At 37.7% G+C, this 288,358-nt stretch overlaps 16 protein-coding genes and 2 long non-coding RNA genes across 28 annotated transcripts; 7 read left to right on the top strand and 11 right to left on the bottom strand.

Moving 5' to 3' along the window:
• Positions 1-9,462: 9,462 nt before the first annotated feature.
• Positions 9,463-18,809, top strand: LOC148815084 (tapasin-related protein-like). Its single transcript, XM_088905818.1, has 6 exons — positions 9,463-9,535; positions 12,575-12,928; positions 14,253-14,684; positions 16,034-16,132; positions 17,428-17,467; positions 18,743-18,809. Exons 1-6 carry the CDS (start codon positions 9,463-9,465, stop codon positions 18,807-18,809), a joined length of 1,065 nt encoding a protein of 354 aa, XP_088761944.1.
• Positions 18,810-31,695: 12,886 nt separating this feature from the next.
• Positions 31,696-56,581, bottom strand: LOC148815083 (free fatty acid receptor 2-like). Of its 2 annotated transcripts, none has more exons than XM_088905570.1 (2): positions 56,502-56,581; positions 31,696-34,775 (listed from the first exon to the last, which is right to left on the bottom strand). In XM_088905570.1, exon 2 carries the CDS (start codon positions 34,723-34,725, stop codon positions 33,733-33,735), a length of 993 nt encoding a protein of 330 aa, XP_088761696.1. In that variant the 5' UTR covers positions 34,726-34,775; positions 56,502-56,581; the 3' UTR covers positions 31,696-33,732. The 2 variants fall into 2 exon arrangements, with proteins under 2 accessions (XP_088761696.1, XP_088761697.1); XM_088905571.1 differs by lacking the exon at positions 56,502-56,581 and adding an exon at positions 37,112-37,186.
• Positions 56,582-71,380: 14,799 nt separating this feature from the next.
• Positions 71,381-72,322, bottom strand: LOC148815082 (free fatty acid receptor 2). The gene has a single exon (XM_088905817.1). The coding sequence runs from the start codon at positions 72,320-72,322 to the stop codon at positions 71,381-71,383; it is 942 nt and encodes a 313-aa protein (XP_088761943.1).
• Positions 72,323-82,719: 10,397 nt separating this feature from the next.
• LOC148815081 (uncharacterized) lies at positions 82,720-84,524 on the top strand. Its single transcript, XR_016086085.1, has 3 exons — positions 82,720-82,790; positions 82,876-82,950; positions 84,101-84,524. It is a non-coding gene; the product is annotated as an uncharacterized LOC148815081 (long non-coding RNA).
• A 3,008-nt stretch (positions 84,525-87,532) lies between these two features.
• LOC148815080 (myelin-associated glycoprotein-like) lies at positions 87,533-101,916 on the top strand. The gene is made up of 11 exons (XM_088905862.1): positions 87,533-87,788; positions 88,154-88,344; positions 88,560-88,635; positions 88,905-89,249; positions 91,174-91,485; positions 91,776-92,042; positions 93,470-93,739; positions 94,809-95,102; positions 96,987-97,086; positions 97,446-97,533; positions 99,439-101,916. Exons 3-11 carry the CDS (start codon positions 88,593-88,595, stop codon positions 100,069-100,071), a joined length of 2,352 nt encoding a protein of 783 aa, XP_088761988.1. The 5' UTR covers positions 87,533-87,788; positions 88,154-88,344; positions 88,560-88,592; the 3' UTR covers positions 100,072-101,916.
• Positions 101,917-104,089: 2,173 nt separating this feature from the next.
• On the bottom strand, positions 104,090-132,296 carry LOC148815079 (B-cell receptor CD22-like). The gene is made up of 19 exons (XM_088905861.1): positions 132,236-132,296; positions 126,984-127,062; positions 125,577-125,978; positions 124,445-124,732; positions 123,125-123,394; positions 121,342-121,614; positions 119,264-119,521; positions 118,635-118,895; positions 117,663-117,935; positions 116,767-117,018; positions 115,175-115,444; positions 113,840-114,103; positions 112,906-112,990; positions 112,031-112,100; positions 110,692-110,822; positions 108,262-108,319; positions 107,420-107,541; positions 106,056-106,134; positions 104,090-104,491 (listed from the first exon to the last, which is right to left on the bottom strand). The coding sequence occupies exons 2-19, from the start codon at positions 127,021-127,023 to the stop codon at positions 104,288-104,290; spliced, it is 3,600 nt and encodes a 1,199-aa protein (XP_088761987.1). The 5' UTR covers positions 127,024-127,062; positions 132,236-132,296; the 3' UTR covers positions 104,090-104,287.
• A 2,081-nt stretch (positions 132,297-134,377) lies between these two features.
• Positions 134,378-135,511, bottom strand: LOC148815078 (interferon-inducible GTPase 5-like). Its single transcript, XM_088905874.1, has one exon. It carries the CDS (start codon positions 135,509-135,511, stop codon positions 134,378-134,380), a length of 1,134 nt encoding a protein of 377 aa, XP_088762000.1.
• Positions 135,512-147,064: 11,553 nt separating this feature from the next.
• On the bottom strand, positions 147,065-153,592 carry LOC148815077 (uncharacterized). Of its 3 annotated transcripts, none has more exons than XM_088905878.1 (7): positions 153,256-153,592; positions 151,897-151,963; positions 151,103-151,207; positions 150,137-150,251; positions 149,521-149,602; positions 147,512-147,733; positions 147,065-147,240 (listed from the first exon to the last, which is right to left on the bottom strand). In XM_088905878.1, exons 2-6 carry the CDS (start codon positions 151,937-151,939, stop codon positions 147,515-147,517), a joined length of 564 nt encoding a protein of 187 aa, XP_088762004.1. In that variant the 5' UTR covers positions 151,940-151,963; positions 153,256-153,592; the 3' UTR covers positions 147,065-147,240; positions 147,512-147,514. The 3 variants fall into 3 exon arrangements, with proteins under 3 accessions (XP_088762004.1, XP_088762005.1, XP_088762006.1); XM_088905879.1 differs by having other exon boundaries at positions 150,137-150,197; XM_088905880.1 differs by lacking the exon at positions 151,897-151,963.
• Positions 153,593-156,921: 3,329 nt separating this feature from the next.
• On the bottom strand, positions 156,922-197,882 carry mag (myelin associated glycoprotein). Of its 7 annotated transcripts, none has more exons than XM_088905863.1 (12): positions 197,774-197,882; positions 173,219-173,375; positions 172,901-172,976; positions 171,009-171,377; positions 169,979-170,275; positions 169,111-169,368; positions 168,671-168,931; positions 167,288-167,578; positions 166,208-166,307; positions 164,225-164,327; positions 160,815-160,871; positions 156,922-159,993 (listed from the first exon to the last, which is right to left on the bottom strand). In XM_088905863.1, the coding sequence occupies exons 3-12, from the start codon at positions 172,944-172,946 to the stop codon at positions 159,838-159,840; spliced, it is 1,938 nt and encodes a 645-aa protein (XP_088761989.1). In that variant the 5' UTR covers positions 172,947-172,976; positions 173,219-173,375; positions 197,774-197,882; the 3' UTR covers positions 156,922-159,837. The 7 variants fall into 7 exon arrangements, with proteins under 7 accessions (XP_088761989.1, XP_088761991.1, XP_088761990.1 ...); XM_088905865.1 differs by having other exon boundaries at positions 172,901-172,973; XM_088905864.1 differs by lacking the exon at positions 197,774-197,882 and adding an exon at positions 189,473-189,520.
• Positions 197,883-199,150: 1,268 nt separating this feature from the next.
• Positions 199,151-202,817, bottom strand: LOC148815075 (protein FAM187B-like). The gene is made up of 2 exons (XM_088905875.1): positions 202,003-202,817; positions 199,151-199,487 (listed from the first exon to the last, which is right to left on the bottom strand). The coding sequence occupies exons 1-2, from the start codon at positions 202,815-202,817 to the stop codon at positions 199,151-199,153; spliced, it is 1,152 nt and encodes a 383-aa protein (XP_088762001.1).
• Positions 202,818-203,604: 787 nt separating this feature from the next.
• Positions 203,605-205,252, bottom strand: LOC148815074 (protein FAM187B-like). Its single transcript, XM_088905873.1, has 2 exons — positions 204,438-205,252; positions 203,605-204,142 (listed from the first exon to the last, which is right to left on the bottom strand). The coding sequence occupies exons 1-2, from the start codon at positions 205,250-205,252 to the stop codon at positions 203,635-203,637; spliced, it is 1,323 nt and encodes a 440-aa protein (XP_088761999.1). The 3' UTR covers positions 203,605-203,634.
• A 526-nt stretch (positions 205,253-205,778) lies between these two features.
• On the bottom strand, positions 205,779-227,139 carry lsr (lipolysis stimulated lipoprotein receptor). 2 transcript variants are annotated; one of them, XM_088905870.1, is made up of 11 exons: positions 226,903-227,139; positions 221,102-221,431; positions 219,437-219,556; positions 214,177-214,233; positions 212,586-212,732; positions 211,820-212,005; positions 211,072-211,128; positions 210,518-210,646; positions 209,557-209,854; positions 209,036-209,444; positions 205,779-208,188 (listed from the first exon to the last, which is right to left on the bottom strand). In XM_088905870.1, exons 1-11 carry the CDS (start codon positions 226,940-226,942, stop codon positions 208,153-208,155), a joined length of 1,809 nt encoding a protein of 602 aa, XP_088761996.1. In that variant the 5' UTR covers positions 226,943-227,139; the 3' UTR covers positions 205,779-208,152. The 2 variants fall into 2 exon arrangements, with proteins under 2 accessions (XP_088761996.1, XP_088761997.1); XM_088905871.1 differs by lacking the exon at positions 214,177-214,233.
• Positions 227,140-235,013: 7,874 nt separating this feature from the next.
• On the top strand, positions 235,014-238,903 carry LOC148815072 (uncharacterized). The gene is made up of 5 exons (XR_016086084.1): positions 235,014-235,149; positions 235,936-235,992; positions 237,384-237,441; positions 238,086-238,293; positions 238,721-238,903. It is a non-coding gene; the product is annotated as an uncharacterized LOC148815072 (long non-coding RNA).
• A 1,538-nt stretch (positions 238,904-240,441) lies between these two features.
• Positions 240,442-243,869, bottom strand: LOC148815071 (uncharacterized). The gene is made up of 5 exons (XM_088905884.1): positions 243,855-243,869; positions 243,321-243,346; positions 242,804-242,861; positions 241,641-241,848; positions 240,442-240,682 (listed from the first exon to the last, which is right to left on the bottom strand). The coding sequence occupies exons 2-5, from the start codon at positions 243,322-243,324 to the stop codon at positions 240,536-240,538; spliced, it is 417 nt and encodes a 138-aa protein (XP_088762010.1). The 5' UTR covers positions 243,325-243,346; positions 243,855-243,869; the 3' UTR covers positions 240,442-240,535.
• A 2,220-nt stretch (positions 243,870-246,089) lies between these two features.
• Positions 246,090-248,876, top strand: LOC148815070 (uncharacterized). The gene is made up of 5 exons (XM_088905882.1): positions 246,090-246,122; positions 246,455-246,491; positions 246,813-246,885; positions 247,275-247,488; positions 248,510-248,876. The coding sequence occupies exons 2-5, from the start codon at positions 246,488-246,490 to the stop codon at positions 248,777-248,779; spliced, it is 561 nt and encodes a 186-aa protein (XP_088762008.1). The 5' UTR covers positions 246,090-246,122; positions 246,455-246,487; the 3' UTR covers positions 248,780-248,876.
• Positions 248,877-250,135: 1,259 nt separating this feature from the next.
• On the top strand, positions 250,136-251,680 carry LOC148815069 (uncharacterized). Its single transcript, XM_088905883.1, has 4 exons — positions 250,136-250,179; positions 250,373-250,439; positions 250,850-251,063; positions 251,447-251,680. Exons 1-4 carry the CDS (start codon positions 250,176-250,178, stop codon positions 251,615-251,617), a joined length of 456 nt encoding a protein of 151 aa, XP_088762009.1. The 5' UTR covers positions 250,136-250,175; the 3' UTR covers positions 251,618-251,680.
• A 6,090-nt stretch (positions 251,681-257,770) lies between these two features.
• On the bottom strand, positions 257,771-266,440 carry LOC148815068 (urokinase plasminogen activator surface receptor-like). The gene is made up of 5 exons (XM_088905886.1): positions 266,375-266,440; positions 263,217-263,315; positions 261,133-261,279; positions 259,144-259,257; positions 257,771-258,083 (listed from the first exon to the last, which is right to left on the bottom strand). Exons 1-5 carry the CDS (start codon positions 266,415-266,417, stop codon positions 257,875-257,877), a joined length of 612 nt encoding a protein of 203 aa, XP_088762012.1. The 5' UTR covers positions 266,418-266,440; the 3' UTR covers positions 257,771-257,874.
• Positions 266,441-279,105: 12,665 nt separating this feature from the next.
• LOC148815067 (B-cell receptor CD22-like) lies at positions 279,106-284,702 on the top strand. Its single transcript, XM_088905815.1, has 6 exons — positions 279,106-279,334; positions 280,251-280,517; positions 281,340-281,609; positions 282,371-282,461; positions 283,947-284,010; positions 284,640-284,702. Exons 1-6 carry the CDS (start codon positions 279,121-279,123, stop codon positions 284,700-284,702), a joined length of 969 nt encoding a protein of 322 aa, XP_088761941.1. The 5' UTR covers positions 279,106-279,120.
• The last annotated feature ends 3,656 nt before the right edge of the window (positions 284,703-288,358 follow it).

Raw genomic sequence — 288,358 nt, 5'->3', positions numbered from 1 at the left:
AACATGAGTTTGTTTGTGATGAGTGTTTCAGTGACGTTTCCTATACAGTATATAGACAATAATGCTAAAGGAATAAGAATAAATAAAATGGTTTTTATCAAGATTATAAAGAAGACAAAAAGCAAGAAATAAATACATTAAACTGGAACAATATGTAATTGGACCTGTGTCACTCCTCAACTTTGTTTAGTTTGGTCAGTGTGAAATATGTTCAGTTAGGTACAGTGTAGTAAAACCTGACCATAAAGTGATTTGTATTGCAACAATAAACTCATATTTTACCTTTCTGTAAAATAACTTAACCTATTACTCCATGTTGAAAATCACATTTGCTAAAGCCCAATACATTCTGATCTGAAATGTATATCGTCCAAACAGTTTGGACCCAGCAAGGTGAAACATTGAATCACACACTGATCTATTTATTTTGATTTCCTTGCTAAGTGAGGATGAGTTCTTTTTTCCCCAAATGTAAATATGTCACTCATGGGCGTATAAAGTATTTGATAAACTGCTTTCATCACATAGCTTCTGTCATAACAGAATGTACCATAACATACCATATGTGCTGCTTGGGTGATCCACTGACTAACTTTGTTATAATCCTACTGTCCTGCTGTCTTATGTGTATCAACCTTAGTGCTATAAGGTGAACTACTATATATCTGGAATGTAAACTGTATATTAAAAGGAGCAAGAAAATATTATAAACCCAGAAAAAGAGCAACTGCAGATTACAAGCAATATTTTTAGCAATCCCATGTTATTAAATTATCTGTTGTTATGTTTTCTAGAATGTTGGTCTGGTCATTATTTATGCAGGACAGCCTCACAAACTACTACCATGTGATGAAAATGTCAAAATGTTAAAGTTCAATTCAGGAGCTAGAGATGAAATCTAAATTATGTGACTAAGATGAAAACATAACAAGTTATGGAAATGTTCTGGATTTAACTCTTGGTTTGAGAGGATTTGGATAACTATTTGGATGAGGAGTTTATCATAAATGTATGAGAAACCAAACAGGCTGAAGGGTTGCTTCCTTCACAGGGGTACTAGGGTTTCTGGAGGGGTATTACCTTGAAAAATGTTGGCATATGAAGTCTTAAGGCCCATATTTATACTCTAGAGAGGTATTGATTTGTGGGAAACGGGTCATGTCTTTCTACCAAATTTTCCTGTCAACTCCACATTTTGTAATGTTATGAGACATCTCACCTCCCTTCACATACAGGTTCACATCACATCTACACTGGACTTCTTTACTGTTTAGTTTCAAATTTCTAACCACATTGTTTATTTCCTGTTCAACATATTAGCTCCAATACTGAAGCAAAACAAAGGAAGTATGACAGAGTGTCTTAAAATCATTTGAGAACAGTGAGTCCCTCTTCATTATTTCAACCTCATTTCAGTGTGACCCTTTTTTAAGACTTTACCTTGTTTCCAGTGGTGACAGAGGTTACAACGTGGTTACAACCCAACTGAAGTATTCTGTTGATTCCCATGAACTTTGTTGCCATGACAGCAGAATGGGAGAGAAGCTGAGGGAGAAAGAAGACCCTCTTTATAGCCATTTTATAATGGAGAGACTTCTAGCCTGGAAACAAGGCATTAGCATTTGAAGAAATTATACTAGAATATCTGGTTTCATGGGTATTATTAAGTTCCACCAAGCCAGATTTATTTTAATTAAGGTATCACAGAGGGACTGTACTCAGTCATATATCTTTGAAGCACGATTCTTTGATATCAAAATGGCATTGACTGTGTGCTTCCTTTGACATCATGTAATTATAACATTCCTGTGTACTTACGATCTATTGAACATTTTTATCAGGTTAATTGGCAATATTTGTATATGTTTCATGAAAGATGGTTTTACAGTATTTTTTGTTCCACTTATTTGATGGATTATCCATATTAAGTGGGGCTGTTGAAGTATTTAACTTACATCGTAAGCTGCTTCTTTTTTGTCTCCTTAAAAATGTGTAATTAATTTAGATTTGAACCTTGGTGAAGGGATCTGTTTATCTGAATTCTAAAGTTCTGTTCAGAAAAAAAAAAGTCTATTAAGTTAACCTTTTTAAGGTACTTTTGTGTAGTTGCATCACTTTTATGTGTACCATGCCCTTATTGAAACGTTTGCTTTTACATCACCATGCCCAAAAGCACCTTCAAATTATTTTACTTTATGAAAATTGTGAAAATTAACCACTAAAGTTTTCAGTAGGTTACAACAGTGAGCAGTTTGTGTTGGCGAGTTTAACTCATTCTAAAAGAACAAAGCCCCATTTGCCTATTGGATATGCATTTTGACTAAAGTCACACATCTACAGTACATTAATCCAAAAATTAACATATCCCTTGCAGGAGACAAGGAGATTGTACTTGAGTTAGTGCATTGCAACATTTTCAACACAGACAAGAGGAAAACTGCACCCCTGAGCTATGCAGTTTTTTCAATCTAACTAGAAAAGTAAAAAAAAACACAAGTTATCTCTGTAAATCAGAGAAACAAACATTAGTTGATATATCTGCTATGATGTCTATGCAATACTGGGTTGCCATCTTTGTTAAAAGCACAGTCAGAACTGTCCGATCGGCATTTGTCATAGGAATCAATAGGCAGAGAGAAATCCAGTCAGCAGCATTAGCACACTAGTTTAATATTGACATCACCTTGGTACAGCAGAGTCAATATTTCTGCTATCTTACAATAAGACATGTATTTTACCCACTGGAGTCTAACTACAGCTGATGTAGCTGATGATCCACTCTCAGCAGCTTTAAAATATTAATGGGTAGAATTTCAAAAAGCACAAGAGAAGGTTACATGGTCAGTGCTTTTATTCCACCCCAGAAGCTCCCCTGTCATGCATCCTGTTTTGCAACGGAACATTTTTCATTGGAATGGAGTGGAACATTCGGATGCCTAATACCGAATCATGACATCCTTAAATTCCTAAGCGTCATGTACATAATGGCTAGCCATAAAAGATGTCATAATATCAATGTGGGTTAAAGCATGTAAATGTTATCAGCATATGGATTTTGAAAATCTGAGTCTTGTGTGGGGTATATTAGGGTTTCAAGGGGGGAGGGGTATTTGGGAGGGCTTCAGTGCAAATATTTCATATGTTCATATGTAAGATCCCAGAAAATCTGAATAAAATCCTGGGAAAAATGTGAGCCAGTGGTTTGAAGAGAGGAGATGTGATCAGTTAAGGCCACCGATGTGATATGTTTCCAATTTAAGACTAAAAGCACTAAAAGCAAATATAAGAGCCAACAGTTGTACTTCATAAAAAAATGTTAAAAATACATTGCTTTATTTTAGGGGCTGCAAATCATACTTTATAAAAGTAAAACACACAAATGTTAATACTGAAGTAGCCAGTTCTGAACTATTTACATACTGTATGATAAACAGCTAACTTAATGTACTGCAATTAACTGAACAAGGAATCCTTTTTAAGAGTCACTTGCTACCAGATTATTGACAGACTTTTATATGATCTTTCAAATGCTATACTGAAAAAATCTAAATAATATACCAGTTAGAGCAACAAAACAGATCTGCTTTTCACAAGTGGTAACTTATAAGAAACTATGTCAGTATACCTCTTTATCTGCCCAAGTATTTAACACATTATCATTATCAGGTAACAGCTTAGATAAGTTTTTATTCACATTAGTTGCCTGACCATAATTCTATAACTTAGTGCCAGTTTCCACATTTTCTTTCATATACCAAATTGCTGTTGAAAATAGTATCCAAAAAGGCATAGGAATATAAATGATGCAGGAGCTGTAATTCAGTGATGCCACTAACACAGATGAGTACAATTGAGTACTTCTAAATGAGGACATACAGTATACAGTTTGAAAATATCTGGGCTGCGATCTCGAAGAACCAACATCACATTTCAACTCATATGGCCATCAGAACATAATTTCAAGTTTAAATCGTAAAAGCGAAATTATTTTTATATCATTAGAAATGCGCTTTTAAAATTTTTGTTTTAATTAGCAGTCTAGTATTAATTAATTTAGGATAATTAGTATTGATTAGCAATGAAAAAACGCAGCCTCGTTGACATTATTTTATAAATATATTGCACAACATTATAATTTATAAAGCAATGTTGCAAAGCAAACCTATTGATACCATGTATCTAGTGGTAATGGCTGACAACAAAACACGTAGACATAGAAACAAATAGACATATAAGTAAAGATAGGTAATACTGTAGAGAGATTTAACTAATGTGATACATTATCAAGTGAAGTTCAGCAAATCGACAGAGCTTTTTTTAGACCTGGTACTATGTATCAATGACAAGAAAGACTTGTGTCATACACAGAAAGACCAACATTAGGTAGCTAGATGGTGAATTACAGTAGGTACAGTACCTGTAGGTGCCTGTCATTATACAGGCAAAGTCTTTGCTGTCTGGCATTATATTTGTAATCAGGAAAGATATCAAGCAAGGGTTTATTGAACATTCCACTCACTCTACCTCTCTACAACTGTACCAATAAACTCACAGTTGAGAACTAATACATTACAGATGAGAACGGCAAACATACTTTTCAAACAGGCTGAAATCAGGTGGCAAAAACATTGGTTGAAAAATGATGTATTTATTTTTATATGAGTTTAAATTTGCCAGTTGTTTTTCCACTTTTGATACTGACCGATTTAAAATATCCAATCAACATGACTTACCACTGACACACTCCCTGAGAAAATGCCCACTCCTGTATTTGAATCAATCAGTTCCGTTCTATGTGGAGTGTGATCATTTATTCAATTTATTTTTAATAATAATGATTGAAATACTTTTTCTTGGTACCCCTTTCAAGGCAAGGGTTGCTTAAGGGACAACTTAATGGAATGATTGAGTTTACTAGTATTTATTTGACTTTGGCAGTCCTCACACCAGATTCCAATCTCCCCTCCTCCCTTGTCTTCTCAATTCCACACTACGCTATCTGGACTTAATGACTTGCTTTGAGTTCTTGGTCCTAGTCAGCCTGGGCCAAAGCCTGAATTTAAACTGGATTTAAACTGGCAGTCCTCCTGGCTGTATCCCAGGTGTCCCTTGTTTACCTCGTTTACTAACTTTGAGGACAAAAAGAGCATTAGGCACATAAGAGTTTGACATGATACATTTTCAATCAGGAAAAAATTATTTCTTAAAAAAAATTATATTATTTTTAGTCTTTAGAACCGATGAGTTTAAAACTACATTGAGAAGTTTGCACCATCACTATCATGGCAAATTGAGCTTAAGCTGGAACCATAAGAAATATGCTGTTCACAAAAAATTGCAAAGTTTATTATTAGACAAATACTACATTTAATTTAAACGCCAAATAAAACTAGTTATCAGAAGCATGGGCGAAGGCTCTAACATTCTTCAGTTAATTCCAGTCAATATAGAACAATAGCTCAGCAGCTGTTGCAGCGATAAAGAATGGTTTGGCACCAAAAATAAGAGGACATGCCATTTCAAAAAGTAAACAAATTATCTGAGTTTCATTTTCTTTGCTCTAATAAATCATAAATACAATAGACGCAGGCAGCCCTATAAAACAATAATTCCCCTAAAATAATAATATATCTGTAGCTGTGAGAAGTTAGAGTCATTGTCATTAAAGATGTATATTAGAATTTAACTAATAATGATAAATCAATTGGATATGACTAACTGAATTCCATCCCTCTCTTTATCTTCTTTGGCCTTTTCCCACAAGGTTTTCATAAGTCAACCCAGCACAGACCCTCTGCTAAAAACATCACTATGTCAGGACACATCAACCAGTCCGGAGATTCTGTATATCTATATGTGTGTGCGTGTATGTGTGCATCGTCTGGCTGTTCATTTCAGGCATGCTGGGTTCTAATCTTCCAGACCTGAGAGTTAATGTATCCAACTTCAAATGAACCATTGTCTTCCACATTGAAAAAAATCTGTGTTGTGAAGATCCTGTTTTTTTTTCAAAATCCATGAAAAAAAATAAACAGAACTTTGTTTTTAACATATTTCTCATGTCTGATTTTGCTGGAACCAACTGTTTGTTATTATTACTTGAAGTCACCAATAGGGAAAGGACAAAACTGGAAGAGAATCTGAGCCAAAAAGGAAAATTTCACAAAAGAACTCTTTTGCAAACTGATTTGCAACAAGGAGTCTCAGAAAGAAGACTGAAAAAGGGGAAATTACCAGATAAGATAAAAGGATATGAACATCCTGTGAACATCTACCATATACTGTATATACTGGATTCCTGGATCAATGTCTCTATTTGAGAAAGGGATTTATTTTTTTGTGGTTGTGAAGTATGGATATTTGTAGTAACAAATGTCACAATGAAATTGAAAGTAGTTCTTTAAAAATTCCCAAATCCTATTTGTTTTTTTTTAAACTTGCAATTGTACAAATTCAAAACAAAACATTCAGACATACTTTATTAAATCTTAGCACCAAGAAAGATGTGGTTGATACTATTATTATTTTGTGGGTAGGAAAAAAGCAGTAGCCGTATTAAATGTTTTTGGAATACAGCCCAAAACAATGTTAAAAATTGTAAATGCTCAATTATAAGGAAAATCTGACTATAAAAAACTGCCTAATGTCTCATTTCTACGAAGTAATGACAACTAGGTTGCAAACTATAGTACTAAACGCGCCTAAAATTAATCAAGTAACTATAAGAGTACGTGATATAAGTCAGATACTGCAAGGACTCATTTATTTAGGTCATTTGTCTTGCACAATATATACGCAACCTAATTTGTGGTGCATGCACTTATGATAAGTTCTCACCGTCGTCACTTTTAAAACACAAAACCACATTCAGAAACTGCTTCCGGAAATTTCCGTTTTCAACATATTAAAGATGTTAGAACAAATTAAGAAAGGCTTTGTTTAATCCTTGGAAGAGTTTTAGAACATTAGTAAAAAAGAGAACAGTTACGCACATAACCTCTGACCTTGTTCTAAGTGGTTTACAGTAGTTCTGTCACTGAAAGGACTTCTTCAGTTTGGAGACTGAGCCCGGTGTCATTTCTGGTTGATGTCACTTTGCCAGCTGTAACCAGGAAATCTCCAGCTAACATGGGTCAACAAGTACGGGCTTAGTAAGTCAGGGTCCTCTTTTCAGAGAACAATGAATTATAGGTAATTAAAGGTTGCAATGACATCAGTGAATGACATGGCTTTTCTCCTGTCAGCACTAATTCTACTGTCAGGCATTGTGGAGCTTTCAGAGTTTCAAAAGATGAATGGCACAGACATGTCCTTCTCTCCAGAGCAGGTATCTGAGGCCTACCACCTTATTACTTATTACACAGGCATCTGGAGTCTACCTGCATCCAAACATCCAAAGCCTGGCATCCCAGAATGCCCAATTATGTCTACCCAGAACTGCTTAACTATTCACATCTCTGTTTTTCTTGAGAGCCTAATGACACAGCTTGCCCAGGATCTTCATTTTTTACATAAAGGAAATGAAGCATGCTCTTATGCAAGTCATGTTTGATAGGTTTCAGCATTAGGTTGCAGAATATTTAATTCCGAGGACAGATATCTAAAAGCTCTCTCACACACACATTCAGCAAATGTACAGTGCAGGATTTCGCAATTCATATACTGATAAAAACAGCATCCGAAATACTGTACATTTTATTTCAACAATCTTTTCTATAGTCGGGTTAGTGGTGTTGCCCTGGATACCAACCAAACTATCCTAGTTGCTATGCAGGTTGAACAGAACCTGCTCCTTTTCTGCTCCTACAGTATACAACTCTCCCTACAAATTGACATGACTCCTTTTTTGACTCCTGAACATCTTTCAAATACCTGGGACTATAAACATCTGTGTATTTGCAAATTATCTCTTTTACAACAGTTTCCATCCTAGACATACTTAAAGTTCTCTTTCTTTTTCAAAACTTCTCAGGCTTTCCCATTATTTACATCAATACACCCTCATACTGTAGATCACAAGACTGTTTTTGACTATGGTTTTGATTCTGTTGATCAGAAATGCTTTTTGGTTGCTGCTTAAAAATATCAGATAACCACACAAAAGTGAATCTCATGAAGGAACTCTATACAGACAGCTGCATTCACATGGAAATAGAATTCCTGAATGTCTCAAATTAGTACCCAAGATGCACTGGGCATGGCCGCACCATTGCTGTGAACCTGGTTCCTTTCACCAGTGGCCTGGATTTATCAGTGCACAATTCACATGTGCTTGCTGTAAATCAGGACAACTGCGGACAATGAGATGTTCACCAATCATACTGTACCTGCAATTTCCTACTTAAGTATAAAGGTTATGATTCTAAGCCAGTGAAATTGATTGACTTAAAAATCAAAGAATAACATGAAATGGTAATTTTAGTTTAACTTTAACTTCACATTAATAGCTTTATGGTGTTTAGTGTTACAGAAAAATTAGATTAATTATTCTGTTCTTAACCGGAAAACAGAAGTTATTTGCCAGTAACTGGCGCAGCATAGATTAGTGCTCCATCCACATTTAATACAGCAGTTCCTTGTTATCTCCAGATAAAAACACTGACAAAGGGCACAATGTGTCCAGTCACCATTTACTTAGTCCAGTTACTTAGATGTGGTCTTATACAGCCACATCTGTGATGATATAATAGCAATAAGACCTGTTTATGCATATATTGCTATACAATTAGGCTGCCTCTGTCTAATGTTATTGCATCACATTTGTCATAGCAGACAATGTGTTCGGTTTGGGAGAATTTTTTAAGGTTGGAGTTAGGATTAAGTTTAGGGTTAGGATTTTCATGAAAGCTGACTTTCAGAAATGTTAATAAAGGATTATGAATACCATTACAACATTATGATAGTGATGGAAGACATTCAAATAACCTGTGATGGTTTCCCCATAGGTTTTTAAAGCACCTAGTAAAAAGACACCGACATAGAGATTGCACTTATACTGTACATTATAATGCAGATTCGATCCTCTATAAGAAGGGTACACCCAGAAAGTTGTTAGACACAGCAGACATACTGTAGGTACTGAACATGCTAATTATGCCGACAGGAATACTGTACCTACAGTAGCACATACTATTTCATACTGCATAGCAAAACCTAAGTACAGTAAATGTGTGAGCAATACAGACAATAGAGCACAAGAGAGTGATGCCGGCTGCAGACCCAAGAAGCCGCAGAACCCAGAAGCGAATAAAAGGTTGTCAACAATGACCTTCCATAGGAAGGCGTATGTTAATTTTTTTCACAGCAAAAATGGCATAAGTTATGCAATCATGCAACCAGAAAGCGGCACATAGATTTACTGCGTGCAAACATATGTGAATCGTTTCGCAAAGACAAGAAAGCAGATCAATGTCCACACAGACAATGCATTCTGTTTCATTGCAGTTCTACGTGAGGCATAGCATGGGACAAGTGCGTGTTTCCCAGTACTACACCTTCCTCCATATAGTGATTTTTTTAATGACATTAAGTCCAGGTGAGTACTCTATACTGGACCACTCCATACTATGACTATTGTTTGTTTTAATCTTTGTGTGATATTATTAAACTGAGAAAAGGTGCAAAGAGATTCATGTTAAGGTTATTTAGTGCATGTAACATCTGTGTGTGCTTCTGTAAGATTTATTTTTTTAAGAAATGAGAAATTAATAATGCTAGTAATATCTGAAATTGCTGTCCTTTGTGTAGCGTTGGAAGATGAAGTTACATTAGAGATAGAAATTGAACTCAACAATTACTATTAACTTGTTCATACGTCATCAGGAATTCACTTTAATTTTGTTATTAAAGTCAAGTGAATTAACAATTGAAAACCAATAAGAATTCTCAAGAGCAATTCTTCTGAAATTTCTTTTGAAATGAAATTATGCTCTTTGTACAGGGTTCTCTCTTAAACAGAGAAACAGAGCACAATTAGTCACACAATAAATAATTTAAAATATGATAAATTTAAATAAAATTGTTTATGTAATCAAGAACCATTGTTCTTAGCTTTTACATACTGAAGAAGTACCCTTCTAAAAATAAATCCAAAAGACCTCAAAGCAGCTTTAAACAACTGTAAAGCTGGAAAAGCAAGAGCATTCTGCCCTCAAAGAATGCAGGAGATTTGGTTTCACCTGTGCTCTTAATTACTTAATTACACTAACCATTGGGAATGCATGTGCTAATTGAAATTACCTCTATAACCTGCAGGATTATGTCCTCTGAGAACTAGTTTCTGAGTTCTTATTTAGATCTTGTCTGACATGCAGTTTTGACAAAATCATAAAATGAAGCACAAAAAATAATGACTGATCTCTAAAACTTGGATTGCACAGCAGAAAGAAAGCAGAAAACAGACACTATTACAAATTGTATTTAGATTTTGGAATTTTTTTCTTTGTAGCTGTCACTAATTGCACAACTACCATGCTTCTTTTTTGCTTGTTTGTATTACAACAGTTCATTCTAGTGTAGTAACTGTAATGTCCAACGGAATGAAATTGTTCAGCAGTCAGTCTGGAAACATTTGAAACTCAGTGATGAAAAATAATTATATTGTGTAGGCTTTGTTGTTAGTATTTTTCTTCTGAGCTTAAATTGCCATTATAAATGTACGCTACTAACATATCTAGGTAAAATAGATAAAGAATGTTGACAGCAAAATTGGAGATGCATTAAAAAGCATTTCTTGCATGAGCAATCACTTGTTCGGAGTTAATTGCTTTCCTCTTTTAAAACTGCCAAAAAGTAGCCTGTTTAGTTGTTCAAACTAATTTAGCTAAAATATTGTTTGTATTTGTATATTTGTCATCAACAAATCAACAGCCTGGGAATGAAAAACCGTAGTACAAAAAAACTAATATTTACGAATAAAATATGTTGTATATTCATTTATATATATATGTTTATTTGTAGTTTAAATATTTATGTTTACAGTATACTGTATATATAAAACTGCTTGCCTTTTTATATATGAAAAGGCTTGGTTCTTTCATGACGCTGAATAGGATGGTTTAGAAAATGGACGGATATATATGAAATGTTTAGTGTCGCGGATTTAGGAAAGGGAATGCTGTGGAATGACTAGGTGAGCAGTAGAGACCCTATGTGTAGCGGTAACACGGAGGTTAGCCCAGGCTCAGGTGGTATAGAAACCTATGCCCTCAGGCCACGGATGTGGGGTGACCTGGTACTAGGCGGATCTCACGACATCCATACACTCAATGCAAAGCCAGGAGCAGAGCAGACACAGGAACTAAATAGGCTACATAACAAGACACACCAGAAAGACATGAATAATCACAGGGAACTAGGAACAGGACTGAAGTAGAGCACCCTCTAGGTGTACAGGGCATGACAGTACCCCCCCTTCAAGGGCAGCTCCTGATGCCCAAAAAAGAGCTGCACAGTACTGGGGGGAGGAAAAACCTCATTTAACTGAAAGGAAACCTCTGGGAGTCCACGGCTGAGAGCTACTCTCTCCTCCGGGGTGAAAAACCTTTATTGAGTAGAGAAGGGGGGGGGGGGGGCGGTCTGGGCTCCAGAGGAGCAAGACAAAATAACAGACCGAACACGTAAAAAAATCCGCACAACAAAAAATAAACCCTGATGGAACAGGGGAACATACAACAGATAGGGAGACCAGAGGGCTTCAGAGCCCGGGACCAAGACAGCAACGGGTGTGGGAGCCAAACCTTGGAAAGGTTTTTGCAGCAGATCGGATTAAAAAGCAAATATTGACCACATGTATATTTCAACAAGGCCTCTCACAGATGTTTAAAAAAACATATTTTCAACAATGTATAGTTGATGTTGATGTTTAAAACACAGGCACTTATTTTCTCATTTTTAAAATTCTATTGTTTTAAATTCTCTGTTGTGTTACTATGGAGCATAAATACTTATCATTTCGGTGAACTACAGAAGCTAATTAGTGCCATGGAGAAAAATAAAATCAAATTTATACAAGATACTATTGTGTTTATACGAGAAAAGTATATTAACCTTACTTACTGTATGTAAGCGTCAACATGCATAGGCTGCAAAGGAACAAGTAATAGGTTTGTTCCACGCTGAAAAGAGAAGAAAGGAAACACAATGTTTCGGCTGTGGAGCCTTCTTCGGGTGTGAGAAATAGGGCAGACAGCAAAGTTTATATAGCATAGGAGAACAAAAGCTGAGAGAGTGGAGGAGGCGGGAGCAGGGCAGAGGCAGAGTGGTGCGAAGCAGAAACCTACAAATGAATATAAGTTATATAAAATTGCATTATACTGTATATGCAATAACATATACAGTACATAACATACGTTTGGAAAGCTGTGTTATAGCTTCTTGCTGCAGAATACTATCTCATAAAAACAAGGTCATTTTGTTTTCTTCATGGCGTTAATAAGCTTCTGTGAGCAAGCCTAGATTTCTGATGATGTCTACTTCTATTGACTGCCACTGGTACACTATAACCAATACAGTTTTGGGCAATTAAACACCTTGAAATATTTTCTTTTCATGTATTTTTCTTCTAATGAGTTAGGACACGGACAAGCTCTGATGGTCTGGCAATCCCCGCAGGAAATAAAGGAAAATCGAGGAGGAACAGTCATCCTGCCCTGCAGTTTTGAAGACCCAGATGGAAAAGCAGACCCTTCGACAAAGTGTGCGGTTCAGTGGTATAAAGCCAAACATGGGCAGAGCTTCAATGAGAGCATACAAGTAGCCCTGAGAACACGCCATGCGCTTGCTCAGCCAGAGCCCTCACTTACTCAGCGAGAAGCCTCCCTTGTCATCACGAATCTTACTCTGGAGGATGCTGGGGTGTACTACTGCACTGTGAATGTGTGGCAAAGAGGTAAAGGCACAGGAGCAGGTACAGAGCTACACATCCATTGTAAGTAACCCCACTACTACAAACAGATATTTTACTGCATTAATGTCTTAAACAGTTATTGCTGATGTTTGGACTACCTTATGGGATTTAAATGCTCACTTTTTTACATTTAAGACCCCTCCTTTTTGAACAGCATGGTAGCTAAATATGTTTTTAGAAATTCTCTTAAGTGCCTTTTTATTATTATTTTAATCACGTTTTACAATGTATCCAACCCAATTAGACACTGGCATGTCTATCACATCTTAAGTGCTTTTAATTTAAAAAGAAATTTAGTTATTACTAACATATGCAAGTCATTCTTTTTTTCAAAGCAATGCACATTTACACCCATTTAACTTGAGAAACCCAGTGCAGTTTGCTCAAGGGTACAAGAGCTGTACTCCACCTGAGATTTAAACCCATAACTTACTAAAGTCTAGAAACCTACCCACTTCTCTATAGTGCTGCCTGATTTGATCAATTTCCCAGGTGTGTTTCACCATGATAAAGTTTCGTACAATTTTAAACTCTGACACAAAATACATTACTTAATATAAGAGCTATCAATAGGACCTAGGGGAACACTCTGCTATGAAACTCTTTTAGATGTCACTGCAAGATTAGTACATTATTCACTTCTTCAGATTTGTCATGTAAGAAAAAGAATAAAAGATAATCATACCTTAATGCGGTACTTCTCTGTCTCTTTTAACTGATATAACAAAAAGCTTTAATTATCTCTAGTTTTGTATAATCTTTAAATTTCAGTTTTAGTTCAAGCCTGTAGCTATTATATATTTGATTTCAAATCTGTACATGCCTTTTGTCTTCCAGTCTAATTTAAAGTGGCACCTCAGTTTTGTAAAAGCAAATCATGTTTTTTAACCAATACCAGCATAAAATTACAGCTGACTACTGTATGTATTTCAATACACAGAGTTTTTAAACAGAAGTTCAGGAGGAGTTTAAATTTTAATTTTGCCCAGTTTCACTCTTCAACATATAAATATCTCTCCTCCTTTGCACATCTTTTTTGCACCCCTCCCTCCAACTCATCTTCACTCTTTCAGTGGCTCCCTAGCTCATTCCTCATGAAGTTAGACACCCAGTCAGTTTTGTACTTAGAGAACGTTACAGTAATTACTAATGCCAGGATACCATTTCCTCAGCCAGGTAAGGTATGTCAATTAAACTTTCAATATGGTCTCCTATTCAATGTTATTGCCACATTGGATTAATTATGATTTGACCAAACCAATGAAATGTAAGAAATCTATATATATCTAATAATTACAAGGTAAACTCCTTAAAGTATAAACTAACAAATGTATTGTTTTGACAGCTCCACCATCTGCCCCTAAGCTGTTCCTACAAATGCCCTCTAATCCAGCCACAGAAAAATGGAGTCTGGTGTGTCAGACAAAGGGATTCCACCCTTCACATATAATTGTGAGATGGAGTAGAAGCCGGGATCTCCATGGAGGAGTTAATGAGATTCTAGGCAGCAGTGAGAATAGCCCTGTTCACACTGCCTCTCTTAAAAAACATATGGGAGTTACACTCAGTGCAGATCACAGCACCTTCTTTGAAAATGGTATTGACAAGGAGCACAGTACTGCAGTGCAGACACTTCATCTGTTTGAAAACAGCAGCAAGGAGGACTACGTAATCAGTCACCTTCAAATAGCTCATCCTAATTTGACTGGAGGTACATACTTGTGTACCATACACCATGTCTCACTGGAAGCCCCTCTCACAGCAGAGTTTAAGTGGGGTGAGTGAACTTACAAGAGCTGAGTATTTTAACTAGCTGAGTGCAATCGTTGTGGTCTCTATGGAGCATTGTGACTTCTGGGGAGAATATCTTACATGGTAAGGGAATAGTAATTCACTATACAGTCCTATGTATAGTGATTGTATTTAATAATTGCAATAATCACATTTATTAAGACTCAAAGACTTGGGGGGTTTCTGAAATTGTTGTGTTGTGTACAGAAGAGTATGAGAAAACACAAACTTTCAAAAGTGATTTAAGGCTTTTCAGGTTAAATTCTCTTTGTGATACAGTACGTGATGATCCAGTAGAGAAAATGGAAAAGATCTAGTGTGTGTTAACATTTCTTCAAGACAGAAAGGGTAGAGAATTTGTTTTGTTCTTGTAATGCAATTTCTTTTACCGTAATGCTCACCACACAAATAAAACTATACAATGGGACCACTGCCTATAATTATGGTGGCTTTGGGGCACTACGACATTCTGTTCAAAGCAAATTAAATTACAGTATCTTGGAAAGATGATGCAGTGTCTGAACAAATCCATGCTGTTCTCAGATGTCCTGCCTGTATTAATTACACTGCATTCTTATAATAAAATTGCACTGTATATTGCACTGTATATGTAAATTTAGAAGTGGTAATCATGGAGGATTTTAATTTTCTTCACATAGACTGTGATAAGGTATGTCATCAGTAGGAAATTGAAATGGAAGACCAGGCAAACAATTGCTTCCTTTGTCACAACTTATAGAGTAAATGCTAGTGTTTATCTCATATTTTTAAATAATCAAGATACAGAGACAAAGATTAGGATATGTAAAAAGGAATAGCACAGATATGGACTGACAAAATGAATAGCAACAGTTTAAAGATATTCTGCTTGAAGCACAGATCAGATTCATCCTAAAAGTAAATATATTAAGAAAGCTTGAGTCATATTGTTTTAATAGCCCAATTAAGCCAAAAAAAGGAGAAACAAAACTTCACAAAATGATTATTTAATAGGATCCACTTTAAAAAGAAGCACGGCAAAGTACAAACATGGTCATAGTGAGAGATAGGAAAGATTTAGAAAGGGAGACTAAAATAATACATTTTGTTCAATATTATAATATGAAAATAAAGGATTAAGGTGTCTCAGAGATAAAAATGTGAAACTAAAATTAGACAAGGGGAATTGATTAATATATTTAATTAAATTTCCACTCATTTGTTTGGCTAATCGACATCGTGCCTCAGGCTGAACAAAGACCAAGATTTATATTAAACGGTTTTACTCAAAAGTACTGCAAGTATTTGAAGCACTCATAGACCATTAACTTAACCTTTTTATTTTATGTCTTTTAGATCTTTTCGAAGCACACTTGCCATTTCAAGCAACTGGGTGCTTAAATGTCTTCAAAATCTGTTTTCTGGGTGGATTATTCTGTATATTCTTTGCAGCAGGTAAAGACTATTTTGATTTTTAATTATACCAACAATATGTAACGTAACAAGGTAACGCTTTTCCCAGACTTTCCAAAAGACTGCTCCAATATGGAGACTGGGAACACAGTGTAATAGTTGCAATCTTCAGATGACATGTTAAAGAGACCTCCTGACTACGCATGGTGCTTTTTTTAAGTATAGGGGTATAAAGGCCAATGACCTCGCTAGCTTCAACTCTGATCTTGCACAATCTGACCTTCGGTGAGTTTTCCCTTAATTCAATTGGTGGCATAATTATTCATTTCTTTACCTGAGCTATTGTGTGGGGGGTTGTTGGTACAGTCCATAATGACTCAAATTTGTAAAGGGGCAGCACTCATTCATCACAGGGGAATTCATCACAGTGATTACGACTCCTCCATGAGCAGTGAAGAATTTTGCATTAATCAAAGGAATGGCTGGGAAGCATTCGTTGCTAAAGCCAGAAATTGCAACGGGGAAAAGAGACAACAACAACAACAACATTGATATTATTGGAGCTACAAAAGAACGATGATAAAATGGGTGGCAATAAAATAAAACAGGAGAAGGGAGAGAGTGGACCAGGTGGAGATTTCAAACTGTAAGAAAGAAAAAGAGGAGAGGGAGAATACATATAGACAGAAGTGAAGGTGCAATGGTGAGAGCAAACGTCACATGCGCAAACGAAACTTTTCTTTGAAGAGGTCTAACTTTCAGTTAGATTTCACTTTTGAATCGGCTGAATTTTTTTTGTGCTTTCTTGGCTTCTGACTCAGTGGAAGAATCTCGTTATGTTCAAGCAGGCTGAAGAAAAACGGTAGCTACAGAGAGTTTTGGTGAGAACAAATGTAAGAAAAAACCACGCAAGTGAATGAGCAAGAAGTGTTATCCAGTATTTATATGTACTGTAGGTAGGCAGAAGTGCACAGAACAACAATTTAATCTCGACCCAAACGTGTTTGAAACTCCATTAGTTGGAAGAGGTTTCAGTATAGCCCACTGAAGAAAGAACAGATTAGAAACTTAGTAGTAAATATTTAAACAATTCCATGAAAAATCTGAAAATTCCAAGTTGGGGGGACTGAGTTACTTCCAAATATTTTGTCAAAATTAAGTCATTTGATATTTGACTTGTGCATTTATGTGCCATTCATCTGCATCCAGTCGTCTTCTTTCACAGAAAGACTGACATGGTGAAAGAAAACTGCAGCCGTATATAAAAGATTCAGGAGACCATACAGTTGAAACTATCATTTTTTATTGATCCTTTCATTGTGTACTTCCTTTCACAGCCCTGAAGTCCTGCTGTGAGAATCGTCTTCAATATTTTGGGTAAGTTCTTTGTACTTAGAAGTATGGACAGTTACAAAATAGGTGTGTAATGAGATAATATGGCTTGCAAAACTGCAAAACAGTCCACACAAATCTGCCAGTGCTTCTTTGGAAGGCTCTGATGTCAAAGATGAGGAGGGAACGAAGGAATCTCTCTTAGGTTGGAATTATATCGATAATGTCAAAGGAATGGCTCAGGAAAAAGTCAAAATCCTTTTTATTATGAGGAGGAAAAAGTACAAAGGAGGGAACATTCGTCCAGAAAGAAAATTCACAATAGCAGTTTTTTTGTTGTGCATTTCTGTGTTTTCCGGAAAACAAATACTGTATATTGAAAAACAAAATCTACTTACAGACTATAGGGAGTTAATGGGCTCCTTGTTTGTTTAAATTGAACACTTCCTGATGCTATGTTTTCAATCTTTATCAGGTTCTTTTACTCAAAATACTTACACATAGACCTTTAAGTGTAGACCTAAGCTGTTCGGAAGGCCAGGCATGCTGAAAAGAATGAGGAGACCCCAGTATGGGGGTTACAGATAGGTTTTCATTCTATTAATTACTTCACTGAGCCAATCATTTTAAACAAGGAGTCAAATGAGCTATTTCTGTGCTTTAATGAAATGCTCATTGAAATGTCTGTGTAAAAACTGCAGGCCTTTTACCCTTGAGGAGCATTAGTAGTAGTACTAGGAATGAAGAGGTCTTCAGCTATTCAAATTTGCACAAGTCTTCTTAGCTTAATCAGTCAATGACTATCAAAATATAACAGACAGCAGAGGTCACTATAGCAAATGGACTTTTTTTGGTACGATTGTTTATTTAGCCTCAACATATTACTTATTGAACTGGAAAACAAAACATAAAAATAATGTGTGTTTTTTTTCAAGGAAAAAGAATGACTAATTCTCAAAAATAATATATATGAATAATATATATGAACAAACGCAGAATAATATGTATGTTTAATTTGTCCCTACTAACCAATCCTCCTGGATGTTTTTATCCATAATTCAAATATCTGATTCTCTTTACTCTAGTACAGTCCCTGTACTCTTGTGCAGACTCCATTAAGTGTGGTATTGCACTCCCATCTACTGGATGGAATTTTATAGAAACTTAACAACCAGTTATTTTCTTTAAATTGACACCTGTGCAAAACCTTTAGAGACAGACCTTATGTATTTTTCCAGGGCTCTGACATCCCCTTGCCAGAGGCGTTTAGTGCATAAGCAATCTGAAATACTGATTTGGCTTTTATTTACTTGGTTTAAGGAATAAGAAAAAGAAGCCTGACTATAACAATAATGCCATGGGAACCCCTCTTGCTAAGGAGGATTAAGCAAAAGAATTTCTGCAGGAGTGATAATGGGCTGCATGGGTGAACAGGGATATGTACTGCACAATACCTGTAGCAGTGAATGCTGGGAAAAAGTGACCATTAGCCATGTTAAGACTTAGTGGGGTATATCATAAGATTGACCCTCACTCTTGAACATTGGTTATAGACTCTATAACAAAGACAGATACATACAGTTGGTGTTAGCACACAATAATAAACTATCATTCTCCATGTCATGTGGGAGCTCGTTTTCTTTTGAACACTGACCTTTAGTTCTCAGGTTTTGCTCTGTTTTACTTTCTAGAGAGAAACTATTTTTCATGTCTGTTTGATTGAAAAAAAAACAACATAATATAGCTCTCTTAATGATCTTATCATTTGTTACAAAGTTGTACCTTATTTTTTGTTGGTAATGTTTGTCTGTTTTTTGTCAAGCTTGTGTTGGACCTTATAACCCAATAATAATAAAACTCCAATTGAAATGATAACATACAGTACAAGTACGTTTCTTTGAATGTCTTGAATTTACCTGCCTTTCAAATCAATCCTAAATGCAGACCAATTGAAAATGCGCCTTCCAAACTTTTTCTAATTGCAATTTTTTTCTCCTTAGGTCTTCAAGGAAGTAACTCATGACATACTGTATGTGTGTGAAGATACAGTATGTAATGCTACTGGATTTTCTTTTTTTAAATACATATCATTCAATTATTGACTTCTGGTTGAAGACTTACTTTCTTCTGTGTTACTAGGAGGTACTGTAGATGGCTATGTATAATGATTGTGTTATGTTTCTTTTTTCATGTGGAACAGTGCAACTTACAAAGGTGCATCATCTTTCTCTACTTATAGTTAGTTGAATTTGACTACTCTTTTATTGTAGTTTTCTGTTCTACAGTACATATTTGAAATCTTAAAAAATAGTATCACATGAGCTCTGAACCAAAACTGTCAGACTTTTAAACTTTTTCTACTTTTTAAAATCAATTGATTCGATTTGATTCAATTGATTGATTTGATATGTCTCTTTTTAAAATGCTAGGGTATTATCTACCATCAAAACCTTTATTTTGAATCTGAAATTTCCAGTAGCACATGTACCAATGTTTTCCTGTGCATTTGCTGTCATTGTCCTTATTGCTTTTGACAGCACCAATTCTCAGTGTTCCAGCAAACGTCTCTTCGCTAGGATTTACGAGCACACAATATCACTGTAATGAAATGTCAGCTACAGTAGACATGCTGTCTTGACAAAATTTTCTTGGCTTGAATTTTGCGAAAAGAAAATGCCGTCTAGTTAATGTTCTGAGGACATGTGGTTAACTGAATCCATTTAGTGTGTTTTATTCATTACACATCAATGTAATTACAGTTTATACAGTATATAGTATGTGCATACAGTATGTACTGTAAATACAAAATGTGTAACCATACTCCTTTTACTTTAACACACTATTTTTCATTGTGTGTCAACTCTGGACATGGAAAGAAAACTAGAAAAATTAAAATCCTGCTTGCCATTATTTTGGAACACCCCGAGTATGTACAGCAGCAATCTAATTAACTCTGCACATATCTTTAGTGCTGGTGTACAGGAATATTGTTTTATACATAGTATATTCAGAACAATGTTAAACTCTAAGGAAAAGCTTCAGAAATAATAAAAGCAGTTAGAAATGAAATAGTACATAATAATTTTACTCCTGAAGACAGATCTTGTGGAAGACATTGAGTGAGTAATTGTTTGATGCAATTGAGTTCCCGGCAACTGTCAGACTGCTTTTAACTCTTGTATAATTTCCTTTAAAGTAGAATTTCTCAAGTACTTTTAAACTAGCTGTAAACTAAACTGTCTCTGTTCCTGTTTATACTCATTTTACTCTTTCGCTCTCATGCTAATGTTCTTCTCACATATGTGTGATGGATTTCTGCATTTCAATAGGATACTTTGTATCAAATAAAAAAAGCAATAAAATATCTAGAAAAACAATAATAGAGCAGTATTATTTTTTTAATATGAAGTTACTACAACTACAACTTTTTTTTAATTACCTAAACTATTTCTTCTAAAAACTGTAATCTACTACTCCTTCTATTCCATATAATGTCCCTGCTTAAATTTCCCTGAGTTAGAATCTAGTCATGTTATGAACCTCAACTATTTGCACAAAGCCTCAGCTTGAACTGTTATAACATCACTGTTATTAATGCAATTCAGTTTGCATTAGAAGAACAGACGTCTGACTGATAATTCACATCAATTACAATATTTACTGTATCTTACACTGAGGTAGATATCCATCATATCATATCTCTTACATATTATACCAATCTATTCTAGTTACCTCTGTATCAGTTGTTTCTCATTATCGTATTTTTTGCCTTCTCTGGATAAGCATTAAGCTAAAAGGACAGTTTTTTCTACAATAAATATCATCTTCCAGATTCAGTGGTTGAACTAAAAGATCATTGCTAATATTTCAGTAGAGGGTCACGGAATCACATGAATTGTGTGTCTGAGTAGACAAGGGAATATATTGAATGATTACAGCAGAAAAATGCCAAATAGGTTAAGGTTAATAGGTTTTTCACAGTCGTACATACTGTACTTCTCTATGTATTCCAAAGAGAGACAATAACTAATGAACAACTTAATAAACAATGAAGTAAATAATTAGAACCTCAGGCTGGAACCAAGATAGAATAATTGGCCTTCAAGGTTGGGATTTTAGATACCCATGGAAGAAGCAGACAATTTGATATTGCAAATTGTTTACCAACGTATTATCCAGTTTTCAAACAGCACAACGGAGATATAGGGTATAGGTATACAGTATAGGGACTATGCAATGTTGTCCTCTGAAATGTATCTCATGTCTGCTACATAAACATACTGTGAAACCAATGGTGCCCACAGCAGATCTTGCACTATCTTGAAGATCTGTGCTGCTCTAGTTTGCAACAGTTTGGCCTCACTAACACCAGACAAGTCACAGTGGTAACTGTTGAGCAGCAAACTGGTAATACGCTGATGGTAGCACACAAGATTAAGCACCACTGCTTGCAATTGCACAGGGTTAATAATATTCTCAAAACTCGAGGTGATGATGTCTGGACTATAAGGCAAGACACTCACCTTGACAGGTTAAGCAATCAAGGAATCACTTCTGCATTATACAGGCATTTTTGCATTGCAAGCTACACAGTAGTTGGGATGACTGAGAATAGGACGTAAGACGCTGTTGTAGAAATTCCCAGTGTTGAAAGGCCAACAGTGTTAAAACAACAGTCTATGTAATACACAAAGTTGAGTCATACATTTGCAAAACAAAACACTGTCAGACGTATCTTCTATGTATATAATGATTTAGTAGTTCAGGTGGGTAGCTGCGTCAGCATGCATAGGCTGCAAAGTAACAAGTAATAGGTTTATTCCATGCTGAAAAAAAAGAAGAAAGAAAACACAACGTTTCGGCCATGGAGCCTTCTTCAGGTGTGAAGATATAATGGTTTATACCAATGACTGTTAAATTTTGTTTAAAATCAGGGGAGATCATATTATTGTACTAGGGCATATAGTACATACATTTAACACACAGTACTGTATATGTGTGTATATACTGTATGCTATAGTTATGTATATACTATGTACTGCACAGTGATAATGATGATTGAGAAGAAATGTTGAGTTCAGAGATGATCTGGTTGCCAGGGCTTTTAAAGTGCATATAGATACAGGAAGAAACAAGGCTCATTGGACAGCACACAATATATGATCAGACCTAATATCCAAGACCAAATAGTGGTTAGGTAATAACTGACAAGTAATAATTGCCAGTCACATACTACCTGCAAAATTGGATGGTAGGCATTAAATCCCATAAATGACACCCTATAACCTTTGAATGTAAAATCTCCAAATTCTCTCCAAAACAGAGAGAATAAAATGTTCCAAAAGCCTTTCTAGAACTTTGAAAACAGTGTCACATAAGGTCAAAGAGTTATTTATAAGTGATTTATTTTTGGGTTCAGTAAATATTTATCTCAAATTCTGTGCTCCAGACTAAGTTAATTAATTGTAATTAATTTAGTATCTATATGTTAAGATTAGCATCTGTATTTTCAACATATGTTTTGTGACTTGTGGTTACATTTACAAGTAAAAAAAAAAAATTTGCTGAGCTGGTGACAATTCTTAATTCAGTGACCAGTCCAGATCCTGGACTGCCACAGCTCTGATGGCCCTATAGGCCTGCTTTAAAGGGTCAGTGAACAGATACCTATGCTTCCGATTAACTTATTCTAACTAAGCAAATTTGTATCCAATTCAGAGCTCAGCTGGAAAGAAACCCTGAGGCTGGTTACTGCTAATTTGGAAGAATTTAGAGCAGCTGTAACAAAGGACACATTCTTGGAAGGATTTAATCTCTTTCTGAATCATTTATCCAGCTAATTTCCAGAATATCTTGAGTGAATTTAATATTTTCGAATAGCAGAAAAACTGAAAGCTAAGACCAGGAAACATGTTACATGTTACAGATTTTTTTTTGTTTTTTTTTTAACCCACCTCTACCCCCCCCCCCCCCCCCCGTTAAAAAAAACGTCCTACTAATATTCTTAACACCCAGTGCCATTCAAGTACTGTATGTCTCTAATGGGCCCCAAACATTCCTATACTCATTAAGTTTCCCCTGTAAATTTTATTAAATATTTTCAACATGGAGTCAAAAAAGTATTTTTATATTGAATTGCTACTTTAACCTTTGATAAATTATAGTTTTGATAAATGTTACAGATGTTTGAATGAGATACTGTAATTAGTCAGTTAGAGTTTTTTTTAATTGATTAGAAGCTGATGTTTTCAGTTTTTAAGGTTTTAGGCTGGATAAGTATGTTTGCTCTCAGATTGGTGCTTGTCTTTAAGAATGTGATAAAAAAACGAGCAGAATTATTTGTTATGACCACCCAAGTTAATGGGGAAAAATGAATTATTTTGTATTGCAACCAGGTCATAGCGTTTTAAAGAGATGCATGAAACTGTTTTGATTGTAATATACCTGGGATTGCCTGTGCACTGCTGGCTTAATGGCTCAGTTTATGTCATTAGGTGATGGGTTAGTTCAGTGTGGTGAATGGTACTGCCAAGTGTTTTGTTTGTTGAAGGGAGGTTCCCTTTGGTTCTAGTAACAAGCAACAGGGAGAGTAACGAGATCTTTGTTCTCGAGCTTCTCTGGAAAACTGCAGTGGGAGGATGAACTTTAAACTGTTTTACCACAAGGATGATGATAAAAATAAAGTATGTTCCTCATTAGCATTTAATATACATCCTTGAACTTTGAAAAGTGTTTTCGTCCAAACATATTTTTTTAAAGCTAAATGTGTATGCATGAGGAATATGCAGATTTGTGTATTACTAACATAACTAGAAAATTAGTTAATTTGTTAAAATGTAAAATATTAAAAAATCTTAGCATTTCACTCTGACAAGACAACTCAAATGGAAAGCAATTAAAACATACTCAGGACTTTGATAATCATTCCTAAATTATACATTTCTTACACATCAATTGTTCGTAATTTTAAATGCATGATGTGAAAAGTCTCATCGTGAAGCATTGCAGTCTATTCGTTTAAGCACATTTTATTTCAATCTAAAAACATCTTTTGTATCATAAACAATGTTTGACTTTTAAAGAGAGATTTCTGTTTGGACCACAGGAAAGTGAATTCAGTTGCAATGTGTTAGCCAAAAAAAATGTATTACAAATGCAGGGCTGATATCAGGAAAAAGCTTATGATTATGTTGTTAAAAAAGAGCAAAACGAGACATAATGAAGTAAAGAGACATAGTGAAATTGAACATTTTCGTTGTACTATTGTGCTGGAAAACATAAGAATGATTACAAAAAAGAGGCAGCCACTGGAGACATCTAAACTGTCTGGTAATTAGTGGTTAATTGATCCAAGAAAATCATACAGTCTTTTGTTAAAAGATTATCAACTTCAACAACTTGGCTGGTTAACATGAACCATACCCCCACATCTGTTTAGGTAAAGACGTTTCTCCTGTTTTCAGTTTTAAAAGCACCAAGGGACTGTATTTCTGGATAAAAAAATGTATCTGCAGTTTATCACGTTTCGCAGGAATGTGAGACTAAAATTCTAGGAATTACACATCACTCAGGGAAGCCTGGTTGATGTTGCAACTGTGAGAAAAAGCAGATCTTAAATTCGATTTTAGTTGAGAAACTCTTTCATCTCAAAGTTCTCAGGCTTTACACCATAATAAGCAGCAGCTTTCTGAAGAAGAATGATTACCACAAAATCGAATGTCTAGGTCAGAGAAATAGAACCGTGCGTAAGAATTATGTGTCACCTAACCTCAGAAAAGCAACTTCAGTTCTCTGGAAACCACATATTTGAAAATGTATTGTTTGTGAACAGAATATTAAAAAAGCATCAATTATCTTCTGTAACAACTGCCAACAAATCAATGATGAAGGCAGCCGAAACATTGACTATTTTTTGTCTGGTCGTTCTTAGATATAATTTAAAGAGCAAGCAGCAGTTAGTTGCATCTGAAAATCCAATACTATGTGATTTATCTGATGCAGTTTTTTTCAGTAGGCGACTTGTACTTTAAACCTGTGCATGAAATTCGCAGACTTAACCCAATCAATTCACCTGAAACCATTTACTATTACTTTCACTATGACTGACTCTTATTCAGAACAAGAAAGACATTAAAATCTAAAATTGCCCTTAATCTTGATTCTCACATTCTCCCAGCACTCAATTGACTAAGCTCTTTCTAAACTCACCAATCATTTACAGACTGCTACTTTCCACACTTCCTGGGGGAATCTGTCACACTGATTCCGATTTCTTCAACCTTCCCCTACATTATCCCCACATTTTCATGTTTTCTTTCTACTGTTTTCCCTAGCCCACCAAGAAAAACACCAACCTCTCACGATGATGCAGCCCCAAACTCTAAAGACTTCAATACCAAATATGATTAAAAAAAGACTAAAATAAACAAATTGGAGATTAGCTTGCTTCAAATAAAGGGAATTCATTCTTTTGCTTGTGATTGTACATATCCAACAAGTGTTTACAACCACTAATAAAATCTTTGGCACTCTGCCCTGGCCACTGAAATCAAATATCCTTGTTTGAATCCTTGCCAGTATATGAGCTATTAAACTGTATAATCCCTTGTAAATTAATTCTGTGTTGAAAACATCTATTTTTTAACAGTAGTAGGCCAATTAGTCAGGAGGTGGAATATGAAAAGTAGAAGATAACAGATAATTACTTGTACAGGTCTTTATGATGGTTTTAATTTCTACTGGGTGGATGCTTTCAAAATCTAGCCCCATGGTCCATGGTCCCCTATTTAAAATTGTATTTGTAAAACATAAACTATGTGACATTCTCAATGTTCAGTCCACAGTCACTGTTAAGTATACCCTACTGCCACTTGTTCCAATTTGTCCCTGTACGTGGTCAATTTGAAGCAAGGCTATCTGGCCCTGGTTCTTGAGGTTTGCGATTCTAAATTAAAAGTGGGTGACTAGAAAGTGACTAACAGACTCCTTATTCAACTTCACCAATACTATGACTACATCAAAAACACTGAGATATGGTCTATGGTAATCAGGTGTAGGTTCATCTGAGTTTAAAACAACCTGGGTCATGTCATCACATGGTTTATTTGGATCAGTGTAACTGCTCCTCCCAATTCTACAAAGTTGCTGCTTTAAGGACACATAAAAAACCTTCAGAAGGGTGGCACAGTGGCGTAGTGAAGAGGATTGCTTCCTGACAGCACTGGGGCACCGAGTTCAGTTCTGGACCTGGTGTTATCTGCATGGAGTTTGTACAGTATGTTCTCCCCCTGTTTGAGTTGGTTTTCTCTGTGTGCTCCAATTTCCTCCCACAGTCCAAAAGCACACAGTATATGTTAATTGGATTCTGGGGAATTGGCCCTAGTGTGACTGTGGCTGTGTGTCTGTGTGTGCCCTGCGATGCTCTAGTCTCCCATCAAGAGTGTACCCTCCATTGTGTCTTTTGCAGCCAGGATAGGCACTGACTTCCCCACAACCCTGAATTTGGCAGAAGTGGTGAGAAAATGGATGGACAAACACATTGCCCTGAAGGATCAGGATTGGGGACCTCTGGACTAGAAGGTTTTCTAGGTCTCTTTATTTTAACAGCACACAATAAACTAATTAACCTATCAATTTCAGCACATCAGTAGTGATATTCTGTCTTTAAGAGTAGAGCTGGAAGGATGATCTGTAGATACAATGGTGTTTCAGAACTAAGCCTGGAACCCTCTATTTAAAATCTTCCTTAATCTCTCACAAAAGAAAAGAGCGGAAACCAGTGGGTTCATGAAAAGCAACAATGTAAGGCACACGTTCAGCTGCTGCCCTGAGCTTATTGATATTTTTCAAATATTACAGCTTATTGCAGCTCAAAAGCAAACGTGACCTTGACTGTGATAACCATCCAGATGCTGCTTAGACCTCCAGGTTTAATAAATGTTTACATTTGTTAATAGAATGAAAGATAGGAACTTTAATTGCTGTTATAAAGCTCATCCTTGTGTAATCCTATAGCTTTCTGAGGAAGGCCAACCATAGTTTCTTCCTGTTGAGCTCTTCTAATGAAAGGTTGGACCTTTAAAAAGTAATACAGCCAAATGGTACTTTTCTGGCAAAAAACAATAGATTTATATTCAATGTAGGACCTACACTATGTCTCAACTGTTTACCTTACCTTTAATCTTTGCTAAGTTCTATTTAATAATTTCAGAGTTCTGATAGGAAAATCATAAACATTATATGTGCAATTAGTACGCAGTCCTTAATCACCCCATTAACATTTAAGCTTACCCACAATCATAAAGAAGAAAGCAGCTTTCCTACGCATGTGAATATGTAAAAAAAACTAAGTTGGCCATCTTGAAGTTTAGGTTACTTCCAGTGGTTAAGAAATCACTATAGAGCATTAAAAAAAACTTTGTCAGAAAAATGAGGTTGGGAAGAGTTTAATATTTATCAACATGGTAAAAGGAGCCCATGGCCTCCTCTCTTTTACTGTAACTTACTGTATTATACGTCAAGAATTACTACAACACCAGAGAGTAGCATTATAGTATGTTATAATTAAAAAGTTGCTGGTTCACTTCACTGAAATCTTTCAATATTTTTTACCAAACTGAATTTGCTCCCTTAAAGTGAAAAGTTTCTTTTTGTGACATTAAGATAGACAATTTTACAGTAAAATGCTTTAGATACAGTACAAGTTCACAGTTCAAAGTGAGTTTTAGTTACAGTATTAAGTTAATGAATTTTCTTTTTAAATGGTTTGCAGAAAGGTATTCATGCCTGCATCTTGTGGCTGTTCACACATTTGTGGTTATTTTCAGCATTTTCATGTGCGATTAAATCTCATGCTTTAAAATCTTATTTTAAAGTCCTTGGTTTGCTAATCTAGATTTGGTTTCATCTGTTTAGCTCATTCTGCTACTTGCTGAACTTGCAATTGTCTTTGGATGTCCACTTTTTTCACAACAATCTCAGTTAAGTATTGCTGTTCTTATAATTATAATTGCACTTACAATCACTTATAATTTATATTATCACCTATAATTGCAGGAAACTTCCAAAGCTGGTCTCAGGAAAATGTTTTTTTCTGAACTCACATGTCATGTACTGTAACATGCATAGCATAAGTAAATTAACGTGTTATCAACAGGGGGTCTACTGTGAATACTGTGAAATACTGTTGATACTGTGAAAGGCACAGTACTAGTTTGTCTCCACTACAGAAAGCAATACGAGGTGCATTGTAGATAGGTAATGGATGATTTGCACCAGATTGCACGTGAGATCAGAAACAGACGCCTTACTGAAGAATTTCAAAATCACGTTAGCCACAAGGTACAGTTTGGCATGCTCAGTCTGTAGAGGCATTGAAGTGTACTGAGGTGCAGGGAGTCTCAGATTGACCATAAGTACAGAAGTACTTGACTGTACACGAGGTACTGACTATCCAGTAGAATGTTTTAGTGCAACATACAGTACTGGTTTTGTTATTGCAAACCAAAGCAATGGTTTTCTTTAACTCTTCTTTTCTTCATTGAACTCCTGGGCTACTTTTAACTTGGAAAGGAAAGCAGGATTAAGAAAGAAGGGTTGAGTGGGACTGACAGTCAGAAGTCGACACACAATATGAAAAAGAGAGGGCTGTGCTCACTCTCAGAAGAGAAAAGAAAAGTTACTCTGTTCCTTTTGCTCAGTATAAGATGAGAGAAGACTGGTGAATCAGCCTAAACAGTAGTTTAAACAAAAGAGGGGAAAACAAAAGTCTAAAGGAACTAAATGCACCCATATTCTGAGGTCTTGCATGTAATGTGTGTATTTTAAAAGGCTGTAATAGATAAGGGAGAGATAGCTATTTCTTATCACCAAGTAAAAAACACAATAAAATGGTGGTGAGGTGGGAGCCAGTACAAACCAAACCCACAATCAGAGGAAAAAACAAAGTCTGCAAAGCATACTCAGCGAGATGGATTGAGACAGGTGCACAATCTCTTAGATACACGACTGTATGTGAAGACTGGGCTTACTGTCTCCAGAGTTAGAATGGCTGCACTGGTTTAACTCTGACAACCCTGTTCCTTCACTGGCTGTTTTGACTTTGCCTGGCTCTGGACTCATAAAAATCAATGCATACAAGAAAGGAATTTTGTTAATTGTGCTTTTTTTTATTACGTGATGTTGCTTGACAAACAAATGTTCCAGGATTGACTACACAAAAAAATAAGAACTCATATTTGAAAGCAGGTTTTAAGGCTTCACTGTTTCGTTTTCTTGAGCAGTTTATTTTGTTGCCTGGTACAATGTACACATGCCAGCTTCACTGTTCAAGCAAAGCAAAAATCAAAATGTAATGAAATGGGAATGTAACATGAAACGGTAAATAAATGTATTGCTAAAAGTTTAAAGCAAGAAAATTAACATTAAATATTACAACAAGAGATTTTTGGATTTCAATTAAGTTTAAAAATATTGTTGTTTCATAAGTGTAACCTATTATTTTTGTACACATAGTCAAATATACAGTATTATACAAGCTCAAGTACTGTAAGTAGCTGTGTCAGCATGAGTAGATTGCAAATAAACAGGTCAAGGGTTATCGCCTGTTGGAAAGAAAAGAGACAATGTTTCGTCTCTGTCACCCGAACACTGTGTCTCTGTTCTTTTCAGCCTGGAGTAAACCTTTACTTGTTCGCCTTTAAATATATATGATATATATGATATATATTCAATAACATACAATGATGGTGCTTTCTAGTTTTTGACTCAATGGTAGGTTATGTTTTAGCATAGGTTTGTGATTTATTTTCCATCCTTTGTTATTCTCTGATCTGCCCTTTCAGTAGTAGGTCCTCAACTTTGGGCTGCTCTTTCACTTTCCACCGATACTGCTGTCACAGAAAAGAAATGATGAAACAGTTGTGTCAAGCTGTGACAAGCGTTTTCTCTAGGATGCTGTGTATCCTGGTGTGTATCACCAGCTGTGAAATTTCTTAAGAAAAGCAAAAGCTAGAAAATTGCCCAAAACATGAAAAAATAGCAGTATTACTAAAAATCATGTATTATTACTAACTTAATACCAATTAAGTAGCATTAAATATGAATTTGGTGTTTAGTTGTACAGTATTTCATGCCATACAGTATACTGTAATGATAGCTAATAATGTTATTATACTACTGAATAGATTCAGAATAGATACTGAAGCACATCTTTTGATTTGTACTTGTTGTTAAAGATATATAAACTGTTGAATATATCATACACTTAAAGAATTTTTAATTTGATTTGAAGATAAACATGGCCAATGGACATTCATTTTCACAATTACTAATGCTCACTAGAACATTTCTCTGTTTAATAATCTACTTATATTTGGTAATGCAAATTTCATCCCTTGGTATTGATTTCAATTTTGATTAGAAATAAGAGAATCTTGTATGATTTTAAAGTATGAGTGAAGTATCTTCTTATTGTGAACCTTTTCTTGCTTAACAATCATTTTTATTTATGCTTACTTTGTCATTGTGAAAGGATTTAACCTTCACAATCGCTAATAATAATCCTTAAACTTACATAGCATTTTTCTGGACACTCCACTCAAAGCGCTTTACAGGTAATGGGGACTCCCCTCCACCACCACCACCTGTGTCCAGCCCCACCTGGATGATGTGATGGCAACCAAGGTGCAACAGTACACTCCCCACACACCAGCTCTCAGTGGGGAGAAGAAAAAAGTGATGGAGCCAATTCCTAGATAAGGATTATTAGGAAGCCATGATTGATCAAGGCTAGGGGGAAGGACACCGGGGAATCACCCCTACTCTTGTTCGAGAAATGCCCTGGAGAGTCATGACTTTGATTCTACATTTAATCCGAAGGATTGTGCATTTTTTATATTGCTATACTGGAGTGTTGGTACCCACACACACCACAGGATGAATGGTCCCTTCTCATCCCACTAACATTTCTTCTGGCAGCAACCTTAGCTTTCCCAGAAGATCTCCCACCCAGGGACTGGCCAGGCTCACACCTACTTAGCTTCATCTGTGTGCCTGTTGTAAATTGCAGAGTGATATAGCCTTAGGCACCATGTTAGCACTCCCAGCTCCAGTTCCAGAGGACAGCTACAGTATTACTCCAGCTCCAGGTTTTGGATCTGAGGTCTAATTCCCAAGCTGTAACATGGTCAAGTCTATTACTGACCCTGCAACTAAACAATATTTCAGTCAAACTGGAACAAATTATGCAGCATAGAACAAAAAATAAAAAAAAAACATATAGCTGTTTTATTGCACACAATAGTAGAAATAGAAGGATACATCTTTTTATGAAATATACATATCTAAATAAGCTACATATGATTTAAGACAAATCAATTTCCAAACCTTTCCAAGATATGAAATCCAATTAATAAATAGAAAGGATACAAAAAGAACATTTTAAATATGTTTTTCAGCTTAACAAAATAAGTTATAGTTGAAAACAAAATCAGTTGACATTCTAAATGTTATTAAATATAAATACAGTATAAGCAGACAGAAGTTCATCAATGGGTTTTAGTTATATACATTACTTGCAAAGTGGTAACTGAATGCAGTATTTAATTAATTAACACTTACGGTACATGGAATCAACACGTACAGTATATAACAGAGTAGATGGTTCTCAGCTGGCAAATCAAGTTAAATTTTTATATGTATTTTGTTAGATTTTGAGATTAAATTTCTGTAGTGTTTGTATGGTCTCTTGTATAAATTTCAAGCACTTTAAGCCATACAGAAGTTTTAAGTTAAAAGACTGTTGATAAGTCAACATTATGAGATAAATTATTCATCTGTTTCCAGTACAAATTAATATAGCCAGATTTGATTTCATGTATTGCAAATTATGGTGCATGTTTTATTGAATTATGTTGCAACTTAGTTTGGAAAAATAGAGAGAACAACACATTAATACAGATGTATACATTATTGCATTGCTTAACATTAAACCCAAAGCCATCCTTTTCTGAGGAATAATATTTGATTAGCATGAGGCATAGCAGACGAGCAGATCTGCAGATTTTCAACAGTTCTCATTAGATGTCTGGACATTTAAGTTATACAGTAGTTCTCATTCACAAAAAGTTCCTTCAAAACACTGTAGAAAAAGAACACATTAAGCAAAAGAAAAATCCTGAGGTTTTGTTGCATAATTGTTAAACAGTAGAATTTAATAATGCCTGTTTATTGTTTAAGACCCTTCTCCTCCCCATTCACATTACACAGTAAATCTGACATTTTTACTGAGTGAAATTAAATAAAACAATCTTTGTGAATTGAGATAGCTGCTCACAGTAAAAATAACCTTGCTATGGTATGCTTTGGGCCTGCCAGCACATATAAATTTATATTGCCAGTATATTTACTTTTTTATTTACATTTTTATAAAAATTTTCTTTTTTATGTTTACTCTAGACCAGTATTTTTTTCAAAGTCCATTAAATGGAGTAAAGCTGTGTAAAAACAGGAAAAGTGGTTCTGACTGTGCCATTCCAACACATAACTTGAGGATGGATGGGAGTCATTCATTTTTTGTACTGCATTCAAATGTGATACGGTATACTTTATCCTTTGTTGCCGCACATTAACATTTAGATATGGATTGAAAACAGGTTGGCTGTTGGATGAGGGGATGTATTCTTGCAAATAAAATGTACAAATAAAGTTCTGAGAATTGGTAAAATGAGGGGACGATTAATCCCCAATTAATGAATAAGTTTAATACATGATATTGTTTTTACCCTGTATTTCTGAATTGCAATAACTGTCCATCAGCAAGGAGTATCTAACCTAGGTCACTATAGCATGTATATTCATAACACAACAAAGTCGGTTTCATGTTTTACAGTAGCAATGACACAGGTTAGATTTCTCCCCAATATGTCAAAAATCTGATACTCAATGGTTTTCAATGGAAGTATGGAACAAGCTGTCCAGATGAACCAGATGCCCTGGCTTCTTCAAAACAAGTCGATTAGACCCATGGATAAATAATGAAAAACCAAATTAGCCAGATGGACATGAACTCTCCCGTCTTCTTTGTAACTGTTATTAAGTTCACAGCAGTTACTTTGAGTCTCTGAGTTCCAGAAGACAGAACACTTGCTTTGCCAGCAAAGGCTAATGCCAGCCAGAACATTACTTTGTTCTAGCACTGGCACAATCACTAACACAATCTCGCACTCTTTCACCACCCGTCATTGTTTTCAGCTTTGGTTAGGAATAAAAGTGAGGTATCTTCCAAGGTCATTTTTGCTACTTTTGTTGCTTTAATGGTACGTCATTGTTTCTGGCTTCTGGGGCACATTTGAGCTGCCTTCTGAATCTTCTGTAGTTGAACATGAAAGAGGACACAGAGGGTTACAAAAACTGCACAGCCGTAACTTAGTGAAAATTCTGGAAAAGCACTGGGTGAAGGCCTTCTGGACCGCTGAGGACGAGAAGTAGAAGATGATAGGATCCAAGCAGGCATTGAAGGTACTGAGCAGAAGAGCATCGACCCGCCACTCAGGGCTTTTCCCTTTCACGAACCCAACCACGTGAGAAACATTGTAGGGCCCGAAACACAGCATAAAAACCACCAGGGTTCCAAGAGCCAGCCCGATGGCTCTTAGCCTCCTTCTCCGACTGATATTGGGCAGGTTGGAGAGGATCCGGATGAAATTAATGTAGCAGAAAGTACAGATGAGAAAAGGGATGCAGAACAACACCAAGCATAATTCTAAGCGTACAGGCAGAAGGATTTTCAGTTGGTCTTCGGTGAAGTTTTCATAACACAAAAGCACGGACCTGTTCGAATCATAATTTTGTGGGGTTTTGGAATGGATTATATACACAATGCTGCAGTGAGCCGATGATACTACCCAGAAAAATACACTTGCGACAACGGCATAGATGGGTTTCCTGTTAACTTTGTACTTTATGGGGTAGGCCACACCCAGGTACCTCTCAACGCTGACTGCTGTCAGAACAAAAGTGCTGATGTAGATGGTGGAGTAGAATATGAATCCTGACAAAGGGCAGAGGAAATAAGGGAGCTTCCATTCCATATTATGGGTTGCCTCATACATCCGGAAGGGCAGGAAAATTAGGAAGATGAGGTCTGAGACAGTCAAGTTCAGCAGCAGGATATCAATTGGCGCGGGGTTCCTGCGAACTTTCAGGCTGAAAGTATATAAGGCAAGAATGTTGGAGGGCAGTCCTGTCAGGAAAGTGATGATGTAGACAGACAGGACAAAACTTTCATGAGCTCCTATTGACATCTTGTCAGCAGATGTTGTCGTTGCTCCCTTCCAACGTGGCTACTGAAAGACTGCAAAAAGGAAATAATAATAAAAACATTATTACAACATATTGGTACTGTCTGTAAGAAGAGAACGAGAAAAAAAGGACGGTACATTATTAACTAATAAGATTGATGATTTTAGCTGTTTTTATAAGGGAATCTGATGAGCTTTTGGATAAGAGAAAATGCAATTTTAAGGCATTCAGAGCACAGAGCTTATGGAATTGAACCTTAAATGTATCAGCTTATTTTCCTGTTGCAAACTGCTAGCCTAAAGTTAATTCTGCTTCATAACACGAGACATGTTTTTAAGCTCCCTCTAGTGTATTCCAGTTTAAAAGCAAGGATAGAGTTTTGCAGGGATAGAGTTCGATTTTTCTATTTAAGTAGTTGAATAGAAAACTGGAAAACAAATTTGCAAACCATCATGTATTTTCTATAGCATATAAAAACAAAGCTCTGCATAGATTCTTGGCAGACTGTAGCCAGTTGTTCTAACCAGGAAAACATAAAAGAATACAATATATTTAAATAAGGGATATTTAATCAGCGTAATATTGTAATATTACTTAATTTCCAGTTTTATAGAGGTATTCAAGTACATCAATTACATGCATTCATGTAATGTGCAATGACATGTTACCCAATATTTTTATGCAGCTGTCAGTGATTATACATCAGGTTTCTTCTGGCAGAAATATACTACTAAGAGCCATGACATTTTAATATGATATTCAGCATAAATACTGATACAAATATTGTACATAATACTCACATAAACACTGAGAGGTAGTAAAAAACAACAAATGGACTAATATACTGTATTTATTGTGCTTTAAAATCTCTCTCTTTGTCTATACTTTACATTATGTATTTAACAAGATTGAACTTCAGAAAATAGAAAAGAACGAGGAAATATGTATACCTAGTTTAACTTAAAAAAATACAGGATGTTTTGGAAAAACACACTCATGATATATTTTGTTCAAAAGAATTTTTAAATAAGCATATTTCATTATATATAATAATGCCTATTTTTAAAACTGTGTGTAGTAAAAAAAAATCAACATTTATCTAACAGAAAGCTGGCCTGGGATATACTGTCTAATTTTAAAAGGTGATGAACAAACTGTAATACAATTATGACTATTTAATTGTGTGTTTATTTGGAATAAATAATGATGTAAGCCAGGGACTCATCTTTCTTATGGTTGTATGTCCAGTTTTGTGTTTTCCTAGGTATTACTAACCATCATCATGATGTTAAATTTCTTTTTGTAAGTCTCTTTAATGTAGAAAAAATCATTTAATGAAGAAAAATAACGGCAATAAAACAACTAAATACTATACATACAAGTAACAAACAATAAAATGACTTAAAATCCCAAATTCAAAATTACTATGGATTTTCAGTTTTCCGGGTGCCAGCAGCATCACTGCCCTTTTAATCTTTTGGAAGAGCACTCCAGCATGCAAACCGCACAACTTCCAAATTATTATTGGACACACAACAAACCAGAATCCAAAGATCAAAGTCTGACTGGAGAAGCATATCCTTAGAGATGATCACAGAAGTAATCTGGCGCTAAACTGTTCAGATCCGTAAATGAATGGTAGGAGTAGAATTAGCAATATGACACTGAACTCCGCAGGGAGTCGACGCACAGATGCTAAGACTGGTGTTATATGTTCAGAAGGTTTACGATTAAAAGTGGATTTGATCTCTGCAATATTCTCTTCTCCTCCTTTGGGCTCTTTTATCTTTAGTTAGTTGAACACAGTTTGACAAAGCCTTGTTTTTGACCTTCAGGCAATCCAAAGTATCTTTTGAAAAAAAGCACAGGAGGAACTGCTTGAGTTTTCAGCAGGCGTGACGGTGCTGCCTTTATATATATTCACAGTAAGGATGTTGTAACTATTGTCCTGTAAATATTGACCTATAGATCTGAAATCTTTGTTTGCTAATTTTCATGTCCACCAGCTTCACTCATAATCTTCTGAAACCATTGTTGGCTTTGGACAGATTGCTGATCATTTCCTTATCATAGGTATATAACTGTAAGAATACAATACATCAAGTCATTGCAAAAGGTACATTATTCTCGTAAGGCAATTCACTCTTATTGGCTACATCTCTAGTTATTTTAATCTTTGCATTATTATTGATAGCAAGTGATATAAATGTTGTTAGTTGCATCTGTGAAAACTGGTCTTCATCCATTTTAATATTGAAAGTGCATTTAGAGGTATTGTGTTTCACACTAATTCTGATCAGCTTTGTTAAGAGTTACTGCTTTGACTTCTCTCTCTGTTCTTTAAATTGTAGTTTTCTTGTTACTGCTCTAATTAGCGCAGCTTCATACCTTTGGTAGCTGATAGCTTCTGGACTTGTTCTCAGTCGTGGAGATCTGTGTCTTGGGTGCCCATCAATCTCTTCTGGCTTTACTGACACACTGACTTAGCTGAAGTCTAACTTTGATTGTTGCTTCCTGCTGTTTTTCATTATCAGACTTGCATCTCTGTTTCCTGTGCTTTTTATACTAAGGTTTGTTTTTCTGATTACTCAGCTTTGTCTCTGGCTTTCTTAAATATAAGGTTTTTCTACTTTCTTTGTCACTCTCTCCTCTCAGTTACTGCTGTACAGTGTTCCATCAGTACTCGCTGTGACAATTCCAAACTGCTAGAATTTCTAATTAAGTAATTGTGATACTGGCTTTTTTAGTTTTCACTGGAATGTATAATGTAACACATTTATTATTAAGTAATACATAATCATATATCCTCCTTTTTATACATACTGTATGCTCTAGTTTCCCATGCAGGTATAAATCATTTTTTTAATTTAGAGATAATTCTTGTACTCATGTGTTGGTTTTTCATTTTAACTAGAAATTAATAATATACCTCATGTTTGATTCTGTGGCTCTGGTCATCTTAAAACCACCAAATAGAAAATATCATGCTCACGTCTGCTACAAATGAGATCCTATCTAGCAAAAGTCTCATTGTGATGCAAAGGCAAAACACTCACTTATTGAGCTTCCTATTGGTACAGTATATGTTGCGGTTTTCTTTCATATCTATTAGTACAGAAACTAAAATATCTTTACTTATCAGGCTTCTGATACACACAATCAAATGCAACATACTGTGCATAGTGTTAGTTTTGATCATTGTAGTGAGTGAAACGTTTCCCATACAGTATGTGCATCGATGGTGTTTTTAGCCCCTTGGTATGAATTGTATTTTTTTTAAATGTTTCTTCTTTATGAAGGTAAGAATAAAGAGCCATTTGTTACCCAGTCAAAATGCTGTTTTATTTCACACTTGAAATGCCACAGGAAGTTACATTGACGGATGTGGCAGGTCAACTCTAAACAGATCTGCCGAAGTGCTTCAATTGTATGATGTCAGCACATAGTGTTTTATAAGTCACTATTTTATAAGGCAAGCGTCTTTTCGATTTTTTTTAATAAGATATTGATTGATGGGACATCATCATTAACATTTTATGTTGTTTAAAAGCAATATTCTGTTAGGTAGATGTATCTATCCATTTTCAAACTGCTTTATCCAGTCATGGGAGAGCTGGAGTCTTTTCAACACAAGCAGTGGGTGCAAAGCAGGGTACACCCTGGACAGGACTCCAGTCCATTGCAAGACACTCTCAGTCACAGACATACAGTCCACTCACACCAGGGCCAATTGTCCCAGAATCCAATTAACCTACAGTACCAGTATGACTTTGGACTATGGGGGGAAGCCAGAGCCCCTGGGAGGAAATCCATACCAACATGGGGAGAGTATACAAACTCCACACAGATAGCACCCCAAGTCCCCAGCTCTGAGAGTTAGAAATGGTAGCCACTATGCTGCCTGGAGTGCTCGTCATTTTGTATTATTCTAATAATATAGAAATAATATAATTTAAGTCAGGAGAGAATTAAACTGAAAACAAAATTTAGAATATGTTCAATGCACAGTTACACACAAACATCTTCCTCTCTGAAAATATCAACTTTCCTTCAGGCTTTCTGTCAACATATAGTTTGTATATCCCTGTCTTGACTGTTGGCTATTTTCTGGTACTATCCATGCAAGGTGACAGCTAAAGCACTTGTTCATGAAGAGAGTAGCATTTTAGCACAATACTTGCAGTGCTTGGAATGTGAATTTCACACCAAGCTCTTTCTGAATGTGTGATCATCCATCCTCTTTTTATGATGTCATTTCACTACAAAGAGAGGTGGTCTCAGCTGAGCCATAGATTGCATTGAGTGGACAAGCGGATGAAGTGAATGGACACTCTAAACACAACCAAATGAAATTTCCAACTTAATAAAAGTAAAAAAAACATTGTCGTTTTAAATCTGCAGAACAAACATTCTCAATGGTCCAGATTTTCCTTATTTTAGCCTGGGTCATGTCACTTGACAACACTAGCTACTATTCTGCTGCTGGAACCTTGTATCAGAAATTGATAATGATAAAACAGTACAAGATTCTGGAAGAGTGTAATTGTGGAAAAGTACAAATCTCAATGCAATCCATAGTATGTAAAATGCTTGATATGGCATGCAGAAAGGCAGGCACAGTGATGAATGGGCTACTACAAAGCCTCTTACCAGAACCTTCATTTGTATTGGAGCCTAAAACTATTACTCTGCTCTTGAAAATGTATCCCCTTAATCATAGAAAAAGACAGCGACAGCAAAGTCACTACTGGTGTGCACCATGACAAAGAAGGACATTTGCAACCTATTTTGTATAAGGTAAAAGGACGTTTTAATCACCTTCTACTGAACATAAAGCTCAATGACAGATTCACAAGAATGGTTTTATGTTTGCAACATCAATACTATCAAACTATGTCTTGTTTAGCTTGTGCACGTTCAAATGCACCACAAGACACAATAATAGTGTTACTGATTTGTTCTTCTTGAACAGCAAGTAAAGTAAAAGCTAATTCAGTCAATTAAGAAGATAATTTAAAAGCGGACATGGGGAAAAACGAGCATTGAAAACATCCAATGGGATAGATTACTCGTTTTCTTTCGGTCCAGTTAAAAGTGTCTTACAGACGTCATAGTCTATTACTATCCTTTAAACATAGTGCATACAGTATACCTTATACAGTGTCTTTTTTGTGAAATGCAAACATGTCTTTATTTCTTTTGGATCCCATTCTCATCATGTGCCAGGTGTTTTGTGCTGTTTTACAATGACTTTTTGAGTAAATGTCTTCTAATTTTGTTTGCTCTTATCTCGGCAGTTTGGTTAGATCGTAATGAAGTTCAAAGAAGGGTGAAGGAATTGCTGAGGAAATGACAGCCTAGCTCTGAATTCCCCTCTACCCTATTGCGAGGAATTAACTAGGAAGCTGCAGCAAGGTTGAAGATGGGGTCAGTGCTATGAAAAGGGAAGTCCCTAATACCAGACTTAGATACAGTACATAGAGATGCGGAAGTGTGTGAGATTAGGATCTAATCTTCCTTCACTAAGAACTTCACTTAAAGTTTGAAAAGCGTAAAGGTGAAAGAAAGCCCTGGACATTTAAAATGAATTGGTTTAGGAAACAGTATTTGCCTGGAGCTGTGGCAAAATTAAATTTCTCCTGTCAGAAGAGGCGCAAGTTTCAACTAGAATGCCGGTGCTTTTGATTTTAACATCTGATCAATGAGTTTAAAGTACTAAATGAATACTGAAAAATGAAGGAAATGCATAAGCCCAGTGAAGATACAATTCTGAAAAAAAAAAAGTATTATCTGCACATTAAGACAAATCTATAAGGAATCTGTGCAGATAATCCTTTCTGGGTGTAAACCAGAAACATACTGTAATTATAATACTCCCTTACTTTTTGGATCCATAAGGGATTCTGAAGAGAATGCTAAGGAAAAGACTATGAAAAGCCTATTAGAATGATTTACATTAATCTCAGAAATGGAAGGTATGGGTTCTGATTTCGCTGATATAATAATGATACACCTTATTTGCATTTAAGTACTTTTATGGACTCTGATCCTGGTCTGCAATAAATGAGCCTGTGGCTGCGTCTCAAAAATGTAATAGTAAACCTGTGTTCAGGTCTAAGATTGTGTGTACAGTATATAACATTTTACCTCTGACTAAATATCAATGGAAGCTGTCTACTACTTTGGCATTTTTAATTCTGAAAGGTATCTGCAGTTACTATTCATCTCTCCAAGTAGTTTTTGCAGTTTGTTCTTCAGAATCAGATCAATATGGAGTTTGTTCCCAGATGTTTTCTCTTCTCTAGCTGTTTTTTTTGATGTGTGAAATGGTGATCATGATTACCCCTGGGGTTACAACAAATTTAAAAAGCTGGAAACACATTACTTCATGGTTATGATTGTTTTCCTTCGTTTCAGAAAACAGAAAATCAAATCTGTATGGCCTACACTTTGGGTTATATCTCATGTCCTGATGCTTTTATTCATCATTAGTGCGAAGAATGTGTTTGGTACACAGGTCAGGTCAGAGGCAAAACTATCACATGTTTTGAGGCACAAAAACCCCAGTTCTTCACTGTCAAAATTTAGAATATTTCTCAATCTTACCTTTTCTGCACTACAAGCTTTTCTTTTTATTCCTCTGGATCTTACTCTGTGACATATATTCTGTTTACTTTGTGTGGTATGCTGAACTCACTTGAGTTTGTTTCAAACAATCAAGCTTTTTACTTTATGACACTTTATGAAAATATTAGTTTCATTACTGGCAACAAATACCAAGTAACCACTGTGAAACCACAGACAAGTTATTTTCTTTATAAAGTCAACAAAGCTTTTGTTATTTGTTTGTTTGACATTATTGTATTTAATAGCATGAATGCTGCTATGACTACAACAATAACACATTTTTAAATGCATGGAGTTACAGCATGGCTTGCCTGCTAAATGTAAGAGCTAAAATATGAACCTGCTTAAAATACCACCCCCCCAATCTCTTGGCCTTTCTCTGTGAGGAGTATAGCTTGAACAGAACAAAGTACAGTATATGTTCTACAATCCTACTCTTTCAGTAGTGTCACTTTCCGATGAGGTTGTGGTTAAAGTTATCCTATTGTTTAATTCCAATACTTATTCCCCAAATTTTCAGTAAAAATGAGAATTGGATTTCCTGCCAGGGGAGGTGATGAAAGGTTGTTTCTGACTGTTCAATACCATATTATTCCCTTCCACTGATAGTTAATTCATTTGATTGGAGTGCTCCCTAATTTCTGTATACTGTGCATGCATGGATACTGTGGAACTATGAACCTTTACCTACATGTACAGATAAAACACTGGGGATTTGCAAAAAGTAGAGTAAATAATCTAAAACTGTAAAATTTAAAACTACAATCCAAAATATAAGGCCTAGAATATACAGCAACTATTTATTTCTGTAGTAAACAACATTGTTAGAGAAAGAGCATGGCAGTGATCGTGTGTCCACCTGTAAAAACTCTAGTCAGATTACAAAATGCACAAGGACTATACAATGTAATGAAGAAAACAAAGCAATACTTTTGAAATGCTAAAAAACAACTACATTGCTTTTGATGTCTAATCCTTAAGTAAACAGTAACTGTTGAGAATTCCAAGAACAGAGAATTACATCTGGTGGTTTTATGAACTGAACCTATGCACCTTCTTTGAGTGCAGCAATAAAGTCAAATATTTCCAGGCTTGATATCCTGTCAACGAGCAGTATGGGTGTTGGCCCTGTGCTGTCTTAGTTTTCTTCAAAATTTTTCTTCCCAGGGTATCATCCCCCATCTTTCAGAGGACGAGAACTGAGCACCACCAACATATTACTCATCTGCTGTCTCCCTACATCTTTTTTCAGATGAATTCACAGATAGAGCCATATTAAATTCACTGCAATCTTCTCTTGAAGATTTTACCACCAGTGCACCAGCTGTTATTGTGTATATTTCCTTGGTAAAGTCAACCCAACTTATCATATCTTTCAATCTGGCAAGCAAAGTGTTGGTACAGCAGGAGACATTCATACAGCCTCCTTTGATCACAGAACCTTGTAAGGTTATGTTTTGGTACAGACCATGTGCTCATAGTCATAGTTGGCTATAGTTGAAAAGTACTTTCTTTTCATTTCCTTACATTTATCTACTGCAACTCCCACATTAACAGAAAACAAGTGCTTCCGTTTTTTTTTGCAATGCCTGCAAGACGCAGAGGTTAAGCTCACACAATTCTCTCTGAAACCAGTTTCTCTGCCATAATTTGTAGGTCAATTTTCAGATCTCTTATGTTGCTAAAAAGTTTTTTATGGGGCATTGCTGCTTTCAGTGTTCGGTTAATTATGGCCCAGTCTGTAATTACCTAGATTTTATTTAGAAGTACACTTAGCATCCAATAAATATTTCACTCCATTTACACATGCTAACTCCAGCTCTCAGTCTGAGCTGTTCACAGACTGCAAATTATCACCTGACAAGATGTTACCTGGTAAGACACAGTCTGCCAACGATACGCCACATTCTGTATGTCCACATTACCAGGATTAATGGGAGGACCCAAGAGTGATGGTCTGATTGCTAGAGATGTCCACTTGCAATGATTCATGGTAAATACATGGTACTATGTTGATCAAGTGCTGGGAAGTTCACCTGCTGCAATTTCTGGGAGCTCATCCTGAAGTGGACATTCCACCAGGACAACACACAGCTACAGCTCTCTGAACCACAGCTCAGATATGTTAATATGAGAGTCATACTGTGGGTGCCCCATTGAAAATTTGTAGGAAGAACTGGAGCATGTTCAATCAAGGGCAATGAGACTAGCAAATAGGCATGAGCTTGTCCAGGCTCAGTGAGAGAAAATTGATAGAATCCACCAAGACAGCATCTGCAACATGGTGCAAATAACCATAAATTCCACTAAACTGTGACTTTCACAATAGGCCTTCTGTTGATTGGTAGTGTTGTTGACAAGCATAATACATTTACCTGTATCATTTCTGTTCAATAAAATGTTAGTGCTACAAAAAACAATTATACCAGTTTCCTGTTATGATTCAGAAATACGTGTAGTTCTGTATTTCTTTTGCTGCATTATTAGTGGCTTGAAACAGCTTTGGTCGAAGTTCTTTGGACAGTTTAATAACATTGAGGAAAGCTTATTTATAATTTAATTGATACATTCTTAAATGATACCTCCTAGTTTATAATTGGTAAAAATATGCATGCTTTTGCAGAGTTTTACATCATGTAAAATGCTTACTCAAGTTCCTATGTTGCATGTGGTCACTGTTTCAAAATTGCAGTTACAGGAGCTGCTATTTATATTTTATGTTGCTGTTATCTTTTATGTTGCGGTGCAAACAAACATGTACTCTATTGCAGGAGGAAGAAAATGGCATCTTACATTGAGATCCTTGGATCCAGTAACTACTAGCAAAACAAATAGCTCATTTTCGCATTTCCGAAAAAAAACTCATTTCAGAAACAATCTACAGTGGCTGTAGTTGAAACAGTTGTAGCAAGTACCATCATGCATCATACTGTATTTCGCATTCGTCTATCCACTGCAAGAAAACTCATCCATTAAAATACGAATCCTGTCCTCCACCTTTCAACTTGTTTTCATCCTGTGCGGCACCTTACTCAAACAGATGAGGCTGTAATTCCTCTCTCTGCTTACTTTTGATGTTATTCAGCTAGGGAATTTTGAAGTGTTATCTTCGAAAGATCAATAGCGGGAAATTGTGGCTCTGTGTGTCCCACATCACTTCTTTGACTCCTGCGACTGGTTATTGATGAATCGCAGTGTGTGAAGAAGAAGGGAGGAGTCCTTGTTTACCAAACCTTTCACAACAAACCTCAGCTGCCAATGTCTTTTTGATAGCCAGAGGTTATGGGTTTACAATGGGGTAAATCACTTTGTAAATGTGAAAGTTCATTGTAAAAGCATTCTTGTTAAAAATACATTTTTCCAACTGAGGTACTACAATCTCACATTTTTCTGTTAGAACAGAGAAGTGCCAATATGAATATTTATCTTATTTCTTCCTATTTACCCTTTTGATTGACTTTTACAGTATAGCCTTGAACCTATTGTAGGAACTTTCAGGTTTCTTATCTGAAAAGGCTTTTCAGCTGCAGGTTTTCCCGTTATGTCACCTTCCCATCTCCTTACTGTTTTCCTGACTGATGTGGATGTGGAATTGAAACATGGAGCCATCTGTTGATTAGGAAATGATGGTACTACCAGTCTTCTCTTTTTGACATTTCTCTCAGTCTGTCACTTTGTGTTTGCTTAACTACCTTATTTCCAGTATCTCTTGATTAAGCCGCTTTGTATGAACCAGGGGCTCTACTTGAAATTTCCCTGCCAGGTGCACAACAGCTATATTTTATCTTCTTCCTTAAGCCCTCTTCACTGAGGACACAGCACAAAAAGCAAATATGAGCAGCGATAAAGAAAATTAACCTGTACTTTTGCTCAGTATGCTTCAACTTGAATGCAAGGCAGTGGGTAATGACAGATCAGTTCTGATGTAACACTGTGGCCATGCAAAAAATAATTTCTTTGCGTGACAAAATAAAAATAAAATATGTAAAAAAATAGGTAATTGTTAGTATTACTTGCATATTATTAGAGTTGATATAAACTTACAGTATATTACTGACATATCTGTTGAACTACACACAGGCTCCGACAGACAACATTCTATGCTATTTGTCTTTGTTTAGAATGTACTTTCTTAAGGATCTACTGTAGCACCTTCCTATTTGCCAGATTGTGATAGTCATGTTTGATGCAAATAAGCCTTCAGACCTTCGACAGCTCATGTAGTGTACACACCTTATCTTTTTATGCCTCTATATGAAAGATTTAGACAACCAGTTTCTGGTCTGTTCCAAAATTTTACATTTTGTTTGCCTAAATTAATCCAGGTGAAGCTGTTGTCAGCCCTCTGACTGAAGTAGAAATATACAGTACTTTTTCTTACAAGTGGTAATGATTTGATGAGAATTACTGCAATACAATCCATGTTAAATCCACCCTGTGTTTTACTCTAGTCTTGGGCCTGGAGTAACCCTTTGTCTTCTGGTTTTCATTAAACCAGAAGCTGTTAATCAATATTGTGGTTATCGAATCCCTAAATTGACCCAGCGGATCTTTTACTGTTTTCTGCATTCAGGGCTTAGTGTCACAAATCTCCATCTTCACATGCCATTGTCATGATATGTACAGTGCAGAACTCCGTTTTATGACTGTTACACCTGTGCAGCTTTGATAAATGATAAACACTGACACAGACGAGGAATGAAATGTTCAAACAATCTCACAATAATCGGTCAGAACGCAGCAACGATCTTAAGTGAGACAACAACTAAAACTAAGAACCTAGCTAGGCTAATTTCTAAATGCTTAATTTCTTAAATACTCATTCTAGTATTTAGGAACTTAAACTATTTTAGAAATGCAAAAAAACAGTTGAGCTCAGAGAGCTTAAAGACCCAAACTAACAAAGTTTAGTTGGCAAAAAGAAAGCAGAAGTCAGAGGGGTACTCTATCCAGAATTGGAAAACACTGTGCTGTCATTACATTCAATCAAAAAAGTAATTGGTTTGGAAACTTTTTGTCAGTTATTAGTTAATGTACACGACAGATGAAAACCTAGATAAACTGGATCATTGATGTATCGGAGAGAAAAATGCCATTACGTTTGTTGTCACCTCCGAAATAACCTCTACTCAAATAGTCATACTGAAACATAATTCAGTCATATTTAAAGATTATCAAGTCATTGTGAAACATCATCTCATTTTTTTTGGGAAACATCTCAATAGCCAGTCATTTTATCAGAATATTCAACCGTCTACATATTCAGAGATTGTCCAATTTTATTTTATTTTAAATTGAATATTACTTACAGCACTGTTTCTTACACAGTAGGAAGTTCACAGGTGTGCTTATCAGTATAGCTCAAGGAAAGCCAAGAAAAATTCACCTACTTTATTTAGTAGTTATATTTCTGTACATAACATAATTGTCAAGAAAAATGAGAAGAATATAATTAACACAAACACTGATGCACTCATGCACACAGTATTTAGTAAAACACCTGGACCTTGATTTTTAAAAGAGTATTTAATTCTATCATAAGCACATACTGTATGTATATAAACAGGACATAGATAAAAAAAAACATTGCGTTTAGGTTAAGCCTAGTCTTATACGCTCCAAGAAAGTCAGTGCAATTCAGTTATTGTTTTCAGAGCAATAGTTCTACTTCCACAAAAACAAATCAGTCAGAATTTAGTTCCTCCCATTAGAATAAACAGCCCCACAAAAGGTGTGACTTTTACTCACCTCTGAAGAATATGTTGTGCTGTTTTACAAAAATCATGGTCAGATATGTATTAGGCACTTCCGAAGCCTAGCTGTATGAAGGAAAAATGGAAGCAGGATTGCTCATCCAGCAATCTAAATAATCAGCCAGATAATGGAAAATTAATAAGGCATGCTTATATCCACCATGCTCTGCATTGCTCTTTACACAAGGTTTCTTGGCAACTCTGCAATGATAAATAGTCCTTATATGGACAGCGTACATAAACTGCTCATTCCAATTCCACTTTACGGCATGTCAGTCACCAGAATAAGGCAGGACCAACAGTGCACTGAATGGGGGAATTCGTTCATTTCAAGTTCTCTTCATTACAAGTAAAGTCAGAAAACAGAAATAAAAGCCGACAGCACAAGACACTCCCTCCCACGTTCACCTTAGAAATCGGGAATCTGTTCCGCAAAAGCTCGACATACCTTAATTTGAATAATGTTTTTTCTCCTGTAGGCATTTCTAAAATTTCTTATCAAGAGTTTTAAGGTCACTGATAAGAGTATGCAAAGACCTTCTTGCTCAAATGTATCTGAAAACTACTTTCTATTAGTTTGTGTTATAGACTTTTATGTTTTAGAAGTTTTAAGCCTATTCATTGGTACCTCCTTAGTGTGGCATGGAAGCAGCTGGGCCTGATGACACGTTTTACTTAAAGGACACTATTATACTGTATCGCTGCATGGAAAATATACTGCTTTTATATAACTGAAGAACTTAAAATGTACTTTTGATACATGTAATACAGTAAGTGAGCTTTTTCGGCTAACACTTTTTTCCAATATGACTTGCAGGGGTTACAGTTCCTTGCTTTCTAACATACTGTATACTGGACCATATGTTTTGGTACTCATTTCTATGGTGGGGTTTGCTGGAGCAATCTAGGCTAGCTACTGAGTTCAAGGGTACAATGGCAACTCATAAAGTAACTAAGTACCCACAGCTCTCCAGGCAAAAGGTTGATGCTAACCACTGATTCACTCTGACCCCTATGTTTTAATTTCCTTACACTTAACGGAGAGATCAACAAAGCTATTTCAGAGCTGGATGGCACAAATTTACACATTTTAATGTTTAAAATGCCAAAACCTCTGGATCCCAGATCAATCTTTTTATAGATGAGCAAATTATAATCATCGAAAAGATTGAGGAAAAAGAAACATTTTTGCACGACAAGCTGTTTTTTTTTTCAAAGCAGTTAAATGGTTTACAGACCATTAATGAGACAGGTTCTGTAACTGCTCATATTATTTTATACAGCACATGTCAGGCTATAGGCTGTCAAACTAATTTGTTTCTGAGCTGCTTATTCTCCAGCAATGGAAGATATTGCCAGTCCATTCAGTACCTTTCTGTAACAGGGCATTATCCCTTTCTACTTAAAGCATTAGCCTTTTCTAATTAAAACAATCAGCCATCATTAATTTAGTACAATCATCTCTCAAGCAAATAATGCTAAACATAAAAAAATAGCAGCAACATCACAGTACTGTCATTCTTATTTGTATTTTTTTCTCTTACCAAGGATCTAAACATATTTTGTTGGTATTGAAGCAGTATCAGTTTTTGCTGTGTGCTGCATTTGGAGATTGAAAATAAAATCTAACATAGCATGTTCTATTTTTACCACATTGAATCATGCCTTTGACCACTGAGTTCACAATGAGTACCTGCTGTGAAAATATAATTCAGTAGTCTAGGTTTTTTCCATGACTAAATTTAGATCGTGCAAGATGATACTGCATGTATATACAGTGCCTTGCAAAAGTATGAAGATCCTTGCATAGTTGTCACATTTTGTTGCTTTAAAGCTAAATCTAGTCCACATATTCAAAGCAAAAATAGAATTGATAACACACATTCAAAGCAAAAAACAAATAGAAGTAACGAAATAATATGAAAGAAATATTGAAAAGAAATGATTGCATAAGTATTCAATCCCTTTGCATTAGCAACCTAAATTAATATAGGTCCACAATATTACCTTTACACAATGAGTTCAGTGGCCTCTGTCTGGGTATAATAACATCTGTTTGCCATAATAGAGGCTCCCACAATTTCAGAATAAATACACCTAGAGTATCACTATAAAATCCCCCTGTTGAGAATTCCAAGTACAGATTCAACCATGATGACCAAGGAGCTTCCAATATAGCTCAGGGATAAAGTTGTATAAAGGCAAAGTTCAGAAGAAAAGGGAATATAAAGGTAGCAAAATACCATTTGCAGACCCTAAGCTTTGACACAAATTGACCACTGAGCAGAATATTTTTAAGCGCAAGGTATACGGGAGTGGCTTAAAAAAATGAGTGACCCAGCCAAAAGTCCTGACTTTTGTGAAATCATCTGGAGAATATATTGAACTGCTGTCCATAAGCAATAAAACAACAAGCAAAAGCTGTTGTGAAGAGGTGTTTCTGAGGATGAATATTAATCTTCATATTTTCAATTGGCTACCTATGCGAAGCTTATAGAACAATGTTTTTTTTTATGAATACAAAAACTATTTTATGCCCGGCAATATTCCAGTGCTAGAGTAGTAAACAAGTAATCCTAAAACACCGAAGCCTACATTCTAACAGAAATACAGTAACGCTGACAATAAAAGAGCACATTCTTTCTCTGCACAATGCGTATAACAGAAACTCTTCTAAAGAAGATCGAAAATGTATTTTCTGAAGAGTATATTGAAACATGAGATTATAGAATGACTGGAACACATTGGTGCTATTTATTAGTGGGGATAGACCCAAACCAACTATATACAGTACTCACCAAAAAGTCTACACTACATCATATCTATCGGGCTGTCTCATAGGACTGCTCCTCTCCCTAATACTGTAATTAAGGGCCCCCAACTGCTACTATCTTGAATTTCCCTACTTGAGATTAAGATCTTGTTCATCTGTTTGCAAATGAATGGATTTTGGGATGCATTTTTGGCCTATTAATTTGAAAATATTTTAATTATTACTACATACTGTATGTAGTGGTTTAGTTATTTAATTTGGTCCTTTCGGTTTGGAAGGTTTGACATGACTTATTCATTTTTCTCAGATTGGTGATGTGCTGTTATGTGCAGCCAATACCAAGACATTCAACTGTTTCCAAAAAAAAATGACTTTTAAGCTCTCCATTCTGCCAATACTTTATTACAGAAGAAAGAAGAAACAAGGTATCTGTAGTGTTTTCCAGCTTGAAACAATCATATTTATCCGTGCAAATTAATTTTGAAAACACTCAGTGTTTATTTTGGAAAACTGTACATATCATAGCTCAGTTGCAAAGAAAGCAGAATATCAAAGAAGTCTACAATCTAAGAAACGGCGACACTAAACTGGCTTAGACTAAAGCCACATTGAAGGACATTCTCTTTGTTTCAGTATGTTATGAGATTTTTGGCTAATCAGGAGCAGCACAAATCTTTACTGAATGTATGGAAAAATACTGGACAATATCAACTATGTCTTTTCCATGATGTCGTTCACTGTGGCAAGCAGAAATCTGTGTTCTGCTTGAAGCATTTTACTAGTTTTACTTATCTAATGTACTTATCCAAGGAGAAAGAAAGCTATGACCTGTAAAAGTTAACATTGAGAGAGCGGGTGATTGTTGAGGAGGATCTGGGATATGAATAGAGATGGCCTTTTTAATTTATGGCAACACAATTCATCACAAAGAGCACAAAAAAGACTGGTACAATACCATGATCCGTCAGTCAACATATAGGGACAAAGGCTCTTTCCCAATGTGGTGACAAAATGACAAAATTATGACTAATGTATGTATCCCAAATATTTATAATGGTCTCCTTCTCCATTAACCTCTCCACATGCTTTCTGTTCTGTGCATTTTACTTAGAGGTGTATATGTTAATAAAAAAACATAAATAACAACAATAAAAAAAGCTTAAAGCAGATATTTTCTTCTTCAACTGTTTCAACTGCTGTTTTTCATTTGGGAGACTGTCAGCAGCTGTCTCAAAATAAATTTTACTATGCAATGTACAGTAGCTACTATATTAGAGTAGCCATGCTGATAACATATAAATAGTGATTGATTGATGACTCATTGTAGAACACTTGCTTGTTGGAAATATTCTGTCATGACAAGACCTTTGTGCCTCTATTTGTCATTCAATCTCAAGAGGCCTTTTACTCACATTGTGCAGAACTGTAGTTTCCCTACAACACGAGAGACCTTTTCTAATCATAATGTTGATAGAGAGTTTTAAGTTTTATTTCAACATTTTTTCTTCACTAGTCCTTTTCTTAAAAACAGAATGAAAAGAAACTTTTTAAAAAAATACAGTTACAGACTGATTAAAATGTAGTCCATTTGCATGAAGTAGATACTGTACTTGTCAGTTACCCCCAATACTGCTAATGATGGTTTTATGAACCAGTAGAGCCATCATGATATACTGTAGTAACAGGATGATTTGCATGTACGATTATTATAATTAATGCTCATTGGCTTTCTCAATACTGGGACCTGTCCTTAAATATGATAGATTCATTACTGGGAAGTAAGCCTGCCTAATAACTGTTAAATTCTGCTTTATAATACCATGATGAATATATAATAAATATTTTACCATTAGCATTAGCAAAAGTAGATCTTATATTTTTGACGTAAAATAATGACATTTTTGTCTTTTCAGACTTTCAAAACATAAACCTGTAATACAAGCACAAATTAAACTAAATTGTGGCCCACCACCCCTGAATGTAACGATTTGCAGCAGTTCTTGTTGCACAGTCCTCTAGAGGAAAGGGGAGTCAAAGTTTTATTTTGATTCAGGGTTATTTTTACTCTCCCGAGGAAGCAATTGAAGTATAGAATGGGTTCACCTGTTTTTCAGATGCTGCATTTCAGGTACAAATGAACCTGAAAAGCCAGACACGGAAATGAGAGCAGAATTAATCAAACACAATAACCACTGTTTTTGTTCCCTAGACATTCACAAATGTTCTACATTCTGAATAGAAATATTCTGATTAAGCATCCTGAATGTTGCTCTTACATGGGAGTGCAGGGTTATGTTCATCTGTTTATCTGCACTTACTATACAACATCCTGAACTTCGGTCTATAGTACATGCAATAAATGAGCTAACATTACAGAAACATTTCACAATGTAGAGGGTGGAAGAGTAGTTTTGTCCCTGGGTCACTGGGTTTAGAAGCCCCTGCTTAACATAGCATTTGGGATCATCCTAGTTTTGGCGTTAAATTTGTCCAAAACAGAAATGTAAAAAAAAAAATTATCCTGTTTCCATACACCTCTATTACTCTGTAAATGTTGCCCCTAGAAGTATGTTGAAGATTTAGGATCCCACTTACTGTACATTTCAGTGTTATATGAATGCTAAATTATTTAAGCGCCACACATACAGTATACAGTATGGTCAAAATAAATATTCTGATGAGAAAGCTGTAATTAAAGTACTTTTATGAACATCTCATTTGCTGTGTGAAGGGCTGTAGGGGTAAAATCCAAAGAGGGACGCTGCTGTTGTGCTCTTGAGCAATCTAGATTGCTCCAGCAAACACAGGTGTACAGTATAAGCAGGTTTTTACGGTGTACAGTATATAAACAAGGATTATAAAAATGTCCAAGCCTTGATATCAGATAGATCAATATGAAACACATTAAATCAACAATCCTCTTCAACAGCTGCTGAAGGCGAGACTGGATAGTTCCCTTAGTGACTGGGATCATTTTTCACAAACCCTGTGCAAGTGTGCTTGTGTTTCAGTGATGGCAGCTCCTTTGGAGAATCTGGAGCACACCAGATGCATTCATTGGATCCAAAAGCCCTTCTCTGATGTGAACTGAATCTTTTTGTTAGGGGTAGAGAAGACTTCGAGGGAATCCGATTCAAGTATTTAAAATATTAGAAGGCAAAGACAAAGTCAATCCTATGGGCTTCTTCAGAGTCAAGTGCAAACCTGACCCTGGAGGCACGAAGGAGAAGTCATTTGAACCGAGAACAGGAGACAGAGGTTTGTGGGAGCCTGTAACAAACGATCCAGCCAAATGCCATTGCTCCTTTTAAAAAACAGCTGACAGACATCCTGGGATCAATTAGCTACTGTGACACTGTAGTAGAGAAAAGAATTTCACCTCATCTGCTAGACACCACCAGTAGGCCCCCCAGACAAGAAAACCAGCTCTCTCACTCTTCCCTGATAGCCGCACGAATATCTCTCGTCATTAACACTTGCTCCTTAAATTGAGAGGAGTGTATTAAAGTCTTCATGCAGCTCCTCTAGTGTTCGTGCCAGAACCCCACCACAAGTTCACAACACTCACCCTGAAACCTTCTAAAATGTCTACTGCAGAGTGCCTTCACACTGGCTCTCTATCTCTGCCCAAGATATTAGAATTAAAGCCAGTGAAAAGCGTCTACAAAAATAGAGTCTGTTTTGTAAACAGAGTCTACAAAACCGTGTTGCCTGCAAAATAAGACAGTTCTTCCTGGCCTGCCCTTGGTTTTGGGGAAGAGCGTATTTGACCCTATGACAACACTGGCTTCTCTATGGTGTTCATATTAGTGCTGTACCATGATGACTTCCCTAGGGGGAAATCTCTTGTACTGTAAATATTTAAAGAACAGCTGGGGCTCAGTGTGTGGGCTCCTGGATTATGCATTTTGGTCAGGAACCACTGGTGTGGTCATCAGGCTCCAGAGAAATTGGACACACTCAAATGGAATTCAAGTGTATTTGAAGTTGCAGAACACTCACAGTAAATACCGCTACACTTGAGTTCAACTGATTGCTGATGCTGCCTGAGAATAAAATTGACAAAAATAAACAAATAAGCATGAGCACCAATCTTGTATTTTTTTCATTCTTTACACTTCACATTTATTTTACATCTGTTATTAACATGAACTAAGAACATGCAGCTCCTACCACTGATCAAAATAATGACTTCAGTAATTTGACTGCATATTAGGGCAATACTGAGCATTACTTTTCAGCATTTAATAAGAGATTCCGGTTAAATAATGGCATATGAAAATAAGTAGTTTAAAGATGCAGATTAGATCCTTAATTTTGAAAAACTACTGCCGATGACGTATACTGTAATTAACAATGAATATAAAAAAATCTATCACTCAGTTTACAGGACTCATTAATAACTGTAAGTCCCTCAGCAATCTATAAAAATCATTTCTCCCTTAAGTTTTTTTTTTTTCTGGAGTCTATTGGCCAACCTACTTGAGATGTGACCAAGGATCTAATTTCAATATTTTTCTGTATGTATAGAATTAGAGTGAAAACAGTTTAGCGTAAATGCACAGAGTTTTAATTTTAAACAGATCATAAATCCTTTAATAATACTGTACGTCTTTCTGTCATGTGCATAATGGCAAAACAAAGGTGAATAGATACGGATTATATTAAACATGTTATGTGATTTCTTTTGGTAACAGGTTGATATATTTAAATATACACCATAAAATGACAAAATGTACTGTACATCATATCTTTATGCCGGTGTATTTATTGCCTTTTCTCCACTTTCAAGACTATGTGATGCTGTTTTTTTTTGCATTAGCACTAAGACCATATCATTGTAACCTGTATTTTTAGGTCTCTTATTTTATAAATGTCTTGTTGTAGCAAGAACAGAAAACCATACAATCTTCACAAATGAAAGGCACCACGTGAGAAACTCTAGAAATATTTAAAATCTGCATGCAGCCGATCACATACAGTATGTTTGTGCAAAAAGCTGCTGCTTTTATTGGTCTTATACATACATACAGTATATATACTGTTTAATAATGTTAAAGTAACATTGTGATTTCTTACTTTTCATAATATTTCTAATATTAAAATCCAAATATTAAGAAAGAGTAGCTTAAATAAAAGGTTTTCGAGGTTTTCTAACAGAGTAATTGCAATGGAGATATATCAGATATAGGACAGATTTATTATTCCTAAGGTTTGTGTATTGTATTTGGCAGGACTTGCCTCATCAAGCCTGATAGAAAAGCAATGTAGTGGAGACACAATAGATAACAATGACAAAGCAGACAGCAGGGTTACATATTTACTAATTATTCCCCTCTTCAAATATTAATTTAAGCAGGGGTGAAGCTTTTTAAATATTAGTTACTTGGCCATGCAAGATTTCTTGCTTTTATTTTTCCCTAAATCTACCTGTCTGTGTAGGCTTTGGTTTTTCAGAACCCATCACTAATTACAGGCAAAGTGTTTTGTGGTAACCTTGTATCAGACACTTTTTCATGTCTTTTAAAGATTCTGACTAATGAGCAGGGATGAGGTTGATTTGCTAGAACTGGATTAAGAAAGGTCTTTATAACATAATATGTTTTACCCCACTGGTTTTCTAATGAGGTAAACCACCATCACTGTTTAATCACGGCAAACTTTGTTGATAGCCAGGCAAACATTTGTAGATGCAGTCAACCTTTTCTGAGCATTTTATAGGCAAATATCTGTTGTGGGGCTGCTCATACTGTACAGTGTGTACTGTATATTAATTTCTCAAGTTTTAAAAGCAATCAGAGAATAAAGTTAATCCAGCACATTAACTGCAGCACTATTCCACATTTAGTCTCTTTAAAATTTTAGATAATCAGGAAATACTTCCTATTACATTATATTAGCCCTAATATCAAACACATAGACTGCACTTCACAAGATGTTTAAATGGTATCTTAACTTTTGAGTTTTCTTCTGTTTGTCTCTGTGTGTTTACACAGGAACACCCTGAATTTGCCAGTCACTGCTATGAATTCACCATCAGCTGTGTTACAAAAAATAAAAATGGACGTTTGCTTTCTATATTGTTAAAGCAAATTCAATTTTAAAAGTAAAAATAATGCAAAAATGTTTCAGGTCTCTTGTCTCTTAACTTCTGCTTGATTAAGTGAATGATTGTCTTAAAAGATATTCTGATATTTTTACAAAAAACACACATGGGCCAGACACAAAAAATACATTTGTATAAAATCAGCATAGAAACCAGCTACCAGTATAGAAATAACAGCAGACATTTTTCCTAATGTTAAAATAAAAGCACTGAAAATTATTTTATAGGACATTTCTATTCATTAAATACATTTAAGAATTGTGCACATGTACAGTAAACTGTCTTTGTCCCATTAAACTCTGTTCTAAGTCAATCCTTTCCAAACATTCATATTAGCTAATAAACAACTAAAAATGAATGTGAGGAAGGCATACTATTTTTAATGACACCTTACTTACTATTGAAGTGTACATGGTAAAATTCTTTAACACACCCATAACATTCTTAATATCATCTCTCACAAGGAAGCACTAGGCAGAAACCTAATTCTATAATTTGACTTGGAAATACTGCTGATACCTGATGTAATCCTGAAAAATCTTCTGCTGGATCCTCCTGTGTTTTGCACTGGCCTTCTGAGTCACGAAGTACAGAAATGTGCATAATAAATAACAGAGGTTTACAAATAACAAAGCTGGACTGTGCAATATATCTCTACCACGTGGTTTTACAGAAAAGGGAAGGTAAAGACGAATCATTTTACAGCTGTTTTGTTTTTTTAAGCTGTGATATTGCAGGAGTTGCAGCATAGTATTAGGCATAGGACAAGCTCCCTGCCACATTGGTCTTGTGGGAAAGGACTTCTGTTCTGTCACAGTTCACCGTAACCACAAATTCACAATACAGACATGTCAAATGTCAGCTATAGTACCTGTGCCTTTGTGGGACTACATGTGAAAAAGGTTTTAAATAACTAAATGCTTCTCCTGCTTTAATGCAAGGTTGCTTTTGCAACTTTGTCTTAGCAAACTGTCTTGCATGGGAAACTGAAGACCTAATTGCATTTACATTTGGCACTTGACTGATAAAACTGTGATGTAAAGGGGCTCTTTGTGCTCAAAGAAGTACACACAGAGACACAAAGGTTACTTTTTGTTTGACTGTTTCAGTCTGGTGATTGTTGTGCAACTTAAATTCACCTGTAAGACATAGCTCTTCTTTTGTCTGTTGCAAAATTAATTTCCCACAGCTTGTAGGCGTAATAAACGAGCAAATGCAACTTTAGCTTAATAGGGTTGGTTAACTTAGTTATAAAATACAAATCTGAGTAATCCTGTGATTTCTAATGGCCTTTGATTTCTAAGAAATTTCTAGAAAATATCTCAGGAGTCTAATTACTTTGAAGAAAAGGCAACAATTATTGTTAGGGGGTATACTGATACTGTATTATTATATGATAAGTGATAAGAATGATAAGTGTTAGATTAATATATAGCCATCACCTCCCATAGCCATCAGCCACAGAAGCTATTCCATGATATTTTTATCTTGAGTGAATACTTTTGTAATTGGGAGTCCATAGTCACATGTGATTGACATATTTCTTGAATTTTGTCATTTGTGACACAAAAGGTACTTCTATTTATCTCCCATATTATCAGACTACGGTTGCCTTCTGCCTGAGACTCAAACCACTGCGCTTCCTGTGCACACACATCACACTGACAAAATCAGGAAACTAATAAATCAAATTAGATCTACTGATACTGTAAAATACAGGATGCACTGAGCCAAAATATATAAAGGGATAGTTTACTTAACACTTTGGTGCTAATTCATCAGGCTCAGTAAATGACAGTGCTAGCTTGAGATCAGAGCTCATTCTTATGAAGAATGAACCCTGGAGGCAGTTACAATGGTGAAGATGGGGTGAAGGAAAGGAAGCTAGAAAAGATGAGTGTGTAGGTACCCAGAGAGTATTTCTTGACATTAGAATTTGACCTCCTCCCACATTCTCAGATTTCTCAAATTCTTTATGGAGTAAACACCATTTCTCTATTTAGTCTGAAATTTAAAAAAAGCAAGTAGGACAAAAATGTGATTTGGTCTAGTCTCTAAGCAGATCTCCCTCAACAGGTCTTATATCTCCATTGCAGTTTAGTCGTTTTATACATAACACTTAGAAGAGTTTAATCTTTTATTCTGAATTTCTCTAGCTTCAACAAATACTGTAATACAGTATAAATCAATATGACTTGCACCTCCCTCTAGCATTTTCTCTTTCTGCCTTCTTTCTTCTATGTTTATGGTATCATTCTTGTATTTTGCATTTCATTTTATAATAAAAAAAAAGAAATCAGACAATAAAAAAAAACAGATGTGACCAGGATTCTCTGACTCTATGAGTAAGCTTGCAATACAAAGGTAAGGTTGAGATTTGTCAATCAGACCCCCTTTGGTTCCTAGTGACACAGGAAATTCTGTGACTTCTCTGGAGTATGCAGGCCTTTTTTACTACAGAAAGCTCTATAGGTCTCTATCTGGTTTGTACTTTCTAAGTTTTACTATGTGGGAACAGGGTACTCAATAATCAATTCCAAATTGTGAGGATATGTGTGCAATAAAATGGTTTGCTCTAAAATTGAATTGAAAATGTGTAAATGGTTGAAAAAAAGGAATGAACAGAAATAAGGGAAATCCCAACCACTTGAGAAAGTGAAGATGACTTGAATGTTATTTCCATAAATAGACGCAGCTGAAAAAGATATTGACCTATCCTTTTGGAAGAACAAAATTTTCACTCTGAGCAAATCCTAAGTACAAATAAAATATACATGTGTAAAGTGAGAAATTAGGAAATTAGGAATTTGCATTGTGCTAAAATTTAAAATGGAAATGTTGGCACCAGAGTTAAAGATCTCACTCCCAGCCTCCATTCATAAAAGCTACTGTGAGCATTTAAGAAGTGTTGTGTGAATTAAGCATTGTAATGTGCTGTATGATTTCCACATGGCCCAATAATCTTTATCTCCCCATTTTCTATCTTAGTGAAATCTTGTCAAACACTTCCAGTTTCCAGAAGCCCAATATTCCTTTTCGCGTTTTTTATTCATTTTTTACATTGTAGAATATACACTCATATAGTTCAAACGTTTAAATAATAGCAGCTACTAGAAGTAGTAGTACAGAACTCTAGAACTGCCTTATATTTATACAGTACAACATTATTATGTTGGTATTTCTTATCATTCAGAAATGCAGGAATGCTATAGACTGTAACGCAGAGAAGTGACTCACTCCTTACACTTAGTCAGAGAGGTAAATATTTGTGAATGTTATTTCTAAAGCATCTTACTTAAATGTTTTTGTACATTTGGTTAAATAAGGCAATGCAGGTCTGATATGCAGAACAAGAAAATAGGGCTCCTTATCTTATTTCTATTACAACCAGAATGTATGATGAATATGTTCAGAAAATAAGATTTACCTCGATCAATGTTAGCTGAAGGTAAACCAGGAAGACTGTGAAAGTCTGAAAAGTCCAACATTTCAAAACGAGCCACTTCTCATAAGTAAAAAAAAAACATAAGGAAGCTTACAAAGCATAGCAGGTTGTTTAGCTATTCCTGTTAATTTGGTAATCAAAACCTACACGAACCAGCTGTTTTCAGAAAGTACCCAGTTCATCAGCTTCAACGTCATGGCCAGTTTGTGCCAGAAACATACTGCACGTTTTGTAAAAGAACACCTCCTGTTTTTATTTTCAACTGGAGGATGAATCAGATGAACGTGTTTTTGATAGTTTGCAGTCAAAGGACGTCAAAAGAAGCTTATTTCTTTAAATCCTTCTGTATACTACAGTAGGAGTAGGAGTGTCTGGGATTGAAAGTTACCTTTGTCCAAATCTGGGTTATACCCAGAAGAAGGCTTCACAGCCAAAACATTGTGTCTCCTTTCTTTTCAGCATGAAATAAACCTTTACTGGTTCCTTAAATCCAAGCTAGACTCCAATGCTAGAATAAGGCATTCTTAACAGCTGTTGGAATCGTGAAGGTTTTGTTTTCCATTTGTGTGGTATCATAGAGTATCATGTGTTGTGATACCATGACTTACTATAATACCACTCACTTGTACGGTTCATGGTCCTTAAAATGTTTTGAGGAAGAATTTAAATTTAGGTTAGCCAGCAAATTCATAGTATATTATATTAATTCGTGTACAATATACTACCAGATTTTTTTTGCTCCTTGTATTAAAGTAGAATAGAAAATTTACACACAGGGTGGTGACTTGCATATTTTGTTCTTGAATGCGGTTTCTAATTGACAAAAATGAAGTCCTGGGGAGTTGCAAAGTAGTGCATGTACACAACACGAAAATGAAAAGGTATACTGTGTATTTGGAAATCCATTAGGTCAATTTTCTTAAGATATTAAAATTGTATGTTTTCATATTCTTTAAATAACAGAGAGAAGGGCTCCAGGAAGTGACAATTGTTTTGCTAAAATATGGTCATTCAGAAACTGAAAAAAAAGAAAAACTGCAATTATCTGAAAAGATCTTTACTTCTTGTGTGATTTTGGATTGATGTGTTCCTAGTTGTGTCAGGCTGGGAGTCATTAATACAGTATCAATGATACAAGTAAGGGTTTTGTTTTGTCTTGCGTGGCTCAGTGCTTTCTGCATTAGTTGAATTCATCAGAACAAAATGAGCAAAACACAATTTTTTCCATAAATAAAGAAAGAGCAAAGTGATGCCCAAACACTGAAACATCTACTGATGTCAGTTGGGATTTTTCTTTCCTAAAAATTATAGATGTAGCACCCTGGGGTTTCTGATTTACAAGTAAAAGAACAAATTCACTGTCACTTTGTACTTCTGTTTTTCCACACACAAGCCCATGAGTGACTTACAAACTTGAAAAAAGCCAACGAATTTGCATTCTGGCCAATTCACAATCCACAACAGCTCTGCTTTCACATCCTTGAAATAGCTATTGTAAGGACTTTAAGAGCAATCTATTGCTACTGTTTGCCTTTCTTTCACCAAGTACTGATGCTTACTGTATGTGCAGTATGTCATTGTGAGAAGGGGATTTTATCATCAAGCATACTGTATCTCATCCTGGGAAATGGTAGACATCAAAGTTTATGAATCTTATAAAAGAATGAGTAGTCTGGTAAAAGAAATAGACTCCCTGCAATACATTTCTTATTACATCACTACATCTCCCTATTTATTGCATCACTGTTTTCACCAGAAACATCACCACTTCTGTGAAATGCACTTGCTGAAATAGGAGAAGTGACTGTATCACAGCTAACTCCCAAAATACTGGTAGTGGACAAGAAAATTGAAACACATGAGGAAATATGGGACACCAAGTATTTTGAAAGCAAGTGCTTCCACACAGGTGTGATTCATCTGCTAATTAAACAAATAACATCCCAGCACGCTTAGGGTCATGTATAGAAATGCTGGACAGGCCCGGGTGCCTATAATTATGGCAAGAAAGGAATTATAGTATCTGTGCATCAGTGCATTTGAAATGTATGGAAAAACAAGCAACACAACTGCAATTCAACTGACCGCAAATTTTGGTCAGATTAATCATCCTTCTCTCTGTTTTTGACAAATGGAGTGCACATGTACAGTAGGACCTACAGCCAAAGATTTTGATGGTTCACTACTTGATGATGAGCACTCAGTACAAGTTCCTTACTGTATGTTGCAGTACATCTTTCCTGCCTTTCCTGAAGGGGTGTTTTCCAGGATGACAGTGTCCCCATCAACAGAACACATGTGGTTGACCAGTGGTTAGAGACCCAATCAAAACCCAGCTGAGCATTTATGGCATAATCTGGAAAGACTCATACAATAGAATTTTCCACCTCCATCAGTCAGGTGTGAGTTGATTGACTTTTTTTATGGAAGAATGGTACTACATCCGTCCTGCAGAATTGCAGCTGCTGGTAGACTGTATACAATAACACCATACTAGCTGCACGTACTGTACACAGTGGCTTTACATTGGTGTTTCCATTTTTTGTCCACTTTCTGTATGTCATTAATTATTAAATTCATTACTGTGGAATACTGCAGCTTAGCTGTTTTCTTAAGGGATTGATTCTGAGGGATTGTGGTTTACACATTAACTATAAAATTAAATGGCAATCAAGTAACCAACCTTAAGTATACAAGGAAATACATATCCATAGCTGAATTCTTCAAGTTTGTAATGTTCTGTTGCATACACTGCTATCGGTAAAATTTCCCTTTACTTTTTTTTAAGTGTTCCTTCATTTGCAGCTGAATACATTTAAAGCAGTTAAGAAGAAAGGTATCGATGTTACTTAATACAATACTAGGTGTTTTATTCAACTGAAAGCTACTCCCTAAGTACAAACAAGAGGATACTAAAGTGTGTAACAACAGGATTGATGGCTGCTTTAAGACAATAACACAGAGGAGAGAACGCTGTTCTAGTCTAAGGTATTTTTATGGTTTTTATGATTTGTGAATCATATATGCAAGACATCCATGGGAACATTTTGACTTCCCAGATTTCGTGGTACAGTATACAATATTGCAACTTTTTTTTCTTCCCACTTTAAAAAAAAAAACGTTGTGCTGAAAGACAGGTGCACTGGAACAGATAGATCAGTAAATTTGTGACAAACATTCAGGTCATGTATCAACCAAGATACCTGGCCTTATTTTTAAATACCCTCATTGGAACCTTTTTCACACGAACCACAGCGCTGGTAAAAAGTGAAAATCGAATCCCTTTATCCAGGGTCATGGGGAAGCTGGAGCCTATCCTGGCAAGCAATGGGCACAATGCAGGATACACCCTGAATGGGACGCCAGTCCATCGCAAGGTACACACAGACGCAGACACAAACACACACACACTCTTATCAAACCCAGTTTCTTCAAGAAGCCAATTAACCTACCAGCACGTCTTTGGACTGATAACTGATAGGCTGAAGCTTCAAGTCCCTGCTGCAGACACTGTTACTGTAACCTTGAGCAAAGCACTGAAATGTACCCATCCATTGGAGGAGTCACACTCTCTTTAGTCTGTTTGAAAATCAAATAAATTCTGGCTGGGTGACTTGCTTTGGCTCTGGTATAGATCTGAGCATGGGTACGCAGAGAAATATTTTAGCCTTGGGAGGGTCTTCAGAAGAGCTTCAAAATAAATCTGAAGAAACTTTGTTTGGAGCCAGTATATGTTATAAAGTTAGTGCAGATGTCCAAAATCTCAGCAAATAAGATTACGACATGACTGTAGATATTCCTCAGTGCAAATTCACATTATTAGTGCAAGCAGGCCAGTATATCTTTGGAATATGACTTATTTTAATGTCTGGATGGAAAACAATTATGGAAACCTCTGAGCTTCAGTAAATAGACTCTAAAATTAGCAAGGATAAGAACAAAAAAATCTCCAGGCTTCAGAAATTTGATTAACAAGGAACATACCGCCATCTATTGGGCATTCCCTATATTGAACTTTCACATTAAATTTAAGGGCAGTGGTTTATGGACCATCTGATTGGATTCTCATTAAACATGTGGTTATAACTAATTCTGTTTTCCCATACTAGGATTAATTTATGTAAGGAGTGTTTTTGTCTTAGGAACCTCTTTCCAACAAACCTCTTAATAAAGATCACTAATACATCAACAAAATCTCACAGATCTTTGCAAATACTTAGCTGCTATTAAAGATGGGTTATTTAAAGCTACAGGACAGTCAGATGAATCTACTACAAGCACAGAGGTTAGCAGCTCCACTGTGTACTTTTACAAGCATATGGTTAAAAAAAAAGTTACTCTCCACTTATGGGCAGAATTTAAGGATAGCCATTTGGGTGAAATTCCTTTATATAAGAATAAACAACTAAAATATTTGGATTGTCCTAAAAGTATTACAACACCTAGAATTTTAGACAGAACAACTCCCTCCCCTCAGTATAGCTCTCATACATCAGCTCCTACCAGTTTAGAATCTAAACATATTCAGAACCCTTTCTACTCTTATAAAGCTCTTAATTAACTTAGAGGTGTGTCTAATTCCATGCAGAGCCAATCCTTTCCCACACATGACTCTTTCTCTCTCCCTGCAAGTGATAATTACTCATTTAGAACAGCTGAAGTTCGATAGCTGGCCATCCTGACACCCAGCCAGGCCCAAATTGTCATCAGTTTTAGGCCTGAGAATACGATGTATGGTGGTATGATAACCATAAAAATGTATGATTAGAGTTGATTGTGTAATAGGTAACCTGTTCCTATCACTTCTACAACAGTAGAATTTGTGACCGCAATAATAATAAATAAAAACAAAAAATAAGAGCAGCATAATGAAAATAATGATAAGAGCACTTATCATTATTTAATGATAATTGCATGTAATTACCATAAATTATTTAATATTGCATATAATAATCCTTCACAAGTTTCCTCCTTGCTGGGCAGCTCAATTTGAAGGGACAACCTGTTATACATTTCACCACCTAATCACTGACTTAACCATACTAGAGATGTTATGGCTTTTTTAAATGTTTTTTTTAATCCTTCACCTGGTTTGTGCCTCAATACAACTTTATCCCAGAGTTATTTTGAAAGCTCCTTGCTCTTTTGGGAGAATGTGTGCTTGAAATCCATGAATTGACTGAGGGACCCATAGAGAAAGGTGTATGTATTCTGAAGCCACTTGAACTACTATTACTGCATTTCAATTTGTGTGGCTCATTAAGGTAAATTTATACACCTAAATTAATTTAAGATGCCTAAGACATTTGCACAGCAGTGTGTCTTAAAAGCTTTCAACAAAATGCAATTAAAACTAAATAAAAAGGAAATTAATTACAAGAAAAGGACCATACTAAATAAAACCTCTTCTAACCTCTGTTCCTCAAAAATAAATTAGCTGTTACACAGTGGGTCAATACATTGATAATATGGCACTTCCTGCGAAGTACTCAGAGCATAAAGGGAGCATCAGCATGGACTACAAATACTGTATAGATACTTATCTTCTATAAGTGGAAAGATGAGATGTCTGTTTTGAACTGCTGTACATTTATCAATCAAATAAACATCCATCATTATGCAATGTAAATTGCAATTAACAGGGCTACTTCAAATTTTGTGGTCCTGCAGATGCAGCAGATACATGATTTGGCTGGCCAAAATGACTGACAGGGGCAGTCGTGGTGCATTGATTGTTAGTGAAACGATTTAATCATTTAATCTCTTTATCGTGCATGTTTTAATCCACTTAGTATTGAATATTTAGATGGAATTTTACAACTAAAGGGAAATTTTAGTAGCTGAGCATAAAAAGAAGAAGAGCATAATGCTTCTGAAGGTCCTAAATGATATTAATTTGGGAACATAAACATTTTATGTAAGCTGTATATGGCTCGTATTGGTAGTTTAAATAAAAAATACACACCAGTATTCCACTTTCTTCCAAAACATTTTAAGCATCAAAGTCTTTCATTCGGTTACATACTGTGGTTATTTTAGAAATGTTTTTACGTGCTCCTTCTGACTATATTAAGTTTATATACTTTGTAAAAAGTTATAATGTTTTAACCATTTCTGTGAATACTTACAGTACACTAGTTATCGCAGTAATAAAACGCATACTTTTTAGAATGGCTGCATCTGTATGTGTTAAACCTAGAAAATGTCTTCTCGGTTTATGACTATTGATGTTTTCTTTTTTCAGAATCATCAGAGTTTTCCAAATATTATTTACATTTTCATTGCATGAAAATGCAGCAGAGTATGTTAAAATTTACTGTAACAGTGGGGTTGAAAATCTTTTAGTTCTACAATTGCTTTGTCCATTGGAAATTCCTCTGGGGAATCCTGAATGAACTGAAAATATCTCCATTCATATCTCTTAAAATCCATCCTTCCACCTCCATCTGTTCTCTAACTGGTTTCTCCAATAGAGGGTTGAGGGCCTTAAAATTCATAATGTGTCTAAATTAAATACTGCAGCTGTCAATGCGTGAGAGCACAGAGAAGATCTTGTCTGTCAGACACAATACATGCTTTTGGTATTCTGAAGGTTACTCAAAGATGACTAGAACCCAATCTCTTTTTTACTGTCCTCTTCACTGCAGTCTCCCTGTGGCATCTTGAGAGTTTCAAAAGTTGCTGCTGCCAAGTTTCCAGTTGTCAACATCAGTGAAATCCAGTTTGTTTATTCAGCATCTGTGCTGTGCTGTGCAGCTCTCCTGTCTCCTGGCTCGACACATATTTATTAATTCAACAGCCTACAGAAGTTTCAATGAACTCTTACACCTGGGTCAGAGTCATACAGTATGTGCTTGAGAGAGCACTTGATTTTAGCCATGTAGAGATGAGCACTAAATAAAATGCTATCTAGAGCATTACTCATTCAAGCTACCAAGTACAAACACAAAACCTTTATTAAGAATCTCACAAAACAATTCTCTAACAAGGCTGTTTTTATATTTTTATTACGCAGATAATTATTTCAGAATTAACCTGTAAGACAGTAACTAATTATACTGTACATAAGCCTCACATTTTAATCAGTAAGTGGCTCCAACATTCTTTCTTAGGTGATCTGATTCAAATACTGTATTAAAAAATTGTCAAAGGAATTGTTTGATATGATCTATAACCATGTTACTTTCCTTTATCATGTCATATTCAGTGTACTGCCTGTATTCTTTTTGCCATTATTGTGTTTCCTCTGAGAATCCTTACATTTTGCCTTTATGCAGTATACATTTTGTATTAAGCAGTTTCTTTTTAAGCATGCATTTAGTCATGTTTCCTAGGTTTAGAATATTTTCAATTGTTCAATGACTTTGTCTCTTACCTGTTCAACTTCTTTTGCTTTGAGTGGACAGCAACCACTGTGTGTATGTCACCTGGGATAAAAACAACATATGCCTAATACACTGTATCATGGTACTATAATGGATTCGCATTGGCGAATATGAATTAGATCACTTGGGAGTTCATAAACTCATCTATGCCTAAGGGAAAGAAAGAAGACAAAGAGAAGATAGGGGTGCAAGACCTCAGCTTGGTAAGGCATGGAATGCTTGCCTCAGGGGAGACTGTGAGATTTATAGAGAGCTGAACAGTGTTATTTAACAGTTCAGGAGGAGGTTGAGTTCTAGACTTCCACTCTCACTACAGACTGTAGTGAGAATGGAAGTCTAATAATAATTAATACCCCCAAAACCTCTTGAACATTTTTGGAGCGTTACTGCAGAATTTATTTGCCTCAGTCAGATAAAAAAGGTCATTCTGATCTTTTCTTTCTTACCATACCATGTGTGATAGCAGTCTTAAAACAGCTGCAACTGTTATTTTTGATACACAAATAAGTTGGAGGCAAAGAGTGTAGACTTCTTCAGAATCCACAGTGAAAAACAAACTAGAAGACACAAGTGGAAGCTATGGGGAAGTGCACATATAACAGTGTAAAGGAAAAACTACTCATCCATTTTGATTTATTAGTTTCTGTCAAAGAAATGGCTGGGCGAGATCCTCACTGCTAGAAAACAAATGAGAAAGATAAAACAAATGGTCACATTTCATTGTTACTGTACCTCTCATATTTTAATCTTGTAGAAAGCAGACAGTTGTGAACAATGTACTGTATGCTCAGTACAAACTAATTAGTTTGGCGTGGTTAATGTCTTTTTGGTTTCACACCAAGATCCAGGTTGATTCACCTATGAATCATGCTCCGTCTTGCCAGTTTGTGAAAAACATGGAAACTCTCTGCTGGCTGGAAACTTGGTAACAAGGCACCAGTAAACAAAGGAGAGATAGCAATTAGGGAGGAAATGATGGGACCCATCTGTTACCTACAGGGCCTCGTAAATGAAAGGCTAAAGTTCGAGTGTGCATAAAGCAGAAGATGTATTGTTTTGAATGTTCAGCAATGATTTTCTCAAGTTATTTTTATTCGGATTTTTTGCAAACAAAAATAAAAAAGCTTGCTCAAATGGTTAACGGTTTAAAGTAATGGTTTACTTTATGGTTTGCATTTCAAATCACATTGAAAAGAATCTCTGAGAACATATACATCTTTAAGTAACAAAACTCTGTTTTATAAGAAAACAAATACCAATCATCTGAGATGTGATCATTTCAAAATGATCCCGTAAAACAAATGCCAGAAAACATCCCAGAAAACAGTGCCACAGAAATATTGAAAAAGATGAAGTGGCATAATACAGGAATTTGTTCAAAATGTAACACACATAAAGGATCACTATTGCGCTTATTATGATATTGTCAGCACATACAGTCATTCTGGTACCTCAGGTGCAGTACCTAAATATCTCAATTCCACTTACTGTACTCCCATTACATGTATCCTTGGTGATTTATCAAAGGTTAAAGTAGCAATTCAATATAAAAATACTTTTTTGACTCTCTGTACTATTGCTTAAAAATAATATTGCGAAAATGGGTGGACAGTACAGGACTGTCATACAAAGAATGGATTAAATTGGCTGTATCACAAGTTAAATTTGAAAAGATTTCATATGATTTACAGGGGAAACTTAATGAGTATAGGAATGTTTGGGGCCCATTAGAGACATACTTGAATGGCACTGGATGTTAAGAATATTAGTAGCAAGTTTTTGAATATTTTTTTGTGAATGTAAGATTTTTTGTTTTATTATCTAATAAGAACAAAAATGAAAGAGTGAAAAAATCAACCAAAGTTGGGTTGAAAAAAAATATGTCTGTTATTCCTGTATGTTGCTTTTAATGTATGCCAGAAATACAGGTCAAGGGCACATCAGGTCTGTAAAACGTGGCCAAAACCAACTGTAAAGACAGTGTCTCGTATAACGATATGCTGTACACAGTATATTCACTTGGTCAGCGAATTTCTCAACTGATTGACAACTTCTAGCAAAGGAGCAAGTGAAAGTTAATTCCACATTGAAAAGCAGAAAGATGAAACAGTGGTTTGCCTAGGGAGCTTTCTTTAGGTGTTAGCAATCTTATTCCCATAACAACAAACGTGTGGCAAAGGCCAAGCAAACATGATTGAATAAAAATCATGAAAGTCCTTTTAGAACAACATTAAGAGTCTTGTATGGAAAACTAAGAAATCACTAGAAAACATTTAATGAATGAGAGCAGTCTTCCAATAATCTCCCAACAGCTTTGCAGAGAAACCCTTCCTGTTCCCACACCTGCATTTTTGGCGTTCACTAACAAATACGTTACCACCGGCAATGACACACAGGAGGCAGCTCATTAAGCTGTCTGCTCGTCTAAACATTCTATTTTCAATAAGAGCTGTGTCCGATACAGGCAGTTACTGTATGTACGGGTCTACCATCATTATAAAGGTCAGTACGAGGAAGACACTATCAAAAAATGAACAGTCTGAGTAATTAAGTGGTGTCGTATTGGTTTTATTTTCATGTTAGGAAAAAAACAGATAAGTAAATGTAATCATCAACGAAGGCCATTTGGCCTATCTAAGATCACTATATGAGTAAAAGTTAAGTGATTCTATGTCAGCATGCCAGAATATCAGACTCTGCACATAATTACATAGATAGGTAATTATTCTATGAGTTAATAATTCTATGTTTAAAAAGAAGGCTGATATGCCCATTATGAAACAGCAGTCAGTAAAGTATAATTTCCCTGATGTCCTAAATGATAATATTTATTATTTTAGGAAGCAATGCACTAGTTCTGTATTTGTCACTGCAATACAATGATTTTGTATAGTGTAGTGTATTTCACATCATGAGATTTTTTTGCACATGCCAGTTACAATCAGTTAAAGCACATTGAAAAAGTCAGCAGTGGATTTCATTTTAGTTTTGGTGAGATGCCTCTCCTGAATTCATATCTGTAATCAGTTCATAATCTACACTGCCCATTACTTTGTCAGTAAGATTTACAGTCAGATCTGCAGAGTAAATCAAGGTCATTTGCTTTTGATGATCTGCATGATGAAAACTATTTAAACCATGTTGTGCAAGACATGAAAAATAAGCTCTGCTCACAGCCTTTAAATACACTTTAATTCGTTAAAGAACATTCCTCAGTAGTATTTAGCATTCTTTACCCAGTCATAATATCCCTTAATAATGTTTTAAAGAACGTTATTTTTTACATTATTTTGTAGCCAGTGTGAACAAAAACACAGACACTTAATTCATAGATACGTAATCAATACAAAATACATCTTAGGGAAGCACCATTAGAAATTAAATACAAACACAAAAATACTGTATAATCTGCTTAAGAATGGGTTCCTTGCAACCTGAGATACAGTATTTGGAGAAAATTGAGAAAATCTGCAGTCTTTTATTCTGAAAACATTCAATGCAAAACTCAGAAGTTGAGATTTTTTTAAAGTACAATCATAGCCATAGGTGATTGTTGTGTTACCTATTAATTAATTAACATGAAAAGCGGTGAGAAAATGATTGAGTCAATAACATACTGTACCTTTTTTCTTAAAATGAGGCATCTGGAACAAAACATACTATTTTGATCTTTTTTCAGTTAAGGCAACATTCATTTCATGACATTTTAAAATTAGACATTGCACTAGATTTTATGCATTGTATGAATGTGACATGATTCATGAAGACCACAAAAATCCCCATAAAGATCACCAGATCAAGAAACAAGTGTCTAGTTGTCTGTCTCCAAAGTAGCAGATAAGGAGGTGGAAACTAAGAACAATCAATGAATCTTCAATGGATGTTAAAAATTCAAACGTCACTTGAGCTCTCACATTATGTGTGTGCATCCCATGACTTTTGGTTTTTGGTTCCATCTGAACTCTCTGTTACTTAATTAATCTTTCAGTTTAATACATTATTTTCATCGTGTTAGTTCCTTTACAGTTTTGGAAAAGGAAAGTCCTTCTCTGGAATCAGTCCAGAGAAGAGCAACCATTATAGAAGAGCCTACATTCCCACATTCAAAGGTACTGCATGTCCAGTTCACTGACAAGCTAAGTTAATGGAACTCTTTTGATTTTGAATAGTGAAGACCATGGAGCACTTGAATCAGTAGAAATATGGACAAATTCAACCTAATGGACTTCTTCAGAACCAGCATTCAAACACAATCTGGTCATAAAGGTACTGAAAAAAACAACAAAGTGAATAAATAAAGTAATTAAGCACTGTAGTCAGATGATAACCCACTAAGACTGGGAACTGGCATTTTACCTTCAAAATACTAGTTATTAAAGAAACCTGGAAATCTTATATTATCTTGCTCATTGCCTTTTACTTAAACAATTACATTGAGGTGAAGAGGTCTCAACAGCCAAATTTTAATTTAGTTGCACATATTTCCTGCTGCTTACATTTTTCATTTAAAATATACATTTTCCTCAAATCAAGCGTTTACTTTCCAAGCAGCAGTCACAGCAGTTGAATCATTCTTGCCTCTTGTTGTGTGATGGGGGAGCTTTGCAGTTGGTCTCCGAGAACGTCTCCTTCGGGAGCTGACAGCAGTGGTTTAAGCGGTGCTCGGTGGAGGAGGACAGGAAGAACATGATGATGGGCTCCAGGAAGACATTGCAAGTGCTGGCGAGAAGCGCCTCTCCCCTCCACCCGACGTTCTCGTGCCGGATGAACCCCACCACATGGGAGACGTTGTACGGCGCGAAACAGACCACGAAAACGATCAGCGTGAACACAGCCACTCTTATCACCCTGCGCTTCCTCCTGGTGTGCAAGCAGGACCTCACCACCAGCGCGATGCACCTCAAGTAGCAGAAGGACGTCACTAGCAGGGGAATGAAGAACAGGACCACAGCCATCTCCAGACGCAGCGGAGCCAGGAAATCCAGCTGCTCTTTCGTGAAGTTGTTGTAGCAAGTCGAGGTATTGTCCGCGGAGGAAGAGATAAAAAGGTCTTCATCATTTTCCTGTACGGTTAATACCAAAGCCACATGGGTGATGACTATTGCCCAGAAAAACACACACACGAAACAGGAATTCTTGGCTTTCTTATATAGCTTGTAACTGATGGGGAAGGCGATGCTGAGATAGCGGCCCACACTTATCGATGTCAGGAAGAGTGTGCTGGCATAGATTGTGCTGAAGTGGAAGAAGTTATAAATTGGACACAAAAGAGCAGGAAGAGTCCAACTCTTTAACGTCTCCACTATTTTAACGGGCAGCCATAATACAAAGACCAAGTTAGCCAAGCAAAGATTTATGACATAAACGACATTAGGAGTGGTGCCTTCGGTCCTTGCTTTGTTGACAAAGGCAGCTAGCACTAGGATATTGGAAGGCAGACCCAGCAGTAATGTGAGAGAGTAGACAGTAAGAAAGAGATAATCTTTATGTTCAAGTTGTTCTGGAGCCATATTAGAACATCACAAAACAAAACATATTTGTTGGGCTTCTGTATGCAGGCATTCTTAGTAACACTGTGAAAATTGAATTAGGACTTCATAAATATATCATGTTGCAATATTCCATTTGGTTTAAAGTGTCTTCAGAACCTTTTGGCTTGTTTCCTTCTTAGGCACAAGTTTGTGTAGAGACTTTGTTGCTCAAAGAGATGGAAAACAGTTAAAAGATTTGCGTAAGAGTTGTAAGAATGTTTCTGCATCTGTTAATCATTGGCTGAAAAGGGTAATTAATTCAACTTTACTTTCTAGATGTGCCAGTTTGCCTTTTTTTCACTCTCAAATACACATGCAGTATATGGTGCTGTCAATCTGAAGAAAATGTTTTTCTGTTGAAGAGAACTGTTTTTTCAAGAAAATCCCATATTATTCTATAAAACAGTCCATAAATTTCAGACTCTCATCTGAATATGCAGATTCCTTCCAAAGTAGCTTCTTCACCTCATTCTCTTACATAACCTAGAAGATTCATACCACAGGTATCCAGACTTGTGCAGCTCATAACATCCCAGTGACAAAGTATTTTCAGATTCACTTTTAAACTTTTCTTTTCCATCCAGTAGAAGCTCCTTGTTTTACTAGCGACCTGATTAAGTCTAATCCATGTAAATATATTCCACAAGGCTAATACATCTCTTCATCAGATGCATTCCAGCAAAGTTGGCTTACAGATCAGATAGTAATCCTATTTTGTCTTTGCCTTTTGGATAAAATTCTTCTAACTTACTTGAAACCCTGACAGCGAGCAGCAATGTTGATATTCTTACTCATGGTTCTGTCTTATCACAAAATATGTTAAAATAAAAGTCTGCCCAAAAAATCTGTACTGCAGAATGAACAATAAATCCCAGCACTGAAGCTTAAGAGCTGTTGGTCACATCCTTTATTGTCTTTTCTCTGTGCCAAGTCATGCAGAACTAAATAATGAAACATGCCAATAAAATTCAGGCTTAAATAGAAGGTTTAATTACAGGTGGAGTGACACACAATGAGCTATGAAGCTAAGAAGCACCAGCATTATCTACCAGTTAGTGAAATGGCTCAGAATAAATGAGCTTTACAGGAAGCAATGGTCAGTGCATTCAAATAATTCAACAACACTCATATAGCAATAAAAGAAAAAATGTCCAATGCTGTAGCCTTTTGATAGATATACATTTGGTAATGGGAGTGCTGTGACAGTGCCAGTAACACTGATTAATTAGAACAAAAACAACTTAAAAGGATAAAGTTGTACTTTACTCTCTGTCATATTTACAGCTTCTTGTACAGTATACTGTACTGTACTGTATGTGGCCTTCTATAATGTGGAACCACTCAGCTGACAAAGCAATTGCCAGAACTTCTTACAGTGTTATTCCATTTAAAATATTGATTTACATTTCTGTAATTGTAGATTTACCATTTCAAATTAAGTCCTTGAATAGGAGAATCCCACTGTACCTGGCAGGTCTGCTTGTTGCCTACATACCTGCTTAATATTAATAAAAAGCAGTCTCAGGACTGAATTGCATTCCCCAAATCTGGGACTGAGACTTACAGTATATCTCTATTTATCAAAACTGCAGAGCTCTGTTCTCTGAGACTTTCAAAAGCTTTGAGTCCATCTGTGTTTTTAAATCAAGGCTTAGAACTCATCTGTTATCTTCAGCATTTTCTAAAATACAGCTATTTGTACCCTTTTTTTTCTTTTTTTATGAACATTTTTATGTATTTTTGTGCTTTTTTTGCCTACTGATAAATTTGTATTGTACTGGCAACAGCAGTCAGGACCTATATGCTCTGTGAAAGGCAAGCTCCATATTCTATTGGGATTTCTATAAAGATCTGTTTCCATTGATTACCCTTATTACAATACGATTAACAATTATACAAATGCAGCTATCAAATGAGCATGATTATTTGAGTTATCAGTCAGCCTTTTCTCATAAATTGTAGTTCCTCATAACAGACAGTTGGTGGAAGCATTTGACTTGGATTAAAATTCTTGCCCAACATGCAATACGCTCTAAAACTTGTACTTCCATTCTGACAAAGTCATTTGTGCAGTTTAACATAGTAATGTTACCTTGTGACTATATTGCATTAAAATATTCTGTCGGGTTGAAAAATACTGTGTTCTCCTCTTGTTCTCTGTTGAAAAAACATTTTAATGCACACTATTTAACGCTGAAAATGTTGGTGTATACAACAGAATTATGCACATGTAGAAATCATACCCTTTCCTATTATACCATTATACTGTATATGGTGTGATGAACATAATTACCACAAACCACAACTGAGCCACATTCATATTTACAGGAGGAGAGGTGAAGACATTAAGTAGCCTAGAGACTGTCGCCAATTCCAGCTCGCAGAGCTCCAGGCTAATGTACAACAAACCTCACACCTATGACACCCTCAGACTTGTTTTGAGGGCACAGCACAATATACAGTGACCCCAATAGAAAACCGAAGGGATTTGTTATTATTGTTTTAATGACGTTGTGTATTAACCAAATTATACCCTCCGAGTTTCTAAAGCCTTGTACATTTCTCTGTCATGATAAGACACAATTAAAATGGATCATTTAAAAATGCTAAATTGGGTTTTCCTTTCATATAAATCAAAACAGAGAAAGATGAGAAAAGCACACACATACACAGTACACACAAGAAAGCAAGAATCTATGAAGTACAAAAAATTCCTTTAGCCTTCACTTTTGTGTTGAATTTGTTTAATTGTCAAGATCAGTCTCTCCAGACAATAGCATTTATGATCATACAGTATATTTCAGACCCTTAAAACGTGAACCACAGACATCCATTCACACAGTGTGACTGTTCAGAGCACCAGCTCTCATTCAGCGGTGTCACAACACTGTGGTACAACACTGACTCTCAATCCAGCTTCTGTGGAATTGAGAATGTCAGTAGCTCATTGCATTGGCTGAGGGGTTTTGGTGTGAAGAAAGAAGTGTTGTTTTAGGTTCCCCCTTTTGAGGCAGAAAATTACATCACCCAGCAGCAGTGCGCTGGATGCAGAGTTGAGACCTAAGTTCCCCAAGAAGGGCAAGAACTGTACTTTTGTTATTTCATTTTAATTTCTTTCTCTTCTAAAGTCGAGGGAAGCGAAAACATTTCTTTCTCCAGTGAAAACTTTTAATTACGTTTCAAATCTTTCTTTAGAAAATCACTCCTGCACGTTCCGGAGCTCGCCAGAGATATAGGGGAGGTGTACAGTAACTGGAGTATGGCAGGAAGCGGAAAGGAGTTGTGAAACTCAAAGGAGGCGACAAAGGGGAGACGTTACAGGATCGGTGTCACGGAAGCTGGGTTGGTCTCCCATGGAGGATGGTGTTTAGACCCTAAGCGAGGTGGCAAATCCAGAAAAAGGACCATTTAAAAATAGACAGGGTTCAGGGGAGACACACAGGGTTTATTGGCGCTCACAGTGAAGTAGGGAAGTTCGTGCAGAAGTGTGTGGAATATCCGAAGACAAATGATATTTTGCTATTAAAATGTTTGAAAAGGATTCTTTCTTATATGATATTGGTGTTTGCCTCATGTACAAGTCCTGGTCAGTTTTTCACCATTATGTCTGTGTGATTTTGCAGCTCTAAACTATTCCAGTTAGTGTATCTCAGCTAGTTATACAATTCAACCTTCACAAAAAGTGGAAATGAAGGAAGGGGACAGAAGACTGAGCTCTCCTACTCCCCCTAGCGTCTCAAACTGCAGTGAATCAGCGTGACAATGCACACAGCCTGTACTGGACTTTCTCTGAGCACACTGCACAAGCCTTCAGTAGTACTGTAATTACATAATTGAACCACAAGGATCTGGAGATGGTTCATTAAGAAGTTTCTGAATTATTATAACATATTGTTAGAGAGAATAAAAATTCAAAAAGCTACATTTGGTTTTCCTTTTCAAATAAGAGAGAAATTCATCAAAAGATGACAATAAGAGCCCAATAGTAAAATAAAGCAGTCCTTAAACAGCACTTTCTCTTTTTGAGAAAATCATTGATTTTTCTATTTTCCTTGCTTTATGCCCATCAGACAATTTATTTAAGCCTTTACATAATCAAAATGTTTCCTTCATTCTCTGCCCCTTAGACAGTGCTGCACATACTGTAGACTCTGCGTGACTGTTCAGAGAGACAGCTCTCCTTCTGAGGTGTCAGTGAGGCACAGCAGTGCTGAAGTGTCTCTGGGTCTCTCAGTCCTAATGCTGTAGAGTTGAGTGTGTCTGCAGTTAGCAGACCTACACTGCAGAAGGGCTGAGATGAAGACGGAAATGTTGTTGTTGGTTCCCCTTTCTGAGATAGAGAGAGATCACAGCAGCACTGTGCTGCAGCAGAGTTGACATCTAAGTGCTCCAAGGCAAGTACTCCATTCTGTTTATTTCAATTTCTTTCTTTTTAAAAGTTCGAAAAGAAAATATTTTTCATTTCAGAATTCAGTTATTGTATTTCATACCTTTTTTTGGAAAACCACACATTTTTCTGGTAAACGTGTTGACATTTAAATTGTGTTAATGCCTTAGATTAATTATTAGCACATTATGGTCTTGCTGGGTGTAGGGAAAGATAAGAAACTGAAGACAGATATAGGCAGAATAGCTGAAACAGCAGCAGACAAGAATTAGGGCTTTGAACGTGACACAAAAGTGAGCCAGTACAGGGACTGTAAGAAACGAATGACATGAGGCGAAGACGGAAGAGAAACACAAGGCAAAATGCAGATTAAATGGTGAGCAAATTTATTTGAAAATGAATAGATCTTGATTTTATGCCTCTATTCTTTTAATACCTCTTCTAATTACATGTAATAAAGTGATAACTTTGAATAAAATATTACATATAAAATTAAAATATTAATGAAAACCATTAGAAAATGGATGTGAATTCTCAATATTTTGTAAATTGTATATTTAATATTATAATAATACAATAAATATATTTATTGTAATTTAAAGCAGGATGAGATAAGAACAAGATATGAATAATGATGGTATTTGCATATTTCACTAATAGTTGTTTTTGAATGGAAATCACCTCCATACACATTCAAATAATAGACTTCATGTTCTTGATCCTTAAGGCCATTAAAAAGTGAATCACACTCTCACTCACTTCTGCATTGAAGCAGTGTCCCAGACCCAGTACCTCTGTCCTCCTCTCGGACCTGCTACTGGGAAGACTTACACACTGTGCCCTTGTACTCGCAGTGGATGAAGGAGTTTGGGGAGAAGGCAGAAGCACTGCAAGTTCTTTTTGTGAGGTTAAGAGAGAAACTCATTCAGCACTGAGGAGCCAGAAACATTGACGATTCAAGAGGTTCGTGAATGGCAGGTTATCCCATTATTCATTATCTAGATATCATTAAAATTGTGTTAATTCATTGTTTTCACATTGTTTTAAAATGAATATATTTGAGTTTTTACACTTTCTGTAGAACACATAATTCTGAATAGTACAAGGTTTCAGTGTCAACATGCTTTTAATTTTGTCTGCGCTTTCCAGAGTGTCTTAACTGTTGTGTGTTTCTGCAGGGCAACTGTTCTCAATACCTCTGACTCAGGAACATGTCTGGGACTAAGAGCTTCATTCTTTTCTGTCTGCTTAAAAGTGAGTGAACTTTTCACACTTAAACTGCATTTGAGCTCTGTGTTAGAGACACAGATTCAAGATTCAAGACATACCTTCCTCTTACTCTGGTCAGATTTGTAACAAGATTATTTCATTTTTTAGGATCCGTTAGCATACACATTTTTATTGTTTATTGTTTTATTCAGTTCTACTTTCCTATAAGATCACTGTAACAAACTAGCTGTGTTATGGAAATGTGTATTATTTACAAAACACACATTCACTGTCATCTAAATTTTGTTTTCTAGCTGTCTTTTGTGAATATCTTCCTGGTTTTGGGATTACAATGCCTGACAAGATACCAGCCTTGACTGGTTCCTGTGTGCTGATTCCCTGTAGTTACCAAGTTGAAGAAGCATTCAAGTGGTATCTGCAGTATCACCTTACTGGAGTTTGGAGGAAGGGTAGGATCAATGTGTTTGACTCAGACACAAAAGGACCTGACAACCGATGGGAGATTCCTGGCAACTTAAATCAAAACAACTGCACCACAATTCTGAGAAACGTAACAAAAAGTGATAACACCACATTTCAATTCAGAATTGAACCTATTAAATATACCTATCAAAAAGGAGCTGAACTTACAGTTACAGGTAAAAGACTTTTCTCAGCTTTTTTGGCTGAATTTTCTTGTTATTTCTTTTCAAACTGCCAGGACCAGTCATTTTCCAGAGCTGACTCTGGAATATAATAATGACTTAAAAAGCAATAACTTAAATTATAAATGATATCTAAACTACTAACTGGAGTTTATATTTTCAGATACTTTGGAATATCTTTCAGATGCAGATATGTTCACTCAAATAGTGCTTTTGTTTCAACTTGTAACTAAAGATTTCCTCATTAAGGAATATGGTTATGACTGAGATGAAATATGAGACTGAAGTATTTAGTTTAGTATGTGAAGTCTGTATCATACTGATCCTAAGAAATCCTGCCCTGCAGCTCTGAATGATTTTAGCACAGTGGCCCTCATGAAGATTTCTGAACAGATGATCTTTACACCTCTGCAGTTTTCACAACATACCAGTCATGATGTGGAGGATGCAATCACTTTTATGTTACATAGAGTATACTCCTACTCGGAGAAGTTCAAGTGAGAGTTATGTTTTTGACTTCTCAAGCACCTTCAATATTATTAAGCCCCACCTGTTTGGAAGAAAACTTAAAGAAGTGCAGCTCCACCCTGCTCTCATCAAATTGAAATAGGATTACGTACAGGCAAGACCACTATGATGTGAGTCTCTGATGTGTTTCACTGTAGTACAGGGGCACCCCAGGGTACTGTCCTTACTCTTTTCCTCTTCACCTTATATGCCAATGATTTCAAACACTACAAGGCTTCATGTCTTCTTCTAATTTGTCTGATGATACTTCAATAGTTGGCCTCATTACCGATGAGAAAATACTGAATATTAAGAAAACGAATTCTCAAATATTGCCTTGGAGTAAGGACAACTGTGTACAACTTAACATCTGCAAAACTAAGGAACTGGTAGCGGACATTAGAAGGGAAAGACCTCCTACTGTTCCCATTAACATCCAGGGTACCGATGAGGAGATTGAGACTGCGGAGTCCCACAAGTTCCATTATGTACAGTACATCTGGATGAAAACATGGACTAGGGTGTGTGTAAGAAGGGCAGTCAAGGCTTCTTTTCCTAAGGAAGTCTAACATCCAAGTTACTGATGAAGAGATTGAGACTGCTGAGTCCCTTTTTCCTTAGGAAGCTTCACCTTTAAAAGTCTGTAGTAAGACGCTGGCTGTGTTTTATCCGAGTGTGGTGGCTAATGTAGTCTTTTATCCTTCTGGGAGTGTGGGATAACATACGGAAGAAAAGGTCTGTCCAACTGAACAGGTGAACAGGTTGATTAAGGTGGAGGAGCCACCATTGTTGGTACACAACTGGAGTCTGTGGAGGAAATATTACAAAAGTAGATACAAATACAAGGTAAACACAGTATGTAACATCCTCCCCACACAGTGATTTTGGATAAATAAAGCTTCTGCATGCCGCTTTTTGGCTCCCTAGTGCAACACAATGAGTTCCTGGAAATGTTTTTTACCCACAGCTATCCATGAACTGATCAGCTCCAAGATCTAGTTGAGCCCTTAGTTTCACAATCAAACCCTTCATTGACTTAATAATGAGATTGATTTGAACTGTTTGTTACCAATTCTTAAACATGTTGAAGATTTAACTGTTGTACTTCGAAAGTGAAATAAAATCAAAATGTTTAATATAAGTAAATTCTTAGATTAATTCAGGCTTCTATCTAATTAAGGTGGTATGAAATGAAAACCAGCAGGTGTGTGGTCACCAGGACCAGCATTGGGAACCAGTGGTGTCGCGATTTTATGATCTTGTACTGTATATCTATAAGCGGTGCTGGAAACTCAATTTTCCCCTTGGGGAATGATAAAGTGTATCATACCTTTTTATTTAGTAAAGGACTGATAATTGTAGTGTGATAAATGTGATAAATATAGTGTTTTCCTTTACAAGTGCTCTGTCAGTGATTGTCAAAGTGTCCATGTCTCCTAGATAGACCACGGAAACCAACATTACCACCACCAGCAGAAGTGCAGGAGGGGACCCCTGTGAAATTAACCTGCACTGCTGCTGCCCCCTGTCCCACACTCCCCCCAGCCCTCACATGGACCCCCAGCCTGAATGAGACTGTGGAGCAACAGGAGGTAGAGAATGAGGACAAAACCACATCAGTGTCTTCTGTCCTGACCTTCACTGCTTCACATCTCCACCATGAGCTGAACATCACCTGCACTGCGCTCTATCCACTGGAACAGAGCAATGTCACCAAGAGTTCTGAGAGGACTGTGACTATCAGAGTACGGTGTAAGAGATTCATAATGTGTAATTCACAGTACATAAACATATAGAGGAAACTGCATATCATTTTTTAAATCCCATGCCAAAAACTTACCACTGTTGTCAATATGTATTGGCAGACTAATTAAACAATTTTTTATGGTATCTCATTTCTGCAGATACATTACATTTTTTCTTAACTTTGGGAACTGCTGAACTGTACAAACCAATAATATGTATTAGAAAATATTTATATCGCTGTTGGACTCAGATTGATGGGAATCTCTATTTTAATCATAATCTTTTATTTTATTCCTTTCACTAAGTATATCCATGAAGAGAAATACCAATGAATTTCAAAACAGATGTTTGACTTTGCTGTAGTATTGCTGCATTGTAGCCTGATCTGCCTAAAAGCAGATCACAGCTCTGGAGATGCTCCTTATTTCAGTTTGATAAGCAAACTACTGTAGGAATAAATGACTATATTGAATGGGTACTTGCTAGTCACAAGATGAAGATATCCAGATTTATTGCTGGACTTGTGAGATAAATCACTTTAAAGTGTCACACTTAACGATCAAATGTTAAGTAGATCTTGTCTTGGAAATCAATTTATTTGCATGCAGTGAGCTGGGCTTTCTTGTCTGCAGATGCACCAAAGTTCTCTCAGTCATTAAGGTGCACGCAAAGTACAACAGGCATCACCTGTCTTTGTGAAAGTCATGGAAACCCCTTACCTTCCATTGAATGGCTGCTCTCTGGACAAAGACTCAGGAGTGGATCCACTGACAGTTTCATTAAGGAAGAGCTTTTGGAGAACAAAGTCCTAAGGAGCACCCTCACTCTCCTGAAGACACCTGAGGAGACAGACAACATTCAGTGCCTGAGCCACAACTCTATCAGCTCTTCTAGTATTGAGCTTCAAGTTCATCTTCTAACAGGAAGTAAGAGGAATACAAAAAAAAACTTTTCTTCAGACACAAAAGAAAATGGCAAATTCTAGTAGAGACTCCCAACAAAATGACCAGTACAGTTGCAACAGGACTGTTGAACAGAAGAGAACTGTTGCTATAGTTAAATTAGTTCATAGGCCATATGCTAGTGGCAAAATAAAATTTGACTGCCGAAATCTGATAAATATTAAAACTAAATTTTAGTTAATTACTTCATGCTTTCATATTTAATTTCATTATATGACAAAATGAGATAATAAATGTTTCATAATTTGCAGGATGTAAATATTCCTGAAGTAGAATGTACAGGTTTTTCTCCATAAGCATTTTTGTTATTGTTTTCAGAATGTCCATCTGCTGTAATTCCATATACTATCACAGGAATCACAATTGGAATAAATATTTTAACTGTGGCATTTTTTGTCTTGAAAAATAAAAGGTAAGACATTTGGTGTTGTGAATGTGAATATAACTGTAGTTATATGTACAGTATGGAGTCAATGATAATATATTACATTAATGCATGGTAATGTGAATGTGAATAAAAAAACTATTTATAAAACATTAAGGCAATCAATAGTATATTGTATACACTACTACAGTATATAATCATTAATATGCATTAATGAGCACAACACATCCAATGAGCTCTTGTAGGGCAGTTGTGAGCTACTGAGACTCAGTATACACAATAGCAATAGTGCAGCATGGAGCATTTGGGGAAAAATTCAGAAAGTAAAATAAAACCCATCCTATTTTTTAGGATCATTTACACCTGACTTGGTAAGCAATGTTAAAATATAATGCAGTAAGATTATTTTACTCTATTTGTTAATTTCAGTTTTGACAGCTGAGGTTTTGAGGTTGATGAGTACTTATTTTGGGACAGTGCTAACATTGCACTTACCATGGCAAAGTAAAATTAAACTAAGCATCACACTAACATATTGTTCTCTGTTTTCTCTCTTTTCATAATTTGGATATGGAGACAAAAGAAAGTAAGTCTTGCACTCTCTTTTATCTGTACTTTGGAGTATCTTCACAACAAAATTCCAGTGATGTATTTGATTTAACCTTTCACAGAGACACCAAGGAGACTGTGACCAGTATGCCACTCTGCAGCTCTCCCATCTTCCTGATGATTATGGAGTACTAAAGGTGAGTAAATCTGTCTGATTCACTTTATATTGTCTGCATTGTGAAGGTATTTTAGATGAGCACTTTATAGGGCTTTTATCTGAAATAACTGCATAGAAAGTATTGAAAGTATCATGAAAGCTATAAAATGGGTCAAAGAATTCCAACCATCTACGTAATAAATTATCTAGGAGGATCTGAATGTATACAGAGGGATATTAAAACATAAATATCTGTTAAAATACATACAGTATTAGTTGCATGTTTTATCATTTTAATGTATTTTAACCATTTCAACTTTAACCTAAAATTAGCTACTTAGCATTTCAACTTTAACCTAAAAGGTCCACTTTAAAAATGTTGGTTCCTGTGTGAACAGTTACTGTACACCACAAGCACAATAAAGGATATTAAAGAGTTTTAACAATTTAAACTTTTAGTCCTACCTCCTCCTCACATTTAGATTTTACTAGAATTTGCCTTTTAATTCAGACCATTACTTGACAGTGTAAACTTCGGTTCATTACTTAATGTAATTATTCCTTTTTACTGCATTTAGTCTCACTATGAACCTCTCAAATAAGCTCAACAGCAGAATCAACACATGCTGGTGGCCAGCTCTTGTTAGATCTTACACATCTTCCTGGAAGTTGTGATGTGTGCTTGCCTTTAGATGAGTTTCAAGTAACATGTTGTGTCCAACACAAAATACAATAGAAAGGTAAGATACAGTACAAAAATGTGACGAAATGCCCTGGGTGCTGAGAACTAGACAAAGTTCAGGCTCTTCTAGTGGATAACTGCTAGCCAATTACAATTTTGAACTTTTTCTAGTCATTGTTTGAAATATGTTGAAAAATGCTGCAAAAATGCACAACAAGATGCACCATAATACTAATATCATGTCCTGTCTAAAGAAGTCTCACTGTGTTGAATTAAAACCTCTGGTGTCTCAAGACAAGTCTGCAGACAAGAAACACCAGTAGTGCTAGTCCTCCTTCTTGAGAGTGCGTTGTTTTAACTGTCTATCTCTCTTCAGCAACTAAGAGACCGGTTTCTTGGTGGATGGGGATGTCTCAGGTGTTCAACTGATCAGTAAATGGGAATGGGGAATAGTTTATTTCAAACAAAAGGAATGAGCCCTCACTGCCTTGTGTGCTGTCCCCCCCAGGTGGCAGAAGGAAAGAAGGCACAAGACAGTGACACTTACACTGCACTGGACAGAGCTGCCACTTCCTCGGACTATGAAACCATACGGAAGGAGCTGACGAATCCAGCATCCTCTCTCTCTGAGAAAAAGTGAAAGTTCTGTTAATTAATAGTGATTTCACTTCATTTCCCTTTAAGTCCACGATTGCTTGCTGTAAATTCAAGTATATTTCCAGTCAGCTGGAAAACATGACCAGCCGTAAATATTAACAGCTTAATGTTTTGTATGATGTACAACAGAATTTTATGCAGAAAACTTACTGTAAAGCAATTTCAATATACAAATTCCTACTTATTAGTACACCCATATATGATAACATTGTATCATACGCACATCATACAGTATTTGTAATGTTTTCTAATGTGTAGCTACTGTATGGCTCAATTAAACCAATGCATTTGTTTGGATTTTCAAGCTCTGATCCTGTTAAACAAAACTTACAAATTACAAGTTTCAGACACTTCTCATGTTTTTAGCTTTCATACACATTATCTCCTACATTCACCAGTGCTGGATCTTGTTATCCAGTTGGTTAATCAAGTGCTATAACACTTCTCTGCGTAATCATTAGCCCATAGAAGTAAACTAGTTGCCGTAAATGCTGAGCATGAGTTTTAGAATGTCTGGTCCTTTGCTAGTCTTCAACGTGGATAAAAATTGAAGTGGACAGCACAAGTATTCAACACAGAATCACTGTGTGTTATGTAAGTACTGTAAGTAAAAGCCTCTGCCTTCACTAATAATGAATTTAGTGAGGCAATTGTTTTCATCTTTACCATTCATCAAGCCATTTGTGAGGAATCTGCACAACACCCTCATCTGTTTCCATGACATGAGATGGGGTCCACACATCTTCATTAATTGGTTAACATTTTCATACTGTACCTGTACCCTTGTATACAGTATTGAATTCTCTCACTCCACCTAAGAGTTTGACAATGCCTGTAAAAGACAGCCATCTTTAGAATGATACTTGTTACCATGGACAAGCAAAGTACATGCTTTGATAGAATCTTCTTAGATAACTTGTCCTCTGCAAAAAAGGGTTAGACAATATGTACTGAAGGAACTCAAAAACAGAAGGATAAACTCAGAGTTCTCAACACGCTGTCCATTCTTCCATGTCAGCTTTAACGTTCCGCCAATAGCCTGCAGGTGGTAGAAAATTACTTTAATCAAATAATTCCCCAGTTAATTTCTAATGATTATTCTTTCTCCAAATTTTTCCATCAAACTATTAGAAAGAATAAAAAAATAAAAATCTACATATGGTTTTTCTTTTCAAATAAGTGAAACTTTTGAAAACATTTCAAAATGTCATCAAATGTTGACAAAATGATGAAGTAAAGCAGTCCTTTAATAGCACATTTAAAAATCTCTTTCTGAGGTGAGGTTCCTTTCCTTGACTGTAACTTTTTTTAATTAAAATGTATTTCCTTATCAGTCTATTTAAGTGTTTCCATGATGGATAAACGTTTCCTCAGTTCTCTGCCTCTTGAAATCTAATGTGCATACACTCTTTAACTCTGTGGGACTGTTCACAGACACAGTTCTCTTACTGAGGTGTCACTGAGGTATGAGATTGGTGTATTTAAACATATGGAGGAAAAGTTTATCAATGTTTCCTAAAGGGACAGAAAATAAGGAATAAAACATGCTCACACAAAAGTAATTTCTTGCATGAAGAAGCCTGTACAGTCTAAGAAGCCTGAATAGTGTGGAGTTACAGTACATTAGCAAAACCACAGCATTTGAAATCCAGTAATACTCAAATTCAGAACACGTGTCTAAAATAGATTACCTTCCTACATGCAGTAGTGAGAATTTCCTCTAACTGTATCTGTCCTGTACACATTTAACTATTTTGAGCTTCTGTTTCACTGCACTTTTTCATAGTTCTTACAGTACTTTCAAGTGCAGTTTTCATAAGGAATAAGGCACTGAAATGGATGGATACTGTATGTACTGGGAGAAGCTTGTTTTTTATTTTGTAACACTTTGCTTGAGTCATTACAATGTCAGGGGAGATACAGTATGAGCGTCTCTTACCAGTCAAGCTACAGTAGCATTTTAAATTGGTATTTCAAGTCTAAATAGTCACTCTCTTCTTCTCTGTGTGGGAAGTGAAAGCAGTCATTGCAAGCAATTGGTTTCTTGGCAAAGCAAGTACAGATCTCAGAGGCTGATTTAACACTTGGATCAATTGTGTCACATTCTGGACTTCCACAGTCGACATATATTGGGACTATTACAGTATATTATTAAAGGTACTCTTTGCTCTTTTACCCCGGTGTGTTTCTGTAACTCATCCTTCCATGCCTGCTTTAACATTCCTCTATTTACTAGTCCTTTTATCATACATATTACCTTAAAATAGCCTGTGGGTGGTAGAAAAGTACTTAAAATTAAGAAATTACCCCTGTTAAAGTCTTCAAAATAGCTTCAGTAGCTCTTACTACGATAAGAAAGTCTTCTATTAATACTTTTAAAGGTCAATTGTTTATTATTATTTTTGTATGATTCGACAGCTCTAATACAGAACATTTAATAATACAATTCAACTTTCACAAAAAGGGAAGTGAAGGGGCCAGAAGACTGAGCTCTCCTACTCCCCCTAGTGTCTCAAACTGCAGTGAATCAGCGTGACAATGCACACAGCCTGTACTGGACTTTCTCTGAGCACACTGCACAAGCCTTCAGTAGTACTGTAATTACATAATTGAACCACAAGGATCTGGAGATGGTTCATTAAGAAGTTTCTGAATTATTATAACATATTGTTAGAGAGAATAAAAATTCAAAAAGCTACATTTGGTTTTCCTTTTCAAATAAGAGAGAAATTCATCAAAAGATGACAATAAGAGCCCAATAGTAAAATAAAGCAGTCCTTAAACAGCACTTTCTCTTTTTGAGAAAATCATTGATTTTTCTATTTTCCTTGCTTTATGCCCATCAGACAATTTATTTAAGCCTTTACATAATCAAAATGTTTCCTTCATTCTCTGCCCCTTAGACAGTGCTGCACATACTGTAGACTCTGCGTGACTGTTCAGAGAGACAGCTCTCCTTCTGAGGTGTCAGTGAGGCACAGCAGTGCTGAAGTGTCTCTGGGTCTCTCAGTCCTAATGCTGTAGAGTTGAGTGTGTCTGCAGTTAGCAGACCTACACTGCAGAAGGGCTGAGATGAAGACGGAAATGTTGTTGTTGGTTCCCCTTTCTGAGATAGAGAGAGATCACAGCAGCACTGTGCTGCAGCAGAGTTGACATCTAAGTGCTCCAAGGCAAGTACTCCATTCTGTTTATTTCAATTTCTTTCTTTTTAAAAGTTCGAAAAGAAAATATTTTTCATTTCAGAATTCAGTTATTGTATTTCATACCTTTTTTTGGAAAACCACACATTTTTCTGGTAAACGTGTTGACATTTAAATTGTGTTAATGCCTTAGATTAATTATTAGCACATTATGGTCTTGCTGGGTGTAGGGAAAGATAAGAAACTGAAGACAGATATAGGCAGAATAGCTGAAACAGCAGCAGACAAGAATTAGGGCTTTGAACGTGACACAAAAGTGAGCCAGTACAGGGACTGTAAGAAACGAATGACATGAGGCGAAGACGGAAGAGAAACACAAGGCAAAATGCAGATTAAATGGTGAGCAAATTTATTTGAAAATGAATAGATCTTGATTTTATGCCTCTATTCTTTTAATACCTCTTCTAATTACATGTAATAAAGTGATAACTTTGAATAAAATATTACATATAAAATTAAAATATTAATGAAAACCATTAGAAAATGGATGTGAATTCTCAATATTTTGTAAATTGTATATATTGTATTTTAAAGCAGGATGAGATAAGAACAAGATATGAATAATGATGTTATTTGCATATTTCACTAATAGTTGTTTTTGAATGGAAATCACCTCCATACACATTCAAATAATAGACTTCATGTTCTTGATCCTTAAGGCCATTAAAAAGTGAATCACACTCTCACTCACTTCTGCATTGAAGCAGTGTCCCAGACCCAGTACCTCTGTCCTCCTCTCGGACCTGCTACTGGGAAGACTTACACACTGTGCCCTTGTACTCGCAGTGGATGAAGGAGTTTGGGGAGAAGGCAGAAGCACTGCAAGTTCTCTTTGTGAGGTTGAGAGAGAAACTCGTTCAGCACTGAGGAGCCAGAAACATTGACGATTCAAGAGGTTCGTGAATGGCAGGTTATCCCATTATTCATTATCCAGATATCATTAAAATTGTGTTAATTCATTGTTTTCACATTGTTTTAAAATGAATATATTTGAGTTTTTACGCTTTTTGTAGAACACATAATTCTGAATAGTACAAGGTTTCAGTGTCAACATGCTTTTAATTTTGTCTGCCCTTTCCAGAGTGTCTTAACTGTTGTGTGTTTCTGCAGGGCAACTGTTCTCAATACCTCTGACTCAGGAACATGTCTGGGACTAAGAGCTTCATTCTTTTCTGTCTGCTTAAAAGTGAGTGAACATTTCACACTAAAACTGCATTTGAGCTCTGTGTTAGAGACACAGATTCAAGATTCAAGACATACCTTCCTCTTACTCTGGTCAGATTTGTAACAAGATTATTTCATTTTTTAGGATCTGTTAGCATACACATTTTTATTGTTTATTGTTTTATTCAGTTCTACTTTCCTATAAGATCACTGTAACAAACTAGCTGTGTTATGGAAATGTGTATTATTTACAAAACACACATTCACTGTCATCTAAATTTTGTTTTCTAGCCGTCTTTTGTGAAGATCTTCCTGGTTTTGGGATTACAATGCCTGACAAGATACCAGCCTTGACTGGTTCCTGTGTGCTGATTCCCTGTAGTTACCACGTTGAAGATAAATTCAAGTGGTATCTAAAGTATCACCTTACTGGAGTTTGGTGGAAGGGTGGGATCAATGTGTTTGACTCAGACACAAAAAGACCTGACAACCGGTGGGAGATTCCTGGCAACTTAAATCAAAACAACTGCACCACAATTCTGAGAAACGTAACAAAAAGTGATAACACCACAATTCACTTCAGAATTGAACCTATTAGATATACCTATCAAAAAGGAGCTGAACTTACAGTTACAGGTAAAAGACTCCTCGTCTTTTTTGGCTGAATTTCCTTGTTATTTCTTTTCAAACTGCCAGGACCAGTTATTTTCCAGAGCTGACTCTGGAATATAATAATGACTTAAAAAGCAATAACTTAAATTATAAATGATATCTAAACTACTAACTGGAGTTTATATTTTCAGATACTTTGGAATATCTTTCAGATGCAGATATGTTCACTCAAATAGTGCTTTTGTTTCAACTTGTAACTAAAGATTTCCTCATTAAGGAATATGGTTATGACTGGGATGAAATATGAGACTGAAGTATTTAGTTTAGTATGTGAAGTCTGTATCATACTGATCCTAAGAAATCCTGCCCTGCAGCTCTGAATGATTTTAGCACAGTGGCCCTCATGAAGATTTCTGAACAGATGATCTTTACACCTCTGCAGTTTTCACAACATACCAGTCATGATGTGGAGGATGCAATCACCTTTATGTTACATAGAGTATACTCCTACTCGGAGAAGTTCAAGTGAGAGTTATGTTTTTGAATTCTCAAGCACCTTCAATATTATTAAGCCCCACCTGTTTGGAAGAAAACTTAAAGAAGTGCAACTCCACCCTGCTCTCATCAAATTGAAATAGGATTACGTACAGGCAAGACCACTATGATGTGAGTCTCTGATGTGTTTCACTGTAGTACAGGGGTACCCCAGGGTACTGTCCTTACTCTTTTCCTCTTCACCTTATATGCCAATGATTTCAAACACTACAAGGCTTCATGTCGTCTTCTAATTTGTCTGTTGATACTTCAATAGTTGGCCTCATTACCAAGGACAATATACTGAGCATAAAAAAAACAAATTCTCAAATATTGCCTTGGAGTAAGGACAACTGAGTACAACTTAACATCTGCAAAACTAAGGAACTGGTAGTGCACATTAAAAGGGAAAGACCTCCTACTGTTCCCATTAACATCCAGGGTACTGATGAAGAGATTGAGACTGTGGAGTCCCACAAGTTCCTTGGTGTAGATCTGGATGAGAACATGGACTAGGGCACAAACATGGATGTGTGTAAGAAGGGCAGTCAAAGCTTCTTTTCCTAAGGAAGTCTAACATCCAGGTTACTGATGAAGAGATTGAGACTGCTGAGTCCCTTTTTCCTTAAGAAGCTTCACCTTTGAATGTCTGTAGTAAGATGTTGGCTGTGTTTTATCCGAGTGTGGTGGCTAGTGTTGTCTGTTATCCTTCTGGGAGTGTGGGGTAACATACGGAAGAAAAGGTCTGTCCAACTGAACAGGTGAACAGGTTGATTAAGGGGGAGGGAGCCACCATTGTTGGTACACAACTGGAGTCTGTGGAGGAAATACAGTAGGACAAAAGTGGATCCAGAAGAAGGCCACACCTATAGTGGCAAATATAGTATGTAGCATCTTCTCCCCACAGTGATTTTGGATAAAAAAGCTTCTTCGATGTCACTGTTTAGCTCCCCAGTACAACACAATGAGTTCCTGGAAATGTTTTTTCTACCCACGGCCATCCATGAACTGATCAGCTCCAAGATCTAGTTGAGCCCTTAGTTTCACAATCAAACCCTTCATTGACTTAATAATGAGATTGATTTGAGCTGTTTGTTACCAACTCTTAAACATGTTGGAGATTTAACTGTTGTACTGTGAAAGTGAAATAAATCTTCAATTGAGGTAACTTCTTAGATTAATTCAGGCGTCAATTATCTAATTAAGGTGGTATGAAATGAAAACCAGCAGGTGTGTGGCGATTTTGTGATCTTTTACTGTATATCTATAAGCAGTGCTGGAAACTTAATTTTCCCCTTGGGGATTAATAAAGTGTATCATACCTTTTCATTTAGAAAAGTACTGATAATTATAGTGTAGTGTTTTCCTTTACAAGTGCTCTGTCAGTGATTGTCAAAGTGTCCATGTCTCCTAGGTAGACCACGGAAACCAAAATTACCACCACCAGCAGAAGTGCAGGAGGGGACCCCTGTGACATTAACCTGCACTGCTGCTGCCCCCTGTCCCGCACTCCCCCCAGCCCTCACATGGACCCCCAGTCTGAATGAGACTGTGGAGCAACAGGAGGTAGAGAATGAGGACAAAACCACATCTGTGTCTTCTGTCCTGACCTTCACTGCTTCACATCTCCACCATGAGCTGAACATCACCTGCACTGCGCTCTATCCACTGGAACAGAGCAATGTCACCAAGAGTTCTGAGAGGACTGTGACTATCAGAGTATGGTGTAAGAGATTCATAATGTGTAATTCGCAGTACATAAACATATAGTGGAAACTGCATATCATTTTTTAAATCCTGGGGATTCTACAGAATAATCCCATGCCAAAAGCTTACCACTGTTGTCAATATGTATTAGCAGACTAATGAAACTATTTTTTATGGTATCTAATTTCTGCAGATACATTACATTTTTTCTTAACTTTGGGAACTACTGAATTGTACAAACCAATAATCTGTGTTAGAAAATATGTGTATAACTGTTGGACTATTCTGATAAAATGTCTTTACTTTTAGATTCCCCTAAAAACACTTCAGCCTCAGTCAGCTCCTCTGGCACAATATTACAAGGCAATTCTGTGACTCTGACCTGCAGCACCAATGCCAACCCACCAGTGACCAACTACACCTGGTTCAAAGTGAACGGGAGTCAGACAGTTCAAACAGGGGCTGAACAGACTCTCACTTTCAATATAACTGACACTGACAGTGTACAGTACTACTGCGAAGCACAGAACGAACACGGGAAGGAGAATTCGACAACGGTGCAGCTTCAGGCAGAATGTACGTAAGTTTTGTACTCAGAACGATGGGAATCTATATTTTAATCATAATATCTTATTTTATTCCTTTTACTAAGTACAGTATATCCATGAAGAGAAACACTATGAATTTCAAAACAGATGTTTGGCTTTGCTGTAGTATTACTGCCTTGTAGCCTGATCTCGTTTGATATCACAAAGGAAGTCTAGACCTGGTCAGTACTGTGATGAGTGCTCTCAAAGGAAAACCAAGGATGTCCCCTTGCCCCAGTATTGTGATTGGAAACAATGTCACCATACTGTACAAGGTGTTGTCCTTCAGATAGGACTATAAACCAATGAATTAAATACTTTGCTATGTTTCAAAAGAGTATAGGTGTTAAACCTGGAGTCTTGTTTAAATTCTACTCCAATTGGGCACCATGATATTCCTCCTTAATTCTACTGACAAAGCCGTTTCCCACATCTTGTCGGATACAGTATGTTGTAAGAAGGGCTGATGGTACAAAATGGCTGCCATGTGTCAGCCAGGTGTGTGATACTCTTTACAGTACAGTGGATGAAATAAGTTCCCATCAAATTGTTAGATTATTTATTATAAGCACTATAACAACGTACAGAATAATTTGATTTATGGTTATATGCAGGTACGTGTTTCACGGATTACATAAGTTTGGATGTCTATTCTCTTTGCAAAGATGAATATTCACATTGTTTTTTTTAAATCATTTCCATTCTGTGAACAATTGCTTTGACTCCATGGCTTCTGAAGGTGTGTGAAGACACAGAAACCTGATTTGTTTCTTGTTATTTACTGTAAATACTCTTGTTTATTCAAGTAGCGACTAAGTGCCCTAGAAAATAAAATTATACATTGTGATTTTATGTCGGAGTAGCTGTAGTAATGGTAATATTGTAATATTGAGTCAGAGTAGTGTAGTGGATAAGTTTCTGGACTCATAAATGTTGGATTGTGAGTTGAAGTCTCTGCTGCAGACACTGCTGTTGTATCTTGAGTGAGGTGCTTTACCCCAGTTGCTCCTGTCCAGCCAGCTGTATAAATGTGGTTCAGCATGCTGGGGGCAACCCCTGTGATGAACTGTTGTCCCATTCGAGGTTGGGGGGAGGAGGGAGTTATGTGCTTCACATGTACAGTAGTAACATGGATAAGCTCTGGTGTGAAAAACCATTCTGTATTTGTTACCTAATAATATGGTAAGAACAGATCTTCATAAGCCATCGATAAAAATATCAACAATGAATAAGCAGGTGTACATAATTATGTAATATATTTTAAAAACACATATTAGAATTTGATTAATACTTTATAAAGATATTTCTTACTTTCAGATAAAAGAGTTATTATCAATGATTAATCTGTACAAATCTCAACAGAATTCCGATTTATCATCAGCAGTAAATCATTGATGCAGCTCTCCTTTCTTTCAGATCCCCCAAAGGACACATCTGTATCAATCAGTCCATCTGATGTAGTATTACAAGACAGTTCAGTGACACTGACCTGCAATAGCAATGCCAACCCACCTGTGAGAAACTACACCTGGTTTAAAGTTAACGAAGGTCAGGTTACACAGGCAGGATTTGGAAACAATCTCACTTTTAAAGTAATTAAATTCGGTGACAGCGGACAGTACTACTGTGAAGCAAAGAATCAACATGGAGCTGATAACTCTTCAGAAGTCAACGTGACTGTGAAATGTAAGTGAAATGTGAAGTATTCCCTAAAGTGAAGGAAACTTTAGGGAATAAAATGTTCGGAAAGATACTGTGAAGCATGTGTACCCCATGTTACAGCTAGGCCAAATTTAATAATTTGTACATTCTCAGAAAGGCAAACATAAACTGACAGTACTCCATAAATAGCAGTGCTAAATACAGTGAATCAATCCAAGATAAATTGCGAATGCTTCTCCAGTCAGAGACACAAGCTTTACCAAACGTTTGCAAAGAAAGTTAATTTTGCAAGGAGCAGCCCTGAAACCATCTTGTATGCAACAGCAACCATACGGAGCCAGCTGTCCTGACTGCACCTATACTGCAATGTGTCAAGAAAGGCAAAAATAAATATCCCACCTGGCATTTAGGCCTATTTATTCTAATTATCTCAAAGGAGAATCCAATGAAATGCAAGAGAGAAGGCAATTAGTAATCAGCCTGAAAGAAGCAGGTTGTTTTACAATGTACAACATGATATCCTTTGATCAGTACCTAATATAGCTTGCTTCTTCTAGGACAGAAAAAGAATGGAATGGGAACAGACGCAGCAAAATTCCATTAATTAAAGGGTTCCAACACTATCGAGTACCTTAGCAGACTGAGGACTTTATATCATTGTAATACAGATTATGTACCACATAATGTACAGTGATGTGAAAAAGAAACTACACCCTCTTAAGAGTCTATGGTTTCACATATTAAGCCAAGCCATGACCTTCACCTAGTTCTAACAGTAACACACACAAATAACACAATATATATTAAAAAACAATTCAATAAAGTAAAAAAGTGTGTGTGTTATCTGTCCCATGAGGTCAGATTTATCTACTGTTAGGGCTTGATGAGCACTAGGTGAAGGTCAGATATATATGAATATATAATACCATAGAATTGTATGGGGGTGTATATTCTTTTTCACAGCACTGTATATTCTGTAATGCAGATACACTGAATTTCTAGGTACATACACTTAATTATAATACTAACCGCTGTTGAAGGTTTACATTTATTATGTGTGCAATAAGTTGCATTTATTTATTATTCACTGCAGATGCACCAAACATATTCAACACTTCCAGCTGCATCAGGAGAACAAGTGCCATAATTTGCCAGTGTGAAAGCCGGGGTAACCCTCCACCCACTATTGAGTGGCTCCTCTCTGGACACAAAGTCAGCAATGGCTCTGCTGACCGCGTTATTAAGGAAGAGCAGCTGGCCAGCGGAGGCCTGAAGAGCACCCTTATTCTACAGATAACACCTGGAAACACTGATGATATTCAGTGTGTCAGCAGGAATGATGCTGGATATTACCGTCTACAATTTTACGTAGCTCCTTTAGAGTCACGTAAGAGATAACATCTTTGTTCTTTCTTGAAATTGTTGTGATGTCGTGCCTTAGACCGTACTCTTTCGTACGTACTGATTCATAGTTCTTTTACCATCCAAAACCATTCCTAGAAATACCAATGTCTTCAAGTCCACCCTTCCATGCATTCATGTTCTAAACCTCTTTATCCAATACAGGGTCAGGGGGGAGCTGGAGCCTAGCTTGGCAGTCAAGGGTACAAGACAGGATACACACTGGGTGGGACACCAGTCCTTTTCAGAGCACATTTACACACAAGCACACACTTAGACCAGATCCGATGTTACAGAACTATATTTGGATGGTGGGAGGAAAACGAAACACCTGGCAGAAACCCACATGAACAGAGGCGACCAAACAAAGTTATTGCAGGGAGCAAAACAGGAATTTGAACCCAGGGCCCCAGTTCTACAAGGCAGCAATGCTGAACAACTGAGCCACCATGATATGCAAGAACAAAATACCACATCAACATCCTTGTGTACTGTGCAGTATGTCAACATAGATCTTTCCTAACTATTTCCAAGGATGTAGGAGACATAGTCAGAATACTGTACCTGAGTCTGTGCAGTGGACAATATGGGTGTGCAATGAAAATGAGAAGGCAGTTTAACATGAGACAGGATGCAATGTACAAGAGAGTATTGTGGTGAAGGTGGAATGCTCAGGAGAAGTGTTGTCTTCTGTTTTGCTTTCTCAGCTTCTGTTTTTTAAAACACTGGCTCTGGTCTTTTTAATCTTAAGTTGCTTGCACAGTACATCACTGTTGCTATACGGTATCTCCATATTCTTGTTATCTGTATACAATATTTTACTCAAAGGGGAAATCTGGTGCAAAACGAAAATCACACATAAAGCATACTGAACTGAAGCTCGGAACTTATTAGGCTGTTAACATACCAGATCCACCAGCTCCACAGTGTCAGTCTCCAAAATCTTTCATTCCAGTGAAGCCCTTGTAGATGTGTCACGGATGTGTGCGGTATCTGTGATGTGGACACACTACAAGATCAGTATAAAACACTGGCTTTCGGCTCTGAACACCAAAGATCATTAGCACTCTCAGTACTGATTAAGTGGCGATATTTTGCATTCAAAATTGAATCTCTGGTCATTGTGCCTTGATTGTTAAATACAGTATACTGTATATATAAACACCTAGGGGAGCAAATGTATATGTAGTATTTACATTATAACAGGTAAACAAAAAGGGCACAAATAAATAAGATAGACATTGACTATTTTAACTACTTATCTTATTTGCTCTTTATAAGGCAAATATTTACATACACCTACTGTATACTTCCCTGGCTCAAGGTAGATACATAAATACTCATTGTACTACCATGAACAAAGAACTGCATCCATTTTTGCCTTTAGTACATGTCCTAGTATGTACAGAGGGCTTCTCTTATGGCTCAGAAGATTGCATAAATAAAAGTATTGTTTGAAATTGACAGTGTGGTATTACAGAGCTTTATCAGAGCATGCAGTTATTATACATTGACATAATAATAGTCTCATATGATATTTGTTAAGCACCACATTTCCCTTTTAATGTTGAGAAATGGTACATACTGTACACATTGCATACTTTATGTAAGATTTCTACAAATTACTCTCACAGCAGCCTCACTTTATTCCTCATTTAGATTCACCACTTATCTTTCATTGTGAAAACACAAAGAACCAATTTAGGAAGAGCCCTAATGACATATTACAATATCAGTAGCAATGCCTTGATTTCAGAAGAGACAATGAGTAACACCTCAGGGGGTTTCTGTCAGAAGAAAATAACATTACATAAGAAGTAAACAGCACAAATAGCAAACATTTTATTTTAATTATTTTTGATTTTTCTAGCTCTAGAGAACCTTTTGAATTGGAAAACCCTGCTGATTGGAGGGGCTATTGGTGCTGTGTTGATGTCATTGCTGTGCTGTCTGCTGCAGTGTTTTCAAAAGTAAGTCCATTCAGATATCCTGCTGTTTGAGCCTTTGGCAGCAAGCCCATTCAGAATTTAAGCTGGGATAGATTTAGACTGTAAGTCTTTGGCCAGGACCTGTGTTAGTTTAATTTAGGTTAGTTTAGTGTACAGATATAAGCAAAGTCCCTACATTAGCTGCAAGGACACACACCAACAGAGCAAAATGAAAATAAAGTTGGAAATCAAAAAACAGGAAAACTCTGAGAAAATCATAATTTCTCCTCTAGGACACTGTCTGTATCCATTCCATGTACAGCAGCAGGTCTTTATTGTGGGGCCTGAGGTATGGACTTACATAAGTTACATATTTTAACAGTATGCTGTTCTGTTCTTAGGAGAAAAAAAGATATTCTCAGGCCATCATTAACCAAAGCCAGCATGGAGGACACAGCTGAACTGATTCACATGAATGGAGAACAGCAGGTACAAACAAATGTAAAAGCGTGCCTTTTTTATTATTATTATTTTAATATTTGTATTATGGGAAATCACCAGTTGGTTCTTTAAATCTTGGCTCAGTACACTGTACTAAATAAATGAAGCAAAGTCTCATAGTACTCTCCCATGACCGCCTGACATGTTAAGTAATGCACTTAAGAAAAAAAAAAGAAAAAAAATACGGGCTTTATTCCTGAGACATATGACACTGGGGATCTTATGATAAACATGTGAGAAATGTGTTAGCAAAGGCTGGAATATTTGTTTGGAGTTTTGAGATTTCTGTTATCTTGGAACATTTGAACTACCCGATGCCGAAAGTTAACCAAAAGGTTTTCTGGTCATTTTTCATTTTGTTATATTATATATATATATATTAAATATTATTATATATAAGTTAGATAGCTTAGTTTCTCTTATTTACTAAACACAGATGTTCATAATAGTAACAATATGAAGTGCTTTACTAGTATTAAATACAGTACCTGTAGTTTTAAATCCACTATATGCTATATGTGGTTTGATTTTGAGTTAAAATACAGTATAAATGTGGATATACTTCAGTTTCAGATTACATAATCTGTTTTGATTTTTTTTTATATTGTAGCATTATAAACTATGCTGTATAGTCTTAACATATAGTGTTCACAGTTATTACAGCATGACTTTTTTATTGTTTACACCAGCATATACTGTATACTGTACATATAATGTGGTTACAAAGAGGTATTAAAATGCAACAGTTGAGTATTGGAAAGATGAGCATTTATTGTGTTTTAATGCCTCTCATATGTTTTGCAACATACAGTAGGTCAAAGTTTGAATCAGGAATAAGAAGGAAAAATTAGTCAACTATATGTTAATGGAGCCATATCAGTTTTAACTATACTGTATTTTCTTTTTGAAGGATGAACTAACATTTATTTAAAAACAGTAGAATGCTTTTGTATAGGGGTGAACGTAAGGTTCTTTTTTTTCTTTCTTTGTCAATATAATGACACATGTTGAACAATCTGTGGTTTCAGTCACGTTCAGACAATATTCCTGTTAATGGCCACTTGGAAGTTCCTTTCTATTTGTGATTCTTTTTATTGTGAAAAATGAGACCTCACCAGGCTTGCACTGATGCACGTAATTGTTCAGAACACCCAAGCAACAATACTTTGAGCTGACCATAAGTTATTCTTAGCAATTTGTTCTCTTGTTTGATACTTGTTGAATGTTGAATCGCCATTTGTTTCTTTACATCTCACTTCACAGCAATGATCCCTGAACTGACTTCTGACCAGTCCATTTATCAGAGCCATTTGACTTTTTATCACATTGCAAGATCTTTTGGCAACTAAGCAAAGTGTTATTTCTGACTGAGGGGATGTCCTGTCTTTCATTGACATCGCTCGAGTTATGTAGGGAACAGAGCTCAAACTCAGAGAATGAGCTGATCATTTTCACTCTTTTACATTAAACAGGTATTAACTATGCCAATGCAAAGTACGGTATGTGTCCAGTATCCAGTGTAATTATAAACATGTTTTGAAAAACAAGAAACGTGTCAAAAATATTGTTTTATGTGTGAAGGACATCATAAACGGAGTGCTTATCTGTTTTATTCTTGAGTTATCACTTTCAAAGCCTATAAACTCATTGTGCATGAGCTGATTTTCTGATTTGATTTTGGCACTGTACCAGTGCAGACCATATTTGAAGTTTTTTCATTCATAAAAGACTCTTTATCTTGAGACTGAAGCTATTATCCCACTTACTGTATAGAGTTTTGTTCTGCATCCTAAAATAGGAAGATTGCATCAAACCAAGCATATTATCTATAGTGGCTAGTCGTTTTTCTTATTAAAATCGATTCTCCGTTTTTAACTTGTGCATGTTTTGCAGAATCCCCCCCAAGACGATGAGTCTGTGTACGCCAATAAAGAAGAGCTCTCGAAAGATGCATGGACTGAACACCAAACAGACACACTTCATTACACCACTGTGGATTTTTCCAAACTCCAACCCAAAGACCACGGGGCAATTTCTCCGGTGATCATATCGTCAGAGAACCAGACGGACTACGCTGTGATCAAAATCATCCCAAGAGCCGGAGTGGATGCAGGTGGCAAGCGGGCACCAAATGAGAAAAATTCCGCAGAGGTCCACAGATCAAACAAGGTGGAGGACAAGCGAGCTGGGAGTCTGCCTGTTTCACAGCCAGCTGACAAACCCTCGGATCAAGACGATCCATCTGAAGGCAAGAACGAAGAGCAGGGAGCGAGCTGTCTCCCCTCTGCCTCTGAAGAGTGTGAATATGGAAATATCCAGCGGTCCGGGGCGGCTAAAAAGCAGCCGTCGCCAGCTGGGCTGCAATCACATGACAGCAGGGATAACGAAGAAGAGTCAGAACAGGCGACGGACGTTTCCGAGTCCGTTTTGAATGACTCTGTACAACTTCACCCTCCCACCAGCAACACCAAGAAGCACGGTGTAGAAGAAGAAAATGAATATGCAGAGGTTAAGCGGTCTAAATAGTCAACAGATATCAATCAGACAATATTTCTCCTACTAAATCACTTCATTATACAAAAAAGATAAATGAAATTTTTTTCTAAAGTGCACAAAAAGTTACAAGAAAATATACAACATCTCACTTAAATGAAGCAACACAGTCATACCGTCTACAAATTGTATGCTTGACATTAAAGAAATTTGAGATGTGAACGTCCTTATTTTGATAAAAAATATGCTTATTTTTATAATTAAAAAAAACATTGTTTTGGTTGTGCACAAAGGACAACCAACTGTTACTATATACAGTATACTGTAGTTAGGCCTGATAGACTATTATAGTGCACCAAATTTATGGAGCACTCTCCATAAATCCATTAGAGTATCTCGACTAGGGGAGTTCAATTCCTGGAAGGTCCAGTGTTTTCTGATTATTGTTCCAACCTGAGTGGTCTATTAAACAATTAAACCCATTGTAGTACTGGGTATAAAGCAGGGGTGGACAAACACCTGGCCTTACTTTTCTTTCTGTGCAGGTCAATTATAAAAAATAAAAATAAAAATAAATCAAATCAGATCATTGAACATAGGATTGGAATAAGCAGAACAGGGTTTTCCATCTCTGGTCCTAATGACCCTACTATTTTCTGGTTTTCAATGCAGTTAGGCAGTTCGTTGCTTACCCAAAACCCGTAATAGAAGTCATATTTTGAATAACTAATCCTTTTTCGATCCTTTTCTGTTCCTACAATGACATTCTTAAGTTACTCCAGTTATCAAATTGGTGATAAATGAAAATGTCTGTTTGGTAAATTATGAGTTAAATGTGGAATTCAATTAGATAATCATGAGCTCAGCTAGAGCTACAGTAAAAGTCAATGTGACGATGAGGTCACCAAGACTGGGAAAGTTCAGGAACATTGAATATTTGATATTCTCCTGTGGAATGCCCAATTGAGGGACATTCAGTGCTATCTTTCAAATTCAGTGCGTTTTCAAGTTTTTGATCATGTTGAACTCTCAGCTTCTTAATCCCTCAGTCAATTTAGTGATTTGCTTAGCTATGCCTTTTTTGTTTACAACTAGTAACATCCTGTACATATATATAGAAAAAATAAACATATTAATCTGTTCTTCTTTTGAGAAATTCAGTTGATTTACAGATGAAAACAACAAAACATGAAGCTTAATTTATTATTGTTACAGTTTTAAAACTAGAACTAACTGAGAATTCCATTTGGAATTTAAAAAAATTTGTGTGAAGGATTCTCTGGTTTAGATTGGTATATCACAAAAGACAGAAAAACACACACAGAAAGTGCTACAAACATAATAAAATTTAATGTGTCAAGTATCTTATTTTTTTCTGACAGCTTTGATGGCAAAATACTGAATATACATTTGTTTTGGAAAGAACATTCTTTTTGCAAATTCATAATTGCGCACTGATAACTATGCCATGTTACATTCATTTCCTGGGTGTAATAAAGGTGGAATGCTTCTACATCTTTTGGTTTTTGTTTTAGAAAGGAAATGAGCTGTTTAACAAATGTATCTAATTATTTGGGGGCATTTATTAATTCCCTCCAAAATATCCAGTAATCATTATTGAATATTTAAGCTATTAACTGTAAAAATAAAAAAGAATAAAAAAAACAAAAAAACGAATAAACCTAAGAACATCATTAGATTAATCCAGTACCCTACTGTGTAGTCATTAAGCATTTTAGTAATACTACAATTGTTTCTGTAGACTGTAAATTTCCACTTATGCTGTAATGTTAAGATTACTGTATATATGCTCAGTGTATCTATATTAGTATGTTTAATATGTAATATAAACTACAAAATTAAATTCTTTTATCTGTTTCAGAATGTTCTGTCCGTTCCTACAAAGTGTCTAAAAGTTAAATCTCTATTACGCTTTTCACAAATACAAGTAACTGTGCAAGTCCGAAGAAAACTGAGAAGGCACTAGGTTTACACCTAGAAGGGCAGTTTCACAACCCAGATAAAAATACAATTTATCTTGTCACATTTTAGCAGTATTTTAATTTGTGAAACTTGTACTACAAGGAAAAACAAACATATTTATGCAATGTATACCTTTATATATGGTTAATAATCTTTTTTTAAGGCTTTTCTTTTTATAGTTTTAAGTTTACTCTTTTCTAAGTATTCTTAGAAAAGTATTAAGTATTTTTATTTTGTACAAACGAAGCTAAAGTTTGGCAGCGCTACAGAAAAGCAGATTTGTACAGGCGAACCCATAATGTTTGCACATATAGTTCCCGTTTTTATATTAATAATATTTAAAGTGTTAACTAAGAATTGTTTTCTGTTTTAGACCTTATCTTAGAACATGCTGAAAAATTTGAGCTGTCATCTTTTTGCTAGAGAGACATATTTTGACACTTGAAAATTGGATTACACATACAATGTAGCAAGACATAGATTTGAAGAAAATGAAAAATTCTTAACTTCTGCAAACTTCTCCAATTTCCAGCATACGTTGAAATTTTAACAGTTGGAATGTCCTTAGTTAAAAAGGGATTCATATTTTTGACATGATATTTTTGTGTTCTCTTCATAAACTAAATGTCAGATAGTTTAAACTGTACTTTATGGAGATGCAAGTCCACAAGAATACAGTTTTCAAGCAGTTACTGTACACATTTCTTGAATGGCAATCAAAATCATTTAAAAAAAAATTTTCAAAAACACTTTGAACATTTTTGCAGAGTGTAAGAATTGAGGCCTCTGAAGGACTTTGAGCCTTATTTTTTGCGGGTTGTACATACCCCGCAATATTGACTACACCTACTAGGTAGAGTGAGCTAACCTTCAAGGGTTTCATGAACATATAAATACATCCATCCATTATCAGAAAGTCTTGTAGTCCCTCATTTTCTGGCATGGGTTACTATCTCTGAGGGGAATTTTCTCAAGTTTTGTCCCCAAGTTAAAAGATAAACACATACACACAATCAGTGACAATAGTTAAACCCACCACTGTGTCTTTAGAGGTGGGAGGAAACTGGAGCACCAATAGAAATCTACGAGTTGGATCCCTTGTCCAAAATCTAAACTCAGGACTTTCAGGCAGCAGTGCTGATAGGTGCCATGCCAATGGGATTCCCACACACTTATGTACAGAAATACACATATATTTGAAAGCTGTTACATTTACAGGATACACAAGCACTATTCATTTGATAGATTTGTCTTTGCTTTCAACGGTCTGTTTTTGAGAGCTCAGCACCTGATTGCTTAATTCACATCAGTGCCACACAGACATTTTAGACCAGTTCCTGTGATCGTCTACCCTTTCAATGCCCCTGGAGGTTTAGTTAATCCCTCCATGTTGCACTTCTGAGTCATTCCACCTGCTGACTAAGCTTCTACTGTATATGTACAAAGTGCATTAGCAACAAGAAAAAAACAACTATTTGAGTGAGTTTGTTATGTGTTGTCAATTATCTCCTAGCAAATGTGGGAGGTAAGCACAGGAAGATCTGTGTAGCGACTCACCAACGAGACTTTAAACTGGAGTTTGACTTTTGTCTATCTTCAGGATGCCAAAGCAAGGTTGACAAACTGTGATCTGTACATTAACAAGGATTGGAATGCTTGTTCCTCCACTTTCCTCTGGACTGTGCTATTCAAATACAATACATATATTGTATTTTATATATCATAACTGTACTCTAAACACCAGGACCTCTCTTGTTATGGTAGAGTAATCAATGTCCCTCCCTCACAGAGTGAATACATGAAATAGCCAACTGAATCTTCCCTTCTTGTTTTTGGAAGATAGGAAGAAGGAGGATCTGGAAAAAAAACCTATATGAATACAGGAAGACCAAGCAATCTCCACTCCAAGAACAGTATTGTACCCAGGAGCTGTAAAGCGGCAGTTTTAGCCACTGTGCCTTGTCTGTCTTGCATGTTAATAATAATTTACAAGCATTTAAAGAAACTGATGAGCGACTCCTACAAGAAAATAAAATGGTTGCATTCCAGGACTCTTTAATTCCTGCTTTAAAAGGGTGCAATCTACAGTAACTTTCTAAATGCTTTTACAGCATTGCCCTGGATTAGACCTACTGTAGCAAAGTGGTCATGTTGGTTTAACTGAAAGAATACCGAGAAGAGCTAAGAAGGTATGCAAACCAGGGACATCTGATGGGCTGAAGTATCAGATTTGAGAAGCACAGGTGCATTTAAACCATGAGATGGTTTAGGGCTTGACGTCTGAGTATCTTGTGATGTACTCCTCTTCTTCAGAATCTGGCTCTGACTCCCATTCCAGAGTCCTGCCAAGAGAAGGCTGAACAGCAACAATGCTGGAATAGTGGATCTCTTCACTCTCGTTCTCCTCTGACTTGTCTTTCCGGTTGCTCAGGGTTCCCTTCAGATTTTCATAATCTGTCTTCCCTGATGACTGGTTGCAAAAACAGGGAAACAGGGAAAGTTATTTGCTCCACTCAACAATGCCTTATCCGTTTCTTCTCTTACAGAAGTCTTACATAATTACATTTGCATAACTTTACCTCACATTTCCCCATACATTGGTACAGCTACTGTATGCAAAACCCTGTGTCACATCAACACAAAGGATTACTTCAGTATTAACAATGAAACCAGAGCACACCATCAGAAATTAAAAGTCAGTGTTTTTAAGTCTGAAAATGGCTCAATGGTTGGAGCTGTATGGTATGCTGAGAAATTTCTAGCTGAATTGGATCCACCCAATTGCTCTCGGGTATTTGGGCCAAGGAGTGCGACCACATTAGAGAGCAGTTTTCTTGAGGACTACCTTAAATTTAAGATAGAAATATATTAGTAAGGATAGATGCTAATCAAATTTCTTTGCTTTATCTAGATCTTTACGAACCTGATCCTTAAAATAAAACAAACCTTTTATAAATGCAATGTAACATTGTGTTCAATGAGAGTGAGTAGTTCCTTTCTTTTGTTTTGTTTTTTGTCCTTGAGGAGGTTTCTTTCGAGCAAAACATCTAGAATATGGGAAGGTGGGTAAAGTGTTCAGGTTTCGTTCTGAGTAGTATTAATAGACAGACCAGGAGCAGAATCAATTGCTTTTCTTATTTTGAGCAGAGCTGAAGAGGGTAGATTTAGAAACAATGTAGATGGAAGCAGCATGCTGCATCATTGTGCAATTCACACGTTTTGAAACTCATCTGCTTTGGGGAAGTGAGGGGGGTGACATCTTCCTTTTTTTTGGGGAAGCATCAGCTTCCAAATCCCCCAAGGATGTAAAATGAATGTTCCCGTTAAAACCTTTTGCAACATGTCGATGCTCAAATCCACTACAAATTCAATCTTAAAGACTGCCCTGTTTCTGCAAAAGGGCAAAAAAGCCAGAGGAACTGTGATTTACAGTCAGCTACTGTATGACTTGGATTCTTCAAACAGTGATGTACAAATGACCATAATCCTGTGTGGTGGGTGGGTTTGAGTCAGCCAGAGTTAACTTCACTGCAACAGTGACCCCTGTGACCTTCGGTGTGTCTGTGAGCTCACAGAGTTCTGGTGACGTGTTCTCTAACAAGAGAGTACAATGTGGTTTTCATGAACAGAGAACACAAGGTAAATATACCTAATTACACCTCAGATCAGCTCAGTTTATTTGTCATATGGACAAGTGATATGAAGTTACTTATTTATATGTATGCTCCAATACAAAGTCATGAAAGGAATCACCAAAAAAATAAACACGGAAACAACAAAGTCAGGCAAGCAGTGTGAGAAAAAAAACACCTGGTGTAATTAAACTGCAAATTTTAAAACTGCTGTGCCCTGTTGGTAAAATAATGAATTGCTTTACTTGCTTATCTCTTGGAAATATCATTAGTGGTGAGGCATTGCACCTTAGAAGTGAATAATATCTCAGTACTAATACAGACAACAAACATATACAGTATGTAATCTGGAAGTGTAAAATAAAAGTGTAGCATTATCATAAAAGGCAAGCAGTACTGTACCTCTTTCTCCACCCCAGGTTTGTTAACTTTGGCATACACAGGATCACCTGATTCCTTCTTTGAGACGTCTGTCACTGTTCTGTAAGAAAACAATATCACATTTTTATTGTTGTTACCAATATCAATAATTTATGCTTTCCCAAGTTGTTTTAGGTGTTCTCAAGATGATCAGAAATGAGCAACTGCCAAACTCATGGGACTCATTTAAGAACATAAGATCAGTTACAAACAATAGAATGACTTTTGGTCCATCTAGCTTGTTTGATATTTACTGTAGTAGAACAGTCATTTTTGAAAAAAAACAGGGTATGGGCTTCAACAGCATGGCTGAGTAAGTTGTTTCATAATTGCATAACCCATTGCTTAAGGAAGTGTGACTGTTCATTCACTTCTACAATTAATTACTTTAATCCAACTTGTAATTTGCAAAACAAGGCAAATCAGCTGTTGTTTTAGGTCTCAGGTGACAATTAAGAAGTACCTAAAACTGTCACGATCGCAACTCCTCCTCTTAAGGGCGCTCCAGCTCTTCCTTGTTAGTTTCATCTCCCGCACCTGCTCCCTGTTCCAGCCCCTTTTCAGTTCCCCCTTAAAAGCCAGACGCAGACGCTAATCCGGGCTCTGCATTGGTTCCCGCATCATGCGAGCCCGGGACCTGGATGCGCCTGGCTCCATTATGGTTGTAGCTTCTGTTCTTGGTCCCGATCCCTGCTGGTCCCGACCCGGTTCTGGATTTTAATCGTCTGTCCCGGATGGATCGCCTGGCCTTGGACTTTTGCCCTGTTTTTGGATTTCCCATTTGTCTCATCCCTTGATCGTTTGCCTTGGCCACACCTCCCCCGACCACCAGCACTCCATGGACATGCCCCCCCTGTTTTCATCCCCGTATCCCGCATGCCTTTTTTCCTTGTGTTTTCTCACTCAACCCTGGATCGTGTCGTCTGCATAGGGTCCGGAAAGAACTCTCCCTGACAAAAACTTGCAATAAGATGGTTCTCAAGATCTGGAGCTGCTCATTCTCATCCTAGATTACTGTACACAGAGTGTGAATGTACTATGTGCCTATCGTCTTGCTTACACAAGACAATTAACACAAATTAATCCAAGTATCATGCTCTTGAATTAGTGGTTACATACAGTAAGGGGATATATATAAAGTATAAATTATGTAAAACACAATAAGTGTTAAATATTAATTACAAAGAACTCTTTTAGTGCCATGACATATCTATCTCTATCAAACAATGTATGTCATGCACGATAAATGCACCATTGTATAGGTTGTCCTTTTGAACTAGGAACAACAGCTGTGTAAATGGGACATTCTTCCTACCATCTAGTTTCTTTCATCTAATAGTACTAACCCTTCTGATGTTTCTGGGTCCCTTTGGAATGCCAGAGCAGCATATTTAAGAGTCTCTGTATCCGTATCTTCTGAGCCACCCTTTCCAGTAGGATCTGTTGGTCTCTTTCTCTGTCCCCGGTCCTGCAGAGTGTGGAAAAAAGTTTGATAGTGTCAATTCGGACTGTTTACAAATTTGCACACATTAAAGTTAAGTGTAACTCCTGAAATGCCTTGAATAGTTCTAATAGAGATCACCTGGCACAGATGGAAAGGAATTTCATTGAGGCAGAGACATGGTGGGATGCTCTAGTTTGTTGAGAGGAGAGTGAGAGTCAGAGCACTGCCATTTTTATACATTTTCAGATGGCACCCTAGTCCATATGCAGACACACATACCAATAATAATACATATGACACAATTAACACAAAAAGCTCACATGACCAAGATTTTAAAGTTACAAGGACTTGCTTTTTAAGCGTGTTTCATTGAAAGTGTGAAATTAAGGCATGGTTTAACAAAATAAATATTACCATTTTTTTTTTGCTTTTATCTAAAGTATCTTAGATGTATACTTATTTATAAAGCTGAGTATTTAAAAGGAGCAATCTGGGTGAAGTAAATAGTACAATAGCAGTGCCCAACTAAGGATTTGATCCCACTAACGTCCGGTACAGAAGAAGCCTAATCACTACCTCTACCATGTGACATCTGACATAAAAAACAGCTTTCACATTTAGCTTCAGAGGCCTTGTTAAAAAAAGAACATACATTACATGTTTCCATTGGGTTTCTTTAATGTGTTTGTAGGGGCAGTAACTGTAGAAGCAATGACTCCTGTAAAATGTGTCTGTCTTACTTACCACCAGAACAACATCAGGCTGCATTAAAGTGCTGTACACTGTTGATCCAGAGCAAGGTCTTCATGTTTTGCGAAGGCATTTGAAAGCAAACAAAAATTCAGTTGATAATTAACATTTGTTCATGACTTTGCTTCAGAGAAGAAAGCTACTAAATGATAACTTATCTGTGCTGCATCAGAGAAATTTGCATCCATTTATTTGCGCCTTAGAAAGATATGTTAATAAAATGCAGCATACTGTATATTGAGTAGTAGATTTTGTATGGCAGTGTAGCCTTTTGTGATGCCCAGCTGGCCTACAGAAGTGGCCTGAAGAGCACTGATAGAAATGGATATGGGATGAGTGACATAAATGTCTGATGAAAAGAAATGGGGAATAGTCTTCTACCAGTGAATGGATCAATGAATGGACAGTACTTGTGCTTTTTGTTTTGGTAGGTCTCAAAGATAAACAAGCTGTCAAGACTGTTTTTGCCCTAACTGGGGCTACTCTGTGCAGTTGAAGCTACAGTGTGTGGAGAGTGTGCTTTTGTTGCTGTTTTAACAGTGTTGTGAATTGGCAGTACTTGCCATTACTAAGGACAATAATAAAGACTGGAAATGGATATTAAGGTTTATTCATTGGTTTGCTCTCCTAAAGTTTTGCTCTTCTAAAGCAGCAACAGCCTTTAGGAGAGCAGCTTTAAAAAAACCCAGGCACTGAGTCAAAGTTGTCCAGTAACAGAATAGGCTGTAAAGAGCAAAGTAATCAGAGGAGAATTGAATTCACATACGTGATTCAACTGTCTTTACAAACATCATACAGTATAATTAGGGACACTGATTTTACATATTAATGACAGGCTGAATGCAACTTTCCATTTCACCTTCTAGCTAGCTTTGAAACGAACTTTTCCATTTTCACACTGTTGCTTTGGATCACTAATGTACATTATATACAGTACGTAATGATGTTTCCTGCTTTTGCTATTTGTCACTCTCCATTCTGTTTTGTCATCGTAACACCTGAGAAATGTCTTAACGGCTTTGGCCCATAATACATTCTGTAATCGTAAACCACCTTTTGTCACAGAGTGTTATAAGACCTCAGGAAAGTGTTACGATACAGCACATCCTATTTGTGCCATTTTATTTGAGGTGACTAAATACGTCTGTCGCAAGAACGTTATGAAAGTTTTATTGCAAACTTCCAAACAAATCACCTGACAACACTGTAAGTAAGGCAACTTTAAGACTATAGAAAGAAAATACTTTTTTCAAGTCTTTCTGGAAAATTATTGACATACCAATTTTGTAGCATTATTTGAATCATGAGTTTCTGCAAAAAAACATTATAACTGGGGTGAAAATTCAGCTTCAAACCTTCTTATAATGCCTTCTAGGGACTATAAATTTTAATAAGCTTAATCATTAATTACCTATGGCCTGCATATTAAAATAGTACATTTGCTTTGATTAATACAAGAGATAGGAAGTTTTGATTTTTGGGGTTCTGTGTTCCGTATATTTTCTAGGTACTTTTCTATTATTAAAGTATTAACATCTAAAAAAATCCAAAGGATTGGATGTGACATCCAAAACGTTTGATAAAGCAATTCAAATCAGAAGTGGGATAAAATCCACAGGGGGCTGAAGCCTTCCCTAATTCAGACACTCCGCAGCTTAATGCAGATGGCAGATATGTTGCATCAGGCTAAAAGTTAAGAGACAATAGCCTTGTCCTGAGGTAGAGGCAGAAGGAAGTACACATTTGAACATGGTGAACAAGGAGGAGTCGTGGGCCTAGCTTTTTGGGGAGGCGAGGAGGAGGAGGAAGTAGTTTTTTTTTTCAAAAGCTAAAAAAGAAGAGCATCTTTATGTCTGTGCTCTTGAACAGGAGAAGAGGTGTTCATTTTTTCCAGCTTAAGGATTGTCGCATTATTTATTAGCCTGATTATGATTAATTCTGAATTCAAAGATAGAAACAGTAGTACTGTAATTAACTGGGAAACTACCACAACTGGTACAGTATATGAAAGAATCGCATATCAAAAGAACAGGGCTAAACTGAAGACAGGAGCAGTCATGGCTACTCATAGCAATGCGCTTCATTTTTAAACAGCATAGTTAGATCACTGAGCACAAACAACACTTGGGTGTAGCACAAAACAAATGTGGTTACATGCATACTCACAAAATATTCTGTTTTTGTTTCTTAATCTAAAAATAAACACATACTGTATATGTGAGATCCTGCCTGCAATGAACAAGAAACAGAGCACTACCGATTAGCTTTTGACAGCTGGATCCTAGAGTACTGCCAGCTTACTTGATCCAGTTTGATATAGGAATGTCTCTGATGCAGTGGTTCTACACTGATTTCTTCTGTCTGTCATGTTTGGGGACAGATGCAGCACTACAGCAGTTGACATTTTGTGGGAGTTAGACTCACATTAGCTGCAGAGTAGCTCCGGACTGTGGACCATGAGGATTGTGGATTCCACCACCAAGGTCTTCTCTGCTTCTGTGGGAGTCCCCTGCCCCCTCCAGCATCAAGGTTTCTTGAGTGTCATTCTGGGAACTCTAAGTAATCAAGAAGAAGAACAAATCTCGACTTGAACTGAATTAGCACACTGACAGATTTCTTATGAATAGACAGTAAAACATGAAAGTGCACAAGAGGAAACCAAGAACAGGGACACTGCTTTACCTAAAGAGTGGATTGAACAAGCTACCCAGCCATGTTGTTGTAGCTGATGCGTCTTTCAAGAAACAAGTGGATGAAATCCTGTGATCAGCTAACAACTAACTACCACATGGGCTAGGCGGCCCCAATGGTGTCCCATTGTTCTGTTCATATCAGAGTTCAGTTTTTCAGAGTCTAGATTGTTTGTCATATGCAAGGAAGTGCAAGGAAGTGCTTAGTTGCATGCATGATCCAATACAACAACCTTGTTGTTGCTGTTGTCCTGTGTTTAATTGGTGTTTCCTTAATGGGAATTAAACACAGAACAACAGCAACAACAAGGTTAAAGTTCATATGTTCATAGGGAAGGTTTAGGTTGCTACAGTATATGTAGCTACCTGCAAGATTTACTTAAGAGGTACAGTAGCTCAACAGCCAAATCTATGAGACCCCTGTACCACCGTAGGTTTGCAGTGGCTTGTTCTTTTTCAAGCTGTATGTTACATACAGAATGAGCCTGTATTATACTTACACACTGACGCATAAAATAGCCTAAAAGGATTCACCATAGGAAATTAGTATCTCCATTTCCGTATGGCATATTAAGAACTGCTGTTCTAGCTTTGTAGTTACAGAGTGCTAATGGCTACTGTTCTTTGAAAAAAAATTAAATGCTTATTTGCATGTGTGTAACAAAATACAGTACATTTACAATCAGTACATTTACATTTGAAAACGTTCGTGCTGTATCTATGCAACAAGGTTTATATAGTAAAATTCTCACCTTTATTTTTATGAAAATGTGTGCTTGAGAGCTTTGAAAAGATAATCATGGGACAGTATTGCATTTTGTTCTTTTCTTATTTATATACTTTAGTTTCTACATCAACTGAACTCTGTGTGACTAGTGTAGAAGTACACAGTTTTCGAAATGTCAGAATCTGTGAGTGAGCTCGCGAGTCCGAGTTCGTAAGATGCATTCTTCGATCTGACCACAAGAGGGAACTACACACAAAGAGAATGTTTCTGGGAATGCGGGCTCTTCTTTAATAAACATGTTGATAATAACTACAGAATACCGTCTTCGGTGATACCATAACTGTACCATGTATCGCAGCAAATTAAAACAAGCATCATCTGCTTCACTTCCTTGTGTACCTCTTCTCTTCTGCTGTCTGAAAATGAGAAAGTTAAATTCAGCACTCATGATTACTGTGGGTTCTTCACATCCCTATTTTAAGTTCAGCATACCTAAAGAGATTGCTTTCTAATTTAGAGGACTGTGTACATCATCTGAAATGGGTCCAGAGGTGTAAAACAAGAAGAATTCAAAGCGACCTGATGCAAACATTTAAAATCTTCAAAGGCAGCAACAACCAGTGGAAGTCTTTAGAATCAACAGAAAATAAAAGCATGTACCGTACATTTCTGGATTTAAAAGAAGATCCTACAATCACAGGCAGAGGTATTGGAGTGCTTAATGTATTGCATATTGAATGCCTTTTTAATCTTGAACAGAGTAGACAGGTATTAAAAATATGTACTTGAATTCTCCTTTTTCCATCACTCACCGACCAATCACCTATATTGTTTCTTGGTGCATCATCTCTGAGATGGCATGCAGCCCAGATAACTTAATCTGGACCAACTGTGATTCAAAGACACAAGACAGAGGAAGTCTGCGTATCCCCACATGCAGTATTACAAAACAGAGTAGCGAGTGTCTGGGGCAATCTACACAGCCACACTACTGAAGATGCCATGAGATGTTTGTGATTCATGAAGTCCTTTTAGGCAGGAGGGCCTGTGTCAAACACAGTTTAGAAATGCTGAACACTGTGTGTAGGAGTTGTTGTTGAAGCCAATACCTTGGTGTCTTTCAAGAAACAGATGGATAACATCTTTGGATTAGTTAGATGTTAACTATAAGTAAGGCTTCCTATTTTGTGACTGTTCTTATGTTCTTATACGCTGTCTTACCTGAAGACAAAGCAGACGACTATAAGAATCAGAAGGCACACAGAGAAAACTAGTATGAAAATAAGGATCATCTGGGATGGGCCATCTGGAAATAAGGAAAAAGAATCAGACTTAAATCCTCAAATCACGAATTCTTCATTAATGTACAACTCTAGGGGGAACCACATCCTCCTGTTTCTGCATATTATCTTATATAATCAGAAAAAAATACTTAATATCTTTTGTTAGTAATTTTTAGTTTAGCAATTGCAAACTGCACTTTATAAATGAATAGCAATCAAGCTTCTAACACTCAAGAAAGTACTGAGAGTGCCTTTTTAGATAAGAACAATCTGAATGCTCTTCAATTGTATGTTAACCATTGTTAATTCTTATTGGTTACTAACATTTTATTACCACTCTAATTATATATTGCTGGTTATTAAGAATTTTAAATTGAATTTTTAGCTCTTTAAAAACCTAAAGTGTCGCCATTTTATCCCCTGAGAATACTTTTGTCATATGGCTGTGAAATTGGTGTACTCTTGTTTAAAAAATAGCAGGACAGCGCTACACTTCCTTTTACAAATTTGTTTTCATTACCCATTACTTTTTTGGCAATCTGAGCATTGTCAACATGGAATTAAAAAGAGTAAAAAGGCCATTTTTGTTTGTTTTTTTTTATTTTCTGTAAAAGGCTCAGGACATTTCAAGCTGCTCTGATAAAAGAACAAATATATTTTAATACCTTAATTCCAGATAAGCAGTGCTTGGTTTTTTTATACCAACTCAATGAGGTGCAAAACATTTTTTGTTGCTTCCTGTCCTATCTTCTGTTATGTTTTTGCTTTTAAAGGAGCACAACTTGCTAGATACACGCCTTTTTTTGTGGCATTTCTTGTTTGCATTGTCATCTTTTCAAACAGTATAATAAAAGTCTTCCGAGGTCACTCACAATAGATGGGCAGTGCTTGCAACGAGGACTGCTGGTTGGAGACATCGTTGTAGGCTATGCAGTAGTAGGACACCCGTTCAGCGCTGGTAACAGTGATGTTCTGGTCGTGCGAAACGAAAGTCTCCACTTTGCGATCATTCACTTTGTACCACCTGTAGCGGTTCACAGGAGGGTAACCCTTGCTACTGCACATCAACCAAACCATCCCCTTGGGAGTCTTCTGGCCACTAAGGTTGTACACGACTGTGGTATTTTTGGGAGCATCTGGGACAGTAAAACACAAATGTATGGTGATACAATACAATTCTGAGCTGGATTTGTCATTTCACCACATTTTGTAAATTACCTTTGTTACATATTCCCATGGTGCTCTACAGTATATTATTGTCTCGTTTTATTAATACAAAAAAAAGAAAACAAAGCAAATGTAATACACATTAAAATGGAACAAGTACAGGTTTATTCCATGCTGAAAAGAGAAGAAATGAAACACAACGTTCCTTTCCGTTTTTCGTGTTGCTTTTCTTCTCTTTTCAGCACGGAATAAACCTGTACTTGTTCCTTTGCAGCCTACGCAGGTACCTACCGTAGGTGAAATACATTGTAATGGCTTCTAAATTAAATTAGGATAGAAGCGAAGCTAAATTAGTGTGTGAAGTGTATTCTATTTTGTGAAGTTCAGTACAATTTTATGATTAGATGATGTGGCAAATACTACTGTACATACTGTCTAATAATCAAAAGCTATTTGTATTTTATAAATGTTATACATGTAACTATATTCATCATTTAGTACAGTATATGCAACTGAAATGTGAACAAGAGCACAGAAGTAGAAACTCCAAGTTGACAAGACTAAATAACTGAATCCTGTAATTATGAATTTAGAAGAATATGGGGGGACTTGTTTGAATCATCAAAAATTCTTTGGCATTTATAGAAGGAATCCAGTGGACGTCTTCATAATCAGAGGAGCAATTGGAAATTACTAAGGAGTACATCTAAAACTGAGAACAAGAACAATTGTGGGAGACTGGAATTAGCCTGTTCAAGAAATGAAGCTACGAGTGATCACCAGTTTGATTAGCTACTAGTACCCCAGTGAGCCCATGGCCTTCTCTTAAATCCTTCCTTGTGTCTTTAATATTTCCAGGAGTGTAAGCTAACAAGCTTCAAACTATTTTAAGATTCAAGTTTTAAGTTGCTTACAAATCCACAACATGAAATAGCTGGTTTCAGTGTTTCTAATATAATCACCCCCTTAATGAAGTGATGTTCTACTCTATTGAAAAGTCTTGCAAACTTGGAATATGTCCTTTGCACAGAGACACTTACACCATACTTTTAACTCGGTGATTGCTGATTTGTTTTCTCCAATGTCGTTCTTCACTCGGCAGAAGTACTTTCCGCTGTCCATGAAGGAAATTTCCTTAAAGTTCAATTCAGCCCCCTTTCCCACTCTGTGCTCCTTGTGGTCTGTGATTTTGAACCAGGAGTATTCAGTCACTGGCGGGTGTGCTTGTGTTTTGCATGAGATCCTCCCTTCCTGGTTCTCTCTAATCTCTGTGGAAGGATACACTACCAGAGATGTGCTTTTAGGGGCATCTGTAAGAGGGCAGAGAGGGTGCAGAATTACTTTATGATCTATTTGTTCATAATTTTATATGAAATTATTTAGTTAATTGATCATATTAGAAACCAGTTCAGCTAAAAAATACAGGAAACTTTAAATACAAATAATATATGAATTAGTTAACCAGTCAGCTGAAATTAGGGAAGAGAAAAGTCATTATATATCAAGACAAGAAGTATAAGAGTTATGGGAGCCGGTCCTGACTCCCGTGTAGTGCGTAGTTTAAGACCCTATGCAGACGGTATATTCCGGAAGAGACTGGAGAAGGGCTACAGGGAAAACAAGGTTAGGAATGGAAGGGATGGAGAACAGGGGGCGGTGCCGACAGTGATCTAGGTGCATGGGGGGAGCGCAGGCAAACAAGTCCAAATGAGGGAAGTCCAAGTGGGAAACCAGGGTGCAGTCCAGGGTCCAAGTGCTGGGAGATCCATTCAAGACGAAGGATTAAAACCAGGAACGGGATCAGAAACTGGAACAAGGAAGTTAAAAACAAGGTAACGAGGCCAGGCACTCCGATCCCTGGACTAAGCTGGTCAGGACACCGTTTGGAAGCCTCTGCCCTCAAGCCGCGGACGTGGGGCGACTTGGTGCTAGGCGGGCCTCCGGGCAGAGCCCCGAGCTTCGGGGCACAGGGTTTAAATAATACAGGGAACAAGGGGCAGGCGAACGTAATAATGAAAAATACAAAATTCAAAAGGGTCGGAGCGCCCTCTAGAGGAGGGATGACGATCATGACAATAAGTTATATAGCCGATTTATATTACTATTCATTGAGCTCTGTCTGTTAAAGATTTACCAATTTAAAAACCTTCACCTTCAAGGTCTGAAATGAACAGGTTTGTTCGGACTGAAATGGGTGTTAATAGTGAGGGGTGAATCCAATTTTAAAACTGTTGAAGAGTTCAAATGCATATATCCACATCAAGTAGCAAACAATTTGGGTCTTCTGATATGACAACCAACCCCAAACCTGGCTTATGATTCATCAGAGATCTGTTTGATAAAACTTCAAATTTCACCCACCCCTAATCAGCATAGCCTATGTATGCCAAAAGATAGACTTATTGCCATGACGGGGTAAAACACTCTTGAGAGTTCTGAGGAGTTCATGCCAATTCTCACCGTTAGACCTGTTGCAATACAGTACCAGTGTCATACAAAATGACAGCAGTGTAAATTGATTATCCTTGTTTTACAGCCCTGGTGACATCAACCGAACCCTAGCTGTTACATTCACTGAAGATGGTTTCCAGCACCTTTGCGTACAGATAAACCTTAATATGGCTGTACTTACATTTCACCTTCAGATATTCTTCTGCTTTGGATTTGCCTTCTGAATTCTGTGCAATGCAAACATACTTTCCCGTATCCTCAAATGAAACACGGAAGGCCACGGTGATTGAGTTAGAGGAGGTAGTCACTCTGTGCTTGCTTGGTACCAGACTGAGCACAGATGGAGGATGGCTCTGAACGCTGCAGTAAATGGTCGTCTGGTACCCCTCTATCACGTCACTTTGCAGGGTCAGGTTGGGTGTGATGGGTGGGTCTGTCGAGAGTCACAGACAAAGTTCATGCGCTGTTTGCTTGTAAAGTGGGACAGAAATACATAAGGGGATCCAATCTTCATACAATATTAGAATCTTGTCCTTCCATTACTAGCTATCCTGGTGAGGGTCATGCAAACCTGTCTCAGAGGCATTGGGAAGGAATTCCCAACCCTGGTCTTTGAGGACCACACTGTTGCTGGTTTTCCCTCCAGCAGAGCTTCTTTTGCCTAAGTGATGCCTTAGTTGAACCCCCAAAAAATCTTGATGGAAGTTTTTTTTTCTGCTGGGATTTTATTATATTTATGAAATCTGATAGTTAAGGCAACCTCCTGCAAGTGGAAGAATTGAAAACAGTCAAACCACTTAATTATTACATCAATTAAGAGTTCAGTTGTGTAAGAACAAAAGCCAGTGCAATATGGACTTCCAGAACCAGAATTGAGAACCCATGGACTAAGGCACAAGACAGGTTTGAGCTAAGATTCATCCAAACACTCCATACAGACAAATGGCCAAAGCCTTTTCAAAACCCAGCATCCTGGAGCTATGAAGCAATAATACCTCCATTTTGCTCTTGTGCATATTTCATTTTTTCCATTATACCCCTATCAAAATGGTCACATAAAAAATCATGTTTACTCACAGAGTACCTCAACTGTTACACTGGTGGAGTTAACTGCATTTAAGGCATTCTCAACACAACAGTGGTATTCTCCAGCATCATCTGGAGAGATATGCTTCCACTGTAGCTCATGGTATGTGTTTTGAAGCATTACGGGAGACCCAGATTCCTTTCTGTACCAGTAGTATTTGGGTTGTGGGTTGGCACGCGATACACATGTTAAAGTCATTGACTTGTTCACTTTCACCGTTCCATTAGGTACACTCATCTTAATGGCTGTTTCTTTGGGGCCATCTGGAGAAGGAAAAATAAGGCAGTCATTTTAACACAAGGTGAATATGATTTCAGTTGGCCGAAGGCCACATGTCAAGGAGAAAATCAGTAAGCCTAGTTTTTACAAAGGCGGAATAAAGCAGCTGACACTAGAAGTTCATGCCTTCTCGTGATCGCCATAAGGTGTCCTTTTGTATTTTTAGAAGAACTGCATTATGTACAAGAAGAGTATTAGATATGGGGCACTGCCTATTACTATCAAAGATCTAACACATTTCAACGTTTTTTTCACATTGCTATTCAGATGCAGAAGTTCAAACACTACTGTGAGTATGAATGGAAAAACAAAAAAACAGTGTTGTATCGCAGTAGGTTTGCACTTGATTGCATTCAGATCTTGGTTAGAGAGAAAAAAAACACTGTATTTTATGCAGTAGGAGAAACAAGAACAAAAAGGTTCAATAAAAATGATTGCTCACTTTCTAACTACCGTTTTGAAGTAAATTTGGCAAGCCAATGTGAAATATTAGAGTGAACAAATATGAAATGCGATAGAGATCAACTAATGGGATCTCGCTTTGCTAGCAGTGTCAGAAAACTGGAATACTTTCCAGATTCGAGACAAGGCAGGAAAACGGGGATTTTACTGACAACAGAAATCACTGAAAATCGTATGAAATACGTATGGTATTCAGAATGAGGTAAAGAAACAGGACTTACGCAAAACATTTACGTGTGTTGTATTTGACTTCCCAGTACCCACTGAGTTAGAAACCACACAAGAATAAAAACCAGCATTAGTGTATTCTATGCTTCTGAAAAACAGAGTTTTTCCAGTACTTATAAGTACTGTTCCTCTGTACCATTCAAATTCACATTTGAAAGGATTACTGGACTCTATGGTGCATGTTAGATTGACACTGGTTCCTTCAATCATGTCATTAGAGGGATTCATCACAATCGTGACATTCTTAGGAGCATCTGGAAATAAGAAAGCAATATTATTTATTGTAAAGATACAATCATGTACATGAAGAATGCTTATAAACATTTTCCATTAGGTTTGGATTTTATCAGGTGTCCTATGCAAGTCAATATTGTCAATATTTAGATTTTTTCTCTATAGATTACTTTCCTGGAAAATGATCATCTAGTTCTTCCTCAAACCTGACTTCAACATTAGCTTTTTGACAGACAACTTTTTTTGGTGAAGGTTAAACTGTGATGTGATCAAAGCAGTTAAGGGAGAAGATTTTACTTGTTCAACTTCAGCAAACTGTGGTGACACTTAGAAATATTGTTAGTTGTCTTTTAAGACTGTGTGTTATGATGATCAATAATTCACTTACATTTGACATCAATTACAATGACAGATGAGTTTGCTATCCCTAAGGCATTCTTTGCCTGACAAAAATATCTTCCCCTGTCTGCAATTTGAATTTTTTTGAAAGTGTATTCGTTTACAGAGCCTATGATTCCTGTTCCCTCTTTAAACCAGGTGTAAGTCAGAATTTCTGGATTTCCTTTGCTAGAGCATGAGAGAGTTACTTTATTTCCTTCATTCACGGACACAGGATTGATAGTAGCTGTTGTCTCTTTAGGAGGATCTGTGAAAGAAATACATTCAAGAAGTTAGTGCTGGAGAAATGAGATTATTTGTATGCATGTACAGTATATGTGGATTGTGTGATATATTCACATAGTATAGTGGGACATCATGTACAGTAGGACACACAACTTCACATCTTTGCAAATAATTGAATTTAAATTCGATAACTGTTCATTGATTAAATGTGCACAATTCATAAGGTAGAAAATGGATATCCCCTTTAAATGTTGTGGAAGATTTGTGGAAGATAATTGCATTTTTTTATACCAAAATAACAAATAAAACTACAAAAAAGGCCCTCTAGAATAATACACAAACTACAATCAAAATATTAACATCCTGTAATGATAGACTCAGGCTGCCCCATAACCCTGTATTGTGTAAAGAGGCTAGAAAAGGGGTGACTGGATGCAGATCTTGTGATGAAAATGAAACATTTTGAAATTCCCCTCCCTTGAGTAAAATCGACCGGAATTGTATTAGTATGTGTACAGTATGTAGTTTAAACTATTATGAAAACAGTCATACAGCAAATACAACAGTGTACAGTATACAAAATAAATCAAATACAATTTAATTATAATACATTGCAGAAAACACAGCTGACGCAAAGTTCTCATGAATAGCCTTCTTCCTGTCTCGAATTGCACGAATCAAAGAAACGTCTTGTCCTACAAGTATATACGCGTCAAACTGGTCACCACCAACCCATCCCTTCGTTTCTTCAAAATCTCGATTTTTAACTCTAAATCAGGCACTTTTCTTCATTTGCCGGAGCCACATGGAAAGTGATGCTACACAATAAAGATAGATCCAGCCTGCTATAGGCTCTGTAATAACTTCCTAAAGTGTAGCTCAAGAGCATGCCCCACCAGATTAAAATTTGCTAAATTTCCCCCATTATTCGATTCTTTCATTTATTTTTTCTTAACGCCGACTGCGATTTAATTTAAAAAAATAGGAGTGAACATGAATATTTAACTGAAAGCTAAAGGTTTTAAATAACATTTTCAGATTTCTTCATAATATCTGTAGGTGTACATTTAAGTACTTAAATGAAATAGGTATAATTTTTGGTTATTACTGAAAAAAACAAGACAAGATTTATGTTAAAATCCAGACAAGGTTATGTGTAAAAATACTTTTTTATTTTGTTTTGTTTTTTATCAAAAATGGCTTAGACGGTGCTGAAATTCTGTTTTACAACTTAATAAGAACTTTCTCAAGCAATCATACAGTACAATATCTAATTATGTTGAGCAGGGAGCTGCAAAGACCCAAGCAGAAGTTAATTCCATTCGGAATGGGACATGTGAGGGAGATAGACAGTACAAGGCAAAAAGTGGGTTAAAAAGCACAAGGGCGAAGGAAACCTTGACAACAGGTAGGAACACAAAAAATATGAAAATATGTTGACAAATTCTAGGGAAGGTATGGAAGGCATTAATCTGTAAATGAATGTAGGTGGACATTAGTTAATCACTGGGGTAATTTGTGAACCGTGTTTATGGATTTTTTGGCTTCTGACATCCTTCTGGTAGTGAATCTTTGAATCACTGCCAAGAAACGGTGACAGAAAAATTGATACAATCATGGCTGGAAGGGATAAAATGAAGAATTCTTGACTTGGAGAGACCTTTGATCTTCATACTCACTTTCTTAAAAAAATTAAACTATATACTTGTATGTTGTGCCCATGGACTAATTTAAAACTTATTTAAAATAAGTCAAGGACATATATTTATGCACAGTATATCGACTGAGAAAACAGGGTGTTATTATTCCACACATAGTGAAAGATAAGAAAGGGATACTTACATAAAACTCTTAATTGTACTGTGTCTGATACATCCATCCCGACTGCATTTTTAACTTCACACTTGTATTTATCTTCATTATTTGTATAGGTTATATTGTTGATGTTGAGGTTTGAGTCTTTTCCACTGATGACTTTGTCATTCTTGTACCATGTGATGGTGACAGTGTTTGGATTTCCGGTTTCAAAAAGACAGACCATCTTCACATCCATGCCTTCTGTTAATTCCTTAGGTAAGTCTGGAGACTCCTTAATGCTGGTGTTTTTAGGTTTGTCTGATGAAGTAAAAGAGAGTTAAAACACATCACACACTGAAGGAGAGAAAGCATACTTTTTCCCAAGTTATACACTTTACTGTATATGTTATGAACAGAACAGAAACTAAACTAAATTGGGGGATGATTATATCAGATACAGCATTCTTACCACCTGATACCCTTACTGCAGTTAATAAAGATAATTATTACACTTATATAGTGCTTTTCTGGACACTCCACTTAAAGCTCTTTACAGGTAATGGGGACTCCCCTCCACCACCAATGTACCGTACCACCTGGAGGATGCGGAGGCAGCCATAGTGTGCCAGTACGCTCCCCATACAGCAGCTCTCAGTGGGAAGGAGAACAGAATGATGAAGCCAGTTCATAGATGGGGGTTATTAGGAGGCAATGATTGGAAAAATCCAGGGGGAAATTTGGCCAGGATGCTGGGGTAACACCCCTGCTCTTTTTGAGAAACACCCTGGGATTTTTAATGACCACAGATGACCTCTGTTTTATGTCTCATCCGAAGGATGGCATCTTTTGTACAGTATCATGTCACTATCACTATACTGGGGCACAGACAGAAGGGTGAGTGCTCCCAACTGGCCCCACTAACACCTCTTCCAGCTGCAACCTCAGCTTTCCCAGGTTGTCTCCCATTCAGGTACTGGCCAGACTCACACCTGCTGAGCTTCAGTGGGTTACCAGTTGGAAATTGCAAGGTGATATAGCTGCTGGCAATTATCATAGACAAAACCTCCACTGATGATGATCCTGCTAGAAGAATGGGATAAATTTAGCTTGCAAATATTTCCAACATGCATATCATGTGGTTTTCAGGGGTGGTATTTTATCCCACAAATGACTAGGTAGGTCCACTTTGTGCAGTATATTCAATGTCATTGATTATATTCTATTGATTTATTGTATACAAGATGAACATGGAAATTTTGCAGCCTTTTTCATGTGTTTAATGTGTTCAGAAGCTAAGGATGAATCTCGTCTCTACTGGGATGCAAAACCAGTTTGCTGCAGTAAGGCGTGTTTGTGGACCAGTTAGTGGCATGCCTCCCTTTGGACCAAAAATTTGAAGTAAAAAGTGTCCTCTAATAAGGTGAATGGAGACAATGGGTTGTAGAAGGCACCATTCTTTGTATAAGATATTAAACTGACCTATCAGTCATGCATAGGATCCTTAACCCTGATTACTTGGTTCCAAGAGATCCCATGCGCTGTTACTAAGACCAGAAGCTCGGGTGTTCCAGATAATGTCCACTTTGCTTTTGTACATTCTAACCACCCCAAGTTTTCTCCCAATCAGATTGCTAAAGGACTTTTTTATTTCATCTGACTTGTTTTTTACCAGGACTGTTGGAGCTGAATGGCTGCCACATGTCACACAGATGGGTAATTCAGTGCTGACAGAAGTGGGTTCGTTCCAATATGTGGGATCAGGGAGGGATGAGGTTTAGATGAAAAGTGGTTTATCATGACCATTATTGTTCTGCATATTATTACTCACATAGCACATCCAGAGAGAAGGCTTCCGATGTTCCATTTCCCACCTGGTTGAAAGCTATGCAGTAATATTCTCCGGAATCTTGTCTGGAAATGTTTTGAAACACTATGGTGGAGAAGGTGTCATTTTTCCTTAAAACGCCATCCGTGTACCAGTTGTAAATGGTGACATTTGGGTTAGCAGCCTCCACTTCACAGACCAGTGTCACCCTGCTGTCTTCTATTATTTCATCGATGGGTTTTTCAGTTTTTACTCTTACCACTTGAGGGGCAACTGTAAGTACATAAATTCATAAAATATCTTTTACTGTTGATTCATCAGTTACATCTGTAATGGTATATCATTGCATTCCATAAACAGTAAAGGACAGTGAAAGCATGCTAAAACCATATGAAATAATTATAAAAGGAGCATAAATCCACAGTAAAAGTGCTTCATCGTGAGCCCATCCTCTCTGCGGGGATGCCAAGGCCAGTTCAAAGATGGCTGTCCTTATACAAATGTGGTGAAATACTGACCTCTACAGTTACAAGCTGGTTACAAGACAACATCAATAAAAAAAAGCCTACTGCAGGTTTGTCTATCAGGGTATCAACTTCATAACAGACATATCTATGAGGGTTCACAGTGTCACTGATGGGTGATGGTGGATCAACCGTGGTCCAGACAGTCCTGGGCACTTCCCATAGTAGCGGATTTCAGTTCTCTCTAATGTTTCATAGTCAGAATTGTTCCTGGTGGTGTCATACTGGTTGGGTTCCAGTTAAACCCACCACACTCCTTTCAATCCAGCAGTTCAATTCACTACTTATAGCCCCTTGCAGATTTTCCTGCTTACTAGAGGTTGGGCCATCCAGAGCAGAGCCCGTTTCCTGAAGGAGGATTCAACACACTTCTGGCATTTCTTTTGTTGCACTGGGAGTCGATATCTAACCTTGGACAAATGTGCACACAACATATCTACCACTTCATCATGCAAGATCATTGCAGTTTACCAAACAATCCCAGCTTATATTAAACTTCTAAAGCACTTTCAACGTCTTCAAAACTTACAAAGTCTTTCCCTCCTTTTGGAAAGTTGCATTCTCACTAATTATTCCAAATCACAATACAGGATGTTAACATTCCAGTATCAGGAACTCATCTCTACCTAACAGCAGAATACCAGACTTATTGAATCCTCTACTGGCCATTCTTGTAACTGCATCCTTTTAAAAGCCCACCACACTATTTACGAATATGAATGAATGCATTAGTAGTTGCAGCTCTTGTTCCATGTTTATGGAAAACCTCTGCACAAGCAACATACACCATTGTACTCACACGTAATGTTCAATGTGATGGACCTGGCAGCACACTCATCTTTGCTTCCCTGAATTTGACATGAAAGGGTCTTCTGATGGCTCTTCCATGTTGGAGTAAAGGTCAGATGTCCAACCTTAGAGCCTTGTTCCACTTCTGTCCAGGGTTCTGTTGGAATCTGTATACCATCTGGAGGGTATTGCCACTGGAGATCCTTATTACAAGAGCCTTTAGTTCTACAAGTCAAGCTGATGTTTTCTCCCTCATGGCTGGCTGGGTTTCCCTCAAGACTAATGCTACAAGGGTTTTCTTAAAAAAAATTGAAAACAAAAAGAGCCATTGGATTGGACTGAGGGATATCATATTTTGAACACACAATTTCTGTTCCCAGTTTATGTTTGACTGCTTAAGTTGCTCATTAAAAAAGAAAACATTAGAAAACAGGACATTTTTCAATAAAAGGAAAATTAAAATAATGAATGTGAAGTTTAACTATGAAATGCTGCCTTTTGGTAGACTTGAGTTTCCAGTGATGTAGTCATGTTCCTGCTTTATGCAATTGAATAAATATCTTAAAAAGTAAATGGAATAAAGTTACTTCAATAGTATGATTAATTTGACTTTGTTACCTCAAAAAATAGAATTTACTACTGTTCTGGATATTTACCATAGAGTAGATTATTAACTGAATTTAAAGAATTCAAAGACAATATCATTTCCTATTAATATTTGTACAATATTGAAAGTGGGACCTTCTACTTGTTGTCATTATAACTCAATTCACAGATTATAATCTAAAATGTTTTTTTTCTTCATTAGGGAATAAGGAATACATCAGCACACAACCTGGAATAAAAGGAGAATCCTTCCAAAGAGCACACAAAATCCTATGTAAGTGGAGGTTTTATGAGATTTCTTCTTTGAGAGGACAAATTCATTCTACTTGTTTTAGGGTTTTACAACTGTAAGTGGTGAGATATTAATTATAAATGAATCCATAGTCAGTCATGCATTAGATAATTGTTCTCCAAACATTTAGCACTGGCTAGGAATCTAACAAGTTTGTTAAAAACTTAAAGCCAGTTATCATGATATTGCTACTTTATTTTACATTGTTCTGAACTGTACTGGATATGCCTAGCAAATGACTTACCTTTGACTATAAGTAGAACTTTATCACTCATCCACCTCTCATTACTCCCATAGTACCTGAATGAATAGTTTCCAGTATCTTCTTTTCTCAAATGACTCAGCTTTACATCACAGGGTGTAAAGGTTTCAGCCTTTGTTATAAAATTAAGGTCACCAAGGTATTCAACACGTCTGGCAAATTCTGGGTCCACAGGTGATATGATATTGCTGAATACAATTGTTCCCTCAAAATCCTTCTTCTCGTTATTGTATATTGCATCCTTAAACCATATGATGCGCTGACTCCTTTGTTGATACTGTATTTTATTCTGTGGTTTAAAGAGGCATCGCACTACTACACAAGAGCTCTCATCCACAGATATGGTGGTAATTGGAATTTTTAAACGATCCAAAGAAAAGGAATCTTTGAAATAAAAAGACAGAACAATTTAATGGTTGATTGTAAAACAAATCAAATTCTTTTCTTTCTCTCTAAGCAACATACTTCCACAGGCATCTAGTTATTGGACTCGCTGTGTGTTATGCAACACAAAATTATAGAAATCAAATAGAAAATGCAAAATAGCAATAGAATTCTGCAGTCACAAATGTTTCTTCCCATTTAAATGTGTGTTAGTCTATGGAGTGATCTGCAGTGCTGTAGCTTTGTTTTTTGCTTTCAGGACATGTTGTGTAGGAGGCTGGGTACTGTTAGCAATTACAATATTAAAGTATTTATTTTTGATGTTATAAGAATGCAACACCACTTGACAGAACATATTTCAAATAATATATGTGTTCTTAAGTGAGAAATGTTTGTTAATAGTATGTAAAATATTTTTCCATTTGCTTTTTAATACAAACTAATTTTACTAAACAGTTTTATGCACCTATTAGCAATAATGATGCACTTGCTAAAATGTTTTTGTTAAGATGAGTAATATAAAAATTCAGTTTCTTAAGAATATGATAGAAACAGTGGAAAAAGAACAGCTCAAGATTTTTAACAGTGAAATAAAACAACTTTGAAGTACATTGGATACAAAGGCAGGAAATACCCTGGAAACAACCTCAATAAAAGTGTATTTTAGCACAGAGCTAACTTGCTGCTGTCAAAATCTCTACTAGCTCTTATGGAAGAGAACAGAATGTCATGGGTCTTCTGGAGAACTTTATTCTCAGAAAATCGATATTAATGATTAAAATAATTTGATGTGAACAAAGATTGTAAGAAAATACAAAAACTGGACTTTAAAAGTTCAGTGGATTTAAGTAATATGGTTTTAAGAGTTTTGCTGTGATGTCACTCATTATATACCCATTTATGGATTGTCTTCTTATTAAAGCTACATTAGGCAAACTGCTCCTATCTAACTATCCACTTAGAAAACACTGACCATTATCCATTACTATTTTGATTTCAACTTACCATGAAACAGGCACAGCATTATCAACAAGAAGTGAATCATTTTTCTTTTCCTCACTCTTGAGTTTTAATCACTCAGGACCTAAAAAAGAAACATTTATTTTGAATCAGACTGTCAAGTTCACTAAGATGTGAAACGTATGATAGCTTGATCCACACAGCCCAGATAAACTCTAAACCTACGATGCCAAAAGTGTGGTCTGTGAAATTGCAGAAGGTGTGATTCTTAGGGAGTAAAACACTGTAATAAGAGTTTCATCTTACACTCAGAGACATCTGACATAAATGGTCATTCATTATAATGTATGAAATGGCAAGATTATTAAGATTATTCACTCAAAGATAAAGGAATAACTAAAGAAAAAACACTTTCGCCCATTGAAAACCAATGCACAGTCGTAGTTATTGGTGTTTTGTTTGCTTTATTCTGTGTGTGGGTTGTAATTTGCCTATTTGCCTTAGAGGTTTCCCCTAATTCTCTATAGAAAACAGATTTTAAGATAGGGTTAGCCATATATATATATAGTTTATATAAAAGTGCTTTTTTTGGTTCATAGTCAATCTTAGTTTAACTCATTGATTGATCCCAACACACTGGACAGCCAATTCTACAACACATTTTATGAAAGTATTTCATATCCACAAACAACTGAGGTACAGAAACAACTCAAAATTAGGAGATGGGCTTTCCCAAGTGTAAGTTAATGATATTAACTAAAGCTAAGGTGTGTGATCATCTCCACACCATTTTAAATATTTTAAATATTTCTAAGTGTTATACAGTACTTCAATAAACAATGGTTAAACTCCATTAAGTCTCTTAATGCCATTAGAAATCTCATAATGTTCTATACATAAGCATGCCTAAATTACTAAAACAACTGGGTTGAAAACTGACCAATATTGCCATTCTCATGCCACCTAGCTTCAACATCTTTTGAAATGATATGGGATACATTTTATACAACAGATGAAGAGAAGAATGTAAACAGCAAAAATACCACATGTTCTTGGAGATTTACTGACATCCTGCATACCCTCAAAGCCTGTGTTGAACAGCTAAACAACTCTGGCTATCAATTAGCAGTACTTTTGTTTTTCCAGGGTTTTCACAAAACAGTGATCACAAAACTGCATCTGCGTCAACAAGCCAGACATTTGAGGATCTAATGTATATTGGAGTTGTCCTTTCAGTTCAGAAGAATATGTTCTTTTCAGCTGAAGTCTTGAAAAAAATGCTTTTGCTGGTAATTACTTTGACTTTGACTCAGATGTGGTGAAATGCCCCTTCTCATCTGTAACCTTACTTACTTTCCATATAGTTGCATTGGATCTTTTAACTGTAAAGTGAAGATGTTACTTTCTTCTCACTTATGGTGGCTTCTTTGGGCAAGAGCAGATGTGTGTGAGTCATTTTGGTTAACCAGCCTGGGCACAGCTGTCACAGACAGTGATAAAAGGAGACCCACTGCAACGGAATCTTCTTTCAGAATAACTAACCACTCATTTGACTAGACTGTTCACTTACAGCTCACAGAATTGAGATTGCACTCAAACAATCATATTTTCTATTGAGCCAAAGCTACTGCATATTTAAATTGGTAATATATGAACATCAAGAGAGTAGGTGAAAATCAAAACCTGTCTCTTTGCACAAAACCTGACTCTTTGCAATCACAAAATAACCAGGTTTTAAATAAAAGCTTTCAGAATTGTTCATTTATTTTACTCAAGAACTATTCTGCTGGCCTGGATAGCATCGTCAATGCAGTAATTTACTTTATAGTGCAGTAGTGACCAGCTCCACCACATAACCAAGCTGTTGTCCAGGCACAGAGATTAAATCCAAAAGTTCTGAATAACCCATTCTCTTAACAGAAACTTGCATGGTCATGTGGTTTGTATCTCATAATATGTCTCCTATCTTATTTTATATCATGCATCAGATGTGTTCACATCATACAGTATATAGTACAGTCTGACACTCCTCTGTAAACTATTACTATGATACGTAGGACTCCTAAAGGCACACACAAAGATATTTTACACCAAACTCTTTGAGGACTCCAAAATGTCTTTAGAGAGAAGAATTAAGATCTGGCAGTTACTACTACAAAATAAATAGAATACTATATGCATACAAAATGAATATGGAAGCATAACGAGTTGTATTCCATTAATTAATCTTAGACACATTATCCAGACTTGTGGTTAAAAGTGGAAGTACTGTACTTGATTTTGTAAAAATGTATTTATAATTTAAATATCTCCTACCGTGAGTTGCACAAAATAATTTTGTTAGTAAAAAAAGGTCTTCTTGAAGGTCTTAAATGGAGGTACTGCCTTATTAAATTTGTTATTACTCTTGTTGAAAAACACAATCCCAAATTGTGATTTGTTCTGCTTACAGCTGTGACCTAAAGGTTAAACTGGTCTAACAATATCACAGTTCATACTTGAGAGGAATCCACCCAGAGGGTAATTCCTGTTTCATTTTTTCATTTTGTTAGAACATGTGTAAGGTCCAAAGCAAATTGCAGGTGAATGTACAGTATTTGTAAATATTATTATACAATGTCGGGAATGAAATGGAGTTAGAGCATGAGGATTACACTAATATTGTAATGAGATCTTTAATTTCCACATGCATTCAGGAACTCAATTTAACATTCTGCTGTTTCTGCAGGTTGGATGCAAAGAAACATACAAAAGTTAATTCCAAAAAAGTAGTCAGAAAGAAAATGTAGGTTGTTGCCTGTTTCACATGTGAGCTGAATAGATGTCATACCTTTAGCTCATAAATGAAAAGGGCTTAGCATTCTAAATGTTCTTTTGTCCTTTTTTCAACATGGACTGAACTTTTGGACATTCCTAATCTTAAGAGCAACATCTCCTCAATGTGGCATCCCCTGTCATTCAGTGCATCACTGGTTTAGAAATTCTGGCCCTGATATACTTTCATCAGAAACCTCTCTTGTGTCAGAGTCACCACGCAGCCACGCACTCACCACCACATTCCAACGTGCACTGTTCACCACAATTAATCTATTAATCTATTATCCAACCACTTTCCACTTTCCTCCCTACTTAAGCCCATCAACAGCACTACTTCATGGTCACTATTGAGGAATCACTCACAAAATCCTACTCTTTCCTTTGTTAGTTCTCTCCAGTGATTATTGACCTTTTGGATAACGGATCTTAGCCCTACTTCTACTACAGATTTGCTAAATGATCTGGATTTTGATTACTAGATTCTCCCTGCTCCTTCTACCCTATATTCTAGCCTCACACAGGGTCCAATATACTATCTACTGGCGGACCGGATAAAATAAATTAAAATAAAAAAAAAACTGTGGGTGGAGCTGTGGCACTGTGGCTAAGGATCTGTGCCTGTGGTTGGAAGGTTGCCGGTTCAAATCCCGTGGCTGGCAGAGGAATCCTACTCCGTTGGGCTCCTGAGCAAGGCCCTTAACCCCAGCTGCTCCAGGGGCACCAAATAAATGGCTGACCCTGTGCTCTGACCCCAAGCTTCTCTCCCTGTCTGTGTGCTTGTGTGTCTAATGGAGAGCAAGTTGGGGTCTGCAAGATGACAAATTCCTAATACAAGAAATTGTATATGGCCAATAAAGTGATCTTATATGGTAAAACATATTAAAACCATAGGAAATCACAGAAAAGACCATTTAAAAAGCATTAAATGACATGACCTCAACAAACCCAATCCATTCTGCATCAGGACAGCAGTCTGAAGTTAGGGTTCTGTTATTGGAATCTGGTAGGTTCCAGTTTCAAATCTTAACTGTACCTTTTAGAAAGGCATTTCACTCAGATTGCTCTAGCGAAATACTCATCAATAAATCAATGCAAAGCACAAGTAAGTCACTTTTAACAGAGAACAGAGAACAGATAATTTTGCATTTTTTGTAGCCATTGATAGTTTTTATCCTACCTTGCATCTTACTTATTTGCGATTATTAATATTAATATTTTAATGACAAACAAATGCTGTATATTACAGTGAAATTCATACTCACGCATTTTATTAAATAACTCTTGAGCTACACCTTGATTAAAAGTGAATTAGCATGAGTTTTAGTCCTAAATATTGGAAATTACAGAGGTCTTTATCCTCCACACACTTAGTAAGACAGTTGGTCTTCTTGATGAGTTGACAAGTCTAGCATGAGATACAGTAATTTAAGCTGAAAGAGTACTTTCTACATTAAAATCATTTTAAAAACACAGAAACAAGCCACTGTATAATAGTGCATGGATGCTCTATTGTACAATACAAAGTGAATGTTGTATTGGGTGCATTGCTCAGCATGTGTCTGCATGAAAAACAGGACAGGATCTTATCCCAAAATAAAACACTCCCTCTGGGTTATGTCTTAAATTGAAAAGTGCAAAGTATTCTTGTTGCAGTTTCACTATAAGCTTTTTGGTCTACTGTAAACTCTATGCCATCATCCTGGAGCTCCTCACCTTCAGCATGCACAGAAGTAAAACCAAGATGAATAACACACACACACCTCTTTTTCACTGTTTTCACAGTAGATCCGCATCACTGCTGCCCAGCTGCATTTTTCTGTTTGTGTCAGTCTTGAGGATATTGGGTTGTAATTTGTCTTCAGTTTCTCACAGTTTAGGGGACCTTTTGTCACAAGTTCTGGTTTATTTCAAATTGTTCTGAGACACACTAATGTGCAAATTTACACTTTTAATAAAATCAGACAAATACATTTATTTATCATTAGAATTAGTCAATTAGTCAATAAATCAATTAGATTTGATTGGTAAAAGTGATGTATTAGCCATTGCTGTGTATTAGAGTTGCTGTGATCACATTAGTGAAAATTTGCTCCTTTAACTGTAAAAAATCTGTATTAGTCAATGTTGTTTATGATAGTACAAAACATAACTGGAGTAAATTCTTGATTTTCATAACATACATATAATGTATTGTAACCATGAATGTCTAAGACTTTTACAAAAAAGCAACAATTTGTTTAGTCAAATTCTGGATCCAAGAGTCATGAAGCTGCAGCACTAACAACCGTATCACTGTCCTGATCTACGGTATAGCAAGCATGTTTATCTTATTATCATGAAGCATAGACTGTTTCTATCTAATAAGCCTTTCATTGGTTTTGATAGAGGATTTATAAAGAAAATGTGAGACTTGGAAAATGTACTACAGTTAGCTACAGTGACATCAATGAGAATAAGAAAAACCATTAACTTTAACTTACCTCTAACTTGTCTGGTACAGCTCACAAATCTTATGTTATCACTGGTGATGCTGGGTGAAAATGTTTGGACCAACAATACTGCGTCTTGCTCAACAAAAGGAGGAACCCTTTTTCTGTTTAGCTTTGCATGTTTAATGGCGCAAAGAAAAAGCTTTCAGGCTGAAACTTTAGCTTCCTGGTATAGTTCACAAGTGACTGGCTAAGACTTTTGCTTCCCCATCTCACACTTAATTATCAGCAGTGGCTTCAATCACAGCTGATAGCTATACTCACAGGAAGGCTAAGCACAGAGTTGGTAGTCTTTAAAGATGAGTGTCACTCTAAAGTCTGCAGCACCTCATCATCTAACATGAGTTAATCAGAGCTCTTGGTTCATACTGACCTGTCATTTCTAATTCTGACAAGGATTCTTTCAGTTTCTCTTTCTCACAGGCTTTTTATTCAATAGGCCAATATGTCCATAAAATACAACTACTGTATTCCTAGTTGAGTCTCTATTTAAACTTCTACAACCAGCTCATAAACCAATAAGAAGTGTTGGAAATTAATGTCCAGTGCCAGTCATGGATTTTGGATGTCCTCTCACATACAGTAAATATTTGATTTCCAAAAAACAAAACTTCAACAGCTAGGCATCTGTACAGTAATACAAGAAATGAGGGTGTCATACAATTTGTAGTTCTCAGCTGTCTCTCTAAGTCTCTCTATAATTTTAAATTGTCAGTACTTTTAACTTACTGTTTAGACTGTATCAATGTGGTTTAGTCAGGAACCAAAACATACAGTATTTTTTGAAATTGTATTGTTACTGAACGTATGTGTCCTGCCTGTATTAGTGCTGGCAGTATAGTTTAGTGTGTAATCTCTGGTCTTTTAATTGGTGGGTTGTGAGTTCAAATCACTGTTGCAGACACTCCTATTGTAGTTTGAGTGAAGTATTTTACCCCAGCTGTTGCAGTCCAGCTCTACAAGAGCATTGCTGGAGATTAATCCCAGTGATGAAATTGATACAGAAAACTCATTCATTTTAGCAACTGTCAGTTAATGGCAATAGGTGGCAATAATTCAGTCTCCATCAGTAACATGAATATACTTTGTCCTTATCAGTTGCTGCTGTCTGCCCTGACATTATTCTGCACAGCAAACTAAGAGCAGGAGGAATCATGCTCCACTGCTTTTTAAATATACTTCATTCACGTTCAGTAAACAATGCTTTTATTACTGATAATATGATTCCCTTTTTAAAAACTTGAACAAGCGAATCAAAATGTCTCTCAGCCGATATACAGTAATTATTTTTATTACACGGATGATAATGCACAGTTTTATAGTTCAGGTTTTATAGTTTTATAGTACAATGTAAGCCACAGTTAGCTGAAATCTTCCTGTTTAGAGTAGTCTAGCTGGATCACAAGGTTAGCATAATACTCGAAGGGATGTTTAATGAAACTGAGTCTCCATTACTGCCACCATAAAGTACCTTTAACAGTGTTTGTGGTTTGCAGTTTGAAAAAGACAGTAAAGAGTTGTGAATATTTTTCTGACCTGTTACTTCAGTGGTTATTCACAGTGCATTTTGAATACCCCAATACCTATGATACTGTTATTGCTGGACATCTTTACATCTTTTCTTTTCTGGGCCAAAAAAAAAAACTTAACTTCCCTTAACAATTGGAATACAATGTTCCCTTCAATCCAGGAAGAACAATTGGAAGGACAATCCAGGAAGTAGTACAATTTTACACATAGTGCATGGATGGAAAACAGGATAAGACCAAATGAGATTTTACTAGGACATTTCATGGATTTAGTATCCAACCGTCCGTTATCAGAAAGAAACGTATTCCTGATAAGGGTCACGGCAAACAACCAGAGGCCCATCCTGCAATCACAGGGTACATAAGAGGACCATATTCTGGGTGGGACATCAATTTGTGGAATGCAGATGCAAGCGCATGGTGAGCATACACAATGAGAAACACCGATTAATCAAGCTAGCATGTCCTGGGAAAGGGGGAGAAAATTGGAGTATTTAAGAAAAATGCACACACACAAAGGATGTTGCACCAGCGTGTACTGCGCACTGAATAATAGGAAAGATACCATTGGCCAATGGATCAGTGGCCAATTAATGCAAAGCTCCTAATGATTATCCCCATAGGCTTTCCGCAACACTCTCACTGCATCCTCCTCCAGCTCATCCAACGAAGCTGTCAGCATGAAGTACATGGTCGTGAATGACTTTGTCATGGATTTCACCGAACCGGTGAGAGCAGTATCTACAAGTTTGGCACCCAGGCTCCTCTCCTTCTCCGCCAGGGCGAGCTTCCTCTGGATCACAAGTTTGCTGATCTCAATTGACAGCTCCGAGGTCCGGGCTGACTCGAGTTCTGCCACAGGCAGGCGCACCTGCTTGGCAAGCCTCTCCAGGGACTTATCGTCCAGGCCGAAGGAGTCGCGGGCCTTGTTCAAGATCCTCATCAACATGTTGACGTCAAGAACAGAAGACACTGTTGGGAGAGGAATAGTGGATGCTCCTCCTGACAGAGACGCCGCTGTCCACACCACAGCTTTGAAAGCAGCTCTCTTCTTCTTAAGGATCGGCACAGAAAAGGATGGGAGAGAGAAAAGCAGGGCATTCATCCTTAGCTCCGGAATATTCTTTTCCATGGCTTCCAGGAGGTCCATGAACTCCAGCTGGTGCAGGGCTGAGCTTGAAACTAGGAACACCTGAGGACTTTTCACCCCCTGATTCCTCAAACTCTCCATGCTGGACCTCTTCTTCTCCAGTAATGAATCAGACGAATCCGTCACAGACGTAAGAAGGATGAAGTAAAGCTCCTTCTCGGCTTTGTGAAGCTCCTTCCATAAGGCAGCACAGGCCACTGCCAAATGCTCAGACACGGTGACAATGAGGGAACAATAGCGGTTGACCTTCACTGTTTCCAGATATTCATTGGGATTACATTCATTGCTCTCAGGCATGGACAGATCCCAGATTCGTACATCTGAGTGTTGGGGGTGAGGATACATAATAGGTTCCTTGTTGGTATCAGCAGGACCAGCATGGGCTGACCCTACATCATCGTCCCCCAAGCCTCTGAGCGAGTTAATGAAAGTCATCTTCTCTGGCACTCTCTTACCAATCACTGCAATGTTAAGACAATTGCTCAGCAAGTCCTCCAGAGTGGCTTTGATGTCAGACATGGTATTCTTATCCAAGGAGTCCTTAATAGTCTGGAGAACTTTGCTGTTCTTCAACACTTCAGCCATCATGCACCTAAAAATAAACATTTCAGAAAGAGCACATTCTTAGTCCTTCTGATTCTCACGTATTGTCTGTCATAGACAAATGTGAACAAATTGATTGCATGGATATTTCAGTCTACAAGCTGTCAATCAAGTCACTTCTGTAAGGGTTTTAAAGAATAATTAATTAACAAAGCAGCTGCTATTTAATCCTGATTAACCACTAATATCAAAGGTCAATGTTTGCCATTCTGTGATGAACACATTTAACAATTGTCCCATGCAATTTCTCATTAGTTATCAAATAATTAAAGAATTCTAGTGCACAGCATATGTCTGGTATGAATGAGCTGTTAGCTTCTCTATCATTTTCATTAAATGAAACTAATAAGGAACTGTAAAAAGAAAATGAAAATATATAGTGGTCAACTTAAAGAAATAATGCATATCAGCAGAATTTATTAGGTCCCACTGCATTTTTTCTTTGCTTTTCATGTTTATTTTCATCTGTTATGGTTGCGAATCAGGATTGCTAACCATTTTTTTAATTTTTAATTTTGTGTTTTTTGGTGTTTCATCATGGGATAGTGTTTTTTTCTTTCGTTGAGGAGTACTATTTTAATTTTACATTGTGTTCCATTTTATGGTCTAGATTGAACATTTAACTGCCTATTCATTTAAAAACTGAATTTAAAAAACAGATGGAAGGAATCATGCAACGCTGAACTGACACAGTGCTCCAGTATGACGTGATCTTATGCGCCATTGCATATGAGCAACTCTTCCTTATGTCTTCCAGAACACATTTATAAATATATGTCTCTAGTCATATATTTTAGGATTAATTACAGTGCTATAAAATCAGTGTCAACCCAAAAAGACTTCCTTAATTAACTGACATTATATCACATATAAACCAAAGAGGACAATGTGTTACATTGAAAAGTGTCCTTTTTCCATATATATATTTTAAGGTTAAAAGCATAATGCATCTAACTCATTTTACTGTTTGTGCATCTGCAAGGTTCAGATATTAAGCAGACATCCAGCTGCAGTTCATCATTTATGTACACAAACATACACCCACACACAGACCCACACACGCATACACTGTACACAAACATGAGCACATCCTCTGTGATGTAAATTTTATACAGCTAGGAAAAAAGACTGTTAAATACGGTTGCTCAGATTCCTCATAATGTTTTATGTTACTGTTTGTGCATCTGATTCCTGATTCCAATCATATCTGAGAGAAATCTTGTCATCTGTCAAGAAGGTGCTGATGTGCACTGAGCATTGATTATCTGGAACATTCGTTCTGACAAAGACACTGCAATTACACCACAGTCACACCTGTTTCTGTGACGTGACATATATCACTTCATATATCTCTTTGATTTGGCAATGAATTTCAATGAGTGTAGTGCTGTCTACACACTAATTGAGTCATGTTCTGCACCTCTGTGTTAAAACATGTACTGTAAGTACAGTGTCAACTCTCTTTAAACACATAATGAGTATTATGGCAAACAATTTGTGTGCTGCAATAATCTCATATAATATGATGATAAAAATAATAATAATAATATGAATAATAATAATATGAATAACTTTCATATTGATCACTTCTGTCCAAATTCACAAAACGCTTTGCCTGTACATCTTTGAGATACACTTGTCTTGCCCTGTCTCTGTTGGTCTGTTGTTGACAGGCTCTCCGTTGACAAAGTGACAAAAAATTCTTTCCTGTAGCACATTACTTCCAATATCGTCCGCACATAGAACTTGCTGTAGTCTTGCTCAACTTGCTTACAGCGAATTGGCTCCCTTTTTGACTAAAAAGCTCTAAGTGGTGACCACTTTATGAAAAGACAGCTGTTGGAATAATAATGCAGCTGGCACCAATGGAGTCTTTTTCCTTTGGATTAAGTCCAATTGCTCTGATTTTTGTTGAGAAGCTTGGTTAAAGATAGCTCTGAAAGCCACTAATTAGTACAGAGTTGCTAACGATTATGAATCCCATGAAGCTTTTAGATAGCTGATTTAGCAAATTTAAAGGGCCTGAAATACAAACTTGAAATCAATCAGCCTGTGATTAACAATTTGAGCTGGGTTAAAAGTTGGACAGACATAAAAGTCCTACAGGACCAGAGTTGAGAGCCACTGTTTTATCTCATCAATGTTCAAAGACCTTGAACAATTGTCCATCTGGGGCAACAATTAAAACATGGACTGTTTGTCAGCTGTAGCACTGTGGGACCTGACACTCTACCGCTGATGATTTTAAGAAAAGCTTGTCTTTTGTGTTGTATGCATATGACTTCTTCAAATAAATTTCAGGCCTTGTCAAAAAAACAGAAAAACACTTCTGGAAGTGCTTTTAATAAAATATCTCTCAATCCATCAGGCAATATTAATTGCAAATGCAATCATTTTAACACTTCACCATCTTTTTAAAAACATTTAAAAAATAAGGATGTTGATTCTTTAAAAGCTCATATTTATTTGTCAACACACTTACCTTAAATTTAAAGTATCTGGAAACACAGCAGTTATGACGTCTTATCCACAGAGGCTGACAGCTTTAAAAGACATGCATTATAATATATGATTCTGAAATAAACAGAATACATATAGGAGGTATAATGGTTGTTGAGAGAAGGATCCTGGATATGCAGGCTTGTCTTTTGCACACAATAAATAATGGCCTTTAGCTGTGATAATAGTGCATGACTCTCTTCGCTAAATCTAATCCTGTAATCCCACTGTAAGCCACTAATTAGAAGTGGCACTTCTGCTTACCATCCTACATCTGCACCTGTTGCATGCTGGCATGTACATGTACAGTATGTCTGACTGTGAGAGAAAAGTTTTACTCTGTCTTCTGTGCTCTCCAATGGGTGACAGTCAATTTCTAAGTTAACTGGTGTATCTTTAAAAACAATTTATCTGCTCAGTTGCATGATTCGCACTTCCTTTTTTTCAGTCTGCATAAACCTTCAATGGAATAATAATGCATCAGACACAAAGGGAGTGTTTTTTCTTTGGAGTATGGCCAATTACTTTTAACAATTATTTTTGTTGAAAAGCTTGATTTAGTGCAATTTCCTGCTTTGCACACTTTTCTTATTTCTTCTCGTTCAAGTGTGGTCAGATATTGTGCCTTATCTTCACACAGCTTTCAACACAAGGGACTACCTGAGCAGCACGTGATATAAGTCAGGATGTGCAAAAATAGGCCTGAAACTCAGACATGTGGTGAGAGGTTAACCACACGGGTGGTATGGTTGCAATAATAGAATAGAATAGAGAAGAAGAAAAAAGTAGTGACACTGGCTTACCACCAGCAGAAAAATCCTAAAATTAAATGATGTATGAGGTCATTATGGTTTATAAGAATTTTCATTAATAAAATAAGGAAAATGGAATGAATGCTTCTTTTAGTTTTGAAGATATAATTTTATCATGTATCTATATGTATAAAACACTGAACACACCATAGAGGACTTTTGAATCGGCTTGCTATTTGATTCTTTGCACTTACAGGATATTTCAACAGTTTTTTTCTTAAGTGGAGCAAAATCATTTGTCTCCAGATGAACACTACCCAACATGGCATTGACTGTCCAAATCAGAATTGTTTATTTTTAGTATGGATACATTGTGTCTATCTGCTCTTGAATGAACATTGTTACTCTCGGTATGGTCTCCTGGGAATCCAAGCACATTTGCACGAGGAGTAGAACACCTCCTTGAGGACTTGCTCAGGCTGATTGTCCCAATGCCCACAGATTTCATTAGCACCGGGTATTTAAATCCCGATATGCCACTGATCCTGTGCTCTGTCATTGAGCTACCTTTGGACCAGGGTAGTGCTTGCTGCATAGGGAAGTGCTGCATTTCAGAAGGACACTCAGCCTGAATCCTGCATGGGGAATGTCTCTGTCTGTGTCAAACCTGCTCTGCCTGCCAGTCCCCCATTCGTTCAGCCAAGCATCAGACCAGTGGGACAGAACCAAAACTCCCTGCCCCGATAGCTGCACTTGCCGACAATCACCAATCAACCTGCCTGCTATTGCTTCCTCTTTTGCCAATATCCGTCAGTCTCCACTCCCTGACCTGCTTCAGCAATTTCTGTCAGCTCTCTTCTTTCTCCAAGTCTTCACTGGGCTCCAGCTCTTGGATTCTGCAGCCTGTCAGCAAGACACATCTTGCCCTGTCTATTTGCCGCATCATAAGAAATTTAAATTAAGAACATCGTGCAGACAATTTTGTGAATAGTGAAATGTATTTCATGTCCAGCAGCTAATTAAAAATATATTCATATGACCAATTTTTATTGTTATAACTTTTTCTTCTGTGTAGACAAGATAAGATGACTTTATTGGCCATATACAATTTCTTGTATTAGGAAATTGTCTTTTCGCATACCCCAACTTGCTCTCCATGAGACATTCAGACAGGGAGAGAAGCTTGGGGTCAGGGCGCAGGGTCAGCCATTTATACAGCACCCCTGGAGCAGTTGGGGTTCAGGGTCTTGCTCAGGGTCCCAGCGGAGTAGGATTCCTCTGCCGGCCACAGGATACAAACCAGCAACCTTCCAGCCACAGGCACAGATCCTTAGCCACAGAGACAACTGTAGTCCTTTGTGAGTTTAGAAATGTACAATATGCCTTTCTTTTTCTGACTACCTCTACAGTAATCCATGGGCCTGGTCAAGATAGTGTGTTGGCAAAGAAGCTCCTCGTCACACGCCTCTGTTGTAATTTAATATGTCACACTGATCCAAAAGGAAGGGGAACTGAGACCACTAAAGATGAAATTGTGGCATGTCCTAAAAAAGGGGACACATTGTTGAAATTGAGTTCTCAAGTAAAATCTTTTCATTTAAATTATATCAGAAAGGATATGAAAGGTAATTCTCTAACTCTGGAAAAGAAAGTAGAACCATTTAGTCTGGCTTTAAATTTACAATCCTTCGAGCCACGATTGTCACCATCACAAACTGAAAGCAGTTTAACAATGGTAGGTGTTTTACAGATTTCTAGATAATTCCATAGCTCCAAACTGTCCTGCTGTATCTACTGTAGATAGACAGTGGGAGCAAAGAAAAGTTCAACAAAAGTAGTAACACAAGATTAATGAACAGTCTGTAAAGAAATTATTGTAAATTTGCATGGCCGATTATAAAAAGAAAGCATGCCATAGGTTATTTATTTGTAGTAACCTAAGTTTTTGAATTTGCAGGCATAAATATTCTATAGGTTCTGTAGGAAATGTTATGGATTACATGACTACATATTTGCTGGTTTACGATTTATACAAGAACTATGTTTGCCATTAGTGTTTTAGAACATAGCTTGTAATACATTCTCATCCAAAAATCAAATTCCCCAAATAATCAATCAAAATTAGTTAATATTTTTGAAGCATTTTATTTAATATGAGACATATGAATATATACTATAGAATTCAATTATATTTCTTATATATGTTTCAGGCATTCTCATCAACCTTCTGGAACACGAAATAAATACTGTGTGATCATGTGTGGAGAGGCTAACAAGATTGTCCACAGATTTTTTTTTCTTTTTTATTTTTTTTTCTTAAGGTTTTGCTGCTTGTCTTTTGTATGTGAGAAATTTGCTTAAAATATTTTGTTGGCAACTTAAGCCGCTGTGCCAGAGAGTCACAAAAACCCACAGGTAAACTCCTCAAATCAGCAATGTCTAAACTCTCAGAACATAATCATTTTAGCTGCTTTAATAAGAGGCATTTTCCACTCATATCTGATACTCATATTTGAAGTGTTTAGCAATTAATCACTTGACCAAACTCTTGACACTTTTAGCCCTTCTCCCGACTCACTGCATAAAGTATAAAATATGAGTATTTTTACACATATTGAAAGAAAGTTATAGCTTTTAAGTAAAGCTAAGTTAAATAAAAATAGTTATTCGTAACGCACATTCCAGAAACACTAAAAATAGGACGTAGCAGAATTTCACAGCAAGATAGCTCTACTTAATAATAACATTATTTTCATGGTTTCATTTGGAATTAAATTAATATGGGTATTATTAGTATTAATCTAGCAAAGGTCTTTATACAAACTACAGAGTTATAGGATTAGGCAAAAAAAAACATGCAGGTAGTTGCTATTAAAATGAGTGCATCAATCCTTTCTATTTCTAAAAATATATAGTTGTATTGTATATTAAGAATAATATATTTTTGATTACAGCTATGTTTTTGCAATTATAATTCTCTAATATATTCACAATATATAACATAATGTAAATACACAACGTATGTATGTATAATGAACTTATAGTTAAATGACCAAGAAGTTGGGTGTCTTGGCACTATTCTAAAGTGAAACAGATTATAAAAATGTAGGCACATTACATTAACGACCACACTTTGAATAACTTCAGATAAGTACTTGCATAAGGAATGTTAACCTGTTTTGGGAAATTATCAAATGATGCAGCAGCCATCTCTCTTATCCTTTCACAAATGTAATAGCAGAATTTAAAGAAGAAAAACAGATTTCATACAAAAATCACCTTGCTCCTGAGTATGTAACCTTTGCACTCTTGTTTAACATATCGTGTTTTATTCTGCTGTTTAGAAAGAAATTTGTACAGTATAGTAACTTTCTTGCAGGTTTTCTAAACTCCATACAGAACACACCCCACTCTGGATTTGCACCCAGGTCTCAGTGCTTGTAAGGTAGCAATTCTAATCATCATGCCATCCCAAAATTGCTGGTGCTTTGGATAACTAGAGTGTATAATCAATGAACTGTACTGTAACATGCTAAAAAAATTGCAAGCACTTGCAATATGTCTGTGCAGATCTAGATTTGTAGTATGATTTTTCTTTGAATTACAATGTATTCTGGAAATATTTTTTGCATTTTATCCTCATCTTGAAGGTAATGTATTCTGTAGTCTACGAATGGAATAAACCACTGCCCGATTTCTCATGCTACAGTATACGTAGAGATGTCTGTTGTCTCCCTGCAAATATGCAACCCATGCAAAGCCTTTTGCAACACTACTCCAATCTTATTTGTATATACAGTTACAGTAGGATAGCATTATAGAGATTTTTTCTTTCTATTTAGCAGTTTCTAGGTTTAAAGAGGACTTGCTCTGGAGTGGAACACTGCGACACCAGCTGTGAATGTAATAAAAAGACAATACTGTTAACCTTTAAAAAGTAATTCTGTAAAGAATTCTTAATTATTCTAAAGGTCTCAAATGGAGGTTCAAGTTGGTTATGATTCAGTATTACACATTTTTTGTAATAACCCATTTGTCACAAGTTGGTTCTTACTTATTGTACAAGATTACCTCAGTTGATGAGGGGGATTTTAGTTTCTGCCATCAGTGTACACAGACAGAGGGGTGGCACAGTGGTGTGGAAGTCTGTGCTGTGGTCTCAAAGTTCTAGTGTCGCAGGCCTTTCTGGGTGGAGTTTGCAAAACTATTGTTCTTGCTGTTGCCTTTGTGTTCACTTTCACTAGCAGCCAGTTTTTCATTTAAGGCTTGAGGTTCTCGAGAGACTTCATTTCTGGGTTTTCCCTCTCTCCTGCGTGTGTTTTATTTCTGCGTAGACTGAAGCGGCAGGCTCAGACTTGTTCTCTGCAGGGGTGCTCTTCTTCTTCTGTCGAGCAAATTCTATCCTGGCGTATTACACATCCGTTTCCTCTGTGGCGCTGAAGTCTGGGTCTATTTTCCTCGGCGCAAGGTTTATGACGCGTGATGTGAGGCTCCTTAGCCTTCTGGAAGGGCGATTGCTCATCCTGTACATGTGTGACAAGCTTGTAAAAATATCAAACAAGGTCTGCTGAAGAGTTTATAGAGGTTGTCTCTATTCAACTTAAATCGACTCAGATCCCCATCTCTCTCAGTGAAAAATATTCAGGGATTCTGATGTAGATGTTGAATATGTTGACTGCCAGTGTAACAGATAAGCAGAGGTTTATTCCATGCTGAAAAGTAAGATTAGTCTCTCCTGTTGAAACCTAGCTTGTTTTACACGTTTAAAGGAAAATGAATCTCTACTAGCTTAATGTGTTGCTTACACACTGTTAATTTAAACAGTACAATGTCTGCAGAGGTGTAGTTAAAGCTGTAGTTTAATAATGATTCAACATCTTCACTGGATCTCTGGTTACCATATTGAGCATGGTGACTTATAATTCTGGTCCAAAGTGAAGAGTGCCACCTACTGGTGAACAAACATCACCTGCAGCAATAACATGGTGTTCCCTACAGGTTTTCAAAGGGAAAATGTGGAAATGGGTTTCGAATAAATGCTTTGAATAGTACAGTATCTATTTTCAATAGGTTGACGGGGTGTCCCATTAGTTAAATAATAATTTAGTTAATATCTATATCCTTTTCTGAAGTGTGCTATTAGTAGTTTAGTATTTACACAAACCTCAACAGAAACTTAAATGCACTTGTGTTTAAACTGTGCTATTCAGACATATTTCCCCAAATTCTTCTGTATCATACTCATATTAGAGCACTTTATTGTGGAGGTCTTGTTACTAGTGCAAGACACAGTCTCTTTTTTAACCCAGGATGCCTGAAAAAGAAGGTGGGTTACCTTTTTTTTCACAGTTAACGGATAAATTGACACCTGTTATCAGTCCTGAGGTGGGGCTTAGAAGATCTGAAAGTCGTCAGTCGTCACCTGCTCTGGTAAGCCGGCTCTTACACAGTACCTGTCGGCCATAAGCGTTTCAATATTTTATTTACAGCATATTGTGCAAAATCGCACCATTCTGCATTCAAAACTGGTGTAAACATAGTTTTATATAATTAATATACTGTAAACATATGTAGACATACTTCTGAAAATACAGCACTGAAAACAAATGCACATAATATATGAAGGAATATTTTTTGTTTTGTGATTACTTCCATGAGATGGGAATAAAATAGTTACAGATGAAGGAAGTCTCGTACAGTATGTATGTAAGAATTATTTTTTAGAATATACAGGATGATATGCTACAATGCACATGAATTATTGATGAATATGGCAATGTTATTGGCAAGATTCCTCTAACTGAAGCTGTTCGGAAGAAAATTATTGATATGTAGTACTACTGATTATTTAGCTTTGGCAATGAACAAGATTACTATGCCAACAATGCCAGTCATATTTCTTACGGAATGAGATTCTGAAAATAGAAAAAAAACATTAATTTCATACAGTGTAAGTGGGTACACTTTTTAAGTAATTTAATAATTCAGTGTCATTACAGAACTCCTTCTCTTCTAGAATTTCAGATTCCCCTGTTTGTTAAAAATACAGTATATTCTCAAAGACTAATTTAATCTAACAAAGTACGCAAAGCCACGCTTTTCATGTAGCAGTCTTTAGTTGGCATTGATCAGAATAATTATGTTTACTCAAGGTAAACTATACACTATTGTGGTTCCATTTTCTTTTAAACTAAAACAATGTAGACAGCTATACTTTCATATCTTGAAAAATAATACATTTACAAAATGCATCTACTTTTCAGGGTCTTAGAAAATTAACCCTAATTATGTCAAATTGGTGGTTGATGTTATTTTTCATTTTTGATTTATCAGTAAAACATTGGGATTTTTTTTATTTTGAAACCTCTGTGACACGTCCCATTATCTGTAATATGAATGCAACAAACTTTTTCTGCACATAAGACTTAACTGTTTGTACAATACCACAAAAACAGTACATTACCTAATGCAGATATTTTCATTGTCTGATGCCACTGAGCAACCACTGTTAACAGACCATAATCTTTCTAACAAGGAATAGAGTAGTTATGTAACTAGCAGAGCATGATCGTGTTTTCAAATTCCAAGCTTATGTCTGTACTTGTGTTTAAATCTACATGTTTAAATTGAGCTTTTCTCAATACATTTTTGGAGATTTGGATTAGGTAAAAACGTTTGTAATGTGAAAGTACCTAGTTTGTAGTAGATAAAATGTCATTTTCTTACCTTTTTCAAAACACCTGTGGAGTGTGCTGTTCTTCAGAGAAGATCAAGATGACACGATTTTAAATTCAACATCTATCTACAATAGCCTAGCCTATGCATTTCTTGATAGCTTCTGCTTCTGTTTGCTTGATAGCAATGTTTTAACATTGCAAAATGGCTGCACTACAGCCTTGAAATGTCCTGTGGGTCTTTTACTGAAATGGCAAAACAGTTCCAGGAAAAGGTCAATAAAAAGATCAGAGTACTAATCCTGGTGTCATATCTATCTTGTGTATGCTAAGAAGTAGCCCCTCTGAAGCACCTTTGTCTATTTTGAGAAAAAAACATTTCCCCATGAATTTATTTGTAGACAATTTGCTATTTCCTCTGATCCATGTATTTGTTTTATCTTCTGACCAAAGCGTATAAGTATTATTATACTGTACTGTATATGCACACTTCCTGCATGAAATCATACATCATCAGCTGAATAATATATATGGACAAAGTACCAGCAGCTTTTTGCTGCTTTTCTATTTTTGGCTTAGCACGTTATCCTATCCCAAGCTCTGTATGATTCAGAAGATGACGTGTGGTTTACTCATAGTTATTTAAAATGGTAAAGGTGAGTAAATGTTATTTTGTTATGGCAATAAACAATACACAATCTATTTCTAAAATTCAGGATAAGGCAGCAGAAACCATGCTGCACAACACTCACAGTTGTCTATAATTAATGACAACGATAACATAGATCTCACTTTACATCAATAAAATTATTAAAGATTCAACATCTCAAAACCTGTCCATGGCAAGTTTGAAATGAGTTTACCACTTGCATTGTTAGATACACATAAGTACTTAATGCCTTTGAAATAATTTTGTCAGGCATTTTTTTAAAATAATTTCTTAAGGTGACAAGTAAATTTTGTCTTCATGTTTCCTGATGTTCAGTGAACCGAAGGAGCATTGAGGACTCAGAAGCACTTTCTTCTGTTTTGTAACTCCTTTTGACTTAGAGGAAGGAGAAATACAATCTTGGACTGCACAAACTCTTCCTCACGTTTAACAGTACATCCTATTCTATATGTTATACTATATATCCTAACTATATATCTTCTATTTGGCTTTTTTATTGCTTCCCCACATGGACTAGATAATAGATTTGACTCTTTTTCATCTTGTAAATCTTTAAAAGTCTTTATCGTAGAGATGTTTCAAGATTGTTTTTCTTGTTTTATATTTTTAGTCTGCTATCTGTATCAACAAGTGCCATCTATGAAGTGTTTGAATACTCTTATTCACACTTATTGGCCTAACTCTTACATTTCTTTTGAAGATTCTGAAGATTAGTGTTTGCTTATCTATTTTGGTATTATCAGTGACATTTGACTATGGTAATAACTATGACAGAATCAAGATCATTAGGTCTAGGAGAGCAATAGTCCTAATACAGGTACTCCACAATAACTAAATCACCTCAATTGTACTTGGAGCAATTGGAGGATCATTCACCCTTTACATTTCTTAGCAAACTTTACTCAGGCCCAACAACACATTTCAGACACAGGACATCACTTCCTTAGACGAAAGCTCATTTATTATAAATCATCAATTTATAAATTACAAACCTTAAAAGGACAAAAGTAGGGGAAAAAGCATCACGAAGAAAAAAAAGCTGAACAAAAGGTATCTTTGGTGTTGTCTTCTTCGACCACCTGCATCCGATATCACAACACTACTTTAGAAGCATCTTGTCTGAGGAAAAAACATAGGAGAGGATGAAACGATGAAACATAGAAAGTCATAGAAAGTTATAGAAGTTATTTACTCGAGTGTGGAGGGCTCATCCTCTTTGAACATTAATATTTCTGTTTTTATAATGAATATACCGGCTTGGAATATTAGAGGAATTAGAGTCTTCCCCACACATTATCTGTCCTGTGGTCTCTGCTAGATTTTCTAAATGTATGGAAATATTGTGTTCACCAGCCTTCTCTTTAGGACTGGAGTTGTCAATTGCATTTACCTCCTAGACTGTCTCTGTGGCATCATCACAGTCAGCGTGCTGCACAGTGAGTTTTATTTCTGCGTAGTCTGAGTTGGCAGGCTTCTCCGTCCCTTCGGGGACTTTCTTCTCCTTGAGTTTCTCGAGGTCGATGTCGGCATAGTCCACATCTGCTTCCTCCACATTTTCACTGTTTTGGGGTTCATTGGTCTGGGCCTGAGATGTGTCCATTGGCAGTGGGGCCTGTTTTTGAAAACTTTTCAATTAACTCGTAACAAATACACAAAGCTATTAGGCAAATCAATATTTTTATAGCCACTGCTGGAAGTAATACAATCTGTTACTCTGTTATGCATGCTTTGCACCAGATTACAGGTGGCTGGGTTGTAGAATTTTGCCTATCCCTCTTGCAGAGCCTGGACAAGCTAGTGTCTATCTAGTATAGCTAGGATATAGGTAGTATTACAGATATGTGATTCCTAGATGCTACACATGATCTCACCTCATCCCACAGATGTGCAGTGGGGCTCAAATACTGGCAAATGAAACATCCAAGTTATAACTGCTCTGATCTCAACAAAGCTTTGGTAACACTAGCAGAATGAGGATATAAGTCATCCTTTTGAAATATTGTTATGTCTGAAAGAAGCCACGTGAAGATCATCAATGTTAAATCCAGGACTTTTGGGGTAGCATCATCCTGTCAGGCTACAAGTGAGGGCTGTAGGAACTGCACTTCTGTGCAGATCACCACATCTAACTGTCCATCTGCTGTGCACAGGAATTATCGTATTGTTCTGGATAGCTGCATTTCCACTCATGGACTCCCATCAGGGTTGTCTACAAGCCTTGATTCATCACTTGATAAAACCTGGCTCGTCTGCTGGTGACTCCTTCTGAGGGGCTGCTCCAATCCCTATGACATAAAGGTGTTGTTGCTCTCTTGATATGGGGGGAGGGCATTGCCAAATCCCCCCTGTGCCTTTCACCTGTTTACGATCTGTGCCGAATCACATTTCTTGCTAATGAGGAAATTAAAAGGTAATGGAAAGATTACCGAAGTTAACTTGGCCAGTCATGAATGGTTCATTAATTGCTCAACATAACACAAAGACAATTATTCAAAATCTAAAATCCAAATAATGGATTTTCCTAGAAACCTAGAAATATAGATAACAAGTAGTGCTGTAGTTTGAAAGGGATATGGAGATGTCTGTAACAGATCCCCTGTAACAGGTAGTGTAGGGGGTGGGGGGGGGGTACTTGCATGTGAACAGTCTTTATAATATGGACATTTAGGTGTAGTCTTGAACATCCCTAATGTTACTTTTCCTAACATCCCCTATTTTTGACCGAACCTATAACAGTGGAAATCCCACTCAGTCCATTCAGTATCTGCCTTCTTTCGTACCAGCATGGCAACGATTGACTCTGCTACTCAACCTAAAGGTCAGTATAACAACAGGTTGTTGTCAAAAGTGCGTTATGTTCCCCTCACACTCTTACTAAGACTCCCCCTCTGAGACTTGGTCACATCGTCCCAGAGATGTGTGGATCTAAGCAGACAACCCCTGTCTACTCTGAGTGACTATCTATAGGGAACAGTGTCCACGTGTGCTGCCCGTTCCCTGATTTCCTTGTGAGAATGTTAACTTTTCTTTAGTTTTTAGTTTAGGGAGTGTCTCAGTGTCACCCTCTAGTGGCTCAGTCCTATTTTTACACTCCCATTTGGTGTCCCTCTTACAGTATCAAATGCTTGACATTGGTATTTAATCCAAGTGAAAGATTAAAATGATCCTCGTGCACTGTGTTAATGCTTTAAGGAAAACCTTTCGGTAAATGTCACTGATAAGGGATGTATATTATATGCCTGAGGGAATTAATTAAACCAGTTTGCTAAATGTAGTACTGCACTTTTTAATTTGTAACAATCTTTCATTTGGCTTAAGTCCAGTCATGCTCTTTCGCAGCTTGTGACAAGAACGACCCAAAACCCAAAACCCTTCTGTCAACAGACATTCTCTTCTTACCTGTTTGTCATTTATTTCCATCTCAAAAGTTTCAAGACACTTTCGTTTTTCTGATTTACTTTTTTTCTTTTGTTTTCTCAGCCTAGACGGAGAATTTTAAACATAAATATTTCAATACACAAATCATAAGGACCACTTTCCCAGACTAGGGTGGGACATAAGAACAAGTCTTGCAATTGATAATAGACAAAAATGTTGATTAGTGCTGTCTCCTGTAGCCTTGTGACTGGATAAAATGTTAATATTCATATCCACCAATATTTATACACATATGAAGTGCCTATAGTATACATTTGATTCAACTGAAGAAGGAAGGGAATAGTTGCAGTACTTTTACGTTTTATTCTTTGCCTTAAAAGTAAGCTAAGCAAGGACTGAAAGCAAATATTAATGTTGCTGAATGTTAATAACGTAAAACTGTATATTCCCAGTGCACATTCTCATTCATACTTAGAAGAATCAATGCAACTACTTACTAATCAGTATTTGCAAAGACAATGTTGACAACTTTGCAGTATTCTGCACAAAACCTGGGTTAGAAGCGACACATCCAAAGCTTATTTTTCTTTTTTTCTTAGAATTGTAAAAAATGATGGAAACAAAAGTCAGTACAGACCTTTTACATATCCCATTTACGCAGCATCCGATAAAGAAGATGAAAGAAGCCCCCAAAACACCTGCACCAAGTCCAAAAATAGTGTTTGGATGAGTAATGCACTGCCAGATATAATCTAAAAGGAAATCAGAAAAAAATGTGAATACAGCCAGATCCAAGTATTACCAACAGTAGACAGAGTGGGCCCTGTTGATATTACTTTGTGTCTGTACTGAAAACTTGTGATTCTAAATATAAAAAGTATATAAAAATGAATTAGCTTCTTTCTGTCTGAGATTTTCACAATTTCCACTTGGAATGATGTCCCCTTAAACATTTAGTAATTACTTTGTAAGTATAGATAGTAGGGGCCTGGTACAGGGCTTAATCATAGTTAAAAAGACAATAACACAGTATTCCCTATTCAACAATGTCCATTTGGAATTGCTTTCAGAACCCCACTTGACAAATTGCTAACGGATTGCTTAGCTATCGTAAGGTGCTTTATTAATCTGACAGTAATTTTTAGTTCCCGATGAGAACATTAAGTATGGGTCCTATTACAAACCACTATTGTAAATGTGTTGTTTTTCCATTGTGTTGATATTACTACTTTTAGAAATATCTTTTGATAATGAAGGTTACACCAAAGTATCCTAGGTCATTATGGAATAAGCCATCTATGGTTGGCCAAACAACTTGAAAGTTTATTGACTAACCACTATTGTTTTATATAGATTAATAATGTTAAAATTCTACTTTATATCAAAGTAGGCTGGTTTACTGTGTTACCTCCATCCTTCCTGTAAAGGGTATCCTCCACAGTTAATAATGTCCAAAATTGCAAATCTGCAGGTCATTTAGTGTGGTGCAGTTATTCTTAATTACCAAAAGGACAGATAGGCTTGTGTGAATTTGAACAATGACTGACAAATCATTGGAGTTAAAAAACTGTTTCTTTGTCATTTCCTTTATTCTGTATCATACCTCCAATAATGCAGGTGTCATTCACCACTTTGTGCTTACAACAGCCCTGCATATCCACACACTGTTGACAACTTGCATTCACTCCTGTGGTTTCTGCTAATGAATCTAAAGAAAATAAACAGAAATCACGTCACTGCTTCAAGCAGAAGACTCAAACAGTACTTACATAAAGAAAAAAAATAGATTTGCAAATTCTAACCCATATTTGAGAAAACGTGTATTAACAAACTTGTGGGTCCAAGAATGCAGTGTATCATACACATGTAGTACAGTTTACTATCAGAAGTACAAATGCAGTGTGACACAAGGAAAAATGTGAAATGTGAAATTTGAAAAACTGATAAGAACTGTTCTCTTGAAAAGAGAAGTCTGTCAGGGGACCCAATTCAAGTACCCAACATTCAACATTCGCAAACTCATTGACAAAGTGAACCCAATGGACTTCTTCAGAATGAACAGAGGAACGTGAAGCAGGAGACACAGATCAAAACTATGTGTAAGTGCATTTCACTGGGAGTGTGAAACAGGCTACCAGCTATGTTGCTGTAGTTGGTATCTCTTTTTCTTTCAAGAAATGACTGGATGAGATTACAGTAGCTACTAACTTCAAAACAGGTTAAGTGGGCCGAATGGCACCCTTTCACTTGTAGATTTTCTTATGTTCTTCAACAAAATCTCAAACATTGAACGTGTATTAAAATGTATTAAATGCATTCTTATCAGGAGGCTTTTCTGTGATATTTCTTTGAAAGCAAAAAAAAACGTATGTTGATTTAAAAGAGTTTAACACTTACTAATGCAAAAGAAGCAAATAAATATGTAGGTGACAGCCGCCATTCTTCTCAGTTAATGATAAAATCCCTGAAAATATTAAAAATATAATAGTAATGTCATTCACAGGAGTCAGAATTACTGTAATACTCATTGTAACATTCGTGTTACATTTTTTGTTTGTCTGGCATGTAATTCTGTTTCTAACCAGTGTTATTTTGAAATTGCAAACGATATTTGTTTGTTTGTGTGTGTTTTCCACTTCAGACTCCTTCACAGTTCATCACATTCATCAGTTAATGAAGACAGTGTTAAACCAAAAAAAAGTGTTGCACAGAAACACAAAAGTATTGACGCACTGAGCATCTATGTACCCAAAGTAGCTAATTAACCACCAAGTTTTGAACTAGTTCTTTCAACCACAGAAGAAGAATTGTTTGTGCTATTTTTAAATTCTAAAAACTGAAACACTTGTATGTGCAGACAATTGAATGGCAAAACTGTACCACACATAAAGATTCAGACATTTGTTTAATAATAGGACTGGTCTCATACCAAATATTATAATAGTCTGTTTCTCATAGCCACAGACAATATTAAAATTAAAGCTTTGCTGTATTGTAAACCTCTTGCAGTGTTAACTAAAGACCATTTTTCATTTGCCTGAATATTTTTAATAACTATTATTTTTAAAACATTAAGCACAGTACTAATAACCTTGAACTTGAAAGTATATACTTTAAACTATATGTTTTTTTCAAAGGTATTTCTTCCCTCTGTCAAGCTCAGCATTTCTCACTCATTTATGGTTTAGATATTTTAATTATTCCTGTACCTTGTGTTGCACGGTTTTAGCGAAGACATTGTATTGACGTATTGCATTAAATGTTTCCTTTTGGTTTGTGGTGCCTATATATTTTTGCATATATAGCATGTTGTTTTCTCATATACAGTAACATATTGATTGAGGCCCATCTAAATTAATTAACAATAATTAGAGAATCCTGTTGGATATCCAGATAATTGGAATTTCCTTGGGGTAACAAGCCAGAAATTCCAGCTATAAGAAGCAAAATGTTTAAATGTTTCCGTTGTGAATAAGAGAACCAAAGGGGATAGAAACTACATTATATCGATAATGTGACTGCATTGCTCGATACTAGAAACAGCAATGCAGTTCCCCAGCCAAGTTCAACAAACGGGTAGATGTGAACTCATTATATATTCATTAAAAAAACGGCACAATTATTTCATTACATATGGTGAACTGCAATGGACTTGTTTTTTTCTTAATGTATTTCACCTAAATTTAGAAGTGTGGAAGTAAAGTAGATATTGTCTAATTTTTAAGCAAATGGTATATACGCAGACAATTGCCTTACCTTTTTCATGAAATATTTCTTAGGTGAATCTGAGCAGAAGGTCTTCAGTCAGCCTGCCTTTAGTCAGAGTGAGAAGAGGAACACACCGTTTCTGCAGAAAAACTTCCTACTGTATATCTGACATAGCCTCTATTTTGTGCTTTATTTGTGCTCATAAAGCAAGTCTTGAAAGAATTTCCCCAAAGTTAGTGATAGAATATGAAATTCTCAAAGTAATGTTTCTGGTTCTTTGAAAAATCTTCAATAGAGATTTTTTTCCAAATGTATTATGAGCGAATCAAATTTGGAGCATGTCTTTCTTAGCATGTGCAGTGGCAGTACTGACTATCTGTGCATCTACCTGCTGATCTTTCTGTTTACTCATAGGAGTCAAGTCTGCACACTTTTCTTCTCTAGTGCCTCTCTGGGTAATTTGCATTTGGAAACAGTTTTGAAAATACCAGTGATCTATTTAAAGAACTGACCGTGAGTTTTCCTCTTTTGACAGCACGAACGTGCATTTTTCTAAATATATGATAGTCTTAAATATAACTTGCAGACTTGAGCTGGCGTACCATGACTTATAAAGTTATTTTAACAGTAAAAACTAAATGTGATATGTGAAAATGTGACCCATGTGATACAAAGTCTAAAAACATCACATATTAAAACAATAAAAGTATCTTATTTCCTGGTAAGCTTTCAGATTTCTCTGTCTGTGTTCTGTCTGGAGAAATACTGCATTTTTAATAGTTAAACTAGAATTGAATTTCTGAAGATAAAAGAGATACAAGGCAAAAATTGTCTCATCAAAGGTATAATGAGACTTCAGAGGGGTTTCTAAACAGCAACAGTTCATTAAAATTAGGTTTTTCATAACATCTGCTGAATGTAGATGGGACTTTAAAAAACCAGGTGTACCCAATAACAAGAACTGTAGTCAATCTCTAAAATGATGCTTTTGATATTGTCTATTGATCTGAGACAGAGATTTACAGAACCTTTCACACTTGAACTTAAAACTTTCTGGTTCTGATTTATTTTTTTATGTTTGTATTTAGAGCCTGTGTTTTGCACGTTGTTTGCCATGAAAAGGCAGCAACATGCATTGGTTTGAGACTCTTTTTAGACACAAGTGCAGTTTTGTTTTGCAGGTTCCACAAGTTAAAAGCTCTTTCAGTTTCATCCTCATGAGCACCCTTCATGCTCGCCCAAATTGTCTGTCTTTTTTTTTTCTTTTTTAACCTGTCCAATTTAGATTTAACAGGTCTCAAGATTCAAGACTTTGAGTTAAGATATAGAGGAATGGTACACATGACCCACTGAGATATTTGTTGTACTTATTGTATGCTTTTTTCTAATAATAATAACAACCTTATACTAATTATAGAAATTATTGTTATTATTATTTTATTATTATTCACTTTTTAACAGGATAATAAGCAGCAACAGGAGTGAAGCAAGGCCAATCCTGACACAGTTCCTGGAAGTCATCTGTTGAAAGTATTCTTCCAATTCTGAGGCATGGAGGGTTCCAGAGCCTGTTTCTGCAAGCAATTGGATATTCCATCGCAGGGCACACACAAACACAGCCAAGCACACATTCACACCAAGGCCTATAACCAGAAGTCATTTAATCTACAGTTATGTCTACAGTTAGGTCATGTTTGTCTAATCACATGACAGGTTTATGCTCAAGGTTTCTTGATTATAGAGCTTAACCTACAGTACATTTTAAACAACCACTTTGCGTGGTTGAGACATTTGAAAGAAGTGACACTTGCTTATGTATGACACTTTCTTTGCCCTGTATTCCTGCCTTTTCAGGTCTGTTTATACAGAATCGAAATATTAGAAATGTACTTCTCTTCTAAGAACAAGAAAGAATGTTATTTTTTGGCATGCATGGTGAAAAACTATTTTACTTCCTCATTGAATGAAGGAATCCATTCTTCATGTTCACATATTACAGAAAACGTTGAGGTTTGTTTTTTTTTCTGTAAAAGGATATGAGACAAATACGGAAGAATGTTAGTGGTGTGTGTGCAAAATAGCTGAACTGACGTTAGCACAGCACATTATTAGAAACACAACTTAATATGTTTGACATATTATGAGAAAAACATGACTTAGCAATCAATACAAAAATATTTTTTGCCTTAACATATTTAAGGTGTGCAACTTCAGGGTAGGTAAAAAAACAACTTCCAAATACCACTTTTCAAGGCTTTGTTTTTGTCAGTCATAGCATAAAGAGGAAGCCTAGAACCTCTTCCTTTCCCTTTATTAACATTGCAATTGAATTTTACTCCTAGAGCTGACTGTTTGCTGCGTATAAAATGTCATTTAACATTCACTTTCATTTCTTTCATGAGTTAAGGCCCCCTCTACAAAAATAGAACCTTAACATTTCAGGAATTGGAATAAAAGCAGAAATCTGGATAAACAATATGTTCTAATAGGCTGTCTTTTGCAATGTCTTATTAGAAAAATAATGTTACTATGATATGTTGAATACTTTCTAATGAATTTCAAGTGTCTCATACAGGGCCTTTACCTTTAAAAGTACTAATATAAGCCAGGCAGAAAGCAGAATATATAGAAATTGCCACAACTCTGTTTTCCACCTGTCCCTGCAACATTGTTTCATAAAGTAAATGTCTGCATATTAGCATAAGGAAGCTGCTGTTTTCAGTGCCATTTAATTTATTGAAATCAAGTTAAGTTGCAATGCAAAATCACATCAATATTAACACTATAACCTGGGGATTCTACTGGACTGGAAAAGGTTATTTGTCAGTGGGTGACTTCGGAGAAGTTATCAACTAAACAGATTAATATAAAAATATTGATGACTTTACAGCTAACTTATTTAGATCATTGCAACATGAACTCCCATGCAATATGAGTGATATACACAAAGCAGTATCTAACAAGGTCTGAATGCTACTTTCTCTTCCTAATTTTCATAAGCAAGATCCCTTCCTCACTAAAAAAAATGTTCAAGTATGAAAGTGTTGAAAAATTGTAATATAAACCGTCACTTCCTTTTAGCAGTTTGACAGTTTCAGTAACAGTTTTTTTCCATCCCACCACTTGTGTTTTGAAGTGTGCATGCATACATTTGATTTCCTATTAAACTGTGCTATAGATCAAGCAGAATAAATGAGAAATGTACAGTATTTCAGTGTAGCTGCAAGTAAAGACAGCTGCCACAAATTACGTCGTAATTCTGAGATATTAAGTCGCAATTGTGAGATATAAAGCCGTATTTGCGAGATATGAAGTAATTCTGAGATTTTAAATCGCAATTACGAGATTACGAGATGCCATAGCGCGCCTTTTTTTTTTACTCCCTGACAGAAACGGGCTTCCATAGTGAGGGTTACAGACTGATCTGATCTTCTTCAAAGTTATAAATGTTTTTTAAAGGGTTTTCCTCGTATACTAATTGTCAGCTGAACAGGCATAGAATAGACGAGTCTCAGAGTCTCGTTGACTAATGAATATATTGCATGTCAACATATCAAAAAGTCCTTTGATACATTAGGAATGTCTTCCCTGGGATCATCGATAGTGAGGTGAAAACTACTGTATCTATATTCTTCCTTTTGCCTAGGTGTTCATCAGTAATTGTGATAGTAAAAAAAAGTATGGCAGCAAAAATAAGAAAACACAAAGACAAAGTGAATTGTGAAAAAGTGTTATTGACCAATACAATAACTCATCTGGTACATTCAAGTTAATACATTATTCATTTCATATGTACAGGTATTACCAACAATACAGAATCACATCAGGGTTTTTGTTCTGTCTTCCCATGTATATCATTACTGCTAAATGAAAGTTTGTGCTTTGACACTGTTCTGAAACCTTGAAAAGCGGATTTTGCTAAAAAAAAACAAGGTTTGAGCTTGATGAATAAGGCTTACAGGCTTTGATGTCTTAAGGTACTGTAGTATGTTTAATATGTAAACCAATGTCAAGGCTCATATTATTCCAGTATTGTATGTCCACATGTTTCTGCATGTCCGGAGGAGAAGGGTATGACTGTTAGTTGTGTCCACCTTTCCGTGGAAGAAATGACTTCAGGTCTTGTGACTTTTTCTATCAACCATTTAGCTAATGTCTCTCTAGAGTGTTCCAAAGTAACCCTGGGAAACTTAAATCAGAAGAAGAAACAATCGCAATATATTTCCCTCTCCCACACCAAACAAAAGTCTCCCTAGATATTTAGTGGGCAACCAGGCTGTTGAACAATCCTCACTACTATCAGCATGATTGTGGAATGGCATTGTACTATATACTGGAACGGAAGCTTATACTTGAAACTGTTATACTGTATATGCCACAGTAAAGAAAATAAGCTTGCAATCTTCCAAACTAAGACTAGACAGCACTAACAACCATGTGTGATACATGAGATTTTTTGCACTACAATTCATTTGGCAGTGCCTTTAAGTGGAGCAAAACAGACTTTGGAAAGCATAGCACAAGGGACTTTCAATTTGAGTGCCCTTTCAGAAACGTGAATCCTGATTCGATTCTTATTATGCAAAAAAGTCAAACAGTCAATGTACACATCTCTGCTTTGCAATAACACCTAAAAAAAACAACAAAAGAACCAGTGTGACATTTGTGTTTGCCATACAACATTTTTTTCAATTTTACAAATAAATAAAACCTTAAACATCAACCACAGCATATCTATATATAAAATGTTATAAATTATTTATTTTTATCTGAGTCAGTTTGAATCATTTAAAGAAGAGAAGAAAACAGCTGATTAATGCACTGAGGTTAGGACTTAAGACATCTAGTGCTAACATTTAAGATACCGTGCAAGATATTTACATAAACTGTGTGTTGTGTTGGGTTTGAAATGTCTGTGTAGTCTATGCCTATAGAGATGTCACCTGAAAATGCTGATTCGGGGATCATTTCTAACCCCAAAAAAATAATCCAATAAGGAGTAATGGGGAAAGGTTTGAGGCTAAATGGAATTTGCATCTTTCCTGACATTCCAGAATTCCAGTTTCATTTTAGGCTAGATCAAGCTAAATATACTTAAATAAAAAAAGGATTATTACAATTAATGAAGGACAGACATCAATACCTCCGTGACACAAAGGAAATATTGCACTAAGAATTGTATGGTGGAATTGATTTAAGTTGGAAGTAATTTAATTCTTCTACAAATCTGTACTGTGCCGTTATTATTCCATATGAAATATTCAGAAATATTGTTTTGCAGCCCAAAGATTACTATTGATTATAGGAAACCTGGACTTACTTTCTTTTACTTTAATCTCAACCAATGCCCCAGTTGCTATTGAATATCTGAACAATTATTGTATAATGACTTTAATAATTAGGATATTTGCGTTCTAAAGCATTGCAGCATTAGAAACTGCCAGGTTTACAGAAAGTGTGAATTACAGGCTCTAATGACAGAGGGATGTACAGTAGATGTAGACCTGGTGTTTTCAAATCAATCTGTGTTAGTGGTGTCGCTAACCCCCTTAAATAATGCTGAAGATCGGAAAATCATTCTCAGTTCAGAGAATGATCAGATGTACCCCCCCAACTCCAGAAATAAATTAAGAAATCATGTGAGGTGCCCCACACCCCACTTTAACCCCAAATTTGTTCAGGCAATACCACAATGAAATGGTTCCCAGTCCCACAGTTTATGGTGCCAGCCCATTATTTTATAATGGTCTCTAGATGTTAGAAGTTACACACAAAGAAGTCTTTGAAGTAGCAATATTGCCTGGCATGTCTCCATCTTGGTGCCTCATACACACAAAGCATATTAATACAGCTGTTGAAAAGGAAGAGCCCGTATCTGACGTTTCATCTGAAAATACATCCTAGTTTGAATATTTGCAGCTCGATGGGATGGTTATATATGTGTGAAATTAAGAGGACATTTCTTTATTAAATTTCATAGCAAAAATAAGTATTGTTTATCTGATAGTGGGTCTGATTGGCCAAGAAAGGGTTTCTGCTTGTATTCACATGTTCCCTCATTCACATGAGCACCTGTGGCATAAAAGATATATTTGATCTATACAGCAAAAATACAGGGAAGGAACAATAAGCAATGTCTTATGCGGGTCAAGGAAATGTCAGGAGCCCTTACCTTTGCTCCTAATTTATACAGTGAAAGCGAAAAGTCTACAGAACTCCAAGCTTTTAATATAATTAACTTGATATGCCTTAATCATTTCAAAACTCGCATGTGCATAAAGAATACTGACAAACAGGACTGCTGTGCATACCAAGATTGAATGTAATCTTGCATTCTTAATAATACTAGTAAGTAATTCATGCTTCTAGAAATCATCCCAAAACACTACTTAGGTTTCAGTTCCTCCTTAGGAATCAGCTGTACCAAATTAGAGTAGTTAAATTTATGTGGAGCAGCACTAGTTTTGTTTGCGCAATAACAAGAGGGAGATATTCTGACCACTCTTTAGGCTGAAAATGGTTTTCTATCAGCTATCCCAAGCACCTAGCCAGTACAGGTATCAGACACAGTGAAACTGAGATGAATAGTGGGGAAGAGAATCAGTTGTGTTGATATTTGGGAAACGGATTTCATTTGGACTTGATCTCTGTGTATTCGCTTGTGTCGTCCATATGCGCTGAGACATCTTTGGGCTGGCATCTGGAGAATTCTAGTGACGCGTACTGGACGTCTTGTTTCTCTCCATCCGGGACAGACCTGATGTTTTGATAATCGCTGTCCTCATCCTGTGAGAGACAGACATGGCATTAATATTGCTCTATTGCTCTGTTAAAGTGACCGATTCAACTGGGCAGTTGTGATTTGCCTTCCTTTGATCTCTTCCAATAGGATGCTTCTCGTTCCCTTTTTTTCATTTTAGAAAAAACATTTTGTTCTTACATTCAGATAAACTAATGCAAGCTTCGAATATCTCAGGCCCGTCTTTTTATTACAGAGGACATTCTGGTAGCTACTGATGTTCATCTGAGGACCACTACAACAAATTAATCAAAATACTGATTATTTATCAGCCTAACGAAAATGCATTTCTATTTTATTACTATAAGATTTTTTTTTTCTTTTGCCAGGAATTAAATATGAAAATCATGCTGACATCCTAAAACATCTACTGTAAATCTAAGACATCCATTCATGCGTCATGCTGTAACAGGAAAATGTTACCTTTGCTGAATGAAAGATATGAACGCTTCATGTAAATAATTTGTTTCATGGGGCTCTGGTGGCAGAATACGTGAAGTTATGAGGTAGAAATGAAATACAAGCACAGTTTTGCAGCCCATTCTGAATGACTGTATGCCAAAGCAGGAATATTACGGCACATTAATGTCATTGTCATACACAATAAGACAATTTGACTTCACAAAGCAACCATGCTGGAGACCAGCTATGGATGAATGGTTATGTTTACTGTGAGAACTGCTGAATGAGGAATGAGTACAGCATGCACAACTGTCCAGTAAAGCAGGTCAGTTTTGTGTTTATGTGAGGAGAAATGAGTGGATCCTTTAAAAGGCTTTACCGTTTCAGGAAAAAAACACATCCTTACCGTTGAAGGCTCTTCTAGGATTGAGTTAAACTTTGTGCCCAAAAGTTCTGTCTTAAGCTGTTAGAGTTGAGAGAGAGACACGCAAAAATGTAGTAAAGGACAAGCAGACGAGGCTGGAGTAATTAGTACTAAAGGACAGCAGATGTGACTAGAGAACTTCTGAAGTCACAAAGCGTGAGCAAATGTAGACTACAAAAGTAAGGTTACCATCTTTTCCACAGTATATTTCCCCTGCTTGCATATCAGAGGCCTAGCGATAACACCCGATAATTCTGTGTCCAGATTGGAGTGGCAGGTCATGTTTTCTCTTTTTGGAGGGTGAAAGGTTTTCTTTTCCGTTCAAATTTCAGCTGGACATGTGCTTCAAAAACCTGGACTGGACAGGTGAGGCCTAGACAGAGGCAGCCTTCACTAAAAGAAATATTTAGTGTTATGTACTGTATCTCCTTTGCGACCTGCCGTAGTTAGTACTCAAGGGACTGTGGGTAAAACTGTAGAACATTTTAGTTGAGTTTGTTGTGAGTTTGTGTTGTTTAAAATAAAGGAAAAGCTGCATTTTCCACTCACCTCTGTTTCATGTTTGATTATTGCCGTTAAAATAAATGAACATGATTTCCCACAAAAGAACACAACATTTAGGACTGTATGTGTCAGGAAGAGGAGAAACACTGAGATTTTTTAGGTTTAGTTTCTTCTGGGTTTTGTTTCAACTTGAGTAATCAATTAAATAATCAATCTAATTGCTTTATTATTCCTTATGCACTTAAAATTTTACAGTTGATTACTCAAAACATGAACTTCAATAAATATACAGGTATATATAAATGTTTTAGGGACTAGAAATCTTGCTAATTTATTAAATTAAATTAGACCACCTCTATAGCTGAAAGCTTGGGTGAAACAAAAATAATTAGTGAGGTTACAAAAAGCAAACTGCAATCTCCAGGAAAGTTCAATACCTTTTAGTGATGGTTAATTAGTTAATTATCAGGAATAAACTCATTTTAAATGCACATGAAAGTGTGCCAGGTTAGTTAGTTACTGGCAGCATATGATTTGTGTAGCTTAGATTGTATAGCTTTTCAAGTAAAGACAAGAAAGCCAGTTTTCTCAAGGATTAAAATAATATCCCTAGTTTATATGAATACTGTATAATGCATGTTAAAAGATGGCAACGTTTTTTTATAGTTTAAATTATAAAAAAGTAGAAGTTTTGTAATAAAGAGTTGGGGAGCTGTGTTAGTGTGCAACTGCAAATGAACAACCAGATGTTATTTAGGAAATACTGAATTACAGAAAGGTAAAAAGACAGAAGACAAATACAAATGAAAAATAATGTAAAAGTTCCCACCATTTTCCAGCTATCAAAGTCTCTTAATTTTCTGTGCAAGGCAGAAATCTCTCAATTTATTGAGCGATTTCTGTCTCCCACACATCACCTGGAATTTGTCTCCCAGATTTCCTAAGAACATAAAAGTTTCAGGCAAGCAGTGGGCATCTGTGCCTGTTTTTTTGTTTTAAATGCACTTCCATCTAGTTTGCACTGAGGTACTCTCATTCATGTACTGTAGCATTCTGAATAAACCTGCTGTGTGGACTTTGTAATGCTATTGGGGATTGTAAATACAGTACATGTACAGTATCATGTATGTAGTCTTCTTTGTTCTAAATTTAAAAAGTTCTGTTCCTTCAGCCTGTCAGTGTAGGACAGTCCCTTAAGCGTCGTAACGCATCTGGAATATTTACATATCTTTGGTTCTCTTCCTTTTGCTTTCCTTATCTTAATATTCCTTCCACCACAGGAAGGTATGTAAAAAATAATGACTCTGATTTTTAATTGTTCACTTTGAAATCCATCTAGATCTGAGCTACACAATTTACATTCCTTCTAATTCACTGAACTGGTAATATTTTCCAACAAGCACCTCCTCTTTTGCTTCATTGATGTTTAGTAGGAATATAACAACTCAATATACAGTACCTGAGGTGTTGGCTGGATTAAAGTAGCACAATAGAGGGAGATGTAAGTGCCTCATATTCAGTGGGCTTTAAAAACTTACCAGCAGCACCTTATTTGCATAGTGTCATTGAAGTATTTCAAAGTGCTTTTACAATAAAATGTAGAAGGCATAAAACCAATTCCAGTTTAACTAAATTAGAATGTATTCCTAATTCATATAAATTAGTACATGAATTACTAGGTTTATTATTTTGTCAACCTGACTAGAACTGGGGAAATCTGGTGGATTCTGACTTAAAGGCACTCAGTCAGAAGCCCACAGATGGCAACAGGATTAATATGGCAACAACACACCATCAGTAGAGTACAAGACCATCTCACAATGGTCAAAACCTAGATTGCATTCTGCATTAGCCCCAGCACTGTGGGAAGTGTTTTTTAACAAGATGTAACCACCAAGATACAGGCACGTCCACACACTCCACACTTACTTCTCTGTCTTTCTAGCTCCTCGATGTTAGTTCTTTTTGTCTGCTTCTAATATTTTTAATTTGCAGAGTTTCAGTTCCTGTTTAAGCTCTACTTTGTATGCAGAATTATTTGCTCTGAAGACTGCTCTGAGAAAAAAAAACTCTGGGCTCTTTTATAATGCAAATGTTTGAGGATACAGTCTAAATTTGTTTAAGTTTTGTCCATGCTGAGGAAGAGAGGCAGACAGCTGTAGTGTGAAATGTTTGAAGAAAGCATACTGACATTTCACACCAATTGGGAAACCACACTCACTGTTAGTGGTACAAATATTCTTGCACCATGTATTGTTTGTCCCTTGCTTTCAGTGTTTAAAAATTAGTGTTGTCATTTTCATTTACAGTAACTCTCAAGATTGACCATGGGTGTGCTTTGAATTAAAAAAAAATGAGAATTCGTATTTTTATAGCAGAACTGATGACTTTATTCCTCTCTCCTGCCGCACCACAATCATGTCATATGGAAATTCTACTGAGCTCACTCATCAAAAACTGTGCAAACCACCATCGCTAGCACAAGCAAAAAACATTTTTTCCCCCATCTTTAAGCTTGATAATTGGACGACGAGACATTTGAACTAATGTAAGTGCTTTGCCTTATGAGCCCCGAGTCTCTAACAAACTTGGGCTTATGATTCTAGAATCTTTTGCATTAAGACAGGGTGCCCTGTCATTCTGATTGCACTACGGACCAAGTGGATTACTGAAAGGGATATATAGTCTGGAAAAACTGGCAATTGAAGGTGGCACCATAGCATTAAGTACTCTACATGCAATACAGTACATGTAGTATTTAATGCTACAGTACCACCTTAAACAAGCACCAGCAGAGTTCAGCTAAACTGACAAAATGTGGTCAGGGGTTTGGGGTATTGTCTAAATATTCACAGAGCTAAGGACAGAGTGAGTGATTGAGTACTCACCACCTTTTTCCTTAGACTCTGCTTTTCCTTTTTCACATCGCCGTAGACCAAGGCTGGGCTCTCTAGTTTCATGCTAAGGTCCTGACTAGGGTTGGCATTCTCCCTGGAAGCAGAGGTGTCCATTGTTTTTTCATTAGGAAGTTTATTTGTCATCATGAAAAGCACAGGTAAATGAAAGAGAGAGGAGAGCAGTACCATCACATAACTTTGTGTTACATTTTATTCAATTGTTTTTAAGGTTCATATCAGTAACTGTTCATATAATGGATATTAATTATATATGCTATTTCTTGCTGATCTCATCCATGCTTTTATTTTTATGTGCACAGATTGCTTAGATATCAGAATTCAGCCATACGAAATTAAGTTAACTCTGACATATAGTATATTATTTCACATACACACAAACAGAAGAGCCACTTCCATCTAATAAGCATTCAGTGCACAGCTTTCAGCTTTCAGTGTTTCAGTGTGTATTACTGGGTCAGAGGTGCCAGTAAAACATTTTTTTTCCTTTTCCTTAGTAACATGCTCAGACTGAGCTGATAAAACAGAAACAGTTCAGTTTTGTGATTTTGCTGTCTTTCACTTGAGTACCGTAAATCTCTACTTCCTCATCTGTTAGATTTCAAACATACTTTGTCAACAAGTGCATGAACCCAGATCTTTCCAGTGTAAAGACCAATTTGTTCCCGGTTTCTTTCCATAATGGAATGTTGTGTTCATTTGTGAATGTACCAAGAACTGCATGGCTGTAATCTCACATCGGATCATTCACTCCAGTACCTGCCTAGCATTGCCACAAAATTTGTGGGGAAAAATACATTTCTAGACTGCAGGTTAAATCAATGGTCGGAAAGTATATTCCATGTTAAGGAACTTTCTCATGGGAATCCCTCACAAATGACATAGAAAACTCATATCAGTTTTTAAAATCCTGTCTCAAAGCTTATAGTATTTTTTCCAGCTTTCATTTTCACTTTGGTTAAACTACCTGGGGTCAAATTGTTGCATAAAAGCTCCTTTTAGATATATACATATTCTACATTACATCCATTCACCTATCTATTATCATTCTGCTTGTCCTGGTAAGGGTTTTAGCCTCTACTTTACATCCATCCTTTATTGTACAGAGGGTCACAGGATCCTACCCGAACAAGCAGGGAGCACAAGGCAGGATACACCATGGGCAGGACACTGGCCCCTCATAGACATTCACAAACATGCACACAACAGGGCAGTTTTCCCAGAAGCCATTTAACCCACCAGTTAATCCCTACAAGTCTTTGAACTGTGGGAGGAAAACAGGGCACCCGGAAGAACACGGGGAGAACATACAAGCTCTACATAGATAGCACCTCAGGAACTGAACTCAGGGTTCTAGCAATACAATGCTGACCACTGTGCCACCATGCCTCCCATTAATAAGTTACAAAACAGTGTAATTATTATACTGATGTATTAATAACATATAGTTCAGGTGGGTAGCTGCGTCAGCATGCGTAGGCTGCAAAGGAGAAAGTAAAGGTTTATTCCATGCTGACAAGAGAAGAAAAGAAACACAAAGTTCCCGAACACCCAAAGAAGGCTCCACAGCTGAAATGTTGTGTTTCTTTTCTTCTCTTTTTAGCATGGAATAAACCTTTTCTTGTTCCTTAATAACATATACTTACTCTATATATAATTTAAGATGTTATATATATTTACTGCACATGTTATATAATATAATGTTATGTAATTATTATATGTTCTAGAATTATAATAATTATTATATTAATGTTATATAATATACTTAATATATTAAGTATATATTAATAGCTTATTATTAATATATACTTACTTTATATGTTATATAGTTATAATGGTATCATTAATGTACAGTTGGTTATAAGTTCTGTGAGGATTGAATTTAGAGTTGTGGAGGCTGATAATGAACCCGTCAGCAGTCACACTGCCTGGTGCGATGTTACTCTCTGTACTCACTTCTGGTTGTTCCGGCTTATGTATCGGACCGCAGCAATGATTAATCCAATTACTGCCACTCCTCCAATTGTGCCAATGATCACTGCCAAAATGTACTTCTCTAAGAAAAAAAAATAGAAGGATAAGGACATGGATGACATAGTCTTCTTCTTAATCTCAAATCTGGACTTTTATCAAAATCCCTGTTCTTTAAATGCCACTATTTCCTAGAAAGAAGACAGAATAAAACAGAAGGCCAATGAAAGTATAATTTAGATCAGGGGTTTTCAATCAATGGAGCAACTTGTATGAAATACAAGTTGAAAGGCAACCTTCAACATGTTCAAGAGTTGAAAGCAGTCAGTTCAAATGAATCCTGTTACTAAGTCAATTAGGGTTTTGAGGAATTCTTTCAAATTTGAATTAAGATATTAAATACTTTCATTAACCATTTCCTATTATTCAACTTTAAGAAGCTGCCTGAATTATTAGTTCCTTACATTTGCTAGGAGTGTTATCGAACAAGCCTTTCCTCCATCAACCAACAACAAGTACCAATCGTGTGACTCAGACACTCAAAGCTTTTTCATTTATACCGGGTACGATCTACTATCTGAATATTTGGCTTTCTTAGGAAATTGTATGTTGTAATTTTTTTGTCTGCTAGTCTGTGGTACTGTAGTAAAAGTCTAGAATTACTTTTTAAAGATTTCTTTCTCTTGGTCTAAAAATATTTTTTTTCTCAGCCATATTCTTTTCATTTGTTAGCTTGTATTGGTGTAAGTCACTCGGATTTAACACCCTCATTTGTACAAATGTTTAAAATGTATGATGGCACTCTCTCGGGTTCCATTGATACTCATGAGGGATAAGAAAACAGTATTTGTGTTGTGAGTACGATCACAAAACACAGTAATGGCCACGCATGAGTAGAGACTTTACCATTTGCTAGTTATTGTTTCAAAGCACATGGATCATGGCTACATAGATACAATACATGATCCAAACATCAAAATACTTTTTCTATTCTCACCTTCCCCCTACTTAGAACACTGCAGCCCCTATTGAGTTATACTATAAGGAAGTTGACTGATGTCTTACTTTCCTGCTGCAGTTCCAGTCTGACTGTCTCAGTACCATACAGGTTGCTCATGCTGCACAGCACGTTGAGCCCGGAGGCCGGCAGCTCTTTCAGCTTGATCATGCTGGTGGTCACATAGCCATCGATGTGAGTGTAATAGTTGAACTTGCTCTCGGTTTCGTTGATGGTGAGGTTGAGGTTGGGAAGGTGGAACTCGATGTTTGGCTCAGGGTTTCCAGAGGCCACGCAGACGCACTGGATGCCCTCTCTGACCATGGTGCACTTCGATTCCATGAGAAACACTGGAGCAACTGGCGAAAGGGGGAGAAAAAACATGATGGCATGAGTCATGAGGGTGTGGCCCTAATGAAAATACTTTCAAATGTTTCATATCTTTTCTAGCTGGCTGAATTACTGGCGTGAAACAAGCACTCTTAGAATGCTGAAAAAGGCCACTATCATCTTCCTGGGCCAGAACAATCCCCAGATCTCGAACTGAAAACCAGTTCAACCAGTAGAATGTATAATTCTACACATTTACACATTTAGCCATGCCCCTTGGACCACACCTACACCATCTACCTCATTATGATTTCTTATTTATTGCACATCTCCAGTCATTGTTTACATGTCTGCATTCTTACATTCAAATTGTTTACTTGTTTACTTGTACATTGTCTACTATTTGTTTGTATATTTGTCTTGATGCGCTGTCTGCACTTTGTGTTTTTACACTTGTTTCAACAATTTAGAGACTTTCTGTCAGTAAGAATTCCATTGTACCAGTACATGTAGTGGTTACATATGGCAGTAAAGTTCAATTTAGTCCCACGTGCCATCATTTCATAATGACTTCAGCTGAAGATGATCATGTAAAAAGAGTGGGATTGGGCTGCTATTTTAAATGGGCTATTCCCATTTTCCCATGAAACTGTGAAAGAGCGTACAACACCCCCCCCCCCCCCTCCCATTAAGAAAGCAAAAAAAGAAGTAAGAAGGAACAGCCCATGGAATATCCCCAGGTATCCTAGTTTCAGCTACAGGATATGTGGTCGTTCCAACAATGAGGAAAAAATTCAATTTTAGATGAAAAGATCAAGTCTTAAAGTATAAAAAACAGGTTCAAAATAGACCCACTACAGTTTTAAGTTATATTTAATCAATATATAATCAATATAATGTATGCGACCTGATTCGGTGGTATCTATGCAATAATGTGACACAAAATGAGCTCTAGTCAATGAAGCAGATAGATAACCATGGTGCAAGATTTTTAAGGCCTCTACCCCAAATATGTAAGACTGTGCACTGCTACTCGCATTAAGAATACTAACAATTGTAAGTTTGATGTTATTTATTTTCATTTGAAAAATACTCGTCTAGATTGCAAATAGCGCTCTTACACTCCACAGTGATGTTGATGACTCCACTGGCTCGGCCGTACTCGTTCTCCGCCAGACAGCGGTATTCCCCGTCCCCCTCGTATGTGATGTCCGAGATCTCCAGCACCGAGTAGCTGTCCGCGATGATGGTGCCCACCAGGTTGCCGTCTTTGATCCAGGTGAGGGTTGGCACAGGATTTCCCACGGTGCTGCAGTGGAGAGAAAGACTGGAGCCCTCCTGCACTGTTAAGGAGGAGTTCACTAATGGCTCTCGTGGAGGATCTATGCACAGAGAGAAAGCAGCATAGATCACAGCATTAGTCTTGTAATGGGAGCCACACACAACCATTGATGCTGTATTTCAGTGGTGCATGAAGTGAGTTCCTTCCTACACGCAAAGCGCTTCCTTTTGTGTTGAAAAGCACAATAAAAAAGCCGAGTAATGATGATGATGTACTCACACTTGACAGCAAGATAGAGGGATCTGTTCATCGAGCCATAACCATTGTCGGCCATACAGGTGTAGACACCCTGCCCATCAGCTTGAATGTCCTCCATCACCAGGGAGGAGTTCAGGGAGATCTCCTCTTGCAGATCAAGGCCTTCTTTGATCCAGGTGATGGTCGATGGGGGGTTGCTGTCCACTAGGCAGTACAGGAGCACTGTGCTGCCTTCCATCACCTCAGTGGATAAGTTCACCTGTACCAACCTTGGCGCATCTGTCCCCAAAAGAAATAAATACCCATCTCTTGCATTGCCTCTTGTCTCAATAAAGTCTACTATGAACTAATCACCTAGCATCTGCATTCACATATTCTATCCACCTGCGTCCTCCTCAGCATTGTCATGAAATGTCAAGGCAAAGGCCAAACTAAGTGTTTTATAATTTTTGTTTCGGTGCAAGGCTACTTGAGATCTTTGATAATATGAAAGACACAGTATAAATTCACAATAATCACATGAATAAATAATAATTACTGGGAAATGACAACTAAAACTTAAAGGAGAGAGTTGAAGTCAACCAGTGTTCAAAGCAATGCACCAATTTTGTGATCTGGGCAACTGTGCTGTAGAAGGTGCCATACTTGGGTGAGACATTAAACTGTGGTTCAGACTACTTGATAATCAAAGGCACTATTTGGAAATCACTTTTGAATATCTTCCTGTATGATGTTGAATGAGCTAAGAAAACCATCTTCTGCCAACTACTGTTGTTTTTCTCAATGACAGAAAGATGAGGCTGATGTAACTCAAATCTTCCACCTGTGCTGTGGCAGGTGGGCAAGGAAAAGGGAGAGACGATACTGCGAACAGAGAAGAAAGACTCACATTTGATGTCCAGAGCAACAATTCTCTCGTAGACAAGGGTAGTGTTGGGGTAACGAGCCCTGCACCCCAACATCTTGCCATTGTGGACATGGGAGGCTGTGAAGCTGACTGAGGCTACCATTATGGCTGTGTTGCTCTCTTCCAGGTAGTCGGTAGAGAACTTTGGGCTGGGGAGCAGCTCAGTGTTGAACCAAGAGATTTCAGGGGTCATATCGGGACAGTTGTCTGGAACATAGCAAGTGACCTCCAGGTCCTGATTGCTCATTATCTCCTCAGGAGTGGCGATGAGGGGCTGATCTACAGGAGGGATATATAGATAGATACAGAAAAGTGATATCTTTTCATTCATTTCAAAGCTCTCTGTGTTGTAAGTGACTGAACCCTAAACTTTAAACAGAAAAACAATATGCAATTTCCCAAACAGCTTTTGAGAAACAGATCTTTACTGTTTTGCATCAAAACGCAGTCATAAGTGACTTTGAAACAAATTGAATGTCCACCCACCTTCTATAAAAAAATCAACACTTTTCAATGCCTTTCATTCCACTAAAATAATTTTAATAAATGATTTGTTAAAAATGTCTTAATTGTTCAAAATCTGAAAAATTCTGTAGTAAACACTTAGGCTTGTATGTGAATCCCTGTGACCACTACTGTAATTCATATATATTCTGTCTAACCATACTGTGTTACAGTGCATCTTCATAACAAGGAATTTTGGGGTTTGGAGAGCCCTTTTCAAGGAACCTATGTGAATTTTACAGATAAGGTTACAGACAAGCTCATGCTGAAATCTATACTCATGAGCAACAGCAATTCTTTACATTATAAACTAAAAAAGCATTAAAAAGAATTAGTTTTCAGAACAGACCCACAGATACCAATTGCACTTTGGGCCAAAGGGGTCTCTTTGTTTATTGAAGACACCCTGTACAGTCGGTGATAACTGCTCAAGTTCCCTAGATCCTTGATTGCAAATCTCTGCTCAGCATGACAAGAGGACAGACCGAGTGAATGGATTGGCCCTTACCCAGAACTTTGACCTCAGAGAAATCAGGGTAGGTGAAGACGTTGGATCCTCCCAGGTCCGCCCGGAAGTAATATCTCCCAGAGTGTTCCATGCCGATGTTGTTGATCTGTAGGGTGCAGTTCCTCTGGTGCAGGTCCCCCAGCAGCTTGGTACGACCCTTGTAGCTCTCATGAATGATGTTGGTCCGAGATTTGTACACCACGGGTGGGTAGAACTGGGGGTAGGGTGACCCAAAATACCAGATGCCGTGGGTGCCTCCATATGGCCGTACCCCGGAAGGGTACATGAAGGTGCAAGGGATGACCACGCAGGAGTTGGTCATGGTAGAAATGTCCCTTGGCATCCACACATTCCACTGTGCCCAGGCCCCTGGAATACCCACAGAAGTGTTGCTATTTGTAACCATTTTGGTTTGTTTAGCTTATTTGGCTGACACTTTAACCCAATGTAACTTGATAAAGGAGGTTTTGGTAATATATGACAAAACTAGATTTGCTGGACAAATATGAACAAATCAAAAATGCACAAGTATACATCAATACTATCTACCTGGCTCACGAACACCCTACCCCTCCAGGTACCATAGTCCAGAGTCCTAATAGATACTTCACACTGTTGTCTCAAAGGCACTGAGAAGGAAAGACTGCTCAGACTGTCAAACATTACCAGGCAAACAAATCAACAAAAGAAGATGTTGCACTATATCATTTAGACATCACAAGACTGAGCCTAGGTCATGGTACCACCACAGTACCACCACAGGTAGGGTTAAAATCAGTTAGCCAAGTTCCTGTCAGTTCCCTGGAAAACAGCACCATGTGCCTATAGGTTCTCTGTGATATTAGAGTCTTTCCACCAACTGACATTGAATTTCGTGATCCAAAGTGTGTCAGGAGATTAATGGCTCAATGAGCAAGCAGGTCAGAGGAATTTTGAAAATGCTGTTGTTTCCATCTTTTACTAAAACAAGCCATTGTGTAAAGGAAACAGAGCATTCAAGGGTATGTACTATGCTAGAACATCACTTTAAGAAAACTGAATGCAATATGACTATAATTTTGTGCTCAGCTACTCAAGGCATTGCATTGTCTCAGCACAGTACACATATTAACTGTGAAATATTTACATTTCATCACAGTGTATCGCTTTGTATGTGATACGTAGTGGTCCTCATCACTGGTCAACATAGGTTTCTATACAAAATGAGATTTGTATTTGGTAAATGATAATAGAACCCTGTACTCAAAAATGAGTTTTTAGGACTGCCCTCATTCAGGTGTGTGAGCTGAAGTCTTAACCAATTGGACTTAATAAGAAAGCAAAATACTGACGCAGTGTGGGCGTGTCTGATATGGAGCCACACCCACTGAGGGTGTGCCTGACACACTGCCACTAACACGTGTATCTGCGCTTCATCATTTGATGACTTGTTAAGGGCTTAGAAATATGGATGCAAATTCTTAATCTGCAACATTTAGGCACAGAAAAGGCTCAAATTATCTGATCAATTATGTGCATCAATTAATACCAGAAATCAAAGACCTAGGTGGAAAGAAGCAGCTGACCTACTGTAGCAATCACTCAAGATTGGAGCTGAAAGTCAGTGATATATACAACACTGATGCACAAATTAGAAAAAAAACTGAAAATAGTTTTTGTTTAACTTGGAAAAGTGGAAATTTCAAATCTCCAGATTTGTTTTTGCGAGCAATAGTGATTTCACAATAAAGACTATTTATTTAGCAAAAGAAGTTAAATATGATAGAAATAAATATAATTAGCCTGGAGCTGTGTTGTACTGGTCTACATTGCATTGTACCGGTGAGAGTATTATATTATTCAGAGGACAATATGTAGTTCTGCACTTGAAGTTACTGTAACAATGGGCATACCTTTAATGACTAGCAAGACAGGCAATAAGAACTCCAAGCACCACATGTTTCTTCCTGTTCACTGGACCATAGACTTCTGAAAGTAAAGAAAACACTGAAGGAGATGACAGTAAAATGGTTTCAATGTCACCTTTGAAGACATCAGTACTGAACATCAAATGAATAGAGTAAAAAATCAGAATTAAGACAAGATAAGATTTATTGGTATAAACTTGGTAAGGCTTACTTTGGACATTATATCATTTCATGTGTATCATATTTTAATTCCTTCTATTTATGAATAAAAAATATCAAGTACAGCTAATAATCATTCCTTACATTATAGATTGGACTTAAACCTGAGGTTCCTGAGGTGTCAGAATAAAGTGCTAGTGTAAGTTGTTCCTCTCCACTTGACTTCAGCGGCGGTGTCAATTCTTGTTTGCGACACCAGGGGGCGACGTAGTCCAGATCAACTCAGCCCTCCAGCTTTCTGCTGCGTTAAAACAAATGACACAAATTTCAATGGCACAGAATAATCTAAGCAGACCACCTGGCATTCCTGGATCACACTTACATGAGTATAGTATATATGAGGCAGCAAGCTCAAAGACAACCAATAGCTCCTAAAAACAGTCATATTTACTACACAAATCAAATTTGGTCACTTTATTGATCTGTGTTACACCAGCCTAAGTCTATGTTTGTATGAAAGAACTAATCCATTCTAAAAGGTTTGCTTGAAGGTTAATTAATCAATGAACTCATTAATACATTGCCATTGGTAGACAGAGAGGTTAGATGATTTCTGTAACATTCAACTCTATCATGAAGACAACATACTGTATTTTATTTAAAAAGCTTGCAATCCCTTATATTGAGAGTATAGCTTGTACTTTGACACAGATACTACCTCATATATGAAGAACTGCAACGAAACACTGAAAACAGTAGATTGTTCACACTTTGGACAACTTATTTTTAAGATAGAACTATACAAGAAAAGTAACAAAGAATGAACAGCTACATTTAGTTGTTTGTTTTCTAGTAGCTAATAGTTCTCATACGTACAGTATGCTTCTGGAAAGATCCAACAGAACTTGTTCCAGATCCTACCTCCTTTTGAGGATTGTTTATTGTCCAAGCTAGGTGCATAGCCTTTACGTTTGTATTGGCGCACCCCTGTCCTTGTTTTATTCTTGATGCTGAATTAGTCTAATCGATCAACTTTGTCACAAAATATGGTTTACTATTTGGTGTGTGTCTATCAGGGCTCCACGGAATCACCTGGATTAAAGACCAAAGAAATTAGGTTTGTTACACATTGGCGTGTCATGTCTTTTTAGACCATGATTTAATCTAGTACCTCTTCTTTGATCTCTTTACACAGCTGCAGGTGTGAAGAACTGGAGAAGACTCCACAGCTGAAATGTGGTTCTTTTCCTTACCTTTCAACATGGAATGAACCTTCACCTGTTCTTGGAATTTGCCCATCCCAGTACTAATCAGACTCCATCTTGCTTAGATCAATTGACTTCTAGCTACAAGATAATATTGTTGCTTATTTATATTCTAATGAGAATTTTAAGAATATTATTCGTATTAGCATTGCGTGCAAGGCATCATAATGATCTGCAGTGTGAAATAATGGTTATGAATCTGGAATTCTGAGGATCAGGGGTTCACATGGCAGCTAGGACCCCGCTTTTGTGCCATTGAGCAAGGTTACTGTACTTCATTCAGATTTCTACAGCAAATGTTTTGCTCCTAATGAGCTTAAGCCCTACACTGACATTGCAAATGAGGATTTGTTCTGATTACGTAATAGATTGTATAGAATCCATCTTCGCCCATGGTGTAAGAAAGTGTGGAAATACATCCGCACAAATGAAGAATGGTGCCTTTCCAGTACAGTTATGACGACAGCCTGATTCTGTTCTGTATCTGCAGCTTGACACGTGAAGACATTACCCTGTCCTTGAGAAACCCAGCTAGGAATACAAGTGATTATATCAGACATCCTGCTATTGAAAACCTATAACTTTCCACAAAGGGTAGGTAAAGGAGTTTGAAAGAGAGTATTGCCAGCTTTAACAGGTGTGCAGAAAACAGTTCAACAGTAGCCTTCTGAAGAGAAACTTTAGGCTGATCACAGACTTGTTCATCCCTTAGCACTGATCTTTATCTAACTGCACCAACGGCACTTGTTGCTATTTTAGGGTGTCAGCGACGGGGTCTCTTGTAAAGTGGGCTAGAAGCCATGCCCTCTTGTCACTGCAGGGCGACACTGCGAAGGCACGTGGTTAATGCTGAGGTTTTCTTTTAATCAAAGCTTTCGGAAAGTGCGTCGGCTTCACCGAGGCGGGCGAGCAGCGGCGCGGAGCTGGTGAAGGGGATGATCTAACGAGAGACTGTGCTTTGCTTAAGATGCCGTAGCAGTTAAGGCAGGTGTACTGCCAGCCCTCTCTAGAAGCAAATGGAAAATTAAGCAAAGGCTCCGCTTCATACCCAGGCTCTGTTTAAGGGGAAAATAATCATTCTGTGTCAAAGGAATGCCTCTTCTTCAGCACAAAAGCTTATTTTTGGAGGGCATGCTTGATGTGTAGTTCTTTCCATATCTGGTATAAGACTAAATAAGGACTTCTTGACTCCCTGTCTACTCGTTTGTCATCACTCTGAGCTCTTTGTTGTCTAATTTAGATGTTTATTGAACAATTAATGATTATTTTATTATTTTCCGCTCGCCGGTTGCTGATGTACATAGTGTTGGTAGATCAGAAGGTGGCATTCTTCCCTGTGAATCAGAATATACTAATTAATTAAACGGCCCTGTACTGGGTGAAACGGTTAGAAAATGGATGGAATATTAAAATAGCTAAACTATTTTAGAGATCTCATGAACTTACATTTTTTAGCCATCTTTAAAAAAGTTCTGTTTGAATTATGGCAGCTAAAAATAATGCCAGACATCTCATTTGGCAAATATTTTAAGAGTCTCAGTTGGAACATATCCTACAGATGCTTGTCTGAGGACCAGGAGTAATTATCCCTGCTTCACCAGTGAAGATTTTAATATGATTTCTTACAGGTGCATTTCTACGTTGGTCTTCACATTGTGTGTAGCCCTTGCTTCCATTTTTCAGGGTCTAAGGTATAATACTGCTCAGCACCTTTTCTTTGGCCTTGCTTGCTTTGTCTATATGAGTGAGGCCCAGTACCCAATTTCTTCAAGGCCAGTTCCTCAGATTTTTCAGTAAGCAAGATGTCTTCTCCAGAGTACAAATGGCTCTTGTCGTTTCACAGAAGTGTGTAACTTTCACCTACTGTGCTGCTTGCTGTGGTTTTTGGAAACTGTGCACATTTAGAAATAAGTCACCATTACACTCAGTAACTCAATATTTTGCAGAAGACCATGGCATAGAGACGCAGCAATGAAATCCTTCCAGAACGAAAGCCAACTGACCTTTAACAGATCTAAACAATACAGAGCAGCTAATCAAGCAAGCGATAACACTGAGTGAACTGGGGCAGAAATGTCACATCCCGGGACGATCAAGGTATTATTAGTGCTTGTAAAAGACAGCGATCTTTTCTGCACTCTTGAAACTCATCTATTCCTCCTGAACGTTCTCCTACCTCCCGGCTTCTCTGTAGAGCTCCACAAAGAAGAAAGCAGATGAAATGTGCTGCAACATTTAATGGATAAATGGCAAACTGGATAAATTCATCAATTTGGAAAATGTAAGCAAATGCTCTGATTCAGGAGAGGGCAATGTTGTCAGCTTGTCCAAAAACTACATACAGTAACACACTGCTTTCCAGATGCTGACTCTACCCACAACCCTTTGTGCTGTGAAGGCTATTGTCCCCTGAAGCTTTTCAAACACAAGACACAATTTACAGTACAAGATGTCTTTGATGTTTTCTGCTACTTTTCTTACAATGTATAAGCTCCTTTTTCTATTCCCCAGGACAATGACCTTATACAAAATAAAATCTTCTTTATAAATGTTATAGAAGACGATTAACGAAACTCTTCCTTAAATAAGCCCATGGCAACTACACAAGCATGAGGGTCTGAAAAACCTCCTTTCTTCTGCAACATTCCTGGTCTCTCCTTTCCTTTTTTCACTGTCAGAAACCAAACTGAGTTGCAAATCACGCTCTAGAACACATAGCTTTGAAGATCGCCCCACGTTAATGCAAGCAGAAACCAGTGGAGACTGAATTTAAGAAGATGGATAAACTAAGGAAATCTAAATAGTAAAAAATGAAACAACTGTGTTCGTTTCAGAGCAGAAACAATAGCAAAAAATAAAAAAGACGGCATCTTTTCAAGATGAGAACTGAATTGCAAAAGCAAGGCAAAAGTGGAACAAGCAACCCAATTAATGGCTCAGATCTTTAAAAATACAAGGGGATATTACATTTTTTCTCTTTATCTCAGATAAAACAAAAGTCAGTTTGTTTAAACACGGGCAGTGATTAATTAGCAGACTTGGACACTCTGGTCACAGCATGTGGGCAGAGAATTGACTGTTTGGCAAATTGCGATTTCTGAGCTGTGGGCTGCATCACTGCCACAGAGCTCCAGGTCACATAGACAAAGCCTCACACAAACTGGAGTGGGATGAGGCTCATTTCCAAGGCTAATTAAAGTAAAGGAAGATTCTTTCTGTCCCATCTGAGCAGCTGGAAGTCCTTTTTACACCCAACAGAAACCAAACCAATTGAAGGAAAACCACACTGTATTTAAGAGTGTGTAGGACAGAATAATCCAAACTATTATTAATAATTTCATTTGAAAAAAATAAAGGAAACTGTTTCCAAATAGTGTGGGAGCACATTTTCAAGTTCCACAAATTTGTGAAATCCATCCATCCATTTTCAAATCGCATCTTCCAATTTAGGGTTGTGGGGGGAGGGGGAACAGGAGCCTATCCCAGCAAGCAATGGGCACAAGGCAGGGTTACACCCAGTCCATCGCTGGGCCCACACTGACACATCACATACAGTCACAGCAGGGTCAATTTTCCAGGAACCAATTAACCTACCAGTATATCTTTGGACTGTGGGAGGAAACCGGAGCACCCAGAGGAAACCTCCACAAACTCATACAAACTCCACATAGGTAACACTCGCATCCAGAATTGAAGGCAGGGTAGCAATGCTAAACACTGCACCACTGTGCCCCCCCTCCTCTTAATATCTTTATCCTTTATTTATATAGCCCCATTTATATAGCATTTAGGTTTTTTTCAAAATACAATCTTAAATACATGGGTAAAAAATATTTCCTAACCTTACTGTGCAAATGTCAACATAATATTTTAGAACCTTAAAGTTTAGACCACAAGCTCTTAGCTGAATTCCCCCAAAAATTGCATTGAGAAACAGCAAGTAAACGTAAAAGTATTCCATAGTATTTCTGATATATTGTTTTAGGAAGATATGCCATTACGTGTCTTCAATCAATAGAATATCTTGCTTGAAGGATGCATCTGCCACAGTACTGAACAGTACAGTTCACTGTAAGTTGTGAAACCCTTAGTTTTGTTCTCTAAAACAAACGTGCATAGATTTTTTTGTCTTATCCAAAGTAACAAAAACCATCACTGTGCTTTGATGCAATTGTAAAGTGACAAAGTGTTGGAAAAAGACATTGTAACCTATAGCGTTCTCCTAAGAAGTTCATTTTTGGTATTTACAGAGATGATTACAATTGTTAGAGTTAGGGTGATAGATTGTCTTGAATCTTTCCTTTTCCAGTAAACAAAAATAAAACAATATCTTTAAATTGAAAGTACTGTACAAACAATATAATATATATTATAAAAGCAATTTAAAATATAATATGAATATAAAACAATTAGGATATATATTATTAATAAAGGAATGGCATCACAACAACGATGATGATGATAAACTTGCCTCAGAGATGCTTCACCTTTCTCTATCCAGTGTAAGTCCTTTTATTTCACTACAGACGTCCTCTTTGCTGAAGCCCCTTGACGGTTGAAAAGCTCCCTGCGTTACGGAGCCTGTTCTTTGTGGGAGGCTGTTAATATTCATCAACCATTTATTTTGAGGTCCCAGTCCCACACTGAACATTCCACTCGCTGGCCTCTCTTTTCCCCATTCTGCTGCTTGTGCTTTAAGGAGCTCCTCTTTATGCTCACAGGCAGAAGATTTCTGTACACATTTTGTGATGTCAGGCACTGCTGGGCTGTGTCAGAGTTCCTTGTGATTGGTAATAAAATAGCTTTTGTTCATGCTCGTTTAACAACTCGTCTAGTGGACATTGTCATACAGATTAATTCTTATTGCTTTTTTGTTATTACTGTCTTTCACATTTTAATAATTTATCTCCTTTTGGAATGGATTTGGCATGCACTTTATGTGCAAGTCATCACAACATTTTAAAAAAAAATATTGGGCACACCTCAGTATAGGCAGTACAATTTGTGCATTAAACTCTTGTAAAACACATAAAGAGAAAATCACTATAGTGTTAATAACCTGGTAATAAGTGATTAACCATGAGTAATTGCATGGTTATTAACCAAAACCATATCAATGGGTACTTAAGTCTTAAACATTCGATTTGTATCTATTTATACAAAGCATGATATGCACCCACTAAATAAAGTGTTAACGGCACCATCCTTCCATCAAGTGATTCTATCAGCCGATGTATTTATTGGTTGGCAACAGACAGGGCAAGACTGCGAATGGTTTAAAATTCAAGGGGGTGGAACTTTCAATCTTTGGCTTGGAGTTTGTAAGGATTAAAGGAAAAAGCAAGCCCACAAGCAATATACATAATTGGAATTCTTCCAAGAAGTACAATGCATACCACACCCACATAAGCAGAAGTATGTTAAGTGCTTTATCCCTGTATGTACTTACAGTATATATAACAATTATCCATTAAAGCTTTCCTATTTTGTATTAACCAATCATTTTCTTTCTATACTCTCTAACTCACAACCACCATTGGTTAATGAGCTTGACTCACTGCTGTGACACTTATTACATCACGAGGGTTGCCATTTTACCAAACGCAGTCTTCACAGAGCCTGTAAAAGAGTTATACATAGTCCAACATGTACTGGAGACAGTTTCATTGTGTAGCAGATCCTAAGGTCTAACTATAACTCCAACATTTACAGTGACTCTACACCTGGAACCTACCTGAATCTAAACCTTGGCCCTGTCCTTTAGTCCTCTTTTAACCCGAGAGTCAAGCATATCACAAAGACTATCTTTTGTGAGTATTAGTGTTAGTGTTGTACTTTTTCATCAGAATACAACTCAGTAACAGCTGCTAATATGTAATTGAATATTAAGTACTGGGATATGATAAGGACAGGCGTACCTTGCTGGTCAAATGTTTGTTGTTGGATAATGTAATTAGGCTCATAAAAGAACTGAAAATCCTATGGGCCTGTCTTGCACTTACTTCAGTGTCTGGATTTCATTATTTAAAGTCAAAATTAAACTCAAAGATCTTTCTATTTACACAATAATTAATAAGTTTATAAAGGACATTCTTCCATACTTATTGGGTGGCACTTCAACATCCAGCATCACAATAACTCAAAATATATGGCCAATGTACCCAGGGGCATCATCAGGAGAAAAAACAGAAAGACTTAGACTGGCCAAGTTCACAGACTTCATACAGTAATTGACTAAAAATATATGCCACCATCAACCAACATTTTGTAATTATTATTATTAAGATTATGAATTCCTTACACTTATATAGCACTTTTCTGGACACTCCACTCAAAGTGATTTACAGGTAATGGGGACTCCCCACCACACCACCAATGTGTAGACCCCAGCTGGATGACACAACAGCACCCAACGTGCACCAGTACGCTCACCACACACCAGGTCTCAGTGGGGAGGACAAAATAATGATGAAGCCAGTTCAGAGATGGGGATTATTAGGAGGCCACGACTGGTAAAGGCCAGGGGGAAATATGGCCAGGACACTGGGGTAATACCCCTACTTTTTTCAAGAAACGCCCTGGGATTTTCGATGACCATGGATAGTCAGGACTTCGGTTATATATCTCAGCCAAAGCATGCCACCATTTTTACAGTGTAGTGCCCCCATCACTATACTGGGGCATTGGGACCCACACAGACCACTGGGTGAGCACTCCCTACTGATACTGCTAACACCTCTTCCAGCAGCAGCCTTATCTTTCCCAGATGGTCTCATTTCCAGGTACTGGCCAGGCTCACACCTGCTGAGCTTCAGTAGGTTGCTGGTTGTGAGCTGCAAGGTGATATAGCTGCTGGCAAAAAAAATTAAAGTGCAATCCCCAATACCTATGGCCATTTGAGAAATTGACTCAATAGTGTGACTTTTAAGCGTCTTATTTCCCATAGCGATTGTGGGATTATTTGCCTTAGTTGGGAAACATCTTCCATCCCGCACACTTGGGTTTAGTATCTTTAGTATGCCCAGAATACTAGACAGCATTACTAAATGTTTAGCTTGTGACTCAGTTGCTTACTGCTATTATTTTAGAGAGCTATACAGTTAATCTTCCTTCCTGTTACGTTACACAGCACACCTTTCAGATAAAGTGCTTTTCTCTTAATGGGATATGTTTCCCTCATTTTATCTTTTCAAAAATAAAAAAAAAGTCCTTGTAGAATATTGTTATACTAAGGGCAAATCCTGTTACCATGTAATGCATTTTCGACACAAATGAAAGAAAGAAAAACTATAGTTGGATCTTTGATGCTTATTACAAGTCTAGCATAACCGAACATGACCACCAAGACTGCAGTATTACATCAAGCAAAAATCTATGGAATGTTGCAGTCTATCTGTTCTGAAGGGGAGTCTCATCACATTCTGCTGTGTTACACTGAACACTCCACTGAGCTAAAGAGGACAGATTCGAGAGGAAACAACTCTGACGCCAGCTGGCACTGTACCTAATTACACTTTGAGTGTCCTTCCTCCATCATGAGCACTAAATTCAGAAGCAATAGATTAAAAAAACACTATAGTGATATACATGAAAGACAGCTTATGTTTTTTAATATTACAGTCCTTGGTCGCTAGTGTATGTAATAAACTGTACTATAGTCCAGGAGGGATAGGTTTCTACAGCTTTTCTAGGTACTTTTGAAAAGGTAACTGATTACAACAAAACTGGGACTGAAGGTTCCCATGCCTGTTTATGCGACACAATCTTGTCTCCACAAGAATCTGTTTTTAGATAATTAAAAACTAAATTCTGCAGCAGTCTTTTTCATACTTAAATTGTCTTATTTGTCTTACAGATTTAAAAAGGAGTATGCAGCTTATCAGTAAAACTAACCAGACTTACAAGTTGTAAGTTGTAATCAGGCCACAGAATGTCATGTAGATCTAAGAACATCAGGATAGTCAGTTGTGCCATCAAGTGCATTTTACAGTAAATAAGAGTGTAGGTTGAAACCTTACTGTAATTATTTACTATTAATTATTGTAGTAAGATTACGACATGAAAAACACCTTTCTTTAACTATTACGAAGTGAAACACAATTTCTCTGTTCTCTCTGTTATTTTGCCACCTTTGTCTTGTTATATGTTCTAGTTGGATCAGTTAAAAGCAGGTAATATTGTTTACAATCATATTAAATGTTAAATTAAATTATGATCTCTATAATATATGTCATTATGGAAAATAATACAAAATATTCTATGAAATATGCTGGTATTTTGCAGTAATTATAGAATAAGTGAGTTTTAGCAAATCTCATTAAAACTTTTGGAAACTTCATTGAACTTTCCTCTTGGTTGTTGGACGCTGTCCAAAGTGAGCTGTCTGCAGGGAGTCAGGGCAGTGACTAAGAGCAGACAGAAGCTGAGTTTACCCACAACTGCCAATACGGCAGTGAATTCTCAAATGAAGGTCCTTCATCTTTTTGTTCTGTCAGTTTTCCTCCACCTCCTTTACAATTGTCACCTTGCCAGCTCAAATAACACAATATGAATAAAAAAGCCGAGAGGATTCGTTGGTTTAATTACACCATGTGAACATTTCTCAGCTTTAGGGAAAATTAAGACAGTGAATTTCCAAAAGTGGGATACCTGTTGCTGCTTTTTTATTTACCTCATCCCAGTATTAAAGTGATGTGGATGCCCCAAAATGCACACTTTCATGTTTTCATGCAACATAAAGAAAGTAAAATGACCATCTTAATACCTTCCTTTCTTTGCAAATTTCAGTCTGCCTTAAATCTCCTCTTGCTCACCAGGTGACAGGTGATGGTTTTCACCAGGTGGTTTTCAGGCTGTACAGACTTGTATCTAATTTGACTACGATTCTTAGGTACGTAGCACAGCCTAGTCTAGCAAAGCAAGGCTGAATCCCAGGAAAGTGCAGGAAAATGTGTTTATTGGAATGCAGTCTTGTGTAACCACCACAGTGATTTCACACAAGGCTACATATGCTGCTATAACAGCATTTATAACAATCTTTGACTAAAAGATATACAGACATCCTGTACATAAATATTCATACTAATACACATCATATGTTACATCACATGTGTTAAGGTTAGGAGTATGTGATCTATTAATGTCATTGTGACTACCTACGTACCTGTGAAAGACTATTACTGTAGCACCTTACATAGAAATTGATGATGCTAGCTACAATCAAAAGTAAATTCATGGGAAAGAAGTGCCCTTCTGATTTATCAGCTACACTTTTGTAAGGGAATGCTCACCATGCAAGGAGCTTTTACAAATAAAGACAGCTTGTGGACCCCACAGAGACTGAAGAGCATGACTGGATTTGGCAACAGCCCTACTCAAGGAGCCCTGTGTGGTGCTGGCAGCCGGTAGATGGGATTATTGTACGCAGCAGAATTCCCTGTCTTCCTCCAGATGGCACACAGTGGAAAGCATTCCAATCAGAGCTGGGTCTCCTCATGGGAGTTGACAGGTGGGTCACACTGACGATCTCAGCGTGACGACTGACGTACTCAGAATGCAAGATCTGTGCTTGTGTTTTGCAGTGATTAGGAACATTGCAAATGACTGGGACCTAATCTGACAAAGTGAATGAAATCAATCATTTATTTTGCTGTTTGGAGGGTTTGCTACTTCTTCTGATCTCCTCCCAACTCCATTACTTAACAGAAAGGAAATTAAAGCAAGATGAAATCAACTAAATGTTCTCTGTCACAGACATCATTATCCCCTTAACCCCAACTGACCTGAGTCAGATACTAATGCAAAATAGGTGAACAATCAATTAGTTTCTTTGGCTTGGGTCTAATTTGTTTCTGGAGGTCTGTCCCTTGCAGCACTTTAAAATGAAACGTGGCCAATCTGCATGATGGAAGTGATTTCAAACACTGAGAAGATAGGGAGCTATTGGCAAGGTCAGCTCAAAAGATTATTTCAACCTCTGCCACACAAATGAAAACTTGGGGATGGAAGTGGACATCAAGAAGAGATATCAGAAATATCTTATTGAAGAGATATTTTACTGAGTCTATCAGGTCAATAAACGGCGCGGCTCTTTTCACGTCAGAGTGCTGTGGATGAGCTACTACTTATCCATCTACCCATCCATTACCTAGTACAGGATTGCAGGGGCAGCCAACCCAACCTGATAAACAACAGTTGCAAGGATGCCAGACACTTTCAGGGCAGTCACAGACAAAAACCACGCATACACTCATAGCAAGACCAATTTTCCCAGAACCCATTTAACCTACTAGAACTAATGCTAACCTACTAGAACCTGACTGTGGGAGGAATCCAGAGCACCCGGAGGAAATCCAGGTGAACACAGGGAGAACATACAAACTCCATGAAGATAGCAGCCAGGTCCCCAGCTCTGCAGGGGCAGAGGCAGCAATGCTGACCACTGCACCACTATGTCACCCTACTACTTGTCCAAGTAGTGCAAACTGATTTTGTGAGATACTCCAAAAAAGTTGGTGTCATGTTCATAGATAAAAAAGGGAACCAAAGAAGATCTCTCTCTGTCATTTACTGTCTCCATGACAAGACTCCTGTTTTCTATGATTTGTAAATTGGATCTGAATTACAGTCTTCTATTCTGCTGAATAGCCCCATTCTGATCGCTAATTTCTCAAAATAACAAGGTGCAAGAGAGTGTTGTTTGTGCCACAGGCATTGTGGGAACAGCACAGTAACCAAACTCCCACTTGAAACCGCAGACTGCTGCCTATCCATCTACACTCGGCTTAACGCCCAGGCGAACTTTCCACTTGAGGCGACAAACCCACAAGTTTCCTGCCACCTCCAGCCATATAAATCGCAAAAAACACACACACTTCACCAAGAGAGGCCAAAAGGCATAATGAAATCAAACCGTTGCTTGTCAATCTGCAACAGAGTCTATAACCCCAGTTTTACATGATAACATGTGAAGGATTACAAACCAGAGCAGACGATTCATCCCATCTAGCCTGGTCGTTAGTAATTAAGTAATTGATGAATTAAGAAGGTTTAATAGTAAAACAGTTAATCAGTTAAGGGTGATAGGAGCTCACCAGGTTACTCTAAGTTATAACCTTAGAGTTCATAGCAGGTTTTGTAGGTAACCATAAAACAATGGGTTACTAAAGGCTTGAAACAATTTAGCTACGATTAATTGTGCAGATCACTTGTTAAACTGACTAATTTGCAGATCCTTTGAAACACAAAGCATCTTTCAGCTCTGAATTCCATAAAGTTAAAAATATATCATTTACATGTCATCTCGGCCTTTAGAAATAGGAGTTTTATGGTGATCTTTAATCTCCAGGCCCAGGGATAAAAGGCAGGGCTCATCGACTGGTTTGTTATGTTCTTGTCTGGCTTGTACAAAAATGATATCATTACTGATTCAGAGCTTGTCTTGGCTACTTGTCACACTTGAACAGTTTGTTTGTCTACATACACAACCACTCCAAGTCTTTGAAAATGAGTCCTAATGAGTATCAAATCTGCTGAGCCAAAAGGCCAAACTGATTTGTTTGGAAATCCTTTTCGAGCTCCAAAGGGTTAGTTCATTACCACAACAGGATAATACACTGTCCAAGCTCTGTTGTTTCTACCCCACATGGCTGCACTATCTGGATTAGAGTCTGTCTGACTGATGTTAAAATGTTGAACATGAGCTCAGATGCAACATCTGGGGAGGCGTTGCCCTTGAGTCTCAGCAACATTTCGGCAGAGAAAGAAGCAACAGATCTTCCTAGATGCTCACCTACACAAGATACTGAGTGTAAATTGAGAGAAATCTGTTGTTTATTTAACACATGACCTCCATTTGGTTTCCCTCCCTTACGGCCTCATTATCAGTTCCAGTTTGAAGTCTGTCCCAATGATGTACCTGCTGCCATGGCTTTCTGCAATCTTTGTCATATTTAGTACATAGCAAGGACCACAAAAAGTCTTTCTCAGAAAGTATGGATAATTTTTGATTCTAGCAAAAGAAAAAGTCAGGCTTCTTTCATCTAGTTCTGTGTCTGTTGCCAAGGTAGCAATAGAAAGCGAGATTGGGTTTAAACAAAAGAATTTCGTATTGTATAATATTTCCTGTGATTTTGCCATCTGCGCCAACTCTTTCATCTCTTGTGGCCTGTGGATACTCTGAAATACCAAAAAGTTACGTAGACCCCACAAAAGTTAAACAGTAATTAAGTATGGTCTGCACTGCAAAACATTACATTAGGAAGCCAAGAAGATGGCAAGGCCATATTGCTCAGTGTTCAGACCACCCATGAGGCCTCCTCACAACCAGTCCCAGTCAACATCTGATTAACTGTATGTGGCACAAAAGAAAATACTGAGCAAGGAGGAATGATGAGATAATTATCAGATGCCAATCAGCACCCGGAAACAGAGGGAGCTAGTAAAACTAGTAGCAATTTCTTGTTATTTCTATAATAGCAATTTTTATTGTTATATCCTCTTTAGAGGATACATTTTTTAATAGCAATTTCTTCCTGTTTAATTTCTTTACATTCAGATGGCGCACTCTGGTTATGAGAAGTTTGAAAGAAATCTATTCTTTAGTTCTCTGCCTAGTCATTTCTAAAACTAAAATACACTTGATACAGTATTTCCTTATCTATCCATCTCTGTTTTTCTCTTTTAGTGCACTGGGTTTTTTTTTAAATCCAGCATGCAGAAAATCATCACAGTCTAATCACAGAAAGAAATATTTAAGGATTAAACCCAATGAAAATACTTGTGACGAACTGTAAGTACAGAAATTGCACTTACAGTTTCATTTTTAAACACAAATCAAGAAAAAATCAAGAAAAATAGTCAAAACAACAATAAGCACTTCAGTAAACTGTATTGCTTGCATGCTCTGACTGAATTCCTTCTTAGTTTCTCATCATTGTTTTAAAGCCAAAAAGGTTACGATTGTTGTATATACAGTACAGTAATATTTACTTGCGCACACAGCAATGGCATGTAAATAGTATAAGCGTACTAGTTGTTAATTAGACTATGCACAGGAATGACTGTAAGATAAAAAAATAGATTCATGGAAATGGAACAACAAAACTTTACCACGCCTATAAAAACAATGAAAAAAAGCTAAAAGCAATTAGTGGTGAATGATGTTCTCATTCATATGAACAGCTCTAGCATCTTTTAGCAACTGGTTGATATTTTACAGAAGTTTGTTCATGGTTTCTCTTACACCACTGGCAGAGTAGTACTATTGTACTAGTAATTGTAAATTCAAACGTTTACAGACTCCAGTATTAAAAATATTATGCCAAAATCTGATTAATTTTAATATGACAAAAAATAATACTTTAATGTTTTGATCTGTACTTTGTATGTGCTTCAGAGCTGCAATGTTAAAGCACAATGAACAGCGGTTATCGACGAACCTGGCACTCAGCACGTGTCTCTTTCTCAGGAATAAAAGGCAACGCCAATGCATTAGTGATCCACAGCTCCAGTGGAAGTCTGGAATACATTTTCGCATTTAACGGAGTTCTTTTACGAAAGTGCAGGAGGGATTATGACAACCAAGTCCCTTTAACTCCCAGCTGTCTCAACCCACATTTTCAAAAGGTACAAATGACATCAATCTACCTCTTTCACACCATTTCCACCTTTGCAGCTCCCCCCACCCTTGGTTAACCCCTCACACTGCCTGGTGGTCCCAAGTTTCCATCCTATGGCCAAGGGATGGGACTTAATACAAGAGGATTAAACCAAATGTCGCTATCCCTAACCACTTGATAAACCTACACAGACACATCAGATTTTTCGGTAGCATCATCCTTTGCAGGTGCTGTTTTAGCACAAACTGACATGGGAAAAAAGCTTAATGGTTTTGCACTTAGGAGTTTTACAGTAGGCTATTTGAGACAGATTGTTCGTCTAGTTTTCCTGCCATGGCTGTAAATGTTATGATTTTTAACATATACTTTGCAAATGAGAGAAGGCCATTTGGCCCAGCCAGCTTTTAAGTAGCTAATTGATCTGAGGATCTCATCCAGCTCGTTCTTGAAACAAGCCAGGGTAACAGCTTTGACAATATGACTGGACAGGCAGACTCACACAACACTTTGTGCAAAGAGATACCTCCTGTTCTCAGTTATAAATGCTCTCCTGCTTAGTTTTATCCCCTGGTTCATGTTTTACTACTTATTTTACAGTGATTAATACAAAAGGGGGGAGACAATAACTCAATTAAGAGGCACAGTAACTATTACAAGAACAAAGAAGAAAGCTCGTTATAACTTCAAATGCACAGAGTTGTGGAAACACAAGATATCCAGGTATGTTCTCAAAGATTTTATATGTCAATGTATTTCTTGGGTGCAGAAACTCAAAAAATAAAATTCTTATGTAAGATGTTTCTTTTCTTTTGTTTTCATTCCTTAATTTAATCTCAAAAACTCAAGTTGTTTTTTCTAAGAAGGCTGTTTACTGACTGATTTCCTGGCTAACCAGCTGTCTGTAATAAAAAAAATGTCTAGCTTTAGATTCGCATCTTAGTTTCTTTGCAAACCACACTTTTTCTGGAAAGGTGTGTTCACCCAAAGTAAGATGAAAAGGACATATTCTACAGTAAAAATTGTAATAAATATTCCCCAAAACCACAAAAATGACATCAATTTCCAAGAAGTTCTTAAATTGCAGAGTTAGCTCAATAGTTACTTAAAACCAATGTCCAATATTTTTAAAGTGTCTTCAGTATGAAATGTTGTGCTGCGTAATGTTGCATCCCATAAGCAAAACAAAATATGCTTAATGAGATGCAAAATACCCTCACATCTGCAAATTTGATGAGGGCTATGTCACCCCAGTTCCACAGCAATACCAAAAAACAAAACCTCTCACCAGCTTTAAAGTTACTTCTTTTTAAAGAAAAAATAACTTCTAATAAATCACTTATTATTAATAATTCTGATCATTATGATAGCAAATGCAAATGTAAGTAAAGCTTAATCACTAATGGAAGAAGAGAATAAAGCTTACTCATAACCATGAAACAATCAAAAGCAATACTGAGAAGAGAAAATAATATGACCTCAAAGCTTTATTTAAGGTAATAAAAAATATGACTTACAATCAGTGTAGTTAGGCCCCTCTTTGCCTTGTCCTATTTGCGTTCTGTGCAAAACATCAACTGTGCTGCCTTGCTGGTTTTATTTTTCTAGCCCCTCTCTCTCTATAGGGCCCTTGTACCAGGCCACATCACCTCCCGTATGGAAATCAGCCTCCCAGTGTACAGCTATTGTTCAGTCCAAACCCCACTCATTCATAAATCCCCACTTTGTGACACTGCCACAAAGACAGCTCTGTTCCGACAGGGTGCGGCTTTCAACTTGAAGCCTTATTTCTTCCTTCAGATGAATTTAGGGTAATAAAACTGTTTTTATTTGGGGAGGGTGCTGGTTTTGAAGTCAAGAACACAAAAAATGGGTTTATTTAACGGACATGTTTTTTTTCTTTCAGGAGTGGAACAGAGTAGCCTGACATGTTAGTGCTGGGACAGTCAAATGTCCAATCACCACATCTCACAGAGCATTGTAAACATACATTGTCTTTTCACGATACTTTATCCACCTAGATTTCCTTCTGATTTCTTTACATTTGCTTCCTCAGTCTAAGGTGCTGTATAACTACTGTAAATGTAGAGGCAAGGTCTTGGAAAAGCTTATGCGACCCATAAGGTAGAAGGGTTGAGTAACTCAAACTTTTTCTAGCTGTAATAAAGAGGCTCCAGTATTCCTTTTGTTCCTGTTTGTTCTACAGTAGGACATCAGTAGTGTTGTACTTTTATCTTTTGCATAGTGAGCAAGATGATACTGTATATTGTCAGGTAACCTGAAGCACCTTACTGGTATTCAACTTGTAAAAAGGCGAGAAAACAACCAGTTTCATTGAGAACTGTGCTTCACCCGCATGATTCCTTAATAAATATGAGGATCCAGGTGATATTATTTTTAAATTTTTAAACACTTTTGCATCCAGTATAGTTGGGATGCTGGTTCTTTGAATCCAGGCTGTGCTACAGTTATGTACAGTAACTTATGGCTTTGGTTGCAAATATATCACTGCTACAAATAAGCAAAACATTTAATGATCTTTGGGACAAGGTTATAAGGTTTTTCTAACCATGATTTGAAACTGTTAAGTTTAGTTCTCTTTTCTGAGACACTTCTAGTTTCCATGGGGACTTTAAAAACCAATTTAAAACGATACTGTTGAGTTCCTAACAAATTTATTAAAATGATGTTTGTACTTGTTAGGGGGTAAAACTACTTTGATTATTTTTTCATAATATAATGGCAAGGTAGCACTGTTCTTAGCATTGCTGTCTCACAGTGCTGAGGCCTTGGGTTCAATTCTAGACCTGGGGTGCTGTCCGTGGGTTTCCTCCAGGTGCTCTCCAAGGTTAAGGCTGGAAGGTTAATTGGCTTCTGGAAAAATTGGTCCTGGTTTGAGTGTGTTTGTGTCCGTGTGTGTCCCATCCAGGTTATCCTGACCCATGTCTGTTGCTTTCCAGGATACACTCCTCCTCCTCCATGACCATGTACTGGGTAGAAAATGGATGGAACATCTAGGCCAGCATGGTATAAATGACCATAAAGACGACTAAACAGTTAGAAAATATGAGGACTTCTTCTTGTGGTTTCGCAAATGAATACCCGTCACATCTTATAGAGGTGTGAAAAGCCCTGAGCTTCTCTGAAGATAACAATGAAACCAACTTAGCCTGTCGATACTATGGATGTGGAACTTTGTTTTTGAACTTAGTGTGATGGACAGAAAAGGCCTAGTCTCAACATAATAGGAACACTAAAGGTGAAAAAAAAATGTAATTTTAAAACCTGTGATATAGAAGTTCAAAGTCATAAAGGCAACTATTAAGAATGGCCCAAACTGATTGCTGTAATGTTTCCCACCTGGTGATGTTATTTAAAGCCCAGCTTAGTCTTGAAATAAAAGTACGCTTGGAGAACCAGATTGAGCCCTTTTCTGTGAACTATGTGTGGATGACAGTGGGATCCTCAGTTGGGCCAAAGGAGCCGTCCAAAGAGAAGCCTGACACAAAAGACCCCTGGCTGCTGGCTGTGACTGGTTTACATGGACACATGCAGGCTTACATCATGCTTTGGGCTGCAGATGGGAACGGTGGGTGCCTGTGCACACACACAGTCTTGAGCACTAGCAACAAGGATCTCGGATCACCTCGGCAATTCGTTATTTTTTTTGCATTCCAACAATAGGGACAGCAGGCAGAGCCAGAGCAAGAATTATCTAATCTTGGGAGCGAAAGAAGAACCGCAGGATTGTTCCGCTTTTAGACAATTATCTCTGTGCACGAACTTTCCAGTGTCTGTCAGTGACAGGCTTGGATTGTACCATCAGAATGCAGGGGACATCTGAAACAATGGGCCTTGTGTAGGAGGTGGAACAGGGGGGCGGGGGGCTCCACTATGAGGCAGCCACTTCTCGCACATGGTGGTCAGGATACAGTGTCAATAACTCACATGTACACAGAGGCCTCTTCAGTCATTGTGGCCAAGGAGAAAGGTCAAAACAGGTTATTGTTTTCTCATTTATTGTCTTCTTTTTCAGTTAATTCTTCACTCTCTTTCAGCTAATTCTTGTTTTGCTATCAAGACTCAAAGCAATGAACACAGCACCTCTCTGAGCCCCAAATGTAGAACAAGGTTGACAACTCTTTGGAGAAAAGGAGAATCAAACATCTAAAGTTGCAAAATGATCGCCATCCATGTCTAAGCGAAACAAGAGCATGTTCACAATGGAACAGGTAGACGTTTATTCCATGCTGAAAAGAAAGGAGACACAACATTTCGGCTGTGGAGCTTTCTTCAGGTGTGTCTACAATGTATGTTTGCAATGTAGCACAAGTCCAGTTGTAACCAATGTAAATTGTAAACCAATATTCCAGTATTGACGTTCCCATAGCTGGTGCTGTCTTTGAGAAGAAATATGTGATCCTGATCGCGAATACATCAGGCCAGTTTTTCACGTTTTTCAGTTTTTCACAAAGGTGTTGTATACAAAATTCTGCCCTTGTGGTCAAATCCACAGAACAATGATAAAAGCTGGACCACATTATTCTATGATTTTGATTAGCTTTCATATTTGTCTTCTGCCAAATGATGATGAAGTCATTTTAGTTTCAATGCTTTCTGAATATAATGTTGTAATATTATATATCAATTTCAACGCTGATATAATATTGTGTGACCTAAAGGAATGTAAATTTGGAGCAAGCAAAACCCAGTAACTGATGGGCATGGAGACCATACTACACTCTCATCTCTGTTAAAATTAATCCCAGTTGTCCTTCCTCAGGAAATTTAGGTAGCTTTTAGCAGGGGCCAAGGCATGGCATAAAGGAAAAAATCAGATTTGGAAATAGCTTCTCTGACTTCATTATCTAGTCATTTCTCAGGCTACAAACAGCAAAATGTCAGTCAAAAATGAAACTGTGTACTATAGGACATGAAGACAACAAAATCTCTCATTCTTTGCTTAACTGCATTTCCATTTTAAGTTGCAATTTTTGCAAAGACACATGCAAAGTTCAAGGGTCTTCTTGAACCTAAGGACCTCAGATATTTCCTAATCATTTCACTTACGTACCAAAAAAAACTTGTAAGGGGCCAGTTGAAAAAATGACTTGTCTTCATGTCTTTCTCCAATTTCATTCAATCTCCCACAGTATGTCTCCTTCACTACAAAACCACAAAAAGAAGATAAAAAGGGTAGCAGACCATTGTTTGATCACAACTGAAAAGGCTGCTTCTAACCGCTTCCTGTAAAAAATGCAGCCCTTTTTCTTAGACTTGCATTTGTTTAATAGTTAGCTGACAGGGAGCACTTGTCAAAGAGCTGTAAAGCAGCAAAGTCTTGTCAGTTGTCAATGAGAAATTCACACCTTAGCTTGAAATGATACCTTTCATTCTCTTTCTTTTCCTGAACTCTGTGCTGTCTGCAAATCCTGACACTTTAGCTTTAGATTACTTTGGTTTATTTTTTAATCTGGTTGAACAAATCTGACAAGAGCAACTTTTTTTCAGATGAGATCCTCACAGCAATGGGATATCAGGGTAACGTCAACTTGATGTGCTCTCAAAGCCAGATGCAGGACAAGCGGGGACAATGAGAGCTTTCTTTCATAGTGTAAACAAGAACCAATCCTTGCTTATGGTCTTAATTAAGAACACAAGAAAGGTTTCAAACCAGAGGAGGCTATTTGACCCATCTAGTAAACCAGGGTATCAGCTTCAACAACATGGCACAGAAGCTTGTTCCACACTCCCACAACCCTTTGTGTAAAAAAGTGTCTCTTTTCTCAATTTTAATGTTCCCTTACTATTAGGTCTTGCACCTCCCTAGAAGGAATTACCATTTTGTCATTTTTTGTTTTTACACATTAGAAGTGTTTACCTTTGAGGAATCTAGATATAACAGTCGAGAGAAAGCAGGCCAGAACTATCAGAGATCTGTTTCTGTTTCTGTCCAAGATTTCAAAAGATTGTTTCTTATCTCTTGGCAAATAAGAATGATTTAGTTTAAAAATAATATCAGGTAAACACACACAGAGAAAAAGAAGACCAGCGTCATTCAAGCTGTCAGACATATTTCTAGCAGATATTGCATTTATCCACCACAGAACCTCACTTGAACACATCCCAGCTCTGAGAAATTATTCCTCATGCTTGAACCGTTTGTAATCTGGGCTTAACTGACTGTTTCCTGGCTTATTAAAAATGGCCAGAAATATGTTCCCTGGCTAGTACAGTCTGTCAATCAGTAACACGATACATTAATCACAGCAGTTTCTATTTCTAAACCAATTTCCTTAAAGGACCTATGACAACTCAGTGGAAGATACCCACTTATTGCTTTGGTGGTGTTTTCATCTCTCAGTATTACAGTCATAATTACAGTAAAACCATTTCCAAATACCATAATACCAAAGTTGTAATGCAGCTTTTGATTGGTTTCTAAATACATCCAACATGTTTGTTTCAAGATCTTCTGTGATCAAATCTCCCTTTACTATTTTAGTGAGGCGCTAATTTTTTATCACCAAATAAATCTATATTTAATAATATATATTACCATGGTAGAACAGAGTCAGTCTCAGATGAATATATTGTAGTCACGCACATTGAAAGCAAGATCAAATAGTTAGGAAAGCACTGCAGGAGCCAGCTAAATTACTGTCATACTGTAGGTGCATAAAGTACCCTAAGTGTGAAATTGATCTAAACTATTATTTGACTTGTGAGGATCCCATGGCCCCTTTGTGGTCTAAGACATTGTGGAGAAGTCAATGAGACAAACTCCCATCAGATAGTGGCGATGGTCTTTCATTTAAAAAATCAGCAACAGTATTTTTATTTTATCCCTCTGGAACACAACTAAATACTTGCCTTCCATTGGTTAATTAGATGTCCCTCCTACCTTTCTGATTCTTTCCTAGCTAGGCCACTAAAAGACCCTGATTGACAACTGCAAATTTGTCCTACTACAGTGGCCACCTCTTCCAAAAGGGAACGGTTTGGCCGCCCAGAGCATGATCTGTAAATCCAAACCCTGCTCAACTTGTGGATCATCGGATCAACAAAAAAACGCAAGATGTCTATACATATGATGAGACCATTTAACCCATCATGGTGTGTAGGCTGTTTTACTTTCCTATTATTCCACATAATATATCTACTGTACCCAATGAATTTGGAATCTCCAAGTGTCTCCATGTCTCAAATATTTAACTCTACACCCACATAGGAAGCATCCCAAATTCATTGGGTGTCTGAGCACTGTCGGAAGGAGAGGACGTCCCTCACTAAAGTCACAGCAAGCCGCCAGTCACCTGGGAATGTTGCAGGTGTCGCTGTTTCACAGAGAGCCGAGAAAAGCCCTGGATGACTAAGCCTGTCCCCAGTGGAAGTGCTGAGTCAGTTGTGTGCTGTCGCTAGGGAAATCCCAGTCAGGCATGGCTAGCGACATGACCTGGGATTGAACTTGCGCTGTCTGCACCACAGGACTCAACCTTTTCTTGAAGGGACAGTTTTACCTGTACAGCCTCTCAGGAGTTCCATGACATTTTTGAGCTGAGGAGCAGGTCAAAAGGCGTCTTTGTCATTTCCCAGGGAATTGGCTTCAACTTAATTGGCTCAGCATCTTGCTCCAGACACCCACTGCCCTTTGTGCAAAAAAGTGCCTCCTGCTTTCAGTCCTAAACACATCATAATCTCCACTTGTGGTCCCGTGCTCTTGTTTTTTGCTGAGCCTAAAGTAATGCAAAGGTGTGACTTTGTCAGTAACTTACAGGCATTTTCAATTGTTATATCTGGTCCCGTTGTGACCTCCTCTGTTAAAGACTGAGGAGATTTGCATAATGTTCGTGCATTGCATTTCATGATCTTAATACGGTTTTCTTCATTTAAAAATCTAGACTATATACATTTAGTTTGCTTTTTCCATCTCCTTACCACCTTTTGTGGAGCAGGAGAATAGTGAAGCTAGTCAACATGCCAAAGATGTCTCCGATATTGTCATCTGCCCAAACGTGGAACTACAAGGTGAGGTGTACCACTGCACAAAGAGCTCTGGGTGTGTGGACATTGAATCAGCATTACTGAGGAAATATTCGACTCAGTTGCCCTTTTGGGATTGGCTTGATGAAGGCCTTGGAATTATAAGAAACTTGTCACAAACAACTGGGAGGTGCAGAATGCTTGAAATAACTCCTAACGATGTTCGTGTGTGAAAAGTGATGTCATGAGATTTGGTATTTTGAAGTGTGGGCAGAGGCAAATAGTTGCACTCAGAGGAGGATCTAAGGAGATAATATCTTAACGTCCATGATGCTGGGGTAGTTTTTGCATTGGTAGCACTGGAATGTAAATTTCATCCAGTCAAATCACTATGCTGACTGTCAATATATTATGTTATGCCAATAGCATTCAAAAACCATTCATTTGTGACAGAGATGCATTTCAGATCACATTTTCAATTGGCGTGGATTACCAACAGAATGCCAGATTGGATGGGTTTACTAACAGGCATTGAAAGAAGCAATAATATATGTAGTGAGTAGCCAAGGTAAAGAAGAGATATTTAAATCCCAGTTCGTTCATGCAAATTAAGTATCTAAAGAACTCTCACTGCATAGCAGCCTGTCCATTTCAGGTTTTATTTTTAAAATCAGAGCTCCAATATGATTAATGTTGTAATAACTATACAAATCTGTCCATACAGATTGACTCAAAATAAAGTTAAACGCATTTACATACTCCCACACCTGATGCTATCTTATATAAGAACCTGCAACATCTAAAATCTGAAACAAATACAATGCAATGAGATTTATAATTTATTTTTGCACTGTATGCAATCTAGGGATATCTTTTGACTTCAGTGAAGCAGCACTATGGATAAAACTTTAGCTTCAGAGACAAAAAAGTGTGTTATCGAAATGTAAAATAAAAGTGTGGATATATTTTATTAAATAAAAGATCACAAATCTTTTCTAAAAATGCTGCAAGATGCTCAAAAATGCCCAGCCTGTCATCATAACAACAGTTGGAATATTTCTTGTGAAATATTTTTCGCCCTGCAGGTACTATACACCTTGACACTGCGATATTATGGATATGAAACTGGAAGAATTAACACAGTATATTGACATGAATTCCTTCCCAGCATGACACATTCTCACAAGTAAAAAATATTTTGCCTTTTTTCAAAATAATTTACCTCAAGGTACTAACCTAATTTTCATTTGCCACTGTCTAGATCACCATTTTACCCTACCGCTCTGTGGTTAAAGATTTCGCCTTGGTTTTACAATGTTATAACATAGGGGACTTTTACAAAGTTCTCTCTCTCTCTAGTAAAAAGAAACCAGCTGCACACAATCTCCTAAAAAACACAGATCCTTTCCCTTTTAAGATCCTTTAGGGACCATAACACTTTGCCTTACTTTTGGAAATTTACTGAACACATCCAGTCAATCACTCAGTTTATGAACTAGTTACTCTGCAGGCAATCGTCTGAAAACCCAAAAAAACCTTTATCATAAACAGATTTATTGAAATGCTGTCGGAATTTCCTTGCAGAGCTGGAAACAGGCTGCTGAAGTAGAGCTACTTCATGTCTAAAGGATAACTTTTCCTTTTGAAGTATGCCTCGATGTTAAACATTAAAAATGTAAACCCAATGGAAAGACAATACAGTGCACACGTCTTATGTCCATTAGATCAAAAATATATTCTAAAAACATGTACACAGAATTTAGCTTTCGAGCTCCATGGAGGGCACATACAGTAAGTATCTTTCTTTTGAGCCGTAAGAGAGAGAGCTGCCTTACCTTTGCTGCTCTCCAGAGCCCCTCGTCGAGCGGAGAAGAATCAGGCGCTCAGTCAGTTCATCTCCGGCGACATCTGTGGCTTGCCGCTCAGAGCACAGGAGAAAACCAAGCCTTGTTATTGGTCTCTGAAACGTCCCACTGCGCTCGCTGACAGACCGCACGCTTGGGGCTGGCAGGCGCGGTGAGGCAGGGTTGTTTTTCTCCCTCTGCCCAGGGCTCAGCATCCCTTTGGCACTTTCTGCCACACACTGCCAACCTTATGGCACCGCAGAAAGGGGAGTGGTTGGAAGGAGTCACCAACGTGGCGAGGAAAGAGAATCACTCTTTCTGCTGCCCACACTGTCATTTCAGAAAGAACGGTGCGTCGTTACACTTATTTTCTGTGTAGTTCCCAATAAAATGGTGGTAGTCTTTATCAAGCTCTATGAAGAATGATGAGTCCGTATGTGCTGTGGCAAAGGTCTGAGCAAACCTGGTGTGTGTGATTCTGTCATCATCGCACAGCAGCTTTAGACCCCTAATATTCTCCTGGGGCAGAGCAGCTGTCACCCTCACACAACAAACGCAAATGACAGCACACACTGTAGAACAGCATCAGAAAGTACAAGCTAAATAAATTCTGAGAAGCATTAAAGAAGCAGTACTTAACTGAGGAGAATTGTCTTACAGGGAACTGTTTTGCCAGACATTCTTTCATTACGGTAGTAGTTCAGGTGGGCAGCTGCATCAGCATGCGTAGGCTGCAAAGGAACAAGTAATAGGTTTATTCCATGCTGAAAAAAAGAAGAAAGAGAACACAACGTTTCGGCCGTGGAGCCTTCAGGTTGACACCTGAAGAAGGCTCCACGGCCGAAACGTTGTGTTCTCTTTCTTCTTTTTTTCAGCATGGAATAAACCTATTACTTGTTCCTTTGCATTCTTTCATTACTGCAGTCTGAACTGCAGCTCGGAGGTTTTTTTTAAAGTTATTTACAGTTTTTGTTACGTGTTCTAAGTTTTAAGTTATGAAATATTGAGGATAACTATCAGTTATAGTGGTAGCAGTAACCCAAACCTTGTGCCAAGTAGTATAGGAAATAGAAACGGGGCACTCACACACATACACACTGAGGAGCACACCAGAAGAAAAGTCAAAGCAGAACATGCACACTCCACTGTACACAAAAAGGATCTGCATGTTTATGTACCACACTTTTCAGAAATATTCAAGTTTGCTGGGTCACTCTTTCATTGAAAACCATTTTTAAGACCTCAGGCTTTCTAGGAGTTAAGGACTGGAGGCACACTGTGCTACACAGAGCTGTGCTCTTGAAGACAGCACACCAAGACCTGGGCTTTGTCTTTGCTCTCTCTTTTATTGCTCTGCCCTCCCTCTGGTCAGGAAACCTGCGACTCCACCCTGGCAAGGCGCTGGAGGTGGATCTGCCTCGTGAGCCACACGAAGCTGAGGAAGGTACAGAAGAGAAATGACACCAAGGCCACAAACTGCAGGGCCCTCAGCAGGCTGGACAGTAGGCCCACCCTGATCCGCAAGAGGAACCTGGCCTTCAGCTTCCGAGCCACGAAACAGCGGTACAGGCCCGCGTCGGCCCCTTCCACCTGCCAGATCACATACGTCCCGCCTCCCGTCCTGCTGTCCAGCCAGTGAGTGCCATTCTGAAGCAGGAGGTCAAGCTGGGTGAGGGGCAGAGCGTGTCTCTCCCAGTACACAGGCCTGTGGGACAAAGAGGGACACCACTGGTTACCATGACTTGAGGAAATGTGGGCAGCAGAAAGATTTATCAAGGCATTTTAGAGCACTATACTAGTCTTAGGAAAAAGGGACCCACTTTTCTCTAAAGAAAGAGTATGTTTCTGTTTTTTCTGGATAAATAATGGAAGGCTTTTCTGTGAAAAAAAATACTATTTAATAATGATTATTCCTCCCTGCAACTTTAGGTGTCAGATCATGTGAGGATTTTAAATAATGTGACACATGGATGGACGGTTCCAGTTCTCAAGGTTATTTTTCAGGGACTTTTAAAAGAAATGTTGTGAAAAATTGTGAAACAGAAATTCCTTCCTGGTTTCCGAGAACTGCAAGGTCAAGGGTAGAGTGCATCTTCCGCATGCGACTGTAGTTATTTAATCAAAGAAGCCAAATCAGTGTTGTCTTTTTGGATTTGATGCATTCTTAGTTGAGCAAGGCCTGTAAAGACCGAAGGAATCTCATCGTTGAGGACTGACATTACCTCGGCCTGGTCTAGAAGTGGACATTCCATCCAAGTTGCTAATGATCTCATTGGGTCATGCTTTCGTTTTTAATTAGTCAACATCTTTAGTTTCTAGTTCTCCCGCAAAGAAGAGTTTGAAGTTGCTTGCAAAGCCTGTTGAATCTATGAAGTGGATAGTACTGCTTCTTTATAGAGGAATCAGACCTCTAGATAGATTTTTGGCATTGCACTGGGACAGGCCAAAGCAAAAACATTAGAAGTGTGAATGTAGTAAATTTCTCTGCTTCATTTTTCTCACTCAATCTACAAGCGTTTCAGTAGTCCGTATCCTCCTTCTCCCAGACACTGATTCTCTCCCTCCCTTCTCTCTCCCTTCTCTCTACAGCTCCCCCACCCATCCAACCACAGCCTCATTCTTTCCCTTCCATATCTAACTAAAATACCATAGAATGGTTCCCAAGAAGGACATTTTCTTCTCAACCGCTCCTGACACTTCGTAGACTAGACAGAGATCAGGGTCTCTTTGGATGTAATCAAAAAGCCTTTGCTTTGTGTCCTTTTGTCCTTTCAGCAACATGCGCAGATTCCAGTGGAGCTCAAAAGGGGCACAAGTTCTTCTTGAAGGCTTGGCAATTATTGTCTGATGAAACTAGTAAAGATTAGCTTGAAAGAGGCTCATCATTGCATCTTAATGCTAGAAGACGCCAATCAACAAGATTGATAGGCCCTTGGAATTTATGAAGAGTTCAAGACGTATGCTCCTTGAGCTTTTGCGTTAATAAGACCTTGAATTATTGAAACAAGCAATCAAAGGAGGACATAAGCATTTTGAAATGGAAGTGTGCATGTCTGGTAAGGTTAGCTTTATTATGGACGCCTTCTGTTTTTGAAGGCTGTAGAAGTTATTGTTTTTTCTGGTATTTTTTGTCACCTTTTTTTAAAAAAAGTCTAGACATTTCTCTGTGGGTTTTATTGTAAAACCAATGCGTCATTCTTCGAGGGGTGCTTGTGCCGTGTGACAGAGCAATGAATGCCTTCCTGTGTGTCCGTTCCTGCGCAGGTTTGTGAGTGGGGTTGACGCTCGCTGTCTGAATAGAGACGAGCGAAGATACCAGACGTTCCTTAGACATTCTGCACATTCCCAGCCTTCCACCCCCAGCTCTGCAGAACAGCTCCATCTGGCGGTCAATGTTATATCTCTTTCAAACAGCAGTTCGGGGGACAATGTAGCATACGTGACATTTTTTGTTAACGGTTTATTGCCGTTAACAAAAAAAAATCCGAGTATGTTGAAGTTTATGAATAAAAGTGCTAAAGAGCAATCTATTTAGATCCAGCATACAGAAATGAAAGTGGTACACACCTCCAGCTGCTTCCAAACAGTAGCTGTGATGTAAAAAACAGCTAAAAAATTCTAAAAGCTTTTAAAATATATTCAAATGTATCCTTTTCCACATGTGGTTACTTTATAACTATAAGAAGAATGGAAGGTATAGCATTATTAAATTGTGTGATTACATGTGAAAAGATAGCTACTGATGGCCTTAACAAACTCTTCTTCCCAGGGGAAGAAAATGACTATATAATTTCACACTCAAGTAAGATCACAACCTTCCAAGAAATGAAGGAGAGCTTAGTTTCCAGTTATTTTTACATACCGGGGGAATACAGTTGTGGTCAAAATTAACAAGCTTGTGTCCAAAACCTAAATACCTGTAGAAGTAGTAATATATTTTATTTATATGTACTCTATAATCTATCAAAAAAGTAAAAGACTTACTTTGCTAGAAAGAGAGATACAGTTTTAACCCCGTTAGCCCAATATACCTACTGACACTGAAACAAGCACTCACAACAACAAGCACAAACCTTTGATGACAAAAAAGATGAAGAATCTTTCATGGTATATATAAATCAAGAGTGATGACACCACTGATAGACTAGTGGTCTTAATCAATAACTGATAAACATGCAAGGTGCCCAACAATTAACGCTCACGCAGGCATGCCACCTCACCTATAGATTGATGCGGATGGACAGCTTAAGGTAGCAATACCGGAGACAGGCACATCATACGTCGTCACAAGAGCCAGGAACAGTAGGTCTGAGAAGCTGATTGTATGCTCCGTGTCTTCGGAGCAGTCCTCTCTGCAGGTCTCAATTCTGATTTCCGGACCCCGGCTGACCGCTGAGCCCTCTGTTCCTCCCATTCCCAGCCATTTTCCCACGAAACCGCAGGGGACCACCTCCCCTGGCGGCCCACTGGCGTAGCAGAAACCGGCCCTCTTCCTCTCCCCCCGGCGCCCGCAGCGATCGCACGGTTGCCAAGGCGACCACAGGGTGAAGAGCTCCACCCGGCCTTTGCTCCCCAGGTCAAGGGAAGTGTTGTCCAGGGCCTTCTGCCCCAGAGCTAAGTGGGAAACGTGCAGCCGGCCTACGTCCTGGACGTCCACCTGATAGCGGGCCAGGGTGCTATTCCTGCTCCTACACGTGTAAATGCCGGAGTCTTGGGTCCAGATGTCTTCAAATTTCAGTTCTCTTGGACTCACCGTCAGCCTGGTCTGAAATTCCATTGCAGAAAAGGACGGGCGAGCCTCGTGCCCCCCTATGACCTGCGCTGGGCCAAAACCTTGAGCAGTGAGGTTCTCGTAGTCCCAGGTGATGGACTCATAGTTTGAGGGCTCGGGACAGACCAGTGTAGCAGGGTTAAGACTAGCCAGAGCCACCACACAAGTCTCACCCATCACACATTCTACAGTCATGCCCGCAGCAGATCCAATATGAAGCACACCCGTCAGCAGGCATAAGAGGCTTACTGCTAGTTTGGCCATGTTGCATAGAGTCTTGCCATTTCTTCACTGATTAATAAGAACAGCCAGGCTGATCTGTCCCAGGAGTCCTGTCTTGCTCTGGCTAGTGGCAAATGAGTCTAAAGCTCTATTTACATTGTGGTGACATCATCAGAATGATGTCAATGCAATGAGCTGACTGTGAGGTCATAATGCAGGTTATGTTGGCGATTTTCACAGAACAGTTGCATTATAAGCTTGCTTTAAAACTAACACAACACTGAAAGGTTTTCTGCTCCTACATGTGTGAGATACATTATCTATCTCTAATTGGATATATAAATATTATCATATAATTGTTGTTTGTATTATATTGATATAATAGTGTGGTTCAGACAAGATTGCCATTCTCTGTATCTGAAAAGAGAAGTTTTCACTTTTTTGTGTATTATTGCGATTACAATACACGAATATTTTCTTTACAGTGTTGGATAATAGAAACAGGTAGCTTATAACCAGATACTGATATGGCTTTAGGTCTTCCAAATGTTAAACGCCTGTTAATAGGTATATAATCAAAGGCGTTACAAATGCAGGTTAGAGTATTTCATGTTTTAAGTGAATACAACTGTAGAATTTTTAGCCTTCATGACGCTTGGCCGAGAAAAAACAAATCGCATTGAGCAAACAAAAATAAGTTTTTTTAAGCAAATGCACCGAGAATTTAATCCGAGAAGCGGGCGTTTTTCTTTAGCATTTATTGAGCATGAACTCTGACTACATTTTTTTTTTCCCCCGTGTATATAACATTTGTAATGTTAGCGTTGACTACTGTGCCATCTGCAGATCAGAGAGTGAATTACGGTTGACCACACAAGGCATGGATATCCTGTTGAAAATGCTGATTTGCCCCTATCTGTCCGGATTGGGCCGGCGCTGGAATTTCAGATCCCTTTTCAAAGTCCGTCAGCTTCTCGGACGGACGCGGTGAGAGTAGCGCACCCGTCTCCTCGCGTCCTGACGTGGGCGGCTGTAGGCTCTGTATTTTCCCGCAAGCCAGAGTGGAAATTTTCGCCGTGGCGATCAGCATGACACAGCAGGAGAACGTTATCAGGAGGCCCTTGATAAAACGGGACCCTAGCTGCTGATGCCGCCGGCCGCTTTTGAGAGGGGCGCGGAGCTGTACGGTGAATTCGCCGGTCACTGCGCGGCTAACGAAACAGCGGTACACCCCCACATCGGCCGGGGAGGTGCGGCCAATGTGGTAGATCCCACCGCCTGTCCGGGTGTCCAAGGAATGGCTGCCGTTCTCTCTCAGCAAGCTAACTCTGGTTAAAGAGGCTCCTCTTCTCTGCCAATACACGGGACTAAAACATAAGACAGGGCAGAAACGTTAACTTTTGTGCAAATCCTCTTTTTATGACAAACTCCCACACAAGTCACCTTGCAATACTCATTCTAAACTACGTATACCATTTCACTATTGAGGCTTCATCACAGCACTGACATTTACAATTAATTATTGCAATCGTTTCCGAGTGGTTTCTACGAAGATAACTTTGAGACAAATTGACAATTTTGCACTTTTCTTTTTGCTAGTGCTTCACTGTTGGGTTATCCGTTGCTCTGTTTACGGTGTGTGACTTCTGACGTCTTGTTTACCTGTAAATAGACGCTTTGGGGCACTTGAGCCAGACGGGACCATGGGGTTCGGCGATGATGGTGTCCTCCAGAAGGAATGGGATTGCTTTCTGGCGATGCAGGGTGTTGGGACACACGTCCCAGCAGCTCTGGATCTGCAGTTGGGGTCCCCTCCTGAGCGCCGGCCCGCTTTCTCCCAGTTTTAGCCTCGCCAGACCACAGGGGAGCCCCCTGTTGGAATCGCTCCCGGGAAAGCGAACATAACAGAGCCCCACTCGTTTTCTCTCTCCCGGCTCCTGCCCGCAGCGGTCGCAGGACTGCCAGGCACTCCACCGGGTATAAAGAAGCACCTGTTCCCCAGTTCCGGACCCGGCAGTGTAGTTCCACAGCGGAGCCTGCCCCTGAGCTGTATAAGTTACGCGCAGCTGCTGCGCATCTTGGAAATCGATCTCGTAATCGGCTAAGACGCTGTCTCCCGCTTGGCAACGAAAAAACCCCGAATCGGAAGGCAGGGGCTCCATCAGTTCCAGGTCTTCCCTCGCCAGCTTTGCTTGGGAAACTAGACGAATCAAACCCGGAGTCTTGATGTTCCGATTCACACGTCCTCCTGCAAATAACTCCACCAGCTCCTTCTCTGCGGCACTGAAGTTAGCGTAAAGCCATGAGACCTCGGCGCGACCTGGAGGACTGCGGCAGCCCAAGAACACAGGGTTGTGGGACACGAAGGCTGCCTGACAGGGACGGTTCTCCGGGCAGGGCCAGACTGTATCGCCCTGCGCACTTACCCAAACGAGACTCAAAAACACCAGCCCAAGAACTGGGCAAAGGAAATACATATTTACCTCCCCACCCCTCCACAAAGAATTCGACTTCCAAGTTTCTTAGAATCCTCAAACGCATCAGTCGTTACGTGGGCTTCTAGAACCCGGTATTCTAGAATACAGCGCACAACTGGTAGACTCATACGTTCTCCCGGTGAGGCTGCACAGTGGTGGTGGAGGAGAGTCCCCATTAACTGTAAAGCGCTTGGAGCGGAGTGTTCTGAAAAAGCGCTATAGAAATGTAAGGAATTATTACTACTCCGTTGGCAAATCACACGGGGCGGAATAAAATAGCTAAACCTGTATCAGTCCCTAGGTCTTAGAAAACTAGAAAAATGTTGCCTCTTCAAAGCTACAAAACATGGAAAAACGACAAATGGTGCCGAACGACGTCTTCTGAAAACTGTAATATTTGCCGGTTCTATAAACTTAACATTCTCGTTATCCTTCCGATTGACTTTTCCCTCGTCCATGATGCTTTCGCCTTAGCTACTCAGGATATATCACAGGGTAGTTCGCAGTTAAAGACAAAACAAGTGGGTTTAGGCGTTTCCAGTATCTTTTATTTTAAATCGCTATTTCTTTTTTGCAAAAGTTACAAACATGAAACAGGCTTAGTCATACACTTTGTAAAAATTCTGATTGGAAGTAATTAGTAAACTGTACAAGGTGTCATTTACACTACAATGCAAAAAGTTAGAAACAGATTTAGAAGACGCTACATAGCTCCATCTTCAAAGCCATCATTGGAAGTCAGAGTGTAGGTGGCAAATTGCCACAAGAGGGCGCTCTTCACCCAACTGTAATAAATTAAACCAGCACACGTAAGTGAATAAGACTTGTGTTAAAAAAATAGGGTTCACATAATAATTTCAAAATATTATTTGTGCACTAGCAGTTCTGGATCAGGATATCTGAAAATATATTCTAGACAATAAATCAGAATTTGAATGAAATCATATGTATTGACAATGTGAAAGGCAGTTTGTGGAGATGCAGACCTAGTGTCTAGTCGAAGTGTTTCTAGCGCAAGACGGATATCCTGACTTAGCACGTTCTAAAACTAAGATTCATATTTAAATGTAGGTCTTTACCCCTTTTAAAAATAAACAATTTTGCACCGAATTCAATGAAAAAAGGTTACAGATTAATATACAAATAATGCTACACAATGTACATTGCAATAACATTCACAAACTGGTAGATTTACAGACACATAAGAAAATATTTAAGGTACTTAAGTCCTTTTTCTTTAAAATCCATGAGAATGTCATTACAAATCAAACTGAAAGTGGTTAATGAAGAACTTAGTCTGTTTAAAGTATACAATAACTTTAAACATGCGAGTTTTGTAGCTTAATCTGAGTAATACAGAGAATGGACAGAAGACCAATTCAGTTTATAAACAGTCATACAGTAATAGGACTTTCCTCACTAGATAACTTTATGCATTTGAAATATTCTAATCCTGTCATTCATAATTTCCATTACATTTTCTATGCAGAAACCTTAGCAGAGCTTGTTCAAAAGCGTTAAAATCATATTAAAATATCCTTTATATATTGATAGCAGACTCCAGCTTTCTAAGCAGAATGAAAGCCATCACTAACCAAACTCCAATATTTTAAGTACGTTGTTTACACAAGAGATCTGACTGTGATCATTTAAATCTCCCTTCTGAAGTCATTTTAGCTTGCTGAAATATATCAGGGGAAAGCATCTGTACAGAAAACACCTGATAAATCGAGGCATTTAAAAAATAGCAAGATTTAAAAAAAATAACAATCAATGACACTCAAATATAAAGGAGCTGCCCAAAGGAAAATTAGCTCTAATGCAGTGTGTAGATGTGTCATGTATTTAAAACGAACGTATCAAGCACATTTCTGAGTTGGAGCAAGGGATATTTACATGCTAGTTTGAGAACACAGGTTGAATTCCTTCCTTTAGGAGTCCTCATCCTCTTTTGAAGAAAGTATGCAGAAGAGAAAGTAGCATAATTGCTATTGTGAAACTATTACTGCTGTTGAATGTGCATTGTTTTATTACAGAAGCTGCAGACATCAGAACACTACTTTTAATGTTTAAGAGTCTTCCAAACTATAAATCATTTCTCCAGATGCAACCAAATATTTTTCAAATGTGTGTTTTCCTCGATTAGCTGTCCTAAAAAAAATTAAATCACCAATTTGTTGTTAGTGAGCAACAAAATAAGATACAGGGACCAAAGCTGAATTTTGTAGAAAAGATGGACAGATTCTGCCACTGGCTTTAGCTACTAAAACTCAAATCAATAGTATTTTAAAAAGCACTACGTCTGTGGAAATAAAAGAGAAGCAAAAATAAGAATGTAAAAGGGAATATATGTACATGTATATGAGTAGTTTTGTATTCCAGATTAAAGGGATGGATAACTTTAGACTAGGATGCATATTGGTGAAATAGCAGGGTTATCATGCTAGGAGCTGTATAAAACCACGTCCCCCTCTCCCCCAGAATTGCCTATCAAGACTGAAAAAATCTTTAAACCCTAAGCCCTAGGATAAGGGGAACATGTTTTGTAGATTGTTATTGGTTTTACACTTGAAAAAGAACTTGGCTATCTGTGCTGAACACACCCATGAGCCACATGTTTTAAATTGCTTGGTAAAACATTTCCAGTGAAACACTTCACCCTCTCTCCCATTAGGATTCACTGGCCAAAGCCAGTGGTGTCAAGAGGTGCAGGGAAACGACAGTGGTACAGGTAATTCCTTCTGCTAGAAAAAGGGGAAACATTTTTTGCAAGTGTCCCCTGTCGTATGTAAAATGCTCGATGTTTAGAAGATTCGAATTTTAAGGAGGTATGCTGGTGTGAGAGTGGGAGGGATTGGCTTCCTGTGCAACTGGGATGACGACGGATCTCACTGGGAGCGTCACACCACCAAGCTTTCCCTGCTCACAGCTCCATCCTGAAACACAAAGACAAAGACGATCATTTAATCGGCGGGGTCCGTCCTTCGTTAGGCTCGATCCTGGAGTGCGGAAGCAGAGCCAGAACAAAATGGTGGTGGAAAGTCCTTTTTTTGTTTCAATTGGTTTGCTATTCACAAGTTGTGCGCTTTTTCAGGGTCACCCACACTAATTTAATGGAGATGGCAAAAATTTGGGGACATAAACACACTTTACTCTTGTCTCGGCATCGCAGAAGTGAAAATAATTTCACTAAGGAGACTTCCATAGAATAATTTCTCAAACATTATTCTTAAAATCACAACTAGATACACCCTTGTTGTTGCTTGAAGATTATCTGCTTGAAGAATTTTTGACTCCAGAAAATTGTGCAGGTTCTCTACACATACTTTTGTCTACTGTCCTTGTAAGTCAGTTAAAAATGTAACTTGATTTCTCACATTAGAATTCAAGCTGAATCGTAAGCAAAATGAAGAACAGAACAGATGACTTTTTTTCTAATAAACTACCTAATATGCAAAACTAGCACCTCTTGCTCCATATCTGTAATGGTGGAAGAAAATATACTTTGCCACAGAGCTCACCACTACCTGAAACGATCTTAAGGAAAACTCCAAATTATGAGATAATTATTAGAATTTTTATTAGAATTTAATAATTATTTAAATTGCCCCAAGAAAAAATAAAAGAACTCTGAAAAAAATAACATTTTGTTAGTTTACAAACCTGCAGATCGATTGATTGACGCTCAGTTTTCTCAATAAAACAAGAAGCTACATGCAACCCTTTCAAAAGGGCAATTCTAAAGACATTTGTTATCTTAAATTCACCCAAGTTTCAGTGTACCTTCCGCAGGTTACTTTTCTTAGAGGATTCGCTTTCGCTGTAGGGTGGCGGCAGAGGAGGGGGGAACCTATCCTCGTCATTGCTGTGTCGCCGGCGATCGGGGCCTCTCCGCTCCCCACGGCCAGAACGAGACGAGGGGGCCTCGCTCCCGCTGTCCAGGCGATCGCGGCTTGCGGCCCGCTGCTGCTCGTTCATCCTCTTCCGCTGCAGCGCCTCCTGCAGGATGCTGTCGTCGTAGCCCCTCCCGCGGGGCGCCGGGCTCCGCCCTCGGTCCAGGTTCACCAGGTCGTCACGGCTACGGGTCCGCCTTTCGTAGTAACCCCCGTCGCCGCGACGGCTGTCTGGGGAGTAGTCCCGCCTCCTGTGGTCGTCGCGGTCGTAGCCCCGCCCACTCCACTCGTCGTCAGACCTAAAGGGGAAACCAGCGGCTTAAAAGACAGAAACGCCCCGCCGAACTTCGATAAAACTACCAGAAAGTGGGATAAAATGATCATACGGCAGGGGAGAAGTCTACCACTTACCCGCGCCGGCCCCGCTCCCTGCCTCCTCTCTCTGCGCGGTCCTCGTCATAGTAGCTGCGGCCCAGGTCGTCCAGGTTGTCCAAGGAACGGGCACGGCCCCGGCTGGGCAGACCGCCCCGGCCGCCGGCGTCGTCGCGGTAACGGCCCTGCTGGGAGACGCTGCTGATGGTGCTCATGTTCTCGTCCCGGTCCATGATGGCCGCCAACGGCGGGTTGCGCGCTCGGTTCATCCCGTCGCGCAGGATGCCTCGGGGGTTGGAGTCCTCGTGCAGGGAGCTCACCTCGCTCATCCCCGCCACTGCAAGAGACGGTGGAGAAAGGAGAGCCCCTCAGTTCCGAGGTCAGCAGTAATAGCACGCAGCACGGTACCAATTGTCTCTTTGTCCGAGTACCCCGACGCTGCTCGGACATTTTATACCACTTTGGCATCGAAGGTCCATTTAAAATGTATTCTTGAGTGGACCATTAAATTGGATATTTATTAATTGAAGATTAAATTCAAGGAATAGCTGCTTAAAATAATATTATAAAAAATATATACAATAAAGTATTATATATATATTAATATATACAATATCATAAAATGTAATTAAATGTTAGTATAAATGTATATCATGCTATAATATATAATATTTTTATATTGTCCCAGCCATTCACAATTTTTATCCAGGTGCATTCACCTAACCAGCTAAAGAAAGCATGCCACAAAATCACATCATTTCTCTTGTACCAGCAAAATATTACCAATTTATCCCCCTCGTAGTTGTAGTTCTGCTCTCACTCACAGAGCAATCAGTCACAAAGTGAACCAACTTGGTTATAACCACAAATTTGTTTTCATTTCAGTACCAAGAAAATTTAGATCATTCCCTTTTTCAATTCAATTTATTTTTATAAAGCGCCTTTCAGAACAAGGCTGCCCCAAGGCCCTGTCTAAAGGACAAAAAAACAAGACACTTACATCTCTCATATTTCCCATTCGCGTTCCCAGGTCTTGTGGGGTCAAAGTTCGCCAGCTCCCTTTCCATGTAATAAAGGACCCGGGTGGAGTTGTCCGCCGGGTTTGCCTGAACTCGGTAACCACTGCGGACTACAAGGAAAGAGCTTTGATTTGACTGAATGAAGGAATAAACAGCTTTTGATTTCCCAGCTCGAAATCAGCCTACCCCCTTCTTTAAAGATGGTCTAGAAGACAAAGGCAACCTTTTGATTTAAAAAAAGCACAATGTTGTCAGTATTCTATACTTTATCCCATTGCTACACGTACAAGATACAGAATATTGAAATAAGTGTCATGCTACATTAGTATGGTAAAATAATCATCTTGCATTACGAGCACTGCATAGTGAATAATTCAGTTTTCAACACCTCTCAGATTGGGTCTCCCAGGTTCATTTACCAGATGTCCAGTAATTTTATCACACCGTCGACACTAACAGTTAGCCTGTATTACGATCAAAGGCTACAGGCCTGAGCAAAGTGTACAGACGATCAGTTCTTCAGCTTGCCACTTACCAGAATTAGCACCACTATCCTGGTCGTGCAGGAGAGGAACCTGGGAGCCATGCCCAACTGGGGGAAAAAATTATTCATAACATTAACGTTAACTATAACAAAGCCCATTTAATGTCACTCTAGTAGGAAACTAAATTGAAGAAACAAGGCACTTTTGACTGCAACAGGCTCTGAAGGTTTGGAAACATTAAGCATTTAAAACATTTGAATACAAGACATTACATTTAACAGGATATAACTGTCTACGAGTTAAAAGAGGGCAAACACTTGAGGGAAAAGCTCTCCTGTTCCTTGGAACTTCATGGGTTGTGTCACTACATCACTTTCATATTGTTCGTGTCACAGTGCTCATGTGGTCCATGAGCCCATTACTGCGACAGCCTTCAGTGAACTCTGGATTCTCCCTCAAATAAAGACCATTAGCTAGAGCTGAATCTGTCACTGTTTGAAAGAACTGTTGTGAGGCTCAAGGACGGGAGGTGTCTAAGAGTCCCCACAGTCAATCTTCAACCCGTACAGGACTGATACCAAGTCCTGGTCCTAAGACGGTACCCATGTCTTCTGCTTCTGTTTCCAGCATGCACTCCTGATGAATTTATTCAAATCGTTTGTTTTGCTTTACAAGTCCCACTGCTTCCACTGAGAATAGCCAGTTACCTAGGATTGGCCTGTTGCCTTACAGGATCAGGACTCAACAGCAGTGCCCACCAGGATCTGGGGCAAACAGACTTGACAATGGACTCCTCACCTGAGCTGGCAGCTTCGTATTCCGGCTGGTATCCGTTCTGGACCATGGGAACAGGCACCATGGGGATGGAGTGGCCAGAAGTCATCATTGTGCCCTGATGAGGCTGGGAGTACATGCTGGGAGCGTACAAGGTAGGGGCGTAGACACTGGGCACCCCAGATTTGACAGCCTTCCCCGCTTCGTACACTGCAGAGGTGAGGGGAGCACACAGGGAAATAAGATGAGGAGCGCAGTGAAAGAAAGAGCACCACTACTGTCACGCATGGGTAGAGAGCTATAAGCAGTGACAGAAAAGGAAAAATCTGCACACTAAAAAGTATCAGGCTGCCACTTCGGGAAAATAAAAGGCAACAATAAGGGAAATATTTATTCTCTTCCACTGCAAATATAACAACAATTTTAAATGGTTCAAAAAGCAGGATATACACCCTAAACTTTATTATAATTTTACCATTATAATATATGGATAAAATATCCCTTTTGTTTACTGTACTGCAACTACCGCTGCATACAATTAGGTAGTATGTGTTTATATAAAGTATGTATCAATAACGTAGTTCAAGTAGGGAGCTGCGTCAGCATGCGTAGGCTGCAAAGGAACAAGTAAAGGTTTATTCCCTGCTGGAAAGGGAAGAAAAGAAACGCAATGTTTCAGCTGTGGACGCCCAAAGAAGTGTCCACAGCCGAAACGCTGTGTTTCTTTTCTTCTGCATGGAATAAACCTTTACTTGTTCCTTTGTATAAAGAATTGAGGATTTTCACTCACGTGCCCGGGGACAGCAGCAGCGCTCGGGACAGCAGGGGCATCTGACGTAGCAGCAGCATGTGTGTGGGCAGCACTGGCACCAGCAGATGCAAATCAGCAGGAGAAGCAGCAGGAACCCCAGGACAACCAGCACAACCAGGAGCCAGTCTGGAGAAAGAGGGAGACCGGAAAATGAATTCGCAATTTATTCCCTATTAGTCGCGTAAAACAAACCGCTGCACCCATTATCGATGGGCGATCTTATCCCACTACATATCAAAACAGAGGGGTAACCAGTGCTCCTCTTCATTTGTTTTCTTCATAAAGTGGACTTAAAAACCCTTAGTCACACCAAGTTGTATTACACTGCATTTTGCACTTGAAATGGTGTTTACACAAATAAACTACGTCCCGTTAATGAAATGCCATGAATTGTACACTTTCAAGGCAAAATCTGGCATTTTACAAATAACTTGGTAAAAGAGCATGTTTCTGTATTTATCTGGGGTTTTTTTTGCTTGGTTCATCTTCCTCTGAATGATTACTACTTCTGTCCATGTATTTTCTAACTATCTTATCCAATTTATGGAGGAGCCAGAACCTATCCTGGCCATCAACGGGCATGGGGCCAGGGCAAACACAGATACAGACATGCAAACACTCACACCAGGGACAATTTTCCCATAAGCCCAATTAATCTACAAATTGGTCTTTGGACTGTAGGGAGGAAATCCACGCGAACATGGAGAGAACATGCAAATTCCACGCCTTCAGCACTCTAGGGCAGGAATTGAACCCGGGGCCCCAGCACTGCTAATCACTGCACCGCTGTGCCGCCCCTGTTAATTACTTTGTCTCTTTAAATTTGTCAGCAGGACAGGACCCTATTGTCAATTAGCACTGAAAACTCTGTTCAACTAGTAGACATTATTTGAAATGTTTGTGTAACATTTACAACCCCTCCCACTATGATTAAAGTACATTTTGTAAAAAAGTCCACTTATCTGCCTTTGTAAGTAAAAGCTGATTAAACAAACAGCCATGTCTATATGAAAGAAGAGATTTCTACTCCATTCTGAATACTACTGACAAAAGCACCCATCTGTTAGGGGCTCCTTACATATTTTGCTTCCATTTGTTAATTAATCACATGAACAATAAAAAGTAATTCAATTTCTTTCAAATGATGCTAAGGGGCTCCTTGAGAGGAAAATATTTTTACATTAACCTATTACAAAAACACAAGACGGAGGGCGTTTTGGATAGGGTGGTGAAATGTCTGAACATTTCACACTCCAATACAAATAACTACTAGGAAAAATCCAAATAGGTTTCCCTCAAAACCAATATACTTCCAACAATTCCTATTCGCAAAAATAGAATTAGCAAATTAATTTTCACTGTAAATCCTAAAGAATCTGTATTATTTCATTCTGTAATATAATATACAGTCCAAGAAAGACAAGGATCCATGCCTGGTTGCCTTTTTTTTTAACATTTTTATATTCAGATTCTTGGTACAGGATCATAACGCACCATCTTGATACTGAATGAACTACTCCACTCAAATGCAACCTAACAATACAGAGTGAGGGTTCCAGGGGAATAGTACCTTCCATGACCAATAAGTCAATGCCTGGCAACAGGTCAGTTGTGTTTGACATCCTCCCTAAGACAGAAAGAAAAGGCTACAGTTACTGAGAAGCTCCTGGTCTGACTTTCACCTTGTGGCCTTTAACACAGCTAAACTACAGCATTGGCAGGCTAAATGATCCTACATCAACCATCTCAATCTTGAAATTGCTATTAAACCTGTGCTACATAACCAACAGAGGAATACTTATTCGACTAAGAGAACAGATTTACATCATGGTTGATGTGATCATTATAATATTTGAACGGTATGTCACTTAAAAAGACGCAGACAAATCATAAAATTTGTCACAGTTTAATTTTGCACGTGGAATGATGAAAGTTCAAGATGGTGGTCACTTTTCACAAGACATCTCCAAATTAACCCCCCTGGCTTTGTTCAAGAAGAATAGTAAATTGAAATCATCTGAATTTTTAAGAAACGCAGTCCTAAAGATGTTTAGCACACATGCACTGGCCGCCTTTCCAAAGCCGTTTTGTTAACGAGATTGCCACCGAAGCATCTCTGAGATCGGAACATTTTAGATCAAAGAGAAATAAATGTTTGAGGTTTTAAATATTTAGCAAAGTGTTCATCTAGGAAAATAAATGACAGCATGTTGTAGGCTGAGAAAGAAAATACAGCACAGCCACAAGAAGTAAAAGCAAACAGCCAGGCCCCGATTGTATTCAACCACTTGTCCTTAAGGAAAAAACATACTATTCATGGACCATTAGCAAAACAGTCACTCAACATGGTACAATGTAAACTTAAAGAAAATTACAAATAAAGAAGCTCATCGTCTCTATGTCAAGAAGATTCTAGGGAATCACTGATTTAGTTCACAAAACAGAAAATTTAGGGAAGAAATAAAAGGGCTAGATTTGTTTCCACTTTTAACCATATAAGTCAAGGGAGGTTTTTCTAAAACTGTATAGAGCACCAGTAACACCCCGTTTTAGAATACTGGGAGCCATTTTGTCCGCCACACAGCACAAAAGATGTGCTTTGGAATCAGCCCAAAGGACCGCAAGAATCACGTTAGATGTGAACATTTTAGAGAAAACTAAGGGTGACTGATTTAAGTACAAGTACAAGGTGGGGACAACATTTTCTTCAACACAGAAACAAACAAGAGGACGCAAGCAGAAAATAAGAGGAAGTGCTTTAAAAACTGAGAGCAGGAGTATTTTTACAGACAAAAAGACTGTTGGAGCCAGGAAGAAGCTACCCAGCTATGATATCAAACCCAATACCACTGTTTATGTCGAGGAATACCAAAATGGGATTCTTGGAACACGTAGCACAGAGCAATCAGACAAGACAGATAAGCCGAACAGCCTCCACTCTTTTATAAGTCTTACATTCGAGAAACAAGTGATATTTTTTGTAATTTCTTTAACTGTCTCTTGCGAAAGCTAGGTTATTTTCATACTCTAAATAAAGAAACTAAAAAACACATTTTTGCTCCTCTTATTTCAACAAAGAAATAGATTCTGAATGGGGCTCCTTCCTTAAGTAGTCAAGCACCAGTGGGCTTCAGAGTGCTGTCCAATCATAATTTTCTTGTCTTGACAATAATATTCTGGCATGTTTTTTCCCCCCACTGGGAAGAATGATGTAGCCAGAAACAACAGTGGAGAAATCATGCCAAACAACTGACAGAAAACAAACGAAGCAGAAGAAATACAACAGCCAACCTAATTTCTGAGACTCTAAAATGAAGTGCTTTCAAAATAATCTTTTTAACCATTAACCAGACAGCCGAGGAATGTTTGCTCCTCACTCTGGTCACAAATTCAAACAGCTTGCCCATCCCAGAAGTCATTCAATGGCGTTTGACACCTAGTAGGATTCTTGTTGACATGATATTAACATACAACTTAACATCACAGTAGATTTTACACTTTCAAATTCCCATCCTGTCCTGCTCAAACTAGAACGACCCTAACATTAAGTCCACTGACAAGCAAATTAGGAGGGTATAAATTTAGTCGCATGAAAACATCAAGTATTTGTTTTTCTTAGTTAAAAAAAACAAAGCCGAATGCAATATCCAGGGAAATGCTCCACAGGCGTGTTTTTACAATGTAATCTCGTTTGAGCAGCACAACAGGAGCTTTGTCTGATACAGTTACTGGCAGACTGGAGTCCAGAGAGCCAGCAAACAAGATCCCTCCGCATACAATAGACCTCACAGGGGTTCCTTCAGCTAAAATAAAAGATAGGGATGTCCTATCTTAACAACCTTAGGACTGCCACTTTGCAAAGCCAAACCCTTTAAGCTTACATGCCATTACTATTTGTAGACGTCTGTCATCCAGATTAACTCCAAAACTCGCTGCACATTTGATTTAACCATTTAAGAAAAAACCTGATGAAAATACCTGCTTTCAATGCACGTCGAATAGTCAGCCCTCTCATTTGAATACAGGTGCGTTAAGAGCTTTTTCCCCAAGTCTCACTTGTCTTTCAAGGTGGTTGAGGAACTGCAGGGATGGCAAAAGTCAACCGTCTCGCAGCAGGGTGAGCAAATCAATTCTCCCCCTTTGTCGCGGTCTCCCGAGTAAACAAACCCCCAGGGCACCAGTTAGATGGCTCAAAGAAGTACACATAAATTGCTACAGATAAATTGGTTACAGTGGAAGAGGGTTGAAAAGAGAACTGGGGGTTAGACAGCAAGCCTGTTGGAAACATACAGGATTTTCTTGCATGTGAAGAGCAGGATGTTTTTAGGAACTCCTTAGAAAATTCATCCCTTTTTATTCTTTTCCTCCCATATCCCAAATGGATCCATGCAGTAGATTTATTACAGATTTAAATCCTTTAACTTTTCTCATTTTCTTACCCAGGGCTTCACGAAATGCTTAGATCGATAATCTATTAGCAGCCAAAGGAAAAAAGGGGGAGGCAAACTGTATCCTGTCCTCACACTTTGTATTCGGAGCGTTCAGGTAATTAAACCCCCACAGGAAGCAACAGGAGCTGAACCAGCTTAGTGTTTTGAGTACAGAGGCTCTTAATGCTTAGAACCAATCAACAAAAAGGACAAAACTTACGCTGGACTACTGTGGCAAGTGAATCTAATAAGTTTTTTTTTGTAAAGTACAATTTATTAAAATCTAGAAAACTTGCATAATAATGTGCATTTCATTTCATCCTTCAGTGCCTGTTTCTAATAAGGTATAAGGGGGAAAAACAAGGAATAAAGCTACTGGCTTAACCCTAGATTTTGCTATTTGTTTAACATACATAGAGGAACAGTGAGAATGAAAGAAACCAGCTAGCGAATGTAAGGCTAACAAAAAAAAGAGAAGTGTGTTGTTACTAATGTACAACACTACAGACTGCAACTACAGACTGCTAAACACAACAAAAATGCAATATCTGTCTAGAAGTGACTGAACTGGTCTGACCTGTTTTGCTAACAGCCAGGCTAAATGACTCACATTTGGCCAGTGTAACAACAGTTACAGTCAGTCTTCCCTTTCATCCTTCTGATATTATTTGTTTTACAAAATGACTATTAAAGTGTCTTCACATTAGAAGGCCAACAGAACTTCTTTACTCCTGCTATTCCAGATAAGATACCCATGGCATATTAAATATTATAGACAGCTTCCAAACCTCTGACAATATTTCTCAGGTTTTTTATTCGCTAAGCACACCATAACAGAAGACATTCGGATCTGCATGTTGTATCTTCTTTTGAATAATGTTTTTCTCTAATTTGCTTTTTTATTACCTAAGAATCTGACTGATTTAACTGGATTGATGATCCTGTTATTGTATTTATAAAAGCTGCATGCATTTCTGTAATGGAGCTGGTAAGGTAAGCAGGTCAAACGTTATCAACATCATGTTCATACAAAAGCCTCTCACCAACTCACTGATTTGTCTTTCATCTGGTTACCATGCCTACCACTAGCTATTGGGTACTCTCTCATTTTGGGGCTATACCTTATATTCTTTTGTGATAATTATTAATTTTGATAATACAGTAGCTTGTATTTGTACCATAAAATGTCTTTCTGGAGCTACAAAAACAACAGCTGTGCCATCCACCCATAATGTGAACCTGCAGCCTTCCAGCTGTGACTCTTGAGCTCTCACTACTGCTCCATTCTATGTGAAAGCCTCATTTAGAAGTATGTCTCTCAGATAATCCTGATTTGCAGCAGTCAACTTCCTGCTTTTGCAGGTCATAACAACAATCCAGGATATTCCTGAATTATTACTTTAAGGTCTAGGCATCTTAAACAAGTGCAAATGATACAACTTTCACAGAATCCCAAGAAAAAGTATCCTTGAGGTTCATGGCAGGGAGAATTCGCTTCCCGCAGTTCAGGATTGATAGATATACAGAAAGATTGGGGGAAAAAAAGATTCTATTAGTCTGTTACAACCGTCACCTGCCTGTCTTGTTGTCGCTTGTTGTGTTTACTTGCACAAGCAGAACCACAAGACAATCTTGTTCTTGTAATAAAATGGAAAGCAGGACCAACTGCCATTTGTTTCCAAAAGGGGGATCTGCTTCATCCCAGCAATCAACAGGCACAGGGCAGGGTACAGCCTGGATGGGATGTCAGTCCATTGCCGGACACACAAACTCTTGCACACCAGGGCCAGTTTTCTCAGATGCAAGTTAACCTTATATGTGGGAGGAACCCTGCAGGGAGCGCCTTACGAAAATTCACACGAACGCGGGAGAAGAAGTAACACTAAAAACCCTGGTGCTTTATAGTGCTGTATCTTATTCAGTTTTCTGGAAGTATAAGAGGACTATATGTACTGAGGTTCCACATCTGCCCTGTGTAGGACAGGCTGTATAGTGGCAAGCCAAGTTGATTAGCATTTGGCAATCACAAAGTACAAAACAAAATCATTGATTCTCAATGTTTTATAGACATAAGGATTTGTCTTCTGCTTCAGATAAGCAACATAATGTGGTTTCACTAGACAAATCAAACAAGATCTGTTACTGTTAAATCTTTTACAGAGAATACACAATAAAATAAAACTAGCAAGTAAACTGGAGTGCCTAGAGAATACATAGGAACAGCTAGCCAGCTTCACACAGAAGGCACTCCAGCACATTATGCTACCCTGGACCCAGGAGCTGTGAGGCAGCATTGCTAACCACCATGTCAGTGTGATTCCCAGCTTCTAATTCAGTTCCACAGAAATGCTCAGATTATGTGCATCAGAGACAGGCTGAAAATCAAAGTGGCACACTCACCCAGCACAATCAGTTCAGTGTAGTCCTCATTGTTTCCTGTCAGATCTTGAGGAGATACCACCGAGCAGACATAGACTCCGCTGTCTCCCCATGCAGTCTGCCCAAAGCTCAAATCCGCATCTGGGATAGGGAAGAGAAAAGTCAGAGAGAATGTATCCTCTAAGCTGTGCACGTGTGCGTGCGCAGACAGGTTATGAAATCATTGCACATATGAAATTGAACTGCGCACTAAAAATTAAATTCCAAAAAAATATGATGATAATAAAACAAATATGGTCGTCAATTGAAAAATGCTAAATTGACCACATGAGAGGTTTTAATAATGAAGTCATGTCCATGTGGCACAGAGTAAAAACTGACTGTCCCTCGAGTACTTAAGAGAGTAGGGTCAAACTTGGCATGTGGGATAAGAAGGCCTCGTGGATTTTACTTTAAACTTTAATCACAGGAAACTAGTGAGTGAATATTTTGCTTTGAATCTTGGTATACAGTAAAAGGTTCAAAATTTCCTAATGCTGCATCTTACAGACCGCCAACTGGTTTAATTCTTTCCGAGATCTGAATGGGATGTTCAAATCCTTGGACTGACCCGTTTCCTTGAAAAGACCAGTTTTTATATATGTGGGTTTTGTTTTTTTAACAAGTAATTGTGGTGTTACAAAATTTAGTATTAACTAAATGGTTAGCCATGTCATAAGTTTTCAAATTACTCCTGCTTCATACAGTCAGCTTTAAAGACCAAAGTCTGCGTTTTAGGGCCTAAACCAAATTAACAATGCATCCAATTACCATGTAATATCAAACTGTGCCAGTGCATCTTTAATTGGTTATTAAACCTCTTACGTTCCTCAGATGGTTATTGAAGAGCAATAGGTAATTTACACAAATTGAGAACTTACTAGGAATAGTGTTTTCCTCCCTAATATCTGATAACACAAATAAATTAGGTTATTTTTAACATGTGAATAAAAGAAATTAGTTTGAACACAAGTAGGAAAAAAAATAACTGGCCTTCATTTCTCACTATTGAGTTTTCAAAGATTAAAATAATATTAAATAATAAATCTTTATTTTTGTATGAAACAGGGCTTAAAGTTGAAAACTCAGCAGCTGCAGCAGCTCCTAAAGAGCAAAAACCCAGCATCACAATAATCTCATTTAGATTCTGTTCAGGACCATCCTTCACCTGATGAAAATGACATAAAAACGCTGCCACACCATATACTGAACAGACCACAGGAAGACTCAGTCAGATACTACTGATTGGCCTCAGCCAGCTTGTTTCAGTTTCTTCCATCTGGCAGACAATACAACGTGACAGATAAGTTGTGAATTTGTATGCTTTTGTGCAATAGGTGAGTAAATTTCCTGTGTACACAGTATGATGTGGAAAATCGAGAAATTCCTAAATTTCACAAACCGAGAGTTCAGACATAATAAAACTTCATTTGAAGCACAAAATATTAAACCTCAGTATGATGAAATGCATGATGAATGCATTCATCACACAGGCCCTGTGTGATACAAATGGTCAAGGGACCGGATATACAATATTGTGTCTATACTTTGGAGTTGAGCCACATAGCCAGCCTATTCCCTGTATGTCAAAGCCGCTCACTCTAAAATGACTGGGGTCTGTAACAATCTCAAGAGCAACACACTTACTATTCATGATGGTGACCTTGCGGGCTTGGTACATCTCCCCCAGTGTGACAGAAGGTCCTTGTTTTGAAGCCACGATACGGACAGTACGAGAGCTGTCAGAGCACTCGATATTGGGGTTGTAGTTAGGATTAGCCTGGGCCAGCTGGTTAGTGGCACTGTTGGGGTTCAGCGCTGCTTGGATGGGGTCCTGGCAGAAGGATTTGTACCTCCATGTCACCACAGGAGGCTGGCTGGAGGAGGTCTGATAGTTGCATGTTAGCGTGACAGGCTGGAACAGAATGACCACGTATCTCTTGGTGGGACAGGTCACCGATATTCCCACTGATGACCCTGTGGGTGAAAAAAACAAACACCTACCTTTAGAATATTATGAGGGAATTCTGAGAGGTTGCAAATGGAAATTAAGAGGAAGTGTTTTCAGGACTGAGAAAAGAAACACTGCAAAAATGATGGCAAATATCCAGAATACACTGCGCAATCATGTTTGTAACCTTCCTAGCAACAGGAGAGTGACATCCACGATCAAGGAGATACTAGAAACAAAATGATAGGTTACAGCCAAGAGGGCATTTGGTTATGTGTTTGAAAATCCATCCATTTTCTAACCACATCTGCCAATTCAAGGTCATGGGGGAGCAGGAGTCTTCTGCAGCAATCAAACAGGTGCAAGGTAGGGTCCACACTGGATGAGAAACCAGTCCACCGCAGGGCAGAGAGACAAACGCAGACGGGCACACACTCACACCCGGACCAATTTTCCCAGAACCCAATTAACCTAGAGGTACGTTTTTGGACTGCGGGAGGAAACCAGAGCAAAAGCCTGCAGGAAACACACATAAACACAGGGAGAACATACAAAGCCCACGCAGACAACAACCCCACATGTGAAATTAAACCCAGGGCCCCCAGAGCTGCAAGGCAGCAATGCCCACCACTGCGCCAACCCTGTGCATTTCCTTTTTTGAGGGTCCAGATTCTTTTGTGCTTGAAGAAAGTTTATTCATCACTACCGAAAGCTGTTTGCACTGGTTTCAGGTCAGAGCCACAACACAGAGGCAGAGGCCACTGCCTTACCAATTCATGATCATGAGCTCTCAGGGTTAGTATGCCAGTATCCTTCGCCAAAAAACAAATCCTGATTTCCAGTGCTTTTTGAAGTTATCTTCTGAGTGGCACTACAAACTTTGGTTTTGGAGTTGAAGAAAACCTCCACAAATACCTCAATGCTAAGAATGTTAAAGCACATTTACAGAGTAAAAAAAAACATCTTCCCAAGTAGGACACAAATCCCATGAATGAAAAACAAAATGATATTTTTCAAAGAATGCCTTTGCTTCCTTCCAGTACAAAACTTCCAGCAGTGCCTCAACATTGCATTATGATAGCTGTGTTGTGATGTGGGGCAATACAGATTTTCCTTAAAGCTTTCATTTTTAGGATGATTTGTAATAATACACAGTAGGCTTAGGCACTGAAATGTGGCTCTTCTATAAACATGGCTAGCTGCATTCCACAGTAAAGTGAAAGGAGCACTCTTATCAAAACCTGCACTCCCTGATCAAACAGCAGAATGAAATGACCTTTAGGACACAGAATAACTGCCCAGCGTTTGATGTGTCCTGGCAGACAAATACGAACCAGACAATATGAAACGAAAGGAGATACAGCACCGACTGGCAGTAACTAACTTAAGTCTGATTCAGCTTTTCTGTGTAGATTATTGCCTACAGTGTTGTATTTACTTTGTTTCTGAGCCCTCAAAAACAACCCCGATTACACAACACAAAATTATTTTGCAGTTGAGTCACTGGTCTGGTCATCAGGACCAGCAGCATACAGTCCAAAACAACAACAACACTAGTTCTAAATGTGTGCAATTTATAGCATCATATTTCTCACTCTGGGGAAGAAATGACATTCGAATCCCCACAGTGAGAAGTGTGTTATTCTGCTGAAATCTACAGTATATTTAAGCTAAAGGAGTTGTAAGTGACAGTATAGTAATACTAGCCCCTCCAACGCACTCAAGAGTATACCCAGGTCATCTTTAGAGCACTCCCTTAAATAAGAAAGAGTTAATGATAAGTTTTGCTAAGCGGTCATTACAGGGACCGACGGGCATACATGTTTAAAGGGAGAGGAGCTACGTTATGAGAAAAATGAGAGAACATGATAGGAGATGCCCGGGCTTGTGAGGCATGAGACTCCCAACACCTCTACCCACACACAAAATACCCTTAAACACAATCAGATCTGTTTCTGCCTCACAGCATGACGGAACATGCAATCTGACTTGGAGGATGTCACACTGATTTCGAAAGTGCACCTCAGGATTTCTGATTAGCCGTTAGGAAATGACACTCTTCATTCCTATTGACAGACTTGAGGGTTCCTGACAAAACGCTGCTGGGAAGTACAGCACCTTCAAGATTAAAAGTCAATTTGCCCTCGTCTTCTTTCCTATAATTGCTTTTGCTATTGTCTTACTGTACACGTTAGTATAATGCTAGACAGAAACTATAGAACATTTTTGATCCATCACACTACAATCTACAACTTGGGCCCCACTGTTTTCACTGTTAATTTTCATCGCAAGACACTTTGAATAATGTAGAATTGATTACTTTAGAAATGACATAAAAAGGAATTAACTTAATAGCACATCTTAAGAGTGGCAATCTGAACAGCAACATTATTGCCAGAATCGTGTTTATACTTAAATACTGTGAATGATGAAACAAGTAGGTCTCCATTAATCCATTTGCAGACCACTTGTGCTTGAGATTTACAATTAACTCCTCTAATACATACAGTCCCTTTTTATACTAGTATATAAAAAGTATATACTGCAGTCACTGCACACTATTGCAAGTATTTGTTTATGGGAGAAGGATCTTTCCAAGTGTGTGTATATATACTGTATATGCTCTGCAATGCACTGAAATCCTGTCAATATGAATCCTCTATGTACATCTGCACCTGTTGCTTGCCAGGATAGGCTCTAGATCTCCTGTAACCCAAATTGGATGTAGCAGTTAGAAAATGGATGGATATATGTACTGTATTTCACACCTAACTATCCGGAACAGCAGTGACACAGCAGAAACAAAGACAGACTTTGAAAATACCCGATGCAAGTGAATGCCATATCCCACCAAACTGCCAAACTCTGAAGAACAAATTAATACTCAATGAGCAGCAACAGACTTGATTCCCCCTGTTTAAAATAAGCCACGTCTTTCATTTGTATAAGTACAGTTCATCCCAAAGAATCCAAAAGCAAATGAGAAAACACAACACGTCAAAAGAGCACAGCTGGTGTTATCCAAGTTCACGTTTATTCACGTTTAAACTTGTCCAGGACAACATCGAAATTCTGTTTTCTTGTATGGGCTTATATGCATTAAAACAGATTTTAACAGCTTAAAATTCACTTAAATCACACTCAACCACTCCATGCGCGGTTTTAGGCAGGTCGTAACATGTGGAAAATGGCAAGACTGTAAAATGAACTCCCAAACAATTACGCAATAAACACTTTAGTATACTGTTTATCAACCAATATGTATAAACTTGACGAAATGAATTAACCGCCCCTTATCTCGTAATTACGTGATACTTTTTTACGGTTATACATGCAATCAGTTCCACTGCTTAAAACTCAGTCCGCACGTAGCGAGATAGGTATTAAATGACAATAGTGCTATCGCGTGATCACAAAGTACGCGAGAATTACCATCTCGTAATTACGAGATAAGGGCGAGGATTTTTTTTCCCCCTTGGTGTGCTTCCGTAAACGCAGAACTAGTGTTTTAGTTCGCATGACACACAGTATAAATGCTACATGTGATTAAGCAATCCAAAAAGTGTTACTTTTAGACATTAAAATTCGAAACTGCCTCTTGTCTAACCACGCACTGTATTCCCTTAGTAATAATCTAAGCCATTTTACAGGCACCCAGCAGCCTAGAAAGTCTTTGGTTACACAGTAGTTCCTTTCACTGGCAGGCACACCTGTGCGAATATTCTAATGATTACCTCCAGGATACAGATCGTGAACGAAACCGAGTGGGGGAGGAGATAAGAGAGCTCTTTCCCCAATCAATGGCACCCAGTCGCAAACGGAAATTGAGTAGAGGACTTCAGTAATAATGGGAACAGAGAGGAGGATGAAGCCCGACGTCGCCAAATGGGGTTTCTCCACGGCGAGGGAACGCCGGAAAGGACTGTGGACCCTGTACAGGGACTAATGAACGTAAGCAAGTGGTAGGGTTTGGAGGCACTCTTTTATTGTGCAAATCCGGCCCGATCATTCACTTGCATGGATTGATAATGGACCATCACCCTCCCCCCCGTTCGGAAAGTTTTTATTGCGCGTTAGGTTCATACCTGTCTAGAATGTTTACCGATTGTGAGAATGTTTCTATTTTGAGATGTTGCTTTTGGAAATAAAGTATATTTCGATAGGAAAAAAAAACATGTTAACTGAGATATCAGTATGTAGCGATTTACATAAAATGTTGCAATTTGACCATCTTTAATATGAGCACAAATCGCAATCTAGCGATTTCCTCTAATAGTTGACTTCTGTACTTTGTCTTACGTTTATTTTCAGTTAATCTATCGAATTAATTATTGAAATAGTACTCGACAGTCGAATACTGCAGTAGAAGATGATAGATCTGAACACCCCTCCCTCATGTTGCACAGTGGTGAAAACTGTACACAAGGTGTTTTTGCGGTGAACGAAAACCGCACAAAGATCTTCAACGACAAATTCGTATCCCCCCAGTTTACCGGGTGAAAATGGAGAAGCAAGAATTCTTCGATTTCTTATTAACAGAACCGCGTCGAGACAAAACCATGTTTTTTGTTGTTGTTTCAGCGAAACAAAGTGTGGGATTCCGAAAGTAAAGGCCAGGAGCCCAGCTACCTGCCCTTTAGCAACGTGAAAGGAAAGTGCAGATCACCAGGCAGGAAATCAAGATGCGCTGTGATATACTTTCTGCATTATTTACCAAATACTTGAAGCATTTCTGCTCCAAATCCGTTTAATTTAGTTGCTCTACAAGTTTAGAAACTTAAAAAAATAATACCAAAGCACTGAATATATAGCAGTTTGTGTTCACAACTAACAATTCTGGATGACAATAACGTCAGAAATACAGATCACACTTATTCTACAATTTGTATTCGTACGAAAGTTTATTCTAACGAAAGAAAACTGGCACCAGATCGCAGTTTACGTGCTGGAATCTTTTTTTAAAAAACTACTTTGCAACAATGTATCTGACACGTGCTGAAAGTTTAGATTGTATCCTAGCCTCAGCAAACCTTTTTTTTTAAAAAAATAAGCGACAGAAAATCATCAGATAAATAATAAAACCACTTTAAATAAACTCCAAGAGATCAGACTATAGACTCGAAAACAAATTCCCAGACTACATAAATCAACTGATAAAATGGATTTGGAATACATTCCCAGAACAAATGTTGCAATTTAGCTATACTCTCAACAACAAAAAAATACCCACGATCTGCTTTACCTACAGATATATCAGCTTCGTGATGACTTCCAAAACAAAAGCTGGATTGAAAAAGCAAAAACAATAGGCCTTTCACTGTTTTGTAAAGGAAATTTTGTAATCATTTGCCCTGATCACCAAATAAAAAGGAAACGTAAAAGCAAAACATTACGTATTTACAATCGAGAGTATTTTTTAATGCTTTTAAAAAATAGAAAAAGAACCTGTTTACCGACCCTTGCCATGATTGTATTTAGCGTAAGGTGTTTTTCTTACCTACGGAGAGGGCCATCAGGAGAAGAACCCTCAAAATCATTCCTATTATTTCGCTTATCTGCAGAGAATAACGTTACTGCGAAAGACTCAAAACTGTCTGACTGTACAAAAGAGTTCTACTTTTTGTTCATCGGCGTATTTCCTCCATGGCTGCAGTTTCGACGAAAGCCAGGTGTGTGAGTCAAGAGGCAAACAAGTGATACTGGAGGAATAAGTGAAACTCGGCGCCAGAGTAGAGGGGGGAGACATCAGGAAAGTAACTAGTTACTCCCAAAACGTTCAGCTCCAATAGGCGGATCAGACGCATTTAAAAGAGAGCTGTTAACCATGTTCACCCGAGTGTATTTCTCAGTATTAGCCTCTAACTTGTGATATATTTTTATAATTGCTCAATGACTAGTACGCCCTGCCTCCCCTACTCCAATGAGCTGATCCACAGGTAAATTTTTAAACAACCTGGGCGGTGCTTCCGGTGCAATAATGAAGTTTGAGCTTTTGATTGTTGTCTTAAAAGATCCACGTTCTGGTGTTTCATTCGTTTAGGACGTCCTCCAAGAGCATACTGATAAAAAATGAGGAGACTTCTCATCGAATTTTATAACTTTAATAATACTACTATTTGCTTACAAATAGGATGGCGACCTCCTGGGAAAAACTAAAGTTGCTGCTGGAAGAGGTGTTAGTGGGACCAGTAGGGGGCGCTCACCCTGCGGTCCATTAAAAATCCCAGGGCGTCTCTCAAAAAGAGTAGGGGTGTAACCCCGGCGTCCTGGCCAAATTTCCCATTGGCCTTTACCAATCATGGCCTCCTAATAATCCCCATCTCTGAACTGGCTTCACTCTCCTCCCCACTGATAACTGATGTGTGGTGAGCGTTCTGGCGCACTATGGCTGCCGTCGCATCATCCAGGTGGGGCTGCACACTGGTGCTGGTGGAGGGGAGTCCACGTTGCCTGTAAAGCGCTTTGAGTGGAGTGTCCAGAAAAGCGCTATAAAAGTGTAAGCAATTATTATTATTATTATTATTATTATTATTGTTGATCACCATTATGAGATAGCAGCCCAAGAGCACAGGAACACAGGTGATCACATGAAGAAGTAACCACTTACTTCACCGGCTGGATAGTCGCATAGAAGAACTAAAACATCTGGGAACCAGATGTTTCTGGGCCAGAAAAAAAACCTGTCTTCTCTCAGATCCGTTTTTCAACTAATCTCTTCTAGGGATTGCATCAAGTAGCACTGTGGCGGACATTGATGTCTTTCTTATAATATGTAATCAAGCTTCAAGAATATAATTAAGGACTGGCATCCCATCGGGGGTGTATCCTGCCGGGATAGGCTCTGGCTCCCCCAGGACTCTGGATTAGATAAAGTGCCTGGAAAATGGATGGAATTTAATGAAGTAATTATTTGTCTCCTGGAATGCCTGGTGGAAGAGAGAAATTTATGCTGAGTTGCTTAACTGTTGGTAGCACAAAATATAATAAGATTCTTTTAAAACAGATGTTGAAAACTAAATTCAACAATAAAAATAGTTTTCTAACATTGCTGTCTCTCAGCACTGGGGCTCTGGGGTTCAGTTGCAGACCAGGGTGTCATCTTGCGTGGGTGTTCTCAGAGTGTTCTGGTTTCCTCACACAGTCTAAAACCATGCTGGTAGGTTAATTGGTCTTTGGAAAAAAAAGTGGCCACTGTGTGAGTGTGTTTGTATCTGTGTCTGTGTGTGTCCTGCTCAGTGTTTGTGCCTGTGGCTTGCCTCTGGGATAGTCTCTGGCTTCCCCATGCCACTTCATTGAATTGAGCTGTTACAAATGGAGGGATGCATGTCTGAATAGTCAATAAAATGTATATAGTATAATACAAACATTTTCCCAGACACTGGCATATTAATTTTGTGTTTATAACAATAGCACAATGTACACAAATTTTACAGTAAAGAGAATCCTGAAAATTACAGAAAGTAGACATATAGGTGACTGCTAAATGACGTGATATGGTGGTGCCACCTAGAGGCTACTGTGAAAAATTGGATCTGGTCACAGTAAGTTAAACAATTGAGGAAGAGATAAGGAGCATTTAGCATTTGGAGATTGAAGCCTCACTTAAAAAGTGTTTGAGCCTATCTTAAATCTATGAATGGACAATTTTTCTCTGGATTATATATTTGCTTCCATTGGAGGAAATCCAGAGTTAGTGTTTCAATGGTACTTATCACAGTAAATTGATTTGAATGCAAGGTTAACAAACTGCGTTTTCTGTAGGAACCATATCAATCACAAGATGATTGATAAGTGTCAATATATCTGTTATTCCCATATGTATCAACCACTGGGGATATTCAGAATGAGTTTAGAAATCGTAGGTCTTCATTTGTTGGGGTTCTTTGAACAAATAACAACAGCATTCATTACATAGACCACAAATAGCAAATTATTTTTTTAGATTTTTGATAGTCCAACATAACCAAGCAGTGAGGAATCTGAAAGTGGTGGCTGATCTCCCAATTGTCTGGAAGAGGGTGAAGATGCTGTGTTACAGGCTTCCTCTGAAAGGTCACGTTTAACATTTAATAACACTGCAGTAGTAACGGTGCTGTGACCCTGGCTTCAAGCACAGCCTAAGAAGATTTGCCCACAGCTCAGTTCTTGTATAACAAAAAGTTTGTAGTTTGAATTGGAATAACTAAGACAACTTTCTAGAAATTGCTGGATGAGATTCTTTAACCATTTCACACTGTCACACTACCAAGAGAGCTGAATTGTCTCTTTCTTACATCCTTTCTTGTTGTTGTTTTTTTTTAGTTTTAAAAAATCAAGTAAACGGTACTATAAAAAGTACTGAAGTTTATAAGAATAACATCGAAACTGTAGAGTGTCACTATAGCAAGTCAGGAGGCATTCACCTTGCTTCATTCTGGACTTTTCAGAATTTTTTTTACTGTTTTTCAATCTTTCTCATAATCCGTGCGATTATTGAGAATTTGTGAAAGAGGAATGCTTTACTCTTAAAATGGAGGAGCTTTGCCTTAAACATAAAGGTAGAGAAAGAAAACTAGGGCTTTGACAATTCAAATATGTAACAAAACCACACAGTTCTTATTGAAACCTTTCAGACTTTATTTATTGATGTAATGTTTTCACTGTGATAACACCTGAAGAGGAGTGACAATCACCACCCTCCTCCCTGACTTCCACTGAGGGCAGACATTTCACTAATTCTACATCAGCACCTCAGTCAGGCCATCTATGAAATATGTTCTCATATTAAACGGTATTTGATCCACCAAGGTCCCGTTTTCACACCTGAAGCTCAATGGGATGGGCAACAGGATTTGTAATACGCAGGGATTGTCCATTATCGTAGCAAACAGACCAATCTGAAACAAAATAAAACAGAAATTGTTCTTTTACAGATTGAAGTCATCTGGGATTTTCTATGTGTTATGTCCTTGCATCTTAAAAATCACTAAATGGGAACCAGTTGGTTAAATAGAGCCATGACCCAGTTGACTACAGGGCTGGTCCTGTGCTGTAAAATAGTAACCAATAAGCATGAGCAAATACCATTCTTAAATGGCTGGTTAATTCCAGTTTTCCCGTTTATAATTACTACCATAACTTCCCTAATACCTTCACAACTATTAGAATTATAATGCTGCTAACCACTTCGTTGTCAATCACTGTTTTTGCCAACAGAAGCTGGATGAGGAACAAGATATCCATCTATCCATTTTCTAGTCACCAGATTTTCAGACTAGCAGTGTGGTCTTCACAAATTGTTTTGGAGCATACAATTATTATACAAAGTCCAAATGTGTTCTGGTATAATTTCGGTTTGATATTTGTGTTGTGCACTGATGACCAGTCTAGCAAGGTAGTGTGAGTTTCTGTGCTGGATACTAACCTCCCATTGCCCATCTGGAGGGGGCGTAGCTGTGGCACAGGCATCCTCTGCCACGCTATTAGATCTCACGTAATTGTGAAGGATGACATTGCATGGTGTTCTGCACATCAGCTCAGCATCACACAGGCCATTTCTGTTTGAAACCTCAGGCCCCGGTACTATAGCAAAGGGTTTGCGGAGCTGGCCGTCGATGATGTTGATCAGGCACGCACACCTTCGGATTTGGAAGAGAAGACAGTGTCAAACTCCAAGAGAATTCCCATCCTGTACGATAGCAAAGGCGCCTCTTTCTGTCATGTTTGTTGGCCAGCTGGGAATATGCACGATACAACCCTCATCAGCTTGGCACTGCTTGCACTTCTTCTCAATCTGCTGCAGTTAAACAGCTCCCAGCTAATGAAAGAATACAGTCAGGAGCTGAAATAGTGCTGAGATCGAATAAAGCATTGAGCATATAGACCTCAAAAACACTGTCTTTTTAATATAAAACAGTTTAAGTATGCTGCACTATTAAATTAGAGAATACCAGATATTAGAATATTCACAGTATTAACTTGGCTGATACCTTTTTAATGTACAAACTTTGTTCTTCATTTGTACAGTTGGGTCTTCTTAGTGCAACTTAAGTAAAGTACCATCAGTCCACAAGTTTAAGATGTAAATTGTAGTTCAACAGCTCTTTGAAGCCTCAATAACATTTCCTGTTATTTTTAATCCACCAGCTACAGTATTGCTGATTAAGTCTTATGGATGTTGAAAGTAATGCATTAGCCAGATCTGATATTGCCTTTTCTAATTGCACCTGAGCCATGAGCACCAATCTTATTATGCCTCTTATAAGGTGATTAACATCATCAGCCATAAAGCAGCCTGTATTCACATAGCACAGCACATTGAAGAAAACAAATGGTTTGGTAAAATCAATTATACAGCCTGAAAGCAAAGATTGTCTCAGCTGCATCATATATTACTCACGTGTACGTGTTAGTGTCATCAGTGGCTGCAACACCCAACAGCACAGACACAACAATCAAGGGAAGTCTGAAATCTACACAAAAGACAAGAAAAGGCTGAAAATACTGGCCTTCCAAAAAATCCATAGCTGGAAAGTAAAGTTAAATCTGACTGAGAATAGTGTCCAAAACGTTTACCTGACAACTGTTGTCCAGAATATTGCACAGAGGGTTAAAATTATTCTACTATGTATTACAGAGGTAGACAAGTCACAGGAAAATAACAGAGTAGTAACAGAATAGTCATCTAACAAGAGGAATCCAGAAAATCATGTTAAGTAAAATAATAATCATTGGGTTTCTTGTTGAAGGACATGCAAGTACAGCATGAAGAAAGGATTCCTAGGATATGAACATATGAAATATGTTGGAACTTCTCATAGGCAGGAAACTACAGTACATGCAGGCAAGTGGGTGTTTGTAGTATACTGTATTGTATAGGTGTAAAATACTTACCCATCTCTTTGGAGCTTTGTCTCTTACAATCTAAAATGAAAAGGATTGAAAAGTTACATTTCCTAGTAGATGGCAAAAAAGAAAACCATGCAGATCTCCAACTATCATTATCCAAACCATTCTAATATATACAGTATTTGTTTGGGTATAAATATAATCTAAAATACCTACCAGAGAAGAAATAAAAGGAGTGCTACACACTCAGCAGAAGAGTTCTGGGTTTCCAATTGGAGGATTACAAGTTAAAATCCTAGGTGAGCAATTGCTGTTTTAATTTTAATCAAAGTAAGCTGACATCCGTTTTTCCCAGTATTGAGCCCTGCTCTATAAATGAAATGTATTTTCTAATAGTCGCAGCTGGTTAAGCATTACAAATGTCACACTCATTTACCCCTCTAATTAAAGATCTTGATATAAGAGGCCAAGAAGCAAACAGAATAATCTTAGCACATGAAAGACACAGCAAGAGATGAAGAGAAAGGCTGTTACTCACCAAGAAAACTGCTTTTACAGTTGATTACTGTTGGACCACAGTTACCTTATATAGGACTGAGCTTACATTTTGCATTTTTGAATAGTCTGCTCCTCTGTGCTGCCTCTACAGCCTATGCAAAATTTTGACCTACAAATTGTCTATCCAAATTTGAAGACAGTATATGGTCTCTTTACATACAGTTCCCAACCCTTACCTCCAGCATCTTTTCAAATGATCACCAAGCTAGAGGTCAGGTTTGCACAATTATACAGATAAGTCAAAACCTTCTGGCCATTAAGAGGGGCTACATTTGATTGGGGTCAAAACAGGGTTTAATTTCTCAGGTTTCATGTTAACCTACAGGAGTGGTCTTTGCTTTTGGTCCTGGAAAGTTTCAGTCCTCTCTCATAGAGTAAAACCCACATTTCAGTTCACTTAACTAAATATTAAAACAACTACACTTAGCAAAGGCAACAGAGGCTGTAGTACAATGGAGAACAAATGATGTCAAGAAAATGTATGGACTGTATGTGATAGTTTTTTTGACTTTCTCATAGATTACTCTTCTTGTCTGATGGAAAATGTTAAGGCGTATATGAAAACACATCAAAATAATTTCCATTAGAGATTTCCTGAAGCTCAGTGCCAGCATTTTTACATCTATCATTAATGGCTTTTGTTTATGATTAAAATGTTTGTCACATTGTGTTTTATCTGGCACGTTGACCAGAGAGTTATAGTTAATGGGAATGTCCACAATGTCTTTCTGATACAGAATCTTCCCTTCATTATTGGGAGAATAATTGTGATATGAGCCCTCGGATTAAATATTTTAGATACCTTGAGCGATGCTGACCTCCGATGTTAGCTCTGTTTCTTGGATTTAGCACAAAACAACTTGCATATGAAGTTACTTCTTGCAATGCCTGGTGGCACCTTCTGACAAATTAAACGTTATTGATCATTCATTGCTTTTTGGAAATGTCGAGTGGTCACATTATTGATGTTAGGGTTTCAACAGTTCAATACAAGCAAATGATATGCAAAGGTTCCTCTATTTTGAATTTGTTTGCTGATAGGTTGTGCGTCGAAAATTTGCATCTTACACTAGAAGATCTCGAGCAGTACAGCAGACAAAGCTATTTTCATTTTTTTGTTATTCTATCAATTAGTTCCTTTTCTTACTGCTTCTTCCAATTAAGGGTCGCAGGGAAACCTGTGTCTATCTGGCAAAGAACGAGCACTGGAAACGATACACCCTGGATGGACAGCAGTCCATTGCAGGGCACACACAGACACAGACATACTCACACTAGGGCCAGTTTTCCCAGAAGCCAATTAACCTACCAGCATGTCTTTGGACTGATGGAGGAAAACACAGAGAAAAGGCACCCAGAAAAAACCCATGCCAGCACAGGGTGAACATAACAGCTCCCCAAAGCAGTGCTGCTACCCACTGAGCCACCACACTGCCCTTTCCTTCTCGTTTTTGTGTGTGCATTTTCAACATTGCCTGGAAAAAGGCTGAGTTTATTAACTATTAAAGGAGCCTGATGTGTTTTCGTTGATGGGTGTTAGACAGATCTGCTTACTTGATTGTTCCTGGTTAATTGGTGGACCTCATCCCAGGTGTTTCTTGACAAAAGCTCACTAAATTCAGATTTAACGGATGGGTAGTTTGTTCAATAGTCCCAGACTCCCTTCTTTGCGTGAAGAAATACCTCCTTTTCTCAGTTTGACAAAATGTTGTTCACTACACACCAGCTCTCAGTGGGGAGGAGAGCAGAGTGATGAAGCCAGTTCAGAGAGGGGGGTTATTAGGAGGCCATGGCTGGTAAAGGCCAGGGGGGAATTTGGCCAGGTCACTGGGGTTAACACCCTTAGCCTTTTTGAGAAATTCCCTAGGTTTTTTAATGACCACTTAGAGTCAGGCCCTCAGTTTTAAATCTTGTCCTAAGGACGGTGCCTTTTTTATGGTATAGTGTCCATCTCACTATACTAGGGCATCAGGAGCTGCACAGATCACAAGGTGAGCTCTTCCTACTGGTTGCACTATACATATAGCTTCTGCAGTGGATTAATGATAGTGCTGCTTCAAAGTTACTATCACGTTTCAGTTTCTGTGTGCCTAGTAAGCCTCCATTAGCCCCCTAGTTTTTTTCCTACCTGGGACAGCAGCCAAGGCTCTGGTTTTCTCATTAGAGGACAGTGGGTTTCTAATTTCAAAAGTCTTCAGGCAATGCACTGTAGCTGGATCACTCCAGAAGGAAGTGCATTTTTGTTTTCACATTGTGTTAAAATGTATAGATAAATGTCACCTCTTGGAGGATAAGAGAATCAGGGATCCAAAATGGACAAGTTGTCAGGACTGGACTGCAGAGAAATTCCAAATTCTAGGTACTGTACCATAAACAAGTATTTAACTCAGTTTGCTCCAGTAAATGCCCCACTGTATATTTGTATATGTGCTCTCCAGGTTGTTGTTGTAAATGAGTATTTGTTCTCATTTGACTTAAGTAAAACAAAAAACAGCCTAAAATACCATTTTCTAGGGAGCGTTATTTGCATGTCGATTTGAATTTCACTATAAAGAAGAGACGCTCAGCACTCTCAGACAGATACTTTGCAGTCTTTCGGGTGAGTTATCCAGCTACTGAAGCAGTCCCAGTGATGAGTATTTCAGTATATTTGTTTTTAGCGTGTTATAGAAATATTTAGAATGACATATAATGCTAATGTTCTAGCTTTATTCTTGCACGAAAAATTTAAATCAGAGAGGTTAAAATTGAGTACTTTAACACTTGTACTACTGTTATCAGTTTTTATTGTTATTAATAATAATCATATGCAATTAATGTATTTCATGCCCAAAGAGTATTGAATATTATATTAGTACTTTTTTGCTTGAAATAAAATATGTATAAAGTCTATTTTTTGTAGAAGATATACAGTATAGTATATGTTGCTGGTTACATTTATTTTTCTCTGAATAGAAATGTATTTTTAACTATTTACACAGCATAACTGATCCCTAAACTATTCCCCACTGAGAGCATGGTGTCTAAAGTATTTTTGAGTAATCATAATTAGTAGATCTATAATGATAATAATAAATAGTTTAACTTAGTTAAATTAAAAAAAATAGTTGTTTATTGATTAATAGAATTTGTATTTCCTTGACAGGTTGAGTATTTTCTCCACATAAACCGTCCCAACAAAATTGAATTGACTTCACAATGAGTGAGTATGAGTCCTTTTATTAAATATGTGCTTCTGTATTTGAATCCCCAGATTTGGGAAAAGTGCAGTCATGTGTGGCATTTAATTTGAAAACAGTGACTTTTTCATAAATTTCATAGCGTCTAAATAATTGAACTTTTGTTCCACAAAGTACTTTTTAAAAACATTAATGTATTGTGCTAATATTTAATAGTTAGCTAATATAATAATGTATTTTAAAGTACACTTTTAAAACAATTTGAAAATAAATATTTAAATAAAAAGCCTGAAATATTTTTTCAGGTATATGAATTAAACAATAAATTATACCTACAGTAATTGGGTTACAAAACGTTAAACGTCTCTCAGAAAATTTTCATAAGTTAAAAGAATGTGATTGAATTTTTTTTTTACTTTTGTGCAGACTGCGCAATCCTTTCAAATTCTTGGTCAGTGTCAGACTGCGGTCCCAATGTAGAAGAGACATTGTACATATCATCGCTCCGCCATTCTGAATCCTGTTAGCATTTAGTTAACTGACCCCCCCCCCCCCCCCCCCCAAATGTAAGTTATAAGCTGCTTAACTGCAAAAGTGTTGGGGTTTCAACTATTTAGAAATTAGAGATTTCAATTTGCTTGTACTGTACGACAATAGATATCAGAAAATCTCCAGCTCAACACAAAAAATAAAGAATCTTAATAGAAAAAAATGCGTTTAAACGAGGTAATGTTTTATTAAAAATAGATATTTTTTGCGTTTGTATGAGATAAAATTGTATAAAAACTAGATGCTTTTGCGTTTGAACGTTTTTTTTTCTTAAGCTTCGTAAGAAAGAGCAGTGGTTTTTGCTAGTATTCTTAGCTCATGGTAATAAACGAGGAGCAAGACATCAGTTATTTTCAGAAACTACAAAAAAAAATGCCATTGTACTGCGTTGGGAGAAAAGAGCTGAACAGTTTTTTAATGTGTGAAATGTTTTTAATATACTATTATGGACCAAGAAGACCTACTTAAATTATATCGACCGGAATGTCATTTCTGTATTAAAAATGTATTAAACCGAGGCAAACAACAGATTCAACTTCTGTGTTCCGTTTTTTGAGGACATAAAGTATAAAAGATTATAAAGACACATTACTCCTCTGATTTAACCAAATTAAGTTATTTTAATGGTTGTGGCCTCTAGGAACTATAATTGAATGCGAACCGATAAACTCCTGTTATGTAAATATCCCTCGGTTATATACAAACTCAGCAAACTTGCATACTGTGAATTCCTGTTATTAATACTGAACTGTACCTGTTACTTGCTTTAGTTAAAGAATGTGTAAAATTACACAACTGTGCACTGTTGCTACAGCAGTTGGGTTGTGGTGAAAGAAATTGAATTCTCCTGTTTTTACGCACTTAGGATTTCTTTGGAGTTTCCTGGTATTATCCTTAGCTGCGGCTGAAATGATCGATTACAGGTAATCTACATTTTTTACCCTCAGCTTCAAGTCTCGGTAGTTTTAAAAAAATGTTTTTGTCTGTTTCTTCTACTTTTACAGTATAAAAAAAGACGTATCTACAGAAAGGGTACTAAAACCCGGGTCTTGGGGAACAAATATCTTCTGTGTTGTTTTTTCCAACTTGAGTAGACAATTTGAGTATTCTAGCCATGACACTTAAAAGGAAATTGAGAATGTACTGTATATGAATCTGTTTCACTTTGGTATCTAGACATTGTAAACAACAACACAGGTCATGGATCTGAAAGAACCCGTGAGATTGACTACTCAGATTCCAGTCCTATTTTATAACTCCTGTAATGTCTTCTTCTAGTCAAAGGGAGCATACATTTTCCCTTAGACAACAAAGGATTAAAGTGAACAAGCTAACTGATCCAGACTGATTGATTGATCTATTGATTGATTGGTTGGTTGGTTGGTTGGTTGACTGACTGTGTGTCTTTTGGCCGAAGGATGATGTATAAGATGTATATAAGATCTACTTGTAATGACTACCGATGTTATGAGCAAATTATTCATCCACTGTGTTGAAGATGAAACTTCAAGATACCACTGGAGGAGAGCCCTAAATTAATCTCTTTCTGGCTTGTGTCTTTTCCCAGATGTGTGTGCAGATTCGTTCTGTGGGATCTCAGCGGCTCTTGGATGTTTGCTGAGGCTGATGGTGGTGTGGTTCAGGCACCGAGAGATGACTGCCTGTTGCAGGCTGAAGCGAACTGCAGAGCACCCTGTGTTGAGCAATATCGACAACAAGTACTGACACTCCCACACGAAGCCTGTACTAGGCTTCCTCACTATAGAAGGGAAATTGTGAGTAGCCGCTCTTGTGTGTTAGCGTGTTGTGTCAAGAGTGCTTGTTTTCCTGTTTTCCTCTTTAGAAATCTTACATTTTTTGGTCTACAATTTTGATTTTGATACAATTTTGCAGTTCTACGACATATTTGCATATGCAGTCTACAGTGGGACGGTAACTCATCAGAGCATCTTAAATTGGTCGACACCTTCAAAAAACACCAAAATGCTTGATTGTTAAAAAATGCTGTTTATATACAGTACACAGCACCTTTGAAGTTCACAAAAACGTACCACATCATACATTTCTCAGACTATGTGCTTTCATTATATCATTTAGTGTTACCTTTTATTAGCTTACAAACAAATAAGTCTATTTAATGAAAACAGCAATACATGTCTTAAGTCCTTACAGTGTTTGAATGAAAGTTGTTGTGTTTTGCAGATGATGATGATGGTAACTGTAGAGGACAGCTGTATGCCACTCTTGGGTGGTGTAAGCAATTTTACCTTCCTCTGCAATGGTGGAAGAGCCACTAACTTCCAGGTGCTTAATGTGCAAGACATGGTCAACAACTTATTCGAGTCCTGAAGACTTCCAGCAGCCTCCCAGTTCAGTCTTCCCCTAGCTTAGCATTATAATAAAACTAGTTGCAACTTCGACCTTGCATCTGGATGTTTTTTTTTTCCATTCTTATCACACTAATTGTCAAACTGTCTTTCACTTTCTGTAACCTGAAAATTAAGGGATCGGAAAAGGAGGGAATTAGAAAATGCAAAATAGTATGTCACACACCAATGGGTTTTAGGAATATATCCAATTTCTACAGTTAAACTGGCATGTTACTGTCAATGAAAGAATATCTGCCCCCTTTGTTGATAAATATCTGCATAAAAGTGTTTTTCAAGCAACAGCGGGGTGATCAGTTTTAACACATGCTCTATAAAACTTTTATGGTAAAATCAGTGCTGTATTTATTCCCCGGGCATTTCTCGATAAGAGAAGGGAGTTATCCCGGTGTCTGGGCCAAATTCCCCCCCTCAGCCTTTACCGTGACCTTCACATTGTCCCCATGTATGACTGGCTTGCACCTGCCCTGCGAAGGACTGGCGCCCCCTCCAGGCTGTACCCTGCCTTGCGCTCGTTGCTTGCCGGGTAGGCTCCGGCCTCCCGCGACACCGTATGGTAGAAAGCGGTTTGGCCAATGACATGGCATGACTTGAATAATTCATACCAAGAGGGAAGTATTTTTTCTTACACTGTGGGAATAAAGGCCTCTTAAGACTAATTTTTTTGGTTGAGCTTGAGTCTGTGTTATCATTCAAATTAATCTCAATTGGTTTTGAAGGCACTGCATGTTACTTTTGGAATGTGCTTTATTTACACATAAAGTGCGGAAAATTTTATTTTTAGTGCTGGATTTTTTTAAATTGAAAACTACTGAAAGCACACCTGGGTGTTAAATCACCTTTTAATTTGAGTTAATCGAGGGATGAATAGATGTAGAGACTATTTTGTGTGGTTACTTTTGAAACATGTGAAAGACACTCAAAATGCCAGGTTATACTGTGCATAAGTATTATAGCACCCTCATCAGGCAACGGGCCTGGTGCCGTCAGCCCCAAGAGAGCATGCTGGGATAGATGGGAACCTGTCTGGAATAGGGAACTACCAGGGACATGGTTAACTCCTGGGACTGGGGGGAAGGACAGGGGTTTGTGTACATGCTATGCCAGTGTATGTCTTATTTTCCCATGTCTGTGGTCTCAGGTTCCCTAGCTTGTGTTAGTCAGGACCTCCCACCTTCACTTTATGCTCTAATTGCTTTAGATAAGATCAGATCACTTTATTGGCCATATACAATTTCTTGTATTAGGAATTTGTCTTTTTGCATACCCCATCTTGCTCTCCAAGAGACACACAGACAGGGAGAGAAGCTTGGGGTCAGAGTGCAGGGTCAGTCATTTATACTGCACCCCTGGAGCACTTGGGGTGAAGGCCTCAGGATATGAACCGTATAAATTAATTTATGTTTTTACAAGAACATTAAGAATCCGAATGCAGCGACAAACTAATATGGAAAGCACTTGTCATATTATACCATACATATTTAAACAAAAAATACTTTTGGAACTGCATTTTGACAATACACAATACGCAAAGCCACATTTTTTTATTTTATTATTATTCCATACTAGAAGCTACAACCAGTGTTTCAGTGTGCCGAAGGGAGACAGGATTAGACAGATCGGGTCTCTCTCAGCTATTGAAGGTGTCAGCCATGTTCTCCAGAGTGAGTGGCTGGAAGGCGGTAGGTTTTCCGTCTTCACAGAGGAAGGTGGTGCTGTTCAGTGTGGCCAGCAGAGGGACACATGGCTTCTGTTTTACAGTCACAATCACAAGCACCTGAAAAAAAAAACACCAGTGATCATGCAATCGCTTAATGTCTGTAGCAATATGCAGTCATACATACTTATTATATTTCCTGCATGACCGATCTTACTTTAGAGAGTACGTTGCTAGTCAGCCAGTGACAAAATATGTATAATCAGGAAAGTGCTCTGACCACATCCTGGCAATTATGATTGATATTATGTGCTAGTTCAGGACTTTGCAAGATCAAATCGTGAAATTAAAAATCCTGCTTGCAGAGATGTACTGTATATTTTCTCCCATTTACAAAAGCAGCTTAAGGTACATTTATAATGGCAGTTTGGACATCATGCCCTTAGCAGATACCATCAGGCTGAAGGACAGTTTTTTATTCATGAGTCAGCATGGAAGATCATGTGACGTCATTTGCCAAACCGCTTTATACCATATAGTGTCAGAGGAAGCTACGCTACACAGGGATAACTACCTACTCTTATCGAGAAATGCCTGGGGATCTTTAATGGACACTGAGAGTCAGGACCTCGTTTTAACGTCTCATCCAAAGGATGGCACCCACTACAGTATAGTGTCCCCGCCACTATACTGGGGCATTAGGACTCACACAGACCACAGGGTGGACACCCTCCACTGGTCCCACTAACACCACTTCCAGCAGCAACCATAGCTTCCCAGCAGGTCTCCCACTGACCATCCTCAACCCTGCTGAGCTTCAGTGGGTGGCCAGTTGAGAGCTGCAGGGTGATGCAGCTGCTGGCAAGCATGGAAGAGAAAATGTGATATCAGTGAAGGGGCGCCTGTTTTAGGCGATTGCCACACCAGTTTTTACATTTCTGGATAAAAAGGCGAATTCTAAAAACTAATTTGAACTTTCTGGGGAGAAATAGGGCTGAAAGGCTAGACAGAACCCAAAAGAAACACAATGAGGTAACCCAGCAGACTCAAACAGGCGCACGGAAGAAAAAAAACTCACAGCGTCCCGTTTCTTGTGGGGAAACGCAGTACAGGCTGTGTTGGCGAGCTGTGCCGCCTGCTTTCTGAACTCAGCTTTGCACGGCTCTTTGCATTTGGCTTCCGCTTCGACTGGGCAGTCGTCTGCCGGGGCCTGAACTACACCTCCGTCAATCTCAGCGAACGTGCGAATTCCCTGGGCGTCCCAGAAGGCGACTCGACACATACAACTGAAAACGCGTTCGGGAGAGAAAACCGAAAAGCTCAAACAGGATTAAGTCTCCCCGGAATGGCATGGCTACCTCTCACTAGTCCGATAAAGGAGTAAGAAAAACATGCTGTTGTTACGTCTATCCGTTAAAAGGCTCAATCAAGTAACTGGTGTCCTTATCACTTTCGCGCTGAAAATGCTTACAATATTGTTACCTTTCATCTGCTCTTTGGGGTTTAACGTTATGTTTTTCATTCTCAGTTGGTGTTGTGTTCTGGTGCAAATATATGAAAGATTTAAAAATATGCAAATATTTTCCGTTCGACGAAGTTACGGTACGATCGATTACACGGATACACAGAGGCATCAAGGTTCTCGCTTTTTCCGAGCGTACAGTGCGTGTGCGATATACATGTATACGTTACATGTTCTGTATTGTATCAATAAGACCTTAAACATCTACCCCAATGTCCTGGCCAAATTTCCCCATGGCCTTTACCAAGCATGTCCTCCTAATAATCCTCATCTCTAAACTGATTTATCTCTCTGTTCTCCCCGCTGAGAGCTGGCGAGTGTACTGGTACATAACCGAGCTGGGGCTACATAGTGGTGGTGGAGGGGAGTCCCCATTACCTGTAAAACGCTTTGAGTGGAGTGTCCAGAAAAGCGCGATATAATGTAAGTGTAAGGAATTATTAATTATTATTCTCGTGCTTGGGTTCGGATATACAGTATATTAAATACAGTTGAACATACTGTAACACCAGGAATAAGTTAAATTTTACTTTTTACGTTTAATTTTTAACTTTTAAAGCAGCTCTTTCACAGGTCTGCCATCTCAACTCTTAAGTCGCTATCAAAGAGCTTGTCACAATTACCTAACTAAAACACAAGGGAGTGTGTTAAAACTGCATGTCATGACAATTATGTACAGTACTCGAAGATATTCAGTACTCAACTGGAATGAGAGTTACCTGTAGTCAGTCACATCAGCCGCAGCTAAAGCGAACATCAGGATACTCAAAACAACTCCTTAACAGAAGGGGGGAGAATTTCCTCAGGTTAACTTCGCTTAGAATCAATGCCAAAACAGGAGGAATTATAGCTGAGCTATTATAAACTGCAAACATCCTGATGTGCGTGTTTTACAGGCGTCTTCTTACAGGGCTGCAATTCAATTTGCTATTAGAGCATAAAGTTCCATGACTGGTTTAAACTAAAGGCTGTAAAAAAACAATTATAGAGAAATTGAATCTTATTAGAATGATTTATACACAACTAATTTATTACACATTCGTTAAACGTCGGAAATTATTTTTCCAAACTGTCAATCAGGAGCTCAGACAACCCAACAGATTGCCCAGACAAGAAATCAATCATTACATTTTTTCATTTTAATTTATTTGCGCGACAAAACTTCCCACAAATCATTATTACACAAAATGTACACTACAGTTTTATTGAAAAATAGTGCGAAGGAGGTATACTTACTCATCTTGACAGAATGCAACAAGTTTCTGCAAAACAAATAATTAGGATTAGGGAACACGTCAATAATTCCAACTACGCATTCATTTTCTTTATATTACATCTTTACATTTATTTATTGTTCATTGCAACACGACATTATGATGTCATTGTAAACATCTGTTTTTTATTGTCCACATTCCTTTGTACTGAATTAGTATAGAGCAAAAAAAGGTCGATGCGATTTCCAACAGATAGACCGACTTTCACCGATCATATTCAGTCTGATATGCTAGCTGTATAGCCCAAAGTACCATATTTTAGTTTTGCAGACCCAAACGAATACATTTTTAGTTTTGAAATATGAACCTCTGTTACAGTCATCGAAAGTACCAGATTACGTTTCTCAACTAACGGAATTTGGAAGTCATATGAAATGCATGTACTGTACATCGATCGTAAAAACCAGACCAAAACAATGCAAGCACTGACATGAAAATAACTACATTGTATTTAAACTTTTTTTTCTTTTCAGTGGAAAATGTTGCTTCAACCCACCCGGCTGATCTGTGAGCGGTGTCCTGTTGATTAGTGCTGAGCTCTGTCTCTTTTTATTGAGTAAAGGTCAATGCAAATTGGGAGCAATGAAGAAAGCCAATTTCCCACACGAGACGTTCGTATGAAGCTTCAGATGTTGGCGCAGTTGCGCATTTTCCGCTGTTCTGTCTGTTGGGGGGAGGTTCTTTTTTCAATTAACGACATCCCAGGATCTGCAGATCCAAAAATTTCTAAAACAATTCGTGTCAGGACCATTTTTCATCGTGTTCAGCAGCCAGGTGTCCTGTCTGTTTGGAAGGGGCCCCCTATCCTTCTTCTAGAAGGCTGCGGTGTTGGAGAGTAGAACAGTTGAAGAAAAGAACAGGAATACACACGTGTGTGCACTAACGGTGAACGGGGATGTTTAAGAACGTTGTTTCTCAATCTTCTCTAGCATTTATATCGAAAAGCCTCACGATTTGAGAACATGCTGGTAAAAGTAACATAGACATGATAGATTCAATATCTCTGTTATATGTAATATGTAATACAGCTCTCTGTAATAAACTCTGTAATCTCTGTAGAAGCCTTCAGCAGATTGGTGATTGTATCTTGCAATTGTAGTGTAAGTATATTAGGCACATTATAATGTTAATATAAAATATTACTGTTTGTCATTTGGCATCCATAAAATGTGAATTTAGGTCATCTTTAAGAATAGGATAATTCATTTTATTGATAAATATAGCTTAATTTATTAGACTGTTTTTAACATAAAAATAAACAGAGATTAGTTTTTACAGAAACAATATACAGTTTTTTTTTAAAAAGAAAAGAGAAGCACACCTGGTGATGACAAGGAGGACATCTGTTTTGGTGATTAAGGTCATTATGTATGGAAATGGTGTAAATGTAAATTTCCAACACCTTCACTAACTGCATGCAAGTTTTGGAGCACCTTTTTGCAGTTAGCTCAGCTCTTGTAATTGCGCCATCAATGATGTCAGACATATTGTTCCCTACGTGCGACTAAAAAGACTGAAATATTTGCCTGCCTTTAACCAAAATGCAAAGTTCCGTGGGAAAACACCAGTCTCTCCCATTTAACTGCGGTCACTTTACTTGTGAAATCTTGGAAAATATATCAATCAATTCTAAACATGATTAGAAATCTGTTTCCAGCGACTGTCGCGGCAAACTGGACATAGTCTATCCCTAAATCAGAGAGCGTGATGCGGATTAGACTCTGGCGACTCGCTATTTGATCGCAGTGATACTAATTATCACTCGCTAGTTGACCTGAAGATACTAATTACTATTGCCAATGCTTTGACTGGAAAAATAAAATAAGCTGTGTCTGATGAAACCGCAAGCAGACAGCATTAGAATACTTCACATAAACCGCCCCAATCTAGAATCAAATCAGCAGTGTGTGAAACCTACAACAGTATTGCGTTCTATCGTTTAATAACCGCTGTTTTGCAACTGTTTTCCCACCTGTATTAATTGTTTAATTAATTTGAATAATTGTGCTTGATTAATTTAATTAATCAAATTTGATTCGTTTGATCGCATTTGATTAATGCGATCTTGTAGAGTCTGTGCAGTATATCCATAACACAAATACTAATCTTGAAGTAGTTAGTAGTTAATGGATTGACTTTGTAGTCATATGTGAAATATTTCTTTATTTTGCAGTTCTAATCAGTGATTCAAAATTTCCAATTAGAAGAGGATTACCACAACTCAATGTTTTATGAAGCTAGTGTTTTAAATTAGAAACAGCTGGAATGCTTGGATTAATTAGCTAATATAAACCATTTTAAGTATACTGTATTTAGAAATACATTTAGAAAATCAATATGGTCATTAGCCACTGGTTGAAATTAGCGACTGGTTGAAATGGCACAGATGAAAAAATTAAATTAACTTTGTGAGAAAGATTTGCTGCACCCATCTTCTTCATTATCAGCTAACTTAGTTTCTCAAGCCTGGTAAGATCCTAGTCAAATTCTGCTCTAGTTTCTAATACAATCATCTCTGGCAATGTCACCACGACAGTGTTCCAAACCTGAACCCATTGCCAATGTGAATAGTTAGCACTGTACTGGAAGCAGCAGCAGGGTCCTACCTGTACATTTTGGAATTTCCTATGTTTTTGTCGGCACTTTGCCTGTCTAGGAGGTGATGTATTAAAGTAGTTTTTAGAATATTCGAATATTCAAATCAGGTACAAGATAAATAATACATCAGCAGAAGTAGATGAGACTCTGAAGATCCTTTGGTTTGGTGAGTCTGTATTTATTACTAACTTTAGAGGTTCAGTGGTTGTATTTTGTTATTCAGATAAACAATAATAATGTATTTTATTGCTTGACATGCTACAACTCTCTGGTATTGCTTTTGGCATTCTATAAGCTAACTGACATGCACATTCTAACCACATTTTCTTTATTTATTGAAATTACATTTAAAATTCAACATTTTAGTTTGGATTTTCATGATAGAAATCTCCAATATAACTGACAAACAGACCTATTATTTACTAAATCTGAGGTTTACTTCAATATTCCCCTCTGCTGTTGCAACAATTAACTGTTGTGTGTTTTTTTTTATTTCAGTGTGTATCATTTCCAAAATATCACACATTTGAAATGGGCAAGTACAGTATTTCACTCATTAGTGAAAGACTATAGAGATTACTTTATTATTAAACCTGTGTTTTCACTTCCAACCTTAGTCTTCCATGTCCTATGTTGTAATGTGTTACTGGACTGTTAAAATCTGTGTTTTAGTTTTAACACTGGACAATTTAAAAAGTCATGATGTTGAACACTATTCTTTCTTTTGAACTAACAAATTATAAAAGAACAGCATCTTACGCAGGTCTGCACAACAGGTGATGTTTTCAGTGATTTGATCAAAAAAAGAAGTTTGCTTTCCAGATTTCACGTTTAAACATGTTGTTTGTCTTTGTAGGTTTCAGATTCACCCTTTTTGCTCTCTCTGTCCTCCTAAAGACCCTGGCTACAGCAGAGCCTGTCCAGTACCAGTAAGTAAGATGTAAGGTTTGTTATTCAGTACACTGGAAAGACCCATAAACCAAGGTGTGTCTGAGTACTTTTATTTTCTTTGTGACTCAGAGATGACCTGAAATTCATTTCTTATGTTTCAATGAGAGAAGCAGGGAAACAAAAACACTGAAAGCTCCAAATTGCATATACTGTACATTTATACTCAAATATCACTTTTAAAATGTCAAAAAAAACCTCCTAAAATTTGCCAAAGCAGAATTGAATTAAGGTCTGTTGCAACAGATGTTTAGTTAAGAAACAACTTGACTTGAAATGGATCAGAAGGGATCTAGGTAAGACATTTGAAGAAGTGCAATCTTCTTGATTTGTCCTTGAAATTAACTTTGTTTGCTCTGCCGAATTGCAGATGCGAGTGTCACTTTCGAATTGTAGATGGGCAGCTCCGCAAACCCTTTCTCATCCTTCCTGGCCCTGTGGTAGAGACCAGCGGAGGGCCGTGTGATGCAGAGTTGATCTGCAAGGACCCCTGTCAGTCTATCGTTGCTGGGTACCAGCTGACTCATGACGTAGCAGAGCAAGCCTGTGCCACAGCATCTCCTCCTCCTCTGGGCAGCTGGGTGGTCAGTATTCTATCTCTATGATGCTATTAATTGTGGAGCAGTGCAGGTTAACACCATAAAATTTACACCATGGATTTGCATAGGATTCAGCTGAATTTTTCATTATCTTGATCTTTTTTTTTCAGTTGCTGATACTTCATGAGTGTATATTTTTTAAGGTATAGTCACAGAAAAATGTGTAATCTCATGCCTGAAGTCCTTCGAAACATTGTTTTCAGGATTTCCATTACCTTTGAAGGCAGTCCTCATTGATGTGTACAGTATATAGGCAGTTCAGCATGACAAAAGAAAATTAAGAATCATGTCCTAATAATAAATATGGCAGGGACATTTATTGAATTGCAAATCAAACACAAATCCTGATTACGTTTATAGAGAACATACCGTATTAATCTTTTCAGCCTTATACATTTAGACAGGCAAAATTTTATTTATTTTATCTTCCCCGAAGCAATGTATAAATAAATGACACAAGGTTTAAATGATTAAAATCTCATTTGTGTCCTGGGTGTTTTGGAGAAATGTCTCTCTTCAGCTATTTAAATAATGTAACCACAGGGGAGTATACAGTTTATGCTGTTGCTGAGAAGTGCTGAGATGATGCTGTCATGATGTCAGAAGAAACTGCTCAGTCTAATTGTTTTTGAGATCTAGTCTGAAAATTGTTATTTTTCAGGAAATCTTTGATGCACGGCAATGAATCTGTAGAGTTAGGCACCTGAAAATGTATATTAATTTGTTGTATTAATTTGAATTATTGTTATATGTTTCCCAAAGCTATTTCCAATTCAATAGATTTTCAAAAACTTAATGCTGCCTTCAAAAAGAGTAATGATGCTCTGCCAAAAATATAACAATTCTAAAATGACTAAGTTGAAATACATTTCGTTGTTACCATAAAGCAAATTGTAGCATTATTTGTCTTTCAACTTTATTTTTTTCAAACATTGCATCTAACATACAGTATATTTTAACATCTCATATCCATGCCTTGTATTCTTTCTGCTTGCTCTCATTTCAGTTGGGGAAGGTCAGTACGGTGAAGGACAATGCCTGCACATCTCAGATTTTAGATTCCATTCCTTTCAAAATAACCTGTGGAGGTGGGAAAGTGCTAACGCAGACTCCTGTGGACCTGATTACCTATGTTTTGAATGGTTTGACAGGTCTTCTGCATGAAAACGTGCAGGCTGCAACTTTATCGGAGACAGAAGTCAATATCCTGACTTCTCTCAAGGAACAGCTGAATAACCCCCTCTCAGTGGGGAACATTTTTTACCTTCAAGAATAAGTGAAGTAAAAAATGCTGATTGCAGATTGTCTGGCATCTGAAATGTAATGCAATAATGAAACACTGTTAAGAAAAATCAATAAAATCCCCAAAATGTTGGTTGCTGTTTGAAAATGTCTCATTTCTTCCATGTTACAAATTATATTCTCCTGCGTCAGAAATTATACTAAGGAAGAGTTTATTTCGTGATGCAGTTTATAATAATAATTTCATCCTTTATTAGAAACTCACTTACAGACTGATTCTGGCCTTCCTTTTCCTTACACATACTTCTGCCTCTTTTCTCTCATTCTCTTCTGGCTCTATCCATAAATATAAGTAAAACATTTACCCTATCACAAAAACTAACTAAAAATAGAATAAAAGGTCAAATTAAATCACAAATAAAGTAAAGCCTAGTTAAGTTCTTTTAGCTTCTTCAACACGTTTCTCTTTGGTTTTCTGTAAAATCTCATTTTTTCAGACCTTCTAATGCTCTGTGGTTTATGAGCCAGAGAAGACGTAGGACTCTATGAGCTAGTGCATTTAAGACTAGGAATGAATTAATATCAGAAACAAGCTACCCAGCTGTGCTATAAAAGCTCACAAATTGGCTTATTTCAGGAAATGACTGGAATCTTTGGATCAATTAGCTAATAGCAGCCAAATTAGTTAAGTATACTTCTATTTAATTGTAGGTCCTTTGTTATTCATTCCAGTTGAGCTCTCCATTACGTACCTAAATTGATTATTGATTGTTTGATAAGTTTAGATAGTGAACATGGCCATTTGCCACTGGTTCATGATACCTGGAGAAGACTGATGAAACTAAGCTTGTGAGCAAGTTATTCTGCACCAACGTCTACATTATTTGAGCTTCTCACAGCTGTACTGATCCTATTCAAATTCTGTTCTTCTGTCTAACACAATCGTCTTTGGCATTGTCACCGTCACAGTGTTCCAAAACAGAGCTCAACTTGACTGAAAATTTGGGAATTGCCTACGTTTTTTTCTTCAAACTTTGCTCGTCCAATTGGTGATCTGCTAAACGTGTATTGAGAATATTCAAATCAGGCACAGGATAAATAATAGATCAGCAGTCGCAGAAGAGATCATGCAGATCTCTAGGCTTGGTGAGTCTTCCTTTCCATATTTTCTACTAACTTTAGAAGTTCAGGGGTTCTATTATGTTATTTAGATAAACAATAATTATGTATTTCATAGCTTGAAATGCTGCAACCTTCTCACCTTGCGTTTGGCATTCTATAAGCTATTTCACTATTGAAATCTCCAATATAACTGATATCTAGACCTACTGTATTATTCACTAAATCTGAGATTTACTTCAATGTTTCTCTCTGTTCTTTTTTTATTTCAGTACGTATCATTTCCAAAATATCAAGCTTAAACTATTGAAATGGGTATGTATTTCACTCGCTGGCAAAAGACTATAAATATTATGTTATTATTTAACATGTAATTTCATTCTAATTGTAGGCTTTCATGTTCTATTCTCATCACGTTTCTGTAATGCCAGATTTTGCTTCCTATTTTTCATGTTGAAACATGTTTGCAGTGCACTACCTTCAGTTTCTCCCTTGCTTGACTTTGTAGGTCTGCGTCTGCTTGTTCTGTCTGTCCTCTTAAGGACCCTGGCTACAGCTGAGCCTCTCCAGTACCAGTAAGTACGATATCAGGACTGACATTCTTGTATTTCATTGGGATAAATAACAAATCTAGGTGTGACTGAGTATTTTTCTCTTCTTAGCAATTCAGAGATCATCAAAGAAATTCTGTGCTCATGTTTCAAAGAGAGAAACAGGGAAAGAAACACTGAAACCTCCAAATTGCACACACTGTATACAGTTTTTATAGTGTACATATCTTTACGCACTCAAATATCGCCATTAAAATGTCAAGAAAATGCCAAAATTTGCCAAAGGAGAATTGAATAATGAATCTGTTGCAACTAATGTTTAATTAAGAAACAAATGACTTGACATGTATAAAAAGGGATCTAGGTAATTTGAAGAAGTGCAATCTTCTTGATTTGTCCTTGAAATTAACTTTGTTTGCTCTGCCGAATTGCAGATGCGAGTGTCACTTTCGAATTTTAGATGGGCAGCTCCGCAAACCCTTTCTCATCCTTCCGGGCCCTGTGGTAGAGACCAGCAGAGGGCCGTGTGATGCAGAGTTGATCTGCAGGGAATCCTGTCAGTCTATCGTTGCTATGTACCAGCTGACTCATGACGTAGCAGAGCAAGCCTGTGGCACAGCATCTCCTCCTCCTCTGGGCAACTGGGAGGTCAGTATTCTATACCTACTGTATGATGCTATTATATTGTATATTGTGGAGCAGTGCAGGTTTATACCATAAAAGCTTATCTAAATTTACAGCTGGATTTGCACGGGATTTACCTGAATTTTTTATTAGTCTGATCTTATTTTTTCCATTTGTCCTGCTGATTCTTCATGAGCGCATATTTTTTTCAGGATCAGTCACAGAAAAATATACAATCAACTGCCGAAAACCTTTCCAAACTCTGTGCTTTTATACAATATCTCTTTCTCTTGAAGTTTAAAAAATCAAGTAGTGAAATATACTGTTATACTAAATATGGCTGTCAAATTTATCGCATTGTATTTAGCATCTCGTCTCTGTGATTTCTGTGCTCGCTCTTGTTTCAGTTTGGGACGTACAGTATGGTGAAGGACAATGTCTGCACGTCTCAGGTGCTGGATCCCATTACGATGACATTCACCTGTGGAGACGGGAAAGTAGTAAAGCATACTCCTGTGACCTTGGACACCTTTGTTCTGAATGGTCTAACAAGACTTCTGCTTGAAAATGAAAACTGAGCGTTTCATTTGGAACCTTTCTAAAAAAAGAAATAAAACAACTTTTGATTGCACCTTCAATAATTAAACACAATAAAGAAAAATCAATCAAATCCCAAAAATGTTGGTTGTGGTATGAAAATTTCTTGTCTCTTCCTCATTGTACAAATAATATCCATCCACAGACAAGGTACTTATCTCCTTATCTGGAGATAAGGTACAGATGATGTTTTACTTAATAAAACATTTCATAATAATTCCATTAGGAAACTGCTGTCACGGTTGACATCCCTCCTCTAGAGGGCGCTCCACAACTCTCTTGTCGTTAGATCCGTGTGCTTGTATGTTCTCCCGCTGTGCCTTGTTTGTCTTTCCCTATGTAACCCCAGCTGCTCCAGGGCTCAGGGCTCAGCCCTGGACTGCGGATGTCTAGAGGCCCTACTACCAGGCTACAGCTTGCCTGAGGGCATAGGCCTCATCCCCATAAAATTATTTACTTATGTTTGAAAGCGATAAGGAGGGAAAGAAACACTGAAACCTCTAAATCCTACAAATATTTTTACATATCTTTACTTGGTGATGGGGAGCTTCGCCTTGTGCTTCCTGGCCCGGTGGTAGAGACCAGTGAAGGGACATGTGATGCAGAATTGATGTGCAAAGAGCCCTTTCAGTCTATCACTGATGAGTACCAGCTGACTCATGACACTGCCAAGCAGGCCTGTGCCACATCATCTCTTCCTCCTAAGGGCAGCCGGCAGGTCAGTATTCTGTACCTAAATCCCACCGATTGTAAATTTCCCCATTTTAATTTGAATGCAGGTTCTTAATGCCCAGACTGATTTGCATATAATTTGTCTGGATTTGTTTGTGACTCTATTTAATCTAAAATTCTTCTTTTTTTAAATAGGTACATTAGAACACACAGTCATTAACTGTATAATACCCCTCAAAAGTGTGTGGTTTCTCTTGCACCTGAAGACATTTTAGCATGAGAAACATGCTTTAGGAATGATATATTTATTGTCATTTTAAAATTTGGTGGAAAATAAATTGAAATGATGCTTATATAAAAAGCTTAGTGATATCTTTATATGCAATTTATAGTATTAAAATGTCGTGCCTTACACATTTAAACATGTAATTTGATGTTTTCTGAAGTTTTATTCATGTTATTACATGCAATGTACGAATAAATAACTAAAAAAGGAAAGAAAATATTCATACAATAAGCTCATACAGTGAAAAAATCATATATCTTTTTATATTTTCTTGTTGGCCTAAAAAATGTAACTACAGTACAGTTCTTGTTTAAAACTTTTGTGAATTATATTGTTGTGATCTCAGAATAAAATGCTTATTCTAATCTGGGTTCCCCATGGTTAAAAGTCTCCAGAATGAAAAGTGATTCTCTTTTTTTGTTTAAGTCTTTATTCCATAATACTTGATTAAATTCTTATGAATATTAGATTAATGTTGTTTCAACTAAGTATTACAATTACTGAATTGAACTAGAATTGATCTTTAGCTTGGGGACCCAAAAGCCTCATAGACAGGAATTTTAATCATAATGTTAAGTAAAGTGTGATTGCAGGTGACTTAAAAAGAATGTAGAAAACAGCACTCACGAGAGAATTCAGGAGAGAAGATGAAAGATATTTCTCTTCGTGCTTTTCCAAGGAGAGTGACAGAGAAACTCACCAGATTCGCTATGTGAGGAAAGTGTGCAGAATTTATCCTCTCAAATACTGTATATAATCTCAAAAAAGTTCAATTTTAATAACAAATGTAAAACTAAATTGAAAAAGCAGCAATAATTTGTTTTTCAAAACCATCCGGGACGCTACCGTTCATCTGTTTTAAACCATTTTCTCACCCAAGAGCTGGAACTGCTTCATTTATGAAAAGCAACATTGTAGGTTTCCAGCATGAAGCAGTGGTGCGACATGTAAAAACGTGACCCAGTGTCAACAGATTTTACTCCCAACATGAATCTCACATTGCTTTTTCCAGCTGTTAAATGGATTAAAGAACTTGATTAGAGTGCATTATTTGTTGCTCTTGAAAGGCTTCTGTTTTCAAGTGAGCTAACAATTTTATAGCTAAATGAAAAGAAATCTGTCAGCGCTAGAATTACAAATTGTTTTTAAAACTAGTCAGCTTTAAACTTTTCTACTCAGCTTTTCGTGTTTCGAGAAATTAGGTTTGAGCACTTAAAAGAGTGAGAACGTAGTGAAGACAAATATCATGATAGGAAAGTTGGTGCTGATTCCTGGAACAGGTGACATCATCCGAAGTGCAGGTGCCCGGACTTTTACAGAAGTCTCAGTTTGTGCAATTCTGGATTCAGTTCCTACCCAACAGCGCTCTGTTTAATGCGAGCTGCTGTTTGAGGATTCCCAGGCACGGCAAGAAAATTGAGGTTTTCAGGGATGACAAGAAGTGACAGAGATGATCAAGCATTACCTTTTACAGTTGTGATAATTAAATGAGCCAAAAAACTATGAAGGTGTTAAAATGTTTGAATCTACCAGATTCGATTCTGTGCATTCCAAATTAGTAATGAGCTAGAAATCCATTTATAGTGGTTTACAAGAGAACACTTCAACAGTATTTTATTCTATATTACTGCTCAAGAGCACTGCTCCCTCTGCAGGATTAGAACTCACTGTCTTTGGGTCTGAGGCGTAGAGTGTAAACCAGTAAGTCACTTTACAGCTTACCATCAGGACAATGAAACTAGCTGAAAACCTGCTGGTTTTCACTGGCCTGCTTCATTTCTAAAGTAGCATCACAAATTTGGCTTTGCCATTCTAGTCAGGCCTCTCAGAAATCTATCTCCTGTTTTTGTGACATCCAAAGGGTTGAGTGTGAAATTTGAGAATGTCAGGCGGGGGGAGACACAGTGGAGTAACAGTCACAGGCCACAGTGCTCTCTTTATAACTGGACACTGCTTTAAATAAAAGATTAGACCATACATTTTGAATAAATAACCATAATCACATTTCTGAATTTCAAAACCTCACAAATTCCAAATAGCCAACTGCATAAATTGACTCTCATACAATTAATACAATTTTGATTTGCCTATTCTGATTATCTGAGAAATCATCTTATCTTTCTTTCTTAGGTCCTGATGGTTATTTCACCAAAATCACTGAGGGATGTGTGAGCCAAAATGCTTGCCATATATCTGGATCATTTCTGTCACACTTGTTGGCCTTTGCATTCCAAAACATTCCATTTCGGCTGCAGAGCTTGATGGTCCAGTTTCATTATACAGAGTTAGGCACTTTTCAAAAGTGGATCTGGACAGCTTTTTGTAGATGTCATTGTATTCAATCTGTAGCCAGGTTCACCATATGTCAAGCAAAAGGCTGTTTTTTTGGTAGAGTTATCCATATCCAGGAAGCCTGCAATTTCTTGGAATTCAACCTGTGTCCCTGTGTCCTTGTCTGGCTTTTGAGTTCAGCATGCTATTCATTGGATACTGTGCATATTCACTCCGTTTAGTACACAATGCGAGTGGAATAGCTGTAATTTAATTTTCTGCTTTTTCTTATTTTTAATTTTATTCATTTGTAATAAGATGCAGTTGTCACTCTCTCTTCTATTATTTATCTACAATTCCACTATGCTCTACATTATCAATAAAATTAAAAATAGACATAAACTACAAGCATGCTATGATGTAAAGTGTGTTGTTTAGAATGTATTTTGAATATTTAGCATAAATTAATTTTGAGAATGTGATTTCATGTGAGAAAAAGCCAAACTGTGCATCAAAGATAGAAGCAGTGAATAAGAATATAATGTAACAGGTAAACTTTACATCAGGTTTTTATTTTTTTGTGTGCAAAATTTCTTATTGCATGCAAGCAGTTTACTGCTTTTATTACTTCCTCTGCTCATTTATACAATAAAAATAATTACCATAATCAAGTCTGATAGACAATGTTCTACCTGTGATGCTATTGCTAGGAGGAGAATGGTCCATTCATTGAGGACGAAACTTTGGGAATTTGACTTCTGTTTCCAGAATTGTTGCTCATGAAGTGTAGAGGTTTTGACATATTTTGTGGGGTGCATGTTGTTGCTGTCTTATTTTCATGCAGGTTCATGATGGAAGCAGGTATTATCTCAGAGGGACAATGAAGACTTAGCATATAACTTAAATGTCTTTATTGCATGAGTAATTAAAAAAACAATTTTACTAATCTCTTGTTGCTGTCCTCCTGCGGCTACATTGATAGTGCTCTTTGTTTTATGTCCAAGTAGACACAATTTGTCTATAGTCACAACCAATCAGATGTCACTCTACAATCACATCAATTAGTCATCTGATAATCGCAAAAAGTAAGGACATCTGATTCTGTGTTGCCTACGCTGTAACTATATTATTCAATGTACAAAATATATAAATATAGGATCATCTACAGCTCTTGGCCTGCTCCTCTAAAATCATGTGACTAACAGGAACAATGTTACCACTTTAGCAATAGGAATATGAGGGATACTTTGATAAATATAATTTAAACACAAACAGACTTGCTCCTTTTGGACATTTACAATAACCTCTAAGTGCATTTGTAACAATTATTTGAGAGATAAACAATAAATCAGAAAAGATAGTTTCTCAGAATGTTTATTATTGTTAAGCATATCATAATAACAGATTTCCAACTGCTATCAATTTGCATGGTACAGAGGTTGTTATCAAAATTTGCATAAAACCTTATAGACCAGACAAAATATGACAATTATAAGGACAAAGGAGGCATCCATGACTCAAAAAACTACCAATCAGGGAAAATATTCGTTTCGCATCATTCAAACATAGAAAAGATTAACCAAAATGAACAGATACATAATCAAGTGAGATATAAACACAGGTTAAGGAGATTGACTGATGAAGAGAAAGTTCTTTGGTTTGGAAACCAAAATGAATATTGGCATTATTATTATAAAACATCATCACCTATATGCATGGACTCTAAACCAAGACTTGCTCAATAATAGTTCAGGAGATTTGGTGACAACTCAAGGGAAAAGAATGGAAGAAGCAGGATAAACGCATTCATCTTATTTCACCGGAAGCAGATCTTGATTTTTCAGGTAAAATTAGAAGTGGAACGTCTCACAACAAAGTACATCTCCAAGCCCAATTTCCAAGAGGTGGATATTTGCCAAAGGATCAGAAAACACTGTAGCAGCTCCAGTGTCCACAGAGCAGTAAATGGGGAGGGTCTTAAGGACTGACAGAAACAGATATTTGGGGGGGTGACACATGTCACCCCTCAAGTCCCTGTGGTGTTGCCATTGATTGAAGACAACACTGAAAACGTCATATGTGCTTGGGCTGCTTTTCAAATGAGCAAACAGAAAATGTATGTAGATGAGTCTGGTTATCATTCCAAAGTCAAACCAGATGCTGCTACTCGACTTTATACACACATAGACCCATATATTGCCACAAAGAGCAACTACTTGAACTAGTTGCTCAATTCATAATTACTAATGAATAATTAAAATTAATTCATAATAATTAATAACCAAATGAAAAATCAAGTCAGTTATTCAACAAGGCAACCAATCAATCAATTGAGTAATTAAATTCGATCACTCACTTGTCGATCACTTAGACACTCAACTGATTGATTGAAATAATTTATTGCCATTTTTCTTTACCTTATCCAATTGCAAATTGAAAGGTACCTGTAAAATGTACATGACTCCAGGCTTGGGTTTTCCATCCCTGACTCAACAAAGGGTTAAACATAGATTCATCAATATGAATTTCTGAAAATATAAATCAAAAAAGGTTGAGCACATGCAACTGCATTATAAACGCTATGCCTGAATAATTCACTCTTGATTATTTGTACAGATTTATATTAATTAACTCACAAATGATTTTGCACGCAGATCTTCTGCTATGCTTTTTTTTAAGCTATTGCAGACACCTATAAAAAACAAGCATTCCTTAAGTGAACATCTTCTAATGAATCACTAGCATTTCCTATAGGGACAGAATCTGGAATTTGAGGGATGTTAATGACATTTTTTGACATTGTGAAAAGCAAATTTAAGCGTTGGTGTCTTAAAGAGACCTAGAAAACCATGTCCAGGATTAATCATGTCCAGTTAAAGTTGTTTAAAGCTCCCCGTGTAAAAAAGAAGACACCATTAAAGATGAATTACACCCAATGGAGAGATTTATAAAAACATGACAGTTATTATTTTGGACAGTATTATTTCGGAAGTGCTCCTTGTCAGAGAATCAGAAGAAGAGTTTCAGGATGATGAGAGACCCCAGCAGCAGGGTGGCACTCTGACAGGTAAACTTGGCATTGTTGCACAGCTTGCCTTCACAGCAGTACAGTCCCTCCTGAAATGTGTCGTTCAGAGCTGATAAAGTATTTTTGACACAAAGGTTCCTACTTACACACCCTTTCACGACAACCTTCTCACCATCATGAGCACCTGAGACAAAAACAAAACACAAAGCAAATAGCAATCAGAAGCTTTAAAAGATGCCAATTTTTAAAATTGCAACCATTTGAGATCTGTCCAATTTTAATTATTGATTCCAGGAGATTGGCATCCTGCATGTGCATTCAGTAGTTCCGTCAAATTCTAATAACAATAAAATGAGGTGAAAAATATATAGTAAAGGGGTAACATATATTATATTTTGCCGTTAACTCCTCTGTTTGAGGAAATGACAGCCCTGCCTTGAAGATCAGTGCTGACTGACAAGGAATGAACCAGGGAGGCAGCTATAATGGTGAAGTTGGGGTGGAGGGAAGGGATGTGGGCAGCCATGAGAGTATTTCTACATAGGGGAGCAGAAGCACAAGATTAGAATTTGACCTCCTCTCGAACTCCTATTAACATCATTTTATATTATTCTAATAAAGATGAATGATTTAATTAATTCTAATGAAAAAATAACAATGTGATGCTGACAGAAATCTGCAAGCGTTTGTATATTTCTAAGGTCAGTCAACTATGGAAATGCCATGCAAAGTGTTAAGTTTCACTGTGGAGTATTTTTATAAAATGGTCTGGTGTGGCCGATGTGCCTTTGAAGATTTCTTTGGTCCTCCATGGGAAATAAAGGATTGGATTTGTTTTTCATGAAATACAACTTTGCTAACCCTTCCATGAATGCAGTATATCTATTGGTAGCTCACTACAACAAAAAGGTTTTTAATAATTATCCTAGTTATCTTGTGTAAGACAGTGCAGTGGTTGGCAATGTACCGGTCTCTCATAGTCTAATAACACACTGGTAGGTCAAATGGCTTCTGGGAAAACTGACCCTGGTGTGAGTGTATGTCTGTTTGTGCCTGTCTGCCCTATGATGGACTGGCATCCTATCCAAGGTGTACCCAGCGTCGTGCCTGTTGTTTGCCAGGATAAGTTCTGGCTCCCACGCAACTCTGAATTGAAACAAGTGGTTAGAAAATGATAGATGAATTTTTGACGGATAGAAATTAAAAGTTTTGGACACCAGATTCGACCTAATGCTTAAATAACTACTTACTTGTTGCTTTGAGACAGCGATCTTCATTCCCTAAACAATTCAAAATATGTGTACAGTTGCTCCCTTCACAAGTATAACATATATTTCCATTTGCGGTGTTGTTTGTATTCAGTGCTGTTAGAGCAAAACACAAAAATATATAAGAAATAAGGCACAAACATAGCTGTAACACTTGCAATGAATGTACTGTAAATATGGTCCAGTTACCTATCCCCAAAGCACCAGAGAATACATTAAAATGTGAAACAAAAATAAATAAAGTAAGACCAGTCTCTGATCTTACCAGTAAAACTGACATCTCCCAACAAATTTCAAACATTTGTAATTCTAATCAATTACTTGTGGAGAGACAGAAAAAGGGAGAGATGAACAGACAAAGAAAGCTTCTGGTCAACAAAGGCAGTAAAAAAATCTCCACTCTTGGATGGACATTGTATTTGTAATAAAAAATTCCTTTTCTGGACACTCCACTCAAAACGCTTTACAGGTAATGGGGATCCCCTCCACCACCACCAGTGTGCAGCCTCACCAGGACGATGCAGCAGCAGGCGCAGTGTGCCAGAACACTCGCCACACATCAGCTCTCGGTGGGGAGAAGAACAGAATGATGAAGCCAATTCATAGATGGGGACTATTAGGAGGCCATGAGCAGTAATGAGAAATTTGGCCAGGACCCCAGAATACCACCCCTACTCTTTTCGAGAACCACCCTGGGATTTTTAATGACAACAAAGAGTCAACCCCTCCGTTTTACTTCTTATAACACTTCTTAAGAACAGCACCTTTTTACAGTACAATACATAACATATATGTCACGGTCGACATCCCTCCCCTAGAAGGCGCTCCACTACTCCTGTCATTAGTTCTGCATGATTGCTGGTATGTTCTCCAGGTATGCCTTGTTTTGTCTACCTCTATTTAATCCCAGCGCTGTAACCCAGCTAGGTTGTGGTGAAAAGGATCCGATGCAGATGCAGGAGACCTTGGGAGGTGAGTAAGCGAATCCAGGAGCTGAGTCGTAGTCCGAAGGCGTAAGGTAGGTCAAGATCCGGTAAAGGCACTGTTGGCGAACAATCCAGAACGAGAGACAGGTTCGTGGTCGAAACAAGAGCGGCAGGGTCAATTCCGAAAATAGTCACAGGTAGCAAACTATCCAAGGGGCGAGACGAGAACTGAAGTCCGAAGGCAAAAGGTGAAGTCAGAAATTCCAGTAAGGCAAAAGGGAAAGAAACGCTAGGTAGAGCGACACGAAGTGAACTCAATACCAAGCAGCGATAGGCGGGTAAGGGAGGCTTAAATAATGCAGCCTGCCGCACGGTAAGGCGTCTGATGAGAAATTAACACGTGCGGCAGCGTTTGTAATTATCACCCTGCTGCTGGAACTGATTAGTCCTCTTAGGAGCTGGTCTGGGCCGGTTAGTGGTCGTGACAAGCGCCTCCAATGCTCAGGGCTCAGCATTAGGGTTCGGATGTCGCGAGGCCTGCCTATCACCAGGCTGCTGGATACCTGAGGGCATAGACCTCATTCCCGACTGACTTCTGAGCCCGGCACCTGGAGGACGTCGCCCTGTTATCCCTGGATGTGTATGTTTGTGTTTTCCCCCTTTCCGGGGATTTGAACCTTGTGCCGTCTCAGGATGGATCTCATGGTTTTGGACTCATGGATTGTGCCCTGACCCTCCTTTGGATCCGCTCAGATTTGGACGCCTGTGTTTGTTTCCCTGTTCACCATATGTTTTCCCCCAAACTACATCTCTCTAACATAACACCCGAGACAGACTGTGGAGCCAATCTGTAACATTATACACCTGTAAAGTGCTTTGAGTGGAGTGTCCAGACAAGTGCGGTAATGATGTAAGGAATTATTATTATTATTAGATGAATAATTTGAGAGGTGGAAAGAAATCCTGACAATCCTGAAGACCTCGAGACTGGAGTTTCCCCATTCTCCAGTTAATAATTCAACTTAACAGTGCTCAGGATTATTACCATGCTGTGTCTGGTTGTTGCAGAGATCTGTGTTGCAGCATTCTGTGTCCCCTGCTATTTTAAATTCCCCAACGTTTAAGGAAAAGGTCTGTTTGCAAACTTGTGGGTCTGCACAGCCAAAAACTGAAATGGTAGAGTTTCGACTGCCTGCAGAAAAAAACAGAACAACAGTTGTAATAATACAGTGCTTGAAAAATCATATCATTCTTTCAAACAATGTCTTTTTTTATCCAATTTCCTAATTGGTAGTTCTTTGTCCATTTCTATTCCACTCTTTTACATAAAACACTTAATGTTTTAAACATCTTTTAGGACTGGTGTTAAAGATGTCTCTCTATTCCCTGGTTTAGAGTGTTCAGCTACTCTATATAACACTCTTGAATTACCAGACACTAGGTGCCATTTTCCACCTATAATCTGGGGTTCCCTGTATGTATCCCAGTATTTCAGGCATCCAAATGAATCACTTTAAACTGTCTGTGTCTGTTGAAAACAATAGGTTTAATCCGTTGGAAGCCATCATATAAATGAAGAATTCTCCTCTTAGTGTAGTCATTAGTTTTGACATGTATGTCTAATTTGTTTAATTGAAATTTTAGAGGTCTGCCTGTCAGACTTTCTGACAGGCAGACCTCAGGCTGTTAGGCTTGGAAACCACACCTCCGGCACACTAATTCTGAACGCTGGGGTCCCCCAGGGGTGTGTGCTTAGTCCATTGCTCTACTCCCTCTATACCCACGACTGTAAGGCCAAACACAACACCAACTCCATCATCAAGTTTGCCGATGACACCACAGTTGTAGGTCTGATCACAGACAATGATGAGAGGGCCTACAGAGAGGAGGTCAATCTCCTTACAACATGGTGTGATGACAACAACCTCACCCTCAACGTCAGCAAAACCAAGGAGCTGATCGTTGATTTCAGGAAACTGCAAACCGGACATGCCCCTATCCACATCAACGGGACTGAAGTGGAAAGAGTCAGTAACTTTAAATTCCTTGGTGTCCATATCACCGAGGACCTCACATGGTCTCTCAACACCACCTGTCTGATCAAGAAAGCGCAAAAGCGCCTGTACTTCCTCTGACGGTTGAAGAAGGCTAAGATATGTCCCCAGATCCTCACTAACTTTTACAGATGCACTACAGAAAGCACACTGACAGGCTGCATCACAGTGTGGTATGGCAACTGCAGTGCTGCTGACCGCAAAGCCCTACAGCGGATGGTGAAAACCGCCCAGTCCATCACTGGGGTTGCCCTCCCATCTATACAGGACATTTATGACAGACGGTGCTTGAGGAAAGCTCTAAGCATAATCAAAGACCCCACACACCCCAGCTACAGACTTTATGATCTGCTACCATCTGGAAAACGGTACCGGAGCATTCGGGCCCGGACTACCAGACTCAGAGACAGATTTTACCCCCGCACTATCAAACTGTTAAACTCCCAGCCTCTCTCACTCTCACCTCACCTCTTACCTATGATCTGAACCTCACAGTGCCTTCTTCCTTTCTTTCTTTCTTACCAAAAACCCAAACACACATTGAAAATCTACCTCTGCCATACATGTCAAAAGCTCACTCCCCATAATTTCTCTCCCTTTATTTTATTCTGTTGATGCATATTTTTGCACATAACCTGTTACCTTTTTGTTGTTTTGCACATTGCCTGTTGTTGTTTTTTGCACACTGCCTGTTGTCTCTGTCTTTCTTTTGTTACACAATCGTATTGTTGTTGTTGTTTTTTTTTCTCTTTGTACTACTTATGTCCTAGAGCTAGCTAAATAGCGTTTCGTTATACCATATACCATGTATATGAGTGTAATGACAATAAACTTGAACTTGAACTTGAAATGGTTTATCGTGTGCGCCCCCTGGTGGCTGACAGGGCGTGTAATTAACATGTTATTGTGAATGTGCCAACTGTCCCACAGGAGGGCACACCTCGCAGAATTTCAGAATCACTTTTTACAGTAAAGCCTGTAAAAAAAAAATGTCCCCTCGATTAAACGATACAGGGATCTTAGTACGGACGGTCAACACGCGGCAGATTCTAGTCTCGGTCATGTGATCTCTTACTCATTTCGATGGCGGTCTCGAAGCACGTTTCTGAAGATGAGCATGTTTGAGTGGTAGAGCACGTATTCACCGAACACTGGTAGCACTTCAGAGAGGCGGCTGCAGAACAAACAGAGGAAAAATATCAGTCCTTCCTTAGTCCAATCATATTTACAACCCACACGTTTTCACTCATGCCTGACACTATTACCAGGCTTGGTAATAGTAGTAATAATAGCAGTAATAATAATGAAAAGTAAAGAAAACAACATCTTATATGTTATTATTGTCATGCATACTGGATCGACTGCCCTGCCCGTGTACCCTAAGATACTGTAACGTGTGCAATAACCACACAGACGAGTGGAAATAGAAGTGCTCTCTTATTAATCGGAATGGCATAATCTTAAATAGACTACACTACCCAGCTAACAAGAATAATTCCACTGTAACGCAGTGAGGGTGCAGTGTTCTGACTAACATAGCCACATTGCCAGGGTGGGAGCCTGAGACCATAGGCCAGGATGGGGAAACATGGGACAGTCAGACACACAACCATGTAGTCAAACTTCTGTCCTTCCATCCCAAGCCCCTGCTAGTTCCCAACTATCCCAGACAGGTTCCCATCTATCCCAGCATGCTCTCTTGGGGCTGACATCACCAATCCCATTACTGGTCCACTCAGGGCCCAGAACACGTTGTACATAATTACAGAAATTATACGACCCATGCTCAGTGAGGCACCAAGATAGTCCAGGCATTTAGGTTAAAATGAACTAAAACAAACCTGCCGAGAACACAGCATAGAACTCTTGGCATGTTACTTTTATGTCTTCTGCCGTGTTCTTATAAAACAATTTTTGGACATTCTTCACATTCATTTTTCACATTCATTTTCAAAGTTTAGCTAGAAACAATCAAATGTTTTCTGTTAAGTAATACAGGTAAAGCCCTTCAAAGATGCTTTAGCATTCAAAACACGTCTTAGTGAATTACAAGCTAAATCTATCATTTATTTCCTTCAATTCAACCATTCGTGCTTCGCACATTCCCACAGGTTTACAGCGATTCCAACGCTGTCCGCAATTCCAGTATTGGAGTAAAGGGTTGTTGTCTATTAAAGCGTCTAAAACTGTTTTTGGGAAACCTGGGTGTCTTATTTTATTCTGTCATTATATGTGTGTTTCTCCTTGTTGCTCATCATTAGGTTAATCAGTGATTGGTCTGCCCTCTCTGTATACTAAGGGAATGGTGTATTGGTTTAATTTAATTGACATGTAGAGTATTTGAGATAACACCTTCCTAATTTCAAGGTGTCGTTATCTTCACTGTCCTATAATTAAGCACAATTTAATCCTGTTATCCTATTACTTAATTTAACTTCGTAATTGTAAGTGCTGTAGTTTCTACCAATCAGCTTTGGATGCCTGACACAGTAACTGGACTTCATGTATTATGCCATTATTATTTGTTACCTTGATTTTTTCAGTGTAGTAAATGTGAACCTTTAGAGTTTAAAGTTCATATTTGAAAAAGAGCATTATTAACAACCCACATATCTACATGTAGTCAAATGAAGGGTTATTATTCTTAGAAGTTTGACTGCTATGAGGGCGACGTCACCGCTTGTTCAATTAAACCCATTTCCAACCTTAAAACCAGGCAGACAAAGAATTCCGTTGTTCACATGAGAGTTTTTATCACAGCTTTTGGGCTGGACAAAGATAAAAAAAAAGATTAGCGAGAATTGCTCAGAAAAGGTCACACAACAAGAGTTAATTAGCTCAGCTTTTCAAACGTGGATTAAAGAATGCACGAGTGTAGAACACCCTATACAGTCTTTAAACCGCCCAAAGAGATCCATTAGCTATTGACAGCTCGTTCAAAACGAAATAATCCTTTGGATACGGTGGCTAATTTTTCATATATATATATGAATTGGTCTTATTTTTTCATTCTTAATTTTGGTCGTTATTCATTTATCAAAAAGATACACTACACTCCAGGTAACACACACAAAAAAAGTGGTAGGGCACTGAGGTAACTTAATTACAATTAAAAAATTGTAAATGTGTCTATGTAAAAGATTAATTCATCTTTAAGTCGCAACACATACAGGTATACGGCAAATATAACTAGCACGGATTAGTTGATTTACTGTACCTTACGGTAAATCAGAAAGATAATCACTTGCGCAGTAAACCGAAAAAAGTATTTTTCTTTTTCCTTTCTGTAGGTCTTCTTAAGATGGTGCTCAGCACAAAATGGCAAGGCTGTAATTCATAGAATTACAGAGAACGCAACGGGGGCTCAGGCGGGCGCCCTTGCCGCATCAGGTCAGCCCCGCACCGTCCGGGGCTCGAACCCGGGACTCCCGCGTCACTCAGCAGCGACCCAGCCCGGTGAGCCAAAAAGAGATTTCTCTGCAGCCCAGTAGCTGTAGTCCTGCTATCACAGGGAAGGCTGGTGACGTCACCTGCTCTGGTACGCCGGCTCTTACACAGTGCCTGTCGGCCGTAAGCGTTACAATATTAAAAGCAAAGCTGAAAGTAAATCGAAGAGCAGTCGCTGCCTTCCGGAGCAAGTCATCCTTAGGAAAATATGCGTGTGTGTATATTTTCAATTTTAATTCTTCATGAATTATTATTTCAAATATAGATTCGTGACGATGATGGATGATGATGACGACCAAATACAACTAAATCTATGAGTTGGGACAGGCAATATCCAAGATAACGTTGCGTACAAGCTCCAGTCCTGTGCAGACCTTTTAAAATCAAACCATCGGCGTTTTGTTTCCCTATGTGAAATGCGAACAAAATATACCGTATATATATTCTTTCCCTATATATATATAAAGCTACCATACAGAAGCTGGACCAATAAAAAATAAAATACGACGAAGGGTAAAAGGCTATTCACTGGCATGAAACGAGACGTGAATTTGCTAAATGGAATTTCCCAACAATGTGAGACTTAGGATACTTTCTGTTTCAGCAGGACCTGTAGTTACAGCTGTCGGTTATTGTAAGCCTTCGCCAGAATGTATGAAGAGGTACAGTATATAAATCATCCATTCTTACCCAGCGGTCATGCGTTTGCATGGAATAAACTTTTAAAAACCAGATATTATAAAAATCCGTTATTATTGAAGAATAGCCAATACAGAAGTGTCCTACCTATGGGCAACAGCGCGCAGGTGAGAGCAAGCGTAGCAAGCATTTTCGTCTTCAACAGGTACAGTGTAGTGAACGTTTCCTGCGTGAGTCACTCTATTTATACCACAGTGCAAGATGGTGTAGTGAGAAGGTGTAGGGCTTATATGCTAAAGGACACACTAAGTAATTGAATAAATAACACTTATACAATAGAATACAATAATAAAATACTTTCCAATTAATATTTCTTTTGGTATTTGGTTTTTGTCTGGATATACAGGCATTAAGATTTCCAACTGTATGCTGCATTCTGCTTAATGCTTAATTAATCGTGGATACAGCAAGATTAGAGAAAAATAAGGAGGTGGTACAAGGGGCATGATTGCACAGTGTTTCTTGTGAGAGTCACGTAAGCCATTTCAGGTTTGTTGACACATTATGAGAAGAGGTTAGAGAAAATCCTGCAAAAACAGGCAAGATCAATGAACAAAGAAAAGAGGGAGACAAAATGACTAGTGAGACGAGAGAGGAAGTGGATGGTTTCTTATATCTTTTAATGCATAAAATTATACTTAGTAACTTATTAACTTGCCTTGATACACTGCTTCTTATTAATGTGAAACAAGTATTTGCTTTATTGCATTACGCAAGTTCATATCATTGGGTGAAATTTTATTTTTTACCCTTCGCTCTAGAAAAAACAACACAACCTTATGTACTACTATATTCCCAGAATGATTGAATTTGTAACAATATAATACACAAAAAACAACAAAAGTCCTTGCTCAGGAGAGGAATATATATATCACTGTGGATGCAGATAAAAGGGCAAATATTTAACGAGTAATGAATTGCTTTCTAAAATGGTACAGTAAACACTGAATACTGTGTAAAAGCCACCATGAAGCACATTTCCAAAGCCTGTTTCTTTCGTTATAATTTAGTAAGGCTTTATAAAGCTGATATGATCTGGTGCAGGATATATTTAGTAGAAACTCCCTCAAGTGCACTACATTTATCAGTACAAACTAAGAACAAGCCATTTATATGTTTTGTTTAACCAATTGCTTTGGGGTTTTTTTACCATGAGAAAGAAAAGATTACTGACTAGCTGTGCATCAGAGCGTCTTCTGAATTCTTCGTAAAATTCTCCAGTATTTGTTTAGTTCTTTTCAGCCTTGAGAGAAACGTCATGGATTGAGAGTTGCTAGTTCAAGGGCACTGCAGTGTCTGGCTTCAGCCTAATCTCTTAACTACTTAACTATTGGCTGAAATGGACTGCATTGACCTCTCCCAATTATTTTAGCAGTTTTTAAATTAAAGAGATTTTTAACACCAATTGGAACTCAGACCTTTGAAACCAAAGTTGTACACTCTTTATATATGTAAATAATGATGTAAATTTGTATGGTTTCCCTGTGTTTGCATGTACTTCCTCTGGGTGGTCCAGTTTCTTCCCACAGTCCTTAAAACATACTGGTAAGTTAATTGGCTTCTGGGATAAATTGGCCCTGGTGTGCATGTGTATATTTGTCAGTGACCTGTGATGGACTGCTATTCCATCCTGGATGTATCTTTACGTCCAGTTGCTTGTCAGGACTTTAAAATACCTCCCGTGCTTGAACAGTTCTTGGTAGACAAGATATGAATATGAGAAAGGTATGAAGAAGGAGAGACCTCTTGGCCCTCTTGGCCCAATTAAATCATTTTAATTCTGTTAACTAATTCATGTGAGGATCTCATTTATGTCAGGGTAGATTTTCTTGACCCCACAACCCCAGAATAATTTCCACTTGTGCACGCTGGTTGTGTTTCACTATTTATTCAGAAGAAACCCAGCAGATTACGTGAAAAAGTGAGAAATTAGTTCACCAGCTGAATTAGGGGGTGAATTACAGCAAGGTGAGATTGTACAAGCCCAGATGATGAACTTATCCAGAACCCCAGTGTTAAACATCCCTACCATTATGAAATGTCCTATGTTCTGTATTTAATAAGCGGAGAATAATACAAACTATTGATCCACCAAAATCTCTTGAAATGTTTCTGTTTCTACACCGATACTGGTGTGGATTGATGTCAAAACGTCCTGCATACAGGTAATTTTCCATGCTGGGCCTGCACTTAAAATGTTCCCTTTTACTTCAGTCTAATCTCTCTTTCTGTTTTACATGGGCAAATAGCTCATGTTACTAGCAGCTGTGTTCTAATATCTGACTGATAAGTGCGCATTTAAGTTATTAATGCTTTACTGGTTTTTGTTTAAATATTTAAAAAAGAAAATAGTGCACTCCTTTATTAAGCTTACTTTGAAATAAGAAAAAACTTGGCTTTAAAATATGTTTACTTCACTTTGTCCTGTGTACATAACATAGCCATAATATGTACAATGTTTATATCCACCCTATACACTGTACACCCTTTTACAGAAAATGCAGACATTTCCTTGTATAAGGGTAAGAGTGAGAGACTGCTCTGATTCTGGGGAAAACATGATTAGGGGGCACAACAAGGCTGTACACTCTTCCAGTAGCAGAAATTGTACTTTGCGTAGACTTTAGAGCACCAAAGGTGCTGGTTCTGAGCTTTCTCAAGTTATTATAGATATATATAGTCTCTTAAATTGCTCTACTGTTTGCCCTACCCTGCAAAAACTTGCTGACACATTTCAAGCACACTGGCTCTCCCTGTAGGGCTCAGTATTCTGTAACGCGCCAGACGGTTCAGCAAGGGGATTGGACCTTATGCGGTGCTTAGCTAAAAACTACTGACTAAGAACAGGGATGTCAATGTTAATACAGCTCACTTTGGCCTACTGTAATTTAAAACCTATATTTGTTCTACAGAGGATAAAGGAAATTTTTCTTTTAATACATAAGGTATTTAGTGCAATCAGGCCTATGTGCTTAAAACATTTTCAGAAAAAAACATAAAAGTAAGAAGTAAGAAGTGTCCAACTGGTGAACTGGTTTCTGGTTTGGTTTGCTTATCTAAGTGAATTACTTGACTCTGTGACTCTTAAACAAACAATTTTGGTAAGGTTATTAGGACGTAATTGTAAATGTGTGCTTTGATCATGCCCCTACTCCATTGTTACCAAGATTTTATCTATGGGTGTTGGCTTAGTGCCTCAGAATTAATTTTATTTTGAAAAGGGCTTTGACTTTACTTGTTTATTTTTTTGGTTATTGTGGTACCTAGTTTTGAATAAAGTTTTCTCTTCTGCGGTCCTCTTGCCTGAGTCTTTCCTTTTCCTATTTGCATGAACATCAGACAAGGCAAATACAAGACTGTAGTCTGTGTGATGTATGGAAATCTGTTCTTGGAGCTTCACAGCTCACTTTGGCCTACTGTAATTTAAAACCTATATTTGTTCTACAGGGGATAAAGGAAATTTTTCTTTTAATACATAAGGTATTTAGTGCAATCAGGCCTATGTGCTTAAAACATTTTCAGTAAAAATACTTTCTCCCAGGATTCAGTGGAATTTGGTACAGGGATATAGCATGCAGACTGTTCAGAACAGCCCTTTGTTGTCAGAAATTTGATGATTTTTTTAGGTTCAGATCTAAATGATTTCAAGCTATGTAGTTTGAGAGACTGATGCTCATTTTGCAAAAATGCCTTATTTCCAGGCCTCAGAGGATCCCTAGTTCATATGCACAGGAGATGTGGTGCCATATCAGGGAGTGTAAATAAAATGGAAGTGTCCCACAGGCAGTGACTGACCTCAGTTTACTACAGGTGTTAGTTACCGATTGAAAATGGTTCCTTCTCTGACGAGCTCCTCTTATGCATTGATGGAGGTGATACAGTTGTTCAGGTCATTTGTGCCCAGTGCAGTTGCATTTGCTTAAGTACTAACTTAGTAGAAATATGGTCTATAGTAGAATATAGTAGAAGTATTTGAAAGAGATTTAAAAAACAGTTCTGGGACTATACAATTCATTCTCTCGTCTTATTACATCCATCCTATTTCTTACCAGTTCCTCCAATTGCCCAGCCTATCTCAGTAAGCACTGCCTGCAAGGCAAGTTACACATTGGACAAGACACCAGTCCATTGCAGGGCACATACGAACACACACACCGGGGACAATTTTCTCACACGACAATCAACCTACCAATTGTATATCCAACCTACATTTTGTCATTCAAATTTTGTACTTTGTATATTCATTCAACCTATATTTTGTATCATGGAGGAAACCGGAGCACCCAGAGAAAATCAAAATGAACACAGGGAGAACATACAGACTCCAAACAGTAATACCCCAGGTCAAGAACTGAACCCAGGACCCCAGTACTGTGAGACAGCCATGCTAACTGCTGTAGCACAATGCTGCCCTGCCTTGCTATGGTTTTATTTAAATGATTTAAGTAATGTCCCAAATCTATATTCTTTTCAACAAAGAGCAGAATATTACAGCAAAGGCAATAGGACATAGACAGTTATAAAGAAAATTTGATGAAACTGGTCCTAGGATCCTTATTCAAATGGCTGGATAAGATCCTTAGATCCATAAAATATTCATAACCAAATAAGCAAAAGGAACAGAATACTCTCTAATTTTTACACATTATGCTCTCACGTTCAACAACAGAGTATAATCTTTTTTTTTATAGCACTCATTGCGCAGTTATGTGGGCCAGACCATGGAAGTGTATAATACATCAAGAGGTAATGAGGCACCAGCAAACAATATGAAAATAATAATATAGGTCAGAGGAATTGAAATACCCACAGCCTGTAGTGCTCTGTCGGTTTTGTCTGCTCTGCTTCATCAGGGAAGAAAGGATATTTGAGTCTTGTATTCTGTCTGCATAATTTGATTATACAAATCCTGCTGGTTCAATGCCAACCTGTTTTCTCAATTCAGCAGACCATTCCACTTGGACAAGAAAAGAAAGCACCATTAACGATGAATACAGTATCATTTGTAATTAACATTATTTTCACAAAATAATGGCAAAGCTTTTCATAGAACCAACCTTTAAAGATTATACCCTTGATTATGAGATGACAAAGAATATAAAACAATGCTAATAGAATAGCAACCACATGCACAATTTTTAGCCAGGAAAGGCAAAATACGATTTTTATTTTAAAATATCTCGACAGGTCACAGCCTTGATCTCATGGCCTTGGTGATGACCTTGAGATCAAGACACTTGGAGATCACATTCTGCTACAGGCATCATCCACCAGAACATTTTTCAGGTTTTTTTTGTTGGTGAGGACTTGATTGCCAGAGGACAACTTGTTGAGAATGCAGCTTGCATGAACCACAAGAAGCCTTCGCAATAACCAAAGCAGTTCCAGGACTGCTGGAGTGTCACGGACGTCCAAAGGGACTAACCGTGGGGAGCAAGAGAGCGGAAAAGACCCATATGCGTATCGGCGAGACGGGAAAAAGGCCCGGGCTCATAGTGCAAAGAGTTCAGGAATGCCGTATAGAAACCTATGCCCTCAGGGAGCGGACGAGGGGCGCCCTGGTGCTAGGCGGGTCTCAGGACATCCGAACGTCAATGCTGAGCGAGGACAGAGTGCAAGACCCGGAAATATATAGCCCAAGGGAAAGAGAGGGACCGGAAGGACAACAGACCGGAAACTAGGGCCAGGACAGAGAAAGAGCGCCCTCTGGCTGCAGAGGGCGTGACATGGAGTTTGTTTGAACTTAAAAGCTCAACATTGGTAAAAGAAAAGAAACAGAAGATTTCAGCTGTGGAGCATGGAATAAGCCCTCACTTTATCCTATGTCACTCATTTCCCCGGTACACTGGCAATGGCTAGGAGAGGGAATTCAGAGCTTTTTTGAGCTCATTGCTCAGACCCACATTTACAGCTCAAAAAGTGATTTTCACTTTAGTTTTCTAAATGGGTTTTGCTCCTAGCTCTATTGGGTCAATTTATTGTGCTCTTTCTTTTTACTTACTTTACTTTTTACTGTGTGTTAGTTGTGCGGCATTGATGTTTTTTGAAAAATGCTTATAAATAAGATGGCATTATTATAACGTAGTCCTCTCTTGAAGTATGACAGTACTGTATGGTGCTGTATACACTTGTGAACTCTGGCCTGGAAATGTGATTGTCAAGTTATAAAAACATACTGTGAATTTAGTGTATACAGTAAATGTTGTAAACCAACATAGGACTTAGCAAAGAACATCACAGTTAAAGACTATTGTCACGGTACTATTTGAATAATTTGCACACCACTTTGTTTTTTAAGGCTTCTGGAACATTCTTTCCTGTGTTTTGCCTTCCTGTAAAAAAAGCTGTAAGTAAACAGCCTTTGATATAAAGTAGAAAACCTCTCGCCTGTGTTCAGTGCTATTGTTGTCACAGATGTCGGAAGGGCAAGCCGTGGAATGACTAGAAGAGCAGTAGAGACCCTATGCGAAGCTGCAAAAGGGGCAACACGGAGGTTAGCCCGGGCTCAGGGGGTCAGACGATGTGGGGGGAGAAACCTGTGCCCTCAGGCCACAGGAGAGGCAACCTGGTACTAGGCGGGTCTCAAGACATCCGTACCCTCAATGCTGAGCGAGGAGCAAAGGGAGACCCGGAAATATATAGCCCCACATAAAAGACACACCGGAAGGACAAGAAAAGCACATGTAAACTAGGAACAGGAAAGAGATGAAGAGGGCGTGACAATTGTAAGGCAACAAAGGACGTCTTGTGTGGTCAGTGTCAAAAATCTGTTGATGCAGATCAAACACATGTGTGTGTTTAGGGATCTCAATGCTGAATGACTTTTCTAAAATGGAAAAAAAGCTTAATATCAAGTAGTATGCAGTGTGTTTAGGGGGCTACAATGAAGCACTGAGGGCCCAATATTGAGCTTTTTTGTGAAGCTAAAAGATAGAATTACCACACAAGAGAACAAATCATTCTAGAGACGGCCATGGATAAAAAAAACAGGAAATGTTTTTTTAGAATATCAATGCAAGGTGTCAAATAACTTATGAAAAGTAAGCAAATGCTTCAGACCGGTTTCAGTCGCTGGTTCTGAAATGCCTGTGGTTACACTGACCTCACCTGAAATGAATAAGAGATTATGATGAGACTCGATACATGTATTCATAATTTTTTAACGTGATGACAAAGACATTTAAGGCCATTGCTTTATGTTCAGGTGTGAAACAAAAATATAAAACCATAGCTGGAAGATACAAAAAGTTTATTTCAGAATAAACAAACCAGAGGCACTTTTAAACACAAAATTATAGGTACCTGAAACTAGCTGTTGAACCTTTTTGTTAAAAGGCAGCAATTTCACAATCTGGATGACTCTACAATGATAATAGTATGCATTAAAATCAAATTTGAAACAATTATCATGGTACAGTATGGTCCACAGTGTTAAAAATATAAGTGAAATGGAGTTTTAAGTACGGGATAACAATAGAAAACTATGGTAAAAAAATTCACTTTAGTTCATGGTTTCCTGTCAGTGATCACACCTCTGTGAGGTTGTTGCATACCTCAGTTATGTGATATTTTTAACTACTCACTCTGAAATTGAAATTAATACAATCCAAATACGGAGTTAAAACCAATCTTTCAGTTAATGCCCAGTGCTGCATTGTTTTGTTAGGTAGTGCAAAAAGCTGTGACTGTGTTCAAGAAGCTCTCTTCACCTAATCCTGATCAGTCCAGTGGACACCAACCAGACCTGTGAGTTTTACAATAATTTTCCTGTACTATCTCACCAGCATAAAAGACAGAACAATTTATTGCAATGCTTCGAAGCTTTGGCAAAACAGCATAAAACTATTTCCATGTGTGTGTTCTTTTTAAAGTATAAAATTATTTAATGAGGGTAAAAATGTTTAAACTTTGCTGATTATTTGGTGAGAGCAAGAGAAGTCAGGGATCAGAATTACATGACGTTGCTAGATTAAAAAAAATAGAAAGCAATTATTCTTAACAATTGTATGCAAACAATTATTCTTAAATTGTGCTGAGATCCTTAGCAGTGAAAAGATAAATGGCTGCTTAATAAAATAAATGGATGCTTGAAATCGATGAATTGTGGGAACCATTTTTGCTTTTGAGTCTTTTTCCCCTTGTCATTGCAGCTACAGTATCTCTTATGGTATGGTTGAGGTCTCTCTTATTACAGATTGAGACCAGAAGGAAAGAGCTGGAGCTACAACCATGGCTGTTCTAGACCCACCCTGCTTGTTGAGGGTGACTCTGTGTATCTTACCTGGTAAGGCAGACTAATTTCAAAGTGTTCAGGAGCTCTTTTCCAAAGAACAGAGCCATTGAATCGGCTGATTGATGTGAATGCGCTTTAAGCACTCACAGATAAAAGAAACCGTAAATATAAAACCGGAAACAAGCTAAACATTTAACCATTACAGTACGCCCTAGGGTTTAATTAATGGACCTCACTTTAACAGACTTTGGATTTAACAGACAAAATCGGCTAAAGAATTATCTGTAAGATCCAAAATATTGGAGTTTTCCCTGAGTGAAGGGACAATACAACAAAATAAACCAAGGTAAAAACAAATACATAGGTTTAAAATTCAGGAATATCAATGGTGACAAAGGAAAAAATAATGTTAACACAGAGAAACGGTATTCCATTGCTCTGTGTACTACCCCAGACTGAAGTTACTGTTTGGACTTCTCATGAATATTTTTGCAGGCATAGTAAATTACCTGACGTGGTCTTTTTTCTAGGGTAAGGTACACCTGAAAGGGGAAATATAAGTATTGTCTGACAGTTGTTGTATTTTTAATAGGGTAAAGTAAGCTAGAATAAAACACAGGAAGAATAGGGTGATTCATGCTTTGATGGAGGACGTGATCACTGTGTTTATGGTTTATTGGGGTCCAGAATGTGGGTTTCAGGAAATGTGGGCAGTCAGGGAAGTGATGTGTCCAGTGAAGGAAGTGACATTGGTGTACAGTACCATGATGGTTATTGGATATTTAATTTTCTCTTAATGAGTTAATTAGTTTTTTTCTTATCTGTGCCATATCACATATATAATATTTGCCATATTGTATAGGGGAAAGTTAATGGACCCTGGAATGATTTGCTCTAAGTGTCAGATTTAATGGATGTACTGTAAAAGAGGCTTAAAACCTCACCACCTCTCTGCCCATTGGTCTCTAATTGTGCACAGGCCTTCTGAACACCTTGTCATCTCAAGCCAAAGAGCAGCAAGACTGATCCAACCACTGATATTTACGCACATCTGGAGCCACAGGCTGCATCTACAAGGGTGAGTCAGTAGGTGGCCAGCTATAGATCTTCATATCACCATACTGTATGATGACATGACACACCAGGAAGGAGCACCAGTCCGTCAGGGCACACAAATACAGACATGCACAAACTGACACTGGGGCCAATTTTCCAGGCAGTCAATTAACCTACCAGTATGTCTTCGGACTGTGAGTGAAAACTGGAATGCTCAGAGGAAATCCATGCAAGCAAGGGGGAGAACATACAGACTCCACATAGACAGCACCCCAGGCCCGGAATTGAACCCATAGCCCTAGTGCTTCAAGGCACTATTACAGACAGAATGATTTTAGTTTTTATTAAATGTTACTCTATTTGAATATGCATATCTATTAATTCATCCTAATCTATTCCTTTTTATCACATTTAGTACAATTTTCTATTCCTATTATATCAGTTTAATCCAGTCCTCAGTATTTTCATCCAAACAGCAGCCACAGAGTGACAATCTATTTTTGGCTTTGTGTCTTTCAGAGGTCACGGGACAGTAATATCTACTTAAATCTCCAAAGAAAAGAAGGATCCTTAATATATGAAAATATCAGATTTACGTCCGAGTCACGGAAATGACTCATTGTAGATTAAACTGAAGCTTTATGTTCCATTACAACAATGGCAAAACACATCTTACCACAGCAAATGTATTCAGTGAAGCTTATTTTGTCTTTGGCTTTGAATTATACAAAATAAGAGCTTCTGAATAGGTTTTCTATGTTTACTTTGATTCCTCTATGTTGCATTCCTCAATACAAATATTTTATTTTCTTCCATGATCATTTAAAATCTAGTTGCACATTGATATGCTGTTCCTTGCCGGTTTTCAGAAGAGAGCCTTGGTATGGCAGTGTGTTCTTTAAGAAGCAAGAACACCGTGCAGCTGGTTGTGGAATTCTTATAACTGAGCCCAAATCTCTCTCAGCTGCAGCCACTAATGCAGGCACCGCATTCTCACGCAACTGTGGAAGGGTAGGAGGAAATGAGGAAAATAACGGAGCCTTTGCCACAGTTCAGAATTTACAACACATAAAGCCTGAATAAGACTTATGCTATCAAAACAAGTTTGTACTGTATATGTGAGTGGCTAATCTGTGCAACAGTGCTTGGAATAAAATGTGAGAAAACGTCAGTGTTTGAAAGTTTTCTGTTCATCTTCACAACAAAGGCAGGAACAAACACTGCACTATTGCTTTTCGGAGTTTCAGCTTTCTTAGTGGCCAGCCAGCAGCAGCTGAAGAGCTGTGAGGCAGCAGCACGCTGACCACGACCAACACCTCACCGCCCTAATTCAAAACTGCCGATGAGCCAAAATGTAAAACTAAAAAAAAACATAATCCAGGAGCACACTATGAAATGTTTTAAATTGAGAGGTGGATGGTTTTAAAAGTTCGAAGAGAAAATGTTTTGTTTTTTTTACACAAACTGAAGAAGGTAATTGAAATAAGCTACCTGACTATGTGATGAAGTTAAAACCCAGAAGCCTTCCGAGAAATGGCTAGGGAAACTTCTAGGACCAATGAGTAAAGAAATAAGTAATGGAATGGCCTCATCTAGCTTGTGACCTTTCTTGCATTATAACACCCTCATCAAGCAGTGATGAGGCATTGAGCAGACAAGCAATTGGCTGGTGATGTCAGCCACAGGAGTGCTTGACCTTGCTCATAACCCTGGCAAATGGAAGCATACCAGGGGGCATCTATTGGTCAGTGGAAAGGTACAGCTCATGTTTTAAATATAGTAAAAAGGGAAGTCGAATGTCTTGTTTTGCGAATGTAAGCAATAACGAAAGTCTTAATAAAGAGTTGTTTTCTGCTACCCAAGATTGACTAAAAAACTAATGGTTCGTTTTAGGGGCTAGGTTATCTATGTCAAACGTTGGAAGTTTGTCTGTTACTGTGTATAAAAAGCCCTGAGCAACATCTTTCAGAGAGACTAGCTTTTGCAAGCTGATCTCCGATATACATACGAATTAAGAGCTCTTCTTTCAGCAACATCTGAATTCTGTCATTTTAATGTTTCTTTATTACGCATTAATTGTTCACTTCACTTGCAGTGGGTGCCTGTGTGAATATGCATTTCCTCCCAGCCATTAGAAGTTTGTAAAACCCTAGGGGAGTACTTACCCACTTCCTCTACAGAACAAACAGAAAGAATAAGACCAATTTCTTTGTGAACTGAGTTTTTAAAACCACACTTCTACCACTACCACTGTTGATCGGTTCTTCAATTAGTGCACATCTGTCTTTGTGAAACAATATTTCTTTATCTCAATTTGATTAAACCGCAAGGAATAGGACAAACGTGAGTTAAATATCTTGATATTTATATATCCATATATATAAAATACATATTTAAAAATGCAATCTAATTTGCATAACCATGGGATTAAGACATACTGTGTTCATCTTCGTTATGTTCATATTCTTTGATATTTAGTGGAAGGCATGATGCACTGGACTATTAGCAGATGCAGTTATTCTAAATATGTTTAGAAACAATCATAATTACATTACATTTACATTCCTGACAGAGACAAGAAAGCGAAACTGCTATGAGGCTTGAAGACTTATTCTGCTTTTGGGAAGCGACTCTATTAATCCTGCCTGGTAAGACTGACCGGCTTCATATTTCTGTGTTGATTAAGAATTCCTTGTTACAAAGCACATAACTGTGGGTGTTGTAAAAAGTCTGATAACATTTTACATTTGGTGTTAAAATGGCATTTCTAAAACAGTTTTAACTGAATTAAACATAATTCATCATCACTCATGCCAATAAACCTTCTTGAATTTAAATGTGAAAAATATATTGATAAGTTATTAATAGAGTAATGTGATAATAAACAACGTTAATACAAGAAATTGCAGGACTGAGTCACAGTGTTGAATAGCTCCCCACTATACAGAGCTACCAGATTAGCTGGATGCTATGAACAGACTCTAAAACCTGGAGTCCCATACCACTTTTTAAAACATAAATCGCCAATATCATCACTTTCAAAATTCTGTCTAGTTAATCAAACTTATCTATTAAAATATTTTTACAATGATTTGTAATGTTATATTGCAAACACAATTACTTCACTTCACCGTGTTTAAAAATGTTTAAAAAAAATAATTGAACTGTATAGCAGTCATTCATCATATTGTTTCCAAGCACCTACATGCTCTTCAAGACTACTGTGTGCTAATACCAGTCCTCCCGTTAGTGAAGAAACTTAAACACCTGTACTTTCATTCCCCAAACCTGTACTTGTAAATTGTTTCCCACTTGTTATACTGAACACTGCTGTACTTTATAAGGGATTTATACAGTACTAATCACTGATCTTTTTATAGGTGTCCTCTCCGGCAGCTGGGGTGTTCAATATCCCCAGAGCTCTACTTGTGCTGTAAGAGGCTCCAGTGTGGTCTTTCCCTGTCTATATGACTATCCTGAAACACAGGACAGTAAATCTGTTCAACATCAAGTGGAAACCGTGATGTGGTGCTTCAAAGATAAAATGTGTTTTACAGACTCATTTGTTTATCACAGTGGACAGGGCACTATTGCATCTGAATTCATTAAGAGAGCAGAGTACCTGGGAGATAAACACAAGAACTGCACTCTAAATATAAAAGTTACAAGAACAACCGACCAGGGCACCTACAGATTCAGATTTATTGTCAACCACAATAAATGGACTGGTGTGTCAGGAGTTGCTCTTTCTGTAAAAGGTAAAGATGTGTTGTTGTTTTTTTTCAGTTAATCTGACCTCTGGAATGTGAAATCCAGGAAAGCAATCAAACATGCAATCTGAAGTTTAAAACAATTTGACGCAGATGTTGTCACTAGGCTTTCATGAGTGGTTTTACTATTGTCCAAACTGCGCAATGTAACTCAGCATGCAATTTACTTATTTGTAAATTACATACACTCTGAGTATGTATGTAATTAACATGGAGACACTCTGCTATAGACATTTGCTGAAGTTTTAATTCTGCTTAGTACTCCCAAAGAGCGCTAAATAAGTATTTATTATAAAGTTTATCTGTTATTTACACGTTACAATTTTTTGAACAGCCTGGGTTTTGTTATTATATACTAAGAGGCATTAATACGGTCACTAATAAGTAATGGCAACAACAGAATTTCATGCTGGAAAAAGAAGAAAGAAAACAACTTCTTCAGGTGGCTCCACGGCTGAAACGTTGTGTTCTCTTTCTTCTTTTTTTCAGCATGGAATAAACCTATTACTTGTTCCTTTGCAGCCTACGCATGCTGACGCAGCTACCCACCTAAACAACAATAGAATTTGTTGCTTTTTAATGCCTCATGTATAAATAATGTCAAAACATTTTTGTGCTGGCACAGGTGAACACATCAATGTGTTTGCTGCTTTTTTGTAGTGCATTGTTTTCACTAAATGAGAAAAACTGTTTACTTAAAAATTTACAGTATAAATCTTCAACAGAGATACAAAAAGGGAAAAAAATCTCCCTCTGTGTATAAGTATCCAAATTATTTTCAAACTTGTTGTTGGTTATTTTTATATAATAACACTTACAATCTCGTTTCTGATTCAGCTTTGACAATTGGATTCTGAGAACGTAGCCTGAGAACCATCTCTTTGTTGTTTTTTCTTTTTGTCAGAACTGCAGGTAAAAGTGAATTCTTCTGGAGAGAATAATACAGTAAGAGAAGGAGACAGGGTGACACTTATCTGTGAAAATAGGAACTGCACTTCAACACAGACAGAGCTCATCTGGTTTAAGAATGGCCAGCCTCTGTCAAATACACAGACCACAGCAAACACACTTTTCTTCAATCCTGTTTCCTCTGAATCCTCTGGAAACTATGCATGTGCTTTGAGAAACTATCCAAACAGCATATCTCAACATATCATTATGGATGTTAGATGTGAGTATATTGTAATAAATAAGGGTGGGTGTAGTGTGAATAAATTTAATACTTTGTGGTACTAGAAATCAGGTCCTCATACCAGTTTGTCTAGAAATTAATAACAGCAGCCTTCTCTAGCAGTGAAAGATCAAGTGACGTATTTGTTCTTTTGCATCACAGCGTTTGAGAGTCAGTGCTCTAGCCACAAGTTAGACGATACAAACATCAATTTATTTCTGAGGCTAAAGAAATAAACTTAAAACATAGTGGATATTTAGAATGATTATTTACTAAGATGTCCAATAAGCATGAGCACCTGGATCATACAATTACAGAACGATCACTTAGCCACCTGACAATTCCCATGGTGAGAATAAGAAACAAATTCTATAAAGGAAAATAAAGCCATATTTTAGTTTGTAAAAGACCCTGCTTGGGACAAAATTATTCTCTAAAGCAATGCTAGATTGGAGGGAACAGTTCTCTCTATACCAAATAATGAATCAATATATAACAAGACATTTTTCTTTCTGGATGGAGATCAATGTAGTGATGTTTGCAGATGATACAAAACATGACATAAGAAAATATTTCAATAGAATTCATGACTGGACTTTGGACACTGGTGTTTCTTTAGGACACTCCAGTTAAAGTTTTCTACTATTTTAACCATTTTTGCAGAGCCAAAATTCCAATCTACACCAAGATTTAAATAAGGGTTATTTGCCAGTTCTGTGTGTATTTGATCTGGTTAAAAGCCAAATATACTCAGTATATCCAGCATTTTAGCCAGGATTGAAATCCTAAATAATTCAAATGATTTCCTGGATTCTCTTCCAGATGCACCAAAGAATACTACAGTATCTATCAGTCCCTCTGGTGAAATAGTGAAAGGAAGTTCTGTCACCCTGACCTGCAATAGCAATGCAAACCCACATGTGAAGAGCTACACCTGGTTTAAGAGCAATGGAGCTGCTGTCTGGAAGAAAGGATCAGGGCAAAGTTTAAATATCACAGAAGTCACCTCTGAAGACAGTGGATGGTACTACTGTCAAGCACAGAATGAAATAGGTGTTCATAACTCTACAGCTGTAGCTCTTGAAGCACAAGGTAAAATTCCCCCTTTTAAAAGTAAGATTGCAAATGAACATAACAGTGAAAAAAAATCAAATTGAATGTGTGAAATTGTGTTGCATAATGTGTGAATCTCATATATACCTGTAAATAAGTTCTGATGAAACACAAGATCAGAGCAACACATTGGTGCATTTCACTGGTGCTGTAATTCATTTTCATCAAATGTGAAATTTGTCAGCTTGTGCCAGTTTTTGTCATGAAACAAAACAGGAGCTGTAAGAAAAAGATGGTTAGTTAGAAGAAAAGTAGAATCTAATTTTGCCTTTGCTACCTTTAATGAACATATACTGTACATATATTTGGTTTTGGAAGCTTCTTCCATTACTCCTTGAGCAGCTCCCTGGCTCATTCCTCACAAGACAGGGGTGTCTTCTTAGCCTCGTCCTTACAGTCAGGCTAACATTTTTTCATCCAGAATCATTATACACTATCATTTGGTTACAATATTATAATTTGACCAAACCCCTGAATATAAATTTAGTTCAATGTTTTAAAAACAGAAAGGGCAGGTGATACACACTCTTTTCTGGTAAAAGGTATCAGTTAATACCCTATGGTATACCCAATGCATTAATATTCATAATTATTCATTCTAGGTGTTAACAAACATCATTTGTATTCCTTAAATATTCATCATTGCATATTCGCTGCTTGTGCAAATACAACATGATGCTTGACCTGGTTTTCCTTAAAAAAATAACCTATATGTGTATATTATTGTTTTGTAATTCCAGACAAATTGAACATCGTTCTGCTTGCAAGTGTGCTGGGAACTTCAATACTGCTCATCCTTGGATCTATAGTGATATTAATTGCTGTCAAAAGGTGAGACTTAGAGTTATCTGTATGAAGGTCTATTGCTATACAGGTTTATTTTGTGGATATAGTGCCTGACAATGCCACCAGACACCAGGTGATGGTTGTCTTCCCAGCATGATACAGTATATGATGCATTACGATGAGGATCTCTTTTCTCATTTTTGTTGTATTTTTCTATCATATGTTCTCTGACGAGGACTCTGGTGAGGATGGCATAATGGTTAACATTGCTGCCTCGCAGTGCAGGGGCTCTGGGTTTGATTCCTTGGGTTTGCATCGGTTCCCTCCCACAGTCCCACAGTCCAAAGACATACTACTGTAGGTAGGTTACCAGGCTTCTGGGAAATTTGGCCCTAGTCTGAGTGTGTGTCTGCCTGCAATGGACTGGCATCCCAACCAGGGTGTATCCCGACTTGAGCCCGTAGCCTGCCAGGTTAGGCTCTGGTTCCCCTGCGACCCTGTACTGAATAAAGCTGTTCAGAAATGAAATGGATGGACATTCTGTGATCTGTTCACCCTCTCTAATAAATGTCCACTCCAAATTGCACCCGATTTGAAAAAGCAAATCTTTCTTTTCCTAGTTTTTGTTTTCCAATATAAAAATTTATTTTTACACCATGAACCTTAATTTATAAACAAATAAAAACAGGAACATATCTTTCCAGGTTGGGTGTGTCACTAGAGACCCCTTTCCTTGATTCTGCTGTCCACAGAATAACATCAGAACTGTCAGTCATGCTAATTCAATTCAAACTTTGTAAAGAAACTCTTTAAAACACAATGAAAGGCAATGACTTGGAGACATACAGCATAGCAGCACTTCACCTCAGTATTTAACAGAAAGAAGCTTTAAGTGGAATGCTAACCAAACTGTAAACTTTACCATAGTTATTTTTAGTGGCAGAGTAGCCAGTACCAAGTACTTGACACATTAACAACCTCAGAATATTTAACACAGCATAGTAACCAGAACTTGCAGTAAGTAAGACACAAGCACAAATGATTAGCGAGAGAAAATATCAGATCAGCACTGAATAAAATATAATTCTTTGAAACTTTCTCTCAAAACTGTATGTAAATATTTTGTAAAGGACCCTCCCCATCTTTCATTCCCTAAACATTGACATTTTTTGTTATGGTTTTGCATGTTAATAAAAATCACAACAATGCTTATGAATAATTAAAAAGGGATTTTTGCATTCCAAAGCTATGGAAACAAGCCCTTTAGGTAGAGATGCCAAACATCACTGCTCCTTATGCCTAAGTTCTTTCTTGTTTGTATTTAGTTTACTTAATTAACTTTAATTTAGGTAGACCTCTTTGGTAAAAAAAAACATGATTCACTAATTCAGCCTTCACCTGTTTAACTACAAGAGTCTTCATCTTGTGGAAATAATCACACTAAGAATTATTTAAAAATCAAATATAACACATTACCAAGTAAACAAAACAAAGCGATATTAATTGTTCAGCTTTTTGTGTTTTCCAAAGGAGGAAGCCTGATCTGGGAACAGAAAAGGAAAAAGAGGACAAAAAAGTAAGCTCAAAGAATGAGGTAAATATTTCTCCATTCAAATGTTAAAAAAGGAAGTTGTTTCTGAACGTAGGGGTTTCTGGAAATGGCATATGTTCAGGACTAATAATATTTGACCACTTTTAAAGTAAAATAGTTTTCCTATGTTACCAGTATAAATTTGAGGCCCTTCTTAGTCCAGTCAGTACATTTGCCACTCAGTTCAATACAATTGCAAGTGTAAAGAAGCCTTAGGTAGAGCTTTGAGCAAATCAGCTACAGTGTGAGTTTGTTTGCTGCTTTCTGCTTTTCAGAGTCCACAGGCCAGTGACATTTATGTTAATGTCCAAGGATTATCTGAATCTCCAATATACGAAAATATAGTTATCGTCTAAATGAAGAGGCAGGCAACCCAGTTCTAAACAAACTGACGGCTGATGTATCCACGGTGAAGATACGTTGTTCATTGCTGAACTTTTGGAACGTAGGAGCTTTTCATTAGGTTTTGTATGCTTATTGTTTAACTCCTGATTGCAGAAAAGTTTCTTAGCTCATGTAAACAGTCCCCAGTTCCCCAGCAACATTTCCCCTCCCCCATGAAGGGGGTTTCCTGTTTGCTGTGTATCTTCAGTCACCGTTACTGTCCCCCCCTCCATCACTGCTCTGTCCAGGGTAACACCAAACCGTCAGGAAACTGCCGCATCTACAGTGTGACCACATTCCACTTCTGTTAGAGGTAATGACACTGGCTTTCACCTAATTAAAAAGAAGATATTACATGGCCAGCCAAATGATCATTTAGAGTTACTGGAGCTCTAAATGCATTTAAAGATATCCCTTCATTTACTTTATTTTGTTGCTTTTGTTTGTTTTTAAAGAAAGTGGACTGTGAGTCTTGGCCAAATGTATTTTTTCTTCTGTGTTTACTTCTGTTTCTGGAGTGTGTTACCTCATTCAAAGACTCTCTCAATAAAGAACTGTTAGTCATACTCTGAGTTGTGGCTACATTGTGTGTCTGGTATCTTCCCTCATATAGCCTGTGTAATCATAGCCAAAATGTAAATGTAGTGGCTCTCTGAAGGCACCAGTTCTGTAGGGTTTGGGCATTTACTGGGACAATTATTAATTGTAGCAGTAAATCACAAAATTGATTCTTGCGATGGCTTTAGAATCCAACCATGCGACATAACTCAAACAACGCACACACACAGGTACTAATACGCTAGGATACATTTATTAATACATAGAATATGCATATAAACCTAACAGATCTTATCAAGAGGGTTATCAGAATACAAAAGGTATATATATCAGTTACAAAGTGTTACACATATCAAGAGGACATACGTTCAGTATATCATTCATAGACCGTTTCGTAAAGTGAACTTGGTTAAAACTTCTACATTAGATACTCAAAACAAGTACATAACTCTTAGGAATTAAATTGATATCAACTGGTTTGGATAACAATTGAATTCTCGAGCTGTAATGCATTGAAGTTGAATACTCATCCAATTTCTGGGGATTCAGATCTCCTGCAAGCACAAAGAAACAGTTGCAGGCTGTTGCTGTCCAATCCGCGCTCTCTGGCTCCGTGCCAGGCTGTGCTGTGCGGCTTGCGACGGTGCGCTGTTGATGCTCACTGTTGGCTTTAACTAGCAAAGTTTGTGCACAGGAGAAAAGATGACTGTGGGTCCCAGCAAGTCAGGAAGAGGACCGGTTCGTTCCTGATGAAGAGCTAGTTCTGAATAGTGATTCAGCTGTCCACAGTTCCGACCTGTTCACGAGGCCTGCTGCTGGTGCTAACCTCGGGTGGATCCTCTGGTTATTCTCTGGCAACCTCCGCTCTAGACTCTTAGAACAAAGGAAAGTTCTGGCACTCGGACACACTGGCCGTTCCGTGGTTGTCCGGGCTGAGTCTCAGGATGGTCAGGAGGCGCGCTGCGAGAATGTCCTGCCCTTGGGAGCCTTCTGCTCCTGGGCTGTCCTGCCCTGGAATTCTCCTTTGAATTCCCTTTAGAAAAGTCCACAGAAGTCTCACTGAATCTTCCAGGCTCTCTGTGTTGCCTGTTTTTACCTGGAGGAACTTCAGCTCGTTGATTGGCTGAAAGTTCCATGGGCATCAGAGTCCCACGTGGGTTACTCGGCCCTACCAGTCCCTGATTGGTTGATCAAGGTGAGATATGAGTCACTTACTCCTGACACTTAGGAATGCAGTCCAGATGTCCATCTGGCACTCCCTAGACAGATAGGCGCCAATGGATAAACATTGATCATGATAGCCAGGCTTAGCTAAGTGCATCCCCCTTTGGGAGCTTGCTTCTTATCAAAAGAAAACATCTTAAATCAGCCTGCATGAATACTTTCTCTGTGGCTGCACCACAGAGATGGAGGATGAGATGGGGCCTCCTTTAGGACAGCATACCAACGCTTAATTCTGTCTTATTAACAAGCATTGCCGCTACACCTGTTACACATGAACTTATGTAGAGTGCAATAACATCTCAGTGTCTTTTAAAATATTATTAAAAGGGTGCTGGAGCTACAGGCTGATGGTGGAAAAAACCATTAAAAATACTTTTTCACATATACATTTCTTAATTAAAAATACAAAAATAAACAAATTGGAGATGTGTAAGGGCTATGCTGCTTATAACTATCCAGTGGCACCACAGTAGCCTTCAACACTGCATAACAAAACTGAGATGGCTATCAGCAAGTTGGAAAGAAGATGTTGAACATTCGATGATAATGGGTAGTTGTCAGTCAGTTTGCATTTAGTTATTAGTTGTACGTGACACTTACATGTACCACATGGGGAGAAAAACTATTTCTGAAGCTGGACATTTGTGTTTTGATTCTGTGGTCACTCCTACCAAACCATAGAGATGAGAACAATTTGTAACCAGGGTGATTATAATCCTGTCTTGTATTACTGTATGAAGGCTTTATTTCAGCACCGATTGATATAGATCTCTTCAGTTTATGGTAAGTAAAAATCATTACCTATGTGCCAGTTTCCTTGTTCATGAGAGCTCAGGTTTTGCTGATTTTAAACTCGTTCTCTAACAAAACAGGCATATGCAAATGCTTTGATTGCAGCTTGTTGTTCCAGATGAGCTCCTTCTTTTTAGGGCGCAAGATATCATTTCATCTGAAGTCGCAAACATACAGTAGCTTGTACACAGTGACACAGACCTGTCAGCCACAAGGACTGCTTTAGTATCAGGTGAAATTACATCTCAAAGCACAAAGAAAAGCACTGATATAGAGGCATGCTCATCAGTCTTCCAAGTTAATGTTTGACACACATAATGATATGAGCTGATAGAAACACAATCTGCAAAATGTATTCAACAGTTATTTGTGCTGGCACTGTCACCACAGCCATCATTTATGCAGGAAGAACCACAGAAGACCATGTATAATGTGCGAAAAAGCATAAAGAAAACAACACCCATTAAACTTTCTTTCTCTTCTTCTCGAAAAATGTCATACTTTTGATAATTATAATTGTTTAATTTAGGCTCTCCCTTTTTCCAGCCTCTGAATACAGTATATGTACAGTGCCTTGCGAAAGTATTCGGCCCCCTTGAACTTTTCAACCTTTTGCCACATTTCAGGCTTCAAACATAAAGATATAAATTTTTTATTTTATGTGAAGAATCACCAACAAGTGGGACACAATTGTGAAGTGGAACGAAATCTATTGGATTTTTGAAACTTTTTTAACGAATAAAAAAATGAAAAGTGGGGCGTGCAAAATTATTCGGCCCCTTTACTTTCAGTGCAGCAAACTCACTCCAGAAGTTCAGCGAGGATCTCTGAATGATCCAATGTTGTCCTAAATGACTGATGGTGATAAATAGAATCCACCTGTGTGTAATCAAGTCTCTGTATAAATGCACCTGCTCTGTGATAGTCTCAAGGTTCTGTTGAAAGCGCAGAGAGCATCATGAAGACCAAGGAACACACCAGGCAGGTCCGTAATACTGTTGTGGAGAAGTTTAAAGCCGGATTTGGATACAAAAAGATTTCCCAAGCTTCAAACATCCCAAGGAGCACTGTGCAAGCGATCATCTTGAAATGGAAGGAGTATCAGACCACTGCAAATCTACCAAGACCTGGCCGTCCCTCTAAACTTTCAGCTCAGACAAGGAGAAGACTGATCAGAGATGCAGCCAAGAGGCCCATGATCACTCTGGATGAACTGCAGAGAACTACAGCTGAGGTGGGAGAGTCTGTCCATAGGACAACAATCAGTCTTACACTGCACAAATCTGGCCTTTATGGAAGAGTGGCAAGAAGAAAGCCATTTCTCAAAGATATCCATAAAAAGTCTCGTCTAAAGTTTGCCACAAGCCACCTGGGAGACACCCCAAACATGTGG

The sequence above is a fragment of the Atractosteus spatula genome, chromosome 25, assembly GCF_055471065.1.
Source record: "Atractosteus spatula isolate fAtrSpa1 chromosome 25, fAtrSpa1.hap1, whole genome shotgun sequence".
In the NCBI taxonomy this organism is placed as follows: Eukaryota; Metazoa; Chordata; class Actinopteri; order Semionotiformes; family Lepisosteidae; genus Atractosteus; species Atractosteus spatula.
Note: the sequence above shows the minus strand (reverse complement) of the source record. Positions and strands in the feature narration are given on the sequence as shown.

Bases quoted from the DNA above. Each gene is read 5' to 3' on its own strand.
- LOC148815084 (XM_088905818.1), top strand. From the start codon at position 9,463: ATGGGACAAGTGCGTGTTTCCCAGTACTACACCTTCCTCCATATAGTG. The intron at 14,685-16,033 runs GTGAGTGAACTT...TATGTCTTTTAG, and splicing joins CACAGCAGAGTTTAAGTGGG to ATCTTTTCGAAGCACACTTG. The intron at 16,133-17,427 runs GTAAAGACTATT...TTCCTTTCACAG, and splicing joins CTGTATATTCTTTGCAGCAG to CCCTGAAGTCCTGCTGTGAG.
- LOC148815083 (XM_088905570.1), bottom strand. From the start codon at position 34,725: ATGTCAATAGGAGCTCATGAAAGTTTTGTCCTGTCTGTCTACATCATC.
- LOC148815082 (XM_088905817.1), bottom strand. From the start codon at position 72,322: ATGGCTCCAGAACAACTTGAACATAAAGATTATCTCTTTCTTACTGTC.
- LOC148815080 (XM_088905862.1), top strand. From the start codon at position 88,593: ATGTCTGGGACTAAGAGCTTCATTCTTTTCTGTCTGCTTAAAA. The intron at 93,740-94,808 runs GTAAGTGAAATG...TATTCACTGCAG, and splicing joins AGTCAACGTGACTGTGAAAT to ATGCACCAAACATATTCAAC. The intron at 97,534-99,438 runs GTACAAACAAAT...CATGTTTTGCAG, and splicing joins ACATGAATGGAGAACAGCAG to AATCCCCCCCAAGACGATGA.
- LOC148815079 (XM_088905861.1), bottom strand. From the start codon at position 127,023: ATGATTCACTTCTTGTTGATAATGCTGTGCCTGTTTCATG. The intron at 125,979-126,983 runs GTAAGTTGAAAT...TTTATTTCAAAG, and splicing joins AATGCTGTGCCTGTTTCATG to ATTCCTTTTCTTTGGATCGT. The intron at 104,492-106,055 runs GTACAGTACTGC...TTTTGCAACCAG, and splicing joins AACCTGGGGTGGAGAAAGAG to TCATCAGGGAAGACAGATTA.
- LOC148815078 (XM_088905874.1), bottom strand. From the start codon at position 135,511: ATGATGGCTGAAGTGTTGAAGAACAGCAAAGTTCTCCAGACTATTAAG.
- LOC148815077 (XM_088905878.1), bottom strand. From the start codon at position 151,939: ATGGCGGCTGTCACCTACATATTTATTTGCTTCTTTTGCATTA. The intron at 150,252-151,102 runs GTATGATACAGA...ATTTCCTTTTAG, and splicing joins TGACACCTGCATTATTGGAG to ATTATATCTGGCAGTGCATT. The intron at 147,734-149,520 runs GTAAGAAGAGAA...TTTCAAAAACAG, and splicing joins TGGAAATAAATGACAAACAG to GCCCCACTGCCAATGGACAC.
- mag (XM_088905863.1), bottom strand. From the start codon at position 172,946: ATGTGGTGCTTGGAGTTCTTATTGCCTGTCTTGCTAGTCATTAAAG. The intron at 166,308-167,287 runs GTAAGACATCAG...TTTTTTTCTTAG, and splicing joins ACTGGAACTGCAGCAGGAAA to AGAAGTACATTTTGGCAGTG. The intron at 164,328-166,207 runs GTGAGTACAGAG...CTCTGCTTCCAG, and splicing joins ATAAGCCGGAACAACCAGAA to GGAGAATGCCAACCCTAGTC.
- LOC148815075 (XM_088905875.1), bottom strand. From the start codon at position 202,817: ATGGCCAAACTAGCAGTAAGCCTCTTATGCCTGCTGACGGGTGTGCTT. The intron at 199,488-202,002 runs GTGAGGTGGCAT...TTTGTCCCACAG, and splicing joins CCATCCGCATCAATCTATAG to GCCTGTGTACTGGGAGAGAC.
- LOC148815074 (XM_088905873.1), bottom strand. From the start codon at position 205,252: ATGTATTTCCTTTGCCCAGTTCTTGGGCTGGTGTTTTTGAGTCTCGTT. The intron at 204,143-204,437 runs GTAAACAAGACG...CTTATGTTTTAG, and splicing joins CCCAAAGCGTCTATTTACAG to TCCCGTGTATTGGCAGAGAA.
- lsr (XM_088905870.1), bottom strand. From the start codon at position 226,942: ATGATTTTGAGGGTTCTTCTCCTGATGGCCCTCTCCGTAG. The intron at 219,557-221,101 runs GTAAGTGTGTTG...TCCCTATCCCAG, and splicing joins CAAGGTCACCATCATGAATA to ATGCGGATTTGAGCTTTGGG. The intron at 214,234-219,436 runs GTGAGTGTGCCA...TTTCTGTCTTAG, and splicing joins CACTGAACTGATTGTGCTGG to GGAGGATGTCAAACACAACT.
- LOC148815071 (XM_088905884.1), bottom strand. The intron at 241,849-242,803 runs GTAACTCTCATT...ACGCGTTTTCAG, and splicing joins GCTGATGTGACTGACTACAG to TTGTATGTGTCGAGTCGCCT. The intron at 240,683-241,640 runs GTGAGTTTTTTT...TTTTTTTTTCAG, and splicing joins CCCACAAGAAACGGGACGCT to GTGCTTGTGATTGTGACTGT.
- LOC148815070 (XM_088905882.1), top strand. The intron at 246,886-247,274 runs GTAAGTAAGATG...GCCGAATTGCAG, and splicing joins GCAGAGCCTGTCCAGTACCA to ATGCGAGTGTCACTTTCGAA. The intron at 247,489-248,509 runs GTCAGTATTCTA...CTCTCATTTCAG, and splicing joins CTCCTCTGGGCAGCTGGGTG to TTGGGGAAGGTCAGTACGGT.
- LOC148815069 (XM_088905883.1), top strand. The intron at 250,440-250,849 runs GTAAGTACGATA...GCCGAATTGCAG, and splicing joins GCTGAGCCTCTCCAGTACCA to ATGCGAGTGTCACTTTCGAA. The intron at 251,064-251,446 runs GTCAGTATTCTA...CTCTTGTTTCAG, and splicing joins CTCCTCTGGGCAACTGGGAG to TTTGGGACGTACAGTATGGT.
- LOC148815068 (XM_088905886.1), bottom strand. From the start codon at position 266,417: ATGCTTGCTACGCTTGCTCTCACCTGCGCGCTGTTGCCCATAG. The intron at 263,316-266,374 runs GTAGGACACTTC...TTTGTTCTGCAG, and splicing joins CTGCGCGCTGTTGCCCATAG to CCGCCTCTCTGAAGTGCTAC. The intron at 261,280-263,216 runs GTAAGAGATCAC...TTTTTTCTGCAG, and splicing joins CGAGACCGCCATCGAAATGA to GCAGTCGAAACTCTACCATT.
- LOC148815067 (XM_088905815.1), top strand. From the start codon at position 279,121: ATGTGTTTTACAGACTCATTTGTTTATCACAGTGGACAGGGCACTATT. The intron at 280,518-281,339 runs GTGAGTATATTG...ATTCTCTTCCAG, and splicing joins TATCATTATGGATGTTAGAT to ATGCACCAAAGAATACTACA. The intron at 281,610-282,370 runs GTAAAATTCCCC...TTGTAATTCCAG, and splicing joins TGTAGCTCTTGAAGCACAAG to ACAAATTGAACATCGTTCTG.